Source organism: Leuciscus leuciscus, assembly GCF_965113295.1.
Source record: "Leuciscus leuciscus genome assembly, chromosome: 5".
Lineage (NCBI taxonomy): Eukaryota > Metazoa > Chordata > Actinopteri > Cypriniformes > Leuciscidae > Leuciscus > Leuciscus leuciscus.
Window position 1 is genome coordinate 13,244,506 of NC_138729.1, and position 288,358 is coordinate 13,532,863.

A 288,358-nucleotide genomic window follows, 5' to 3' on the forward strand; every position below is an offset into this window, starting at 1 on the left:
TTTCGATAATTATTGATCTAGAGAGTCCAGAGAATTGTCCTAGACTGGTTTGGTTCCGATCGGGCCAAAAACCAGGGACTAGTTCGCAAAAGTAGGTTTTGGACAAAATCCGACATAGCAGAAAATTTTCCCTGCCTACATCCAAATCGGAGATAGCCATTTTGTCCGCCTTGAGCCAAGGATTCCAACGATATAAGACACTTGATCCTGGGACAAACGGTCTAAGAGTTGTGAGCGATTTAGTACTTTTGGTTGCTGTAGCGCCACCTATGGGCCAATTGGGGTCATACTCTGATAGGTTGTCCCCAAATTGAGGCCTACCATCTGGCCAGGTTTCACGTCTCTAGGCCTTACGGTTTGTCCTGCACGATGCGTTTTACGAATCCTTACAATTACAATAGGGTTTCAGCATTTCATGCTTGAACCCCTAATAAGAATGAAGGCTTTTTGCCAGTTATAGCGCCACCTATGGTCCGATCTCCATGAAACTCTGCATGCTTCCTCACCATGTTCTGACACATATGCTCATCAATTTTTGTGAAGTTCTGAGTTTTCATTTGGGATTTATAGGCTTTTTAGTGTATTTTGCCAAGCCCCTTTTCTAAATGACCCTGTTACAGCCAGCCAAATGCAAAAGTTCAACTTTTTTTCGATAATTATTGATCTAGAGAGTCCAGAGAATTGTCCTAGACTGGTTTGGTTCCGATCGGGCCAAAAACCAGGGACTAGTTCGCAAAAGTAGGTTTTGGACAAAATCCGACATAGCAGAAAATTTTCCCTGCCTACATCCAAATCGGAGATAGCCATTTTGTCCGCCTTGAGCCAAGGATTCCAACGATATAAGACACTTGATCCTGGGACAAACGGTCTAAGAGTTGTGAGCGATTTAGTACTTTTGGTTGCTGTAGCGCCACCTATGGGCCAATTGGGGTCATACTCTGATAGGTTGTCCCCAAATTGAGGCCTACCATCTGGCCAGGTTTCACGTCTCTAGGCCTTACGGTTTGTCCTGCACGATGCGTTTTACGAATCCTTACAATTACAATAGGGTTTCAGCATTTCATGCTTGAACCCCTAATAAGAATGAAGGCTTTTTGCCAGTTATAGCGCCACCTATGGTCCGATCTCCATGAAACTCTGCATGCTTCCTCACCATGTTCTGACACATATGCTCATCAATTTTTGTGAAGTTCTGAGTTTTCATTTGGGATTTATAGGCTTTTTAGTGTATTTTGCCAAGCCCCTTTTCTAAATGACCCTGTTACAGCCAGCCAAATGCAAAAGTTCAACTTTTTTTCGATAATTATTGATCTAGAGAGTCCAGAGAATTGTCCTAGACTGGTTTGGTTCCGATCGGGCCAAAAACCAGGGACTAGTTCGCAAAAGTAGGTTTTGGACAAAATCCGACATAGCAGAAAATTTTCCCTGCCTACATCCAAATCGGAGATAGCCATTTTGTCCGCCTTGAGCCAAGGATTCCAACGATATAAGACACTTGATCCTGGGACAAACGGTCTAAGAGTTGTGAGCGATTTAGTACTTTTGGTTGCTGTAGCGCCACCTATGGGCCAATTGGGGTCATACTCTGATAGGTTGTCCCCAAATTGAGGCCTACCATCTGGCCAGGTTTCACGTCTCTAGGCCTTACGGTTTGTCCTGCACGATGCGTTTTACGAATCCTTACAATTACAATAGGGTTTCAGCATTTCATGCTTGAACCCCTAATAAGAATGAAGGCTTTTTGCCAGTTATAGCGCCACCTATGGTCCGATCTCCATGAAACTCTGCATGCTTCCTCACCATGTTCTGACACATATGCTCATCAATTTTTGTGAAGTTCTGAGTTTTCATTTGGGATTTATAGGCTTTTTAGTGTATTTTGCCAAGCCCCTTTTCTAAATGACCCTGTTACAGCCAGCCAAATGCAAAAGTTCAACTTTTTTTCGATAATTATTGATCTAGAGAGTCCAGAGAATTGTCCTAGACTGGTTTGGTTCCGATCGGGCCAAAAACCAGGGACTAGTTCGCAAAAGTAGGTTTTGGACAAAATCCGACATAGCAGAAAATTTTCCCTGCCTACATCCAAATCGGAGATAGCCATTTTGTCCGCCTTGAGCCAAGGATTCCAACGATATAAGACACTTGATCCTGGGACAAACGGTCTAAGAGTTGTGAGCGATTTAGTACTTTTGGTTGCTGTAGCGCCACCTATGGGCCAATTGGGGTCATACTCTGATAGGTTGTCCCCAAATTGAGGCCTACCATCTGGCCAGGTTTCACGTCTCTAGGCCTTACGGTTTGTCCTGCACGATGCGTTTTACGAATCCTTACAATTACAATAGGGTTTCAGCATTTCATGCTTGAACCCCTAATAAGAATGAAGGCTTTTTGCCAGTTATAGCGCCACCTATGGTCCGATCTCCATGAAACTCTGCATGCTTCCTCACCATGTTCTGACACATATGCTCATCAATTTTTGTGAAGTTCTGAGTTTGCATTTGGGATTTATAGGCTTTTTAGTGTATTTTGCCAAGCCCCTTTTCTAAATGACCCTGTTACAGCCAGCCAAATGCAAAAGTTCAACTTTTTTTCGATAATTATTGATCTAGAGAGTCCAGAGAATTGTCCTAGACTGGTTTGGTTCCGATCGGGCCAAAAACCAGGGACTAGTTCGCAAAAGTAGGTTTTGGACAAAATCCGACATAGCAGAACATTTTCCCTGCCTACATCCAAATCGGAGATAGCCATTTTGTCCGCCTTGAGCCAAGGATTCCAACGATATAAGACACTTGATCCTGGGACAAACGGTCTAAGAGTTGTGAGCGATTTAGTACTTTTGGTTGCTGTAGCGCCACCTATGGGCCAATTGGGGTCATACTCTGATAGGTTGTCCCCAAATTGAGGCCTACCATCTGGCCAGGTTTCACGTCTCTAGGCCTTACGGTTTGTCCTGCACGATGCGTTTTACGAATCCTTACAATTACAATAGGGTTTCAGCATTTCATGCTTGAACCCCTAATAAGAATGAAGGCTTTTTGCCAGTTATAGCGCCACCTATGGTCCGATCTCCATGAAACTCTGCATGCTTCCTCACCATGTTCTGACACATATGCTCATCAATTTTTGTGAAGTTCTGAGTTTTCATTTGGGATTTATAGGCTTTTTAGTGTATTTTGCCAAGCCCCTTTTCTAAATGACCCTGTTACAGCCAGCCAAATGCAAAAGTTCAACTTTTTTTCGATAATTATTGATCTAGAGAGTCCAGAGAATTGTCCTAGACTGGTTTGGTTCCGATCGGGCCAAAAACCAGGGACTAGTTCGCAAAAGTAGGTTTTGGACAAAATCCGACATAGCAGAACATTTTCCCTGCCTACATCCAAATCGGAGATAGCCATTTTGTCCGCCTTGAGCCAAGGATTCCAACGATATAAGACACTTGATCCTGGGACAAACGGTCTAAGAGTTGTGAGCGATTTAGTACTTTTGGTTGCTGTAGCGCCACCTATGGGCCAATTGGGGTCATACTCTGATAGGTTGTCCCCAAATTGAGGCCTACCATCTGGCCAGGTTTCACGTCTCTAGGCCTTACGGTTTGTCCTGCACGATGCGTTTTACGAATCCTTACAATTACAATAGGGTTTCAGCATTTCATGCTTGAACCCCTAATAAGAATGAAGGCTTTTTGCCAGTTATAGCGCCACCTATGGTCCGATCTCCATGAAACTCTGCATGCTTCCTCACCATGTTCTGACACATATGCTCATCAATTTTTGTGAAGTTCTGAGTTTTCATTTGGGATTTATAGGCTTTTTAGTGTATTTTGCCAAGCCCCTTTTCTAAATGACCCTGTTACAGCCAGCCAAATGCAAAAGTTCAACTTTTTTTCGATAATTATTGATCTAGAGAGTCCAGAGAATTGTCCTAGACTGGTTTGGTTCCGATCGGGCCAAAAACCAGGGACTAGTTCGCAAAAGTAGGTTTTGGACAAAATCCGACATAGCAGAAAATTTTCCCTGCCTACATCCAAATCGGAGATAGCCATTTTGTCCGCCTTGAGCCAAGGATTCCAACGATATAAGACACTTGATCCTGGGACAAACGGTCTAAGAGTTGTGAGCGATTTAGTACTTTTGGTTGCTGTAGCGCCACCTATGGGCCAATTGGGGTCATACTCTGATAGGTTGTCCCCAAATTGAGGCCTACCATCTGGCCAGGTTTCACGTCTCTAGGCCTTACGGTTTGTCCTGCACGATGCGTTTTACGAATCCTTACAATTACAATAGGGTTTCAGCATTTCATGCTTGAACCCCTAAAAAAAAAACACGGCGAAACGAGAACAAATCAGTTAGAAGACATTTCACAACTTATGAATTAACTGTAGTAAAACAAACTTTTTTGGCAGAAATGTGCCTGTATTCATATTAAACATGCTGTTATATTAATATAGTCATGTATAAATGTATTAAATGTAATCCTGTAATGTTTTGTTTAGAAGTTATGGCAGTTTATTTATTTATTCATTTATATTTATACTAAATGTTTGGGCTACTGTTTTTGATAACACATACAATAGGTTTATAGAAAATCAACCCAAAAAAAATCAATAAATATTTTCATAATTTTTCAGGAATTGTTTTTTTTTTTTTTTTTTGCTTGTAAGTCTGAACCAGAATATCAAGATATTTTATTATTTCCCATATGATGGTGAAAAGTAAAAAAGCTTCACCATGTTATATGTATAATAAATATTGGAGTATAACAAATAAAAATCCCTTCTAGATTATTTTATCCCTTGAGGTAGCCCTCACACACAAAAAGGTTGGAGACCCCTGGTATAGTAACTATAGGCTATGTTTTATAATTACAAGTTTGTGTATTTGGGGTTTCTGTAGCCAGTGACATTTCATTATTTGTATTTTATGGTATTGTACATTTTTTGTTTTTATTTGAAGGCTGAGGCTTCATTAATAAACACAACCCCAATTATCATCATTGGTTTTGAGATGTTACTTGCTGTGAATACCTTGTCTGATAGGCTACAGTATTGTCGCATAGTATCAGGACATCCTGGCTAGTGTCTGTCGCACACGGCTAGAGGCGAATGGCCGGATGATGGGCCTATTTGGGAGAAAGTCCAGGGCTGTTTTTTAGCCCCAGTCCGTCCCTGCATGTAGTTACTTAATATTACTCAGTACTTAAGTGTAACCAAAAATATTTAGAGCATTTAGCTTGAGAGTTGCAGTTAATGGAGCTCTGAGGAAGAGTGAGATATTCAAGTGTGCAGTTTTCTCTTTTTCTCGTGTGATAAGCTGCAAATCCCTTTTGGAAGGTGTGTTGAGTCGAAAAGCGCACTTCAGGAAGGATTAATTAATATTCATAATTCTTTAGAACTGTGAAGACTGTATTTAAAAGAGCCTTTTCTAATAATGACAACATAATAACCTGCTTTTAATTCAATTTATTGAACAAAATATTATACAATGTCTTGGATATACATATATACAAATATTACATTGATAAAACATCACTCTGACAACCACTATTCAATGCGCTTAACGCTTTAAGAAAATGTCAAATACATCACCGGTTTCCAAAAATCTGAATATAGCACAAAAAATAAGAATTTCACCTGGAAAGACGTACTCTCTCAGCACAAGAAAACTTACTATAAAACAACTATACAATTTTTTAAGTTTTTAAGCAGGTATGAAATATACCTGAATTGACCTCCCTCAAAAGGTATAATAATGTGTTGTTCTATGCAAGAGCGAGAACAAGATATAAGACAAATATACAGAAGCAGTGGCTCTGATCCTGGTGACTTCCTGTCATCAACCGTGATCTCAGATAACATAGACTTCTGTCTTCTCTCCCAGAAGCCAATACGTTCTCATTTTGCCTTTACCCTGAAAGAGAGGAACAACACCGATCAATAGCATGCATCAATGAGCACTCAGAGGCATAGGTGGATGACAGAGGCATAGGCTGCATTTACATTACATGGTTCAAGTGACCTAATTCAGATTTTTTTCACTGAAAGCAGGGGGAGTGGCCCCCGGGGACCAAACGAAATTTTTCCGTAAAAGTCTAGTGGGGCTACATGCCCACCAAATTTCATGTTCCCCGGTGTTTCGGTGTCCCTGGTATCGTTGACGAAAAATTCAGTAGATGACAAAAAAAAAAAAAAAAAAAAACTTTGACAATCCCTATATGACCGCTCCCCCAAACCCAAAAAATTCAGTTTTTCCTAAATAACTACCTGAACCGTGGCACCGAGGATGAAGACATTTTTATGGTATGTTGGTCTTAAGGGCCCACATCAACCTAGCCCATAATCACTCATTTGTGATTTGCGCCCCTCCCATAAAAAATGAAAATGCTATATTATTCTGCTTTAAAGCATTTTTTTCACTGTACGTCATTGAAAAAGCAAAGGTGGCGAATGATGTCAACTCAATCACATAACTCTTTTCAATGGGTCAATGGAGGACGAAGGCTCAACCCAATGTTTTGTTAGCCTTTAAAGATGGTGCGGAAAGCAAACGCTTGAATTATTATTTTTATCTGCATCCATTGCAAATCACTTCCTTTTCGGCCTACGCTTTTCTGGGTCAGTACGTCTAACTTGGGTTGTTTGGCGTAAATGTATAGTGTATAGTGTAAATGCAGATATTGGATATATCGGATATGGGTTACTTTTAAATGATGCAAGATGGTCGTCAAAAAAAAAATCGGTGTTCTCTGTTAGAATAAATCGCTTTGTAACTTTGCAGATCGTATACATGCACAAATAGATCCATTACACACTAACGGAAAAGGAAAACATTAAAAAGCATCATATGACCCCTTTAAAATGACTGTCATTAGATATTATTAAATCTTTATCAGAACTCTGTTTGAGTGTTAAAATCCTGAAATAGTGTCTTTAAATTCCATTTAATGTCCTGCAGGGGCATTTTATCCTACTGAAAATCAAAATCTACGCACTCTAAAATATTTAGTTTATTTTTGTGTTATGTTGGAATAAGAAAATTCCCAATGGGATCCTTTAGAAAAATCTGTACACATTCCTTAAAATCACTCACACAAAATAGCAACAAAAAAAAAAAAAAAAAATTAAAACAATGTCTATAAAAATAATTTAGCTCATTATATATAGATTTTAATCAATTCAGAATGCAAGCACGACTGGAACTCCATACCTTCATCTCCACGTCTCCTCGCAGCTGGAGTTCAAAGTAGCCAAACTCGTCCAGCACCTCTTTGGTGGCTGAGGACATATGTATCCTCAGAGCTGTGGAGGACATGATAATCATAAATGAAGTCAACCGGAAGATGAAAATTGTTTTAATCATTTTCAAAACTTCATTTCTTTTTCTGTGGGACACACTTACAAATATTTTGACGAATGTAAAATCGGCACTTTTTCATACAACATAAGCACACAGTGACTATAAGGGCTGTTGAGCTCCAAAAAGGCCAAAAAATACCATAATTTTATTAGTCCTTATTTGCAAAAACCTTTCCTTCAGTGGTAGTTTAAAAATTTCAACTCAAACTAATTAAAACTGAAAGTATTTAATATGTCCAAGCACTATGAGACTTGGGGCCAGTTTTACTAAACAGGGCAAATTAGCACGGGAGTGCAATTCCAAAAATGCGCAGATGGGAGTGGAAAGTTCTGATCTACTGACAACATGCAAATTTAAAAACAGATGCAGCCGGATCATTTCAATAATGACCAACGCATCTACCAAGAGTAGCGCAAATTAGCGTCTGGTTTATGACATGCTTTTTTGGGCATTAAATAATGGCGCGAATACCAGTCAATTTGACTTGCGCAAACCTTAGTAAATCACCTTGCATGATTCATTTAAATACTCTCCTCCCATAAAGGATTTAATAATCTTCATAACTCAAATATTGCAGTACAGCTGTATAGTTTATTATAAAACGGTTAGTTCCAGTCCTTGATTCTGATTGGTCAATAGCTGTGTTTTATTCACAATAAAACACGGCTATGTCCGCTTCACCCAACGGTTCTATGTATCACTACACAACACCTCTAGCAACAACTCTTAGCAACTTAAACACATGTTCTCATTGATAGTGTTCATTGAAGCTTATAGAGTAGAGTATTGTGACAGATCGAGTAAGCGAGTGTACCTGCATTTACAGTAGATATGTGCATTTTTCTTCAGGTCAGTCCTATATTCCTAATAAAAAATCAGTTTGAATGTCCGCAGTGATTTCTTGTCCTTTTAATAGTTAAGGGGTTTTTCCCGAGCCCTCTAGTCATTTGCGTCTTGCTTCTCTGTGTTCACAAGTTTCAGTCCTTTCAATATAAAAGTGTTCTCTACTAACAGATTCACTCATAAAGACAGTCTTTTTTTCATTTTTTTTCAAGGTTTGCGTTCTCGAGCCACCAGGCACTGTTGCGGTGCGAATGAGCAGGCCGGTGCGCATTAAGGGTTTTCTGTTAGAACGGTGTCGTTTAAGTTAAAAACTAATGATCTTTTCAACGGAAGTGAATCAATCAAAACTAACTTTAGATGGACAATAACTTTATTCTAGAGTTGCTGTAAAGCCAAAACAATCTGTTACTTTAATTTACTATTATCACTGTAAAGCTGCTTTGAAACAATCTATATTGTTAAAAGCGCTATATAAATGAAGGTGACTTGATGACTATACTTTGCCGCCATCTAAAGGTGAAATAATTTAACTTCTGTTGCTGTTCACGGTTAGGGTGGGACTATTTTTTCTTATTATTCACTTATTCACAATATAGCACAGCCCCTTGTACCTTATTGCTTACGTAAATGTTAAACTTGTTTAAAAGTCAGTGGTCCTTTATGTTTTGTTTATATAGAACTATAGAAACCACTTCTCCATTGCCGTGTTTTGCCAGAAACTATCGCAAAATGCTTAGTATAAACACTTGGTATTAAAACAGAGTGACGGTTAAGACGTTTATTGCAAAGCTTTTTTCCCCCTCTGGGATACCTTAAGTCAAACTACTTCAGAGGTTTCATGCAACCGGCCCTGGCCCTTGAGGTGAGATCCACATAAAACTGTTTTATGATTTCAGAAGAATGTATAGATTACTTTTACAGAATTATACTTTTTTTGGTCACTGAAAGCTTTGATTGTAGAGAAAATTCTCCATATTCTCTATTAGAAAGAAAGTCATGTGAGTTTAAAATGAAATGAGGGTGAGCAAACAAAAGACTTTTCATTTTTGAGTGAACTATCTCTTTAAGAGTCACAGCCAATAAGTGTAAGTGCACAGCTGTGAGTGACAAATGACACCGTGCTTGATAAAAAAGGATTCATCACACTTAAGAATGACGACAGGCACTCAACACAAATGGAGCCCAAGTAATGGGCAATCTGTCCTGTCTATAAGAGGACCAACATATCTGTAACAGGCTCCAGAATGTGTGGCCTTTAAGTGTGTGAAGCATTAAGCTTCAACAAGCTGTAAACATATTATTACATGTTATAAATCAAACCGGATACACGTCGAGCGTCCTTGTCACTAATTATGAATTATAAATGAAGCCCACCTCAGGAAGTGGACTGTGAGTGGTAAGTCTCATGAACAACAGCTGTTACTTGTAAATGGGTGAAACGCATATTAAAGTTTTATACAACACTACTGAGCAGCTCTGTTCCAAACCCTAGTAAGCTGCCATCGCTGTCTGCTGTCTACAAAGGCAGCTACCTTCTAAGGAATCCTAACCATCACAGAAGTTACTGATTTAAAACTTTCTATATAGGCAGCAACATTCATAACAATCATTCACATGCAAACGGCAAACGGCTCGTGAAGTGTGTGAGAATATTAATTTTTTTTGGGTGATTCCAATAGTTTGCCGTTAGCATGTTATTAAGCTAACAATGTAACACTCTAATAAGCACAACAATATACAACTCACAAATAATGGATATGGATGCTATTTTTATCTTTACTTTTCAGTATTGACTAAAATACATTGCTGTTAAAAATTGTTTTGAGCACAAAATCAGCATATTAAAATGATTTATGAAGTCATGTAACACTGAAGACAGAAGTACTGACTGCTGAAAACTCAGCGTTTACATCATCATATAAATAAATTACATTTTAAACTATATTAAAATAGAACAAAAAAGTTATTTTATATTGTAATGATCACAATATTCATATTTTTGCAATTTTTTTAATGGTATTGGATATGTATAATTGGCATTTCTCTCGACTCACAATTATACAATTATGCTGCATTCCATGAACCCAATGAATCTCTATTGACAATTGTACACCTGCAGCACTGCATAGAATAATTTCTCCACCTCAGTTTGGTTGCATAGTGTGCCAGGGGGTATTCCAGAAAGCAAGGTTAAAGGGATAGTTCACCCAAAAAATTATCCCGTAATGTACTCACCCTCAAGCCATCCTAGGTGTATATGACTTTCTTCTTTCAGCCAAACACAATAATTATAAGCTTTTAAGCTTTATAATGGGAGTGAATGGTACCATAGATTCTGAAGCCCAAAAAGTGCATCCATCCATCATACAAGAAATCCAAAATGGCACATGCCTGTGCTTTCCTATGAGTCATAACTTTACACCACCGTTCAAAAGTTAACAATATTTTGATATATTTTATTTAAATATATCAAAATCACAAACAAAGATTTAGTTAAATTAAGATGTTTTTGCGCCATTGGGCCAAACCATTCTCGTTCCTTAACCATTCTATTCTGTGCTGGTACAGATATGGTTTAATTTTCCACTGCTTGGCTGATAACAGAGCTCTTTGGAGTGTAATCCAAATTCATCAGTCGTTGCAATAGGGATGTAAATAGCGATTACGTTATGGAGGATGATGAGATATTTATTTTAATTGTATAACGCGCTTGGCCAGCTACAGAGAAACTGGTAGCCAGGCAACCAACCAATACTGTGACCAATACTGAGTGGGGATATCACTACATGCATTCTACCTGCATGTTTAGCCACCAGTGCTAAGAATTCCCGGTGAGAAATCATGTTGTGACGAACCAAGCTTAAGTGGAAATAAAACCTTGCTGTTCTTAGAACCGTTCGGCCTGATGGTGGAAAAGCAGCTTTAGTCTCATGCTGCATTGTCATAGTGTGGTAAAAATTCTGCATTCTGAACAAAGATAAAAAAAAATATTTTTGTCACCAACCTTCCCCAGTAGATTCCATTCGGGATGCTGTGTTGACAGTATCTCCAAATAAACAGTACCGGGGCATCTTAAGACCCACTACACCAGCACAGACAGGCCCTGCTCAACACACACACACACACATGCAGCATAGAGGGAGATTAATTCACTGTAGGAATCCAGTAACTACTTATACACAGTCCTAATGCTTCCTCACAGGTTGAAAAAAATAAACTAAACGAGAACAACAGGCTGCAATCAGATCGCATGTATATGACATAAATTCCTTACATCTCAAATGAACACACACACACACATGTTGAGTTTCCATGTTTTATGAGGACATTACCTTGACATAATGATTTTTATACTGTACAAATACTGTATATTTATACTGTATATTCTATCCCCTAAACCTACACATCACAGAAAACTTTCTGCAGTTTTTTTATTTTTAAAAAACAATTCCTTACGATTTATAATCTGTTCTTCATGGGGACCATAAAGTGTCCCCACAAGTTCAAGTATTTCAGATATTGGCGTCCTTGCAATGTAGTGTTTACCTGAACCACACACACACAGACATTCTATCTATCTATCTATCTATCTATCTATGAAGAGTTCAGATGCAAAAGCCTCTAAGTGCCATCTGACATTTTCTTCTAGAATGATCATTTTTATCAAGCTCGTATATTTAAGTTAAATAATTTCACTTAAATGGCAATTCAAATTACCTATTAATTGTCATTTAAGTGAAATAACTTAACTTAAATATACAAGCTTTATAAAAATGATCATTCTAGAAAAAAATTTCAGATGGCACTTAGAGGCTTTTGCATCTGAACTCTTCATATATATATTTCACGAGTTCACACTTACAAATAAGTCAGATAGAATAAATGCGTATTTGGCGTGCTGTCCGAGGAGAGGGCTCCGGGCTCGGTATTCGGCCCGAACCCAGAGTACTCCCCCCGTATTCCTGGCTGTGAAGAAAGAGCCAAGAGTGAGGAGTCGGGGTGGTGGAGGGATGCTGGAAAACTGTCAAGGAATGTTAGGTGAGTTGACAGAGTGGATATATATATATACTTCTTGTCATGCTGATTAGGGTAGACGTAATTGTTTGATGACAAGTAGATTTGGATTGATTATCTGAACGTGCTCCTCCCGAACTTTGTTTATAAAACATCATATATATATATATATATATATAAATAATATATATATATATATATATATATATATATATATATATAATATACAAAAAAATTATAATTTATATTCATATGTATTTGTTTAAAGCAATAATTATCTGTCCTTGACTTGCACCCAGCGCAATTGACTTTGTACACCGACGCATGTTTCATTCCTATTTTGCACCCGACGCACAACGAACTTTTCCCTCGGCAGACGCACGTCGGTAAATTAGGGAATGAACTTGCGCTCCCGGGGGCGGTTCAGCGAAAAGAGGAGGTGTGTTCCGGCGCAAACGTTCCCTGGTGCTATTTTGCAGTTCCAGAAAACAATTCCACCACAGAAAAGTCAGTGGCACGTTTTCAGTGGCGCGTTCAGATGCTATTTTAAGGGCGCATGCTTGGCCATAATGTAGCGTGTGCACAACGCACATACACTTTGCTTCTCTCATCTACACAGATGCAGCAGTTGACATTTTTGCAAACCATATATAATTACAAGGAAAATTATTCCACACGAGGGAAATCATTGTGGTGTCCATGAAGATCTGGCTTAAATCTAGCTTACACATTTACCCAAATTATTATACGCCTGTTTAACCGAAGCTTATTTGGGTGGGTTTCTCCCATCCCCATACAATGTCACTTCTCGGAACGTCGGTCTCCTCAGCTGTGAACCGCTCCTGGTGTGCGCCTGGCAAATCCGCCGTTATAATAGCAATGGAACAAGCGCAACTGCTTTTAAAGGGAATGTGAGATGATGCACTGATTGATTTATTTCACGTTACGCCCAAACCACACCTATGAGTAATGTAGCTACTTCAGACCAAACCATTTTAGATTTGCGTTGGGCGCAAGAGTAATTTATCCCGCCGGTATAATAGAAACAGCGCCCGAGATCCGTCCACAAAGTTACTTGCGCTTCGCGTTTGATACTCATTTGATACGCGTTTCAGATTGTTAAAATAGGGCCCTAAGCCTGAAATGAATGAAATCTGTGAAACAGATACCTGTGTGGATTCCTATCCGCAGTCGTAGCTGATCGTTGGGTCTGTGTCTGATTTTGAAGGTTTTAACCTGTTCCAGTAAAGCCAATGACATGCCAGCTATCTCACGTGCATGTACCTTCCCATTCCGCACAGGCAGACCTGACACCACCATGTATGCATCACCGATTGTCTCTACCTAAAAATACAAGAACATGCACAAAGCCATCTGCAAAAAGTTTTTGCAAATTTTTAAGCCTTTAAAAAAGCTGAAGAAAGTTGAAATAATTAAAAAAATACTTTCTGTAGAGAGAGTGCACTATATACTCTATATAGTGCATTATAAAGGTATTCATCTGCATTAATACGATCAAGCACATTCCACATCGTATGTGTTTGAATGCATTGTGTTTTTGAAAGGTATAACCCCATGAATAGATAATAAAAAGAATGTAAACATTTTTATGAAAAGATATGACTGCACTGTGAATTAAAAGTCGCTCACCTTATATACATCAAAATTATCAATAATGGCATCGAAGCATGTGTAGAGATCATTCAGTAATGTCACCACCTAAAGAGAGGGACAGGACAGTTAAGAGCAGTATTGAGTTGTGAATGACATTAGCATGACAACATTATAAAATGATGGCTTTTGTATCAGATCATATAACTTAAATTACAAAGAAATTAAAAGATAGTTCTAACCCAAATCCTACCCCTTAACCTAACCTTAATACCCATAACTTATCCCTAAAACCAGAGGGAAATGATAGGTGAATAAGAATGGTGTAGTAGACCCATAACTTATCCCTAAAACCAGAGGGAAATGATAGGTGAATAAGAATGGTGTAGTAGACCCATAACTTATCCCTAAAACCAGAGGGAAATGATAGGTGAATAAGAATGGTGTAGTAGACCCATAACTTATCCCTAAAACCAGAGGGAAATGATAGGTGAATAAGAATGGTGTAGTAGGACTAACCCTTGTTGTAAGCCTAAACTTGACATTTTTCAAGACATTGATCAGTCAGTCAACGTTACATCAGAACTGAACTGACAAATTGGGATCTCGCCTGAGAGCCCAATCATCTTCAAGTGTAAACTACTGTAAACGAGACAATGCACATTGGAGTGCGAGATTTGCATCACAAGCCCCACCCAGTGAAGCAGGTATATAAGGAAGCGCGTGTGCGATCGCACTTCAAGCTTTCGCTTCAGAGCCGAGCGGTTGTTGCTGTTCTGCTCTGCATTCATCATTGAGTGTGCTACGAGTTAGAAGAAGCTCTTTAGTCAAGTTTTGGTGTCAGCGTTGGTCGCTTCAAGAGCATTTCCTACTGCTTACTGCTGTCCCCTCTGCTATGCCCCGATCTAGTCCCTCTGCCCAGCAGAGGGCTACTTTGAGGAATCCAGTGGGGACTAACCTCCCGAGCCAAACCTCTAGCACATCGCAAGCTGTAGAGCTTCCGGCTGAGACTGCTGGTACTTCGCATGGGGTACCAAGTGTTTCATTTGGGGCTCCAGCAGAAGACCAGATGTCTATCGCTGCATCAGAGGGTGGTTTAAGTCCTCCGGGGATTAAGATTATACTGCGTTGCCCCCTTCAAGAAGAGTAGCGTTGACCGAGTCTGACCCAGAGCTGACGGGCCGCTGAGAGTGTTGGGCTCGAATGGAGGACTCCACCGTGTCCCGAACGCTCAAGGCTGGATGATTGGTATCTCGGGATCGCCGGCAGGGACCAATAGCGCCCCGCCCCAGTGCCTTTCTTCCTGGAAGTGGACGAAGAGTTTACCAGATCGTGGAAGGCAACTTTTTCTGCCCGAAACCGAGCTAGTGTCTCGTCCTCCCTCACTACCCTCGATGGTGGAGTAGCCAAGGGGTACGTGGAGATCCCCCTGGTGGAGAGCTTCATATGAGACCGCTTCAGCACTGGGTTCGTGGCTGGGCATGGCAGCGTGGCACGCACCGGGTGGCGATCACTCCGGCCTGTTGCCAAACCTGCTGGGGTGCAATGTGCAAAAGGCATGCAGCATCGGGCTCATGGAAAGGAACCCGACTGCAGTGGCACATCAACTGCCTTGAGTTGCTAGCAGTATACCTTGCACTGCTCAGCTTCAAATAGCTACTACATGGCAAGCATGTACTGGTCCGATCGAACAACGCTGCAGCCTTTGTGTACATCAACCAGGGTGGTCTAAGCCAGGGCTTTTCAAACTGTGGGTCGCGACCCATTTGTGAGTCACAGAGTGGGAAGAGGTGGGTCGCACAGTCACTTGGCTCCAGCTAAATTTACGTTTCAGTGAATGACACACACACAAACAGTCTAGGGTTGCTCCCTGCGGGCATAATGTGGCCTCCGTAGCATCCCTTACCATAGGTACGCTTTCCCAGTGTTATCCAATAGTCTCACTGAGTGGGTAAGAAGGAACAGCAGTTATTGACATTCTCTGCGTGAAGCCAGTCCCATCTTCCACCCTAGTAGGTGTGGGGTGATTAGGTAGCCTACGCGGGGTGCTGGAAGGGGCAGCAATAGTGATGCTTTGTAGGGATCCCAATTCGTCAGTTCAGTTCTGACGAAACATTGATACACCGTCTCGACTCCTCAGCGCAAAACTTGAAGTGTTCTGACGTAACATCTCTGTTCCCTTCTTCAGGGAACAGGGGTTACATTAGTAACCTAGATGTTAACTGTAAACCTATCCCTCAAATCTAATTGGTAAATTATAATGCTGATTGGAATGGAATCACAATTTTAGAGTAGAATGTAGACAAGTAGTTGTTGTTTTTTGTTGTTGTTGTTTTTGTAATTTAAAACAATTACAATAAACAATTGAATGTTTTCACGTTAACACCACTAACCCACTATATTTATATAATTTAAATCCAAAGTACTTTAAAGTGTTAATAATAATTATAATAATAATAATGTAATAATAGAGGTACTCTCCTTTTAAATCAGCCAAGATACTCTGTTCAGATACTTCAAGATACTTTCTCTGTTTAGTTCATTCTCTCAAGAATTCATTTGTTTGACTATTCAGACGAGACTTCCTCCGATTCCAAAGTTTTTTTTTCGCACCTTTTTAGGTGTGATGAGAACCTGACAGAAGTAGTTCTGCATCTGTGCTCCCAAAACTCAGTTCAAACAGAATGTATGGTAAAAGTCTATTGTGTCTGCAGCTCTGCCATGTCTCATAGAAGCTGAGTGAGAAATGACTGCTGTGATGCGTTTCTGCTTGAACTCCCTATGGTTCCCTCAAATTAAAATACTTTCTGCCCCCCACACCAATCCTCTCCCCCCGTCCCATCCCTTTGGATGTACGCCCAGAAAAAGAGGCCTTACAGAGTGATATATTTGCATACATAGAACAAAAAAGATGATGAATTAAACATGGAGGCCAACTTCATTATGAGGTTGTTATGCTATAACCTTAATCACTGAAACACTGCTGGATTTTATCATTGCATCTTTGAACAGCTGTTGAACAGTGTGATCCAAACATCATGACGGTTATTTTTTGTTGTCTGCATTTGGTCTAATTTCAGAGTAACTTTCCAAAACTCAGTTGGTCTATTAGTTCAGATTAGAAGTAAAACAAAATGCAACAATGGCCTCAAATGTCTCATAATTTTAAGGAGTATGCAACTTTTTCCACTTTTGCATAGCTTTAATAATTTGCATGTTTACGTAGATAATGATTCAGAACCTAATCTTACTGATTCCAGAAACCATGTTTTAGGCAAAATAATATCAAAGTACATACTATATTTGGATTTATTACATGGGTTGTGAAAGTCTTTGCATTTGCTGATCTCATTTGCTAAATCCTCTTCTTTGCAAAACTTTATGGAATGGATGGCATAAAATGTATTAATACACAAGCATTAAAGGAGAATACTTGACCATCTTGGGGCAAACCTCTCGTCAAAAAGTGATTAACGTGATCATCGTATTTTGATCATCAAAATACATGGGAATGTGAAGGAAGGAATGCCTTTTCTGTAACTCAGACCGAAGAATGCGGCAGTCTAAATCTCTGTTTGACAATAAGAAGGTCAGATATGTTCCTTGCAATAGCATTGATGCATAGTGCTTGCATAATCATAAAATATTGCAGGATAGTTGCATACTAAATATGGTTATGTTAAGTCCAATCACAGATAAACAGATTAGACAAAATATGAAATATGTGCATTGATCATTCATTTTGTTTTTACAGAGTAAACATTCCCAGTGAAATAAGCCAGATCACAGTAGTCTAATGCATCTTACACAACCTAGCACTCAGAACCAACCTGACTCTTGACTGTTTTTTAAATACTATATAAGATTATATATAATGTAATCTTAGTGGATTTTATTTGTCTTGATCCACAAGAAGATTTTTTCACTTTTTGTAAGCACTGATTTTAGAATAATGTTCTTTCATTCTGAAATCATGCTGGAGAACATGATTGTGGCGAGCAGGACGAGGCCGAGGGCCGTGAGAGAGCGGCACGAGGCCGGTGGCGTGATTACTGAAGAGCGACACCTGCGCAACGCACCGGTCTCGTATCTCTCACGGAGGAGCGGAAGCATAAAGGAGGAGCGACGACAGTGAAGAGCGAGAGAGGAACAGACCTGAGTTTTATGTGATGTTTTGTTCCTGTTTTGTGTGGCCAGCAGTCGTCCGCGAGGGGCTGCTGGCTTATACTTTCATTTTTGTATTGGTTTATTTATTTATTACAATATTTGAATGTTCGCCGGTTCCCGCCTCCTTCTTCCCATAACATCTGAACTACGTTACAATGATCATCAGGTTTTACATGAAGTTTGAAATAAAAGGGAGGTGTACTAAATACTAAGAAATGCTATGTTATTCTTCAGTCCTCAATATTGTTATGTTAATATAATTTGCACACAAAAAAAAATCTAAAATACAAAAAGCTTTTTGACCATCGGTCTCAGATTTGTTGTCCCCACTGTTTATTAAATAATATTATATTTCTTAGAATAGTCCCAGAATTTTGTATCTAAAAATGATTGTGCAGACCTGTAAAGGTGTACTCTCAGCAGACATTGATGTAAAGCCCACTATGTCGCTGAAATAGATCGTGACACTGTCAAAGGCTTCTGCTTGTACGGTCTCCCCTCGCTTGAGCTGCTCCGCTACTGAACTGTGGGGAGAATTAGGTTACGATCAAGTGAACCATGAAATTATTTTCCATACACAAGTCCAACTACAATAGCAGACATGCAGTAGCAAACAATCAGTTAGTTTAACAATACACAGATGAAAGCAGAAAATAATTTAATTTAATAAATCCTTATCTAGAAACAAAACAAAGGTATAAACAAATTGGAAATTATTCACAGCATGTTGAAAAATGGGAGCTTTGTCCAGCTGGGACCCTCAGACATTCTGTTAATAAGACCCAGGATCCCATTTGAGATCAATTAGTGATAATTCATGTAATTAAAGAATGAAAGATCTTGGTTAATTCCTAGCTTTTCTTTTAGAGAGTTTAGTACTCTATAATTAGTCAGCTAGCCTGCTTCATCTAAAGCCGGTATTAAAAGTTTTCACCACTTACATAATTATCTCAAAATCAGCCATTTTTAGATAAGACAAAACAATATGGTAGAAGTTACATCACATGCAAGTTGTGTAGTAATAAGATAAGTCTTGAACTAATAGAAGGTCTTCATCAATCTCCAATTAAAAGTTTGGAAATTGCATAGGAAATATTAAACAACACGTTTCTTACTGTGGAAGGATTTGGTAAAGAAGATTTTCGGCTTTCCGTTTCTCTTCGAGGTAGGCCTGGGTTCGCTCTTCTACCAAGTTCTCCAGGTTATTGGCATACTGTTCCATTCTGGACAGTAGGTTACTGAGAATACTGGTGCTGCCTTCCCTGCCAAAAAAAACAAAACAAAAAAACAGACACTTGGTTCCACATCTGATGTGTCATTATAGCAGAGATGATTATAATTACAGCAGACAGATTACAGCAGAATATTACAATTATGTGAGATCACTGGCAAGTAACCCATGAATTATTCAACGAGATGAATTGGAGATATTGTAGCATATGACTTCTGAAACAAGCATGAGAATAGTGCAGAAAACAGGAAACAGGAATATGTAGGCTACTATTATGCAGTGTACATCAGAAGGAGCAGGGCATAGTTGCATCTTATGAGGCGTAAACGCAGTTATGATGAAGTGTGGTAATCATGTACTGTTGGTGTGTGGTTTGCTGAATCACATTGTTCTATTTTGGGGTCAGATCTCACTTCTACGTGCAGCATAAAAAAAAAAAAATTTAACACTTTACAATAAGGTTCATTAGTTAACATTAGTTAATTACCTTAGTTAACATGAATTAAGAATGAACAATACTTCTACAGCATTTATTATAATTTTAACATTTACTAATACATTATTAAAATCAAAGGTTATTTTTTAACATTAGTTAATGTACCGTGAACTAATATGAACAAACAATGAACATCTGTATTTTTAACATTAACTAACATTACCAAAGATGAACTAATATAGTAACAAATGTATTGCTCATTGTTAGTTCATTCATGTTAGTTAATACATTAACTAATGTTAACAAATGAACCTTATAGTAAAGTGTTATCAAAAAATCTAATTATTATGATTTTTACAAAATGTACAAGAATAATCTCATACAACAAAAAAAAGTTGATTTTATTGCTTTAAAGAAATAGAATATTAATACAATCTTAATATTACAGTCATATTATAGCTGCAGTGCAAAAAGTTGAAGCAATGTAACTGTATTGCACTTTAGCAATTTACAATTATTCTAGAGCACTCGTAGACTACAGAGATTTTCAAGTAGTACTGTAGTTACTACACTTTTGGGAAACGGCCTGTAATTCTAGGATGACTCATGCAATTGTTTATACAATCTACCTAGGCTTATGACGCTTTTGGAAAAACACGGCCCACGGACCTAGATATCTGATTTATTTAAACTTTCTTAAATGCCAACAAGATGCATTTATGTAATGAAGACTAGGTTGTAGGCTAAACCTTTTTCGTGAAACATATTAGGCATTTTAGTGGAGGTTTGTCAATGTCTGTCAACTATGACTTAAGTGCCCCTTTGGGGAATTAACAAGGAAGCTTTCACTCACATCAATATAGGTTGTTTATCAATGAGCTGTCAGCTGTAGGACAAATGCTGCATTCTGTTCAAAGATACAGTGCTGCTTCTACTTCATGCAGTAAAACACAATCTGTGTGGTTTGTTATATAAAAAGTGTTTCTATTTGAGATGAAATTGATTGCATTTCAATGTAATTCCTATATCTTTCTTTTGTGTGTTTAATTGTGTGAATGAGAATTGGTCAACAGGTCAAAACAATGCAGCAATGAATCATTTCAGAAAAAGAGTGAGCATCATTTGTGTAACTGGTCTGTTGTAATGAAGGTGAGGATTTATTTTGAAAGTATTGATGCACAAATTCCTCAGATAAAAAAAACAGCTGATGATCAGCAGCAATTTTTTCCCGTCAAACATGTCGTACTACAAACAGCTTGACTGTCCACATCATGAACTTATATAATAAAGAATAAAGAAATATATGAGAATGTGTATAGAAATACAGTTAATATATTGGAATCATCTAATTGAGTCTATTTTGAAAAATTATGCATTTACATATTGCCTTACATTAAACAATTTGGTAACACTTTACAATAAGGTTCATTAGTTAACATTAGTTAACTACCTTGGTAAACATGAACTAAGAATGAACAATACTTCTTCAGCATTTATTAATCTTAGTTAATATTAATTTCAACATTTACTAATATGTTATTAAAATGAAAGGTTGTATTTGTTAACATTAGTTAATGTACTGTGAACTAACATGAACAAACAATGAACAGCTGTATTTTTATTAATTGACATTAAGATGAATAAATACTCTAACAAATGTATTGCTCATTGTTAGTTCATGTTAGTTAATTCATTTAACTAATGTTATCTAATTAACCTTATTGTAAAGTGTTACCAACAATTTTAAGTGGACTCAATGGTCAACTATCCATATTTGGTAAGGCATACAGTATTTGCAAATATAACAAATGTAAGTGATGTGTAGCAGGGTGCAGTGCTTACTTGTTAAATTTTGCAATGAAGATCTTGATGTGGCTGAAGTCAGCCCGGTCTGCAGGGTCTTCAGCCCAACAGCTTTCCATTAAGATGGTCAGCTCCTCACAGTGCAGGCTGTTATCTGTGGTAGGCCTGAAGTACGGCTTCTGGCCATTCCGCACCTTTTGGATTATCTCTGTAACAAAAAACAAAACAAAAATGCTTGTCAGGGGTGTACAACAAATTAGTTTTAATGTACTTGATCTTTGAGAATGTTACCTTTGGGACTGAGATCCATGCCTTCAACATAAAATGGGCCGTTCCTTAGCGCTATCTCCTGTAGTATGATCCCAAAACTGTACACATCTCCTTTCTGGGTTCCTTGGGGTGGATGCCTATCATATATTAGCAACTCTGGAGCCGTCCATAGCTTTTCTGAAAAATCAGTTCGGTAAGCAGTCACAAAACCCTTTATCAGCATTGGACAACAGTCAATTGATGTTTCACGCATCAAAACAGAAAACCTTAACAGATTCTTACTTGCATACAGTGCATGTGGTGAGTCTTCATTTTCACAAGAAGAACGGAAGCTTGCCAGACCATAATCTGTGATTTTCAAAACGAAGCGGCTATCCACCACACAATTAGATGATTTCAGATTGCCATGGGAGCCAATGTAACTGTTGTGCAGATAATTCATTCCCTGGCAGCATAAGCATTAAACAGAACATTATGTCTTTGCCCACAGTTTATGGGGCAAATAGAGCAGAATACACATGAACCACTGAAAAACATTCTGTAGCGTTTCATGAGAAAGCTGGACATGTAAAACAATGAACATTAAAGGGATAGTTCACTTTGAAATAAAATGTTGGTATGTTTTAGCTTACCTCAAGGGCATCCAAGATGTAGGTGTCTTTTTTTCCGCAGTAGTTTCGATTTTGATATTTTTAGGTCAAACCGTTCTTGTCTGTCAGTCAAATAATGCAGGTCTATGGTCACCACCTCAAAGAGCAAGCACAGAGTCCAAATTAAAACAATTCCACATCGTCCAAATTAAACAATTCCCCATCGTAAGTACACATTGATGGCCTAAGACACGAAACGAGCGGTTTGTGTGAGAAAACGAACAGTATTTATATCGTTGTTATCTCTTGAACACAGCCGCGTCCAAATGATCTGAGGGCGCGGGCGGGTATAGATATATACACTAGATGTCGCCTTGGCTACTGCAGTTCATTGGAACGAAACCGTAGCCAAGGCGATATCTAGTGTATATATCTATACCCGCCCGCGCCCTCAGATCATTTGGACGCGGCTGTGTTCAAGAGATAATAACGATATAAATACTGTTCGTTTTCTCACACAAACCGCTCGTTTCGTGTCTTAGGCCATCAATGTGTACTTACGATGGGGAATTGTTTAATTTGGACGATGTGGAATTGTTTTAATTTGGACTCTGTGCTTGCTCTTTGAGGTGGTGACCATAGACCTGCATTATTTGACTGACAGACAAGAACGGTTTGACCTAAAAATATCAAAATTGAAACTACTGCGGAAAAAAAGACACCTACATCTTGGATGCCCTTGAGGTAAGCTAAAACATACCAGAATTTTATTTCAAAGTGAACTATCCCTTTAATCATGTGTATTCTATTTTGTAATTCTCAACAATACTTCCTTGTACGCTCAAAGCATTAAGAAAATTACTGGGTTGATAGAAGCCAAAGAACATATTTCATAATTACCTTTGTAAGACAGAATACAGAAATTACGATAAAATGTTATTGTCTTTTCCATTAAACAGCAACTGTATTTAATACTCAGGATCAGGATTAACTCAAGGTTAATTGGCCCACTAAATTCTTTCTGACAGACAAGTGCTCTTTTAAAAACAAACAATGTTTTTAAAGCAATTTTCTGTCTTAAAAGCAAAAATATGTTTTGTGCATTTAAGCGACAGTTTGCTTTGTTGTAATTGCAGACCAATTTTCCAGCAAAAGTCAAATGCTTTTATGTGGCTGGGCTCTCAAGTACCTTTGACAATAAACAGAAGATTGGTTTACATTAATAGAGTTTACATTATTTTCATACATGTTTTCCAGAAACAATGTCATGCTATCTTTGACACCAGTCCTTTTTATTTTACTAATGGGGCTCCTCTCAGAAAAGCAAATAATCAAACCAACACAGTTTTATGATTCTGTTTCCTGTCTGGCCTTTTCAACAATAAATTATACATTTTGATAGGTACACCGTATTTACTGGGTTTCAAAAGCCATAACAACATGGCAAGTATTAAAGTATTCTATTTTGTTTTTAAATTATGATGTTTTTAATACCAGAATTAAAGAGACATCATCTTTGAATAAATAAATTACACTACACTAAACTAAACTAGAATCAAATATATAAAAAATATGTGTGATAAAATAGGGTTCATATATGTTCTGTATTTATTTTCCATTTTCCCACAAACCTTCACAATGTCATTGATCAGTGAGTATCGGAACATCCAGTCCAGGTTGATGCTCTCATTTTCAAGGATGTCCTGTGAAAGAACAAACTGGACTTTAACACTGCGAAACATCTAGATGCACAGGCATTGTTTTTGTACAAGCAAATTATAGGCCTACGATTCAAATGCACAAATATGATCATTAACATACACAAACAAGGTCATTAACATGGAAATGAAGGAATAGTAATAACATTGTAATAGAGACTCAGTTACTACTGTATAGTTGCCAACTACTTCCCTGAAATGGGTAGAATAAAATGCATTACAACATTAGCGTAACCTTTGCCACTGCCTGTGAACACAGAATAATATGAATAAAAGGTTAACAATAATGTTATTAGTTAACATGTTTACCTGTAGACTGCCTCTGGGGCAATACTCTGTCACAATGCAGATATTTGGTGGATCGATACAAGCGCCAATAAACCTCGTCAAATGGTTGAACTGCACATCTCTTATCTATATATATCAACAAAGTTTTGAATTAACATTTTGAATTATAACCTTCATGATGCTGACAATTAGTACTCCACTTATAAAAACAATAAAAAATAATAAAATAACAAAATAATAATATAAAATAAAACAATTTTAAGTTTCTCTAATGTTTCTCAAACAGTTTGTTTTCCTCAGACCATGTCTATGACAGCTTGGCAAATAATTTACCGCAAGTCATTGAGTGAGTGGCAAAATCTGTATGAGGCCATATACACTTTACTTAGCATAAGCTTTGGCCTACATAACAGTGAGGGCAAATATCAGCGGGAACAAAGGTTAGATTCCCCCACATCTGTTTGGTCTTTCATTTGACTCTGGCCCAACAGCTAATCAGACCCCTAGGGCCACTGTCTGCAGGACTGGTGTTTCAGACTGCTGTCTTACTCTGTGTGCAAAAAGCCATGCAGCCTCTCATGTTTCCTATCAAAGCTGAGCAGGTTAGAACTGGCCACAAGTCAGCTAGTCTTATCAGCTTTCCTTCGGGATATGGACATCAAAATAAACGTAGGCTTTAAATAAGACTGTTATGGGAAGCTTGGATTCGCATCATGTTTTTCAGACTCAGCCTCAATCATGGTGATCTCAAATGATAGACAGATTTGGGATATGACCGGAATAGCACACTACAATATCCTTCTTACTGTCTCTGCTTTATGTACATTGTGCAAAGCGTGTGAATGTATGTATGCACAAAATACAGATGACCTACGTCAGTGTATAACAGAGCACTATTACAGAGTACTGAGTACAAAGTACTGTATTGCAATATGCAATGCACTCGATGTTCCAATGAACTTTCATTTTCGGTGTGACAAAAGAAATTTAAAGGGTTAGTTCACCCAAAAATAAAAATCCTGTCATTAATTACTCACCCTCCTGTCATTCCAAACCAGTAAGACTTTTGTTCATCTTCGGAACACAAATTAAGATCTTTTTAATGAAATCTGAGAGCTTTCTGTCCCTCCACTGATAGCCACTTTCAAGCTTCAGAAAAGTAGTGAAGACATCATTGAAGTAATACATGTGACTGTGGTTTAACCTCAATTTTATGAAGCGACGTGAAAAAAACCGCAAAAAAACGTCTACTCTCGCGTCAACACAACATGGATGCATCGTGGTGCTCTCGTGACGCACGTTGGAGATGAATATTTTGTATATAAAGTGGTAAATTGAGTTTTTTTGCGCAAACAAAGCACTCGCAACGGTTCATAAATTTGAGGTTAAACCATTAGTGTCACATGGATTACTTCAATGATGTCTTTACTACCTTTCTGGGGTTTGAAAGTGGTAGTTGCTTAGGCTGTCAATGGATGGACAGAAAGGTCTCAGATTTCATTAAAAAGATCTTAATTTGTGTTCCAATGTTTGGAACGACATTAGGGTGAGTAATTAATGACAGAATTTTCATTTTTGGGTGAACTAACGCTTTAAGCAATTTCAACCATGATTAGGTTCATGATGGTTCGGCTTTGTGGTTCATCAGAAAATAGGTCTAAAGTAGACAATTTTTTTTATTTTATTTTTTTTACTTCTATTAATATAAATACATTTTTAAATCCAACTCCGACTGGATATTCATCTTGAAGGGGTGTTTACATGAAGCTTGTTCTTGCATTCAAAAACAGAACAGTTCTTAAGGCCCATTCACACCAAGGATGATAACTATAAAGATAGATAACAATAAAGATATAGTTCTAAATATCGTTCTCAATATAAAAGAATAGCAGGGTTCACACCGCAGCTATAACAATAACGGCACAGAGAAACGATATCGTTGGAATCACTTTCAGAACGATTTTATTCAATGAATGATGGGGTGGTAGTGGCGCAATGGATAAGACACATGCCTTTGGTGTGAGAGACCCGGGTTCGAATCCACTGTGAGACACCAATGTGTCCCTGAGCAAGACACTTAACCCCTAGTTGCTCCAGAGGTGTGCGACCTCTGACATATATAGCAATTGTAAGTCGCTTTGGATAAAAAGCGTCAGCTAAATGAATAAATGTAAATGTAAATGATAAAAACAATAACAGCCAGTCAGAATCCATCCTGCTGTAACCAGCTTGAGCATATAAAATGACAAATAAGCACGCACTTAGAATAAACAACATGATATCGTCCACTAGTGTGGACGCTAATATAGTTATCTTTATAGTTATCTTCATGGTTATCGTTTTTGGTGTGAACAGGTCTTTAAGATGAGTTTTAAAAGTTGCACAATTTTTAACTTGACATTTGGCATCTTAAAACGCTTGAAAGTGAAAACATGAAGTGATGGCCAAAGATATCTAATGTGTATTAGTGTAGCGGACGGTGATACTTTAAAGGGGATAATTATTTAAAAAAATGTAACATGCAAACTGCTAAAGCTGTGAAAATGGTTAAATTATTTAAAATATATATATATATACAAATAAATATCACCCTAATGTTGCCTTCTTCCACTTAATTTCTTTAACATCTATTTCATGACAATATTCTATGTCTGAAGTCAGCATTTCCTTTCCAAAACACCTTGTAAAAATCCAGCCACACCGCCTTCCCCCCGACCTCAGTGTCTACAGCCTCATATTGGCTTCCCAGCCCCCCACCAAAGAATGCAAGTTTATCTGTGTTTATGTGTGTAGCAAAGGGCAGGGGGTGTTTTAACCACCTTGGGCACCAAGGCTGTCCAGTGGGGTCATAAACGATGGTCTAAACACTCACACATAACATGCATACCTTGTCTTCTCTTCCCAGATATAGACACGGATGGATGCAAACACAAATTTAACAAAAATACAAGAAAAACCTCTCTCTTGTGATTAAATGCATTCTCTTACATGCTTTAGTTCAAACAGCACTTGTCTGGTGAGCTCAATCCTCTTCTTGTTCACATGTTTGATAGCCACCAGGTTTCCCTGTTGTGAAATGAAACAAGTGTTAAAAGGATCAGATCTATTGAGCCGCCACTGAATGGCAGACTGGAGCTGTCATGGTGGGAAATTGATTTCATTTTTATCTTCCTCGAGTCATTTAGCTGGATAAATTAACATCTCAGAAAATTGTATTGATCAGATGTGCTTTTTCATAGCTCATGAGTCAAAATTAAGTTTTATTAAAGTAATTTAAGTAGTTACATAATTGTCAAAGAAACTGAGAACTCTATTACTCTAAGTCTCCTGAGATATGAAAGAACATTCACTTTGTCCTGGCAACGGTGACAGCAGAAATATTCAGCTGGCTCAGTGGACATTTGATGCCTTAGTGTCCTTTTCAGCTTACACTGTGGGACAAAGAGGTGACAGTGACTTCTTTGGTTATTCAAATTACATGCATTACATTTTCTTGTAATTAAAGCTTTCAGAGAAGTCCTCTAAGAGTTCTTGGTGGGTGACCCAAATATATTTTTCTATGCTTTAGATATGGGCTGTGTCCAAAAACTAGTGGGCTGCCTGTCTAGACCTAAACATATTTGGGTTTAAGGCATCACAGACACACTCCAAACAAGCAGACAATAAAAAATGCTACCTTATGACCTTACTTAATTTTTGTAAAAAAATGTAAACATAAAAAAAAAACAAAAAAAAAAAAACCCTTCACAAAGTCAAATTCAAATATAAGCACCTTCAAACGAAAGCGAGAGCACCCTCAGTTGATACTGTAATATTATAATGGCGAAACAGATTTGGCAAACGCTCCAGTGGGTTTTTGTGTTCGGACTCTGGAGAACGTCAAATGTTTCTACATGTCTTGTTACAAGTCATGTTTGTTGATCTCTTGAACGCAATGGCCAATCAGAGGAGTTTAATTTAGTCAGAATACACTCACTGCTCAAAACGCCTGAGTTTTTGCCCACTGCTGAGCTCTGCACACTTGCGAATCCTCTCATAAACAAACAAAGTGTAGACACGATTTAAGAGATTCATTGTGCCGTGTAGACAACTTTATTGATTATAACAGAACTTTGTGAGATTGCGATGAACTGAGTGACGTCTTTTTAGTGATTATAAAGGTAGCAGCTATATAATCCACTTAATTAAAGTTTTGTTTTTCATGCTGCTAAGAGGACCGACGGCTAGTTACATGCTGCAAAATGTATCAAATGAAATGCAGGATTCACTCTCGTAATTATAATAGACATTGTGATAACTATAGCACGAAACAAAAACATAGCATGTCAAAATAGATATGTGCAATGTAAATCCAGACTAATAGAGTAAAAGAAAAATAGTCATATCAATATGTTTTTGATATTCCATTCCATTTGACATTCCTTAAATGTCTCACTGTACATTGCTATTCTTGTTATGGTGGAGCTGTTGCTTACACATTATAACATCATGCCCGAACAACAGTTTAGAGAGAATCTTGCTGAGCAAGTTACTTAAAGGTGACATTTATAGCTAGCTACAGGAATAATAGGTCATCTGTTTAATAGCTTGAAACTAATTCACACTCTTGAGTACTAATTTTTGCTATAGCTTTAGCAATGCAAGTCTGGACCCCATAGCAGCTTTCAACGGCCAAGGACTGACAAGAAGCCGTCTGACTGACATGTAAAGCAAGCAATCACAGTTCGTTTTGTTTAGCGTCATGTTTAGCGGACTGAAAATGTAATGTCGATGTCCTAACAATAACAGACTGGCATGGTAAACTCTTGGACCTATTTTAAACAGTCTATGCCACATACTTCACATACTTTTGAAAATCCAGCATTTAGTTTATCCTGATCAGCACTCAGTAGCTATGTTTCCATTCGCAACTTTGCAAAATTGGAATATCGCATAAAACATTTCCGAATAAAGCACCATTTTCTTCCATGAGGGGGTTTGGCGTCACCGCGAGTTTGTTTCCACCATTAAAGAAGACAACACACATATCCCAGAAATCCTGTAGGATTCAACCAATCAGACGAAGACTTCAAAACTCCTGAAGTGTTTCCAATTTTGTGTGCCATATGCACTAGACATCAGCCATCGAACCGATGTTGGGTGTGACGTCCGAGGCTGAGACTACCTACAACAGGTTTACATGCATCCAAGGTCAAAAAACACTTGCATACTGCAAAATCTTTTCCCTCCAGCTTACGTTATTGCCATTTTTTTGATTTTGGTGTAGCACAGATAGCACTGTGGATCGACATAAGGAGCTGCAAAGCTGCATTAAAGTGTGATCTTAAAGCAACACATTGAGCTGGTAGTGCACCCACTCTCCATCTCTCCAGTGAATACATGTGTGTGGGTGTGCAGCAGAGGGAGGATGTCAGAAGAACTCATCCCCACCTTAAAATAGCCTGTTTTTGCAAATAGCTGATATTTTCCATGAGCTGTTATCAAGGAGCCATAGCTGGAACCTCTCTGGAAAGGAAACACAGAGAAAATACAACACTAACAACCATTCAATACAAAGCAGTTTCATTATGCACGTTAGAAAAGAAAAAATGCATATTTTCAAAAGTCTGAGACAACAAATTCTACGATTCAAATTTGATACAAAATAGTTTGTTACAAATTATATAATCAGAAAAGTTTCATTTAAATTGACCTTTGCAGCTCACATGATCAGTCACAATATTTGCTATACCACAAATTTCTTTAAATATTTTCTGTCATTTTACATGACAAAGATTAAGACAAAACTTAATTTAAATGTGAACTTCCAGGTTGTTGTTGTTGTTGTTGTTGTTGTTTTTATTCCAGGACATTAATGTGACAATTTTGGACCCCACTGCAGTATATTGTTAGTTGACTAAAAGATACAAGAAATATCTGATATCTGATTTTTTCCAATAATTAACCAATTATTAATAATCAGAATAAAAAAGAAACATGTGTTGAACATTTAAGAATTAGAAATTATTGTATGAGAATAAAAGCATTAAAAGCTTCATTTAAATAATATCAAGGGAGTAGAATGAATCATACATTCAGTCCAATGATGTGGAACATATTGGAAAGGGATTCCAAAATGTGTAATACTGTATACGACAGCATGGAAAATGCATTGGGCTTTAAAACGTATGTTCCAAGTATGAGGCCAAACCCCCCTAATAAAATCCACTGTATTTGTATTTGTATGTGTATGTGAGTGTGAGTGTGAGTGTGAGTGTGAGTGTGTGTGTGTGTGTGTGTGTGTGTGTGTGTGTGTGTGTGTGTGTGTGTGTGTGTGTGTGTGTGTGTGTGTGTGTGTGTGTGTGTGTGTGTGTTGGGGCAAAATGTCCCCACAAAGATGGCAATATCAAAAATCCTTGTCATTGTGAGGACATTTGTTTGGTTTGGAAAACTTAGAAATCATATAGAATGATTTTTTGTTGAAAATTTTAAAATGCAGAAAGTTTTCTACGATGGGTATGTTAAGGGGTAGGGGTAGGTTTAGAAAATATCCTAGAATATCATTATGTCTATGGAATGTCCCCATCATGATACAGGATATGGTTTGATTAGAATACCAGATGGCCAGACAGGAGCTTGTTTGACCAATTGTTAGGGTTAGTCTGTTAGTCTGTATTGTTATGAGTCTGCTTCTATAAATTTCTGTGTTATTTTCTTCCTTTTTTTTCTTTTCTTTTCTATTTTCATTTATCTATATAACTTCTGAAGTTATATAGTAAAATCATGTCAGTAAAATCTTACAGGGTGGGTCTTGTACCCATTTTGAACTATTTTAGCTATTGAACAGACCCAGATTTGTAAATAGGAGCAAACCTCTGAGCAAATAATGAATTTGTATTTTCTCTAAATTAAAGAGAAAGAGAATTCAGTTTAACAAAATCAAGCTACCTTTTGTGACCAGCTAACTGACTAAGCCATCATTGTAATTCCCAAGAAATGCAGTTTTAAATGGACATTGAAAAACAGTGCCAGGAATTACAGCCAAGTCCAAAAAGGCATTTTTATGAGATAAATTAAAACCATGTGGACTGAAACAGGAGGAAACCTCTTTTATTCAACGTTTTTTAAACAAAAACAGAAAAAACAAAGACATTTCATCTTTAAAATATAGATTTGATCCTTGCACTTTTAAAATTAATTTTAGATCTGGCTTAGAGGTGGCCAACTGGAAAACACATCAGTTTAATGCAGCTTTATCCAAGATATGAAAATACCAGCCTACCTGTGAAAGAGTGAGACGGCTGCCCGCGCGTTTGTTATATTTGTTGGGATTTTCAAACTTCAGTTCCTCCCACCGTATCCTCCAAAGCATCCCAGCTAACTCCTTCTCCAACTTCAGTTTCCTAGAACAGATCGCATTTTAGAAGTGCAAAAAAAAAAAAAAAACGTGTTTTGCCAAGAGTAAATGCTAGATTTTTACATTTTCCAGTGTGTTGTTATGTGGGTGGCAAAGGTGTTTTGAGTGTTTTTGGTGTTATTATGTGGTGCTATGGTTGAGGTTGCTAGAGTTTTCTTGATGGTTGTTTATTGTCGCATCCAAACAATCCCACTCTCAGGTCTCTAATTATGGTCTCTAGAGGTGGTTCAAGTCATTCCTTTAATATCTATGGGATTTTTTGTGCTTTATTGTAAACTGCTGGATTTGAGGTATTCTTGTCTGTATATCATAAACAGTGCAAGACGACTGATTGGCCAATGTTTAATAATTTGGGTTAAGGGTTTTGAACAAGTATAGCAAGAGTCATAGGCTATGCCTTTGTAAGCACCACAAAAATGTTTTGGAAATACCATTTCATTTTGCACAACTCATCTAAATAACCCTTAAGGCGGGAATACACTGCGATTTCTGTCTACGATTTCAGCAAGGTTATACCAGTAGATCGCATGCGATGTAAAGCCAAAGCTCAAAATGTATGTGCTCACACTATACGGTCCGATCGTCGAGCGCGGCTTGACTGTTTACACTATATGTGTGAAATATAAGCGATAAAACCCCGTGCCGGGTTGCGTCGATAGTCCATGATATCGTGTATCCAGAGATATTGTCAAAAGTATCAGCTATTGGCCTGGATACGTGCCCAAGGTTCACACCACTCCCATTCGAAACCAGGTGGTGAACCTGCAAGCTCTGCCCTTGGAGGAGGCAGACCCAGCCTTGGCACTGCTCTGTCCAGTACGCGCCCTCCGTGCTTACGTAAACAGAACGCAGTGTTTCAGGACCTCAGAACAGCTCTGTTATGGTGGGAAGCTGAAGGGAAAGGCTCTCTCCAAGCAAAGGTTGTCTCACTGGTTAGTGGACGCCATTGCTTTGGCATACCAGCAGCAAGGTTGACTGTGCCCCCTTGGTGTGAAGGCTCACTCCACCCAGAGTGTGGCTTCCTCTTGGGCTCTAGCGCATGGCGCCTCGCTAACAGACATCTGCAGAGCTGCAGGCTGGGCGACGCCCAACACGTTCACGAGATTTTACAATGTCCGTGTGGAGCCAGTGTCCTCTCATGTACTCGCTTCAACCAGCCGGTACTAGGTTCTGCTCAGATGTCTTCGCTTGCTCGCCATTCCCACTCCGCAGACTGAATACATGCAATATTCTCCTCAGGTGAGCCTCCCCGAGCAGCCCTGAGTTTCCTTCAGCGCTGTTGACGTCAACGCCAGAGTTATGCCACCGGCAGCTTTCGCGTTGGCTAGGTGCCTCCATGTGCATGGTTCCCCCTCTGGGCGACCCCCACATGTGTATTTCCACTGTAAGCCTCTCTGAACATGTGTCTTTCCCTTGGCAAGCCACCTTGCCACCCCTGGGGTTGAAACATTCCACCCTGCGGGCTGGACACCCCAGTGTTTCTCCATATGCAGCCATGGAAATAATTGCATATTTCCACTGAGATATGCTTCCCAGTGTACCTTGGTATTCCTGTGTTAGGTAGGAGTCCTTCGTCCATGCCAGTATCACGACAGGGAGCTCAGACTTACGCAGGGCACTGGAAGACAGCCTAGGTGGCGTGATACCGACGTAACTCGTAGTGACCACGAAAGGGAATGTCTCGGTTACGTATGTAACGTTGTACATTATGTCTCTCTGCCACTTCCGCTGTACCGCTGGAACGTCTGAGTTCAGTCTCGGCGAAGAAACATATCTGCATGTTGCCAGCGTACTTCCTTATATACCCATATAATTTATAAGGAAATACGTAACCGAGACCTTTTTTTGCATTTCATGGAAAGAGAGCACGAATGCTTATAGAGAGGCCTTAAAAACTGCTAGATCTGCTTATTTTTCAACCCTATTAGAAGAAAATAAACAAAACCCTAGGTATTCATTTGAAACTGGCTAAATTAACAAAAAAACAAAAAAAAACTTCAACCCCAGACATTTCCAAGCAGCACAGCAGTAATGACTTTATGCACTTCTTTACTAACAAGATTGATAATATCAGGGAGAAAATTATAACTATGCAACCATCTACTACAGTATCACATCAGACAGTGCATTGTAGTCTCCCTGAGAAAAATTTTTATTCATTCATTGCATTCATTGGAGAGGAAGAATTTTTCTAAACTCGTTAAATCATCTTAATCGACAACATGTATGTTAGACCCTATACCGACTAAGCTATTGAAAGAGATGCTTCCAGAGATGCTTCATGACATCAAGGCTAGATTATTGTAATGCTTATATGGGTGGTTGCCCTGCACGCTTAATAAATAAACTACAGCTGGTCCAAAATGCAGCAGCTAGAGTTCTTACTAGAACCAGGAAGTATGACCATATTAGCCTGGTTCTATCAACACTGCATTGGCTCCCTATTAAACATTGTATACATTTTAAAATATTGCTGATTACTTACAAAGCACTAAATGGTTTAGCTCCCCAGTACTTGAGCGAGCTCTTAACGCATTATAGTCCTTCATGTCTATTGCAATCTCAAAATTCCGGCCAGTTGATAATACCTAGAATATCAAAATCGACTGCTGGCGGTAGATCCTTTTCCTATTTAGCACCAAAACTTTGGAACAGTCATCCTAACACTGTCCGGGAAGCAGACACACTCTGTCAGTTTAAATCTAGACTAAAAACACATCTCTTTGACCTAGCATACACATAACACATTATAAACTTCTATATTTCAATGTTAGGCTGCATAGATTAGGTCAGCCAGATCTGGGAACACTCCCCATAAATCCTGATGTACTCTTTACATCATACAAAGAATGGCGTCTATATGCTAATATTAGTCTCTCTGTTTATCCTGAGGTTTACTGCAGTCCGCCAGATCCAGGCCATATCCAGATCAGATGAAGGACCTGCGCCTGGACATGAAGTGTCAACTAGTCTCTCCCCTGTGAAGGCCTCCTTCCCTTCCCTTTACCTCGGTACAGATAAAACGTTGTCAAAATAGTTCCGGTTCACATGGCTACTCGGAAGCGATAAATAATTCTGCAAATGAGCGGGCCGGAGCGTGTAAAGGGTTTTCTGTGAGAACGGTGTCGTGTAAGCGGCCTCTAAGTTAATAACAAATAATCTTTGCAACGGAAGTAAATTGATCAAAACTAACTTTAGCTGGACAATAACTTTATTCTAGAGCTGCTATAAAGCCAAAACAATCTCTGTTACTTTAATTTCCTATTATCACTGTACAGTTGCTTTGAAACAGTCCATTTTGTTAAAAGCGCTATATAAATGAAGGTGACTTGACTTTACTATTAAATTATAATTCATATTATTATTATTATTATTCGTAGGGTGGGCCTATTTCAGTGCATCACCGCATAACTGATGTGTTGTGAGGATAATAAAAGATTAGATAGATTAGCTTACTCATTGAAAATTCTTTAAAAACATTTAGGTTGATAAAATGATTAACAGTCTATAATATGTCCGAAAGCTGCAATAATCTCACTGAAAATTAAGAGCAGCTTGTTCAACTCGAAATACTTCTCTTCTAATTTTTTCACTACGTATAGGCAACAAAAGAAATATTAAGAAAATAAATTAATACATGTATATACCATTATCAGCATATGTTGAAGTAGACTTATCTCTCATTGTCTCTGAGAGAATATGCGCCGAAAGCTGTCAGTTTTTACTTTCTGTAAATAATTGACTCAAACTTGAGGTTTGAGACTATTTTATCACCAATTGCCAACTGATGGACAATGGTTCACATTTCCCCGTGATAATAAAATTAAGTAAATATTAAATAAATTAGTAAATAAAGTGAAACGTGAAACAAGTAAATTAATGATCAATTAAATTAATAAAAGAGGCACCTATGTGCATGCAGGTGGCTTGGAAGACGTGGATAATATATGGTTTATCCATTTTGCAATGTGAACTGGAGGTAAAACAGTTTGCTAAATTGCAGCTAGTTTGATAGCAACATAACTTAAAGTTCTCCCTCTTTTCGTTTTCTTTCTTGCTGCTTTAAAGATGAAATGGTTTAACTTCTGTTTTCACGCAGGCGCTGTGAGGTTAAAAACACTGAGTTAAGGCAATCGGTTCATAGCTCTGCTTCAACTGTGCGATACCCTTACGAGGGACAACCAAAATTTCTGACATGCCAGAAATTCTTCTGACCATCTGATTGCCGGTACACTGCATGAACACTGCACGACAAAGCTGTAAATCGGCCCGACTCAAAAAGTCCCACGAGTCAGAATTTCGCTCAAAATTGGAAGAAAATCGCACAGTGTATGCCCAGCCTTAGACTAAAGGTTCATCACCACCAAACTAAGGTGGAAACAATTTTTGCAGGAGGCTGAGTTGAAGTTTGATTGGGCGATAAAATGTGAGCCAATCTTAGGGTCACTGATGTTGTGCCCTTTCCAGCATTTTATTTTTAAACGCAAGTAAACCAAGCAGTCCAGCCAGCCATGTGGGCAACTTCCAAGTGAATCAACACATCTGGAGGAACTCTCTGAGGACCTGCTATTTCTCAACAGCTTCTATTCACAGCAAAGATTGCTTTTTTTTTATTACAAATCAATCTCTGAATGTTTCACTGATGTGGTCTGAGAGTTGCGAAAGGAGGATATCAATGAAGAGAAGTGTAATTACGTTTCAGAGCACTCAAAACAAAGTACGAGAAAATAAAGCAACCCCCACACATTCCACTACAATCTTAAAGGTGTAAAACATTTCCAGATGGCAGAATGTAAGTACTGCAGAGTCTGCATTTCAACAGGGTTTTACTCGATTTTAGAGCCACCCTGGTAAGCCCCAAAACAAGCACCTTTATTTGTTTTTGTAGACCAGATTTTTGGAGGCAGAGGTGTGGAAAAAACTTCGGCAGGGTCTTCGAATTAAAGACACAGGTTCAAAATTGTATGCTCAGCTGTTTGCCAAAGGGAAAATCCTTGTTCTAAAATGTCGAATTCTATGAAGCGTTGACTGAAGGGAACATCGTAGATTGGAAACTGTTTGATTGAGTGGCAAGGAGTTTACAGCACAGCAGTAGAAATATCCTGAATAAACCATACAAATAAAGAATGGGAAAATGGACCCAAACTGCATACTTCTATTTTGAAAGCTTACTGGCGTTGCTCCATATATGATGTGGTCAGAGTGTGCAAGCTCTTATTATTATTACATTTTCACATTGAAGTTGTTTTCCGACCAACATCACTCACTGCAAGTGTATATGTGCCAGTTTTTCACTTAAAAGGTTAGTTCATCCATAAAAATTCATGATGTTCAAAATCCGGAGGTTATTTTCTTCTTCTGTGGAACACAAAGGGAGACATTTAGCAGAATGTGCACGCTGCTTTTTTTGACAGTGATGAGAACCAAGGGCTGCTAAACTCCAAAAATTACAAAAAGCACCACAAAAGTAGTCCATCTCACTTGTATGCTACATCTTAACTAATCTGAAATCATACAATTTCATACAATTAATATCACCAATGCAAACTCATCAAACAATCATAAAATGAAAGACATAGATCTTTTCTTTTGCCACTATACTTTTAAACGTCTTATATTTCATGTATATTTCAGTGAATAATGATTACAATGTTGGTCTGTTCCTTGCATAAAGTTGTTGTATTTTGTATTAATTTCTTTAAAAAGGTTTACACAGAAATATAGCACACAATTCATATTCATTCAGTTAATTTGTGGTTTTTGGAGCTTGATAAACCTTGGTCTCCAGTCCATTCACTTGAATTGTATGTAAAAGAGCAGCAAGAACATCCCAGGTATATATTTTTATTTTTAATATATGAATATGTACATAAGTATATAAATATACTGTATTTCTATTTTAATTTTTAAAAGAACTTTCTCTTTAACATTTTGTTGTCAAGACCCTCAGTGATAACAAGATTATTATCCAAATATATAAAAATGTATTGCATATAAGCTATATACTGTAGCACCCTGTGGTTAATAATTACTCATAATAATTAATAGAACAAATATGTTAAAAAATATATTTTCAAGCTAAGGCAATAAACCATATTCATTGCAATACTCTACACTATTTGGTCATGTTTTCATTGTAAAAAAAAAAAAAAAACTTTTAATGGTTTCTCTTATTTGCACAGCATGGCAGTGTTCCTTTTAAATGTTACATTCTCATTTATATCCATAGCCTTGCCAACAGTACTGTAGCACCAAAATTATTAAATGTTTCATTAATAATAATAAAATATTGTAGCTCAATTTTAGAGCTCAAATGGTAAACATGGTAGAAATGTCAATGTCATGAATTTGATTCCCCCCAAAAAAAACACATGGAAATACAATTTGTATGCAATGTATGTTACTTCTCATAAAATAATCTGCCAAATGTGTTAATGTAAGGTTAACATCTATGATGTTTCTTTTTAAAGAATCAAGTGGACAATTGAAAATAGCAGCAGCATAACAGTTATTCTTGAAAAGCTCAATCATAGCAGAATGATGGTGATCAGCTTATAGTCTTGATACTTTTCATTTCTGTTTTGTGAAATAAATGTGTGTGAGTGTGTACTGTATGTCTAAGTGGGTATTCTTATACATAATTTCCATTTTAGAGTAATTTTTTTAAACCAAGTGAATGACAAGTCCAAGAATAAGTCTACCTCTGCTGCAACTGCAATATTTATTATAGTAGCCATGAGGAGCTAACATCAATATTTGTCTCAAAGTGTTGACTATGCTGGAATTCAGCCAATTTATATAACCTATGAGTCAACTTCTACAATTCCCTTTTCCACAAGATGTCGTTCCACAAGATGTCTGAGTCAAGTAAACTGGAAAAAAAATGGGAAAGTATATGTGCTGTCTCGTGTGCTTCATTGCTTATTAACTCCTGACTTCACAAAAAAAAATTGTATCTGCCTGATATCAGTGGAGACATGCAAACATGAGCAATCACTTGAGGAGCATTACTTAAACAACAACCGTTTTCTGCTTGAAACATCATGTTTGCCTTGATTTAAATTCAAAATTGTAGACCTGTAACAATATTCATAATGCACAAACCATAGTACACTACTTTCTATTTATCATGCTCTGTTTATTTGTCCCTGTCTGTATAATATCCAACCCTTAACATTATATACTGCAGATTTTAAAGAAGTCAAATTATATAAAGCCTATAGCCTACAATAATTTTTTTAACAATTTTATCACACAAGTTTGTGTTGAATATGTTTTCTGTTCTAGTTTATTACTATTATTATTATTATTTACGTCAACACCGATATTACAGTTATGGCTGATAAATAATAGATTAAATATTAGTTAATAACAGATATGGTAATGATATAACATTCATGCCTATTATTTATTATAATGATTATTTTCATAATTATTTTATCTTGCATCATCACATCCTTTCTATTTCATGTGTTAGTTCAGAAACAAAATGCCTAATTTTATTATGCTTTAAGATACTGAAAAGATTATAGAACTCTCAGCACTGTTTCACACGGTTTAAATCAATTCCATACAATTCCACGGATTTGTTCCCAAAATCAGCTTTAAAAATGCAACGTTCACAGATTCCGTCTGGGTCTAGTCATAACTGACGCAATGAGGTAAACACCACAGCCTAAAATTTGTTGAAAATATCAGCTGACCAAGTGTAACAAGCAGTGAAATATTTAGACTGTCTACATTTGTCTCGGAAACAGACATGCTTTCCAGTTTTCACTCAAACAACTGCTGAGCTGTTGCTCTGGCAACAATCATGTAAATTCCACTCTGGCACCTATAGGAGCTTTTCCCGTAAATCCTCTGAAAAAAGAAACAGCTGCAAGTTCCAGCATGTCCTCTTTCTGTGAACCCTTAAATAACACCTCTCTAAGGTATTCCACGTGTTGTCATTAATCTGAAAACGAAAACTATTACTGCAAAGCTTGTAGTAAAAAAAAGAATGTACCTGTAGATAAGAAAACTGGAGATTCCGAAAATGATGAGGGCCAGTCCAGACCCAACTGCCACTATTCCAAGGACAGGAAGATGATCTGGGAAAGTAAAACAATTATACAAAACTAAACTCAGTAACTGACATTTTGGGAACACTATTCATTTTAACACTATTAAAACACATAATTTTCATTATTCACTTCAAAATAAATAAATCGGGCCGATCTTGCAATTAAGCACTTGATTCACTAATAAATTATGCAAATCATTTAACAGCAAAAAAAATCTACGTTAAACGAAGCTTGCACAGTGCAATTCCTGATCTTTTTAAAAATGCTGAAAGTGATCTCATCGACATTGTACATCTGGATAAATGCCAAGTTTTACCACTCTTCTCCACCATTTGATGAATCACTGCAGCTACTATGAATAGAAAAGGTATGCAAACATCTTTTTTCAACACTCTAAAAAGTAATTCATGGGACCTGTTACCACAGATTATATAAATTCATGGCTGCAAGTTAAATTCTAATATACTGACTTAAACATTTTAAGTTGCAAACATTATTTTGTGTGATTTTAACAAAAATGTTGGTGTTAATTGATTTTTATTGGGAAAAAAAATTAAGTTGCAGTAACTTAATGAAATTGTCTTGATTTAGATTTTTTTTTTTACATTGGGCAGAGGATATCTAGTTCCCAGCATGCTTTGCATATGACTAGATAAGGAGAACAAATGTTGAAATTAAGTGTTCATTTATTTGTTTTTAGTGAAGGGAAAGACCTGTAAGTGTTTAATGCTGCTATGTTTGACATTTAAAAGAGTTTCTGTATTTTTGTGATGCAATCTACAATAAGTCTGATTAACATAGAAAGGAGGTTTACAGTGCTTGCACTTCTGCTGAACACTGAAAAGTACATAATATAGAACGTCCACAGATGACACATTTTAGTCAGTCAAAAATAAAACCAAACTGAAAACAACCTTGATTCAGCTGAATAAAACTGAATAAATAATTACCTTACAGTAATATGCAATTGTCAGATTTCACTAAAAAGGTCCCTACCTTCCTTGCATGGTGAGAATCCACACGGTGGGTAGTCCAGAGGTGGGGAACCCTTTGGCCACTGAATCCTCTCTGTTGGGGACCACAAGACTTCTTTACTGGTCCCATTGTAGTGACCAACAGTCTGTGTAACAAGAAATATTCATAAACATGTTTGATTTACAGTGAGCTGAAAAACATTTCAGATAAGAAAACAACATATTAAAAGAAAGATACATACAATGGCCAACCAACAAGACTATTTTTCATTTTTAAGTCTATGATCTCTGGTGGAAAATATTCATTAGAATATATGAGATGGTGTTTTTCTGCACATGATTCACTGTGTGTGTACATGCAACACTGTCTACTCTCTAACCAGATGAAAAGAAAGTCTGAATATATTGGTGACATAAGGGGTAACTATGGCAACAATGCACGGTATAACTCAATCACTTTGTTACCAGCTAAATAACCATTAATTTCACTTATTTTCTTTTCTTTTTTGTTGTGATAGGCCTCTCTAAATCAAACAAGACTCCCGGTACATTTATGAATGAACAAGTCAAACTGAAAAATGAACACATCGCTTACAAGCTCATGAACACATGCTTTCGATTAGGATAGAGGGGCTAGAAAAGGATTTGATTTTTAAGCAACACATTATTTGGTATGTCGAGCCGTCCAACCACAGCCGCATTTGCTGTAATTATGGAGCATGTGGCATGTGGGTTAAATTAGACTGTTGTTCTACATATGCTCGACTCTTTAACCATTGTTATTTATTATCTATCAATAAAGATAGACCATGTCTATCAAAAAGATTTTCACTATGGAAACATTCCACAGGAAAGTTACATCCCTCATAATGTTATTTCTGTGTTTGCTAAGGCAGATATCACAGTTGCTATTGCTCACACGCAGGGGTTCTGAAACTCTTATGTGGCAGCAGCAGCAGAGACCTTTGGATTCCATTGGTAAACTATATTGCTACGGTAAAAAATAAATAAATAAAGCACATTTTAAGGACTTTTGAAAATTTGGTGATGCCAAAAACTTTCTCAAAACTGAGTTAGTATTTCTTATTTATGTATGAATAAGAATCCATGTTCTGTATTTATGAGTTGGCTGAATTTGTGGACATTCTACTTACTGCGTATTGCCCAGTTTCTAGGTTAGTCATTCCCCAAAGTCTGAAGTCTGTGTATCTGGCATTAATCTCATCTGTGCTTACAAGGCCAGTCACCCCTGTGATGAACAAACAAAAGCCCAGGGATCAAATAAACATTTTTATCTGAGTGTTGCAAAGTAAAAAGATCACATATGGTTTTTTTCTTTGTTACCCAACAATCATTTTTAAGACACATAGAAACAAATTATTATTGAGAGACGAAGCGCTAGCATAGCTCAGGTTATTTATTAGAACTGAGCAAATTAAGTAATTCCCCAAAGTCTGAAGTCTGTGTATCTGGCATTAATCCCATCTGTGCTTACAAGGCCAGTCACCCCCCTGTGATGAACAAACACAAGCCCAGGGATCAAATAAACATTTTTATCTGAGTGTTGCAAAGTAAAAAGATCACATATGTTTTGTTTTTTTTTCTTTGTTAGCCAACAATCATTTTTAAGACACATAGAAAAAAAAATTATTGAGAGACAAAGCGTTATCATAGCTCAGGTTATTTATTAGAACTGAGCAAATTAAACATTTAAAAGGGCTAAAAACAAGTTCCGAGAGACTAGAATATATCTTGAATTGCATGTTTTGGACCCCATCCATGACCTTCGTCAAAAAAAGATATCGTGGCCATTTTTTCTGAATTTGTTCCCTCTGTTTAGTTACATCATGGCAATGTTGTACTAATCAATTCCTTCATTTTAGTTACATCATGTGCAGAGTTCTCTCTAAATTTATTTTTATCTTTTTACTGAAAATAAGACAAAAATACTGATTAAGAAAAATACTTTTTGCAGTGCGTTCAATATTTTGCCTGGTTCCTATACATGTTTGAAACAGTGTGTGTAGTTTCCTTTAGGGAGAGGGCTCAGCAGATGGGTTGTGTATTAGAAACAGATTTTCCATTCACAAGCTAGTTGGGACATGCTTTAAACCAAGGACTCTGACCTCTACACTCCCTGCAAGAGAGGCTGAGAGTTTACCAACATCGACCTCAGAAGAGCTCTTACAAACCCTCCGCTCACTTTAAAAAGAATCCAAGCGAAGTTGCCAAAACACTCCAGCTTGACACTGCCGCTAAAAACCAGATACTTGTCATCACATCCTCAAACTGTGAAGGGCCTAAATGTTGTAATCTGTGACCATCCTATTGAAATGAATGTCAAAACATCATAGGATCATATTGTGAATGCTTTTATCAAACATATATCTTTGCATTTGTAAACCAAGACCACTCAACACACCCCAGATGCTGCGGTTTCGCATTCTCGCAGTTATGTTGATTCCATCTTTCTGAGACACGCCGTCTGCTAACGCTTCACTGAGGGCTTTTGCATATAGCATAAAACCATCATGGAAACAGCCGGCAATAAAATCCATCTGAGGAAAGGCAAAACAGAGCTTTAATTCAGGGAAACATCAAGAAATCTAAAACTACATGTCATTCTGTACAGACATGGGGAGAGTGGGGTAGATCTGCCAGTTGTCCTCTAGGGATGGAGAAATGAGGTGAGGAAAAACTAGCAGGTTGTCCATTGGTGAAAAATTTAATTGAATTAATTATTAATTTGGCAGACCTAATTTCAAGATGGCTCATATCAGTTTTTTTATAAAAAGAAAGCATCTAAAACATAGAAAGATGATGTGTCCAATGCATGTTTCAACTGATACAGTTTTCACTGCATTAGGGGTCAACTGAGTCCCATGGTAAACTGAATAATTTACCTTTTCCAATAGTTTTAAGTGTAGCATTAGAGTTCAAAAAACATTTTGGAGTCACTGTAAACATCTTTACAATGCATGACTGACTGGATGGTAATTAGTATAATTATTGTAAGCAAAAATTTGATTCATAACTTTCTCATAATTGCAATCCATTTTAGTATGTACCGGTACTCAAAGTCTTAAAGAATTAATTTCCTGAATGTTTTCATTTGGCAGCTACTTGTGGATCTAGGGTTTCGGGGAGTTGTTTCCTACTTTTGTCACAGGGTACAGCTGATTCAGGAAAATGGGACTGACATGAGGAAGCCAAACTTATGATTCAAGTGCTTTTAAGTGTCATATCTGATCTTGTGGTAAAAGGAAACACAGTTTAGCTCCTGAAAGCCTATAGAGCTGAACAGAATGTTCAATATTTTCAAGACAGTGATAGAAGGCCAAAAAAGAACTATGTAGTCTGTACAAATGTTCAGATTAAATCTGATGTGACAGATGGCTCTGCATATGTGCCAATACCTGATCTTGTTTATGAGCAACTCACCATTGAGGGTTCCAATTTTATATTAAAGTCCTGCATTGCTCTCTTGTGGAGTTCTTTACGAAAAGCGGTATAATCAGGGCTGTCTGGCTCCCGGTACGTTACGATGAACACAGACTAGAGAGATGGGGGGGGAAAACAGTCAAATAGCTAAGAGTCATAAAAAGAACATAACGTGATCTGATCTGTAGGCAAATATTCAATTCTTGACAATAAGTCACTGAGGATTTTGCCAAATGTTTTTACTGATGCCAGACACGTGATAAAAACTCAGTCAACACAATTTACAAAAAGGGAAAGTTCACCAAAATTTTTTATTTCTGTCATCATTTACTCACCTTCACATTTTTCCAAACCCAATTGGCTTTCTTTCTTTTCTTGACGTATTGTATTCAAGGCATTCAACAGCTTAGTTTGGAGAACAGACTCAAATGTATGTCATTATTCACTGATAATCTACACTTCCAGCTCATTGAGTCAGTGAACTAATCAATCAGACTGGTTTCGTGAACCTAATCAACTGATTCAAAAAATTAATTACACATTTAACAACTTATATTCCAGTCTGTTTTTCACACTGAGCTATTGTATTTCTTCAGAAATATTATGGTGTGTTTTTTTAAAGCTTGAAGGCTTCGGCCCCTTTTTATTGTAATTGCATTGAAAGTGCGTACTTCAAAATCATTTTGTCTTTGTGCATGTTTCATCTAGTAATATTTGCAGTGTATTAACGTTCTGATTCCTTATTGTGCCAGAGTTATCTGTTATTAATAATTTTATCTGAGTGTCCATTCAGTCAAATAAATAGAGTCAGATGTGAGCTATAAAATGACTCATGCTGTGATATAAAATGTTGGTCATACCACCCACCCCTATTCTTCTCTGCATTATGACACTGACACCTTGACACTACATATACAAAGTCACTGTCTTTTCATACTTAACTTTAAGTAGTCGGTGTCAATAGTGGAATATTTGACAATGTAAGAAACTTTAAAATTGTCAGGTTTATGTTCTGATTTATGGACTTTTAGTTTGTATTTCCTTGTTTCTGTGTGTTCTGTTCCTGCTTTCTTTTGTTTGCCATTTTACCAGAGATTGTCTTATTATAGTGAGATGGGTCTGTGGCTCTTACCATTGAAAAAAGCGTAACAGTTAACTTGGATCTCGTGAAGCACCTCAGCCTATCATATAATGGCAGTGACATCAGTGGCCAGTGTTCAGAGATTTATGAAAGTTAGTTACAGTTTACGTTACACACAGTTTCTTGTGGATTAGCGCGTTCATCTTGTGAATAATATTCTATATTTGGTGTCATATCGTACAGTAGGACTACAATGTTTGTGGAATGTGCTTTACTGAGTGGTACAGTGGGTACGGAAAGTATTCAGACCCCCTTACATTTTTCACTCTTTGTTATATTGCAGCCATTTGCTAAAATCATTTAAGGTCATTTTTTTCCTCATTATTGTACACACAGCACCCCATATTGACAGAAAAACACAGAATTGTTGACATTTTTGCACATTTATTAAAAAAGAAACACTGAAATATCACATGGTCCTAAGTATTCAGACCCTCTGCTGTGACACTCATATATTTAACTCAGGTGCTGTCCATTTCTTCTGATCATCCTTGAGATGGTTATACACCTTCATTTGAGTCCAGCTGTGTTTGATTAAACTGATTGGACTTGATTAGGAAAGCCACACACCTGTCTATATAAGACCTTACAGCTCACAGTGCATGTCAGAGCAAATGAGAATCATGAGGTCAAAGGAACTGCCTGAAGAGCTCAGAGACAGAATTGTGGCAAGGCACAGATCTGGCCAAGGTTACAAAAAAATTTCAGACTGGGCCGAAGGTTCACCTTCCAACAAGACAATGACCCTAAGCACACAGCTAAAATAACGAAGGAGTGGCTTCACAACAACTCCGTGACTGTTCATGAATGGCCCAGCCAGAGCCCTGACTTAAACCCAATTGAGCATCTCTGGAGAGACCTAAAAATGGCTGTCCACCAACGTTTACCATCCAACATGACAGAACTGGAGAGGATCTGCAAGGAGGAATGGCAGAGGATACCCAAATCCAGGTGTCAAAAACTTGTTGCATCTTTCCCAAAAAGACTCATGGCTGTATTAGATCAAAAGGGTGCTAAATACTGAGCAAAGGGTCTGAAAACTTAGGACCATGTGATATTTCAGTTTTTCTTTTTTAATAAATGTGCAAAAATGTCAACAATTCTGTGTTTTTCTGTCAATATGGGGTGCTGTGTGTACAATAATGAGGAAAAAAAATGAACTTAAATGATTTTAGCAAATGGCTGCAATATAACAAAGAGTGAAAAATGTAAGTGGGTCTGAATACTTTCCGTACCCACTGTAAATAGAGCGCAAATTGCTCTATTAGCTATTAGCTGGTCACTACAAGCACATTTAAGATTAGATTTAAATCTGTTCATTTAAAAACAGCTTTATTGGGCATCAGTGATGCGCGGGTCAATGTATAAACAATCCGCACCCGACCGACGTTTTCAACTAACCCGCCCGCAACTCGGACCGCAAAAAAAAAAAGAAGAAAATATTGTACCCGACCCGCTTCCTGGCCCGCATTTTTTAAAAGTAGTAAATGCATAGCAAGAAGTACACATGACAAAGCCAGCACTTTGGTCATTATCTTTCATTATTTCGGCAAATGTCTCCCACACTTTGCTCTTTCTGTTTGTGTATTTGCGGAGCTTCCACTCCCCAGTCTTCACCTTTTCTCTTGCCGCCTCCATCTCTACCTGCAGACTGAGCTCGTGCGTCATCTTCGCGCCAGTTATTCAGCCAATAAAGTGTAGGCCTATGTATTTCATAGAAAATTGCATGTGAGCGGAGTGGAGCGGGAGCGAGCGGGCGGATCTTGGACAAGAGCGCAGAGCGGCATTTTTAAAAGGATGGAGCGTCGCCCTATTTCCCGCTCCAATTCCGCTCCGCGCACACCACGATTCTGAAGCATGCTCAGTCAAGCCTGACTCAGTCTACTGTTGATGACTGCAAGATGGATTCTATTTTCAGTCAAAACTCGGCTCAATAATGGAGTTCAAAGAGTAGGCTACTTCAAAAAGGAAAATAAGAAGTCATACAGGTGTACTATAATATAAAACTAACTATAATGTGGTAGAAGAAAACGAATGTGGAGACATCGTTTCAGTCAGTAAAGATTCATTTTGGAATCTAAAAAGACATCTCTCGAAAACATGCAGTGTGCTATGTGAACACGCTGGGAAGAAAGCAAAACGTTAGCAAATTGAATAGGCCTACGGTAACTTGTAACAAAGTGTAAATTAAATATAGCGTAATATTCAAACAATTGATACAAGCCCATTTAAATTTTAATCCTGCGCGCTGCGCAAAAGTTCAGTTATAAGAATGTTGGCCTAATAGTTAATTTAGCCTACTTTTAAACTTTTTTTTTTTTTTTTACTTTTTTACGTTTCTTATAAAACGTTTATGTATATTTTTTTATATTTTTGTTTATATACATTTTATTTATATTATTAGGCCCATTTATTCGTTATATTTTACAACAGTTTGTGTGTACAATGGATATACGCCCATTTCAATTTTAATCGTGCGCGTTGCGCAAAAGTTAACTTATCAAAATTCTGGCCTAATAGTAAATTTACTTTTAAAATTTTTATGTAGGCTATATTTTTGTTTATATAATTGTTATTTATATTATTAGGCCCATTTATTCGTTTAATTTTACAGGACTTTGTGTAGGCTATATTCCTTCTTACATAGGCCTAATTTTTAATTTGAAATAAAACATTTCTATTTGAAAAATGTTGTTGTTGCTCATTAGTTCTTTAGGAGGTAAGGCTGTGGTCTAAGCTACAGTGATATAGGCTACATGTAGATTTTTTTTCCTTTTTTGGAGCGAGCGGGGGGCGATTTGAGCGGAGCGGCCTGATGTAGCTTTGAGCGGGGGAGCGGAGGGGTGGACAGTTCCGTGAGCGATGAGCGGAGATTCTCACCGCTCCACTCCGCTCATATGCTCTCTAGTACTATATAAATTACAAAGGTTTAATTGGCATCTTTATTTCAAACGACCCGACCGACCGCGACCCGAATATCATTAAAAATATTTGTGGATGACTCGTAACCGCGGGTGACCGCGGGTGACCGCAGGCACCCGCTCATTTCGGATCAACCCGCGCATCACTGTTGGGCATACATAGCATTGATACTATACTAAATGTATTTCTAATTTAATTGTTGAAATCTGGAAGCCATATAAGAATACCTTTATTTATTAAAATCTTTACATTTTGTTTACCTTCATTAATTAAAAAGCGTAATATCAATATCAGACATACACAGCAGTCATAAATCATTACAATTCCAGTCTTTTTTTTTTTTTTACCTGGAAGCCATAGAGTAGCCGTACAAATCATTATTTAATTTATTTTTTCATTAAAAAAAATATATATAATTAAATTATTAATTTTCTCTGTATTCATTAAATTCACTATATTCATTATATCATCATCACAGTGTACATGCCAGTCACAGTCATTCAAGTCTTATTATAATTGGTCAAATCTGAAAGCCAAAGAAAGAAAACAATTTTCTTTAGACAATATACAAAATCACCCATATCACAGTTATGTTGAGTTTGTTTAGTTTTCATAGACGCTTTTTTGGGCTAAAGGTTGCAGGCTTGCCTTCCAGTGGCTTTGATTTTCCCGCTTATTTTCTGTTTCCTATGTTAGTGTTTATGTCCTTGTTTGTTGCCATGGTCACTGATTGCTTTGTGCACCTGTTTTTGTTCAGTTTATTTTCTCCTGTGTATTTAAGCCCTCAGTTTAGTTCTACTCACATTCCGGTATCGTCTTTTCTTTAGTGAAGCTGTTACATTGATTCCTTCATTTTTGTAAATAAACTAAAGCTGCTGCAATTAAGATCCTCTACTACTCCACTTTTCTTGCCTTCCAATGTGACAAAAATGAGTCATTCCGTATGATAAAGTTCACACATTGAATGCTCCATTAATGACAACTAGGTGGCAAAATCGATTAATAGAATAGTTCACCCAAAACATTTATTTCTGTCATAATTTACTCCCACTCATATCATTAGACTTTCGTTCATCTTCAGAACACGAATGAATATATTTTTTTATATTCTCTCATCAAACCTTAACTGTACCTAACCTGTACCTATTAATTGACTTAAACTGTGGAATTCTAATTAGTCCTCACTATTTAAAACAATGTTTTAATAAATATCTAGCAGTATCTTATACAAAAAAAAAAAAAAACCTGTTATAACTTTTCACATTAGAATGTCGGGTCACACTTTATTTATTAGGTGTATTTAACTATGTACTTACATTAAGTATATATAATTAGGCATAATGTGTTGCGTTCATGTTGTATTGCAGAACACTTGCTGGTATTGAGGTGGGATATGGGTAAAGGTTAGGAACAGGTTTAGTTATACAGTATGTTTAAGGGTTTTTTAAGGTATAAGGAAAGGGTCAACAGTGTAATTATAGATTACAGAAATTATTTACAGCTGTAATTACATGCAGGTATTTTTTTTAAATATAAGTACAATGTAAAAACTGTATATACACAGTAAGTGCATGGTATGATTCATTTAAATGTTAGTAGCCTTCATAGTAGTTAAAGACACTTCATATAAAGTGGGACTGGATGTTGTGTAATGTACATTAAACTGCCAAAAGGAACAGCACCAATTCAAGTTTCTCTAAAGTACCCTCTAAATGGTTACTAAGCTGTTTGACTCAATTATCTGTCAAATATATATATATATATATATATATATATATATATATATATATATATATATATATATTAAAGACTGATTTTTAAAAAGCATGACAAGAAATGGTACATTTAATGGCACAAATAAATTTTGATGGAAAGTTTGAAGATGGTTTAAGAAAAAAGGCAAAAAGGCCTTTTAACTATAAAAATAAATCATATGTGGTGCTGATGTTTACATTTACACTTAAAGCTGCCGTCGGCAACATTTTTTTGATCATATTCAGTGTAATCGACACTATAATCCGACAGAACAACATAAATAAGGTGGTTTTAGAAAAAAACCCGAGCTTCTAACTCCACCTGGAGCGTGTTATTTGTTTTGCAAAAATCCAGCGCTCCCGCTTCATCAGGTCCAATCAGCGCAGGGGGGTGTGAGATCTGACTGTCAATCACAGGTCGTGCACACGCCACAGATCCCCCCTCACTCGCGCACGTTAATATCACATGCACACGCCACGCCTGAAGTTCGCCTGGAGATTGCATGAAGCGTGATGGCGGAGAGAAAATCTACTAACAAGCTTCCAATTCCTCGGTTATTGCTATCTATGGATAGATTAGCCAGGGCAGCCTACCTCCGAGTCCATGGTGTTGATAGATGCTGAAGAGACGGACGCGTTCACAGAAAATCAGGTACACACGCACAGTGACGCACTGACGAGCACGACCTCGATGGGAGGGTGCTCGCTGGTAGTGGGGAGGGGCATGAGAGTTGTAAACATTCAAAATTTTGGCTAATCGACCCAATCTGCTAGACTTGCCGACGGCAGCTTTAACAACACATACAGATATATATATTATCTGTCGATGATGATATGTATGTGCAATTTATATATATATGTTATATCTTTCGTTGTCAATTAAAGTTAGATAAATTAGGGGCGATAAGGGGTGGGGGCCCCCAATGACGTGTGCCCCACTGGACCACCCTAGCCTTCTGCCCTTATTAGAAAAAGTAAATCCTATTTATTATGTACATTTTAATTGTAATCCTTTAATATAACATATTATATTTAATACGTTTTTTATTTTTTTTATTTTTTTATGTAGCTGCATTAATCAGCCTTAAGAGAAATTACTCATTTAAGTAAATGGAAGCCTAATGGATTATACACAATCAAAGCAACCAGGAAGGCTTTCCAACTAAGTGACTATCAGTCATATTAATAAAAGCTGTCTAAACGACTTCAAATTTAATTCTACAAGCAAGAAGTACATTAACATAAAAAATTAAAAAACTCACTGAAATCATACAAAACCTTGAATCACAATGTAAGGGTTGAAGAAATTCAAAGTGTTAAGTACTGTAGCTTCTTAACCAATCTCAAAAGCAAAAGGAAATAAATGCCACTGGTGATGCTAAAGCAAAGATCGTCAGTTACTATGGGTATTATTAATGATACCTGAAATAGCTTGATGGGTTTATTCAACTGTATCGCTGAACCCTGCCAGGGCATTGGAACATCGCCACTTAAACTCTCTGCAAACACGTCAAGGTAGAAGATGGCATATTCCTCTGGATTCTTCACCTCATCTTCAAAGAGCTTCATTATTTGGAAGAACGTCTGTAGAGGCCCAGAGATATACACAACTATGGTAGAAAAAAAAGAAGACCAAAAAACACTTTAGATAGAAACAAAATTTTTACATTTCCTAATATAAATATGACTGGTGTTCTTAAGGTTGCGTTTACACTTGGCATTAACTTGCGATCAACGTGATACAAACAAGAGGATCGGAAAATCTGCCAATCAGGATACGACACATTAACATTTGTTCACATCAAGTGGCCTCTTTATCTGATCAGATATCTCTTTCCCCGCAAAACGTTTAAATTAGGCACGTTTAAATTATCACAGAGTGTAAAACAACTTTCGCTTTAGCCTCTTTCAATGGCAGTGGCCATATAGCATGGGAGTTTTGTGATTTATTCATATACAATCAATCTCAAATAGGGTACTTAATCTTCCAATTTAAGTTTCCAACATTAGTCTTATATGATGAAATAAAGAAAAAATGTATATAGGCTACTGTATGTAACATGCAGAAAACATCAGAATCTGACCACCTTTTATTTAAAGAAATAGAAACAAAATAATAATCAACACATCAAAGAGCATTAATTAGAACTAAACAAGGGTAGGCTATACAACATATATGGTTTATTGATAAGCTACAAGTGAAAATGGAACAAAATTAGCAATGCTTGAATTGCTTTCATTTACTTATTTTAATGTCTGATACGATCTCCAGTTTCAGATCAAATTAATTGAAGTTGTTTAAATGAAGAAATATTTCCAAAGTTGCTTAATCAAAAATAACTGGGTTGATCATGTTAAACGAGTCATATCATCCAGGTTTAAGTGTTAAGATTGTAGCGTGCAATGCATATATTATAGACAGAAATGGGAGAATATATATATAAATATTTAGAATATATATATTTTTTGTAAAAAAGTTATTAATTTAGTTCATTTATAGCCTATAGACAGTCTGGAGAAAACCGTGATGTCATCGTCCAGCTCAGTTCAGTTCTCAATGGTGTCAATGCAGTCAGATCAATAATATTGTTGAATATTAAATATCCCCAACTAAGCAAGCCAAAAGCGACAAGGTTAAACTGGCAAACAGCATTTAACAGTATTTTACTGTAAAACCATGAAATATACAGTTAGCCAGTTTTTCACTGTAAATAGAAAGGAAACTTACCATTAACCAACTGACAGGTTTTTACTGTAGCATTGTTACAGTCTTTAACAGTTAAAATAAAATAAAAAATTGATCTTTAGTGGCAAATAACACTAAAAACTGCTGGATGCACAAATGAAAATTATTTGGTGTTTCTCCTGGCTCTTAAGAAGATGCATAAAATAATGCATGGCACCATATTGATGCACAAGTGAAATCTTTTGCATATGTGTGTGTATATGTTTTCCTTGGCTTCTACACTATGGTCATTATTTCCATTAGCAGTGTCTTTCAGTATTTCTTCTGCCAGCTCAGGAGCCAGACTCCCAGTTAGCAGACATTTCCTTAAGTGTTAGACCAAAGCCGGCCCCTGTCTGCCTCTCAGCCCCCAAATTCTAAGCTCTTCCACCATAGCGTAGACAAATGCATGCCAAGTAGTCCTGCTGTCTCCTGGATGCGCTCCAAGACAAATGTACAAAAAGGCAAGGAAAATGTTCAACGGTGTTATAGAATTTATAAGGATCTGCCTGAGCCTGGCTGATACAAAGCCAATGAAAAATGTTTGAGAACATTTTGTTTCAAAAGAGTCTACGATAAGATTCCGAAATGTGCTTGCGGTTTCGCGATTTGTTGCACTTTTGCACTAGGTTGTTATTGTTAGTCATGCCAAAGACATTAGTTTGTATTGTGAAATGCACAAAAGATGCTCTGTTGTCTTTGTTTATTCAAAATTGTCACAACTGGTCTTTGAAAATGACTCTTTTGAAAATATGTTGATATCAATTGAAGAAAAATAAAAGATGTTATTGATCCAGACATGTCTGAATTTGATATGCTGTGAGTCCTTTTTTTGTTGTTTGAGGACTGTATATTTCCCTTAATTGCAGTCTTTTCAGGAGTGAAACACACTCTGGACCATTACTGGTGCAATTGGTTTGTGTTCAGAGTGTGTGTAGTGCCCCGCATCTGCAATAGATTGTTCAAGCGTTTGAGCGTCTTTCATATACACACACATAAACAACTTGGTCTTCTATTCAGCTATTTGACATTTGGTTTTAATCTGCTTCCATTCATTTGAGAGGTAAAAACCTTTAGAAAATCTGAAATCTGAAAAGGCTTTCAACGATTTCTGACATCTTATTGTTTGCTTGAACACTTTTTGTCATTATAAAAAATAACATTTAAATTATGATTCAGTAACAGATAAATCAAGAAAGCATCCCAATTACTATTGCTCATACTTCAAGTTTTTGAACGATTAGATGACTGACTGAATGACTGGATTTGAGTTTGGCGTGTGCTGCAGAGATGAATGATTCAACAAATTGTGTGGCTTGTTGCTTTTAGACAAGGGATTTTTCGACTTGAACCCGTAAACAACCACCTAGAAACCACCCACAACAACCTAGCAACAGCATATTGATGCGCTAAAAAACACTTACAACACCCTAGCAACCACATACTGTACTAGCAACCAGATAAGACCCACTCAGAATTCGTTAACAACCCCATTGCAAAATGCAACCATCCTTGCAAGCTTTGCACAAGCAAGACCTGCTCATACTTTCTTTTTAAAAAATCATTAGTTAAAGTCAGAAAACGTCTCGGTTACGTATGGTAACCCTCATTCCCCAAAGGAGGGAACGGAGACATACATCAGAGATGATCTGACAGAATATGGATATCTACCAACACGCCACTGCTGCTGGCCTGTCCGCAGTGTTGGGCAGAAAGGAGCTCTAAGCAGAGAAGGTCAGTCACTGCTGTTCCAAAAGACCCACTCAGTGTGACTTATTGGATAACGCTGGAAAAGCATGCCCTGCAGAAGGGGACGCTGCGGAAAGCCACATCCTACCCAGAGGGAGGTACTGTGGCGGGTACACATATGGACTAGCCAAGCAGGGTAGTGCAACATATGGCAGTCTCTGGGGTGGTTCCAGCTTAGTTCTAGGGGGAAGAACACCAGCAGAGACGACAGAGTGTCTGTCGAGGGAAAGACACGGGCTCGTCAGCAGAGGAGCTTGACCGTGGAAGAATCCACAATGGGGTCGCCGCAGGGACCACTACATATGGACACCCAGCCTAACACAGGTTCCACAATGCATACAAGTGTAGGCCTGGCGTCAGACGCTCTGCAACGTCTGACTGCCGCAGGAGTGACGGAGGAACTCAACAGGGTAAGCCATTTCTGGGGAACACAACTGGAGCAAATAGACACACGTATCCGGCCCAGTGGGCTAGAGTGGCGTTGCAAGCCGACACTAAGAACGGGTCTTTCGCGCTACTGGCCACTGGGAGCGAGTACACAGGAAGAAACCGGCTCTACACGAAGGCTATAGAATCTAGCGAACTTGCTGGGTGTCGCCCAGCCCGCAGCTCTACATATATCTGTCAGCGAGGTGCCTTGATCCAGCGCCCAGGAGGAAGCAACACTTCTGGTTGAGTGTGCTCGCAACCCGAACGGGCAAGGCACGTCTTGGGATTGGTATGCCAAGACGATAGCATCCACTATCCAGTGGGCTAACCTCTGCTTGGAGACAGCCTTTCCCTTCTGCTGGCCTCCGTAACAGACGAAGAGCTGGTCTTGGGTCCTAAAGCTTTGCGTTCTGTCCACGTATAACCGCAAGGAGCGCAAATGGGACAGAGAAAAGCCAGGGCTGGGTCTGCCTCCTCCGAGGGCAGCGCTTGTAGGTTCACTAACTGATACCCGAAGGGAGTGGTAGGTACCTTGGGCACGTATCAAGGCTGGGGTCTCAGGAAAATGTGAAAGTTGGCCGGCCTGAATTCTAGGCACGATTTGTTGAACGAAAATGCTTGCAGCTCCCCTACCCTCTTGATGGAAGCCAGAGCAGTCAGGAGAACTGTCTTCAGTGACAGGATCTTTAACTCAGCTGACTAGAGTGGTTAGAAGGGAGGTCTCTGCAGTGCGCTGAAGACCAGAGACAGGTCCCAAGAGGTAACAGAGGGACGGCGTGGCGGATTTAATCTCCTTGCCCCCCTCAGGAACCTCACGATCAGGTCATGCTTCCCCAAAGACTTACCATCAACTGCATCGTGATGTGCAGCAATGGCGGCAAAATACACTTTGAGGGTGGAGGGAGACAGCCTTCGCTCCAACCCATCTTGCAGGAAGGAGAGCATGACTCTGATCGGACATCTTTGGGGGTCTTCCCGGTGGGAAGAACACCAGTCAACGAACAGGTTCCACTTCAATGCATAGCTTTCCTGTAGCTCAGTGGTAAGAGCATTGCGTTAACAACGCAAGGTTGTGGGTTCGATCCCAGGGGATTGCACATACCTATGTATAAATGTATAGGATAATGCAATGTAAGTCGCTTTGGATAAAAGCGTCTGCCAAATGCATAAATGTAAATGTAAATGCATAGAGAGGGCTCTAGCGAAAGTGATGGTGTCTACCACTGCCTGCGGTAGATCACCTAGAACCTCCGCGTCCCGTCCAGGAATTAGACAAGGAGTTTCCAGAGGCGATGCCATAGGGTGCCCCATTTCTAAGAAAGCAGGTCCTTCCTCAGAGAAATGGGCCAGGGAGGGGCTGTCGCGAGGAGCGCGAGTTCTGGGAACCAGGTCCGGTTGGGCCAGTAAGGCGCAACTAACAAGACCTGCTCCTTTTCCTCCCTGACTTTGCACAGTGTCTGTGCAAGAAGGCTTTCTGGGGGAAACGCATACGCTGGCACGGGCCAGCTGTGTGCCAGTGCATCCATGCCGAGGGTCCCCTCGGTCAGGGAGTAAAACAAATGGCAATGGGTCGAGTCTGGAGAGGCAAACAGATCTACCTGTGAGGCTCCGAAGAAGTCCCATATCAGCTGGACCGCTTGGGGATGGAGACGCCACACTCCCGGAAGCGTAGGCTGTCGTGAGAGCTCGTCGGCTGCACGATTGAGCATGCCAGGGATGTGAATGGCACAAAGCAACCTCAGATGCTTCTGACTCCATGGGAGGAGATGGCGGGCGAGTTGCAACATGCGACGGGAGCGTAGACCACCTTGTCGGTTGATGTATGCAACGGTCACAGTGCTGTCTGTACGGACCAGTACATGCTTGCCATGTAGCTACAGTACTCCCAGCACAAGGAGTACTGCAAGCAACTCGAGGCAATTGATGTGCCAATGCAGTTGAGGCCCCGTCCACAGACCTGAGAGACTACATGCCCATTGTAGGTGTCCCCCCAGCAAGTGGCAGAGGCATCCGTGAACACCCCAGCATGAGCTAGCCAGGCTTCCAAACGCCGTGCAAGTGGGACCACAGATGTACCCGGGGTGGGGTAGCGAGGTGGAACACAGGGACTCGGCTCGGGAGGCACTGGGGCGGCCCGAAGCGGAGTCTGAGTGTGCTGTTTAACACTTACCTGGTTTCAGGGTGGGGCAGAGGGTGCATGGGAAGGCCTGGTGGCGTCCCCGAGCCGCACACTGCTACCCACTGGCGATGAGAGAGGGGGATGGGAGTGGCAAGGCATGGGAGCGTCGCTCACTGCCATCCGTGTCCTCTTGTGACCCAGAGAAATTGCTCTTTTTTTGAAAATGTCCGAAGAATCAGCAGCAGCGTAGCCCCAACTGTGATCCTCAGGTCACCTAGTGTACTCACCGAAGTAGCCCTCTGCTGGGCAGAGGAACTAGATCGGGGCATAGCAGAAGGGACTCCACCTCTCTCAAGGTACTCGAGTCTCAACAGCAGCATCAAGATGGTCATCTTCCCGCTGTGGGTACATGACTCATTCACGAAAGCCACCTCAGTGTGCTTTCGGCCCAGACACGCAGACGGAGACAGGAAACGACTACATCTGACATCTTTTTTTTTTTAAAAGACGCAACGTCACACCCGTGCTTGCTCTTTTAGGGAAAAGCTCTTTTAGTGCTGAAGCACTCAGGGAATTGGTCGCTAGAAATAGTCAAGACTATTAAAATCCTGCAGTTTGCACAAAACTCTTTTAGTTTTCAGCTGTAATGAATGCAGAGAAAATACTCTTTTAGACTGTAATAAATGCAGAGGAAATGCTCATTAAATGGCGACCACTGCTGACATGCCAACACTCTCTGGAGAGCTTCTTCCGGGTTTGTAGACCACTCATACAGATGATTGCAGAGCAGAATCGATGAAGCGCTCAGCTCCGAAGCAAAAGCTAGCTTTCAAATCTCGCTCGTCACTGTCCATTGGCTTGTTTCATTTACACTTGAGGGTGATTGGGGTTTCAGTCCAGATCCAAATTTGGATCGACATTCTGACGTAAGGTCGAACGTGACTGACTGATAGGGAACGGCAGTTTCCTGAATATGCTGTATGAATAAAAAAATCACCATAAAATTTTCCACAAACGCACTATAAAATGATCATAAATGTAATAAATGTTATTCTTGTGCTGTAATTCAAATTTTCAGAATCCATATGATTGTGTTGTGTGGGGAACAGAATCAAATTCAAGTCTTTATTCAGTGATCTTCGTCTACAACTTAGTGAACACAACCTTAAAAACCCACACTCGTAAAAAAAAAAAATAATCAAAGTTTGCCATCTCAAGATGAGTTACAAATGCCAGTGATATCAAATACTCGTTGGCTCTCATGAGCCTCATCATTGATTGCGACATACCATGATTTGGGTGATGTGTGCTTTTGTGGTGCCTATATATTTCACACTTAATATAAAAGGTTATGCGTATTTGCCGTGTTTGGCCCAATACGGCCCAAACCCAGAGTACTCCCCCCTCAGGTTGTGATAGGAATAGTTAGAACTAGAAGTGAGGAGATGGGGTGATGGAGGGATGCTGATAAACTGTCAACGAACAGAGGTAAGTCAAAAGTGGTCAAGCGTATAACTAGACGCGGCAGGCGCGAATTTGACGCGCTATTCGCGTCCGGTGTGAACGCACAGTTATACCTCTTATCTTATGTTTAGGTTTGGGGATAGAGTTAAGGGATCTAAAATCTATAAAATGGTAAAAAAAATTGCTATATAAATATACTTATGAATGATATAAAGGATTCATAAATATTTTACATTTCTATAGCTGTAAATACGTACTGTTTACGTTTTAGATGCTGCCAGTACGTCCATATTGTACATTTCAACATCAACACAAATGTACAAAAAAAGTATGCTTTTGTACCTGCAAATATTATGTATGATTACCTTTGTATAAACAATGAGACCAGGCTGGACACAAATATAATAGCCTCTGCTGCTTTCTAGGATCTTTTCAAGGTCAATGAGTCCCTGTTTCACACATCTAATAAATGGAAAACGTGTTATGTCATGTGCTCTGACACAAGGAACTGTGGTTCTCAGGTGGACAATAAGAGTTTGAGTCCTGCTTGCATCATTTTCTTGTCCTACTTCCCCACACTCTTAACCCGAATTAGTTGACTTTACTCGCAAAACGCGTGGAAACCCGTTGCCTTATACCACTTTAGTTTTTACACAAGCAGAAACTAAACATGTTGAGTTGTATTACCATGGAACCCTAACCTTTTACACAAGCTGAAACTAAACATTTTATGTTGTATTAACATATAACCCTAACCTTTTACACAAGCTGAAACTAAACATGTTATGTATGGAATTAATTTTGTGCCAATAATAATGAACGTAGCTTTTCAAGAAACTAATGAAAATATAAATTGAAACTGAATAAAATATCTTTGAAACTGAAAAAGAATAAATCGCAGGCAAATTTTTTGACTTCGTTTTTAATACACTGCATGTTTTGCTAACTATTTCTCATATTTCAATCGCTGATCTGAACTTACAAATGCGCTTCCAGAGTTTTCATTTACGCTTCTTAAGTTCTCTTACGAGAGGTCTCTCGTACTTGCGTAAGGTATCTTACGCTAGGGGAAAACCTCTTTTCCTCGAGATATTGAAGCCAAAAATTATCCTTAATTTTGCAATAATGTAAAACGCATTGCAGCAGCATGCAGACATGGGCGAGACAGCTCGCGCGCCCATTGGCTGCTCTGCGGCAACTGCACCAGCCTATCGATAGAGGCTCCTCATGACGTCAGAACCAATGAGGGCGCTTCGCGCCCATTACGTCATGTCCCGCCGAAATCGGGTGGGGCCAGGGCTATAAATACGGCCCAGAGAGGCTGGTTTGGTCAGTTTTTCATCTCTTCAGCGGGCCTTCGCATCGCTGGATCCTGAGAGGAAGCCGCGCCGTCTGAGTCAAGCATCCAGCGGGATTAGAGCATCTGAAGCTGCTGGTCGACATCTCGCCGCCTTCAGTCGCCATTTCTGCTGACGCTTTCCGGCGTACATATCCTTTTCTCTTCTACTGTGTTTTGTGTATGTGTGTGTGTTCGCCGCCGCGACACACACTCTCATTGCACTAAAAGAGCCGGGCGTCTTTTTCAAGACGCCCCTTCCCCCCCCAACCCGCAAAGCTCGCCAGTGTGCCCGCTTGCCTTGCCTGCTTGGAGGATGATACCTGCTCTCCCTCTGTTCGAGCCGCGCAAACCGCGCCGTTCACAGGGGATGTCAGGAGCGGACGGTCATGGGGCTAGCTTTCTCTCTCCCTCTGTTCGAGCCGCGCAAAATGCGCCGTTCACAGGGGAGGCTGGAAGCGGACGGTCGGGGTTAGTTTTTCTTTACGTACAAGAAAGCTACCCTGCCTCTGCGCCCCATTCACGCGTCAATCACCAGCGAAAGGAGAAAATAGCGTTTTAGTCCCGCCGAGGCTGGACTGACCTGAAACTTCTCACACATTTCTCAGTTCCCTGATCAGGCGACTGGAAATATAAATATTGCAGCGCCGGCAAGCAAACGCCGAAGAAAACATGTTGACGCTCTTATATTCTCTGCATCTGAAAGCCTTTGTATTCCCCCCTGTGGCTCAGTGGCGGAATCTTTGGTTTTTCACACGAGAGACCGGAGTTCGAATCTCGGTCTAACGGCAGATTAATTATGCCTCCAATGCTTCGCTCTGTCAGTTCCCTGAAAGGCGACTGCAGATGTGCATGTTGCAGCCAACGAGCGCGTTGTACAACCCACTCGCCTGCACCCAAACACCGTTTCTATGGTTCCCGTGCGTCACTGGCGAAAGGAGAAAAGAGTGTTAATGTCCCGCTGCGGCCGGGCCGAATTCTATTTCTCATTCCCCTCTGAAGTTCGGGCGACTGGAAATGTCATACTGCAGTGAGCGAGCCTGTTGTAATGCACGCGCCTGCAAACAAACGCCAGCATGTTGACGCTCTCTGTTTCTATGGCAACTTCTCGCTCGTTCAGTTCCAGTAAATGCGACTGTTCCAGTGTATTCTGCAGTAAACAAGTCGGCGACACAGCCCGCTTGCCTGCACACAAACGCCGCTTTACGGCTACCCAGATAAATCCCATAGAGTGTATTTTCTGGTGTTCCGGCCACGGCCGATGGTGTTATGAGTGTAGACAAAATGCCCAGTGCTCATTCCTACACAGAAACACAGCCCGTCACACAGGGCTCGCGCACATGAAATCGACCCAGATCGATTGCGCATTAAATGTGGTAAATGTGCCCACTGCCCAGTGCCCACAAACACTACGTTCTGCATGTCTCAAGGTTTCTGTAAAACGAAACCAACATGCATTCGCTCTGCTCAGGCAGACAATGCTCTCAGTGTTGTAAATGTGCCCGCTATCCCACGCCCACATTCACACATAGACATGACAGGTCTTACGGGACTCGCCCAGCCCTCCCCCTCTCGATTGACCACCGCAGAGGAGTCGAGCGCGGGCAATCTGCCCGCTGTTATCAGCGCGCCCCCTGCCTCAAATGTCATAAGCGCGACGCTTATGTTGCAGCACACTGAAGCCCCTCTGTCGCTGAGCGACCAGAGCGCGCTTCGCATTCAACCCCTAGCCATTCGTGCAAACGCATGGGCAAGGCTACCCGGGGTTTCGAAGTGGGTGCTAGACATTATAGAAAGAGGCTATTCGCTACAGTTCGGTCGACGCCCGCAACGCAAAGCGGCGCGAATCGATACTACGGTGAAAAAGGAAGTAGCACACCTACTTCGGGCCGAAATAGCGAAGTTACTGAGCAAAGGGGCTATAGAACCCCTATCACAAGCTCAGAGCGAAGGGGGCATGTACAGCAGATATTTTCTGGTACCAAAAAAAAAAAAAAAAAAAAGACGGGGGTCTCAGACCCATTTTAGATCTAAGACGACTAAACAAAGCACTTCTGAAACGACGGTTCAGAATGCTCACGACCAAGAAAATCCTCTCGCAAATTTGCCAAGGGGACTGGTTCATGTCGATAGATCTGAAAGACGCTTATTTTCAAATACAAATAGCGTCACGTCACAGGCGATTTTTGAGATTCGCCTTCGAGGGCCAGGCATATCAGTTCACAGTCCTGCCATACGGCCTATCCCTGGCACCTCGCGTATTCACGATGTGCATGGATGCAGCGCTCGCACCCCTCAGGCTCCGAGGCATACGAGTGCTGAATTATTTGGACGATTGGCTGGTTCTAGCTCGATCACAGTCGGAGCTCATAGAACACAGGACCATATTACTCGATCACCTCGAGAATTTAGGTCTCACAGTCAATTGGGCAAAGAGTTCACTGTCTCCCAGTCAGAAAATATCTTTTCTGGGCACAGATCTGGACTCGCTGTCTATGACAGCACAGCTGTCGCCGCAGCGCAGACTAAGTATTCAGCGCATGACAGAGATTTTTCGCCACAGCACTTTAGTCCCGCTCAAAAAGTTTCAAAGGATGCTGGGTCTCATGGCTTCAGCATCCTCAGTGCTTCAGCTGGGTCTGCTTCGCATGCGCCCGCTGCAGTATTGGTTGAAAGCGCGCGCCGCGCAGAGCTTGGACCTCCGGTCTCGCGCGCCTCAAGGTCGATCAGAAATGCGTCGCAGCTCTGAAACCTTGGACAGTGACCGACTGGTACCGGTCAGGTGTAAGCCTGGGGACTTCCTCGAGTGTGAAGGTGGTGTCTACGGACGCCTCTACCTCGGGATGGGGAGCGCTGCTCGAGGGCAGACCGTTATTCGGCCAGTGGTCGGAACGGGAAAAGCTTCTGCATATAAACTGCCTGGAAATGATGGCAGTCGACAATGCGCTGAGGCGCTTTTGTCCCCAGATAAAAAGACACCACGTCTTGGTCCGTTCGGACAACATGTCAGTGGTGGCTTATATAAATCACCAAGGAGGTATCAGATCCAGAATCCTTCACAGGCTGACGGAACGCCTCCTGGTCTGGGCTCAGCACAACCTGCGCTCGCTCAGGGCAGCGCATGTGCCCGGCCATCTGAATGTGGGACCAGACAGACTGTCCAGAAACAATCTGCCGACAGGAGAATGGTCTTTTCATCCACAGACAGTCAAAATGCTATGGAGGACATTTGGCAGAGCGGAAATAGACCTATTTGCGTCTCAAGAGAACGCTCATTGTCAGGAATTCTTCTCCAAGAGCAGGGATGCGCTGGCTCACGCTGGCCCCGCTGCCCGCTCTAGGTGTTAGAGCGAATCAGGGAGAGCGGATGCCCAGTGCTACTCGTCGCCCCATTTTGGACAAACCAAGTCTGGTTTCCAGTCCTGATGCAGCTGACGAGTACCGCCCCGTGGCCGATACCGGTGAGGAGGGATCTCCTCTCGCAGGCGAACGGCTCGATCTGGCATCCTCGCCCGGAGCTTTGGTCCCTACATGTGTGGGCCATCAACGGGTACCCGTTAACCTCCCAGCGGGAGTGTTAAACACGATCACGCAGGCTAGAGCTCCATCTACGAGGCGGCTCTATTCCTCAAAATGATCTGTGTTCACTAGCTGGTGTACAGCGAGTGGCACTTCACCCTCACGCTGTGGGGTGCCGGAGGTTCTCTCCTTTTTACAAGAGCTTCTGGATAAGGGCAGAACCCCATCCATGCTCAAAGTTTATGTGGCGGCCATAGCAGCGTTCGCTGAACCACCGCTTGGCCAGTCATTAGGAAGGAACGATCTGGTCATTCGCTTCCTTAGAGGAGCTAAGAGGCTGAACCCTCCCAGACCACCCTCAGTTCCCGTTTGGGACCTTTCCACGGTTCTGGAAGCCATGAAAGGTGCCCCATTCGAGCCAATACAGTCAATAGACCTGAAACCCTTGTCTTTCAAAACAGTGTTTCTTCTGGCTCTCGCTTCAGTGAAGCGCATAGGGGATTTGCAAGCGCTCTCAGTGAGCACGACGTGTATGGAGTTTGGGCCGAATGACTCGAGAGTCATACTCAAACCAAAGCACGGATATGTTCCTAAATCCCTCAACACACCGTTTAGGGCACAGGTTATCTCCCTGTCGGCCCTGCCGGTATCTGAGGAGGAAGGGGACGCAGGCTTCCTTTGCCCGGTCAGGGCGTTAAGAGCCTATGTGTCTCGCTCATCTGTTTTCAGACAGACGGAGCAGCTCTCTGTTTTGTTCAGCTGACGTTCTAAGGGACTAGCTGCGTCAAAACAGAGTCTATCCAGGTGGATAGTGTATGCTATAGCGCTAGCTTACACATCCAAGGGCCTGCAATGCCCGATAGGTGTCAAAGCGCACTCCACAAGAGGCATGGCCTCGTCGTGGGCTTGGTCCAGTGGGATTGCCTTGCAAGATATCTGTATGGCGGCAGGCTGGGCCTCCCCGTCTACATTTATAAGGTTTTATAACCTCGAGGTTCCCGCTTTGCAAGCTAGGTTGCTCTCGGTTTAATTTTTCAGTATTGCCCGCCCGATGCTATCGGCTCGGGATGCTGAAACTGCTAGAGCGTCGATCACTGATCGCCTATATACTTCTGTGGGCAGTACGTAAGTCCCCCATATTTACCAGTCCAGGCTGAGTTCGCCCTGGCTGTGTGGAACACTTGATATAACATGCTCTTATCAGAGCTCAATATTACAGGAATGATGCTATTCTAGCCCTTCTTCCCGGATTCTCTGTGAGTCCCTTGTGATTAGGCACTGTATGAGCCCCGGGCACCTGCCCTTGGGACTTTAGTGTTATGTCTCAAGCACGCACGGCATTTTACATTGTGTTCCCCTAGCGTAAGATACCTTACGCAAGTACGAGAGACCTCTCGTAAGAGAACGTACTCGGTTACTAACGTAACCTCGGTTCTCTCTAGAAGAGGGAACGAGTACTTGCGTATCTTGCCGTGCATGCGTCATGTTCTGATTCGCTTCAGCGATGAAAAACTGACCAAACCAGCCTCTCTGGGCCGTATTTATAGCCCTGGCCCCACCCGATTTCGGCGGGACATGACGTAATGGGCGCGAAGCGCCCTCATTGGTTCTGACGTCATGAGGAGCCTCTATCGATAGGCTGGTGCAGTTGCTGCAGAGCAGCCAATGGGCGCGCGAGCTGTCTCGCCCATGTCTGCATGCTGCTGCAATGCGTTTTACATTATTGCAAAACTAAGGATAATTTTTGGCTTCAATATCTCGAGGAAAAGAGGTTTTCCCCTAGCGTAAGATACCTTACGCAAGTACTCGTTCCCTCTTCTAGAGAGAACCGAGGTTACGTTAGTAACCGAGTACGTTTTCGTTCGCCGTTCTGACACATTTCTCTCGTGGGGGCGGGGCTAGTGGCAGTGTGTTCTCATTGGCTACTGAGTTTTTGATTGACAGCTTCTTCACCTGGAAGTGAAGACGTCAGTGTTGTGTTTACATGTGTGGATGTGAGCGTCTGTAAGCGCAGCTTTCTATTTCATTTTAGTGATATTACGTTTATTTCTGTATTTATTTGCTGCTACACTATATTGTTGAGATGGTTTCTTATAGAAGGAAGAGTAGCCTACAGACGAATGATATCATTATCATTAGTCATCGTCGCTATCAGGATACTGGATAGCCTACTCGTGGTAAGTCTGATTTTTTTTTAATACTATACTAATATTTATATTACAGTACTGGCTTTTTTTCAGGTGGAGAGGCATTTTAGAGCTCAGTGAGAGCCCATAACATTATACAGCTGTGTTGTCTTGATTTAACTTAGCCCAATCATTACATGACTTGTTTATCTACATTCGGTTAACTTTACAGTCTTCGATTAAGTTAGATCATATTTCCCCTCAGCCACCCCAAACAACATTGGGCTAGAGTACTGTACAGTATCTGTACTGTATCAGTCAATGACCGATGCCATAGGACCAGAGCGCTGTCAATCACTGCCTGATTCAACTTTGGCAATGTAAAGCCTTTTTTTACCATGCCGATAAAGCTATTTAAGCCTGAATTTCTCAATTGCTGATTAATTTGCGATGCAGAGTTTGTGAAAGAGGAGAGACACGACTTGACCACAGACCACGCCTCTGTTCATAATATGTAAACACTCAATTATTTTGATGTATCGCCCTGGTCGCAATATTTATTCTGATTACTTTAGTGTGATGAAGATGACTGATAAAGCTATTATATAGCTAGTATGAGAAACAAAATGCCTTTTCTGTCCATATTTGACTAATAATAATAATGCAAACAATTGCACTTCAAATGAACATTTCTGAGAAAAAGTTTAATCTTTAATAGTCTTTAATAATAAATATATGTCCAGATTAAAAACTTAATACATGCAAGTTATTATGACTGAAAACATCCAGCAACTAGGGAATACACAGCCTTTGATATATGTTTATATATAGGGCTATACAGCCATCTACTGGTTACACAACCGTATTACAGATGATAAATGCTGCATGACTCCGAGGTAAATATTTAGTATTGTAAAATCCCTTAAAACATTTATATAATTTGTTTGGAATAAATATTTTAAGTCTGCAACTTGTTACTGTATGTGGGAGTTCAAAGCAGTTTGTATTGTTAGATTATAATACATTTCCTCTCTCATTTTCCAGGGACTGGAGCAACTTTTCCATAAACAAAATTGTGATGCTGACACAGAGGATGGAGTGATAGTACCAGAGATCCACTGTCCCTATCAGACAATAATCTTACTTTGTTCAGACACATCACCTTTGAATGACTGGGATCTTGATCTTCAGACACCTGATTTATTTTATTTTATTATAAAATAGCAAATATTTAAATTTCCTCTAGATTAAAACAAACACAGTTCACAACAAGTACACAAGTGGTTGCACTTTATTCTTTTTAGTCTATGCTGATCTTGGATTATCATACCAACAGCATATGAATGTTAAGGGTTCACCCAAAAATAAAATTCTCACTTATTTTACTCACCCTCATGCTGTCCCAGATGCATTTTACTTTCTTTCTACAGATAAACACGAATTAAGATTGTAAGGAAAGTAATCCATCTCTGCGAGTCCTAAAAACCACACACAGTGAGTGTGACGATAATCCATGCGACCTCAGTGGATGAATCATTGCCTTCTGAAGTCAAACAACAGGCTTGATAAAAGAAATACTAATAATGTAAACTGTTTTAACTATTAAAAATCACTTCCGACCAACTGTCTTACGTACATGGGTTACAATCCACTTGTATTATATGGACTCACAGAGATGGATTATTTCCTTAAAAATCTTTGTCTATGTTAATGTGAAGAAGAAAGTCATATACATCTGGGATGGCATGAAGAAGAGTAAATGATGAGAGAATCCTCATGTTTTGGGTGGACTATCCTTGTACTGCTTGTATCCAGTCACTGCTTTGTTACTTGTACTGCAACAGGAACTGCTCAAAGAATCATTGCAACATTTATTAAAATGTATATGAATTATAAATATGCATTACATGTATATTATGCAGTTAATGTTTTGTGGATTCTGGTCTTTCCTGTCACAACATAACTGCATCCAAGACCTTCACTCTGATACTTGTGTATATGCTTTAGTGACAATAAAGAATGTACATTTATTTGATTTCATATTTTCAATTACATTCATTTAACTGGTTGTATAAGTCACCATTGAAACGGTTGATGATTGTTAAAATATATTTACAATTTTAAATGTTAGAAGATGGTGTTAATTAAATGAAATAACTAAATACAATTATCAATAAAAAAATGGCAACAAGAACATTCTTTGTGTGACATAGGTAATGAAATGCCCTTTGAGGTCTGTATCTGACAGCAGGCCACGACTGTAATTTTCATATTGTTTAAATTCCTCTTATTTAAGTGATCATTCATTTTGATGGTGTAAATGTATATCATGCTAACAATGAGTAGTGTGATGGCCATGGTTGCCAACCTTGATTACCTGGTTGAAGTGAGACTTAATTGACGGCTGAATACTGTATATCACACACGTTTGCTAGTATTCTCTTTAAATTGTGACAGCTCAACCTAATCAGAGCCTAACATGGAAATAATCATCAGGAATAAACACATATTCTCTGAAAACATTGGACACTACAATATTTTAAGTATTATATACAGTACTTTAATGTACAATTACACCTGAATAGACTGAATAGATCTCTTGTGCTCCTAAAAGCTTCTGTCGACAAAGTAGTAGCAGCAGGTAAATACAGATCAAATTAAAAAACAAACCTAACTTAATATCACTAAAATGAAATAGAAAGCTGCGATTACAGACGCTCACATCCATACATGTAAACACAACACTGTCTTCACTTCCAGGTGAAGAGGATGTCAGTCAAAACCTCAGTAGCCAATGAGAACACACTGCTACTAATCCCGCCCCCACGAGAGAAATGTGTCAGAATGGGGAACGAAAACTCCAGAAGCGTAAACGAAAACTCTGGAAGCGCATTTGTAAGTTCAGATCAGCGATTGAAATATGAGAAATAGTTAGCAAAACATGCAGTGTATTAAAAACGAAGTCAAAAAATTTGCCTGCGATTTATTCTTTTTCAGTTTCAAAGATATTTTATTCAGTTTCAATTTATATTTTCATTAGTTTCTTGAAAAGCTACGTTCATTATTATTGGCACAAGAATAATTCCATACGTTGTATTAACATGGTTTAGGATAATAGGTTTACTATTGGGTACCCAGCATGCATTGCAAGTGTCACCATTGTTGAGATTCATACAATTCTGTTGGATTTCCTGCTGTATAATCACAGGACTTTCATAATTGAAAACACAGACATTATGATATTAAGGTAAAGATCATATGAAGTGCTACTGACTTTAGATACTTATAATATCTATTGATAACAACATCATAGACAGTTATAGTCAATTGATCACTTTACTTTTGGCTTTTTGCTATAACTATTGTGCCTTTTAAACTCACAATTAGAGCAGTCAAAGAAAAAATGTTTAAATATCTAAGGCAAGAGCCCAACTAAAGCCAACACCTTTCACCATCATGGTGACTACAAATGAAACAATAAATAATCAACATCTAAACCACTGTTGATTCTCAACAAGATCTTTTGTAGACGTCTGACAGAAATAAAGTCAGTCTGTTTAGTAATAAGTTAAGCTGGTAATGTTCGACTCTTCGGTTCAAACTTTAAATGGCGCACTCTGCGCACTGTCACCTGTTTAAATAGGCCACGCCCCTCCCTTACAGAAGCTTAACATAGCGAGTTATCTCAGCTTAACATGAGTAATGCAATGAATCTTTCAGCTAAATAGTACAAACAACTAATGTTGTTTAGTAATGATAGCAGGTTTTTACTAAACATAAAAGAATAAGTAAATTTAATTAGAAACAAAATCTGGGTTTACAGTGCATCATTTCCTGTCTCATTACTGTGTGTCTAACCACAAATACAAAAACAAACAAACAAACAAACAAACAAAAAAAAGAGGAAGGAGAAAAGGTTTGTGATGATATTTCACAGCCTCTGGGCCGATCATTATCTCATCAACGCATGGAATGTGAGTTCACAAACTGAACAAGCCCAAACAACAACCAAAAAAACATGAATTAATCTGACCTCAGGGTCATAGCAACTAAACTCATTGAGGAAACAGTGAGAGACATGCTGACGTCTGAGACGCCTTTGCAAATCATTTCACAGGGATTTTTACAATATGCTTTAAGATTGTCAGCACAGCAAACAGGATTAGACTGTGAAATGGTATATTATTGAAAGAATAAATTATCATGAAGGCAATGGTTTATGCATCTATACATATGAAGTGTTTATAAGACTGATATATAAAAATCAACCACGTGCAGCTGTGCTACAGTGATTTTACAGTGTGTTACAGTGAATGACAGTGTAGCAACGTAGTGTGTTACAGTGATTTTACAGTGGCTGTACTTTTATAAAACACTGCAGTGGCAATATATATAATCACTGTTCAATTATGTTCAATAAATAGCAACTGTATTAACAATAATCAGAATAAACATTCCACAAAGTTAAATAGTTACCGTTCTACGTAGTCTATGTTCTTTTTAACATATAGCTTAAAAATGTGTCACAATTTACATCCACTACCTACCCTGAAATGCTTTCCTTATATTATTATATTACAGCATTTAAAAAAAATAAAAAAATAAAAATAAAAAAAGCTTGTTTCAGATTGATTACTTTAGCATTACTGAAGTTAAATCCAGCTCAAAAGGTTGTACATGGCACCGCTTCACTCATTACTAGCAATATGTTAATAAATGCATCTAACAAGGGAGTGGCTAATCAGGACCTGTAAGCAGCCAATCAAGCTAACAGTAAAACGGCAACTGCAAGCAATTAGCCATACAAGTACTCTAAATGTTCACACACTATAACAGGGTAGTTAAATGTCAGAACAATCTAGACATGTTGAACGGCTCCCAAAGGCTACTAAACAATAAGGTAAATATTATCAGAAAAATGTCATGTGCTGATGCAATCACTTATTTTGGTGACGTACTTCAGTAAACAGGCTATGCTGCGGATAAAGCCAAACATGACAGAGCGAGGTTATGATAAGAGCAGAAATCTGGGGGCAGTCTAATATCAGTATAAAATTAAATGGATCATACATCACTGTAATTCAACCTTCTTTTATTTTATATTTATTGATGTTAAATGAGCATACTGTAAGTATTCTTATATCAAACAGTGTCAAAGACATGGCTGTAAATGACAATTAATGTATTTGTGCAATAATGTAAGCAACATGGTGCTTTCCTTTGCTTGTTCAAAGGAGACACTGGGAGACATGGATTTGTGTTGCCATGGCAGTGTGGATTCAGCAAAGGAAACCATATATCTGACTTGTTTAGATTGAGGGATGAATATTTAGAACGTAGAACATGTAACTGACAAAGGTTCTTTATATGGTTGGATTTGTAATATTATAATGACTAAACTTAGACAATTATGTATGCAGTGCAAATCTAGTTCATATGAAGAATTCCAAATCATGAATCATTCAGACATTTTAAAACAACTAAGCTTCAAGTTAATGAGTAGTCTGCAGTTGTGTTTAGGTCAGTGTATTCAGACTGCGTAATGCAATTCCTACATCTGATAATTCGTGAAAAATGTTCTTAACTGTGGCAAATACAATGTAATCAGTCAATTATTTACAAAACTCCATATATAAGGCAATAGAAATTCAAAACTGAAAAACAGTAGGACCATCTAACTAATAAATGCAGTCTGATCATTCTGAATGGGCTGCATCTTGCCTGCCAGCTGTAGATGTTTTCAGCCCCTAACCAGACAAATCCTCTTTTGATTTGAACAGTTTCAGCAATTAATTGGTTTTATTTAACAAACATTTTCATCACATGCAACACTCAACTCAAAAAATGCAATGCATTCAGCTCAAACTTAACTCAAATCAGTAATAATGGTCTTAAAAATGTAATAAAAAAAACATAATAATAAAAAAATTTTTTTTAGAAACGAATTACTTTAAAGTGAAAACTATCTGAGCAATATCTGACAAGACATAATAATGGTACAGCTCTATGGTCAAAAAAAACATTGTGCCTTATAAATTCCAATTTATGATTGCTCTGATGCTTTGGGGGGGGAAAAAACTCTAAAAATTTAATTTTCAATGCCTATTTTATGTTTTAGAAGACCATGCAACTTTTTTTGTGTGTATATATTTAGAAAGAGAAAACAATAAAGCGATATAAAAATCTAAATGTGAAAATCTTTTTATTTGTTGTAACACTCTTTTATTATCGAGCGTTTCTTACTCTGTCTAAGAGCACAATAATCAAAAATATTTTCTGGAGAAAGAAAAAAATGGTGAGAGAAAAACAAACAAGCAAACATTGTTCTCTTCAGTTATTTAACTCTGATATCATCATTTTGGGGTAATAGCAGTTGGCCTTTCTCCACATCCTGATATAAACAACAAAATCTAGAAATCTGGACTTAATGCATCATATACTTTAGTATCATTATGTAATTAGTGTTGATGCATTGAAACTCAGTGACCAGCTGTGTACTCACTTATTTACTCTAAACTAGTTTAATTAATGACATTAAAATACATTCAATTGTGCTGTGTGAATCTTAAGGGAAGTAAATAAAAATTAAGACACTGATTTGCTGAGTGAAGACACAAAGACCTTGGTGACATTATGTGTTCTCCTCATTCCATGTATTATTTCAGCCATGCCACAATAATTGTGTTTGACAGCTCAGGGGGTCATGAGAATGTCAAGCATTGTAACAAAGGAAGGAATCAAGCTGAAAATAATGAATTTAGAGGGTTTCCTGCAGCCTCCTAAGTTAATTATTATTTATTTTGTATCAAGAATAATTTACTTGAATCAACATAAAAGAACATACAAGTTCAGTGTATTTGTTTCTGGGGTCTTTAAAACACCAGGTCATTTGTAATTTTGTAAGGAACTAAACAAATTAAAAAAAAAAAGTTCTTAAGTTATTCTAGTGCTCAATGAATCTAAATATTTTCTGTTGAATTATATATTTTAAATTCTACCTACACATTTTCAATAGTTAAAGAACTTCTAAAGGACTGTTAAAAGTCGTGTTTGGTAGATAACTGAACAGAAGTCAATAGATGTTGACTGCATTGCTTTATTAACAGTGAATAGGGTGCATGCCCTCCTGTTTTGGTGGTGCTGTAAATAACTTGCACAGGGCACCACAGGTCCAAAAATACAGCCTGGGGGAACACAGGTGGTGTCAGTACTAAATGCTATCAATGCCTCATTGTAGTCTCCAGATTTTAGATGTAATGGATCAAGAATATCAGTGTGGTTGTCATGGAGGAATGCTTTATGCAATAACACAAACACGCTTTATTGATTAAAGAAGGTAAACTGTCTGTGGGAGGGAGGGGTAGCAGTGACCAAACCAGATGGTAAAAATTTGGTATTTTGATATATGGTATTTTCCAAAGTACATGGTAGTACTATTTCTTTAAAATATCTTGGGATGTACCATAGCATATGGATATGTAAATGAACTTATTTTCCCCACTGTCCTTTGTGATGATTGCTTTCTAACAGAACATTTTTATATGTTTTTTATATCCTTCTAGTTCTATATATGTGACCCTGGATCACAAAACCAGTCTTATGTTGCACGGGTATATTTGTGGCAATAGCCAACAAAACATTGTATGGGTCAAAATTATAGATTTTTCTTTTATGCCAAAAATCATTAGGATATTAAGTAAAGATCATGTTCCATGAAGATATTTTGTAAATTTCCCACCTTAAATATATAAAACATTTATTTTTGTGAATGGATGCAGCACAATCGCCAATAGAAATGGACAACTTTAAAGGCGATTTTCTCAATATTTAGATTTTTCTGTACCCTCAGATTCCAGATTTTCAAATAGTTGTATTTCGGCCAAATATTGTCCTATCCTAACAAACCATACATCAATGGAAAGATTATGTATTCAGCTTTCAGATGATGTATACATCTCAATTTAATAAAAATTACCCATAAGACTGGTTTTGTGGTCCAGGGTCACATATGGAAGGATGCATCATTGTTGAATTTTGAATGTTACACTCTACAAAATATATGGTATTCTTTTAAGTACCCTGGAGTAACGTAAATAGCTTACCATGGTATATGAATTAAGTAATCATTCAGTATGCTATTTCAAAGGACTATGGCACTTTCTTTTTTCATGCTGAAGCATTGTAACTGTCAACGAACCTTTGCTGAACTGAATCTAAACTTACTTCTCCCGTTGTCCTTTATGAATGTGACGATATCTTTATAATTTAAAGTTTGTGGATCTTCGTAAGGGAAAGCCACCACGGTGATGTTTTCTTTTTGCAGACTCATGTAAATGCCCTCGGCTAGGAAGTAATGCGGCCGGTCATCTTGTTTGAGGTCGTGGTAGACCATCAGCGCGCGAGAGGTCCAGTTAAAATGCACGTGTAGATTACTGACAAAGTCTCCGAGTTTCGTGGTTGTCGGGCCCGTCCTGACAATAGTTTTAAACTCTTCAAAATTATCAAAACCAGATGCTTGTCCTCCCGCGGTTATCAGGGGGAGTTTCCAGTGGGACGCGAACCGTCCGACAGACGCGACCGAATACGAGCAGCCGGGTCCGATGAACGCATCTGGTTTGTTGTAAAGTTTTGTGTCCACTGCGATCATCTGTGCCTTGTTTTCCGAGCAAGAACCAGCGGACTCTGTGCTAAAATTAAGGAGGTTGATAGTGTATCCCTTTAAAAGTCCGCTCTTCTGAATTTTCTCTTGCGCCATACGGATCGCGGGGAGGACGCGCGGCGATGCCCACGAATACTTAATGTTGTCGGGAAGCATCACCGCTACGGTAATATTCCCCTTTTCTGTTCTGCATTCCGGTAAAAGTACATGTATAAGTACCACAATGTAAAAACTAAATCCCATCCTAAATCCCAATCCCGTTTTAAACTGACAAACAAATCCTAGTTCGAGCGCGCCAGGTAAAAGGATTTATTCTTCTCAAATCAAACTTCAATGAGAAAAATCCTCTTTCAAATGAAGAGAACAATCCATTAGTGACGTCTTTCTTCCTTGTAGGCCAACTAAATTGCTTGACAGAGTCTCCTGGTGCTTTATATGATGGACTTCTCGCGTCCAACTCCTCAGTGAGATTCAGTGTGTGCGCGTCCGTGTGTGTGTGTGTGTACATCCAGATGAGCGCAACTTCACCGCGCGCGGCCCTTGTACAGCCCCTACACGTCATGACAGCTACTACACTAGTTAATGGCTCCCTCTGTCTGCAGGTCAATTAACCGCACTCCTACATGGAGTCAGGATGAATTTCAGGGGATTTATAATTATAAGTAGCCTAGCACAATGTAAAAACTATGGTAGCCCTTTCATTCTAAATTCACACACACACACGCGGATGCGCACACACTAAATCTCACTGAGGAGTTGGACGTCATCTCTTTCAACTCATCAATTAGCCAAAGAGGAAAAGATTTGGCACAATATAATAGCACTGACCCGGAAATCTTTATTTGAAAAACAACTTATTACAGTTGGTCTGAAGCGATAGTCTACTGTTTAAAAGTTTTAAATATTGTCATTTTTCTTACAAACACCAATAGTTTCAGTTCAGAAAACATTGATCCATCCATTGGGGTCATATGGATTACTGTAGTTCCCTTTCGTTCAGTCACTACGAGTTACGTCAGTGAATGACGAAATGGGGGTTTCGCTTAGAAGCCTATCACCTTTGAGTTCTACAAAACGAGCTAATGACAATGGAAATGCCATGGGACAATGGAAATGCATTCTCTTCACTCCTCTGCAAGCCTGTATTTGAGTTATTCGAGACTACGAGACGAGCGGCTCTCCCGTGTATTGGTGCAACGGCGCGTTCCAGCAAGATCGCATTGCCTGCTGCTGATCTGTGCAGTGATCTGCCAACAGTGTGTGTGCTTCTCCCTGGGCACTTCAGCACTCTGCTGAGCTTTCCTCTCCTCACAAAAAAGCTTGCACGTCTTTTTAAAGATGTCTCGCCTGTGCGCTTATGGGTGGGGTCCGTTAATTTTGCCATATGGTGGGCACAATCACTACCTAGCGTGTTTGGGCTTAGATCACGCTCAGGCAGCGTTTGTGGATGAATCATGTTCTCATTGCGGGAACATGACCATCGCGGTGGTGCGGTCTAGACTCAATGACCTCTCTGGAGGTAGAGTCCCCTCTGCGAGAGGCGATACTTTGGCTGGTGGCCAGGGTGAGCTGAGGGTTACGGTGTGGCATAAAGCCCCGACGATTCTTCGTCGGGCCACACCCCCCTCTTGCACACCACAACACGCAAGCGTTCAGGCTGAGATTACGGGACCATCTTCGGATGCACATTCGGCGCTCCAGATGATGAGACGATGTCCATCGCCGCATCACAAGGTGGGCTGGAGTCTTCCGGAGTTGAAGACTCGGTGTGCTGCTGCCTTCGGGTGTGCCAGCATTGCCAGAGTCTGATCCGAAATTGACAGCCATGCTTTTCCGGGCAGCCGCGAGCATCGGGCTGGAATGGAACCCTCCACCCTGTCCCGAGTGCTCGCGACTGGATGATTGGTTTTTGGGGGCGGCGAGTGCTGACGGCTGTCAGCGCCCACCCCAATACCTTTCTTCCCGGAGGTGCATGAGGAGGTCACGAGGTCCTGGAAGTCACCATTGTCGTTCGGCAGCCTCCTCCGCCTTCTCTTCCCTCAATGCGGCCATGGCCAAAGGGTACACTGGGGTCCCCCTGGTGGAATGCTCTGTTGAGATGCAGTTGTGTCCTCAGAGTGCTTCTACCTGGCGTGGTGATCCAAAGCACCCCTCCAAAGTCTGTAGATTTTCGTCTACCCTGGTGGCGAAATCCTATAGAGCTGCTGGGCAGGCCACCGCCTCGCTGCATGCCATGGCCATCCTGCAGGTCTACCAGGCCCGGATGCTCAGGGACATGCACAAGGGTAAAGCTGATCCAGGGCTCATGGAAGAGCTGTGTGCCGCCACCCGTGACCACACATTCCCTGGGTCAGGTGATGTCCACAGCTGTGGTCCAGGAGAGACACCTGTGGCTAAACCTGGCTGATATGCGAGAGGCTGAGCGGACCCGGTTCCTCAACTCTCCCATATCCCAGGCTGGCCTCTTCAGCGGCGCGGTCGAGGACTTCACCCAACAGTTCTCGGCCGCCCAGAAGCAGACTGAGGCCATTAAACATGTTCTGCCCAGGCGGCTAGCTGCTGCCTTCACCCAGCCGCCGGCTCAGATGCCTCAGTCTGCTTGCCGCCAAGGGCGCCCTCCTGCGGCTCCCGCCCCTCCCGCCCGGCCCCAGCAGCAGCCTTCACCCGGGCCGCGCCGTGGAGGTGGCCGCAGGAAGGCGCCCCAGCCTGTACCAGCCCCGCAGCCTGCCAAACGCCAGGCGAAGCGGCGCTCCTGATACGGGCAGCTCAGAGATGGGCTGCAGTTCTTCCCAGGAGATGGTAGCAGGGCCACTCCAGAATCTTTTGTTTAACCACCTTAATGTGGTTAAGGAAGAACTGACACCCCCATCTCTGAGCCCTCAGAGGCCGCGGACGGCAGTGTGCGACACTCAGCCTCACCACTCTCGTCCCCCTCTGTCGCCAGACCCGTCAGAGCAGGCCCCTGCAGAACGCTCGTCCTTCCCTGGCCTTCTCTGTCAGGACGCGGCATAAGACCATGCCCCCACACCGGGACGCTACGCCTCCCACGTCTGGGCCGGTCATTCCGCCTCGCTGTGCCCCATCATGGGTACCTCTGTGGTTCACATGACCCCGCTGGTTAAATTTTTGGGAGCCTTGCTAGAGCTTCTCAATCTGTCCCGCTGGCTTGCGAGAACCATCAGGCTCGGCTATGCGATTCAGTTCGTCTCCTCCCTGCTTCCGGGGAGTTCGCCATACCATCTCTCCATTCTTCCTCGACGCAGACAGTTTCTACGGTTTGCTTTCGAGGCGCAGGCATACCACTACATGGTCCTTCCATTCGGGTTAGCCCTGTCCCCTCGCGTCTTCACGAAGGTCATTGAGGCAGCCCTTGTGCCACTCCGGCAACACGGGGTTTGCATCCTGAACTATCTCGACGACTGGCTGATTCTAGTTCACTCTCAAGACCAGTTTTGCGAACACAGGGACCTGGTGCTCCGGCACCTCGCCCGTCTGGGCCTTCGGGTCAACTGGGAAAAGAGCAAACGTGCAGAGGATCTCTTTTCTCGGTATGGAAATCGACTTGGTCGCCATGTCCGCACAGCTTATGAGCGAACGTGCACAGTCACAGCTGAATTGTCTTAGTCAATTCGAGGGCAAGAATGCGGTTCCACTGAAGTTATTTCAGAGGCTCCTGGGGCATATGGCATCCGCCGCAGCAAACACACTGCTCGGACTGCTTCATATGAGACCGCTTCAGCACTGGCTTCTCGATCGAGTCCATGGGCATGGCAACAGGGCACGCTACGAGTACCAGTTACTCGGGCCTGCCGTCAGACCTTCACCCCGTGGTCGAACCTCTCCTTTCTACGGGCCCGAGTTCCCTTAGAATGTTTCCAGGCATGTTGTTGTCTCAACAGATGCCTCCACCACGGTCTGGGGTGCCATGTGCAATGGACATGCTGCCGAAGGCTCCTGGACAGGACCTTTGGCATGTCAATTGCCTCGATTGTTGGCAGTACGCTTGACTCTGCAACGCTTCCGGGCGTTGCTCAAGGACCAACACGTACTAGTCCGTTCAGACATCACGGCAACAGTAGCGTACATCAACCGACAAGGTGGTCTACATTCCCGCCGTATGTCGCAACTCGCCCGCCATCTCCTCCTATGGAGTCAGAAGCATCTGAGGTCGCTTCGAGCCATTCACATCCTGGGAGAGCTGAACCTGTTTGCCTCCCTAGACTCTTCCCACTGCCGTTTGTTTTATTTCCTGACCGAGGGGACCCTCGGCACGGATGCACTAGCGCACAGCTGGCCGCGGGGCCTCCGCAAGTAGGTGTTTCCCCCAGTGAGCCTTCTTGCACAGGTTCTGTGCAAGATCAGGGAGGACAAGGAGCAGGTCCTTTTGGTTGCGCCTCATTGGCCCTACCGGACTTGGTTTTCCGAACTGGTGCTCCTCGCGAAAGCCCCTCCCTGGCCACACGACGCCATACGCCAGACGCTGTCTGCCATCTGCCCTGTATAGTGAAAACCGGGATTCATCCGTGAAGAGAACACCTCTCCAAAGTGCCAGACGTCATCGAATGTGAGCACTTGCTCACTCAAGTCGGTTACGACGACGAACTGCAGTCAGTTCGAGACCCCGATGAGGACAACGAGCATGCAGATGAGCTTCCCTGAGACGGTTTTTGACAGTTTGTGCAGACATTTTTTGGTTATGCAAACCGATTGTTGCAGCAGCTGTCTGGGTGGCTGATCTCAGACGATCTTGGAGGTGAAGATGCTGGATGTGGAGGTCCTGGGCTGGTGTGGTTACACATGGTCTGCGGTTGTGAGGCTGGTTGGATGTACTGCCAAATTCTCTGGAACGACTTTGGAGACTTATGGTAGAGAAATGAACATTCAATTCATGGGCAACAGCTCTGGTGGACATTCCTGCAGTCAGCATGCCAATTGCACGCTCCCTCAAAACTTGCAACATCTGTGGCATTGTGCTATGTGATTAAACTGCACATTTTAGAGTGGCCTTTTATTGCGGCCAGCCTAAGGCACACCTGTGCAATAATCATGCTGTCTAATCAGCATCTTGATATGCCACACCTGTGAGGTGGATGGAAAGGAGAAGTGCTCACTAACACAGATTTAAACAGATTTGTGAACAATATTTGAGAGAAATAGGCCTTTTGTGTACATAGAAAAAGTCGTAGATCTTTGAGTTCAGCTCCTGAAAAATGGGGGCAAAAACAAAAGTGTTGCGTTTTGTTCAGTGTATGTATATTGTCACTCAGATTTATACTCTGCATTCTACCCTAGATAAAATCCCTGTTGAACAGTGAACACTAGAATTGCCATTTTATAAATTGCCATTAGAGGTCAGACAAGTTCATTTGTAACTACAGGAGGACTTTCTTTTTTTGTTGTTCAATTACAGACAAGCACAACGAAAAAAGTACAAGACAAATACAAGGCATTGTGTTACAGTTCAGAGCTTCTAAAACAAAGAATAACAACAACTAAAATAAAAAATAAATAAAAAAAAATGGGATAAAAGGTGCTATATAATATTAAGGCAGTTACATGGGTAACACTTTATTTTGATGGTCCCTTTTGAACATTCTGTTGACTATAAGTAACTTTGCAACATGTCAACTAACTCTCATTAGCGTATTAGTGTACTGTCTGCTTAATATCTGATAACTCTTTATTGTGATGGTCCTCCAACAGACACTCTACTGACTAATAAGTAACTTTGCAACTACATGTCAACTTATTCTAACCCTAACAGTCTACTAATACTCTACTAATACTCTAATGAGAGTTAGTAGACATGTAGGTGCAATGTTACTTCTAGACAACAGAATGTGTTAAAGGGACCATCAAAATAAAGTGAAACCGTTACATGATTTTGAAAAGCTTTAAAATTTGTATTGTTTTTATAAGCTTTTTGTTTTGTGATCTCATGTTTGAAAGAATTTCAAAGTATATTGTGAGATCAATATTATAAAAGGTAATATATTACCCTGGTAATCCAGAGTTCTCGCGAGAGCACAAGTTGAATTTGCTCAGCGAGTTACTCTGGTGTGGAGTAATGATGCTCATTAAATATGCCCCTCTATCTGAGCTGCACCAATCACATCGGGTTATCTGATATAGGCGGGCCAGAGGCAAGATGACGACAGCGTTGCGACGTCAAAGTCATGAGTAAATATTGCAAGATGGCTATGTATTGAACACCATTGGTTTGAAACGGCTTTGGCCGCTACAATGAAAGATTTAGACTTTCTCTAAAAGAGGAACAGAAGACTGCGCTCGAATCATTTCTTTGCAAGAATGGCGTTTTTGCTTTTTTGCCGACTGGATATGGTAAGAGTCTAATCTACCAGTTAGCTCCGCTGGTAGCTAAGCTATAACTTGTTGTGATTGGTTGTAGTGTTATCCAATTGCGTGCATTGTGCAATGAGATTTTCAAATGCATTGCTTGGTGCCGCCCTTCGAGCTTGCAGATATTCATTAGTCGACGCCAGACCATTAATCTTTTAGATTTAGGTCTGGATTTCCAGGTTTGTAATATATGAGTTTTTTTTTTATTTTTATTTTATTTTTTTTTTATGAATATAAAACTTTGCCAAAATAATTAAAATATGAATATCCTTTTGTTTTTCAGAAAAATATGGGTTTTGAAAACAAGAAAAATATCATGAGGTTCTAAATTAAGAGTTCTATTTATGAGGACAACTGCCACCAAAAAAATCTCAAAAATAATAAACCACTCTGAAAAAAGATCACTATTCCAAAGTCAATCTTCATGTAGGGATTAGACACTTCACAAAATGTTCATGTGTTTTAAAGAATTAAAACAACACCTCTGTGATCCAGAATCAACAAAAACTTTACTGTGTTCCACAGAGCTGGAAACTACAGTGGTTGCCATGAATCCACTTTCATCCAAGGCCAACACAGATGCATAACCTGGAGTCAAGAGCTCAGTCTTGGACACTGAGCAATGGAAAAAGCAGTGTGATCTGATGATTCAGATCAGATCTCATCCTATTTCATACTATATGTATGTTCTGGGAAAATCAGAAGAGACCTTCAGTTGACATCTACTATGCTGCTCCTACAGCATTTAAACCTTTATGGCAACGTTTGGAGCACTGGGTGCAGAACATATGTCCACCTTTCTTTCCTCAAAGAACTCAGGGTCCTGGTTGCACTCTGAACATCAAGTAGTGACACAATCCAACACCAAAATGTCATGTCACTCAAATGCTGCTGTCATTAAGTTTAGGGTTAGTAGAATAAGTTGACATGTAGTTGCATACTTACTTAGTAGAAATAACATATAACCCTTTTATGTACCAAAAACTTATTGCATTAAAGGTATAGTTCACCCAAAAATGAAAATTCTTTCATTAATTACTCACCCTCATGTCGCTCCAAGCCAGTAAGACTTTAGTTTGATGAAATCTGAGAGCTTTCTGTCCCTCCATTGGCAGCTAGACAACTACAATTTTGACACTTCAAAAAGTTCATAAAGAGATTGTAAAACTAATCCATATGAATTGAGAGGTTTAGACCAAATTTTCTGAAGAGACTCGACTGCTTTATATAATGAACAGATTAATTTAGTATTTAATTCACACACAAACTTCAATCAGCGAGCATAAACATAAGTTCAACTGAACCTACTTGACGCACAAGAACAAACCTCTTGCAGAATCTCAAAAGTGCAGCATAACACATGAGAATGACCCTCATTGGTTCTCTCACATCAAGTGAACATGCTTGAGCTTCCGTTTACCATGACTGACGTGTGAGTTGATGAATGTTTATATGTGAATAAAAGCCTAAATTCAATCTGTTCATCATATAAAGTGATCATTAAGCAAAAGCAACATAAATGTTTATTTATTTTTTCACTAAACTTTTCCCTCAAATTGTTAGGCTGATCATTTGAATTAAAAAATGTGTAAATCAAAAATGTAATTTGTATTTGAATTTAAAACCCAACCTCAAAAGCATTTTCACTAGACCCTACAATATTTTACAAACCAAAAAGACTGCAACAAGAGATTACAAACATGTCATAATTTTATTATTTTGCACAATGAGCAATTTGTGTCTTAGACATCATCGTTTTTCTGGTCTCCGCTTACTGGTTTTTGACTATTGAGTGGTCTTAGGTAGTCTGTAGACACCAGTGGACACAATAAGCTGGTGGGCTCTGACTTTCTTCTGCAGGAAAGCCTGCAGCTCATTCACATCCATCTCAGTGACTCCAGGCCCGGCGGCCACGAACATTCGAAGCATGGAGTGGATCCTCTCCAAAGTCATGCTCTCCAGGTTAGTCAGCATGGCCTGAATGTAGGCCCAGAACAGCTGAGAAACAACAAGGGAAAATAGTTTATAATTAACTTTGCATTACATGCAAGTAAGGCCCTGAGCAGTGTTACATTATTGCGTTATGATGGTAACACTTTACAATAAGGTTTGTTAGTTAACATTAGTTAACTACATTAGTTAACATGAACTAATAATGAACTGCACGTATACAGCATTTATTAATCTTTGTTAATGTTAATTTCAACATTTACTAATACTTTATTAAAATCTTGTTAACATTAGTTAATGCACTGTGAACTTACATGAACTAACAGCTGTATTTTTATTAACTAACGTTAACAAAAATTAACAAATACAGTAACACATGGATTGCTAATGATTGGTTCATGTAAGTTAATACATTAACTAATGTTAACTAATGAACCTTGTTGTGAAGTGTTACCGTAATGACAAGTGTTGGAAGTGTATAACTAACCTGTAGTTTCTCTTCTCTCTGTTCAGACTGTGTTGCAGTGTTGGAGTCTCCCTCCTCATCACTGTCTATGAGCATGACACTTCTGTCAGATCTCTCTCTGCAAGAGCTTGTCTCCTGGACAGTATATCGACCTCCGGCTTCCTCCCGCAGCACACCCCTCTGCTGCCACAACGCCAACTTCCTGCGCACCATCTCTTGAGGTACACCCAGGACGCCACTCAGCTCTTCCAAGGTCCATGTGCCTAATAAAGAAAAACAATCAAGATTATGTCACCTATTGGCGCACTAGGTAGTGCGTATGCTCAGCATTTCAGCACTTCTGGTTCCATCGTCCCGAAGTCGGTGGGAAGTTAAATGGCTGAAATAAGGTCTGTGATTGACACAAGCTCAAGATATTTCCAAATTTAATTCTACAACATAAAATACATAAGTAATAGCTACTTGTGATTTTTACTTGTCTTAAAAAAAGCCATTTGCTAACAAGTGGCTAAATGTGACAACAGATGTTGTTGTGCACATTAAACGTCATCACACCGAACAGGAAAACTGCTAAATATCCTCACTAGTTCATTTTCAAGTCAAGTCACCTTTATTTATGTAGCGCTTTATACAAGACGGATTGTTTCAAAGCAGCTTTACAGTGATGACAGGAAAATTATACATTACGGGTGTTGTTCAGCTGAAGTCAGTTCAGTGTGATTATAAACAGCCTCGTTGTGTTTATAATCACGCTCTTGCAAACTATTCTAACTCAAACTTTCAGGGAAATTTTATTTTTATAAAGACTGAAAGAGTTCTCGATAGCTAAGTGATGGTTACGCTAAAGTCATATGACTGTGTGTGGTCATACAGATATAATACGGATGAACAAATGATAAAGCTCGGGTTGCTGGATATTCGATCCCTTGCTTCAAAGGCACTTATTGTTAATGATATGATTACAGATCATAACCTAGATGTGCTGTGTTTGACAGAAACCTGGCTAAAACCAGACGATTACATTACTTTAAATGAGTCCACCCCCCAAGATTACTGTTATAAACATGAGCCTCGTCTGAAAGGCAAAGGGGGAGATGTTGCTGTAATTTATCGTAATATCTTCAGAATTACTGAGAAGTCTTGTTTTAAATATATATATATAATATAATTATTTTGAAGTGTTGGTGCTTAATGTAACACTATCTAGTGTAAATAATAAATCACATTTGAGATTTGTGCTGGCTACTGTCTACAGGCCACCAGGGCACCATACTGATTTTCTATCAGAGTTAGTACTGGCTGCAGATAAAGTCCTAATTGTTGGTGATTTTCATATACATGTAGATAATGAAAAAGATGCATTGGGATTGGCATTTAAAGACATTCTGAAATCTATTGGAGTTAGACAACATGTGTCAGGACGTACACATTGTCGTAATCATACTCTAATCATACTCTAGATCTAATATTATCCCATGGAATCAATGTTGATGCCGTTGAAATTCTACAGCAGAGCGATGACATCTCAGATCATTATCTAGTCTTGTGTATACTCCATTTAGCCAAGGCTGCAAAGTCGACTCCGTGTTACAAATATGTTAGACCTATCACTTCTGCCACTAAAGATTGCTTTATTAATAATATTCCTGATCAGTTTCATCTCCTCAGCATCCCAGATAGCTTAGAAGAACTCAATATTGCGACAGAAACGTTTGACACTCTCTTTTCCAGCACTTTAGACAAAGTTGCTCCTTTGCGCTTAAAGAAGATTAAAGAAAATAGTCCAACGCCGTGGTACAACGAGCACACTCAGGCCCTTAAGAGAGCAGCCAGAAAAGTGGAGCGCAACAGGAAGATATTTTGCATTTCATGGAAAGAGCACGATTGCGACAAAACCCTAGGTATTTATTTGAAACAGTGGCTAAATAAATCTTCAACCCCAGACGTTTCCAAGCAGCACATCACTAATGACTTTATGAACTTCTTTACTAACAAGATTGATAATATCAGGGAGAATTTATAACTATGCAACCGTCTACTACAGTCTCGCATCAGGCAGTGCATTGTAGTCTCCTTGGGGAAAAATTTGATTCATTCATTGCTATAGGAGAGGAAGAATTTTCTAAACTCGTTAAATCATCTAAATCAAAACATGTATGTTAGACCCTATACTGATTAAGCTATTGAAAGAGATGCTTCCAGAGGTCATAGATCCAATATCATTAATTCATCTTTGTCATTAGGGTATTAAGTTAATAGGTGTAAACAGGCCCTGTATTATTCTTCACCCAAAATGAAATGCTTTTTACGTCATGTAAAAAAACGTAGCCATTTTTACTAAAGTTCTTTTGTGTTCCACAAAAAAAACAAAACTATACAGGCTTGGAATGATATAAGGGTGAAGAAATTATTTTTGGGTAAACTAATTTTCCACACCTTTGTCCTGGAAGTGTAAAATAATGGCAGCTTGGATAGGAGACACAGCGAGGTTTGCGATGGTTCTGTCCTCCAGCTCCACGTCCAGGGTAACAGAACCCAGGTGAGGCTTCCACCTCAGAGTCCTCATGGCCTGCACAACAGAAAAAAGGAAAAGGAAAAAAATATATGGCTTAAGATATTTCTATATTACACTGGAATCATAAAGACAAATCAGGTGAGAAATCCTGTATAATCATGACGAACTAAAGAATCTAATCAAACTCTTGGTACTGTGTTGGGTGAACACTTTGGGCCTTATCATATATTCGGCGCAATGCAGCGCCAGGCGCGACACAAGAGTTTTTTGCAAGTTCCAGCCCGACGCAGTTATCATTTTCACGTCCTGCGCTACGTTGTTTAAATAGCAAATGCATTTGCGCCCATTGGCGTGTTGGGACGCAGCAGAAGCATAGCGTCTAATGCCGTAAGATCTCTGGTCAAACAAATGATTGACTGAAAGTGGTGTCAAATAAATATCTGATATATCATTGGTTAAAAACGTAAACAAGCCTCCACGTCGTGGAGTCCACGTGCTGGCTACGTCATATCATAACATTAACATGCCGAAACTTCAGACCTCATTTAATCCAGAATGGACAAAAGAGCACGGATTTGGCCATGATGACCCTAGAGGTGCTGTTGTCGCCTGAGCTGCTGCAGAGGGTGAACTTCTTTGTTAAGAACTGAAATGTGTATTTATTTATTTTTCGCATTCATTATTTGTTTATTTATGTATTTCTGTTATTTCCAGAAGTCGGTTGTATGGGCGGTTTGGACGACAACACACATGCATTATATAATTGCATTGCATATAATGTGTGCTGGTCAACTAGTCTAAAATTAAGAAACCCCTAGAACACAGTAAAAAAAAATATTACAAAATATAAAAACATAGGAACATTGTGTACAATTAAGATAGGCTAATTAATTTAATTTCAAATATCCAAATATGATACTAAATACCACAGGGAAAAGGGCTTCTATTTGTGACGTGCTGTCTTTGCATTTGAACATTGCACATTTTAAACAGGACATGTATTAGCTGAATAAATGTTAGCCAATACAAATATATTTATAGAAAACATTTGACAATGAATAGACAGGAGTCCAATAATAGCATAACGAATCACTTATTCTAAAAATAATATAAAGTATAAGTTCCGAATCCGACATATAATTAGGGCTGTGTTAACAGTAAAACAGCCGTCATTTAACGAATTTTAAAAGCAGGGATGGATAATACAAAATGCTTTTTGACAGAAAAAAAACAAGCAAGAACAAAATTTAAACTTATCCCGTCAATTTTCATTTTACAATGATCTTCTCTCTCTGTGTGTGCGCGCGCGTCCTTGTTTGTGAGAGAGCTCGCGCAGCACTGATACAACGGTACTTTTTAATCCATAAGTAACTAACGCGCTTGTTTTCATACAAAATAAGTATGTAACATAATTAGGTACTTTAGTTATTATTAACACAATAACGTAACACATACGTTTCTCAACACTGAGAATGAATGAATAAATAAACGCCTGTTTCTCCAGACTCGCGCTTATTAGTAGGCTAATCCACAAATCACAGCACTTTCATAATCACTAAGCCATAGCGATTTCAAGATTTATAGTTCAGCATTACTTGAGCATTTTATTATTTGCATGACTGAATGATGTCTTCCTCTTTTCTGAGTGACCATGAATAACTTAACGGAGTATTTTAAGATAATCCATGTGATCTGTGTGATCATCGAATCCATACGATTAAATTAACTCAACAATCAACTTTCCACATCGACCCCAGGCCGTTTACCTTCAGGAGTCAGAAGTACCGTACTGTACTGTCCTCGCTTATGAAATCAGTCAGACGGCGGCCACGGGAGTGGAAGGGGGATCGAGCGGGCATCTTTATTGGTGTCGATTTTCAGTCTCTTTTTAATGATAGGCCTACGCATCTGTCAATCATCCCCGCTTGCTATTTGGGGAATGAACCCAGCGCTATGATTGGTCGAACTCTTCTTCTTTTGCTGTAGCTTGATTTAAGGACAGCGCGTGCACAGAGGCGTCACCAGGTTTTTGCGTAGTTTAGAGTGACAAATCGTACCAGCGTACTTTGAAGTCAAAATGCATATCCGCTACGCAAAATGCGTACAGGTTGGCAGGTCTGGAATAGGGACCAACCCTTTTAGACCATGCGCCAGGTGCACCGACCATTTTTCCTGTCGAAAAACTAGCAAAAGTGGATTCGGACACACCCCAAAGTGCACTTGCACTGTGCGCTTTAGACCATGCGCTTAGATCGTTAAAATGGGGCCCTTGATGTCCAATGTAAAATCTGGCTCCTAAAACAAAACCAATTGAGAACCACTAGACTGGAGTACCTTGAGTTTCTCAAAGCGGTGTGTGTAGTCCTCCATGGCTTTAGAAGCAACTGCAGGCAGTTCCAACTTCTCCTCCTTCAGCTGGGGCCAGAACTCAGATGAGATGATCATGGCAGACAGCAGTAAAGTAGACTGCTCCTCTACAGGAAGACGACTCTCCTCATCTCGGATATTAGTGTTGATGCGCCGAGAGTCTGCTACATCCTGCAGAGGAAGACAGACAAGTTCAATATAAATAGCACACGTAATGGAAGTAAATCCCATTGAGGTCACATATCATGATAATAAGATGACGGATAACCAAGAGCAGTGAATTTGCGGATCAGAGCTGAGAAGCAAGCGGAGTGGAAAGCATACCTTTAGCATCACCTCGCAGTAATGCATGTGGGATTCGCCAAACCTCAGTTTCAGCAGCTCAACGTTGCGAATCTCTCTATAAACAAAAACACAAAGAGAATTTAAAGTCAGTGTGCAAAGAAAATTATTATAGTCTTAGTCTATTGTGACGTACTGCATATCTGAGTGAAACGGCCTTTTAAAAATAATGACGTGCGTGGATAAATCATTTATAATAAATGCTGCAATATTGCATAAAAAAAAAGATGTCAATTTTGATTTAAGTACACAAGTACTGTACATATTAAAAACCCGCCACATTCCATTCTCTTTTGCTTTAAACTGTTGTCATGGGAATTTACATTCATTCACAGTAATTCATTATACTATGAAAACATAACTTTAAGAACTCAAAAGGTCCTCCCCCATCAGAAAAATAGCATTTTTACTAGGTTGAAATTAGGGTTGTAAAAATGAATCTGTTCCCTAAATATGCAGTTTTCCCACAGTTGAATACATTTACCTTTATGGAGATTATTTTATACACAGTGACAAATAGTGCATTTAAGGTATACATTTTTAACAGACCATGTCCTTTCCTTGGGAATTTGAACACATGCATTCATGGCCACCCACATTTATATGTCTACAACACCTACTTTTCTTCCTCATTTAAATTTATATATATATATATATACAGTCTTTAAAAAGAGAGCCTATCAAAAGTCTAGACAGCCTAACAAAAGTCAATCAAATTGTCAAAAAACAAAAAGAATGCTGGGTCTTTATTCAATGATTTCAAAATAATATTTGAAATATATTCCATTTATATGTATATTATGTATTGTATTTATTCAATTTATGTGGATAAGATTGTTTGTAATGTTGTGAATTCTTAATAAAAAAAAAAGTTGTAAAGCACATTGTAAAGCTTTGCAAAGATGTAGTTATTGAAGGATGGTGCAGTGCAAACTATTCTGAACCCACAAACAAACATTTATATTATTTCGCAAGCAAGCAAGTTTTCACTGAACAACTTCATAAAATTTTGATTTTCATGGCTGCAACACATTCCAAAAAAGTTGGCACAGAGGTTTAACACTGTCACATCACCTTTCCTTTTAATTACACTTTTTAATAGTTTGGGAATTGAGGATACCAATTGTCCAATCTCGCTTGATACAAGACAGCTGCTCAACAGTCTGTGGTCATCGTTGTCTGATTCTCCTTTTCATGATTGGCCATACATTTTAAGTAGGAGACAGATCTGGACTGAAGGCAGGGAGTCAAGCACATCCCTTCTACGGTGTAAAGTGTCTAAGAAATCACTCTGTTGTAACACATGCTGAATGAGGCCTGGCATTGTCTTGCTTCCCAAAAAAGATGTCATCTTGATGCCATTAAATGTACAATCCCAATATATGCCTCCACATCAATGGTCCCTTCACACACATGCAAGTCACTCATTCCATTTGCACTGATGCACCCCATTCCATGACAGATATTTGCTTTTGCACCCATCGCTGATGAAAGTCTGGATGGTCCCTTTTGTCTTTGGGACAGATAACTCAATGTCCGTTTTCCCCAAAAACAAGCTGAAATGTGGACTCGTCTGACTGCAGCACATCCACTGTGTTTTGGACACTCTGAGATGAGCTCAGGCCCAGAGAACCCGCCGGCATCTCTGTATTGAACAGATTTCTCCTTGCGTAACAGAGATTCAAGAGGCATTTCTTGATGCAGCAGCAGACTGTTAAGAGACAACGGTTTTCCAAAATACTCCTGAGGCCACGTGGCTATACTTAACAGAGTAGCATGACGGTTTCTCATGTAATGCCGTCTGAGGGCTTAAAGGTCATGCATATTCAACAGAGGTTTCCTGCCTTGCCCAACATAGACTGAGATTTCTCTGGATTCCCTGAATATTTTCACAATATTATGTCTGGCAGAAGGTGAAATACCAAAATACTTAGCAATCTTGCATTGAGAAATGTGATTTTTGAATTGTCTGACAATTCTCTCATGATATTTGGCACAAAGTGATGAGCCATGACCCATCTTTGCTTGCAAAGGCTGAGATGCTCCTTTTACCCTCAAACACAATACCATCCACTATTCACCAATTCACCAACTTATTGTGGACTGTTTCAAAAGAGTTTAACTTGGATATACTATAAGCTTTTCACTTTAATTGTGCCTCAGTCCCAACTTTTTAGGAGTGTGTTGCATCCATCAAAATTTGTATTTGTTTATATTTTAAAAAATACAATTAAATTGTTCAGAGAAAACTTTGGAAAACTTTTCTTTGTGCTTTTGTCAGTTAAATAAAGTTGAAAGAGAATGAACAAATCACAGATTCTTGATGTTATTGCATTTTACACAATGTCCCACATTTTCTGCTTTAACTAAACCAAACCAAATTAAGCTAGTTCAGGAGCATTAAGTAAAGGATTATAGTGGAAAGTGGAAACAGAGTATTATATTGGTGGGTTACCTGACTGTGTTGTAGTTGAGCTGATGAAGAAGTCGGTCGGCCAGTACAGTCTTGTACTCATTAATGAAGATCTCTTTACTGCCGTAAATGCTGACCAGCAGACTAATAATGTCAGAAGAACGCCGTTTAGAGCCAGTTTTATCTACAGAAAGACAGAGAAGAGAGAGAGCTGAAATGTGGACTGCCTGCCCATATTTCTGTGACTGCAGTTTGTATTGACTTTTCTATACACAGGCCAATGACTGGTGAATTTGAGAAAAAATATACCACCATTAATATATGATCCTTGCCATGAAACTGCATTTAGCATTACATACTTTAGTTTAGATATTAATATTGTTAAAGTCCCGATGTGGTAAAAAAAAAAAAAAAAAAAAAAAAATCAAGCTTTTAATATTGTTTATATGTCTATGTGGTGTTTTTTAACATGCTTAAGACAAACCATGTGCAAACTCATCATGTAAATTCATCTTTGCCCATAACAGGAATAAATTACATTTCAAAATATATTAAAATAGAAAACTCTTTTTTTAAATGGTAATGTTTTTTTTTTAAATGTAAGTATACGGCGTACAGTATATATGCCAATTGTTACTTTCATTTGGGGCTTGAAGTGTTCATGTTGGTGTGTGTGGGCGGTTAACTGTAACCTGTGAGAGCATCGGTGGGATCTGGAGTCCAGTCCTCTGGATCACTACCCTCATCTTCACTATCCTGTGTCTCCAAGGTAACAGGGTCAGCTCGAGAAAGCTCATTGGCAAGATCAGTACAACCTTCCGCATCACCTGTCAGACTGCCCACTATCTGGCGCACAGTGTCCTCACGGGTTCTGTAATTTCCAACATTACAATAAAAGACTAACCACTTCAGTATTGGAACTGGTTTACAAAAAAGCACAACTTCCTTGAGACAGACAACACCAGTGCAGTTGACAAACCTGAGATACTTGCGAATGGGTTGGCAGGCCACTTGCAAGATGACCATGGAGGGGTCGAGCTCTCTTAGAGCTTTGATTGCTGAGATATAAACAGTGATAATGTCAGATGTATGGACTCCTGAAGTGGGAAAAGAAAGGTAAAAGCATGGTAAATGTCAGAATTTTTTTACACGAGTTTAGTATTCCGCGAGTGTGAAAATGGCCTGGATCACCGACCTGGATGCAGCAGTCGCGTTTCAAAGGCTGATTTGAGAGAGGCCAGAAGCTGCTGTCTCTGATTGGTCCTTTCCAGACAGAATTTAAGATCCTCAATGGCGGGAATAGACTCTGGAAAATCTGCAACAATTAAGCAGAGAAAAATACAAATGAAATGAAAACAACTAGGATAAGATTACATGCAGTATATACGTTTTCCTAGCATTAGCCCCGCTCATTTGCAGGGTTCGCTTCATCTGAAATATCTGCACACACACATTGGATTTGGCACAGGTTTTACACCGGATGCCCTTCCTGTCTATCACACTCATACACACTCTTACGGCCAATTTGACATGTCTAATCCACCTAGCCTGCATGTCTCTGGACTGTGTGGGAGAAAATGGAGCACCCGTAGGAAACTCATGCTGACACAGGAAGAATATGCAAACTCCACACAGAAAAGACTCCTGGCTCAGACGGGACCTTCATGCTGTGAGGCGACAGTGCTACCCACTGAGACCCGACTGAGAACCCATAACAAGCAGTATGCATCACAAATGGAGTTTCTTTCTCACCTCGTATGATGCTGAAGAGTTCTTCGATCCTCATGTTTACGTAGATACGGCAGAAAAACTGGTGCATGTGACAGTGCCAGCGCTGGAGGAGAGCATTGATTGGCTGACCCGTCTTGCCATCTGTGGTTGTGGCATCGTTGCCCACCTCTTCCACCTTACTGGCAAACACCCTGCTCAGCCATCCTAAAACCTGCCCCAACCACTGGAAACACAGTGATTAATTAGGCACTTTAACCTTGAATATTAAAATATAAAAAGAGAGCTTGTGTTCACAAATGAAGCAAAAAATGACAAAGAACATTTAATCAATTTATGATTATCAAGTTATGATAATCAAGTTATGATTTTGGTAACACTTTACTTTACATTCATGTTCTGCAGGTACATACTATGTAATTACAATAGTTAAAATAACTGGGTAACTAGTCAACTACTCAAGGTAACTAGCCTTGAACCTGACTTTAACCTATGTAGTCAACATTTGAAGTAAATCAAAAAAGTTCATCAAAGTTGTCCTACGGGTATTGTTCAAAATTCATGTATACCTTTGATGAAAGGTTTTGATCCACTTCAAATGTTGACTAGTGTAGTTACCTTATATTACTCAGTACTTTGTCAGTAAAGTACACATACAGTTGTGGTCAAAGTTTACATGAGCGGAAGTACGAAGTCTGACGTAGTCAGGCTAACATGCACCTTGCAGAATTTGCAAAATGTTAATTATTTTAACACAACAAGAGGGATCACGAAAAATGCATGTTATTTTTTTTTTTTTATTGAGAACTGTCCTGAATAAGATATTTTATAAAAAATATGTTTACATATGGTCCACAAGACAATAATAGTTGAATTTATAAAAATGACCCCATTAAAAAGTTTACATACGCTTGATTCTTAATACGGTGTGTGGTCACCTGGATGATCCACAACTGTTTGTCCTGAACAGTTAAACTGCTCACTGTTTTTCAGAAAAATCCTCCAGGTCCTGCAAATTCTTTGGTTTTCCAGCATCTTTTACCCTGCATATTTGAACCCTTTCCAGTAGTGACTGTATGATTTTGAGATCCATCTTTTCCCACAGAGGAAAATTGAGGGACTCAAACACAACTATTACAAAAGGTAAAAAACATATACTGATGCTCAAGAAGGAAACACGATGCATTAAGAGCCAGGGGGTGAAAACTTTCAATTTGAAAATCAGGATAAATGTTACCTATTTTGTCTTCTGGGAAGCATCCAAGTATCTTCTGTAGCTTCTGAAGGGTAGAACTAAATAAAAAACATATAATCTTTAAACAAAATACATTTTTCATCCTGACCTTCATCCTGTTCAAAAGTTTTCACCCCCTGGTTCTTAATGCCATCAGAAAACAAAAAACACTCATCTAGGTGGATCATCTAGGTTAAAGGGATACTCCACCGAAAAATGAAAATTCTGTCATCATATACTCACCCTCATGTTGTTTCAAAACTGTATGAATTTCTTTCTTCTGCTGAACAGAAAGGAAGATATTTAGAAGAATGTCAGTAACCAGACAGTTTTAGATACCACTGACTTCCATAGTAGGAAAAAAATATACTATGGAAGTCAATGGTATCTAAAACTGTCTGGTTACTGACATTCTTCTAAATATCTTCCTTTCTGTTCAGCAGAAGAAAGAAATTCATACAGGTTTGAAACAACATGAGAGTGAGTATATGATGACAGAATTTTCATTTTTCGGTGGAGTATCCCTTTAAGACACACAGTATTAAGAATCAAGCGTATGCAAACATTTGAAAGGGGTAAAACTTTTTAAAACTATTATTTTGTCTTGTGGAGTATATGTAATTCTTTTTTATGTAAATATCTTATTCAGGACGGTACTAAATAAAAAATAAAGCATTTTTTATGATCCCTCTTATTATGGAAAAATATTTAACTTTTTAGAGATTCTGCAAGGTATATGTAAACTTTTAACAACAACTGCACTTTTAAATAAAGTGCACCTATGATTTTTATGATGTATTGTTTTTTTAACCACAATTGACCATTTTGAATAGAAAATGTCTCTAATTTGTGTGATGGAATAATGAAGCTGAATATTATTTACTTATTAAATCTAGACAAGCACAACCTTTTATTATTAGTGGTATTTGTTAAATTTGTTGTATTTGCATGACTACTACTGTTCATACTTAATAATAATTTGTTACATTTATATAGCGCTTTTCTAGGTACTCAAAGCGCTTTACATGAAAGGGGGAATCTCCTCAACCACCACCAATGTGCAGCATCCACCTGGATGATGCGACGACAGCCATATTGCACCAGAACGCTCACCACACACCAGCTTTCTGGTGGAGAGGAGACAGTGATGAAGCCAATCAGTGTATGGGGATGATTAGGAAGCCATGATGGACAGAGGCCAAGAGGCAAATTTGGCCAGGATGCCGGGGTTACACCACTACTCTTTTTCGAAGGACATCCTGGGATTTTGAATGACCACAGAGAGTCAGGACCTCGGTTTAACGTCTCATCCGAAGGATGACTTAAGGTCATGTAGCTGCTGAACATCCCCAAACCCTCAATATTAAACTTTAGTTTATAATCCGCATCGTGGTTGAAGAGATCGGTTTTGAGGCAGTGATTTTTGCACAAGAGAGAACCACTAACATTTTCTCTAGAAAATCTAAAAATGTTGTGTTTTTTACTCATATTTGTTTTCATAACTTTAAAAGTTCAATAGTTTTAAGTAATGATTTCAATTAGCACACATCAGGATTTGCTCACGCTGAAGTCATGTTGGCCAAGGTTTTGTTAACTAATGCACATCATTTTAAAACTACATGGATCAAGTGACACATTTTGGATTCTTAATGGAATGTCGATACAAGTTTGAGTATCAACACGGTTAATGTTTCTGTAGATCATATCAAATAAAATAAATTCTGCTGTGTAACTGAATGAAAGTTATGTACATCATTGAAGTCTGTGAGAAAAGAGCTCTCGTATTCTCCCCTGCAGCGCTGCTCCATCCTCTGCTCTATCAACTGGTGCAGGATGCTGGTCACGGCCTCAGAGCTCACGCGTTCTAACAGCTGTAGTCTGGAGCTGAAATCACCAAACACATTTATTACGGCGTTATATATCCCAGTACTCTACCTCTGCAACAAACGTCACATTGGTATATTTGGAATTGAAGACAACCATACTACTTTTGAAGTACATATCACAGAATATGCATATTTTCTGTATGTGTGGAATAATGTAACAATGCAGTGAGATCAACAAACATGACCTTCCATGACTAGTGTGATGAATAAACCAGAATATCACCTATCACGTTCAACATCTCCTCCTTGACTCATTTGATCAGTCTGCCATAAGCTATTGCCATAAGCTGCCATGGTATTTAAAAAAAAAAAAAAAAAAGATTAAAAGTAATATGCATCGTCTACGTTAATACAGTAATTGTTGTTTTAACAATTTGTGAACTGACATTACTGAGTGTCACCCATTTTACAAAAAACAAATAAGAGCATGACTTGAGAGTGCACAGTTTAACTGTGTGATTTAACCTATACGAATGCCCCATATGAATTGTTGTTATATTTATATCATATATGATATAATTACATAATATCACACAAGCAAGAGTGCTGTTTTTCCTGAATATGAGTGTGATTGCAAATATGATATTGATTTATACAACAATTCAATAAATAAGTTAATATTGAAAGTTATATTTTAGACAGAATATTGTTTATAACATAGGTTTTTGCTCAATTTCACCAACAAAAATTGTTTCGAACCAAGCCACAACAGAACCGTTGAGTGACTTCAAGCAGAACACAACAGTGTTTCATTACTGAATGATTCTGCTTTCTTTTCTTTTTTTTAAGTTAGGTGAGTCAAAGATTCAATTACCTATTCTTAAAGACAGTCACTTTAAACAAATTGGTTGAATGAAATACCAGAAAATATTGAGATATAATTTTCGTCAATATCGCACACTCCTAATTGAAGGTTCAAAATAATCATATTTATTTCCAGATCATTCCTTTAAACATGATAATATGTGCCAAATGCAATAAACTATGTAACATACTGCAGTAGGGCTGTCAAAATTGCTCAAAAATGACGTTCGAATATTCCCTCTAAAAAACACACGAATATTCGAACTATTCGAACATCTGGTTGCGCATTTTTTCAATGACGCGCATTACGTCAATAACAGGACAAATTAATACAAAGAGACATACATAACTTGTATAGGTAGTTAATTTAAGTTTAAACATATTTTACAATGTATTACCAACACAAAACCAAGTAAATAAACTAATGGCCAAGACCGCAGACCTCAGTCTCGCTCACTCGCAGGCACTCTCTCTCTCTCTCGCGCCCTCGCGCTCACGCTCTCTCTGCTCATAATAACGGTTTAAATGAACAACAATAAGCACATGTTGAGTGCTGATCAAGAGTTTTGTGCAAGCAATTTAAGGTCGCGACTCTTGCCCCAAATATAGCAGGCTTCATTCAGTGATTGAAACAAATGTATTAACATTAATTTAAGTTTTACAGTATAGAACCGACATTGAACGCTCCGAGCGAGCTGTGGTAAACATGGAACTTTTCTGTTTAACTTTAAATAAAATGAGGCACACAATTCCGAGAAATGTGACAACAAAGAACTTTTACCCTGAGGTTCATAAAAAATAAAGTGCTATTAAAAAAAGAAAAAGGCTACTTACATTATTGGTGCTTGTATTAAAAAAAGGAAAAACTGACTGCAATTTATTCCATTGTCTTTTAGTGCACTGTCAACTTTCAGCAGTGACGCTGTGCTAGACAGTGCGACTCGTGTGACCTGTCCCTCAAGTCTTGTTTATACTCGACGCGTCCGCACGAGCGCGAATCGCCCCCTATCGTTTCAAAGAATAGTACAACGGCGAGCGCGTCGAGTATAAACGCCTCGTCCGTTTGGGGAGGTGCGCGCGCAGTCTGCGGAGACTCGCGCTGCGGAGACAGGCGAAAGTATAAACAAGGCTTCAGGCAGCGCGCGCGCCCACTCGCAAAGCAGACAGCCGCGCCTCTGCTTCCGCGGGCGTGTTTTTCCATATTCGAAATTCACATTCGAATATTAATTTTCACGTTCGAATTTCTGTTTTTTAAAACTATTCGAATATATATTCGAATTTAGAATATTCGTTGACAGCCCTATACTGCAGTGAATACTGCATAATGTTATATAGTGTTTTTAAAAAAAATACTAGGATGTAGTAAGCATCTGTAGTTGAATCAGAATGGTACTTCTCTTCAACTCACAGTATGTGGCTGAGCTCTTGAAGCTGCTCTAGAGCTTCCTGACACCAACACAGGTGAAGGAGGGCGGCACAGCCTGGACACAAACCGCCTTCATTATGTTCTGCGGTGCCCTCCTCAGCCTCCACAGCTTCCCCTGCCTGACTCATGTGCACAGAGAATGTGCGGCTATAAAACTCCAACACACGCTCCTGCAGCACAGGTGGAGGAGAGAACAGGAGAATGGCACGAACGACAGAGAAAGCTCTCTCGGTCAGACCACGGGCCCCTGGACCACACAGACCCCCGCGGCTCTCATCCTGCCATGAGCCCAGTCTCTCAAGACCACCTTGACAGAAAAAAAGGGAGAGTACGATTAAAACAGTAGACTCAGGAAACACTGGACAAGTTAAAACTATTCAGATTTCACATTATGGCATTATATCAATGGAAATTAATAACATTACACTCCATTTTTTAATGCAAAAAAACTCAGCAAATCAGCATAAAAAGTAAAATCAGCATGAATTTGTCTCATATTTTGTACACAACAAACACTAACCATATATATATAAAGGTTCAAAAGTTTTAGATCAGTAAGATTTTTTATGTTTTTAAAAGAAGCCTCTTCTGCTAACCAAGGTTGCATTTATTTGATTCAAAATACATCAAAACAGTAATATTGTGAAATATATTTAAAAAAAATAATAAAAAAAATTTTTCTATTTGAATATACAGTACTGTACAAAAGTCTTAGGCACGTTAGTATGTTCACACCAAAAAAATAAGTTTTAAACCAGTTATTTATATCTTTTGCTGTATTGTGTCAGTAGGAAATATCAGTTTACATTTCCAAACATTCCATTTGCCATTAATTGTAATAATATAGTGAGATTGTTCCACACGGTATGGTATAGCCGGTATGATCCACACAGAGATCTGATCTCACAATCATCGAGTCTGTGATTACTTGAAGAAACGGAAAAAGCAAACATACTAAATCCAGAAGAACTGCAGCAACGTCTTCAAGATGCTTGAAGAAACAGACCTGCAAAGCTACCTGAGAAATTAAGTGCAAGTGTACCAGGACAAGATGCTGTTTTAAACGCACTAAATATTGATTTGATTTAGTCAATAGAAGTGATAAATGAAATCTATTTATGATATTTTTTTTAAAGCATCCTCACTTTACAACATTTTTACACAAGTGTCTAAAACTTTTCATAGTACTGTAGTTTGCAGAAAGGTTTCTTCAAGCGCCTTGGAGACGTTGCTGTAGTTCTTCTGGATTTAGTCTGTCTAAATTTTTTCGGTTTCTTCATGTAATCACAGACAAACTCGATGATGGTGAGATCAGATCTCTGCGTGGAGCAATGGCTGTTGTCAGACTGCTTGTGCATACACTGGATACATACACATTGTAATCTCACTGGATTATTACAATTAATGGCAAAATGAATGTTTGGAAATTGATATTTTCTGTTGACACACTACAGCAAAAGATATAAATAATTGGTTTAAAACCTTTTTTGGGGGTTGAAAATACTAACGTGCCTAAGACTTTTGCACAGTAGTGTATTTTAAAGTACAATTTATTCCTGAGTTGGCAAAACTGAATTTTCAGCATCTTTACTCCAGTCTTCAGTGTAACATGATCCTTCATCTTCAGAAATCATTCTAAAGAGCTGATCTACTGCTCAAGAAACATTTATTATTATTATTATCATAGAAAGCTTTTGTAACATTATAAATGTCGTTACTGTCACTTTTGATTAATTGAATGCACCCTTGCTGAATAAAAGTATTAATTTCTTATCGGAACTAACTTATCTAACTTACATTTTTTTTAAAGCATACAATCAGGATACGTAAACTGAAATTATACCCCCTCCCTCCCTTAATAACTACTGTTTAACTATTGAACATACAGTTCCTGAAACTTGAACTGAATTGTGTCTAATTTACCTATATCAACACTTCTAAAATCCACTTCTGACAGCGTAATATTATGTATTATAAATATAATAAATTAATCTTGATTTTGGGTTGTAATTTTCCTGACAGATTTCAAGAGTTGCAACCAGCAACAAATAAGTACAATATATATAGTTTGAGGTTTCCTACTAAAAAAAAAAAATGTCAATGGGTCAGCAACAATATGCAAACCCTATACCCGTCTAACCCCAAAAACACATAGGCTTCGCTAAAATATAGTTGTGACATACCAAGGAAAGGTTCCAGCTGTTGCAGAAGGTTTCTGAAGGCTTTAAGTAAAGCATTTGCCCTGTCCCTCTCCTGAGACTCTCCCTCTGGCTGCTTGAGCCCCGTCCAGAACTCAGGAGCAACAGATGTAGTCAAACGAACCTGCAGAGTCTCCAGCAGCCAACCCTCCACATACTGACCCAGTCCATGCCCACCCAGCAGGGCCATGGCATCACAGAGAACCTCATCTGTTAAAGCATTGGTTGGCAGAGGAGACACCTAAAGAGACATGGTTAGGTTACAGCTTTTTACACGCAAATGTATTTCAACAATACCATGCTATAACATGGTCATGTCAAAAATGATATTTGATACACTGCAGTATATTTACCACTCACCAGTGCAGATGTCACTGTGTCCCAGGCTGCTGACAGTCCCTGTGGCATTGTCTGCACCTCGTTCATTCCAACTCAGACTGTAAACAATAGTCATATATCCTGGGTTAAAGGTAACGTTATATTGTTCGGTACCGTTACCATACGTGCATAGTCATTTTACTACGAGACTCAAATTTAGTGACAAAATTATATGATCAAAGCCATTCGAATGATTGTCAACAGTTATTACACGGAGAAATTGTAGCGCTCTTCTTTAACATCATGTCGCGCGTCGATGACGACATTGTCGATGCCGGAAGTTGTCTAAAATGGCAACGGTCTTAATAATAATAATAATAATAATAATAATAATTAGATACTTTGACACTGAATAAATGTGGGAGTTGCCCAATGTATTTGTATTTCCCTTGTAATTTGAATGTTCTGACTGTATTTTTTTATTTTTATTTTTTTTTATAATGAAAACAGTTTTTAATATAACTCTATTCTAAATTCTAAAATAAAAGTCCACGCAAACTGTCGTGATGACGCTTCGTATGCGTTCCCATGGAAACAGGAGGGAGACTTGACTTAGCAGCTTTTGGAATGTTTTCTTTAAAGTTACTCCCCTCGCAGGTTTGCAGCATTTAACGCGCGGTAAAGTGTGTGGCTTGCGAATTCCAGAAACAGTTTACATCAGAAGGTACAACTAACTAACTGACTTCACTGCATGAAACGCTTTTAGTGTTAAAACGAGTGCAGGCAGGCCTTTTCTTGTAGTTTTCGTGCTAACCTGCTAATCAGAATGACCCAGCAAGGAGCTGCGTTGCAAACCTACAACAATGAACTTGTCAAATGTAAGTAACCATCGACCCAGATGTACTATTTTGCTGTCAGGGGAAAATACATGTTATTTTCATATATTTTTGTTTTGTTTTACTTGATGGGTAGAAGGAACTTGAATGCAGCTAGTCTTCGCTGACATTTGCAGTCATTATAACGTTACTAGCTCAGGGGTGATTAGAAGACTAGTGTGACACCTATAGTGTATTGTGCCTTTCTTTGTCCTTTCCCTGATAGAACAACTGTTTGTTTTTAGCCAAGAAGACATCTGAGCGTTTGTGAGAGACATCAATACGATCTCCTTTGAAGCTGGAGAAACAGAATCTATTAAATTACATTCAGTAGCCTTAAAAAGTATTTGGACACCTGTATGTCAGTCTCATTGCATTCGATAACAAAATATCAAACCACTGGAATGAAGTCAGTTCTCTTCAATTAACACAGGTGTCCAGCAGAGTAACCACAGTGTATTTCATTACATGAACTAGGAACATGATTCACCAATATCTGACAAGCAGAAAGTGCCACAGGATTTTTTAACTTCATTTTGAACCATTTATCTGTTGTAGTTTAGTGATTTAAAATTAATACAACACAATTTGCAAAATTTTCCTCTTGGGGGGAAAAAGGGTTATTTTTATTTTTATGAGGTAGTTATTGTCCAGATACTTTTTAGAGCAACTGTACCCACCCACAACTTTTGCTCAAAAGTTTAGTATTTGTATTTAATATTGTTATGTTTTATCTTCTTCTTCTTCTTCTTCTTCTTGGGTTTCTTTTGTTCAGATTTGTGTTGTAGTTTTAAACTTTTTGGTTATATATACAGCACTGTACAAAAGTCTTAGGCACGTTAGTATTTTCACCCCCCAAAAATGGTTTTAAGCCAGTTATTTATATATTTTGCTGTTGTGTGTCAGTTTACCTTTCCAAACATTCATTTAGCCATTAACTGTAATAATCCATTGAGATTTTATGCACAAGCAGTCTGACAACAGCCGATATGATCCACACGGAGATCTGATCTCAGAATCATCGAGTCTGTCTGTGATTACATGAAGAAACCGAAAAAACTGAGACAGACTAAATCCAGAAGAACTGCGGCAACGTCTCCAAGATGCTTGAAGAAACAGACGTAAAAAGCTACCTGAAAAACTATGTGCAAGTGAACCTGGACAAAATCTGTTTTAAATGCAAAGGGTGGTCACACCAAAATATTGATTTGATTTAGTTAATATAAGTTAATTGATAAATAAAATCTATTTATGACATTATTTTTGAAAGCATCCTCACTTTACAACATTATTACATGAGTGCATAAAACTTTTCACAGTACTGTAGTTTGTAAAAAGGTTTCTTGAAGCGTCTTGGAGACGTTCCCGCAGTTCTTCTGGATCTAGTCTGTCTCAGTTTTTTTGGTTTCTTCATGCAATCTCGCTGGATTATGACAATTAATGGCAAAATAAATGTTTAGAAATATAAAATGATATTTCCTACTGACACACTATAGCGAAATATATAAATAACTGGCTTAAAAACACTTTTGGAGGGTGAAAATACTAACGTGCCTAAGACTTTGCACAGTACTATATATGAAGAGTTCAGATGCAAAAGCCTCTAAGTGCCATCTGAAATTTTCTTCTAGAATGATCATTTTTATCAAGTTCGTATATTTAAGTTCAGTAATTTCACTTAAATTACAATTAATAGGTAAATTTCATTGCCATTTAAGTGAAATTACTGAACTTAAATATACGAGCTTGATAAAAATGATCATTCTAGAAGAAAATTTCAGATGGCACTTAGAGGCTTTTGCATCTGAACTCTTCATATATATATATAATGTGTGTGTGTTTAGTTTAATTTATTGATTTATAAAGCACATTTAAAAACAACAGATATTGAAACTAAATTGATGTACAAGAAATATAAAACAATTCAAACATGAATAACTAAATAAATAAATATATATCACGTTACTGGACTGTTTGAATTGGTGTTTGATCCTGTTCTTTATTGCACAAATCAGTAGGAAGAACTGCTGAGCAAGCCCTCATCAGCAACTTATACACACTCCCTCTCAGTTATCACAACATGAATGTAAAGAAACACAAATAAAACACTGATTAAACGTATTTTAGATATGCCTGGAGCTGCCTCTTTTTAAAGAACTGGCCCTTTTCATCCTCCTCACCTTTCTCAGGTATAGAGGAGCTGTGCTCTAAAAGAGAAGATCTAAACCGGCTGATCCAACAGGAGGAAGCAGAGAAAACACGTCTTCAGCATGACATCCGTGTGCTGACAGAGAAGCTGAGTCGCGTGAACGAGAGCCTGGCACGCCGTCTCAGTGCCCGCGCTGACTTTGACCGCACCATCGCAGAGACGGAGGCTGCCTACATGAAGGTAAGGACACAATCAACCTGTTTAATATATTGTGACCTAGAGAAAAACACCAGAGTGACCAGAAAAAACTAAAACTAGCTTTATTAATGTTGCACAGGTGAGGTGTCCTTTTATTTTCTCTTTTTTTTTGTCGACCAATGTTTTTGCCAGGCCCAGTGCCAATATCTTAAATGAAACTTACACAACATTTATACATTTAATGGAGTGAATTACTTAAATTGAATCAAGACTACTGTTGTTAGTTGGCCAGGCAAAATTATTAGCTGATATTGTCTCAAAATGGCCAGATGTTGGCTGATAAATATTGTATTGTTTTCATCATGAATCTTTTGTTTATTAGTTGACCACTGTAAATGTTTTTTCCTCCATTGTGCAGTGCTAATGTTAATATCTGATATCTAGCAGGATGGCCGATAAAATTAGTCTTGTACTTAAATTTTTTATATATATATATATATATATATATATATATATATATATATATATATATATATATATAAATGGCAAATGGAATGGAACAAATGCATGTATAACAAACTATAGGAGTTGAATCCAGTACTAAGTCAAGGAGCTACATATTATTATTATTATTATTATTATTATTATTTTGTAAATAGATATGACCAGGTTATATATACGATGTTGAATTGGACATTCAAGACTCACTCATTCATATTTATTGAAAGGGGAAGAGAAACTGGTTTGTGATTTGTGTAAGAATTTCTTGAGTGTAAAACATGTAAAACACATAATAGAATGCCCATTTTTAAATGACATTAGAACTAGACATTAGTTGTTTTATTCAGAAAATGTATTAATGGACATATTTAAAAAGGTTTGTCCTGGAATAATGTTTTAATTTCTATCATATATTAAATTGAAAGATTCAATGTAAATGCGATTTATTACTGTTGTGGTTATTGGTATATACTTATGTTTATTAGATTATTGTATACAATGTATTGAAGTGATATTGTTGTAATCATAACTGTTTTAAAATTGAAATACTGTTGATTGCCATGAATAAAGCCATTGCTGCTATGGTGTTTAATCATAAATAAATGAATAGTATAAAAGTGTATGTATGTGTATATATATTTCAAAAGTTTGGGTTAGTAAGATAAAAAAATAAAAAAGGAATGAATAAATGTATGCATTTTATTAATGAAAAGTTACAGAAGATATTTCATTTGTTACATCTATTTCAAACTTTATATTCATCAGAGAATAAAAAATACAATAAGCAATATGCAATAATATGCAATTTTAACATTGATAATACTGAAATGTTTCTTGAGCTCCAAACAGCACATTTTGAGCATAATATATGATGCTATACATTTTCTTTATAAATATATTATCTTTTTTTTCTTTTTTTCTTAGACAAATTAAGGCCTTATAAGGGTCTTAAATCAGATTATGTTATGGCATTAAATGTTGCATGCATTGCAAAACATTTATATCTTCCTAAGTATTCCTGTTTTCTAATACAAATATCTAAACATCTTTGATACATTTACCTGATATGCAAATGCAAGTTTTGAAAATTAGATTTTTAAGATAATTTGATTTAGGTTTAAGCTTAAAACAAGAACACATATCTGTCAATGAATTATGGAAACTTACCTTTTAATTAAGTAGATCTTTTTTTTTAGACTTTTTTTGAAATTTTTGTTTTTAGCATACTCACTGCATTTTCATAGAAAATAAGACTTCATATTTAATGTCATTTTGTAAATTGTTCCAGCCAATTGCTAATTGGACTGGAAAACAAGACAAAAGTACTGAGGAAGAACATTACTTTTTTTGCAGTGTGATCAGAAGATACAGTAAAAGTTAAGTCCATATTCTTGTGGTTGAGAGCAGAGGTATTCCAGCTAGTTTTCTTACTAAAATGAATTAAAAATTAATGGACATCTGGTGGAAGTTGTATTGTCAAACATGTTCCTAATACAACTTATTAGGTTTCTCCATAGACATTTACATTTAGTGAACATATTGACGACATATTGTATTTGCTTACATTTTCTTTACTTGATCTTAAAAAGGTTTTTAAAAAATCTTTCAGAAACCCAGTTTTTTTAAATCCAATTATTTTTAAATAATGATGCTAGTGTGTGGACAGCCACCACATTTCAGACTAATTAATCTGAATGATACAACTGAGCCAACCAAAGAAGTAGGACAACATGCAGAGGTTAGTTAGTTACACAAAGAAAATGTGTGTTTATGGTTTGAACAAATCCCTTGTCTGTCTTTCTCAGATTCTTGAAAGCTCTCAGACACTGTTGAGCGTTTTGAAGAAAGAAACTGGGAATCTGACCAAAGCCACTGAACCAAGAAGCAGCAAAGATCATTGATAAATACTGAATTTTCCCATTCTCCCAGTCCTTTCATTTGTCTATATTCCATTAATCTCCTATCTCTTCTTTCATCTTTACCAGCAACCTTTACCACACAACATCAGAGTGTAACTTCTCATTCTTATCAGGAAGCTGTGTATGTAAAGTGTATAGATTTGTAATAATGTTTTGATATATGATTAGTGTTTAATGTAATGCTTTTATTTAAATTTAATGTTTTAATAAATCAAATTAACAAGTTATCTGTTTGATGTTATTTAAAGGGCTATAAAGGGAATTTCTGTGTGTAAATAAATAATATCTCAAGACAAAGTGTGAAAACTCCGCAACCTTCATCTGTTTATTGAATATTTCCTTGTGTTTTACATTTTTTCCCCTCTGAGTTCATCAAAACCAAATTGTACATTTAATATTCTCTTGATGCAGAAAACAGAAAGAATGAGAAAAAGTTTTGACAAACTAGTACATTTGACAAAAAGTACATTAACCACCAGAGCAATGAGCAGCTTGATTGGAGTTACAGTAACTAATGAAACACTTAAAGTTGCACTACATTTTGTAAGACACAAAAGCAATAGTTCCCAACCCTCTAAATGTCTAATGCGTTCCTCAAGAATATTTTATGTTTGCTAAGAACATCTGGAGGATCTACTGTATATAGACTGGGATGGTAAGCAAGTGCTAAAGTGACATACTGCAGAACTAGAATGTAAGATTTGGTTGAATTCTAACACTTGGAATTTATTTCAAGTTTTTTCTTAAATCAAAATGGCCTTTAATTGTAATATATGAAAAATCATGGGTTAAAATTTTTGTTCAGACAGGCAGCAAAAATCTGTTTTTTATTTTATTTTATTTTTAAATACACAACTATTCAAAAGTCTGAGGTCAATAAGATTTTTTTTTTTTATGTTTTGAAAGTCTCATGCTCACCATGGCTCCATTTATTTAATTAAAAATACAGAAGAAAAAAAAAACACGGTGATATTATTATATATTATTGCAACTTAAAATAATTGTTTTCTGTTTTAATATATTTTAAAATGTAATTTATTCCGTGATACTTTTTTTCATACTTTTTTAACAATCTAAAAGTCTTTACTGTCACTTCTGATAAATTTTTTGAGGAATTAAAGTTTTAAATTCTTTAAAAAATTGTATTGACCGCAGAACGTTTGAAAGGTAGTATATGTTTAGTTTGTACTATGTAGTCAATGTCATGCTCCCAGTGAACACAGATTATAATTTTTATTAAATAAATTATAATATGAAAGTGATTTTAGATTCCTTAAAGGCATTATTCCAACCAACTCTCAAAACTTAACTGCATCAGGTGCAAAATAAAGCAAAAACAAAGACAGTGCAAATGAATGAATACAAAAGCAAAGGACTAAGATGTACATGTAAGCTGTCTTATCATGATGTCAAATTATCAAAAGAATTATCCTGAAACACCTCAGTGCTACCGTTTGCCCCTTTGACTAAAAATATGAAAAAGTGGTAAAAGAGATCAAATAAATTATGAAAACTTAATCCTGGAGTGTACAAACTATACATCAATACTGGTCGGAAAGGCCGAAGAGACAAGTGAGCTGATACACCGAAGCCATTTAACAGACATGACACACTCAAGTCAGTTGGCATTGTGTGTATTTAGTCTTCATGTTTCACACACACACATGCTTACAGCGTGTCCAATCAAAAATCCACAAAATAATGTTTCCTACCTTCATTACTAAAACTGACCGCTCCCATTTGTACTGCAAGAATGTCCAGTTCAGAACACATAAGGATATAAACTTCAGCATGATTATTGATAAAACTGATGCACCAGTTAGTAACACTGTGCTTAAAATGGCATACTAAAACAATCTCAGATCATAAATCTCACAAAACCTGCCAAGAACATTTCCAGGTCATATTTCATCCCAAAAATAGATACATTCTATTTTGCTTAAACAGTATTTTAAGGATTATTAGGAGGCAAATAATTAGGTACATCCAGTCCCACCGAAATTGTCATTAATGTAACGTGAACATTTAATAATGCAATAATAAAAAATAAAAAAATTATATATATAGGAGTTTTTTTTTTTTTTTTTACTGTAATGCAGTAAGAATACCAGATTATGAATAATGGGGAAAACAACTCACACGTATTACGGCAATAAGAATTTCGGAGGAAAACATGCTTAAATGTCATGGAAATAATGTCAGAATGATGGTCCTAAAAACAGGCATCATTTTAATATTTTTTTCTTTTAATTTTTTTTTTTTGGAGGGGGTCAAATGTAACCTGGGCATGTCTTCACAGGATTAACTTGAATTTATAATTGCGTTTGTGATCCAAATCATGACCAAGTATTTTTATGTATATTTGTGTAATCAATCAATTCTTTTACCATGAAAAAGCAAAACAGAATGAATTTGCTTAACCAGCTCACTCAATTCAGCCATTAAGAGCTGCTCTTCAAAAAAAAAAAAACTGATCTAGAATCACCAAGTCAACACTAACATGTTGTTAGTATTTCAGTTGTATAGTATATCGGTCTGTGCATTAGAAATGTCTACCTTGAAACACAGACATACAAAAGGAAACATGAAACTAAAGTGGACGAATTCTATAGTTTGGGAGTCAATACAGACCTACACATGCACATACAAAAACATCACATAGAACAAGGATTGTGGCACCCTTTCACCAGTCATACATAAACAAGTCACTTATTTCATTTTTTGTTGCTTCACCCTCTTATTGTCCTCTTTCTGGAGTCCTGTTACACACACTCAAGTTTCCTTCTCTATTTAAAGGACAAGTCTTTCATCTTTCACTCTTTTAGAAATTTGGTCACTTTCATGAGGTGAGTATTACATACGTAGAGCAAGTACGTGATGGAAGAGTGAAATTCAAGAGCGGAATGGCTATTCAAGCCATTTTCCACGTTAACACAGTCCATCACGATCACAATCGGTGGCAACAGGAGGTCAGATGTGTGTGACACATCCGCTACGTGGATCAGCGGTGAGGAAAACCCTGCTGTTGACGCTGATGGCGTACGGCCACGGAATACGAAATGTACGTTTACGTGCTGGTTGCTACTGGTCCCCAATGTTCTGGAAGTATTTTCTTTGCATCCAGACTGGTGCTGGCAGGCAGTGGTTGGTCCCGTATCTTCCCGACGTCAGGAAGGTTTAGAAGTAGAGGGCTGGTTCACTGCTGAAGTCTGACAGAGAGGAGCTATCAGCAGGTGTCAGCTGGTGAACAACAACAACAAAGACAAAGTTAAGCAATAGGTTTAATTCCATGGTTGTCTTATGTATTATAGGTGAAAATATTTGCTCTGACAATGATTTGATTATGGTTGTTGACTAAATGAAGTAATGCATGATGAAATCCGAACTTTTTTTCAGAATTTGGTTCTGTACAGTTCAATTTACACTTTTACTGTCACTAAGGGGTGTGTTTCATATTAAACATATTTCAGGATTCTTTGACGAATAATTTCAAAAGAATAGCATTTATGTGAAACAGAAATCTATAGTAACATTATAAATGTCTTTACTGTTACTTTTGATGAATGTAATGCATCATTGCTAAATAAAAGTCTTAACTGCTGCTCAGGGGTTTGTTTTACTCCTAAACCGAAGTATTAAACTTTGGTGTGTAACTTGTCTTAAACTGTTTGTGCTGCAAACATACAGTAAAAAAAAACCAAAAAAACATAAGGTTTGTTGAAGAGATATGCTACCCCGTTTACAAGCGATCCAAAGCTGATAAAATGGTAATACATCTCCGATCACTAATATTAGTCAAATAATTAGTTAAATAACTGACTATCCCATAAACTCTAAAAATATTGGTAGCGATCTCACAATTCATCCTCTACATTCACGTAAAAAAAAAAAAAAAAAAAAAAAAACATTATTTAATAAACAGTAAAGAGTTTTAATACTGTACTTTATTGGTTATCGGCAATAATTCTTAACATATATAATGTTTAATTCTACAGTATACATATATAGAAATATATATATTATATATACACAGTTTTTTTTCTGCAAAAAAAGGGATATATTATTGATATAAATATATGGCCAATATTATTACAATTTAAAATACCTGTTTTCTATTTTAATATATTTAAAAATGGCATTGATTCCTGTGATGCTAAAGCTGAATTTTCAGTAGTCATTATATCAGTCTTCAGTGTCACATGATCCCTCAGGAATCATTCAGTTTTTTTGTTTTTAAGTTTCATAAACATATTTGCTTAGTATGCTTATTTTCGTGGAAACCCTGATGCTTTTTTCAAGATTCCTTGATTAACAGAAAGTTAAAAAATAACAGCATTTATGTTAAACAGAAATCAATTGCAACATTATAAATGTCTTTACTGTCACTTTTGATGAATGTAATGCATCATTGCTGAATAAAAGTATTATTATTATTATTATTTTTTAAATCTGACCCCAAGCTGTTGAATGGTAGTGTGTTTCTTGTTTGCAGTTGTGCTTAAATGTTTCTATGGTTCTCTGTAACCTATTGTGAACGAGAGACACTGCTGTATTCCATGGACACACAGAACAATAATTTATGAGAGTCAGTTGTGCATTTTAATGCAGTTGTCATTACCATAGAGGCCACAGAAAATTGAGGGAGGGCTATTTTCACTTGGGCCCGTGATAAACCACCCAGAACGCCCAAGCAACTAGCAAGCAATGCCAAATAGAGAACACTGTACACCTCGTTTTACATGAACAGGGACCAGTCACATTTTCTACTCATTTTACACTGTATATATTTATTTTTTGTTTTGTTTTGTTTTACCATGACCCCCTCTGTACTCTGTGAAGTGTCTTCCTCTCGGTGAGCTGACTCATCGAGCTTGTGTTCTTGCCAGGCGTTAAACTCCACTGAGTGTTTGGGTGTGTAACTGGACAGATCTGAGGACACGAGAAGAAAGATATTAATCAATGTCAAAACAGACTGAAGAATCATCACAGAAACTATACTTCATCTAAAAATATTTTAGACATATAATTGCAATTATGTAAATGTTTATATTATAACATTTTTATATAAACCTTCCCTTGTACCTTTACATATATGTTGACTTCTTAAATGTTCAAATTTGTTGTTATTTGTTTCTGCAAAATATCCTTGTCAACTACCCAAATGCAATAAATGTAACACCTCATTACTGACCAGCAGGTGTCAACACTGTTCATATGTAGAGCCATAGAGCTTTATTGTAATGATGAAGGTGATCTGTTCTAAACACTGAGAGATCAGCCCAACAAATCATCCTCACCTCATTTCACCTTCATTTCAACAAGCATCTCTACAATACTGAAGATGAATCATTATTTTATATCTACTATGGATTCATCAAACTGACCCCACTTCCTGTAAGACCACAATAAACAGGTCCCAATTTATCAATCCAAGAGTTGCATCCCAAAAGATATATAGGACGAAACGTGTGGATAAAAATAGGATGTGAACCGAATCCATTTCCTGTTCACCTCATCCATGGTTTCTGTGCCTTCCTCTCATTCTATCCCTTTCCTGTCATTCTTCTCATCTTACTAACCCGTGGTGTTGTTGGAGTGAGTGGGTGAGCTGGTGTAGCTGGCACGAGGAATGCTTATCCTCCCTGCAATGATCCCTCCATCATCTTCTCCTCTTTTTTCCTCTCCTTCCTCCTCTTCCTCTCCGCTCTCCCACGCGCTGTTCTCGGACGGGTATTCAAATGTGCTCTGTAGGCTGGACTCATTGAAGGATATTTTTAACTGTGGTGGAGACAGAGGACAGTTTGTTAGGATTCAGACCTGCACGCAATCTGCAAATGCAAAACTTCAAATAATGCTGTGAAGATTTCCACAAGAGTTTGAATGGATACTGAAGGAAATGTCCAGCAGATCTGTGAACTCTTTCAATACTACGTTTGACTAAGACTTAGATACTAAGACAAAGTGTGACGACTTTGATTAAGGTAAAATATAGGACAGTTCTGATTTGTTTAACAGTTTTTGGTCACTACATAATTATCCAATTTGTGTTATTTTGTAGTTAAAGAAACCTAAAATTACTTTATTAGAAATAATGAAGTATGAGGTGTGTCCAAACTTGTATATGGCTCTATGGCAGGTCCTGACCAAAACAAATATTTGTTTAGCAAAACTTTACCAGGCATGTGCACCTAATGTATTTATCTACACCATGGACCTATGGAAACAAATGGAGGCATTTTTTTGACTATGCACATAATGCAAATGAAAGGGAAATTGTGGGTCAAAAATTAAGCATTAACAGAGAACATAGTTTCCTTATTGCTTTATTTGTTAATCCTTATTATGATTTATTTAAGCTTGTCTGATAATCTCAAGTCAGTCATGGTCATAAATGTTGACACGCAAATCGATTGGGAAACTCAAATGAACTAAAGAGCACCTTTTTGGAAGTGGTGTGACGGCATCGTATCATAGTTCTTTCAAATACAACGCAGCATTGAATGATTACCATATCATTCACCATCATTATTATTTCTGGAACCACTTTATAAGTGTCTTTATGTATTAACATTTAAATTAATAATTTAATAGAATTCACTTATTGTGTACAATCATGTTTTTACATTGTACTTTTTTACGGCATGTAATTCATTTCTGTAGTTACTTCAGTAATTACACTGTTGACCTTACCCATACCCCTTAACCCACACTTAAAACTAAACATAAGAAATGTATCCCTGGCCTTTATCCATATCCTACCTCAATAGCTGCAAAAGTGGTCTGCAATATAACATGAACACAAGAATGTCATACAGACTTAAGGACTGGCTTCTTTAAAAAACAATCACCTTGAAACCACCATGAACACCCTAGCATTCACATTTTAACGTATTCAGGACTCCATAGCAACGCTTTGGCAACCACTCACAACACCTTAACATTACGTTAATCTTATTAAGGACTTATCAGACAAATAAATACTGTTGTCTGATGCAAACTCAACGTGAAGAGCCACTAGAAGATATTATACCCATAGGTATGCATGTAGTGTACAAAGCACCCTAGTGAGAGTCACCTGGTCAACGTCTGTGCCCTGGCCCTTGTGTATCAGCGCTGTCCTAAATATACTCTAATCTCAATCACATGTCCTTACTCGACTACATATAAGCAAGCTTATTTTACAAAGGATGTGAACATGGCCTTACATGGCACGCCCATCAAAACGACCGGACAAAGGCCGCACATAATTGGGTGATGTTTATTTGGTGTAATAAACGTAACCTTATATACCCTCTTATATACCATGATCATGATCACACACACGGGTGTGTGTGTGTGTGTGTGTGTGTGTGTGTGTGTGTGTGTGTGTGTGTGTGTGTGTGTGTGTGTGTGTGTGTGTGTGTGTGTGTGTGTGTGTGTGTGTGTGTAGCAAAAGTTTCGAAACTACCATTTTTAATGTTTTTGAAAGAAGTATCTTATGCTCATCAAGCCTGCATTTATTTAATCAAAAATACAGAAAAATAAGTCAAATTGTGAAAAGTTTGTATAATTTAAAATAATGGTTTTCTATTTTACTATACTTTAAAATGTAATTTATTCCTGATCAAAGCTGAATTTTCATCAGCCATTACTCCAGTCTTCAGTGTCACATTATCTTTCAGAAATCATTCTAATATGATGATTTGATACTCAGTTATTATCAATGTTGGAAACATTTGTGCTGCTTACTATTATTTGGAACCTGTGATGCTTTTTTTCAGGATTCATTTATAAATAAAAAGAACATTATTTGTTAAAATATAAATATTTTCAAAAAATTTTAATCTTTAATATCACTTTTTATCAATAAATAAAAACTAAATAAAAGTATCAATTTCTTTCAAAAAAAAGAAGAAAAAAAAATACTGACCCCAAACTTTTGAATGGTATATTGTATAAGTGTATATTGTTTTAAATAAATACTGTTCTTTTTTCTTTCTTTTTTTTCTTTTTATTCATCAAATAATCCTGAAAAAAGTATCCCAGGTAATAAAAAATAAAAAAAACCTGTGAACCTAAAACCTCTTTCAGAGGTGTTGTACAAACTTTGCTCTCTTTTAGTGGTTACATAACACAGTGGACATGGGTGAGTAAACTGGGTGTGTAGTCAAATCTGTCACTCTTGTTATAAATTAAAAAAATATATACAAACATGATACCTAAAGGATTAACTGATGGCATTATACATGCTGTGTGACATTCAGCACCTTTAGAAAGTATCCACCCTCCTTTCATCTTTTTTTCTGCTAAATCTCTAATAACACAAATCATTTATGAATCTACACACACACTTTATTAGGTACACCTGTTTAACAGCTCGTTAATGCAAATATCTAATCAGCTAATCACATGGCAGCAACTCAGTGCATTTAGGCATGTAGACATGGTCAAGATAATCTGATGAAGTTTAAACCGAGCATCAGAATGGGGAAGAAAGGTGATTTAAGGGACTTTGAACGTGGCATGGTTGTTGGTGTCAGACAGGCTGGTCTGAGTATTTCAGAAACTGGTGATCTACTGGGATTTTCACACACAACCATCTCTAAGGTTTAAAGATAATGGTCAGAAAAAGAGTAAATATCCAGTGAGTGGCAGTTCAGTGGCTGAAAATGCCATGTTTGTCTGCAGAAGAGCATCTCTGAACGCACAATGGGCTACAGCAGCAAGAAGACACACTGGGTCCCATTCGTGTCTGCTAAGAACAGGAAACTGAAGCTATAATTCACACAGGCTCACCAAAATTGGACAATAGAAGATTGTAAAAGCGTTGCCTGGTGTGAAGTCTTGACTTCTGAGACATTCAGACGGTAAGGTCAGAATTTGTCGTAAACAACATGAAAGCATGGATCCATCCTGCCTTGAATAAACAGTTCAGGCTGCTGGTGGTGGTGTAATGGTGTGAGGGATATTTTCTTGGCATACTTTGGGCCTCTTAGTACCAATTTAGCATAATCTATGCCACAGCCTACCTTAGTATTGTTGCTGACCATATTCATCCCTTTATGACCACAGTGTACCATCTTCTGATGGCTACTTCCAGCAGGATAACGTGCCATGCTACAAGGCTCAAAGCATCTCAAACTGGTTTCTTGAACATGACAATGAGTTCACTATACTCAAATGGCCTCTACAGTAACCAGATCTCAGTTCTATAGAATACCTGAGGGATGTGGTGGAGCAGGAAATTTGCAACACGGATGTGAAGCCAACAAATCTGCAGCAATTGCGTGATCCTATTATGTCAATAAGGACCAAAATCTCTGAGGAAAGTTTTCAGCACCTTACTGAATCTATGTCGTGTTCTGAAGTTCTGAAGGCAAAAGATGCTACATCTCTGAACTAGCAAGGTGTACCTAAAAAAGTGGCACGTGTGTGTGTATACACGCACACAAAAATGATAAATTAAAGATAAAAAAAATTGAATTAATTATAAATTAAAGGCTTATAAATGAATAAGACTTGAAATAAGACTTCTAATTAGATAAATTTAAGACTTTAGCAGTTATTAATTTTGTTCATTGTCCTTTAGCAGCAATTACAGTCTAGAATTTTCTTGGGTTTGAGTTTTGCAAATTTAAAGTTTTGCCTAATCCTAAGTGCAAATTTGTTCCAACTCCAAAGTAGACACTGAATATGTGTGGACTACAATTTTCAGATCAAACTACTGATTCTCAATTAGAATTGGGAATTGGTTTTCATAATACTAACTTTTTGCGATCCATTTTTTTTCCACAGCCTTTGCTGTGTGTTCTGGGTCATTGTGCTGCTGGAAAATGAATCTCCACCCAAAATGAAAATCTCTGGCAGACTGAATCTAGTTTTCTTTACAGATTTGCCAGTGTCCAAGTTGCTGTGATAACAACAGCCTTTTCAGTTTCCTCTACTGAAAAAAAAACAACAACAAAAAAACAAAGCATGATGCTTCCACTACCACAGTTGACAGTAGGGTGTTATTTGGGTGTTGGGATGTATTTGTTTTAAACCAAGCTTATGCAATAGTCTTTCAGGTCAAATGGTTTTGGTTTGCCACATAGTATGTTACATTCTCACGGGCATGACAATGTAGGCATTATCAAGAGAGATGTCTTACTGTACGCCCACATAGGCTGAATCTGAAGTGCAATTGGGATGTCAAAACATCACAAACTTGTTTCCACTAGACAACATCTTGAAATTCTGCCATTTCTTAAGACTTCATGATGTATGAAACAACTTATTTGTATTTCCAATTTAAAACTTCAAAATGTAAAATCCAACTTAAAAAAAAAATTTATTTGACTTTGCAACACATTAAATCGTCGAAACATTGGATTTATTTCTTTGCTGAGCTCGTCTCAAGGCATTCTGTGACTTATCTTCTACAAAAAAAATTATTATATGCTGCCTCAGAATTGGTCAAGACAAGATATCTTAGAGAAAACAGAAATAAGATGACTAGCTTTTGAAACTCTTTGTGTCTAGAGCATTTGTGTTCTTAAAATGCAATGGGCAGCTCAAAGGTTTTGGAATAGAGCAATTACATCAGATTTAAATATATAAAAATTCAGCACTAGGCTAGCCTTAGCATTAAACAACACTTGTGACCATAGCCATTTTCCCACTCAACTACTGTAGTTTCTTTAAACTACTGCTTTCTGAGGCATGATTTACCCAAACTCTGAATAAGTCACTGGCAGTAACAAGCGAAGTTTCTGGTGTGGAGTAATTTAGTCACTCTTGGCTCATGCTGAAATATTTCCTGACTATTCAGCCAGCATTAAATATATTAAATAGAGCACAGCGTGATATGCTGGCAGTTTCAACCATTTCCCATCGCAATTCACCAGCACAAATATTTTAAAATATATTCTTTGGCGTGAGAAAAAAAAGTCAAATTCCATTCAAGCAGATCAATCATTATTTAGAAATATTTTCAGAGTGCTCATATAACACATTCTGGATAGAGAGATTGGAAGAATAAGCACCATTGGAAAGGATTCTGCATATCCACTCCATTTTGATCTCTACGCCTATTAAAGCTTGAATTATTGAGAAAGAGTTTAACAGTGGTGTTTTTCAGACCTTAAACTCTTATTTTAGCAAACATTCACACAAAAAGCAGTAGAGGGTGCAGTTCAAACAAACATTTCAGCTGTGCTGGATTGCAGAAGAATAGGACACAGGAGAAGAAAGTTCAAAACTCTTACTTCAGGAATAAACAAAAAAAAATTAAACACAAATGTGATGCTTATTAGTGTGATTGTATTGGATCATCGAAGGTCGGCAGCAAAAATATTGGTTAATAAAGTGAGATTAAATACATAAAGTATATTTGTTTTATTTAACATATTTAATCATTACAGGTTTGCATAATATTCAGATTTTTTCTGAAATTTGCATTTCTCTATTTTAAAGTAACACTAAGTAGTTTTTCAACCTTCATAATATATTTCCAAGACGCTTGTGATGGTACATCGACTTAAAATAGGTTGAATGACACGTCTCCCATAGCCTGATGGGGTCTCGCTTTTACTCGTACTTTTAAACTTCGGGGTTCGGGTAGTAACCCGCAGGGGCGTAGCACCAAATTCTGGGCCCTGTATACTCTCAATGTCAGTGGGCCCCCTACACATGCCATTGTAACTTAAAGTTGCCTCTATGAGCTCACCTTCTCTCACATCATCAGACTCGCACCCTGCCTTGTCTTCTGCGTCAAGTGCAGAACTATCTACATCAACAAGCACAAAAAATAGGTATTAGCCTCTTAACGTACAAAAAAACCAACTTACTTGTTAAAGCAAGCTCACTTTGTATTCCAAGAGCCATTTCAGTGCAAGATAAAGCACTAAAAATAATTAAACATGTGATCAAGCATTGCGTATTATGTTGACAGTTTGGACTAAGCTTTAGGCTGTCAACCAAGTGTCCAAGTACCCACAATAGGGTGCTTAACAGAGCTTGAAATCTACCATTACGAACAAGTACAAAGATAACATAACTATTAATTGGTAGGGTTGCAAAGGGTAGGAACATTTCCGGTAAACTTCCAGTAAATTTCCAGAAACTTTCCATGGGAAGTTAAGCTGGGGAATTTTGGAAATATTCAAATTTGAAAACTTTCCACAAAAATGATGGGAATTAAAGGAAATTAATAGAAATTAACTGGAATTTGGTGATAATTTCAACAAACTATCATATCCAAACATAAATATCAAAAATTAGTTTTTTAAATAGTAAAACAATGTAAACAACATGATCTTTTATCAGATTTATTTTAGAGTAGAAATTTAAAACTTTAACTCTTGTACTGAACCATTAATTCTTCCATGGAATAACAAAAACATGAATGTTGAGTAAAATATTACTCATTACACTTTATGTAGTTTGCAAGCTCAAGTGTGTCCTCAGTACTCCAGGGTTGAAGAAATCATCAGTGCATGTGATGGAGGAATGCACAGTGCATGTAGGGGGCGTGGCCTCAGTAGCCCTGCAGTGTGCATGTGATTTAATAGCAGAGATATTTAAGTGTGCTGCATTAAATCTGCTTGTTTTAGCCAAGATTATGCTACAATATATTTTCCTCAACTATATTTAAGTTCCCTGTTAAAGGAATAACCTTTCAGTTTTGTAAATTCCCATTAATTCCCTTATATTCCTGTTAACTCCCATGGAAATTTTCCAACTGGCACTGAGTTCATTCTCTCAGTTGGTGTTATCAATATATTTTGAAATGAATAATGACATCAATTGGAGGGCCCAATTAATTCGAATTAGGCCAAAAAAAAAAAAAAAAAAAAAAAAATTGATGGGATTTCAAAGGGCCCTCTCCCTAGACGGGGCCCTGGGTAGTCAGGTCCACTTTTCCCCCCACTACCACGCCCATGGTAACCCGAGCACAAAAAGAACTACAAAATTCGACTGCTTTACGGCATAGGCTACCTCACTTCCCCCAACACGTCCTCACATGCTGTTGGACTTGTAAGTATATTGCTTATATATTGTATACAGTATATCACTCGGACAAGCTTTCACTCGTTGGTGTGAGCTAAAAAGCACCTGGCGTTCTTGTTGATGGATTAATAGACATCTTCGGAGGCTAGCTGTGCTTGTTCGATGTCCGACGATTTGTAACGCGTTGTGTTTATTCCCCAATCGAACTCGTGTAACTGTCTGTCACACGTTCTACCGTCCACAGCATTACTCGATAGACAAAAATAGGACAAGAATGAGCATCAAACAGAAACAACCCGTTTACGGGGTGTTCGAGGCGCACATATACAGACTGCCGACAGTTCAACAGGGCGCGCGCAGGTCTTAAAGGGGCCACACCTTGTTTCCACTCGTTACAGCTTCCATCCATAGACAGTAAACTGGACACAGCGACCCCATTGGATTCATCGGAGACAAGTGAAGTCAATTAGAAGCTCTTACTTCCTGGGGGTCGAGCGTACTGCGCAGACTCAAACTGAGCTTGACGACGTAGATGTGACGTGAGCAACCCGTCTGTCTTCTAGTAGCTGTGCCAAGAGAAATCTAAATCATTCCCTTCCGAAACTTGCAGAGACGGAGAGTGTGAGTAGGAGTTGTCCATAAGCTAGGAGCAGGAGAAACTTTTGCTATGTATTCTGATTAATTATTTTGTCACTTTGCCTCCACGTCCCCCCGATTGCGCGCGAGCTTCTCCTCCTGTCCATACGGTAATTCTCTACTGTGCGACAGAGAGTCGCGTGGTTATGACGCAATCGTTAGCTTATTTTTACAAAAATTGCTTCTACGGGGCCATAACGGAAGCTACAAGGTAATGGAGCCTTTTATACATTTTCGTGTTTCTTTAGAAATAAATAATGGACAAATGGAGTCTCAGATGCCTCAGATGTAAAGTTATTCGCTGTCAAAGTGACGCCAAAATGAATGGGAGTCAATGGGATGCTAACAGCAGGTGGGGGTCCGCTAGCCAATGGCGGCGCCCGAGGAAACTTCTAAATAATATGAAACCCTGCCCCCCTGCTCCCATCCGACTGAACAGGGACCGGTATACAGGGGGGAGGGGATCAGGCCGTGAGTGAAGAGACTGCTCTGCGTGAGTGGTATTTATGACAGTAACGTTAAATACAAGTAGTCCACAGCGACTCTAGGGGTCGTTGTTTGACCAAAACGGAAATCCTACCTAGTGGGGCTTTAATTCATTTTGAGGAATACTGAATCTCTTTATGTGCAAGTGAGATGAGTAAATGCCTAACCCTAACTACAATAACCATCATGTTTACACAGCGCACACAATGCCGATTTCTCTCAACATGGGGAAAGTTGTAGCCTGGTAATACCAAACTCTGCTACTTCGCTTTGCTTCGTAGACAGAGTCTGGCATGGCATAATTGAAAAGCGTTTTCTTTCTCGCGGGGGGGCGCTTGTCTGAAGTTTAAAATCATTGGTTACCCGTAAGCCAATCACATAAAGTTTGGTTATGGCGTGTGTTATCCGCATGCTCAGCCGCATCTAACTTCCACTGTAAACACATGTATGATGTGAAAACAAAACCATCGAGCGAAATACCGGAGTGAACATGGCTGTGAACGACTTTTGCAGATTATGTGAAGTAAATCTACGCATCCACGGTACAATCAGCGTCTACGTCACGGCTCTCAGCCCCCCCTCTGTTCGTTGATTGGCCGGCTGTTTTCAGGCCGGAGGAAAACAGAAAGCTATGACACTGTCTCAGACTGAGTACAGAAGCGAACTGAAATTGAGCGGAAGTACGAAGTCTGACGTAGTCAGGCTAGGAAAGTTGAGCTGTAGTCAATAAAAAGGAAAACAAAGAAACCAGTATTACTTATTTGAAAAAGAACTTCAGAAATGTTGTTGTAAATTTAAAAGCAATGTGTTAATTTACTCGTTACTTGAAAAAAAGTAATCTGAAAACGTAACTCAAGTTACTTTTCCACTACACAGTACCGGCTCGCCTCGGCTCGGCTCGACTCGACTCGACTCGGCTTTGTTTGGTTTTCCACTGAGTAAAAGTTGTACCTGTACCTGCTTCCAGGTACTTTTTTTCGTACCACCTCCGGCGAGGTTCTAAGCGAGCTGAGGTGATACTAAAATGTGACGTGAAAACACGACAGACTGCTGATTGGTCAGAGAGAATCGTCACTATTCACTGCGTCATCATTGCACGCGCCAGACAGAGTATCCTGAATAAAAAAACAGCAAAAACAAAAACATCCAAAAACAGCATACACTCGATTTCCTCCATTGTCCTGTGTGTGTGGGTAGCGGGTGTGTCTCGTGTAGAAGATTAAGTCACGGCAGTTTCCTGCGGCGTCGCTATGACGACCAGGAATATTGTGGAGGTACTATCTGCAATGGAAAACGGAGCGAAAAGCGAGCCGAGCCGAGACGAGACGAGGCGAGTCGAGTCGAGCTGAGCTGGTACTGGTAATGGAAAAGCGCCATTAGTTGTAGGCTAATGCGTTACCCCAACACAGCTTGTAGATATACATGAGTCACATATCAACATAGCTTATCTCATCCTGAATGTCTGGAATGTACAGTGCTTTGTACATACTGTATTAATGTGGATGTGGATGAGTAGTCAAATATGTTTTTTACACAAATAGAGATAATACAGTTTTTCTCAATTGCTAACAAACAATTCATGAAACAATTCACCATTTTCTCACAAACACAATATCGTAACTACACACCAATTTGTACAAACCTCAAACTTCCATGTCCAACACAAATATTTCAGTCAAAATCATATTCTCTTGTCAGAATCAAACTTTGGCCTCAGATGACACATAAAACTTATCGGTAACACTTTACAATAAGGTTCGTTAGTTAACATTAGTTAACTACATTAGTTAGCATGAACTAATAATGAACTGCATTTATTAATCTTTGTTAATTTCAACATTTACTAATACTTTATTAAAATCTTGTTAACATTAGTTAATGTACCGTGAACTAACATGAACAAACAATGAACAGCTGTATTTTTATTAACTAACGTTAACAAAGATGAACAAATACAGTAACAAATGGATTGTTCATGGTTAGTTCATGTTAGTTAATACATTACCTAATGTTAACTAATGAACCTTATTGTAAAGTGTTACCAACTTATCAAATACACAGACTACTTCCCTACCCAGTGAACACTAAGTGAGATCAATTCATAACACTGTAACAACAACCTCTTATTGGGAATCAGGAATGATTTTGCAGCTCATAGGCTATTACAGTATACAATGTAAATGAAAGAGTGCAAATACAGTAAAATACAATGAGCTTTCTGTAAAAATTACTTTTCATTACACTACTGTAAAATTATCTTACAGTAGATGAAAAACACTAGAAAAGGTCAAGTATTAAATAACTTAATATGAACTTGGTATACAGGACTGTACAGTAAAAATAAATAAATAAATACATTCAGCGTCCTCTGCACCTTCTGCCAAATTTCATTATAGTATATTGTACTACAGTAGTTTCTTGGTCTTCTGACAAAAGACTTTCTCTACCTCCCTTAGGCAGTCATTTCTCAGTTCTGCAAAAAGCAGTACATGTTAAATAAATTTAAAAAAGTGAGTTTGAGGCTATAGAACATGTGCTACAAGTTACTGTATACAAAATAGTGAAAATTCCCTCATATAAAGTACTGTTCACTGTTTACTGAAAGATCTAATCCTGGACTTCTACAGCAAGTTCAGCCTGAGAGTCTCTGGTGGCCTGCTGTCTTCAGTCAGCAGTCAAGTCAAGTCACCTTCATTTATATAGCGCTTTTAACAACAATAGATTGTTTCAAAGCAGCTTTACAGTGATAATAGGAAATTAAAGTAACAGAGATTGTTTTGGCTTTATAGCAGCTCTAGAATAAAGTTATTGTCCAGCTAAAGTTAGTTTTGATTGATTCACTTCCAACGATCATTAGTTATTAACTTAGCTAACATGACACCTTTCTTACAGAAAACCCTTAAGTTATCTCTGCACAAACTTCAAAAACGCGAACCTGTGAGAACGCTGACGGCTTGCACGTGCACATTACGTGTTTAGTCTATAGGTATGCGCGTTTGAATATATATGTGCGCAGGCGTGTAGTCCTTCTTTACAAACCAACCCTCAACAAACTACTTGTCTGGCCTTAAAATTTATAATACAGAATTTGTATCGCTTCCGCGTAGCCACGTGAACCGGAATTATCCCGACAGCGTTTTATCTGTACAGAGGTGAAGGGAAGGAGGCCTTCACAGGGGAGAGACTAGTTGACACTTCAGGACTGCGTCGTCTGTGTTGTTGTCTTCAGACTGGAATTATCACTGGATGTACTATCTCTGTGATTGTCTTTGCGTTGGTGATGATCTACTCAAGTCAGCAGAGACGAAGTGCAGAGGTCCCCACAACTAGTCTGGAGTGAGGCAGTCACATATTAGAGCCTTCATGGATGACCTCACGGTTACAACATCGACAGTGCCCGGAGCCAGTAGAATGTTTCGAGTATAGAGTGTGCAGCCATCTACGCAAATGGTTGGGTGTGCCATGCAGCTTGAGCCGTGTTAGGTTCTATGGAAACAGCAACAAGCTCAGGCTCCCATTCAGCTCCATCGGGGAGAAATTCATAGTTGGACGGGCGCAAGAACATCTGCAGTATTCGGGGTCGAAGGATGCTAAAGTGTCCGGAGCAGGCAATGTCATGAGGACAGGGAGGAAGAGGAAGGCAGCTGAGGCAGTCCAAAAGGCAGAAGCTGAACCACAAGGCTCTCACCTGGACTGTGTTGCAGCACTGCCACCGAGAAGGAAAGGTTGAGGCTAGTGCAAGAATAGGTACGTGCGTCAGTGGAGGAAGAATGAGCAAGAAGGGTTGTAGCAATGAAGAAACAGGGTGCCTGGATGAAGTGGAACAGGCAATGGAGCAGAAGGTCACCTGACAGGATATGTGGAAATGGAATGGAAATGGAAGAGGATAAAGTTAGCCCAGCCTCCCAAGCCCTGCCAACTTGTTGGTTTTGGGCAAGGTAGAAACTCCAGCATGCCCCCTGTGTTCCAAGACAGACTCTCTTGAATACATCTTGAGCAGCTTCTCCCGGGTCCTGGACTATGGCCGTTATCGCTGGAGACACAACCAAGTCCTCAAGACCATAGCTGAGACAATCAGTAAAGGGATCAGCGAGAGCAGAAGCGCCAACACTACAGCCAGGATGATTGCATTAATCAAGGAGGGAGAGCAGCCCATGAGGAAAAACAACCCTGTTGGCTTGCTCTACATAGCACAAGATTGGATGAGGACAGTTGACCTGGATAGGGAGCTGAAAATTCCAGCACACATCACCCAGTCCATGCTTAGACTGGAGATCATCCTGGTCTCAGAGTCTACGAAACAGCTTATCCTACTGGAGCTTACTGTGCCTTGGGAATGGGTGGAAAACTAGATGCATGCCAGTGGAGGTGGGTTGCCAAGGATTTGCAGGTCATTCCCTCAGCAAGGCTTACGGAATGCTGGGAAAAACTGATGCAAGCCAGAGAAGAGCCATCAGCAACAGCACGAAGGCTGCAGAGCGGGCATCAAGATAGCTATGGTTGAAAAGGGGTGACACGTGGGGACTGCAAAATGCCACTTGGACACAGGCCGTGACTTGATCAACCTCTGTCGGGTCGCCTGGAAGAGGGTGTCTGTTGAAAGACCCAAAACACCCAATGAATGCTAGGAACCAACACTGATAATGTGTCCAGGTTTGTGCATCAGTGGTTGTATGAATAACTGAAACTAACATACTGTGTGTGTAAGTAGTATAAAAACCCTGTAGATGATTCTTTCAGCTCTCTCTCTAGTGTAAGGATGCATTTTCTAAAGCATATAAATCACATGTGGCCCTATTTATATTATCCTGAGATTCTGATTGGTGTGTCATCAGTTTTGATACTTAATGTTTACTCATGGATAAATGTGTGCAATTTGAGTTCACATTGTGATGCTTCAGTTAATTATATTATGTGTTTGTATTATGAATGAGATCATGGTTAAACCTGTGTAAAATGAGGGTATTTTGTGTAAGTTTTGTGTTTTGCAGAAATCATTGAGAAAATTGGAATGTGTGTGAAAACAGGTGAAATTAATAAAAAAATGTGAGTTATGTTTTTTTTGTTTTTTTTAACTGAATGAATAGTTAGATTGGGAAATTGTGACAACTGAATCAGTTAAAGTGTGTTGGCAATTGAGAAAAACAGTAATTTTTAAGAATTCCCATTGTCGATTGCAACTGCAATGAACAATGAATTAATCAATAACATTAACCCTGCAAAATGCAAGTTAAAGACTCCAAAGTGCATGTAGTGCAGGGTGGCACTACTACAAAAATGCTTTTACAGTGTATAATTGCTGTTTTATGATCTTGTGATTTTAAACACTTTATAACAAGGTTGTTAACATTAATGTACTACATTTTAAATTATATATCATGAATTAATGCCTATATTTTTCACACATTTGTTAATCTTGGTTAATGTTAATTTTAAAAAATAGTTTTGCCCATTGTTATTTCATGTTAGTTATTTCTTAATGATATTACTTCATTTTATCTTAATATTAAAATGAATTGGTATATAAATTTGTATAAGCCAAATTAAAAACATATATTTTTTGTACATTTTACTTTTTCTTTGTATCAGCCCAAGATGATTCTGAAAGAAAATGTGGCGAGAGTCTCTTGTTATGCTGAAACTGATTCAACTTTCAGGCTCATCTGATTGACAGATAAACCACGCTCATGTTGTAAATGTGGTTATTTCAGCAAATAGTTTGCTTTGTATATTCAGTTTCACAGCATTAAGTTAAAGAGGGCAAATTTTATCATTCAACTGAACTGAGCACATGCATTTTAGACACTTTTTGTTCTTGCTTCGTCCTTGAATGAGTCAGGTGTTCTAGCATACTGTATTTACTTTAACAGCTCAGGTAATGTCAGTGGTATGACCCATGTTAGGGGCGGCCAAAATTACAATTTAAAATCAGAATATGAGCATAGCTCACTTACATTCAATGAAAATATTGAAACGTTAGCAACACTGATTCAACACAATTATTAAAGGGTCACTTTGCAGATTTTTTATGCTACAATATATGTTTAAAAAATGCAAATATATTTAAAAATGGCTTTTGTACTGGTATTGTCCTCTTTTTACATTTATTATTGTTAATTTAGTACAATAATAACAATAGTTGAATTTTTTTTTAAAAATATGGATATAACTTTTCCCTAGTAAAAATGAGTATACATGTTTAGCAGACCAGAATTCTCTAGAGATGCTGTCCTTATTTGTACCAAGGTTGAGACTTCATGTAAATACACACACACACAAATACTGGGGGTTTCTCTCTGAGTTACAACCTTTGGTTGGCAGCACACTGTGAAGCAGAATCTGTCCAGCAAATGCTGAAACTCTTTGTCTGTAGGCTTGTGTGTGAGGGGAAAGATTGTTACGGCCTCTCATTGAAGTGTAGGGCAGACTGAGCAGATGCCTGATTAGAGCTAATCTGCTGCCAGGGTGTTTAATATTAGAAATCCCTCAGCACAGTACAGCTGGTAAGACCTACAATACACAAACACACACACACGCATGGTTTCATAAGCGTGTGATGTAGGTGAACCAGCATAATAGACATGTGTATTCTTGCATGATCTAGGGGATTAGAATATTTCAGTCACGTCTGAATCATTTCACTGGCTACTAAAGCTTGCGAAAAATACATTACTGTAATATTGAAGGTTAAAATTAACAACTGATTTGAATAAAAAAATATTTAAATTGCAAAAAAAAATATTATAATAATAACATTATTATATTAACTTTTTAATGACATAATTATGTTTCTACTCCAATTCGTTTTTTGAATGATAAACATTTAAAAGGTGGCTTTCATTTTATTCAAACATTCATTAAATATTGAAGAACAGGTGAAAGTCAGCATGAAACAGAAGTTGCAATAGTCCTTTCTTCCCTATTGTGACATACTGTACGAATGAAACAACAAGATTAAATGTAGGATGGGAATTGATTTTGTCCAATGGGAATTGATAGGATTGTTGTCATTTGCTATTGCATCAATCTCATGTGACTGACAAGTTGTCACACTAGTACACACATCATCAGAGAAGAGAATTCGCTACAAGAGGGATAGGAAGTTATTTTGATTAAAGATTACAAGTCGGGATGCTCCGATCGATCGGCATCGGCCGATAATCACATTCTATGACTCGATTGGTAATCACTAACAGAGGCAGCCTTTGCAATTTGGAGGCTCCTTTCAAAGAAACAGTTGGAAATATAATGTGGATACCATTGAATTAATATCTTTTCATCAGGTTAGATACTGATAATTAATCACTCAAACCCCTTTATCTAAACCTCTCTACTTAACCATCGGACTCGCACATCCGCCATGTTTGTATTTATTTAACACTTTTTTTATTTGTGTTGTTTCTAATCAAATCCTTTGTCCAACACATAATGGGTCATGGGCAATATTAGTCGTTGGAGTGTGGACTGCACGAATCTGCATTTCGGATTCTAACTGGATAAAATAAACCATCCGGGCATCGATGTGCCTGATGCCGAATACCTTATTCGGAAAGGCACAGATAATGGCTTCAAAATGATAAACGAATTCTACCGAATAATAGGAAAAATATTCGGCAGACCCATTCTTTCCTCGTGTTTGCTGGAGTCTCTTTTAAAAAATAAGGGCTTTTACAAGAGAGATATCAACTAAAATACTATTTCATACACATTTTCTATTTTATAGGCTATGTCTATTTAAATGTGTTAAATCTTGTACGATGTTACACGAATGACTGAATCTGTGTATCTGTGCCCTAACCAAATTAATATTAGTGTCCTCACTGTAAACGAAATGCTGCAGGAACTGACAAAAATCATAGCCAATCAGAACATCGGATGTTTAATAAACAGCAAGGTAGAGCAGAATTTTGAACCAATGAGATTTTGTGGTGGGCGGAGCTACACGGTTTAACAAGAAAAATAGAAACCAAGCAACTGACAAAGTGGTCCTTAATTTGCAAACTTAATCTATACAGTATGCATTTCATTAGTGGTGGGAAATAGGGCTGGGTATGACAACATTTTAAGATTCGATTAAATTAAGTTGATGCATTTGGATATATCAGGTACAGTATCATGTAAAAAAAATTCTCAAGAGAAAACGTCACTCAACTAAAGCTGTAAACAATACAGAAAACCTTGTCACATGATACTTTACTATAATATTAAAGTTGGCATGAAATGTAAGCTGCAATAGTCTTTTTTCCCCAATTGTTACACATTTTCAAGTGAATTGGCTCATCTAACTGATTTGTATACAAAAAACATTTCAATCACACATAAGGCAGTTTTTTATAATAATACATTTATAATAAAATAATTATGTTTCTACTACAATTCAAAAACTTGTTTTCATGATGGATTATTCAAACGTACATTGATATTGAAGAACAGGTTAAAATATAATGAATATGAAATATAGTGTATATTTAGCAAAAAGCTCCTCTCTATAGTTTCTATACAGTTTTCATCACCTGAAAACAGCACCGACTTAAAGATCGATTGTCGATTCTTTGAATTTAGGAATCAATATCAGTTTATCAAAATAAAAAACAATTAAAATCAAGAATTACCCATATTTTCTACCCAGCCTTAGTGGGAAATTATAGAAAGACATATGTAATAGGAACAGGCTAAGGTTATATTCTTTATGTTCATCTTCTATTGCACAAGTAATATAGTAAGTAAAACCCAAGTAAAAAGTGGGTAATATTAGCTGAAAAAAAGGGCACACATTTTGAAACAAAAAAAAGCATCCGTGTACCATACCATTTTATCAAAGTCAATAAAATATGAATTGGGACACACTAAATATAATTTCACAAATTATTTAGGACAGATAATATGCAAATAGACACAGCCAGCCAAGGTGTTGTTGAGGTCAAAGCAAGTTAAAACAAAAAGATGGAAATGGAAGAGATTTTATCACTTTATCTTGTCATGCCTGGTTTGGACACATGCCTGGTTTAGGTACGCATGAGAAACTGACTACAACTCATTGTTTTGTTTGTGAGAAAGAGAATGTTTCTACATAGTAGTCACAATATAAATGAATGGGATATGAGTAGGCCTGATGGAATCAAAAGTTAAATGCACTTCATTCACAACGCTATACGTGTTTATTTAAAAACTATTTTGGCTTTTACTTCAGCTCAAATTGAAAATTCTGTCATCATGTAATCAATCATAAAGGGTGATTAAATGTCCGTAAAGGGCTGCAGAGATGCGGGCCATAGGTAAGGAAACAGCCTCATGCTCCCCACAAATTACAAGATATTCGGGCCGATTATGGACCGATTTCTCCCCTTCCGACAATCCTACCTAGGTAAAGTCCCAATTATTTTGATGGTTTTACAGATTATTTTAGATTTTCCAGTGGTGTGAAGTGTGTTAATGCCAATTTCACACTACAGGATTTTAAGCCCGATTTAAGCCCGATTTGCAAGTCAATGAGATCGCCGACAGGTCGGGCTGTGATCGGGGGCAAATCAGCGGGTGATCAGTGCTCGCCAATCTTTATGTGTGGACTAGTCAATGACACATCAAAGAGACTCGCTGAAGCCTCACAAAATACTAGCATGTTAAATAACTGGAATAGTTATTTCAGAATAGATCATCGTGCAAACAGCTTGCAGCACTAATTTCTTCCCGACGGCCATTTTCAAATAAACAACTCCTGTTTTGCGCATTGTTTCGTGTCATTTCCAGTTCTCGCGTGTTTTTCCGTGACAAAACGTGGTTTGGGGACCGGATAGAGTCGTTAGTTGTTGTCAGCTCGTGTAGTGTGTGACCCCCAGTTGCGAATCATTTAAAGTCGTGTAGTCTGAACTAGGCATAAGAGTGACTGAATATGCTCGGAAGAACGTGGGAGACACCCTTATCTCGGATCCCGAGGACAAACGTGTGAACGAATGGAGATTATCATGTGGAATGAAATAATACCCAACAATCAGAAAGCGAGCTAACGGAAGACTCACCTCCAGCTTGCACTGTAACATGCATGTCCATGTTCACACCGTCTCTATGACTTCATCTAAACAGTTTTCTTTTTTCCCCCCCAAATTGTCTGTTAAAAGCAGTCCATAAACTAAAAGCACCAATTTTTTACATTTTGAAAAAGATTTTAAATATCTTTTAGTTTGGCCCCAGCTTAAATGGATGGGGGAGTAGGGAGTTACAGTATTATCAAAATACTGCTCTTTTCCACAGAATAAAAATGCATTATGATGCGTAGCCAAATGCCTGGAAATATGTTTCTATTTTGCATTAACAAATGTAATAGTTTTCTAGTATTTCAAACTATATTTTCAGCATAACAATATGAAAAGTTGAAAATAAAAATGTACATAATTCATGAATTTAAGCAAGAAGAATATCTGAATGTCTCTATACATGACGTGTAGGTGCTGCACACTTAAAGGGCTTCCTGTAGTTTTCCGTAAAAATAAAAGTTTGACGGTGTAATTTTAGAAAAAGAACAAAATGAAGACAGCCGTATATATCAGTACTGTAATTTTACAGTTGTAATGTAAAATACAACTATTGGATTATTTTTCTTAAGGTGAGTTCACACTTTAACACCGAACTTGAAGATACCGAACCTAAAGGCATAGGGATATGTTCACAACCTGATTGGTCGGATTTTATTACATATATTTCGGAACTTACAGAATATCTAAAACAATGCTGTGTACTGGGCTAAATGCACTCGTTGAGTGTGCGTAGCCTACATATGATGGTATTTTGACCAGCTGAGAACTCGTGAAGAGCTTACAAAATGTGTAAAGCAGTGAACAATAAATGAAAACTTGTGCAGATTCCATGTGGGCCTAGATTAGATGCTCTTATTTACGGAAAGGCTTGAAATATTAATCAGGCCTAACATAAGCACTCATGAACAACACTGTCTAAAGCTGTGTAACGTTGCCTGGTCTGGGCGGTTTGATAAATCATTGGCAAGTATAGGGCAGAAGTAGGGAAGGAAGTGTTTTGGAAACAAAAAGGCACAGATACCTAATTTAAGATTTCTAATGACAGGATAGAAAAGCTGTGGTCTCCGTTGCTCAGCGACAGGAACCATAGCTATTTTTAGAGAAAAGAGCAGAGGAGGAAATACACCAAGAGCAAGAGAGCATGCAAACAGTGAAAAGACAAGAACACATAGTGGAAAACAGAGAGAGAAAGAAGATTCCTATCAACAGGCTTATCACAGAAAACCAGGGCAGAAAAACACATGGCTGGCTGCCTGTATCATAACATACATAAACACACACATTCATCTTTCTGTGATGACCTGCAGTGGTCAGCTGGTATTTTTGAGCAGCTTGAGCTTATGGTCAAGGTTTATTTGAATAAGATTTGCATTGGCTATTTCAAGCTCGACTCTTAAACAAATTAGCATATGTGAAAACATCCATGCTAGTCAGCACGAGCAAAAATATTCCACACAAATGTTTGTCATTCAGTTTGTGTCATTTAAAAGGTTAAAATTAATTGGATTAATATGGATTCAAATAGGTTTGTGTAAGGAACAGGCTGAAATTATATTTTTAATCACATAATTGTTCGGTTTGTCAAATCTCATTCTTGTTCTAATTCAAACATGGCAGTTTTCAGCAATAATGTCACATTCACCAGGTCTAAGACATTCTCGCATGTGTTTGTGTTACAATGCTGTGCTGTCTGAATATGAGGGGAAATGACTTTTGAGACCAAACTCTAATTTGACTTTCTAAATATATTGTTTAAAAAAAATCTATTTAAATGCAACAAGTGAATTTAGGCATCACAAAATGTTTAATGTACTGAATGGACATTTATTTTAAGATTTTCAAAAAAATTATATTTAACCGTGTCAGTATATTAATAATATAATTTTTTGATGATTTTTTGGTTTTTAAAGATTGTGAGTGTTAGATGACAGCAAATGTAATCTAAATGTAAAAACAGGAGAAACAATAAGCAAGCACAGTAAAATTTCCAAAATCAGCCAATTTAAGGTGTGTTCACACCATGTTGGAATTACCGTTATTACGAGAATCCGATTTGTAAAAAGCGCAACTGACTGCGCAAGAACTCGTAATTATAACTTGTAAAATCTGAATTTTCTGAGAGCACCAACTTGTACTAACACAAGTTAACATAAGTTAGTGTTAAGTGTTACTTAACTTGTTGGTAACACTTGACTGTGGCAGATTCATTTTGGCGTTGATAGTGTTGCCATTGAAACGCATGATTCTGAGGATGTCACACGATCCTTCATTATGCTGATCAAGAAACATTTCTTCCTATTATCAATGTTTAAAACAGCTGTGCTGCTTAATATTTTTATGGAAACAGTGCTATATTTTTTCCAGGATTCTTTGATGAATGGAAACAGCATTTATTTGAAATAGAAATCTTTAGTAATACTGTAAATGTCTTTACTGTCACTTTTGACCAGTTTCACTCATTGCTACTACTACAAGGAAAAGAGAACACAATACATTATTCAAAATGTGTTCCATAGAAAACCTAATAGCTTATGGGTTTGAAATGACATGAGGGTGAGTAAATAATGACAGAATTTTCACCTTTGGGTAAACTGTTTCTTTAAGGAAATAATTAACTTAAAAAGCACTCTCGCATTCACGTTAACTATAACTTTCTCTCTCTCTCACTTCAGCTCTCTATGATCCTCTCCGTCTCTAACACACATGCTGGAGTGACTCTTGAATTAAACATGACAGCAACAGTGGCGCTTTGCAGTCTGAATTCTAATTACATCGACTCTATTGTAGACACTGCTGCCATGTGACAGGCGCTCACACACTCTCACACACACACACACAGAAGTGGTCCATATGGGATTACACAATGGCGTCAAGACTGTAGGACACATCACTAAATTATCTGAACTTCAAAGTCCAAACACAACAATGCATACCAAAGGCAAAGTAAACACACAAATACACAGCTGCTGAAGAGCCAGTGTCTGTCTGTAAGGAGAACTTCCTGGAGGACACCAGTAAGGTTACGAGAGGGGAGGAACGGGGGAAGGGCAGAAATGGAGGAAGTGAGGATAAGGACAGAGACAGAGGTGTGGTGCATGATGGAGGAGACGGCATTCTGTCTGGTCAATAATTAAACATGGTGGACTTTCACACTCGTATCAGGACATACAGGAGAAGAGGAGGGTTTCCATCCGCCTCCTTGTGTGTTTGTAAGGCACACATCATAAAATTTGACATTTTACAGACAGATATACATTTTGCAAGCTAAAAGAATCTGCAACCAAAGGTGTGTCCTCTCATGTGGAGGGGAAATGATGTATTAAACAGTTAACATGGTAGAGGAGAATAAAAGTTGACCAAACAAAAATATGTCTGAATATATGGGTCCATTACAAATAAGATTTTTTCCTTTAAATATTCAATAAGTATACACTCCTTGTCAGAAGATTTTGCCGCTGCGCTTAGGAATATATGTGGAAAATAGAAGAAACCTAATCGAAGCGGAGAAGAACTTTGAAAGTGACTGCAGCAAGAAACGTGTTCTTTTAAAACTCTTTCGCTTCGAGTGTTTTCTTTTCTCTAACATCCAAATCACGTGAGCAGGATTTCAGTCTGTGTTTTTTTATGATTTTGGCAGTGGTGCTATTAGTGTTTTCGATGGCGGGAGAAAAATAAACAAAATTTGGTCATATTTATTTTTAAACATAAGTTATTAAACATTACACTTTTAAAAAGCAATTTCATTTAACTGCATAACCATTAAGTTGTCACTCTTATCTGCACTTTTTTGTTGTTTTTACTCTTGCCTATATTTTTGTTCATTCCTGGGTGTTCTTGCTTACTAATAAAAGTTTACCTTTTGATTATTACTGTTGCCTGTGTTGTTATTACTCTAGTAATCCTGTGTGTGATTTTAATTCCAACCTAATTTGGGTTAATTTTATTCCAGCAACATAGTGATTTTTTTAACAATAGTTGAATTAAATAAAACAGCCAAGCATGACATCTTAATTCTCATTATAAAAAAATAATAAATAATTGTGCAAAAAATGTGCATACGTTAGCCGAGCACTAACGTGAATGATAAAGTTTGTAAAACAAATCTTGCTCCATCCTTTATCATTACTCAAAGTAGTAAAAACGATCTGCATTAATTGATACAGTTTTAGGTAATAGTGAGCCTTTGGCTGATTTGCAGAAGTATTTCAGTAAGACAGGAATAACGTAAGTTAGCCGCCTAGCCGGAAACCGACACAATATAAAACACAAAACTATATGAACTATTTTGAACACCCTGTAAAAAATATATACGTAAATAATTGTATAATATGTCATACTTACAATAATTGTATTAAATACGTCATACTAACAGGCTGTGATTCAGAGGAGCAAGTTGGTCCAAATAAAGTGGGTACTGTCCCATCTTTAATGGATAAGTGCTTGGTAAATCCCATTTAGACCTCACAGAGATTTGAGAAGCATCATCAAAAGGTTGCTGTTGTATCACTGAGGTGATTTTAACGACTCTTCACATCCCAATCCTTTAGAAGTGTATGCAAAGAGAATTTGCTTTCGCAACGCAGAAAACAGCATCTTATCGCCATGTAGTACATGTACACAACATGAACCAGCTAGTTTTTGAGGGCGGTTCAAAGTAGACGTTGTTCGTGGGAATTTGTTACATTGTTACATATGAATGTTACAGAAATTACTGATGACTCATTTCGGCAGTTCAGAATTAACCATGAACTTGGCGAATGTTTTTCCATTCAAAGACATAGGAGCTGCACTTGTATGTCCGAGAGGCGTTTCAAAGATGGCCACAGAGTGAAATGACTTGTCTTAAAGGGGCTTTGGTAAAGCCCCACACACTTTCTAAAGCTGGGCAATGTCAAATTAAACCTTTAATGGTTCATTAAAACACTCCTTCTTCAAGCGATTCAGAACGAGCAGCAGAGACATAAAAGCTAATATTAAACCATGACGAAAGTCCTCTGACATGTTCTGCCTCAGGCTTTTAATAACATTAACTTTCAATAAACACACTATAAATCTGAGCACTTTCATGTTCAGATCAAAGATCTAGTTATTAGGGTAATGTTAATGTGGTTAATCGAATTTTAGTTCCGCTTTGACTTCTAACGATTATGAAAACACGATTTCTGTACCTCGTTCCTTTCCTTTACAGTGGTGTGGCTTTTCCGCTCCTCCTTCAAAGCCCACACATAACATACAAATCAGTAAAATCATGAATGTGACTTCGATAAAATGCAGTCTACTGTCTGTAGGAGGTGCTTGATAATAAAAAGAATTTTTAAAAGAACTCATGCTATTCCCCAGATCCCTTTCTGTGCGCACTGAGGAGCTAAACACAGACAAATAAAAGTCTATTCTTTGAGCTTCGTGTGCAAGCCTAAATGGTACAATACACGCAAATATATGTCAAAATGAGGGCCTTGGCGAATAGTCACGTAAACAGTTGATTATGTTTCAAGTAAACGTAAACATTTGGAAAATTAGGATGTGTATCACTGGATCTGTGCCTTAGGTCTTAAAGTGACAGCAGACAAATATACCTGCTGCTGTCTGCATCATTAATGGCAAGTATTTGTTTTGTACTTTTGCAATGTATTTCACTCTTACTGAATACAAAAAAAAAAGTTAATCAAACAACAAAAGAAAATGAGAAAAAAATAACTCAACTATAACGCTCACTGTGAAATAGACATTTAGTGCCTTGTGACCCTGCTGGTGTTTTTTTTTTAAAGTGGTGCTCCCATTGAATTGTAGTCTTCTGCAGGCCTAATTACAGTATTCTGCTGGGGTATCGAAATTGGTAATGAGAATTGTGAAATTTCACTTGCATCTAAAAAGTAGATATCATAAAAAAATATTGTATATTTTTTGAGACGACTCAACGCTGGCGATATGTTATGCCCTAAATTAATACATGATTAACTAACTGTATTTTTCTATGTACATTTCTGAAATGCACTTTCTGTAAAGCTGCTTTAACAATATGTATTGTGAAAAGCACTATACAAATAAATTTGAATTGAAATTTGAATATATTATTATATTATATTATATAAATAAATTACTCGTATAAGGTTTTGGTAATATGGCACCCTCATAATCATGATTAAAATATTGACCAAATAATTCTGTCATAATCAAGCATCCCTGCTAGTTATAAATGTTCACTGTATGGTGTATGCAGACTGGAACGTTGTATACTTGACTAATGTAATATTTAATGAACAGAGCAGTATTTAGAGTAGACATTGTCAGGCAAATTGCTATTTTATCATTTCATGTTAACAATCCAGACACTTTAAAGGCCATCATCTCTGATTCTCTGTTACATTGTGCTATACCATAATTACAGAGTAAATTTGACATCATATTAAGCAAATAACTCGAAAATGAATGAAATCAGACCATACTAAGCTACACACATACTTCTGCTTCCAAAAACATTAGATCTTTTAGTCTTTAACTAAAACCACTCATATTAATTATATGTATTATTACACGTTTACAATGGTTGAGCACAGACAGTCTGTAGATGTGTTCTTGAAGTAAATCACTCTCATTGCTCTATTCTCAGTAGGAGTGTGATCTCAAGTCACAAGCAAAACTAAAGGTCATAACATAATCATGATTATCCAACACAACAACAGGATTCAGTCAAGCCCCAGAGAATAATGAGCCGACCCGGGGCAGACAATATGCTAAGAGCATTGGTGAGATTTTAGCCCAACCCCCTCAACCACAGCTCCCCCCAAGAGAAAAGATAAGACGAATCAATCATTCTACAGTGATTTTGTTGGGGAGTACATCTGCATAAGAAATAAAAAAGTAAAAAAGTAAAAACTTGAATTTTTTTTGAGTGCAGAATCTTTTAGGGCTGAAGAATTTGGGAAAAACTTGAAAAATGTGGGTGTTCGGTTCACAATTGGATACACTTTAATAGAACCAACTCAAACCTCTTTCAGTAACGAAATATTAAAGTTTATTTTTATTTTTATCTCTGTCCACTTGGGGTCTTGTATGTCACATTACCACTGTTTTTGACCCATTCAACATGACTATAACATAATTATTGTTATGGTTTTTATTGTGATTATTATTAAGTAATACTATTGTACTGTGAAATAAAAACAATTATTTAATAAAAATAAAAGTCATGCATGTTATTGTACAACTATACAATACTAATATATACACTTTAATTTATTTCAATTAAATAAAAAAAATATTTTTGCAGGGTGGGGGGATTTCAGCGTCTCAGTCTATTTTATTTCAATCTATTGTGCAGTCTAAATTAGTGGTGCTTGCCAAGGCTAGAAGATCCTAGAAGATAATAATTAACACATATCCAACCAACCACAGCAAAAACAATTTCCTAGCAGCCAGTCATAACACCTTAACAACTACATAGCAATGCCCTAGCAGCCAGCCATAAGACCTTAGCAACTGCAAAGCAACAATCTAGTCACCACTTATAACACCTTATAACTGCATATAGCAACCATCCCAAAACATCCTAGCAACCACTACCAACAGTAACACTCTGAAAACCACAACAAACCAAAACATCCTAGCATTATGGCATTGAGTTTTGCATGGGAAACCAATTACAGTTTGTAATTGTAAAATGTATTTGAAAAAAAAGGGAAAAAAGAAAATAAAGGTTAAAAAAAAAAAGCAAAATAGTCTAACACAACCGTGACATCAAGACCTTGAAGAGCTTTTAGAGTAAGTAGCCCCCCCCCCCCCCCTCCTCTCCCCTCAGTTCTGCAGAAATAAAGACTGTGAAACCACAGAGACCAACCACAAAGAGAGAAAGAGAGTGAGATGCACATTGACAGTAAATTCCAATCAAATGACAATGACATCCCCTTGATGTTGCTATAATCGTTTCCTTCTCTAAACTCAGAACCAGGAAAAGCTTCAATAAAAGCTCTAAAACCCAACAAAACAAAGGTGTGGCATGAGCCAATCCTCAATCACTAACATCACCTGCAAACACAACAGAGAGAGAGAACAAAAGCAGCACATAACCTAACCCAACCTGGGCCTGGCCAGCTGGATGTTTCACCAAGGTGAGCCAACAACACTGTTAGTAACATGAAATCCAAAAATGTATATCAATGATCAACTTAGCATGATTCCATTATGACTTCAAATGTACCCCACAAAAATGAAGCATTTATTCATTGTGAAATGTACAAAAGTGCCCACAAATGCATTTCACACTGATGTAGTTCAAGAAAATGTGATGCATAACTTATGTCTGAGCCCTGTATGTGTATGTTCACACCAAGCCCAATAACTAGATTACTATAACGAATCTGAAACCTGCATTAGTGTCCACACCAGCTGATAATAATGTTCTATTTCTGCACACTGCGGTTATGTCGTCTGCCACTTTAAATCAACAGAATCATGCAACAACGGAAAAGAAAATAACAGAAAAATTTAAATACTGTATATAAGGTGTCTTAAACAGTGCTCAGGTTGCGAGACTTTAGCATCACAAAACTAGTCATCATAGTACACAAAGAAATATCTATACATGTCTGAAAACAATAACAGGAAAGTCAGACATTTTCTTGAAAATTATTATTTATTTATTTTCGAAGTAGCCTACTAAAGTGATGCTTATCAGAGAGAGTTTTCTGTGCAGACAATCTAATAACACAACTACTGTAGCTGTCAGACTCTCCATTAGCAGTGCCACTAAAATATTTTAAGCTAAAACAAAATTTGAAGAACAAAAATAGTAAAACTCTAATAATTGACTCTAATGTCAAACAACTGGAACCATCATTACTTTGAATACATTCTATGGATCTAAACCTAGTTTGATAAACCTAGTTGACAGCACCACTGCATAGAGGAAGTGAAACAGATCATTGGTGCTTGTTTGGTTTCCTGTTTTGAGATTGATTTTGACTGTGAATGGCAGCATGCTATGTTACAAGTCAAACAAATCTCAAGTACGGCTTTGTAAAGTTACAAATAGTTATCAGTTCTAAATACAAATCCTAACTATGGAGATATATTTCTTGAGAGTAATGAGATGGCAAAAAACAAACACAATCAAATGTCACATTTTAGCAAAATGCACATATGCCAAAATAGTTTTTGAAGGGGAGAATAAACAGGTTCCCTAATGTTTGCAGTTTCACATTCCCTTCAGTTTCACTGACAAATCGGAAAAAACTTTATTAGATCTCACTAAATCCTATACTTGACTCCAAACAGGAGTTGACTCTTTTTCCACCATAAATCACCTGACCTCCCCCGGCAAGTTTTTTACTGTTTACATTTGGTTATAAATTAAAGTCACAATGTAAGCATATACTACAGGCTGTTTTTTACATGGCACATTTTCTGTATTATTTGCAAATAGCATTTTTTTATATTGTTTTCTAGAGTTGTTTACTTTAAGTTGCCCTTCGAAATGTTTAGTGTTGCTTGAGTTCCCAAATTAGTTTCACTGTAAAGCACAGATTCTCCCTTAGGCAGTTATAACTTGTTTGGACTGATGATGTCTAGCAGGAAGTATCTCATTGTTACTGCATGTGACATGAACTCAAAATCCACAAGTTTACAAAATGTAAGTGGAACACCTTAACAGCTTTTCAAGATCCAAATACTTAGTTTATACAGTTTCCACTTGATCAGTGACCTTCTAGTACAAGAAAAAACAATAAAGTACAGCACTATGATGACACATTCTGAATGATGCAGTGGTAAAGAATATAGTGAACCTTTGACCAGGTCATAAACACCCAACAACTGTCTTACAAAACATCCTTAAAGCCTTTTTTTTTGAACATTTGAGTGTGGATTTGCACAGATTTCATAGTTGTCATTTTCAAGTCATTAAGAACATAAAAACCTATTTAATAAACACTTTCTTAAATGTGAAAAACTCTTCTTAAATGATTATTTCACTCAAAATGGAAAGTTCTGACATTATTTACTAACCCTCACGTGGTGCCAAAACCTATGTGACTTTTTTTCTTTAGTGGAACACAGAAGAGGATATTAGCAGAATAAAAATAAATGGTGACTGAGGGGTTCCTAAAACAATCCTTGTGTGCCCCACAGAATAAAGCATGTGATACAGGTTTTCAATGAAATGAGGGTGAGTAAATTTATTTTTGGGTGAACTATCATTTTAAGCCTCTTCTTTAAGACACAATTTAAGACACAATTTATTGCATACATGTCTAGTGAGTGAAGTCTAGATATTATGCTAAATATGATAACAAATTTACCTTTTTTCCTGATGATCCAGTCTTCGAGAGGCAGGATCGCCCCAGGGAAAGATAGCCCCCAATGACCTCTATCTCTTCTGCAGCAGGGTAACGCTTTTTAATTAGGGTGCCCAGATGGGCATAAGGGGCTTGTGGCGTGCTCGGAGATTCAGTGACAACCTCTGGGGTCTCAGAAGGGCCAGGCTGAGCCTCGGGCCTCCGTTTTGGAACAACTGTAAATGTATTCCCTTTGCGCCTCTGCAGTGCAGGGCTCATGACGGACGGCATGGGCTCCACGACTATGTCATCGATGTTCGTAATAGGCAGTGTATCGATTAGAGGCTCCTCTGGGGGTGAGGCTGATTTGACAGGTGAGCCTATTGAGGGTGGAGAAGATGGGGTTGGGGAGGTGGGTGTGGCAGGTGGGGTATGTTGCGGAGACACTGTGTTGGCTTCTATGGTCACCTTTTCTGTAAGCTTTGGTCCGAGGGGTGTGAAAGAAGTAGGCAAGGGGGTTGGCACAGCGGGCTCTGAAACTGCCACACCCACTAGGGGTCGTGGGGATGGGGGGGAAAGGACAGGGCTGGATGGGGCAGTGCTGCCAGGTGATGAGATGGCCGCACGACTCTTGGGAATGACGGTGAAGGAATTGCGAGACTGAAGACGCAGGTTGGCGAGCGCACGGGCCTGTAGATCACCGGCCGGAAGGAGAGAAAGATCAGGGCGAGGGGACGGCCGGATCTCGAAGCTGGGCGATAAGGGGGGTGACGTGGGGCTAAGAGTGCAGTCGGCACGGGCACGGTGGCTCTCCGGAGAGCATGGCACCTTGGCTTTGGAGGCCCCATCTGTGCTGTCCCAGTCCCGTTCTCTAACAGGCTTGGATGGGGACATCTCAGCGTCCTCCTTGGGATGCACAGTGACACTTCGTCCCCCACTCCCCTCAAAACGTCTACGTGTAGAAGACACTAACTGAGGGGACCCGGAAACAGGCGTACTGCTCCCTGAGTCACAAGGAGAGGCGAGATGATTGATTACGGTAGACTGTGCGTTTTGGAAGACTTTGCTGTGTGGAGAGCCAGCTTCCGGAGACACTGGACATTTTGGCACCACATCTGGCTTGGGTCTGGAGCTTGGCCTGACAGGACTATGGTCCAAGTCCAGGAGGTTTTCTGTGCTGCGCGACTTGGGCTGCAACCTGCCATAATTCCTGTCAAATTTCTGTAGCATGCGACTCACCCTCCCTTGGCCCTCCAGCGGAGAGGAAGCGGGTCGTCCCAGCGTGCTAAGGTTTTCCTCGCTTTTACTAAGCGCAGTATCATAAATGACCACTTCCTTCGCGCGTATCTCCGTAACAGGACTACCTCTCTGATCTAAAAGGTCATTGAGAGAGCTATATCCGCTCACCGTGCCGTTCTGCTGCAGTTTCGACGAGTGCTTCAAACTACATCCTTCCGGAAAGTACTCAGGGTCGGATTCAATGATGATGATATTCTCAGCGCGTATAGTCCGTATCCCGGGAACGCTGCCATATAACTCGAGGATGTGCTGAACGGGACGCGCGGCGTTCTCTTGGCTCTGACGCTTCTTGCGTTCTTTCTCCAGTTTAATGAATGGGTTTTCTTGCAGCGGACCCAAGCTCTCTTGCAGCACCAGGCTCTCTTGCGCTCCGTTGTCTATTTCTGTTCTCTCCTCCGAGTCGTAAGGATCTGCGGATGGCCAGTGCTCTTTTGTTTTCACCGGTGACAGATCCGGGCTTTTAGTCGCGCGCTTGGCAGCAGTAATTGTATAGTTCCTGCTAGAATGTGCGCTGGTAATATCATCCTTGTTTTTGCTGGCCGTTCCCTCTCCGTTAAGTCGAGATGCGACGGACTCGGCACCTGCTCCGGTCCCGCCGCCCTTCGCCTTCCTCCGCTCAAGGATCTCGCGTTTCCAGGCCGGCATCCTCGGGCTCTCCTGCCCTGGCTCTTGGCGAAGAACGCGAAGATCCCCGCCCGACATTATGGGAGAAATGGGGTTTATGGGGAAACGTATGAAACAGAATAATCTCTCGCTGTACCTGCAGCTCTTCTTCTTATTCGTCCTCGTACATCATTGCAGCCGCAACAATGTATCCTGCATGATGATGATGTGCCAGTCTACCGACACGACCCCGCCCTCGGAGAGTGACGTCACCCTTTCGTCTCAGGGTGGACACCTCATTTGGTCATTTTGACTTGAGGCACACCTTTTGTTTTAACATATGCCCCGCCCACTTACCCTCTATACTATTGTAAATATGAAGGCGAGCTCTGTCAGTCAAACACAGCGAGACACACCCATTTCATAGCTTTAACCCTTTCAGTATTTCCGAATTTGAATGAACAATACGAACGATAATGTAAGTGAAAAAATGCTACAACTAAACTACAAAGAATTATTGGCCTATATGCTACTGTTTTCCGAAGAAATGTAATAAGCAATTAGCCTACATTTTTAAATATTGATAAAAATGTACTTATTGAAAAATAAAAATAAAACTCTTTATTAATAATACTATTTTGGATCAAAAACTGTATTTGGTTAATTAAATCTAATATATATCTTTTTTTCTTTTCTTTTTTTTTCAACAATTTCCTGTGATGACGTGTTACAACTGGTGTTCTCGTCATAATCCAGTTTTAAGATTAATTAAATGGAACATAAATAAAGATTATAGCAAGACATTATAAGTACAGCACGTGAAGTTATTTATAGACTACTTCATCCAAATATATAACTGTAGCCTATTCACCTACGCTCTGAATTTAGATGACCTCAAAATAATTGGACAGGAAAACATGTTCGTTTAAGATATGGGTGTGCAACCTTTAATACAATTGTTTCCATTTACAGCCACACCGGCTTGCAATAAGTACTGCATGTCCAGTGTGGCAATTCATTGTTTAAAAATGCCAAAACATATGTTCAAGGAAATTATTTTATGCTATCACAAACCGAGTGCAAAGTCCAAAAAAAACAAAAAAAACATTGCTGACAGGAAAGAAATAGAAATGCTTTCTGTTTCTCTATATCACTCAAATGGAAAATTACATCTAATGCAAACAACACTACTGTTATTTCTACAGTTTAATTAGACAAATGAGAAATTGTGAAGTGTTAATTAAAGCTACAGTGCCATCTAGTGATTATTATATGACTTACATTTTAACGCAAGATAACCAACCCAAATCAAACAATAAAAAAAATAACAACTTGTTCAGGTCACTTCATAGCTAAACTTTTTAGGTCACTTCAAGGCATGGTCACAAACCAAGGAAGAAGATCAAGAGAACAGTGAGTGTTTGAATGTTGATGGTTTATTTACAATTGTACAAAAAACAATAAAAGGTAATAACACAGATAAAGCAACATTGACAGTATTCAGAGAAAATCCAGACCAAATCTCTCATAGCACTTAAGGACAATAATAATAATCAAAAAAATTGCACATTACTTTAAGCATCGTTTGAAATGCCATGTTTACATGCTTGAGACAGAAATTCAGTTGAATACATAAAATAAAATAAAAAGTCACGATGATTTTGCAACGATTTATTCCTCCTGGTTTAAATGACACCAGCAGGAGTCCATTTCATTCAGATAAGTCCCTTGGCATGTGTGCAGACCGCAGTCCTTTAATTGACACGACAAGCGCGAATCATGAGCAGCTGCAGAAGGATGAAAAGCGGGGAAACAATGAGCCCGAACCACAAATCATGTGTCTGGTCCTGTTCAGCCAGTTTCTGGCACAGCAGCACCTCACACACCAGCTTGAGGCTGAGCACGGTCAGCACCCACAGCAAGCGCAGCACTGCCAAACGCTTCTCTCCTTCTTGATAGAGGCGGATGGATACAATGGCTGTGAAGTAGGTGCTGAGGCCATCAGCAGCGAACAAGGGTGAGAAGACAAGCCACCAGCTCATCTCAAGAGTCTGCTTGTCCAAGTCCATGTGCAGGGCCACCAGCACGCTGAAGACCAGCAGCGCGCCCAAGTGGAGGAACAGCTCGAATGTGGCAAAGCCCAGCCATTGCACCAGCTCTCGCAAAGAGAACAGCATTATTAATGGGGCACCACTGAGCGTTGTTTACTCGGGAGACTAAGGTCAAACACTAGCCTAAGAAACTGGAAGTGAAGAGACACATTCAAATAGGTTAATGGATATTCAAGTCTATGAAAAATCCTCCAATGAAGACTGTTTCACTATTTTGGCAGCATCATGCTCCTTCTGAGATGGACCATGTCCACCTTCTGATTCATTTGACAGCTCTATCAAAACCTGAAAAAATGGGGGAAAAGACTTCATTATCAAAATACAACTATTAACAAAAATGCAACTAAAATTCAACTTTCTAATTGTATGGAAAACACTGATACCATGAAACACAGATGGAGTCAAAAAGCTATTCTACTGTATAAAATCATAGTGAATTATTATTATATTAGCCTACAATGGTATTTGCATGATATGCAACCATGCCCAAAAACATGGTTGACTACTGTGACTAACGTTACATGAATAACATTTAAATCAATACAGGCTTCAACAAGGATTATTTAACTATCCTTAACATCAAAGCTTCCGTATTATAAATATACATTATAATCTAGGTTAACACTCTGCAGATAAACATGTTATTAGTAAATTAACGTCCATAATTTTGAAGAATTTAATCTGTAAGTATAAACAAGCGAGCTGTCAGTTAGCATATGATGACGAGTACTAAATGCGCCAATGATATTGATTTTACCTTACATATATCACTCGCAGTGATGGTTGAAGGCAAACAAATAATGATAACCTACATTTTTAAATGATCGTTATTGAACGGATGGGTTGACAGCAGTGGATATGCAGCTGTAATGAACCAAGCTAGCTGAGATGAGCTATTTACCTTCTAATAGGAGCCCGGGGAAATATCGTGAGATTTCACATACGAACCACAAAAAATATCGCGAGACCCTTGAAACTGGATACTTTCTACGGAGGCCGAGAGGCAAGACTAATGAAATCACAGAAAAAAGGGTAGGCGCCAGAATGACAACTAGCATGAAACAGACTGGTAATACAACGGGCGTGGCTTATAGGCCCAGTCTCTTCAGCACTCACTATATGAATACATTTTCTTATTTTAACTCTGTATATTTTATTTTAATGACTGAATGGTTTCTTAGAAGTCACTGCTAAAATAAAACGTAGCCAGCTCTATCAAGTGGTACCTGTTACTTTTCTCCGCGCTGGTTAGGATGGATCAATCATAGTCGTTTGTGATTAAATGATAAGGTTCAGAAATTTTGTAAAGCCTACATGAACGTATTTTTATTTATATCTCAGGTTCGAGAGCTTGGTAAAATATATATTTACAAGACTATACTTTTTATAGCACTAATGTCCCAATAAGACAAAACGTTCTGAAATGTGATTCGGATTAAATGGAGAATTTGCCATTCTGATCCACCAAGCGCCACCTAGAGGAAGACAAGTTTCGTGTAGTCTAACAGGAAACAGTTGACAGATAGCAACATATTCCTCTCGTGAAACACACACACACGCCGTTTGAGGTTCAAGGAGCAAACTTCGGTTAGCAAGATCTGATCTGGGTCATTTACAATTTCCATTCCCATCCTAAACACAAAGTAAGTTCATCTCAATGGTAGCCTATGTATTCACATGCTTTCTGATGTTTAAGAAATGCTTGAATTAGTATGCCTTTAAAAGCTTCAAATCTCCGTAATATTTACATTATACAGTATTTTGCTGTAGTAAGGACGGTAAGTTAACTATTAGCTTAGAAAAACCTGTCAAAAATGTTACCAGATATTTGGGTGATACTATTCGTACACTCTGATGTGTACTAGATATTATACCAAGTGTATAATGTTAGGACTGCTTTTAAAAGTTATTCATTACATTGTGTAAATCTTAAATTTTTAAGTACTTTTTGTTTAATAATTATTGACATTTCAACATTTATAGATAAATTAGTAATGAGTTGACCTGATGCAATATGTATGCTTGAATTATAATTCAATATGTATGCATGCATTATAATTAATAATTTCTGCTTAACAGCTTTAAAATTGAAATTATTAGTGTACTTAGTGATGACACCATGGTACAATAATGGTATTTAGATGGTTTACAAGTTTACTCTAAAACACCTCAGTCTTCCGTGTATATGTCATTTTTATTTTGGGTAGCTAATAGATGATCCCTATATCACTTTTATGTGGAAAAAATATATTTTCAGTGATTCAAATATGGTTGCTTCAGTTTAGCAGGCTAATACATGTCTTGTCTGCCAGTATTTCTGCATGCCTGCTTCAGTTGTATGGCGGGAATGTGTCGGAATCGCTCATTGCTCATTCATTTAGAAGATTTATTTTCATAAAATTAGTGGACAGAATAACATAATTAAGTTCCCAACCACTCAGGATGAGTTCATTCAATTGAGATAATTTTTAAAAATGGTATTTTCTTTTTACAAATATATTTAAATACATTTTATTTGGATTATCATTTTTTGATTTTGATTTTTAAACTGTAAATATCATTATAAAATGAATGATTTAATTGTTTTATACTTTTTGTAATTAAATTAATAATTAGTTATAATACTGATAATAATTAACTAATTTAAAGATTTTTATAATGATTTTAATTAGATAAGATTCACATAAATCATCTGAAATCAAGCTTAATATGTCCTCTAATGCAGTCTCGCTTTTCAGGTGAATTTATTTTATTTCTTCACTATTTTTTTTGTTTTAAGAATGATTTGATGCGTTTTTTATTCTGGGAAACAAGACAATGAATTGATTAATAATATTTTTTTTACAGTTTATATGTAACTATGATTCATAATTTTGCAGTTACGTCACATGTGGAGCAGATTGTGTCAGTAAGTGTTTGTCTTCCATTTGAATCTACAGGACGATGACACAGCCGGCAGACTCCATTCTACACAGTGGTTACTTTCACCCAACTCTCCGATACTGGCAGACCTGTGCCTCAGACCTTAGACCAGATAACCTCATATATCCTATCTTCATTACGTAATGTTTTCCCCCTCATTATATTTATTTGTTGATTGTATATAGGTTCAGGAGTTATTGGTTTGTTTAAAGTTGTTTTAAGCTTTTTAAAGTTTAAACATTTTAAAGTTGCTTGTTTAAAGGCACTACTGTCTGTTTGATTGGAGACAAATAGTTATGTTTCTCCCCATCTGATTTTAACAGTGACAGTCCTGATGCAGTGGAACCAATTGCAAGTCTACCTGGTCAAGCGAGGTATCATCCTTCACTGTCATTTTTTGTATTCTCTTGTCTTTGTTTCTCATCCTTTACTAAAGTAACAAGTATCATTGAATTGTCATTGGATTAAGGAATCTAATGGATTACTAATGGAGTTTAACATGAAGCTAGACTGTTATGATCAATTTTAAACATTTAAAGGAAAACTGGCTCTTGACATTAATAATGTAGCCTACATAATAGTTTGTTGTTTTTAAACTTAGGGTAATGTCTTTAACCTTCAGAAAGTGTTGTTTGTCTGGCTCAGGACCTCAACCCTGTTATACAAATTTGGGACAAGGATGCAAATAGGGGTACCTAGTTTAGGACCAGAGGTTAATTTGTAGTTCCCTATTTTATTATTAATTAATATATTAGTTTAATCATGTCAGTTAGCTTTGATGTTTTGCATAAGACTTGCATAAAAGACTCTAGAAGGAAGGACTATGAGCAACATCTTTTTAAATATTCAAGATGCGTATGGTTGATTTAACAAAGATGGAGTTTGCATGTAAAGTTTGGGCTGGTGGTCTGAGATAAGATTCAGGCAGGGTGGTAGCCAACAAAGCACAAAGATAAGCCAAGGATCCGTTTATTCTGGGTTGTTAAGTCTGGGTGGTTGTAGTAAAAGTGAGGTCTGGTTACATAGTCAAGTAATATAGACTGCATTCAGAAAGGAATACTATCATGCTGGTTACTTTTACTTGTGAAAAAAAAAATCACATTATGCAGCACAGCAGTTAACATTTATTAATAAACAGTATTATGCAATGTTGTCGCATGACCTCATGGAACATTGTTGTGTGTTTCATTCAGCATGGGATGTCTAGTTATCTCAGACAAAGATACATTTAATTTTGTGTAAAAAATTTCTTAACTGCTTGAAGTCTGATCAAATAATTTGTTAAATTGCGACAGACAGTTCACTTATTTACTATAAATGAGAGAAATTCGCAATATAAAGGAAGCTCTAGTAAAGTAAGTCCCATCTTCTGAATAGCCAATTGGCAAAGTCATCGTGTCATTGCAGCTGCTGTGTCCTGAAACTCGCGCTTAGGACTGCAGATAGTGTTAGTTTGTCATATAAACAAAAATGAATGCCAGTGTATTGTTAAGAAATCTTTATAATAAATAATGTTTCATTCTGTTGATTTCAGATATGGCGTCAATAAGTTAGAGGGTTTACTTCGTCCCCTTGTGGATAAAGGCCTGAAGTGTGTGCTGATTTTTGGAGTTCCTGCAAATGTTGCAAAGGTCATTGAGAAGTTAAATGGTTTCAGTTATATTTATGTCATTAATTATGAGGGGGTTGATTAAATATTGTTTCTCTCATTTCCTGTCCCAGGATGAGAGAGGCTCTGGTGCAGACAGAGATGACACTCCTGCAGTGCTGGCTGTGAAGAAACTGAGGAGCACATTCCCTGAACTTGTGTTGGCCTGTGATGTGTGCCTTTGCCCCTACACCTCTCATGGCCACTGTGGTTAGTTTCAGTATTGGATCTGTTTACATAATTTAATAGTGCATCAAGTAAGTTTTTTCAGGGATTTACCGAAATTAAAAAACTGACTGATACCAATTTTCAAGCCAATAAATATTTTCATGTTCAGTGTTGGGGGTAACACATAACAAGTAATGCGAGTTTAAGTAACTAGTATAGTAACGCATTATTTTTAAATGTAAGACTAAATCTCTGAGTTACTTTTTCAAATAAGTAACACAAGTTACTCTGTGTTCCCATTTATTGACTGCCAGCTCTCCTGTCCTCATGTTGAGAGAACTCAGTGTTGTGTGTGCTGTGTAAACATGATGGTTATTGTAGTTCTAGAATAAATGTGAGCATGCATTTACTCATCTCACTTGCACAAAAGCACATTCAGTATTCCTCAAAATGAATAAAAACAGTGAAATACAACCTCTGAATATTATGCAAGCCTGCAATAATGAAAGATGTTAAATCACACAAATATACTTCATGTATTTAATCTCACTTTATTAAAGGGTTAGTTCACCCAAAAATGAAAATTATGTCACTAATTACTCACCCTCATGTTGTTCCAACCCCGTAAGACCTTCGTTCATCTTCGGAACACAAATTAAGATATTTTTGATGAAATCTGAGAGCTGGATCACTCCTCATAGGCTTCTAAAGACGTTATAACTTGCTGGCCCAGAAAATGCATTAAAGGGATAGTTCACCCAAAAGTGAAAATTCTGTCATCATTTACTCACCCTCAAGTTGTTTCAAACCTGTATGAATTTCTTTTTTCTGCTGAACACAAAAGAAGATATTTTGAAAAATGTCGGTAACCAAACAGTTGATGGACCCCAATGACTTCAATAATATATTTTTTTCCTACTATGGAAGTCATTGGGGTCCATCAACTGTTTGGTTACCGACATTTTTCAAAATATCTTCTTTTGTGTTCAGCAGAAAAAAGAAATTCATACAGGTTTGAAACAACTTGAGGGTGAGTAAATGATGACAGAATTTTCATTTTTGGGTGAACTATCCCTTTAAAGACATCGTTAATATAGTCCAAGTGACTACAGTGGCTCAATCTTAAGTTTATAAAGCGACGAGAATACTTTTTGTGCGCAAAAACAAACAAAAATAACGACTTTAACCACTATTCATTTCCTTCTCTCTGGGCCTCGAGTTTTTTCACGTAGTGTTTTTGCGCAGCGCGTCCGTGTTGCACGTCACATGTAGGCTCACTATTGGCTGACGTTGGTCATGTGGGCCTTGCTGGGCCAGCAAGTTATAGTGTCCATAAGCCTGTGGAGGAGTGATCCAGCACTCAGATTTCATCAAAAATATCTTAATTTGTGTTCCGAAGATAAACGAAGGTCTTACGGGGTTGGAACAACATGAGGGTGAGTAATTACTGACAGAATTTTCATTTTTGGGTGAACTAACCCTTTAACCACTGTCTTTGCTGCTGACCTGCGATGATCCAATTCAACCATACGAATAAGCAAAGATGACTTTAATTAAACCTCACATTTGAGTGTGTGTGTTCATTGCTTAAAGGGATACTCCACTTTAAAATGAAAATTCTGTCATCATATAGTCAAGTCAAGTCAAGTTTATTTGTATAGCGCTTTTCACAATACAGATTGTATCAAAGCAGCTTCACAGTATTAAATTAAAATAATACAACAAAGTTTTTTTTTTTTTTAAGAGGAATTTATTGATTGATAAAATTAAATTAAATATCCCCAAAATATCCCCAACTGAGCAAGCCAAAGGCAACAGTGACAAGGAACCGAAAAACTCCATCAAGTGACCTAATGGTGTCCTAAAACTGATATACTCACCCTCATGTTGTTTCAAACCTGTATGAATTTCTTTCTTCTGCTGAACAGAAAGGAAGATATTTAGAAGAATGTCAGTAACCAGACAGGTTCTGGTCTCATTGACTTCCATAGTAGCAAAAAATATATACTATGGAAGTCAATGAGACCAGAACCTGTCTGGTTACTGACATTCTTCTAAATATCTTCCTTTCTGTTCAGCAGAAGAAAGAAATTCATAAAGGATTGAAACAACATGAGGGTGAGTATATGATGACAGAATTTTCATTTTAAAGTGGAGTATCCCTTTAAGCAAGAGTGTTGAACTTTCTTCTACTGTGTCAACTTCGTCAAGTGGACGAGGGAAGTTTATTTGGACAGACCCTCGACCCCTCGATTTTGGACGAGGGTCTACTCGATATGTACGCTTCAGGCAGATCCACAGACCACAATGCAACACGATTGTGACGTCACAGCAGGTCGCTCTTAATTTACCCCCACCCCACACAACTTTAGTGTATGATATTGGAGTTATTTTGACATTTAACTGCATTTAATACTTGTAGCCACCTACTAGGAGTGTAATGGTTCTTGGTTAAAAAAAAATCAAACCGTGGTTCATCTTAAATCTGACAACGCATCTATAACATGGTTTCTTGAAAATAACAGCACGTAAAACAGACAGGCAGATTTCGGCTAATGTATGTTTCTGTCGATGGATATGCATTCTGGCTTCCCAATACGTTACAACAGCGATGATCAAAAAACGTGTGCCGTATGCTCAAACATGACCAGTCATTTACACCGTCATCACCCGGGTGGTGATAGCGTACGAGCGCACTTGAGACCTGAACAGCACATGTTGCTATCTGTGTTTAAACTAAACTCATTTAAGCCTTGCCAATTTAAATATTCAAGAGCAAGACGTGAAAGAGAGCCACGTCTCAGACAACACGCAAATATTGAGTTCTCTTTCAAGTCTTGCGCCTGAACGAACAAATTCACACAAAAATGATGTCAACATGCCCTTCTTGCTGAGTATCTTAGAAAACATAGTAGGTTATGTCTTAAGTGAACATAAACAGTAGAGAAAGACAACACGTGTTGTCGCATTTTGGATCTGTGCATTATGTCTTAAAGTGACAGCAGCCTAATATTCCTGCTGTCTGTGTATAATAATTAAGTTATTGTTAATTATTGTTAATTAATTAAGTGTGAATAATTATTCATCTTTATTTGATTTATACAGTGAAGATTATATGCAATGTTATTTTACATTTGATTACTTTATTCAATTTCTGTACCTGGAAACTACTGTTAGATACCTAAATAACCTGAAAAGCACTGTTTATTTTATTTGTATCTTTGCTCAATTGTATTCACTTGTGCTGTTGCTTGTAGTTTGATTATTTGTTCTTATTTTCTTTATTTTTATTTGACAGTAGTCCTTTTTTTCCCCCTGAACATAGAACAAACCGTTATACAAACTGAACTGTGAGTAATTTGAACCATTACACCCCTAGTAGCTACCTTAAGCTGACTGTTTTTTTAACAGCTTAAACTTTATATTGTTATCATTTTTGTTTGTGTATTTTTTTTAACATTTAATATTTAATATCTGTTTATATTCGATTTTTTTAACAGCCCAAGCATACATACAGGCCTGTAGAATGGTGCGTAAAACAAATTCATAAGAATAAAAAAAATATCAGCTCCATTGCAAATTGATTCAAGATCAAGGGCTTGGGACGTTTCATTTAAAAACATTGCAAAGGTTTCCACCAGTAGTGGGCACTCGTGCAACGGATGCAATGACGTACATCCGAGTGAACAAGATGGAGGGAAGTTAGCAAGGGAAAATTCGGAAAATTGGACTTAAACGCAGCCCTGCAAACCAGAATGGTAGCACAGCTGAAAGGTTTATTTGAGCTGCACCCTCTACTGTGCAGGAGTGAATTTGCATTCCCTTCCGCCTGAGGCTTATTTATGTCACTTTTGGTGACACACATTTGCCAAAAATATTATTATTATTTTTAAACAAACGCTTAGTTGACAAAAGTAACATAACAAATTACTTTCCTTAAAAAGTAACACAGTTAGTTACTTCCTTTGGGAGTAACACAATACTGTAACACATTGCTTTCCCCAACACTGTTCATGTAATGCTCATAACCAAAAAAAATTATGATATTAAAATTCTATTCAATTCAAAATAAATAATAAATATTTAAAATATAACAGTAAATAGATTAAGTGAATTTAGGCACATTTGTACTGTATGCAAATGGATATTGAAAAATTTACAGATACAATTTAAATATCCAGCATCAACTGATAACAAATTAAATATTGGCTGTTAACTGAAATGCTATATTTCACAAAATATATACTACTACTCACTTATAATTTCATATTTTATTCACAATGGCATTTTTAACCAAACATCTGTGTTTTGGCATGATGCTGCATCCATGCTGATAAGTTTCAGTATGAAGCCCAAGAAAACTGTTATATCAAACCGTGAAACAACAGAGCTCACCTTTGAAAATGTACAAATAATTACTGAATGCTCCTTTAATCGTAAACAAAGGTGAGACGACTACTATCATAGACACCTTTAGTCTTGTCTTTTATCAATCCTATGCAATTTGTTTTACCTGGTATTTTTAAATTAACCCTTTACAGTGATATTACCATAGTGTGTGACTTTCTTTGTGGCACCTTTAAGGAATCCTGCGTGAAGATGGCAGCCTGGATAATGCCGCAAGCTGTTTGAGGTTGGCTGAAGTAGCTCTGGCTTATGCTCAAGCAGGTTAGTCCTAAATTATATTAATGTATAGTCAATTACACATAATATTTGCATTTTTGAATAGATGACTATAGAAGTCATCATCATCACATTTGGTCACACTTTTTCTCCGCTTAGGCTGCCACATCATCGCCCCTTCTGATATGATGGATGGACGAATTGCAGCCATTAAGCAAGCATTAATCGCTAATGATCTTGGCAACAAGGTAGAGAAATCTTGCTTTTGGGTCACACAAAATAGTTAAATAGAATATAGCAGATTCTGACTCGAGCTCTTTCCCCTTTCTTAGGTGTCAGTGCTGAGCTACAGTGCTAAATTTGCCTCCTGCTACTATGGACCATTCAGGTAGTGTACAAATATTCCATTTATCAACTTCCTTCTTAGTTCTTATATATTCTTATAAGATGAGAACACCAGGATGGGTTTTCTTTGTAAAGCAAAATAGATTTTTTTTTTCCTTAATATTTGAAGGGATGCTGCCCAGTCTAAACCTGCTTTTGGAGACAGACGATGCTATCAGCTTCCCCCTGGTGCCAGAGGACTAGCCCTGCGGGCCTGTGTAAGAGAACGTCACTTTTTTAAAGACCCCATGTAATCACCTGATGAGCACAATTTTCTTTCCTGTGTTTACATGTTTTATAACAGGAATTTATTGAAAGGCCACTTTTAACATGGAATCTGAACTACTAAAACAGCACTGATATAACAATCCAGGACCCTAAATCAAATTTTAATTACAGAAATGGGCACATTGACTAGACCTGTGTTTTTTTCTCTGTTGCATGGGTTGCAGCAAGTGAAGTAAAAGTATAAGGAAACTACTTTTTTTGCTGGTAGGACCGGGACGTGAAAGAAGGTGCTGACATGTTGATGGTGAAACCTGGATTACCATACCTTGATATTGTGAGAGAGGTCAAGAATAAGGTAATAACTGTAGAGTCAGTGTATGATTATATTTATGAATTTTGAGTCCTTTTCTGACACCTCATGTTACATCTCCGCTTTAAAATCTTATCTTACATTGCAGAAATTTAGTCCCAAAAATGGATTTGAAGACTTAAAGGAATAGTTCACTCAAAAATGAAAATGCTCCCATAATAAACTCACCCTCAAGCCATCCTAGGTGTATATGACTTTCTTCTTTCAGCCAAAAACAATCAGTTATATTAATTCATATCTTTCCAGCTTTGTTATGGCATTGAATAGCAGTTTTTGAAGCTCCAAAAAGCGCATCCATCCATCCATGATAAAAGTAATCCATACGACTCCAGTGGGTTAATAAATGACTTCTGAAGAGAAGTGGTGGGTTTTTATAAGAAAAATATTTATATTTAAAACATTATAAACTGTAATCACTGGCTAGATGTGCTTTTTGGAGCTTCAAAAACTCCAATGGCAATATTCAGTGCCATTACAAAGCTGGGAAGAGCCAAAATATTTTTTTATATAACTCTGTGTTTGGCTGAAAGAAGAAAGTCATATACACCTAGGATGGCTTTATTATGGGCTAATTTTCATTTTTGGGTGAACTATTCCTTTAACTATGCTCACACAAGCCTTAGTGCTCAATTCAGATTTAATTGTGACCCACATGCATAAAATATAACCTACCAAAAAAAAAAAAAAAAAAAAAAACATTAAAATGTATTTAAAATCTTTAAATTTCCTCCTGTCAGCTGAGAAGTGTGATTAATGTTAATCTAAAGTAAAGTAAAAGTTGCATGAATTCTGATATAACTGTTCAGACTGAGATCACATATTTACACATATCTAGGACCATGTCAGAATATGAAAAGATCAGATTCAGGTTTGATCTGTTTATACAGTTATTAAAATAAAACAGATCTGAGGATTTGGCCTACTTTTCCCTGTAGTCTGAAAGTAGCCTTTATGCACACTTCTAAATGCTTCAGTGTCTTTGCATTTTATAACAAAATATCACACATGTGGCACATAAACAGTTTTGAAGACAAAACATATACCTTTCAGAACTGTGTAAACTTTTCTCCTAGAGGGCTCTGTACACTCTCCTGCTGGTTCTTTTAGTTTGTTCCACTCAGATTAAACCCACCTGACCAGCTCAGCAAGATCTTTGAAAATACCAGGCATGTTGGAATATAACTCTTCCAGACAGCGGCCCCCTAGAAGCAAAGTGTTGCAGAGATTTAGTAAACATGCTAAGTTCAAATACTTAATTCTCAGAACAAAAACAATGCTACAGCCAGTTATTCTACTTTGAAATCAAATCTCTGGCATTTGTGTGATCTGCCAATTTACCCATAGTATTTTGACACCCCAGGTTTTCTATGTGGAAAACAGCGAGATTTTGTGGAATTATTGCTCCAATTTCAAAATAAAAAAAAACATGTTAGCGTTTCCACGACTTCCCAAAAGAGGGAAAAATATAGAGATTGATTACAGCAGTCAGGAGAGAGAATTATGTGACATTTGCCATCACTTGTTCAGCCGTTGCATTAGAAACACTCTCGCAGCTAATTCTTTTTTATTGTTATTAATTTGACTCCAAATTTACTGCCAAGGTAATACAAAACTATTTAAAATTTAAATATGAAAATAGGTTTGCAATGTTGATAATTGTGGAAATGCATCATCAAAGTCTGTGAAAAAGGTCCATATTTAAAATTTAGACTGCTGTACATATTTCAACCACTAATTGTCAATATTACACACTGCACCTTTAAGCGAAAACTAAAAGTCCAATGTTTCTTTTAGTCTTAACTCTGATGGTCTTCCTTTAGCAGTCACAGTGGGGGCCTTCCCGGTCATAAATGACCGGACACCTAAAAATGAAACTTCCTCCATCCCAGTAAAAACCAATGCAATTTATTTTTGTTCTATAATATTTATTCTTTTTAATTTAGAATTTTGAGACAATTTGATTGAACTTATTAATATTTATGCAATATTTATAGTCCATTTTTTGCCATTGGAAATAATGATTTTTTTTATTTTATTTTTTATTCTATGCAGTATTTTCGGGTAAAATAGAGACTAGGCTTTCAGAAAAAAAAATAAAAAAATAAAATTAATCAATTTATTAAACATAAAATTAAATAAAACATGTTATTGCATGGGTTTACCACTAGATGCCTGTATAGCTCTAAATGGAGATGTTTGTGAATTCTAGTTGTTTTTGGACCAAATTACTTACTTTTAAGATGTGGATTGAATGTATTTTTTTAGAAATTCTCAAATAATACTTTTTGCCAAGGTTTATAACATTTTATTAATTATTATTTTAATAATTTTAATAATTATTATATTAATTATATATACATATATTAATTATAATTATTAATTATGTTATGTTTTTCACTCTTGATGTTTTAGAGCTTCACCCCTTCATAGCTGAGCACTTTTTTTCTGCATCGTGGCTGATTTGTAGAGAATTTTTGTGTTTTTGTCAATTTCCCATTCATTTCCTATGGGGGTCATTTTTGACCGAAGACCAAAATCGTGACTAATTTTTTTACGACCACTTAGCATGCTCGGATCATGAACTCAATTTTTTTGTGTGTTCACATACCTAATGCCAGAAAAGTCACCAAGTTTCGTAACATTCTGATGAAGCTGTGATTTTTAAAAATTCAAAACAGATTTTTCTAATCTGAATTTATTGGTGTGTATGTGTATAAACGTGTGTTTGTATGTGTGTGTGTGTGGGTGGGTGTGAATTTTTTGCACTCTTGATGTTGTAGAGTGTCACCCCTTTACTACGGTGTACTTTTTTTTAGAATCGTGTCCGATTTGTAGATTGTACAGACAAAAATTCAGAGAATTTTTGTGTTTTTGTAAATTTCCCATTCATTTCCTATGGGTCGGTCATTTTTGACCGAAGACCACGAGTGTGACTATTTTTTTTACGACCACTTAGCATGCTCGGATCATGACCTCAATTTTTTTTTGTATTCACATACCTAATCCCAGAAAAGTCACCAAGTATCATAACCTTCCGATGAAGCTGTGATTTTTAGAAATTCAAAACAGAAAATTATTCGGTCAGAAATGACCGAGGACCATCAGAGGGTTAATACCTTCCTGTTTTCTGTCTCCCATCAGCACCCTACTCATCCACTGGCAGTGTACAATGTATCGGGCGAATTTGCCATGTTGTGGCATGGAGCTGAAGCTGGAGCTTTTGAGCTGCGCACTGCAGTTATGGAGGCTATGACTGCCTTCCGTCGAGCAGGTGAGAAGGGGGACACGGAAGATAAAGTAAATCATTTGAATCTGTTGAGGCCGGTTTCTCCAAAATTGTATAATTAAAAAAAAAAAAAATTCTTCACTGTATTCTTTTTTTCAGGAGCTGACATCATTATCACCTACTACGCTCCTCAATTGCTCACATGGTTAACGGAGTAATCTGTTGGTTCTCCTGTTTGAATAAACTTAGATCAAAGCAAATGTACTGTCTCTTTCTAAGAGTGACACTTAGGATTAGAAAATAAAACTGACAAGCAAATATCAGTACACACATCAGCCCTTTCACAATATTTTTTTTATATGATTTATGTATTAAGTTAGAAACGCATTCAACCAGCTTTGATTTTTCTAGTGCTCAAATTTGGGCATTTGGTGTATTACTTGAAAAGTGTTTTCATTAAGATATGTTTCACAGACTGCAGTGTAAAACTCTGTCATAAGACTCAAGTCATAAAAGGCACTGTGTCTCACTTGCAGCAACTCTGAGCAAAACACCCAGCCACTTTGGCAAATCAGGTGTTTTAATATGAAGATCTGTATATCAAGACCAATGATACAAATTACACTGTAAACCATGCATTAAATAGAGGTTTTATGTGAAATTGATGATAAACCAGGTAATGGTTCACTGCTATTAGAAATGGAGCCAAGAAAATAGATGATTAATTGGGGAGGACAAGAAGGGGGTGAGTTAACAAAAATTAAAGATGACCTAACTAACACCCCTTGGTTGAGCAAAGTTGAGGGGCAAGGTCTAAGAAACTGTATAAAAATGTTAGTTTTGACGGCGGCTTTGTTGTCTCCACCAATAAAGTCTACGTTTTGGCATCTGGAACTCGTCACTCGAGTTATTTCTTACAAAGAGGAGAAGACTTTTTCCACGACACAAGCTTTAGCATTTTTGTAGCATACAGATGTTAAATTGGATTATGGGCATTTATATGTGAGTACATCTCATTTTAATGTGCATCTATATAATTGAAAATAGACATCGGGCTTGTAATTACAGCTGTTTATTTCTGAAATTAATGATAATCACAATAACATTGGAATTTTGTCATCCGTTTGGCATCTCCATTTTAAGCTTTACTTTGTTTCATGTAGTTCATATGCAAAATGTTATCTGTAGGCCTATATAATCAAAAAGATAATAATAAAGCTAGAGCCATGTTTAACATCATTTGTTTATTATAGGGTCACATGGGAACATTGTATTTTGTTTATATTGACCACTCAGTTTTGCATTTTGCTTTACGAACTGAACAGGTTATCAGAAATGCCCATCCCCTTAACAGAGTTTACAGGCAGTTCATCATTACTGTCAGTATAGGAAAAAATATTGTCTGTCTTAATGGATTTATAATTAGTGCTTTCGTTCCTAACTGATTATTAAAAATGCTGCTTTATATAGGCAGCACACTGCATGTGGAGGGGTCACTTGATAGAGGTGCCCTTGAGACTGACCAAACTTGCTGTCCTGCAAAAGAAGAAATAAGAATTTCAAAATTAGGGCCTAAACTGTAAGCTGAATCCTTATTTATTTATTTTGATTTTATTTTTTATTATTGTTGCATATATTACTTACTGTTAGCATGTCACCCTGTGTTTGTGACTCCTTTTGAAGATGTAAGACATGAAGCTAACCTCTCAGCAAGGTAAGACAGCCCTAAAAAGCAAACATATCATTTCACATTACTAAACACTTGTACAGCATTTGCATTCTGCTGCTCACACTAGCACTACTTCACCATGGTGTGTTGGTACATAACTTGCATATACAAACCCGACTTATTACAAAATAAACAAATAAATGAACTACTGAACTAATTCATACGTATAGAAATATGTTATAATTTGGAAGAACTCTTAATGAACATTATTATACAGTATAAAGGACATTATACGATAAGTATAATGGGGTTATGATAAATAAATTAGAAATTACAATAGAACTAACTACACATTCTCTTAGGGCCTTTTTTAAATTATTTAAATTTTTTACCGTCTTTACAGAACTTGCTCATGTAAAGTGATATGACCAGAGTCAGATTTCTTATCCATACCGCCATTAACTTGAATTTGAGCCATTAACTTACATTTTTACATCAAAAACCAATTAAGTTCTTAATAGTTTGTTTACATATTCACTATAAATACACACACACACACACACCCTTATTATAATAACTGCGTGCACAATTTAATTAAAAAGCAAGTTTCTGTTTCACATAATTGAATAGATAAAATAATTACACTATTAAAGAGCAATTTTTAGGGTTAAACTTACCACTCATAATCAATCATAGTAACATAGCTGTCTCATCTCTCATTCAAAAAGCTCAACCTGAGACATCCTTCCTACGACACAACAGACGTAAACATTTTCTGCGATCGACTTTTTTGACCTGAGCTATTCCAGCACGAATTGCATCGGAGTGCGATTATTTTAGACTGGGGTTTGTGCTAGTCGTTTAACCGGAGCTGAAACAAATTAAGGATGATATATTTTCCTTTCTTGTAAAACAGCTATTTATTCCACAGGTTGTGACGTTTGGCAGGTAATGTAAAATTAAAGTAAATATTTATGTGAAATATAATTTCACAAAGCTTGTCCGGTGGATTTTTGTTTGTCTTGAGCTTTGGTAATGAGATTAGCTTGTGTTATTAGCTGCTTTAGCTGCTAACGAAAAATAACAACTAACAGCAATATGTCGGTATTATATCATGCTTATTATGTGCATTCAAGCAGTATATTCTTGTTCTGTGCCAGGTTGCAAAGAAAATGATCAAAATATGATAATGTTTTGATACTTTTTTTTCTTTCTGTTTAACACTTGTATAAAGAAAATAAACACTGGAGCTTAAATTGAGTTTGAGTTTAGTTTAGAACAGACAGGACAGTATAGATGTTCAATATCTGCCATGGCATAAAAACATCAAAACTTGTTACCAAATTTGTATGTGGTTGCACTGCTTGAAAATAACATATAGCAGCTAACTGTTACCTATATCTTATACATCTGACCTGATTTGGACGTTCTTCTGAGTTGGTCATAAATAAAAATTAATTATATTGGTTGGTAACCATCACTGCATGCCTACAAAAATGACGTAGTTATTGATTTTTATCTTATTTTTATTTCATGATCAAGCTTTCCTGTTTGTCATCTAGTTTTTGTCTAAATTGACTAAATTATAGATTTGAATTTTAGTGTTTAATGCTGTTTTTCCACATTAAACATCAATATAGATTTATGCCATTGTATCAGTTATCAATCATAACAAAAATAATTATAAACATTTCCACATTAATACATCCCTAGAATACAGATTATTTTAGCTTTCCTAAACATTGTAGTTAATAATTTATTCAAAGACACTTCTCTTTGTATAAATAAAGTTTTCTTTATGTGCTAAATTCTCTTAGATCGATTTATTATCAGTAAAAAGGTGTTCAAACATCAGCAAACAACAACAACAAACTACAGATTCCAAAGTGGTGGCTTAGAAAAAGATATTTATACATAGTTTCCTTTAACACTTTACCCCTAAAAATAAACATATGGGTGGAGAAGGCGAGACTGTTACTAATATTTCACAGCTGTCAGGTCTTAAATTAGAAAAGAAAAATGAGAGGGCAATTTTTTTTACACGTTATAGTGGATGGATTTACAGGTAGGGTGTCAAAAGCAATTTTTTGAAAGATAAGCTTAAAATTGCTAGAGATGGACATTGTCTGTTATGTAGGCTATGCAATATCACTATATTATTTTTCTTTTATACAGTCAAACCAAAAATTAATCAGACATCAGATATAATTTTTTATATATATTTTTACTAGTGGGTGCACTGTAGTTGATTTATGTAAGTGAGGATAGCAAAATATATTATACCCCAAAATTCTTCATACAGTAAAATGTATAAAATGTTGGGACCAAAAATTATTCATACACTTTGACCTGTCTATGTTTTGCTTAAGTATTTTTTCTTTAACTGGTAATGTGACCTTTTAACATCACAGACTGAACAAAATTCAGCATTGCTTGGTAATTTGTTGACCTAAATTGGTATTAGGCTATCTTATTTATTATTATATTCATATTTATGCATTTGGCAGACGCTTTTATCCAAAGCGACTTACATTGCATTTCAAGGTACACATTTACATTCTTATCAGTTCTATCAGTATCTTATTGTGTACTTAAATTTAACAGCTGACCTAATTAATTTTTGAGACAGTCTATTGTGAAAAAACTGTGATAATGTGAGAAATGTTGAAGGTGTCTGAATAAAGTTTGGTTTAACTGTATTAACATTTTCTGGCTAATTGATTATTTTATCTAGTTAACTGATACAGTAAATGGCACCATTTGGTGGATTTATTTTAATAAATAGTAGAGGGCCAATCTATCTCAAGTGATTCAGTGGATGTTGCTTGACCATTTTTATTTAACTTTTTTTGTGTGTGTGTGATTAGCCTATATCTATGTATTGGTGGTATTTTTATGTTACTTGGTTTTACCATTTTGTGTCACAATAAATTTGGGTTTTACAGGTGTTTCTGAAAATATCTTAATATACCTTAATATCTCATTCTCAGCTCGTTGATCTCTAGAGCACGTAGTACAATGACATATATTAAAACTTTTCTCATTTTTTTCCCTTACACAGAACTTAAGCCCAAATGCAATGAAGATTGTTCAAAATGTTACTTTTAGGGTAAATTTATAAAGGGAAGGGTTCAAATCTCAGTTCTGTTTTTTTTAAAGGAGTACCCGGTCCTAGGCATGGATAGTGTCCCTGCAGAACATTTTAGGTTTGAGGCTTCTGAGTTGTTTCTTACATGTTTGGATTGATTGTCATTGTTAGTGTTATGTTCTCTTAGGATGTCAGGATGGCAAGTGGCCCTGGCTTGCCGGACAGCTTGGTGCTGGAAATCTTCTTGCATCTCCCTCATGAGGCGGTGCTGAGCGCTGGGTTTACCTGCCATCAGTGGTTTTCCGTGTCGCGGGATGAGTTCCTCTGGAGGGAGCTCTTCTATAGCTACTACCGCATCCCTCGCTCTGTGCCTCGTCACCCAGGTACTGTGATCCTTCGGATGAGACACACAACTTTACCTTTTGAAAGTAACAATGCAATTCCTGTATGTGTGCAGCTTCTGCGTCGTGGTATAGGGAGTTCAAGCGGCTGTATGACTGCATCCCCTGTGTGGAGGTTCAGACTTTGAAGGAACATCATGATCAGGTCCTGCATTTGGCCTTCTCACACCGTGGACATCGCTTCTCTTCCTGCTCTAAAGACTGTACTGTTAAGGTAAGACTGCCTACTGCAGTTCCTTTCAGGCAATTCATTTCACTCTGCGGCCACTTTGAAATGCCTCTCGGGCAGCTAATTCAGGCCCTGGTCGATTGGATCACAAGCGAACGACGCTAAATACAGGTGTAAACTGAGTCTAAAACATTTTGAGCTTGTCCACTTTCGACCACTTCCAGAGGTAGTCGAAAACTCATTAGACCTGATTGCTTTGGTGTTGTTGATGCTCATGTGGTCGATTGTGTTTGAACAGCCACAAAGGACCGTCTACTCTCCGCCTACAGTACTACTGACCTGATGCGTAAACATTATGGGAAGTGAGCTAGCCAGACGGGATTTAAACGTTGTCTGCTGAAGACCCAAGTTTGGTTTGAGGATTTACCAAGCATAATGTTCTCTCACCATTCCTGATTTCCAAAATGCACTTACCGTGTTCAGAAACAAAAGCTGCTGCTCTCCGTATGTTTTTCCGTCATATCCGGGCACGTTGGGTGAGCTTACTTTGTCCATTAGATCGGAAAAAAAACATACATTTAGCTTCCCATAGACCCTCCCCTGAAAGAAAAAGTGGAAGAAAGAATGATTAAAACACCAGGTGTAAACGAGTATATGTCTCCCTCGTCTACTTGTGATCCGGTGGACCAAAACGCATCTTAATACCAGCTGTAGACAGGGCCTCAGTCATGTAAGTACAGCTCCTATCTCTTTGAATGGGTAAACATCAAATTTTCCAAAGCTGTTCACCAAGCTTACAAAATCATATTATTTTATTAAATAATAATTTCATGTTCTTAGTGCAAATGGTATAGGACAAGTTATGAATTGAATACTTTTTCAAATCAAATAACAGCAAGGTCAATGACATGATGCTTTTTTTGTCCAGATTTATTTATAAATGTAATTCATATGTATAATGACTTGAAAACTTCTGATATCATAGTGAAGAAAATGAAAATGAAATTCTTGGAAACAAAACCATGTACAGTTGTTCAGCATAATCTTTTATTATCAAATATTAATACAAAAAAACAATAATATTTTAAAAACCTTTCTCCGCCAAATCAGTCATGTGTTGTGACCAACATGAATAAAATAAAAATAAAAATCTATGAACAGGATGTCGATATCATAAAAAGACTAAGTACTTTTACACTAAGTAATTTTAATTAACTACATACACTTACTATACGAATAGGTTTAGGGTTTGGTTTAGTTGCTTGTAATTATGCATAATTTACTGTTCTTACTCTAGTAAGTACATGTAACGTGTATCTGTCACCTTAAAATAAAGTGTTACCACTTTGGAAAATGTATTTTAAAACATTTTTGAAAATAATGGTTATGATGTGTACATTCAAGGTGTAAGGAAATTATATTCTAATTTATGGTTACACCACATGATATTTTTAGTATTACCGTATTAAAGTTAGTATTAAATGTTTGTCAAATTAAAAGTTTTTACAACCATATGAAAACCACATGATGCATGATTAACAGAGTGCATCTCCAAGGGTTTTAACAAAAATAATCCTTACCTTCATCTCTGACACTTATGTCATTGAGCCATGAGCGATGGTAACAGTGATGTTTGCTTTAGCAAGCACCACTAAATATACAGTTCCCTTTAAGCACTAATGTAAACTAAAATCTCAATGTTGAAAAATAAAATTGTGTTTGTTACTGCTTTGTTGTTCACTGAATGTTGTTTCTACAGGTTTGGGACACAGAGAAACCAGATGGCACCATTTCTTTGGTTCACAGCTACAGTATGCGACAGTTTAACTGGGGCTACACTCAGTTCTCCCAGTTTAACGCTGATGATACACTCCTGCTGGTGTCAGGGGTCTACCTGGGCCCACATCACTCCTCCTCTGGAGAGATTGCAGTCTTCAGTTTGGGTAGAGACAGTTGTTTTATGCATCGACTGCACACACCCACAGTAAATATAAGTAGATTTTTTGATTGATTTAGTTGTTTTGGATCCGTAGAGAACTACACTCTGTTGTCCCGCGTGAGAAATAAACCCTATGACGTGTTCGGCTGCTGGCTGAATGAGACTCACCTTATCTCTGGTAACCTGCACTGGATTGGCAACATGACCTCCTGCTCTGTGCTCTGGCTCAACAAAGCCTTCCAGGTACAGATGTGTTCATTTAATCATTTAGCAGATGCTTTAATCCAAAGCGACTTACAAATGAGGAGAGCAATATAAGCAATTAAACTAACAATAGGACAATAATATGCAAGTGCTGCCACCCTTCCCAGTTTAGTCTAATGCAGAACACGTAATATAATGTTCAGTTCTTAAATGGTCTCAAAGTGATGTGCTGGGTCCAAAATTAACTGTAGTTGATCAATTGAGAAAATGTTGCCTACTGACCATGAAATACAGTAGTCAACATTTGAAGTGGATCAAAACCTTTCATCAAAGTTATACATGAACATGTTCTTGTCTTAGGACAACTTTGATTAACTTTTTTGATCCACTTGTTGAATGGTGTATATTTTTCATTTAATAAAAAAAAAAAGCTTTTTACCCAGTGATAAAACAGTTGTTTCTATTGTGTCGTTCCATTGTGATCTTCCACATATTTTCATTGTGGTAGATTATTAAATATCTGTAGCCACATTGTTATAACAAAAAAAATCATTCTATCTAGTCATTTAATGGTTATGTAGCTCTAGACAATATAGACAACATTCTTGTCCTAACTACTCAGTGTTTCCCCTCTCCATGTTCAGGACATTGAGTCAGAAAACGTGAATGTGGTGAAGCGTCTCTTTAAAATCCAGAACATCAATGCCAGCACTATCCGCACAGTGATGGTGGCCCACTGCCGTCGACACGACTCTCCTGACCTCCTCCTGGACTATGAAGCTCAGTCACAGGCACAAGCTCAGCGGACACAGCAGCACCAGCCTCTCTTCTTTGATCTGGGAAATACAGACAATGAAGAGGAGGAGGAAGAGGATGAGGAGGATGAGGAGGATGCGGAGCGAGGAGAAAAAAGAGTGTCAGCACATCTGTCCTCATATAACCCATCTGGCCTGCAGCATGTAATACATGTAAGATCTAGAAATCACTAGCATCTCATGTGAAGCATGATCCCAATGACTTTGTGAAGAATGCCTTGAACGCTAAATGAATAAATGTAAATGTAGAAGAAAAAATAGGCAATATTTTACAGGAACTTTGACAAAGAGCAGCATGCACACAATGATTAGTGTTTATTTGGATTTAATTGTATCTTTTTGCAGTCTATGGAATTATATTGTGGTTCAAATTCGATTAGTTAGATGTGCACACACAGTCTGTTGCATAATTGTAAATATGCATTTCAATGTTTGTTTACGCCAAATTTCAAATGCATGCAGTTCTTCAAGTTGACACCACCAGTAACAACAGCCTTGAAAGATATTGGCAATTTCCTCATGCTTGTAAAGATACAAAATACATAGATGGGAAAAAAAAGTCTTGTCTTTGAAAATGGGAAATTTGTTCTATAACCACGTGTTCCTGAATTTTGTTTTAATTTAAACATCACTATGAAATCAAAAGCAGTGATTATTAGGGTATAATGCAATATCAAATTATTCATGCCTGACATAGACCATAATATTTTTGGTTCCACATCTATAGATTCCTATAAATATTCTATCAGTTTAAATTTTTTTAAAAGGTGACTTCAATACTGCAAATCAACATTGCATTGAAATTTCATTGCATGAATTGAAAACAATTTACAGTATTTAATACATGTTGCTGGCCTAATTGTGAATTACTCATGGTAATACTCAAAACACCCCTAGATTTGTCTTCATAAATCTTTAACTTTCCCTTTTCCAAGTCTACATTTTTTATTTATTTTTTTCCCTTTAATATTTATTTGTTTAATTCTGAAGTGTGTCAGATTACGGAAGTAAAATGGACTGGGAATGCTTTTTCTTTTTGAAGTGTATTTCCTTAGCAATTAAGAATAACAGCAAAAGATCAACTATGATTGAAAACTGTTTCAATAAAAGCACTCCTTGAAGTGTTATTATATGTTATCAGTTATGTGTGCTGTATTTGCTGCCGGTAGGGTTGTCAGAACATAGCTGCTCGTGATCGAGAGTTGGAGACGAAGGTGGCCAGGCTGATGGGCAGAAGACGCACCAAAGCTCCAGATCCAAACCTGGTGTCTCCCTCAGCTCCTGGAGAAGGAGAGGACAAGACCTACCTCCTCTTCACCACTGGCAGCCTCACCTACTCGCCTCACCAAATCGGTGAGTGTGCACTTGTGTTTTCCATACAGTACATGTGGGATGGTGAACTCATGTGTTTGTGTGTTTCAGGGATCAAGCGGATAATGCCTGATCAAATGACAACAAGTGGTCCTGTGTTAGGAGAAGAGCGCAGTACAGAGGAGTTCTTTGATTCGCTGGATCATGTGATCGACATACACGGCCACATCATCGGCATGGGTCTGTCACCTGACCATAGGTCAGTGTGCTGTGCAGCAGTAGATGACTAGCATACATGAGCTTTTAATTGACTTTGGACTGATGCAGTATACACAGCAAGTTCATATGGCGTGTGAAATTTAATCAAGAGAACAAATTTGTGTAGAATATTATCTGGCTTGGCTTACCATGCAAGTCCTGGATGTTACTGTTGTGTTTCTATGGGATACAAAACCAGGTTTAGAAAGCTGATAAGGCCATACAAAGCTTTAAATATCTTAAATGATAAAAGTCTTAATTATTATTTCAAGAGGTCTTAAATTTTGGGGACAGAAAAACAGGTCGATACCTGTTTTTCTGTCCCCAAAATTTAAGACCTTGAAATAATAATTAAGACTTTTCTTATATCATTTAAGATATTGTATGGCTATATATGATTATTAAACTTCAAAACGCTTAGATTTAGTTCAATGTAATCGCTGGACGTTCCAAAGTAAAAACATGGTGCTGTTGTCTGTTCTACAGATTTCAGAGCAGTTTGAATACCACACATTTATGTTTAATATAAATATAATTTTGACTTTTAAAAAAATGGTTTATGGCTGACCAGAGAAAGTGGTCAAAAATGTGTAAATCCTGCTGAAATGAAAGTATTATCAATGAAAGTGTCAGCTGTCATTCAGTGTTTGTCTGTTGATAGGTACTTGTACGTGAACAGTCGAGCGTGGCCGGCGGGATGTGTGATCTCTGACCCCATGTCCCCTCCGCCCATTGCAGAGGAGATCGACCTGCATGTGATTGATCTTAAGAGTCTTAGAGAGGAGCGCCGTAGCCTTCGGGCCCACCGGGCCTTCACACCCAACGATGAGTGCTTCTTCATCTTCCTCGATGTCAGCCGAGACTTTGTCGCCAGGTAATTTACATCCCAGTACTAGCACATTGTATTTGCTGTGGTAAACAGATTATTAGGTCTGTTAACCAGTGCTGCCATTTGGATTACATGCTGTGTACCATAGTAAACCATAGCTTTCTTTCACTAGCTTATGGAGCTTATAATATGACAAAATGATTTGAATTTGAATTGTGTAAATTTGAATTATTTGCAAGTGTAATCTAACAAAATTGAATTTTAGGTGGTAGTTTAAATAGTTCTGAATTTGATTTTTTTTAAACGAATATTGAACGTTTGAAATTTAACAAATTGAAATGTTTTTATGGCTGAATTGTATAGACATGTATTTTCAAACAGCTAGTTTTTTTGTTCTGAATTCGTATAGTGCAAATATTCAGTTTAAAAAAATACAGATTCAAATTTTCAAGATGAAGAAATTCAGAACTTCAAATTCAGTTTTCTAAAATTCAAGTTCAAAAATTCAAGTTCAAAAATTCAGATCTTACAGAAAGTAGGTCACAGGTCATCCACAGGGAAGAGTAAAGGATCTCAGATAAGTCGAACAGAGCATTTTGGCTGCACTGCAGTAGTTTTCTGCCGCAAACGCGGTGGTGGTTCAAGAGAATCCGTGTATCTTTCGTTCAGTCGTTTTTTTATTTAATATTAAGAGTAGAAAAATGAGAAAACAGCTTGAGTATTAGATTTCTTCTAATATTCTAGTAATAATAGTCCGCTGCAGCAGTTGCACGGAGCTTACAAAACGCGTGTATTGCAACTATAGGCTACATTTAATTTTCTCATCAAACAACTAGACTAACGAATGGCTCGGCACAACAGAAGAGCTTAGACAGGGCTTTCTCTCTGTGTAGACCAGCAGTTGGTCTGAATTTGCTATAACCTATAGCCTATTTTCTCGACTGTATAGGCTAAGTCACGCTTTATCATGAAACACGCTGTGATTTATTCCAAAGTGACTCAGGCATATATAATGCATTTAACGTTAAATAATCTAAATGTTGACTTTCAAAAGTAGGCGCGCCAAGAAGGCTATTCTCTGTATTTTGGTTCATTTTTGGTGAGCGCCAGAAAGATCTAAAGAGACCGAGACGCGCTAAAGCAGCGCATCATGTTGTTTTATTTATTTTTCAATGGCATGATATTGTGTAGTCATTTTGAATGTACACAAATAAAAATATACATTTTACTGTTTCGGATGATGTCATATTATCTGTATGACTAAATAACAGAGTATTAAGTTATTTCCCAGCAGTGGAACAAATCCAAGTGATGGCGCTCGTGCATCGCGCTCTCACACAACATAGCCTATAGTATCAGTTCTGGCGTTGCTTCATATCGCAGACTGTTCATTATCAAAATGAAACACAGTCAACCAAACATATAAAAAGTTATTCTGCATAATTGAATTGGTCTGTTGTACAATATAAAGGGCAAGCTGTGCCGCACACAGTCCTACTCCAAACATTTCCCTTGCTGTGAAGACGCTGATTTAGCCTATAGGCCTACGTGTATTTTGGGACACGACTGAAGTATGAAGCCTTCTTTATATTAATAGTTAGCATCCACATGTTACATTGCAATGAAAACTTTTGACTGAATGAGAGATGCGCGACCGTTTCGATTTAAATACATTTGTTTAGGCTTGGCGTTTATAAAGGGCACAATATAGGCTATTTTTATAGTCTGTAGCCTATATATTATTTTATTATAGCCTAGCCTACATACTTATTTTTCATTCTTGTTGTTTTCTGCATTCATTTGTCATAAGGGAAAGTAAAATAGGCAACACATAGCCTACATGTTAATAGTGTTTATCATGTAAATGTTGTATTTTATTTACAGGTCTTTTACACTATTGCTGAATAGGCTAATATAAAAAAAAAAAAAAAAAATATTATGACGCCTTTCTCTCTCAACATGATCCGGTGTGACTTGCACTCATGTGCATGCGACTTATTTTCTGGCAAATACGGTCAGTTAAAAAATGTTGCTGTATTATTACAAAATGCATAGAGTGGAGACCATTTGGGCAAAAAAACAAACAAACAAAAAAAACATATTGTGTTCATTACCGCCACCCACATTTGGGCTTAATCACTGTTATTATTAGGAAATGTATTTAGGTGTAGACAAAATCAGTTACGTTTATTTATATATATGAACGTACCTCGCATTTCCCGGACACTAGCCGTTAGTCTACTTCTTTGGCCTATTTTTTTTAGCTGGCCAGTTCTCAAAATCTGTGTGGAAAAGCTGCGGAGCGAGGAGAGAACGCACAATGGCTTTGCTTTGGAAGTTTTTTTTTTTTTTTTTTGGAAGTTTAGTTGCCAGAGAAAATAACACACCGTTTTGTTTAACATCAATTGATACTCAATATTAATTAAATAGCCTAAATAAATATAATGTCAGAGAATGCACAAAGCGCATCCTTTTGAGATGTAAATTATAATACATTTTAATAAAACACACAAGGCCTACATCATAAAACTCAGAAGATTATGTATTTTAATATATTATATTATAATACAAATAAAAAGGCGTCATACTTCAGTCGAGTCCCAAAATACACGTATAGGCTAAATCAGAGTCTTTACAGCAAGGGAAATGTTTGGAATAACAAGTAGGACTGTGTGCGGCACAGCTTGCCCTTCATATTGTACAACAGACCAATTAAATTATGCAGAATAACTTTTTATATGTTTGGTTGACTGTGTTTTATTTTGATAATGAACAGTCTGCGATATGAAGCAACGCCAGAACTGATACTATAGGCTATGTTGTGTGAGAGCGCGATGCGCGAGCGCCATCACTTGGATTTGTTCCACTGCTGGGAAATAACTTAATACTCTGTTATTTATACAGATAATATGACATCATCCGAAACAGTAAAATGTATATTTTTATTTGTGTACATTCAAAATGACTACAAAATATCATGCCATTGAAAAATAAATAAAACAACATGATGCGCTGCTTTAGCGCGTCTCGGTCTCTTTAGATCTTTCTGGCGCTCACCAAAAATGAACCAAAATACAGAGAATAGCCTTCTTGGCGCGCCTACTTTTGAAAGTCAACATTTAGATTATTTAACGTTAAATGCATTATATATGCCTGAGTCACTTTGGAATTAATCACAGCGTGTTTCATGATAAAGCGTGACTTAGCCTATACAGTCGAGAAAATAGGCTATAGGTTATAGCAAATTCAGACCAACTGCTGGTCTACACAGAGAGAAAGCCCTGTCTAAGCTCTTCTGTTGTGCCGAGCCATTCGTTAGTCTAGTTGTTTGATGAGAAAATTAAATGTAGCCTATAGTTGCAATACACGCGTTTTGTAAGCTCCGTGCAACTGCTGCAGCGGACTATTATTACTAGAATATTAGAAGAAATCTAATACTCAAGCTGTTTTCTCATTTTTCTACTCTTAATATTAAATAAAAAAACGACTGAACGAAAGATACACGGATTCTCTTGAACCACCACCGCGTTTGCGGCAGAAAACTACTGCAGTGCAGCCAAAATGCTCTGTTCGACTTATCTGAGATCCTTTACTCTTCCCTGTGGATGACCTGTGACCTACTTTCTGTAAGATCTGAATTTTTGAACTTGAATTTTTGAACTTGAATTTTAGAAAACTGAATTTGAAGTTCCGAATTTCTTCATCTTGAAAATTTGAATCTGTATTTTTTTAAACTGAATATTTGCACTATACGAATTCAGAACAAAAAAACTAGCTGTTTGAAAATACATGTCTATACAATTCAGCCATAAAAACATTTCAATTTGTTAAATTTCAAACGTTCAATATTCGTTTAAAAAAAATCAAATTCAGAACTATTTAAACTACCACCTAAAATTCAATTTTGTTAGATTAAACTTGCAAATAATTCAAATTTACACAATTCAAATTCAAATCATTTTGTCATATTATAAGCTCCAGACTAGCTGATATGACATTTATACCAACACTAAATGTTTTTCAAATGCAGCAACTTTATGTTGTGGAAGTAGCATTGAGTGGATTGAGTTTGTCATAGCATTTTTTGAGTATTTAATAACAGGAATGTTAGTTGCTCAATTAACCATCAACTGGTTGCATGACTAATTAAACTTGTACGTTAATTGCAAGCTCGCAATTACCTTCATGTTTTGACATGATGAGTGCATATAGAAAGCAAATATAAATTTCAACATGTTCAATATTTTTCCACTTGGGGGATGGGGCTTATTTGTGTCTTTGAAAACCTTCTTAAATTCAGTCAGTCACATCAACAGGTCTAGGTGATAGTGATCTGTACCATTCAGAGAAAACTACATGCAAAATGTGGCTCCATAATGTAATTGAAGCCAAAAGAAATGAAAAGACACAAGCTAAAATCAGCGCCAGAATATGAGCAAGGACAACACACAGATAGAGCTAGGTGATAAAACGGATATCTTGATATTTTTCAGACCTTATGAGGATATTTGGATATTATTTTGCTATACTGAACAAAATTAGAAACGCAACACTTTTGTTTTTGCCCCCATTTTTCATGAGCTGAACTCAAAGATCTAAGACTTTTTCTATGTACCGTACACAAAAGGCTTATTTCTCTCAAATATTGTCTCAAAAAAAATAAACACAGAGTTCCTCTGACCCTTATTTCTGAAGGCATTATTGTCTCGCGAGATCTGATGCGATATTTTGGCTGTCGTGGACGGTCATTTTAATAATGCAAATGAGGGGCGCGTTGATTGGTGGCAGGAAGGAGGGGGGTTGACACCGCAGGTAACTTCAGCATATCATTCCAAAATGACATCATGGCGCAAGTTGTGAATGAACCCGACCTGGCCGCGACCTACGGAATTCAACCGTATATGCACGAGCCAGACTCTGAACCTGAGCTGGAAAGGGAAGATGTAGAGTCGATGGAAGGACGTCTACATCAAGATGTCTCTGAATGGTAAAGACAATCATTTTGACTGAGACATACATTATACCTTTTATTTAATGTAGATTACATTAACGGAGATGTGGTCTACTTTTTTTTATCAGCTTACAGTGGTTATTGAGATCAACGTTTGCTATCATGTGGTGTTTTTGCCTTGTTTCACGTTGTGGTTTTTTAGACATTCAAATTTGTGAACGATTCCGGCGTAAAATGATTAGCACAGACACCTCACGTTAAGCCAGTGGGAAGGGTTGTAGGAACCGCGTCATTAAAAATGAATTTAATCCACTGGTCCCTGACAGCTTGGTCCGTTCTTGGGAGAGAAAACACATTTAAGTTACATGTTGATTCTGGCAGTCAACAACAGAGCAACTCACGTGTGCACTACGTTTCTGCATCTTTCGCGACTGAATATGAGGGGGAGAGGGGCAGGGCGGGCTTCCTGCAGCATAGGTCTGCGGTGTCCATATATGGTATATCCTGCCCCGTCTTGACGTCAAGTCGGGGCAGAAATTAAAATCTCGTATTTGAGTGCACGTGGGCTGGTTTACGAACCCAGGGGTAAACAAACGCTTCACTTTTAAATATCGGCTTCCCGGCCAGTGTATAATCGTTAGGCAATCATAACATACATTGATTCTCGTGGAAAAGTGAAAATTACAGGTCATGACTCCTTTAAACAAATTTGCATATCGGGACTTCACTGACAGAATTTCGTGCCAAGTTACAGAGGTGTCGAGAGAAAAAAAAGAGATTTTGATAAATAAAAAAAATACATTTATATTTAGGCCTATATATTAAATAACAATTAAAAAACCTGTATAAACTGAACACCAAAGAATAATATTAACTATTGAGCGGTGGGGACGCGTTCATGTGTAAGGGTGGCGCTGCCAATAACGCACCTAAAAGCTGTCACAAAGAACTGGGAAAAGTAATGATTATTATTATGTCAAATATATCAAGGAGACATTTCAAATGTTTATTAATAAACAAGTGTTTTCTGCGTCAAAGATGAAGTTGACGACGCTGGCGCGCCAGAGAGAAATGCACATTTCATACGGATTAGCCTACATAAGCAGAGAGCAGTCTGTTTTCTTTCGTTTTGAATTGTTTTGTTTAAAAGTACACATTTCATGCTTTCTATATATATCTCAGGTCTGTGAGGCAAGTAGCTTATACGCTGAGTTTCGGTTCATTTAAGAGACGATCTCCAGTTCACGCGCCGGCGAATCCGTGTCCTGATTGCCTGCTATATTTTCTTCTTATTTATTAAATACAGGCAATTGGTTGATGAAACATTTGATTAAAATTAAAGGTATAGCGGAGGATCTTTCCAAATTTTATATAAGACCCGCCCTCTCCACTTTTTGAAAAGTTTGATTGATTCACCAGAATGATTGACAATTAGGAGGACCAATAGTATAGGTTACCCACCAGGAAGTAAAACATCCTCCGCTATACCTTTAAGATACAATTAATACAAAACGAAATTCACTTTAAAGAAAGGTTTTCTACAAAAACAAACTTAATGAAGTGGTCAAAATCATGTCTGCCCACTCCATTCGTCTCCCGATATTTTCGGGATCATCTTATTCATGCTTTTCACTTTTCATATAGGCCTAATCAACATAAAAAAAAATATATATATATATATATTATTTTGTTTAAACATGAATATGAAACTAAATCGTTTTTTAATGACTGGGCTACAACGCATAGGCCTATTAGCCTACAGGCTACAGATACATTTAATGTCGGAGCGTCTTACCGGTGAGCATGTGGGGGGAGAGATACGATTTTCGATCAATCATCGAATATTGTTTTGCCTGATATTCCAATCCTTAATATTTGGTGTTTTAAATGCCTGTTTGAGATCTCTGTGAAAGTTTTAAAGCAGTCTTGTCCCGCTTTCAGAGCGGTCACGTCATTGTTTGTTCCTCATAAATGCGAACAGACACGAAAAATTTAATAAAATTAATATATTATGTTCTGTGGAGAGCCAACCCTTCTTCATCCGGTGGGTAGCCTATATTTCTTTTGGTTTGCCAGTGTAATTCATAGAATTACTAAAACATATTTTACCACCTAAAAGTTAAAGATTTTTTGTGTCAAGTCCGGACCGTGATGCAAGTGTATTTCCCTCATATTAAATATAAAACGCATGTGTATAGGCTACTGATATTTTTCTAACGTCTGGACTCCTTTATTAAGGGAGTATGGATGTATAAACAACAGACGTTTCAATATATTAGTATTAAACGCATTTTCTGATGAACGCATTTTTCTCCCTGAGTGTCGCGATTTCGGTTTCATTTCGCATATAGGCCTAGCCTACAGCCCTTATAATCATAGATGACGCCACAGGTTTTTATTTAAAAGAAAGAGCGTAGCCTAACGTTTGTATGTAGGAGTTTGGGCAATTTATATTGACAATACTTACTAAAATATAATTAATATTTTATTGCATTTGTATTAGGCTAGTAGTTTGAAGAGTAAAAAAAAAAGCGGTAGGTCTTAACGCAAGTTTACAACCGGCAAGTCGGTCAGACTAAAAGGGGAAAAAAATTATTATTTGGGTCGGTCCTAAATTGACAGGGTCGGTCGGGTTACGGCAAACAAGAATATTTTTAAGGATGGCCTAACCGACGACGAAGACTTGACAGAGCAGCCATCAAGTGTTAGACAGTATTCTAGATTATTACCTGAGGAAATTTTTTCTCCAATAACTCTGTTTTTTCAGAATTAAGTAGTAGGAAGTTGCTAGTTATCCAGTTTTTTTTTATATCAGCTAACTCTGTTTTTTCAGAATTAAGTAGTAGGAAGTTGCTAGTTATCCAGTTTTTTTTTTTTTATATCAGCTATGCATTCCATTAATTTAGTGAATTGGTAAGTTTCGTCAGGGTGTGAACAAATATAGAGCTGCGTATCATCAGCATAACAGTGAAAACTAATGCCATGCTTCCTAATGATATCACCCAAGGGTAGCATGTACAGAGTGAAAAGCAACGGTCCTAATACTGAGCCTTGTGGGACGCCATACTGAACTTGTGATCGATAAGACATCTCTTCATTTACTGCTACAAACTGATAATGGTCAGATAAGTATGATTTAAACCATGCTAATGCAATTCCACTAATGCCAACATAATTTGAGTCTATTTAAAAGAATGTTGTGGTCGATAGTGTCAAATGTAGCACTAAGATCGAGTAACACTAATAGAGAGATACAACCACGATCGGATGATAAGAGCAAATCATTTGTGACTCTTTCATCACTTGTGCTGAAAACACTTCACTCGTTCACTAAGCTGAACAGCCAATCAGTTCTCTCTCACTGATGGACACCGATTCAACATGATTCAATTGACCAAAAGGCAGGGTCTGACTTGTGTCAAGAGAACACTCTGCAAAAACTGGGCCAGCTGACGCTCAATAAAGGCCCGACTGACGTGGCCCGACTGACGTTGACCGACCGTCGACTTAGTGTGTCGGGCTTTACACACAATAATGTAAAGTCCGCACTATGTACTCATCTACACATCTAAACCATCATTAAATGTTTGCTGAACAAAAGATCTTAAGGATTGAGTCATAACTGCACTAGAAGTGTTTAATCTCTAATGAGTGTACTTGTCTGTGCAGCGGTGCAGAGGACAAGCATGGTTACATCTGGGACCGACACTACAACATCTGCCTGGCACGCCTGCAACATGATGATGTGGTCAACTCTGTGGCCTTCAGCCCAGCAGACCAGGAGCTGCTGCTGTCTGCCAGTGACGACTCCACCATTAAAGTGTGGCGCTCCCCACGCATGCTGCGCCTCACACAGCCCCCCCGACACCCGCCACGGGCTCGCAAACTGATTTCATCCTTGCTCGGCCAAAGAAGAGCTAATCTGAACGGCAAACCCTGACCTGGACACTGGCAGGCGTATCGAAACATTACAGAAAGACACTCCATGAGCAGAGAGGCATGTGTGAGGTCAAGAAACTGTGGACTTCTACATGGGTGCCTATGAGAAGAACAAGGGTACATGTGTTTTTTTAGTGGCGCTCTTACCGGCTATTGCGTCCGTGACCAATAAATCAAAAATGAAAAGTGATCTTTGCATAAAGAAACAACAAAAGAAAATAAGATTTTTGGATCACCATATTTGTGAAAGATTAGTTCTGATGCGCATAGAAACGCGGACATCAACAGGATATGTGACTTCAAGGGCAAAGAACCAAGGATTTGAAGAAAGATATAGGTCATAATCACATGTGAGTGTGTCCCGTGTGCAGTTGTAAGTCCATTTAACCTAGTCGTGATGACTGAAACACCACCTGTGCATGTCTGCACGTTCATATTTTTTATGTTTTTGTTTTAGTTTTTTTCTGCACCTTTTTTAGTACGTTACTAAAAAGCTTGACAACCAGATGATCAGAACAAGAACATGATCAGAGTATTTAAATACTCACCAAAAAAAGGGAGAAAAATCTAAATTCTGGTACAAATTTACAACAGTTATGCGTCTCTGGTTTTTATTTATGATTTTATAAGAAAGAGCAGTTCAGTTTAACATGGTTACAGAATGACAATGTTTATTTCTACTCCATCTATGCCTTTATTATTGAAATCAATTGTATTCTTTGTGCATATGAATTTTGTCATACAGGATTTAACAATCATACTATACTGAAAATGTAAAAATTCCAAAGAAACTCAAAAGCCTTCATGTTTGAACCTTTAGCCGTCACCTTTATACAATCATTCGATTTTAACAATGCACCAGTGATGCACCCCTGTTATGGTAGCATATATTTATTTTATATGTACATCCTAGTATGACATATGTCATGACTGTATGTGCAGGTTCACATTCACATTTATTCTTATAAGATTGTTAAAACTACCAAAAAGAAGAAAAAACTCAATTTCAGGTCCGACCGACCGCAGGCCATTTCATTCTCCATTCTATATTTAATGTAGATGAGCTCTATGACTGAACAGCATTGAAACACTATGCAGCATAAGGGTGCTTTGCTAATTTATACCCACAGCTCATCTCCAGCACTTCACCTTCCTGTGTTGTTTACTAGCATTTAATATTCAGCAACGGTGCTCATTTGTTATAATCTCATAGATGTCATGAAATATGAAAAGCTCCCCATGGCTCACATATATGACCTATACATGTGAAGCACATCTGAAATATCTGTTACTTGTGCATTACGGCAGAGTATGAGAAAGTTTGGATCACAATGTGCAGCATTAGTCTCTGTAGTTGTGATCAGTGGTTTTGTTTTTAATGGACCTGGTTCCCTGTGGCATTTGTGTGAGCTTGTGAATCTGATTTTCCCACCTGCCCTTTGGCTGTTTGCCATCATTTTAGATTTTGTATTGTGGAATGTGTAAAATTTGTTTGACCCATTAAACTATTTTTCTTTTACCAGATACAGTGTATATATTTTTTATTTTACCCAAAGCAACTAAAGATGTATATGCATTTTCCAGGCCTACTCTTTGGCAAAGGTAAAAAAAACATGGGACATAAAGACACTGTAGAGACCAATTGAATTAACTTTATTTATTTTTTCAGCAAGTTAAATGGAACAAATTACTACATAGGATTAAATAGTTACATATTTTTCTGACTTTTTATTGATTTATCATAGAGAAATGAAAGAGAAAAAAAATACCTCTATTTCTTCTTTCCAACAAAAGCAACTATTTCTAATTATCCAAGTAGCATGGACTGTTATTTAACTGAACAGGATTTATACTGCATCCAGTTCACCGGTTGACTATATTCCATGCTAACCTAAAGTATATGTAAGTGATGTATATGTATACCTTAAAGGGATACTTCACCTTTTTTTTTCATATTAAACTGTTATTCCCTTAACTAAGACGAGTTGATACATACCTCTCTCGTCTCAGTGTGTGCACTCAATCGCTCTGGCGCGCTACGACACTTTGATAGCACTTAGCTTAGCCCAGTTCATTCATTAGGGACCAAACGGAGATGAAGTTAGAAGCGACCAAACACCTCCACGTTTTCCCTATTTAAATACCATTACACGACCAAGTATGGTGACACAAAATAAAACGTGGCGCTTTTCTAAGCGGGTAAAAAGGATAACTATAATGTATGGCGGAATAGCACTTGGGAGCACTTCGACTCGGCGCAGTAAAAATGACAGAAGTGAGAGGGAGAGAGGATTTTTCAGGAGTGACTTTTTACTGCGCCGAGTCGAAGTGCTCCCGGTGCTATTCCGCCATACATTATAGTATCACCATACTTGGTCGTGTAACTACTCGTGTAACTGAATTTAAATAGGGAAAACCTGGAGGTGTTTGGTCACTTCTAACTTCATCTCTGTTTGGTCCCTAATGAATGAACTGGGCTAAGCTAAGTGCTATCAAAGTGTCACCGCGTGCCAGAGCGATTGAGTGCACACACTGAGACGAGAGAGGTATGTATCAACTCGTCTTAGTTAAGGGAATAACATAGTTTAACATGAAAAAACGGTGAAGTATCCCTTTAAGTAAGTGATGTTACAGGGAAAAAGGAGCTATTAGTATGTCTGGTCCATTTTATAAGGACTTGAAGATAATTAAATGTCTACAGCTCAAAAATGTGTAGCCATTTAATTCCCAAGCCCAAACAAAAAGAGCCAGACCTACGATCAGATGATTTTTACAAGTAGGCTAACTACATTGAATTTAAGCACTGGTTAGTCAAGATGTTTGGACATCTATACTATTCCTTTTTCCTATCTTAATTAAATGAAATGTTGTTAAATATTGTAGCCTCATGCACGTACAAGAGCTTGTCTATAAGAACAAACAGCACAATGATTAATTTCTATGAGCTGATTCTTACAGCGCTCAATCAGTTTATGGATATTAAAGTTACTCTATTATTAAGTTGGTCACGTTTGTAAAATAAAAGCAGACTGATGACAAATACGTATCTATTTATACACTATATTTCCAGCAAAAGTGACCATGCCCCTAAAAATGTCCTCAAAAATGCAGTTAGCATCCTAACAATCTCCCAGATTTTAACAACATGAAAAACCCTGCCAGCTTCACGGTCACACAAAACTAAAATATTGTAATATTATGTTATTACATACAAAATAGGTATAGTTTAAATATGTGTACTATACATTTATATTATATAAATATGTATTATGATAATTAATATATAGTGCATATTAAATATTCAGTTATATAAAAATAGTGGAGTTATTGGTATGCAAGTCAGTTTGATCACTGCCACTACATACATAGACATAATAATATTGTTATCAATGAAAATATTTCTTGAAACAAATATATGCTATTATAATATAATAATTTATATAGTATAGTTTAAATAGTTTGGCTTCCGCAGCTGAGATATGAGATATAATAATTAATGTTATGGTATAATAAATACCATCCATTGTTATTATGAATAATGCTTTATAAGCCAGTGAGGTCGACTATGGCTTTAATAAAAATGGTGTCATCTCTCAGATATGAGCTCTTGCCTGCCAGCTTGGCGAGGGGGCAGAAGAGAGGACAACCGCTGGCAATGTTCATCTCACTGATGGGCCTCTGGAAGGATGTGGAGCTCACGTCAGGCCTAAAGGCATCAATGATGTGCTCTCTGTTGTTCTGGTCCAAGAGCATTAATGTCACCTGGAAGGAAAAAAGAATTACAATCAATGTAATGCCAAGCTTATGTTCTAAAGGTCATATCGGACATCAGGTGACAGAATACATGTACTAACCCTTAGATAAAATAGTTATTACAACCACCACATTCATTCTCAACCATTTAACATTTAATAGTCAATTATTCATTAGATGTAATATTCTAACTACATGTATTCTACAGTTTATATGTGAATATTACAACAGAACAACCTCAACATTCAGTCCATGCAATAAGTGATTAATCCAAACATGAGTGGTGCTGTGATGCTTTAGTTGGTAGAACAACCCTAAATAAAAAAGTAAAAGTAAAGAGTAAATGAACACCTGAAAGAGGAGTGAAAGCGTATCGGCTCATTTACCTTCTGGCTGAAGGGCCATTTCAGCAGTGCATCGTATTTGCCCCTCATGACCACAAAGAACAGGGAGAGGTGAGTGCCCCGACCTGTGCCGTCACCGTTCAGGTACAGTCTCAGACACATCTTATACCCGTATTTACTGGAGTAGAATGCTGAAGAACAGAAGAAAGGTGCTGAACAGCAGGGTCAGAAATTAACTCAGGCAAAAACATCACCCAAAGGTGACTAAAATGCTTCACAAAAATCAGCTCCGAAAACAGTGAATACTTGAATACTCACACAAATGTGAAACAGCTACTCAGCTTGAGAATTTTTTTTTAATAATTAATAGATTTAACTGAACTTTGACATAAAATGCTGTTTTTACACAGACACATATGTGACCAATTTTAATCGGTTGATGGAAAGGCATTTAAAAAATGCATTCTAAAAATAACCTACACATAAGCTTAAAAAAAATTCCAGTCAGGACATTTGCTAAGTGCCACAATGCTCAAGTTACTATTTACTATTTATGAAATGCAAAGTAGGATTAAAATGTATTGAACCAAGAACATTCCAGGACACAAGTTCAATCAGCAGCATTTGTGACAATGTTGAATACCACAGAAAATAATGTACAGTTATACTATTATATAGATTATTCTCCTATAATCACCCCTTGGTATCATGACAAATAACTGTAAAGCATGTACACCCAGTAACTTTCGTACGATGTCCCCACATACCAAAAAGGGTGACATAACTTCCTTTTATGGAGCTGAGAAGAGCACATCAAACCTATAAGATTCATATTTCTGCCTTTAAATCCTCTAGACGCTGGTACGGTTTACGTCCACTGTAAGTGTCTCATGGTAACCCTGATTTTTGCTTAAAATTTAAAAACAAACCAAAGGGTGAGAGGAAATAATTTTCTGTTCTTAATCGACAACATGCAGCAAACACTGTTGATTGAGCTTAACCTGTACTGAACCTTGAATCTGATCTTAACCTTACCAGGTGAGAACATGGCAGGTGCTCGTCCTCCCACTGCGTCTTGTCTGCGACGAGAGAAGTCTGCTATTTTCCAAATGAACACTCCGTCATATGTGCAGAACTGCAGCTCCCGCAAAGACTGATCGGATTCTGCTAACTGCAGATCTCGCATGGTTAAAGTCCGTTCCAGCTGTCGCACCTTCAAGAGTCACCAAACAGAAGAAAAACAGGGTTACACTGGTACATTGTCTTTGGTTCATTGTCACCTATGGTTCTATGGTTATTGTTAATGGAATAGTTCTGTCATTAAATTAAAATAAAAACAATTAACTCTTAATCAGCAATGGTGGAGCTGTAGTAAAACGATGATATACTGACATTTGATGGATAAGTAAAAACTTGTCTATTGTGTCTTCCTTAGACTTTCACTTTGGTATTATACATGGTTCTTAGTTCTGGTAATTGTTAAAAGAGTACTGTAGTACTCTGTAATAGTTCTGTCATTAAAGGAAAGATAAAAAATTTTGGTTGAACAACTCTTAACGCAAAACTGATTTATTAGCAGAACGTCCAGGATGGTTCCCACTTCATATCCCATGTGAATTAAGGATCATGGCAGAGACAGCGGAGGCTCTTCTGCTGGGGGAGGAAAACCTGTTTCACAAGTAACAGTCGACAGAAACAAATCTTGCTAACAACTGTTTCATAGTGAAGGCTTCCACTGGCAATTAAACACCTGAACTTTTTAAAATAACAATACAAACGGACTATTAAGCTCCCCAAAAAAAAATCAGGATAGTTTACCTAAAAATAAAAACATTGTCATTTACACAGTCCATGTTGTCCCAAACTTGCATGACTTTTTTTCTTCTATAGAACATGTCGAGCCCAAACGTAACGCACCAGCACTATCAGAATTTTTTTTGCAAAATTCACTTACACAAACGTATCATATGGTTTCAGAAGTTGTATGGACCACTTAATGTATCATGCTTCTTGTTATTTTTGGAAACTGATAACATCTGTCCACCATTCACTATCATTACATGGAAAAGTTGAGTTCTTTAAAATTTCTTCTTTCGTGTTCCACGGAAGAAGAAAAAAATCATACAGGTTTGTAACGACATGAGGATGAGTCATTTTTGTGTAAACTATCCTTTGAAGTAAAATGTTCCACCCGTCTGTTATAAAACAAGATTGATCAATACGTCATTATTTGGTTACCTGCAAGGTGAGAGCCTCGCATCACCTTCGGACACATAGCAGAGCATCAAAACCATCTCTGCTGTCCGAAAGAAAAAAAAATCCTATAAATCCAACTTAGCGTGCGTTTTTTTTTTTTTTTTTTTTTTTTTTTAGAACTATTTAAGTATTTAATTCCTGCAAGGTGTGCATAGTACCTTGTTTGACAAGTTCTCGATCTTTTCCTGGTCTAGCCGATGTTGCCGGGACAGCGCCTCCAGGGTGAGGGCCGAGCGTTCCACCTCTCTGTTCAACACACAAACTATGTTCTCCAAAGCTGTGACTTTCTGCTGCACACCAGGAGCGCCTCCTCTTCCTGCATTATGGGCGGCAGCATCAGCCCCCGCCAGAGGAGCATCTTCAGGTCCGCGATACAATCCCAGCCCAGAATCTTCCTGCCACTCCACAGCCCCCTCGGCTCGCAGGCGCACAGAGGACAGCACAGCCAGCATGAGACGCAAATGCTCCATCACACTGGTCTGCTCATGCTCCTGCTGCTTACCGTTGTCAACCTAAAAACATTCATATATTATTAAAAAAAGGTTACAATAAAGCAAAAGGTGGTGTCATTTCTTTAATGTTAAAACACTTCATTTATGTTGAAAAATGTCATATGGTTATCAAAGAGAAAGAAAGGGTTAAAAAATATAATTAAGGCAAGACAGTGAAGACACCACAGGTGAACAGGGTCAATTTAACTAAGATATCACTATGCTTCCCCTGTTAATTAATCACAGTATATTAGGACATTACATTTTGTATGACAAGGTTTCTAAAATGGTACGTTTAAATGTCCAAGTGAGTCATTATCTAATTAAAATTTTTATTAATTTCCAGAATAGAAATATGAAAATTCAACAAAGCCAGGTTCAATATTCTTGTTTCATATTGTTATATTAGGGTTAAAGTTTTTACCGAAGGGGGTTTAGATTAGATGTTTTGATCACTTTATCACATAAATCCGAAAATATGTTTTTAAGAATAAAAGGTTATATAAATCAGATGAATTCTATATGAATAAACCCCCTCTGATAGATAGGGAAAAAACTGCAATGTTTGGTCTATACATGTATTACTAAAGTGGAGATTTCTGTCTCACTGCATGAGAAAAAAAGGCTTTTACTGTAACTGAAATCTACGGATGCAAATAGATCAATTGTAATAAAATAAACACTGAAATGTGTATTTTTGATGTTTTCTTTCCATCAGTTTGTAAGATGTTGTTATAGAAGGAGAATAGTACAAAATCTAAAAATTGAGCAGTGCTTGAAAAAAACGTTGGTTTTGCCAGTAGCGTCTTGCCTTAGAAAAAGGGTTAACGACAACGCATTCTAAAAATGAGCTCTGCCACCACACCATCCACTCCAACAACGGTGATCGCAAAGTCACAGTCCACAGACTGATGCATAGTGAATAGAAAATTTCTGTTTTCATGTATGAAAGGGAGTCACTTTTAGTCAACATCCCCCATCAGATGATAAATGATTATCTACTGCAGTTGACTCCCTTTAAAAGCGCATTTCTAATATGCAATAGTTTAAGTAAATGTCTGATATTAGTTTTGGCAGAATTATATTATTAATGAGCTGTCAGATCCACAGGATGGAGTGGCAGTATAACTGGTGGCAGGTCAGAAGAGGAACACTCTGGTCCAGAGATGAGTAGGTTGTCATATTATGGCGCGTTTCCACTGAGCAGTACAGTACGGTACGGTACAGTACGGTACGGTTCGGGTCTGTTAACCATGATCTGGCTAGCGTTTCCACTGCCAACAGTACCCTTACTTGATGGGCGTGGTGTTTCGATCGACGTCATTTTCGCGCGAAGAAGAACATAGTAAACTACAATGGATGACATATACAGCAGATCTTGTTCTTGCTCCTCGACATGTTTGTCACAAGAAGACAAGCGCCGACATTAGGCTTTTCTCAATATTAAGTACGCAAAGTTTGTACTTGCCATGTGCGACTCCTACATGCAAATGGTACAGCGCGTTCTTAAAAGGTCACTCAGCTCGCTCTGCTACTCCGGTTATCTCTGTTACTCTGTACATTTTAAGCAACAATAAAACGAAATATGTTATAAAACACTACTCTGCCTCTTTTCGTTTTCATTTAAATAAATTAAACATTATAGGGACACAAATGTGGTTCATGCACAACGCATATTGATTATTCACTGCACGTTATACGTTATTCTATTTAACGTTATAACAAAACGAAATTTAAAACACAACCCTAACGTTACCTCTTTTCGTTTAAATAATAAAACAAATTACACATATTACAGGCAATATATGCATTTGTACAAATGTTGCAATAAACATCAGTGATAATCTTGTAATAAGAAAATGACAAGAAACCATATTTCTTTTTGTAAAATTTCAGTTTTATCAATAATAGCCAATATAAAAGTTTAAGTAAAAGGTACAAGAAGCTATACAATAAGAAATAAAGCAAACAATTCAGTCAAATGTCCAAATGCTACGCTCTAATCTAACATTACAACAGTAAAGTTAAATACAAATAGCCTATAATATGAAACTAAACTTAGCCCTCGGCCAAAACGATTGACAGGGAACGAATTATATATTCACGAGACCAAAGATCGCCCGTTAGGTCTACACAAGACGAATTATATCTCATGTTTAACCACTACCGTCGGAGTCATCGGCGAACGTCAGAAGAACTTAGCCGAGGAAAGGCTCATCCAGCCGGGAAACATGAGCGCCGAGCGCCCGCTGATCGCATGGATCTCACAACCGGGGAAAAACAAATCATCTTTATAAATAAACCACAGATTTGAGCTTTAAACAACTACATTCTCGCCTGAAAAACTCTTAAAATTACATTTCGTGACACAGTAACAGTAGTATTATATTAAACTGTATATTAAAAAATGGCGCTTCTTATGTTGTCATTCCCCTCGTAGCACGCGCAAGTGACGATTCTCTGTCAACCAATCAACGTCCTGCAGTGAGTCTAGCTCCACCTTTTAGTACCGTACCACTGTGCTAGGTACCCCAACGGAAGGGTACCCAAAAAGTGGTACGGTACGGTTCGGCTTTTTGGTACCATTCTCAACTTTTGGCAGTGGAAACGCAAATAAAAGGGTACCGACCCGTACCGTACCGTACTGTACCGCTCGGTGGAAACGCGCCATTAAATGTCATTCCAATCACTGCGATTTCAGGAGACAGAACTTGCATTAGCCAAATCAAATTTAACATTTACATTTTTTTGTTTACTTTTTATTTTATTTTTGTTTTGACATTTCCAATATTAGCAGAACAGATTCACTGGATTAATAAGCAATTGATATTAAAATGTAAAACGTTAAGCAAATGTTGAGATGAAATCTCAAAAAGTCAGCATGAGCTAAATACTATTCACTACAGCATTAGGGCTGTCCGAACCAGGCTCCGCGGCAAACGGACTAGGAGGGGCAGCCCTGGGGCGGATGCTTGGGACAGCCCTGGTGACGTCATTACTATTTATCTTCACCCGCACCCTCCCCAACTTGTTCAGGCACCACTGAACGTCAACAAAAATACTTTTTAGCTCCATTTCCTGAATTGAAGCTGCCTCAGCCTACCTGAGCTCATTAAATGTGCTTATACTTTGCTTGTATACTTTTACTTATTCTGCAGTTTCCCCACCTCTTCCACTGGACACACCCTTGACTCTATTCCCAGAGCACAATATCTGTGATGAGCACAGGCACTACCCACTGCACCAATACTGTGACCACCCTCTTGATGACCTAACTGACCGACTTTCATTTTAGATTGCTGTGTTTCTACTGCAGCTCTCCATTTGTGCCAGTTTATTCTCTGACCAGTAGAGGGCACGTTCTTAAAAAGAGGTGCACTGGGGAAATCCTTTGACTTTCCATGAAGACTTCAGAGGTAGGCAACACTTCCTTTTAACTTACTAACTGTGATCTCAACAGTAGAGAGCGTGTGAATTTATGATATTACATCTGTTACCGTCTGAAATGCATTTCCCCCAATGATTCACCAACTTTACATGTTCACTGATTACAGTACTGCATATATTTCTTAACCGAGAGTTTGGGACTTTTCTAACCCACACTCCAAACTATTTACATAGTTTGGTTTTATTTTAAAGTCATGTGGAAAAAATGCAAACTGAGAGACAAAATAGATCCCACTGGTCTGACTAAGTCAGACAAAATAATCTAAAGGCTTTTGAAAGTTATGACACATTTCAGAATGACTAAAGGCCCGTTCACATTAAGATGGTAACTATAACAATAAAGATATCTGTAGTTTTAAAAATCACTCTAAAATGTAAAAGAATAGCAGAATGACGATAACGGCACTCAGAAACAATATCGTTGGGATAATTTTCACACTTTTTTTTCTAGCTGATGAAAGAAAAAAAACATTGACAGCCATTTAGAATCCATCCTACTTTAAAGAGATTTAGCATTCAACCCCCTTAACTGTCACCGCCCTGCTGGCAGGACGCTTGGTGGTCTTTTTTATTTATTGCCTCTTTTTTTCTATCACATATTTAAGTAATCATCATAAATTAGGCATCATTAGAAAGCTTAAACACTCTTAATTCATCCTGTGAAAACCGTTTTGAAATTGGACATTGCGTTACCATTGAAATGAGACTTTACATTCTTTTAGCGGGCTCCTCCCTAATAAAATTAGTGGGCGGTTTCATGTTTCTTATAAAAAAAATACAAATAAATATTTTATAATCAAAACTTTTTTTAATCTTGACAAAACACATATCGTCGGAAAGGTCTGAGACTCAAGGCTCCATATTTGGTGAAAGGAATGTATAAATTTTTTACAAGAGAATTCATCCAAAAAATTAAATGGAATGTGGGTGTCACCCGGTGTCTATTTTTGGTATTACGTCAAACAAATCTCATTTGAACTTACATTTTTTGTGATATCAACTTCAAATTTGAAACACAACTTGGTTAAGCATATGACTGATTTTATAGCAAAAAATTGTTTGTAAAATATATTTTTTATATAAAATGTTAAGAAGTACAGTACATTTGCTTTGCAGTAAACTTAAACTTCTATAACTTTTTTACACTTTCATGTTTTTTAAGTGAACAGACCTTAAGAAAGACTGAAATAAAATACTTTTTATTGGCTGAAAGACTAAATTCTCAACATGCTAATTAACTTATCAACTCAGATATGTTTGGCACTTTTTCCTAATCTGCAAGCAGGCAGTAGATCTGCTGCAAACAACAATTTACACAGAGCCTCATAAACGTTTTAGAACTCCAATTTGTAGCTGATTTTCAAGCTGTCAAAGTACTTCCTAATACAGTGTATATTAGGAAGTACAGTGTGTGACAGCCACATTGAAGACTAGCTACAGTTCAAGTTCTAAAAAGTTTGAGACTCTGTGTGTTACTCTAGTGAAAACACCATAGTGAATCAATCAATGCAAACTTGCATGAAACTATATGACACAAAACAAAACTTGATGGTTCAGCTATGAAGATAAAAAGCGATGTGGGTTTTAAGTGGTTGGATATGCTGTTCAGAAAAAAGCATGTAATCATTTTTAAAATCCGCCCTTTAAGGTTTTTCGGGAAGAAGCTCAAACCATTTCCACCCTTCTATTCAGAATTGACTCAATGTCTATTTTGATCCAAAATGCATTCATGAGAAAAAAATACACACCACTGCCCTGCAGCCAATCTCACTGAACTGGCACGCCGACTTTGACTTTGCACAAGATTTGGTGTGCTCTTGAAACTGCAAAAAAAAAAAGAAAAGAAAGTCAGAGAGAAAAAAAAAAAGTATTTTATGAATGAAAATAAAATAAGGTATCCCTATTCCTCTATTAAAACTGACATACATAGCAGATTTGTATTTTATGATGATTTTAGTACAATTTATGACAGCACGTTACTAGCAGTTGTGTGCGAATGAAACAAAAAAACATAGGCCAATATACTTTCAACATTCATACTGATAAATACCACAATTAAAGCAGAAATAATGTCTGGCTGAGAACAGAGACCAACCTTCTCTCTGGGGATTTTCTTTTTACCACAGTCTTTGCATTGCATGGGGAATTTCTGACATATTTCATCATGGGCCTGAAACAGAAAAGAGCAGTGTAGGAGGGGGAATCAGTAAAGATGGTTTAACAACTATTTCACCTGAACTTTCTGCTATGTTGCTCAACCGCTAAGCATTACCCATGCATATCATTTTTAAGCTACTTTCATATATGAAAGAGATCAGCGGCTTTCAAGCTCCAATAATAAATAATAAAAAGTACCATAAAAGTAGTCTATATAACTTGCATGATAACTGTGTGAGGAACATAAAGAAAGCTGCTATTCATTGACATGTTTGTCCTTTTCTCTCTAGAAATGCCAGTCACTGGTTGCAATTAACTTTTATAATATGGAAATTAAGCTTGAATATTCTGGCAGAGGTGAAAGTAAATCATGAGAGAAAATTATCAATTTTGGTTCAACTACCCATTCTATCATGAATTCAGCCACATTGGTGTGTAATGCCCCTTTACCGTGGCAATTTATTATTGCAACACATTAAGTCTGTTGGCACATCAAACATTAAAAGTACAGAATGTACACAAACCACAGACCAATCAACAGTAAACTTGAGAACAGACCACTTCTAGGGCTCATACCTTAATTTCCTTAAAGTTGAATGTGACCTTGCAGTATTTGCAGTTCAGGGTTCTGGCCTCGCATTCCCGCTCATTGTGGCGGTCTTTCTCGCTAAGCAAGATGACTGCTTGGCATGCTTCACATTTTACACGTTCAAAGTCACAACGACCTTCGTGTTGACCCTAGTGAAGGAAAGAATTATCTGTAAATTTCTAGCAGGAATGTTGAATGGAAAAATATCATAGTTAGCTTACTATGTATGACTGCCAACTCTTGAATTGTCTTTCATGTGCCCCATTTTCAATTATCTTGAGACTGTTAACAGCTTTGTATAGCTGCTGTTCATTCAATTTATTCCCATGTTATTTGTATGCATTTCCTGTTTTCAAGTTAGTAAATGGTCACAAGACATCACTGGTTGAAAGTACATACCGACCTTGTGATTAGAACAAGACAGAACAATTGTGTCTGCATTACCCCAAAAAATCCCTGTTAATTTACATAATTTCAAAAATCCCTAAGATGTGCTTAAAGGGATAATTCATAAAAAACTATTCTGTCCATCTGTTCCTTGCGCGCACACACACACACACACACACACACACACACACGTAGTGTTTTCGTTTTTTATGGGGACTTTCCATAGACATAATGATTTTTATACTGTACAAACTGTATATTCCTAACCCTACCCCTAAACCTACCCATCACAGAAAACTTTCTGCAATTTCACATTTTCGAAAAAACATCACTTTTTTGATTTATAAGACGTTTTCCTCATGGGGACCAAAAAATGTCCCCACACGAACAAGGATTTCGGATATTGCCATTCTTGTGGGGACATTTTGTCCCCACAACGTGATGATTACCAACTCACACACACACACACACACACACACACACACACACACACACACACACACACACATATATATATATATATATATATATATATAATTTCTATTATTATTAATACTACAAATTTCTGGTTTGGAACAACATGAGGTATATAGTAACAAACATGTATATAACATATAACAAATCAATGTTAAGATCATGTTTTTAGAAATTGTGAACTAACATAAACAAACAATGAACAGTTTTTTTTTTATTAACTAACGTTAACAAAGATTAACAAATACAGAAACAAATGAATTGCTCATGGTTAGTTCATGTAAGTTAATACATTAGTTAATGTTGACAAATTAAACCTTATTGTAAAGTGTTAACGTTTGTGCTTCACTACCTCTTCATACTATTAGTTTCCATTCTCAGTGTCTAGATCAAAGGTCAAACAATTGTAAAGCAGCAGTGTTGTGCAATTGCCTATTCATGAAACACGATATATAATAACTCTAGAGTTACTCAGAAAGGGTGTGGTAAATGCCATGGAAGTTATATCTGTTACTCAGAAAAACCAAACAAGAAGATTAGCTTCAAGCTTGTTTGGTTAGACACACCCACTTTTTTTCTCTTCAAATTTCAAAAGCTGCATTTCAAGCAAGCACATGTTTTGTTAGATGCAATCTGTGCAATCAAGTTCATGTGAAATACTGCTCGAAACATTTTACTTCCATAATGTGACGTATTTCTAGGTGCTCGGTGAAACATCACAGATCAAAGACCACAGTTTCAAAGATGAATAGACAACACTGTAGCTTTCGGCAGTCTGTAAAAATATACCTCATATTTCTCGTCAAATCTAGTTGTACAGTCAATCGCAAAGCTCTTTGCGTGCTCATTGTGTGTTTTTCGCGGTATTCACGCTGAAAACAAACACTGCCCAGTCTTTTTGCCACTTAGTGGGCGTAACCGCCGACAGTGACGCCACGTGAATACCCTCTATTTTCTGGTTTGAAGTGGCATAAATCTAGCACTTAAAGTCAACATGAATTTAATACATTTTAAGGAAGTAAAATTTGATCCCATTTACTTTCTAAATGGATGTTCCTGATCTTATTGTGAATCAATTTATCAGTGCAGATTATTCAAAAGAAAATAAATTGTATCCTGACTCCTGATCCAATTAATTCCCACTGGATAAAAACCAATGGGTTGCTAACGACAATTTCTGTTGACTTTACTGTCCAAAAGTACCCTCAAATTAATTCTGGAACAATTGACCTGGGATAACTATTGCAAAAACTTTTAGGGGAATTTCTTGCTTATCTCTTTAGTCACCATGTCTCCCACACAGATGAATCAACACCGATTCAGAGAGTGAGTTATGGCTTCAGAACAGCTTTAGTCAGGGTTAAGGTTACTTAGTCACTAAATAAGTCAAAACGGAAGAATGCAGTCAGACTTATGCTTTTACCAGCTAAATGGAAGTAAAAAACCAAGACAAAGTTAAACTAGTTTCAGGTTTTTAAAAATAAGAAAGTCAGAATGGAAACTTGGCATATTCCCAGGCTTATAGGTTATATTCACAGGCTATAAATAAATTATTTCTCTCATCTTATGCAATCAAATACAATTATAACACTAGCATATCCACCAGCTGTCAAATACCTTAAACTATTCTGTAAACCTGTTTTAAAAAAAATATTTGATGAAAATGATTTTTTTTTTATGATTTACAACATACCACAAAACCCTTTGAAATTTCAAATGAAAATAAAGCCTTCTCGACTTAAAACAAAACAAACAAAAAATTTAAATTATAACTATAATTAAATTATAATTGCACAAAATGGCAATGAGAGTTATTATGGTTTTAGCATTGTAAATACAAAAACTACACTGCCCAAAATAATGAGCTTTTAAAAACAACTTGCTTTTCATACGGTAATGCTGGTACTTTCCAGCTAGCTCTGGGACTTTCCGAACAACCCCCATCCTTCCTGCTGATGATGAACTCTGTGAGCAGTCATTATTCTTTTTTTAAAGTGTCAGTCACGACAAGACTTTCTATTTGAAAGTCAAGTCAAGTCAAGTCCCCTTTATTTATTTAGCTCTTTAAACAATACATATTGTTTCAAGTCGTCGGGCCAGTTCTTCTTTGGCCAACAAACGAACACGTGTCATTATGATTCAGGCTGAATCACAGGTTAGAATTCAGATTGGCATCGGAATACAGTATTCGGATTAGGTTATTTGCTTATTAATTATCAGGTTATTTGCTTAACGGCTGGGTTTGGTTTGAAATATATGCAAAGTCAATGTGAGGCAGCCTATCATGGTAGTTTGCATTAAGAAATGAAGAACATTCTATATGACAACAAGCTAGATGAACTATGTTCTTACCTCATAGTCTTTCAGTGTACCAGACCAACAACAACCATCATTTGGGCATTTAGCAGGCAAGCTATCAATTTCTCTTCGTGCTGCATTGTCAGGAAATGCCTAGGGGGAGTCAAAGACCATGGATTTTTTCATTAATGAATACCTTTTGAAATTCTATTCCTGTACATGTCATTATGGAGGGTTTTTTTCTCCACTGTGTAATTATACAGTACCTCTGCAGTGTACATTTGGCAAGAACAGGAATGCATACACTGAATAGGAGTTACCAGGAAGTTAAAAACAATGTTAGATTTCCAACAGGTATCATTTAAGAAACATAGCTTACCACTGTGATATTGAGCATAGACATCGCCTCTTCAAATATACCCTCAGTTTGACAGGCTTCGCAGGGTATGGGCCCTGAGCTAATGAAGAGGAAAGATTTTACTTTAACAGTGCAGGAGAGGAGAGCATGGGGAAAAAGGCAATCAAACAATAAGCAAACTTTAAACACCACAATTTTGGGAAACCATTAATACGCAGGCTTTTCTTTCCTCAGGCCATTTATGAAACAAGAAGAAGTGCTTTGATAATGGTAAAACTGAAGTGAAAGCAGCATGTGTGCAGAAATACATAGAAGTAAAGTATTTGTGAAGAGTATGTTGCAAGAAATGTTGGAAAGCAAACATTCAAGAAAGTTTACCCATATTCTCTTTTTATTAGTGTTGCACAATATACCGGTACTAGAAAGGTATTTTGATACCCTGCTTTTAAAAATGGTATGGTACCTCATTTTACTAGTACTGGTACTTTAAGAATGGCAGCCGTATTTCCTGAGTTGCACTGATGTGCAACAACGGCAATGTGTGTCCAGCGCTTTGCTTCCACTCTGCAGACGCACTGGCCATGCCAAACTTTATATATCTGCACAGCACAGGACTGCTTAAAGTTATGGACATGTGAGAGTGATTAAGAAACATTTAAGTGGTACGTTTAAGTGATTAAGTGGTGCGTTCTTGATGTTATTAAGTTATTAAGCAGAATAAGCCTAGAACAATAGTTAAATTAAGTACTCACACTACACCCGAAGTGTACAGAACACGATAACAAAGTAAAGCGCTTCTGGGTTTTACATCAAAACGCCGGCTCACCATTGGCCAGCTCCTGCATCAGCATCACACGCATGTGTCATGGTGCTCACGTGAACAGCGTCGGCCAATAATTAGCCGGCATTCTGGCGTAGAACCCGGAAGCGTTGTACTGTATTTACTACTCAAATAGCGTAGGAGATCTGACACAGAAGAAAAGAAATTGTTGAATAAAGTCGTTATTATTTTAAGTCGCTTCATAACATTACATTTGAACCACTGTTGTCACATGGACTATTTAAACAATGTCTTTACTATCTTCGTAGTTGTACCTGGGCCTTGAAAGTTGCAATTACATTGCTGTCTATGGGGGATCAAAAAGCTTTCGGATTTAATAAAAAATATTTGTATTTGTGTTCCGAAGAGGAACACGGTCTTAAGGGTTTGGAACGACATGAGAGTGAGTAATTAATGACAGAATTTTCATTTTTGGAAATAACCCTTTACACAGATAATCGAAATGTGTGTCATAGGATCCGGGCATTAGGTCTGGCAGTGGCATGTGATTTTTTTTGGGGGGGTAAAATGCTCAAAAAGCAGGGCAGGTACACACTGTTGTCAAGTGAGAGACTTAATTTCTTTTTTAATAAATTAATAAATAAAATAATGAATTATAAGTTCAACGTTGGTCATTTATCATTCAATTAATTTTCCTGTTGTTTTAGGTTTTTTTAGGTTGCGGTATCAGTTCAGTAGTAGTATCGATATATTTTAGTCAGGTATCGTATCTAAGTCATAATTTTGGTATTGTGACAACACTACTTTTTTGGCCACATCCTATGGGTGCGTTTCCCATAAAACGACATAATTCACTGCTTAACTAGCATAGTATTATGCATCGTTGAAGAAACCAACAAGCTAGTCATGACTTTTTTGAAACCGTATTGTCACAAATTTGTAATAACTTCTTTAAATTAATCAGTTTCAAATCAAATTAATGCTGATTTTTTTATATAGATTACGGACATGGCACCTGAGGACTAATTCTCATTTTTCTCAGTTATTTTACTTTATTTACAGATACAATAATAGGCTCCTTGTTACCTACTAGTGCACGTACTCACATGCGCACTCTTTACAATCGGTGCTTTAAATCTCTTGACAAACTAAAAGACATATGTTCGAAATGAACGATATACCGTAGATTGTACTGAATGTGAGCTTGCTTATTTTCCTCAAGATAAGGATTTATTAAGCATTTAAGAAACTGTTTCTAACCACTGGTAAAGAGCTGTCATTCCAACCACACAACTTTGCTGTTTGCAAATGTTCGTTGGAACTATGGTTTCGGGAAACACTGACTCGTTGAACTGTGCTGATAACGACCATAGTTGGCTAACAATGCTTTTGGGAAACGCACCCCTGGCTGACATATTATAAAAGGCTTCAAAGGATGCTGTATACAAACTGACATTTATCTGAGTAAAGGAAGGGTAAGCAAATGTATCCGACTATACCCCAACATTTCTTGCAACTGAAAATAAAACATTTAAAGTTTTGAAAAACATTTCTTGAAATTTAAAGACTTCTAAAATATGTTAAATCGTTGATATTTGTTTTTGAACAAGGCATGTAAACAAACAAACAAAAAAAAGCAGGAATGCTATTTGTGAACAAAAACCAATCGAAAGGGGGCATATTATAAGTCCAGTTTCAGCATGGAGGTCTTTCCCGGTTGCTTTTTGCTATTTCTTGTGTTTCTTTGTTGATCTGTAGACATTTTAATAATGGTTGTTTAAGGTGAACCACTCTTTAGAATGAAAGTCACCACCAACTGGTGTAATCATGTAACTTACAGAAAGTCACAGAATAATTCAGCGAAGAAACCTAACGTTTTTAGTGTCACTGGGATGAATGAAATTCCCCCTCCAACGAACACAAAATTTGTTCACAAAAATTGGAAGAGCTGGTGAAAACAGAGATTTTCTTAGAAGGCTTGTGCCGAGCTGCCTATGCACAAACCAGCATTGTTCTTTTAAACCACAATCACCAGCACACAGACCTCGGACAAGCTCCTGCCTGCCCCAAACATTTCACTTGCATCCTGGCATGAACGGAGACGACAGATTTTTCACGGCGCTTCCATTCACCAGGGTTCCTCATCTATACCTTAACTGCATATTCTTTAATAAAGTGCCCTCTGGAGTTATTTAAAAGCATCTCATTGTCTGCGCCTCATCTGCTCCAATATAGCTATTGCGGGCAGCTGACATAATGGAACATTTTGTAAATTTGCTGACATCATTTTACACTAGAAAAAAATTTACCAAGCAACTTGTTACCAGGTCAAAAGATGACGACGCATGAGATCATGTGTGAGTGTGAGAAACCTGTAGCCATCAGACAGTAGCCTAATGATAACCATTTTTGGGGTCTTCCCAATATTATGAAAAATACTATTGTATTTGAAGGATAGAATTTGAAGAAAATGGTAAGATATGCACCTTTTATTTTGTAAAATGTTTTGTCAGACAATTATTTACATTGCAAAAAAAAATAAGGAATATCTGTTTCCAATAAAAATATATAAACCATCCTAAAATATATGTTTACCTTATAGGCAAAATTGCATAAATTTGATTTGCTTAAAGCAATTAAAAATAGCCTACTATTTGGCCCGTGGAAAAGACTGAGAATAAATTCTCTGAAATGTATTTCATCAAATATTTATTTATTTATTCTAAAACAAGGCAAGGATACTGAATGATTTAAGGCCAATTTATACTTCTGCGTCGGGTGCGCGTAGAAGGTACGGCGTAGCATACGCATTGACGTGTACCATACGTCGTACCCTTCGCCGTACCCTGACGCGCACCTCCTCAAAAATGTAACTACGTGTCGCGGCGACGCGGACCGCAAGATCTGTGATTGGTCGGCTGGATAGCATCGCGTTTCCTCCTACGCATTTCCGGAATGATCTTCTGCACTCTGCACCACCCGCCCGCCATTTTTAAATTCCGAAGATCAGTGAAGAGCCATGGAAATAGACCAAGTGACCGAGAGATTGCTTGAAGAAGTGCGGAAATACAGCCATCTGTATGACTCCTTCAGTCGCCATTGCTCGTAGAAACCTAAACTCAAAACAGCCGCGAGGAATGTAAACACAGTGGAACATTAAAACCCACCCGCGCCAACTAGCGTTTCGGCGGTGTAACTGCAGAGCAACACAGACATTCGCAGAAGTATAAATGCTCACGACGGCGTCGCCTACGTGCGTATCCTACGACGTACACTACGGCGTACACTCGACGCAGAAGTATAAATTGGCCTTTAGTAATGTAATGTGACGGCACCAAGTCCTTATCTCATATTTTCCTAATGTCTTGTACTGTTAAACATGGCATCACGTGGATGAGAATATGCAAATGGCAATAATATGCAGATGACATTATGCATATTAAAACGAGGTGCTGTAAGCTCCATATATGGTTATTTCGGGGAGGAGATGGGGTGGATATGCATGTATGGAGGTCGACCGATATGTTTTTTTTTCTCTGGCCGATATTTATAAATTGGGGCAGCCGATGGCCGATATATAATGTCAATTTTTTTGGCCGATATGTTTGCCGGATTTTCCCTTTTTTTCCCCTTCATCTCATAAAATCTAACCATTAATGAGAAGTAATACAAAAAAATTACTTAAATTAAACATTTATTGAACAACACAAGCCTCTCCAATCAGTGCACTTGTATAAAATAAAATAAAAAATTGGGTGTATACATTAAATATTAAATACATATAACAGGTCATCAAAAATCTAGACTGTCAAATAAACTTTTAGATAAAAAAAAAAGTTTAAGTGCACAAAAACTTACATAAATAAAATATATAATATAATAAGAATAAGTTATATAAGTAATAACTTACTTGTAGGTTTAAAATTCTACAAATGGCACATTTATTGTTCAACAAAAAATATTTTAGCAATTTGATTTGTTCAATTAAATTTTTGTTTGAATTATTGCGCTACTATTCTATAGTGCTTTTTCTAGACTGTTTTTTGCGCATGCATGCGGCGGCGCTCGTTTATGGAAATCTGTTGAGTTTAGCGGAGATACACTCCTGACAGCAAAATGGAAATATTTGTACAAGTTTCTAACATATACAGATAAAGAATATACCTGTGAAATGTAAGTTATGCACTGAGGAAAGCACTACATCTCAAACACATTAAACAACGCAATTATCTATCTATCAGTCAGCACATGTATCTTATACCCCTCTATTGCAAGTTGCTTTGGATAAAAGCATCTGCTAAATGCATAAATTAAAAAAATCTACATTTTAAATACTCAACAGCCCCTTCTCACCAAAATCACAATAGCAGGTGGTTTGGGCAAAATTACTACATCCTTCCTTGCTCGCAAAGCAGTGGGGATGTGGATTACAGGAACTCTGTGCAAGCTCTGCCGAGAAACCCTGAATGCAACTGGTGAGCCAAGACAGGAACCACTAAATATTTATTCTGATTTGTTTCAACAGGTTATGACCAGGAGTTCCTTTAAAGCAGTGGGGGGACGATTGGTGGAAAAAAAACTGCTGGACTCAACAATGCAGTCCTACTGTACGTTAACTAGTGATATAACACCAAATATAGAACATTTATTCACAAGACCAACCCGCTAATAATCCACAAGAAAATGATTAACGTAAACTATAACTGACTGTCATAAAACTTTGAACAGCGGGCACTGACGTCACTGCCATTACAACATAGGCTGAGGTGCCTCACGTGATCCAAGTTAGCCGTTTGGCTTTCTCCAATGCTAAGAGATACAGACCCTCTCATCTCCCTATAGTAAGACAATCTCTGGTACTTCTCATTCCTGTCCTGAATATGTCCCCTATCGATAACACTCAATTCAGGTTTTCAGTCTCTACTGATGAGCTGTCAGAAATGATGTGGAAGTTATACAAAATGTGTGGTGGTTGGGTAATGCATCGGGTGATGACTGAGGATGGGTGTGACATGACCTCATGCTGGACCTCATGTTCTTACATGTGTTGTTAAGTATCAAGAAAAGCTTTTTTTTATGAAAGCAATAAGCTTTTTTTTTTTAATTTGTATTACTCCACTGGTATATTGCTAGAATTTTGAAAAATAGCTTTTTTTGGCATGCTTTTCAAACAGCAAATTTAATTCACAGTCATGGACAATTAATTCAATCACTTTTGAATTTATAAAAAAAATTTTTGCTATGGTTGTAATTTTAGTATGAATGCTACAAAGTGGGTAATAAAATACCCATTCATTAATAAATAACTATAAACACAGCATTAGTTATCTAGTATTATAGTATCTAGGGCTGTCATGATTACTCGATTAAATTTGAGTGCTCAGTTTAAAAAAAGTCCTTGATTGAAATTTACCCATGTACGTGACGCTTTAATATATACATGCATGCATGTTACGCATTTCTTCCAGCGGCTTCTTCCAGCGGGAGCGTTCAAAGTAAATGCTGCACCTCATGAACTGTCTCTGCATGTGCTGTTTGTTTGTTTCCAATAATGTGCATTTGGGAAAGCATATGAAGTCTGACGCGCTTTGCGTTTATTGCAAAGTGTTGCACTTTTATCATTTACATGCCTGGAGCTCGTCTCGACAGCTCGGTTAACAAACTCCATCTCTGCGTATTTTATGAGTTTGGGTTGCTTATAACGTTCATCTAGGAACCCAATGTGTGCATGTCACAAGTTAAGCTTGGTGACAGGACATGAATCACATGGACTTGATACACATGCACACATCACTACCTGATTATGCCGGCATTTACCATCTTTTAAGATCAGAATGATGTTGTAATGTGTTTCCCCCATTTGAAATGAATTTGATATACATTTTGTTTTCTGTTTAATTCAATGATTAATTTTCTTTAATAACTTCACAACCAGGTATAATTGCAATCAGAATTACCTTTTATTTCTTGAAAGAATTACCCCCAAAACTTTGTTTTGGCTGTTGGCCTTTTGGTCTCATCCCATGCTGCACCATCAAACAGTCCGTTTGATTCAAACATGTTTTTGTAGCGTTAGCATTGCCTAATTGGACTGAACCATTGGTAATTTTGTATGGGGGAGGGGGAATATCTGGTAAACAATTTTTCCCTTTTCATTTCCTTTTTTTTTTGGTTTAGTGTGTTGGTGGTTAAGTACCCATGGGTTTACACAGTGTTATTTGTGAATATGTTTAGTGTTTTATTATTTTTATTTTTTTGGGTGTATAATGTGTTGTATGTGTATTCCCTGCTTGTTCATTTGGAACAGGCTGAGGGTGGAGTTAGCCCTTACAAATAGGGAACTGTAGAGACTATCAGGCAGTCTTGGTCTGTTTAAGGCTGGAGGTGTGTGATGCTGTTGCGAATTGGACCGAATTATTCGGTGTAGCCTTTTTGCACATTGTTGCAGTTTTTGTTTTGTCTTGTTTGTACCTTTCAATGTAAATATATTTTTTTTTTTCTCTATATAATAAACCACCGTTTGGAGATCCACTGAACCTCTGCCCGCTTGTTCAAATTATTCTCCCTGACCACTGGGCCATCTCTTACAGTGCAATTTCACCAACACAGGAGAATACATCAATATGTTTCTAAGTATGCAAATTGTTGTTCATCACGATTTCAAAATAAAAGTTTAAACCCTTGGCTGCTCTGAGTTTGCATGTTTTGATGTCCACATGTTATTGTTCAAGAAATTACAGTGGCTGTACCATTTCTATCATAAAGAGTTGGACAAATATTAAATATTAAGTAGACATTTGAATAATTGTTGATAGGCCAATATTAAATGAGGATTTGATCATGCTGTAAAGTGTAACAACAACAATCACTGTTGGTGCCCTCTGCAGGCATTTGTTATTAAAAGTAATGTAAATAATTTGATTGTTTATATTATGTATTTTAAAAGTGTTGTTCAATTAAACGTTATGATTACTTGCTTTTGATACTTTATTTTAACAAATTATTATTGCCTGCTTCTTATTACATATGTAATTTAAGTCATTTTAAAGGCTATTGTTCACTTAGGTATATTTTTATTACCACAAAAAAGTATTTGATTACTCGATTTATCATCAAAATAATCAACCAATTACTCGATTACCAAAATAGTCGTTAGTGACAGCCCTAGTTGTATCATATAAATACTTGTCCTAATAGGATAACAACTAAAGATTGACAATAATTATAGCCAAATGACTGACACCAAGGTAAAGCTCACCAAAGACATATCCACAGAGGTAGTATATCCAGATGCAAGGAGAACCCTTTGGGTTAAGAGGCAAAAGAGTGGATGAACATCAAGCAAAAGGAGAGATTTTTTCCATCTAGCTACAGTAGATTAAAGAGATTGGGAATGTCCATGGAGAGGGTGGCAATTAATGCAGAGCATGAGGCGGAAGGTTGCCCTGGGTACCTGGTGAGTTGTTTGAAACAGAACACACAGAAGCGATGTCCACACTGTGCTTGGAAAGGTTTCCTAAGAATCTCTTTGCATTGCTGGCATTGATATTTTGGTTCCATGGACACCGACAACACTTCTCGAGATATCCCAGGCAATGTGGAGTCCAAAGAGGATGGTAAAGATGGGCGTGCCATTGCCTTCCATTTACCCACAGTGCCAGCAGTGCTTATCATCTGTAAAAATGTAGAACACAACTTATCAGAACAACAGAACAAAACTGTTTAAAGTCAACATGAAATTACATTTATAACACATTTTACTTCCATTATATGACATATTTAGTGAAGACCAAAATAAGAATTTACAGTTGACTGAGGAGGGCTACGCCTGATACACCTTCAGTCCCCACGTTTTCTTTTTCAGATCTACTGTTTGCTTTTGTTACCAATTGCCATACCCTTTATTACATTAACTGCTGTTAAATTACTGCATTAACTATTAGAAAATATTAGCACGCCAACATTTTTAATGCAGTTGTAAAATGTGGGTGTTGTAAAATGCGGTTGTTATAAAAAGTGCATTAAGCCGCAAAAGAGGCACTGTTCCCTTTCAAGGGAACTCAAGTTGCGTCGAGATTGACGCTGTGGGAATGCACTGCATGACTGTGTCATAAAGCACTTGTGAAATCAGTCCAATGGCGTATAGGCGGGTGACGTGACGTCATGGCAGGAAGCTATATAGCGCATCCAGACCAAACACTGTCAGCTTCTGTCTTCAGCAAGCGCTCTGTGTGAAACTGTCTCTGTCTATTTATTGTTGTTTGTCCACAAGCATATTATATATCTAGACAGGAATATAATGGTGAGCAAACAGCATTTTGGATTGTGTGTTCCTCCCAGCCCTCGCTTCATTATGAGTGAGGATACACGCGATTTATGTGTTGTCTGTTTGGGAGTAGAGCATGCACAGTCAGCTCTAGTAAAAGGGGGCTGACAGTGTTCATTCATAAATTCTCGACGTGTTACATATGCACCATCGAGAGTTTTAGCTCTGCTCCTGTTGGCTTTCTTCTCGAGGGAAGAAAGTCAATAAAGATTCTTTGGCCCGGATCTCGCGTTTGCTGAGGAAGTGCGTAGATTACGGGTTTGCAATAAGAATCTGGTGGCTCAGATCTCGCGTTTGCCGACGTAGCGCGTAGATTATGGGTCTGCATCTCTGCAATAAGAATCTAGTGGCTCGGATCTCGCGTTTGTTGAGGCAACGTGTAGATTATGGGGGAGCAATATATGCGCAGGGAACTGAGCAGACGAAAATTTCCCTTTCCCTCTTTCTCTTATGATTGTGTTCAAAGTAATTGTGTGTGTTTGCAGACAATTATTTATGGTTCCTTTTGTGTGGATTATAATATTTAATTTTGAGAAATTAAATGAAATATTTGTCTGGCTTTGAAAGTAGATATATTAAAATAATAAATTCAACCTTTCATCCAGACCAAGTTTTCTATCTGACTGATATCTGGCTACATTTAATTTTGATGAAATTAAATTTGAATCCTTATCTGAGTTGATGTCCGTTTCTACTTGTCTGGTTGATATTTGGCTGCATTTCATTTTTGAGAAAATTAAATAATATACTCATCTGATCTTTGAGGAATTAGATGTCTGTATTAATATACTATTCAGCCTTTCATCCAGACCGTGTTTACTTGTCTGGTTGATCTTTGGCTGCATTTAATTCCTGGGGGGAAATGGATAAGGCCCCGATCACACCTGACGCGTTTTTTGCAGTGAGAGGCGCCTTTTTTCAAATGGTTTCCTATGGCAGTGAGCGTTCTGCGCGCTGTTTATGCGCCTGCTGCGCCTCGTGTTTTTGCAGTTGAAAAAAAAGCAACTCCGAGCGGAAAAAGCACCCGACGTCATTGCGTTTTTTTCCACTGTCCAATCAAATGAATGGAGAGGCGGGCCTTCCGTTTTAGTGATGAAAGCTACAGTTGCTTAAACGGCCGTGGCCGGAGATTGCGATGATGGAGGATAAACTTGTGGTGCTCTTGCGGGTTACCAGGAGCTTAACGACTTCAGGGTTCATACACATTTTAACCAATACTTTTCCATGACTTTTCCATAACTTTTCCATGACTTTTCGGCACATTTCCATGACTATGTATTTCTGAAAATGTCAGTCGACATTATAAGAATAAAAATATGTGTTAAAGTTTACCCTCAGAGGTTTAACAATAAAATGGATGACAATTTATGTGGTACAATCCAAAATAAAGTGCAAGATCTTTGAAGGACACAGGATAAAATACATGTACAGTGTCCTCAGTATTAAAGGATACTTTAAATATGAAACTAAAACCACCAGTAGGTGGCGGCAAGTCACTGTCTTAATAAGCGAGTTGTTGGAGTCATTTATTCAACCGATTTGTTCAAACGGCTGATTCATTCAGAAAAACAAGTGATTGTTCATTGAATCGTTAAAATGATTCGTTCAAAACGCGGATTTCATTAAATAAATTTTTTTTAAATCATCGATGTCTGATGGACTACGGCTTCATTATGAAATTCTCGTCGGCGATATAAAGTGAAAATTGACAATATTGTGTCCAAAAAGTAACTCACAATGTTAACTTTATTGTTAATTTAACTGTTGTATAAAATAAATAGCACATTTGCAATTATGCACAGGAAAACGGCACTCTTGCTCATGTGATATTCTAATATAACAATATAATATGATATAAATATAAGACAAAAACTCATTTGGGGACATCTATAACTGCACTGATAGATCACGCAGTGAAAGCAAGCATGAGAGACAAACGCGATGTCAGCTCGCACTCGCAGTGCCTCGTACATAGTTAAACAATGATTACAATATCGTCATAGTTCATAGACAATATCGCACACACCTAGGCACATAAAGAATGAACTTACAATTGAACTGACATTTACTCGTTTTCTTCTCTCCTCTCACGTGCAGGAGACAGACGTAGGCTTTTATGTTGAGTATATCCTCTTTCCGCTACGTTAACATTCTCAACCTACCGGTGCTTGCAAAACTTTAGCATGCTCGTGCCACTTTCCTGGCATTTCAATTAAATTTCTGTCAGCACCGACTTCGCCTCAGGCAACATCGCAACAAGTGAGCGAATCGGAAGTGAACTGAACGTTATGCCGCCCGAATTTAAGGACGTTAAGACAACGCGAAATATATTTTTTTTATTAAACAGTTTTGGTATTAATCACATATTATGCTGTGTTAAAAAAAAATTCCATGACTTTTCCAAAACTTTCTGGGTCTTTTTATTTTTTCAAAACCTTTCCAGGCCTGGAATTTGCATTTTTCAAATTCCATAACTTTTCCAGTTTTTTTCAAAACGTACGAACCCTGCTTCATGAACCGTAACTACCACAATGTTAACAGAAAGTAAATAAAGTTAATAAAAGGCTGATTTGACGTTTACTTGACTGACAGGACATCTGTTTAAGTGGTTGCCTAGCAACATAAAAAGCGCAGCGCACTGCTCGTTCTGTGTGATGGTTCAGTGCTGTGCACCTCGCGTTTTCGAACCTGCAAACGACCTAACCTGCGTTAGGTGTGATCGGAGCCTAACACCTCATTATACGGTGCCCATCTCCCTTTGGTGCCTTCAGGGGCTGTTCTGCCAACCGCAGCAGTCTCCAGCGAGTTCTAGTCTCATTGTCTGACTCGCAGGAGGAGGGTTTTAAGAGGGGAGGGGCTCGGTTGTTTCCTGCCAGTCATCCGTTTCAGGACACTGGATTGGCTTCTCGAGCTATGCTAGAGACCAGTTTCAAGAGGCTGGTTCCTTTAGTAATCTCAGCTGTAGTCGTCTTGGGATAAGACAGATCTGAGGACAGTTATTATCTCGAAAAAAGGCTTTGCGAAGAGGTCCTGGCGCCATTGACAGAGCCAGACCTCTGAGAGCAGTCCCCTCTGGGGGGAAGTGAAGTGGTTAACACCTCACTATACAGTGCCCATTTCCCTTCGATGCCTTCAGGGGGGGGCGTTGTGCCAACCCCGCGCCCTTGTGTGCTTCGGGGCGCACCGGTCTCCAACAAGACCATATCTCCATGTTCGCCCGGAAACGTAGCGGCACTGGGATGCTCACCCCCTCTGAGGAGGGTCTCAGAGCAATCAGTACGGCTGTTCCCTGCCGGTTCATCTCTTCGGGGCACCGAATTGGTCACTCGAGTAACATCTAGACCAGTCTTGAGAGACCGGTTCTCTTAACAGATTTTCTGGCAGCGTGGGAACTTATGCCAAACATATCTCAACAGAAGCAGAGCGTTTGCTCACGAGCCCCCACTAAAAGATGGGGGTCGGGCTGGCACTCTCAACCGCAGCCTTCAATAGGTAAGACGGATCTGAGGACCATCATTATTTCCAAGAAGGCTGCGGGGAAAAGGTAAAAAAAAAAAAAAAAAAAAGCTAAATTAAAATAGCGATTCTCTAGATTTATCCAGAGTCGTGCAGCTCTACATGCATGATATTGTTATCATGGGCACTTCAAAATACTGTGAATAATTATTCATTACAAATTATTCCGCATTTTGTAATTTTATTCTTATTTTAAGAATACTTTTCCCATCAACCGTTTAATATGCACAAAATGTACATTGTTACACTGTACATGCTACCCTTAAGAGTAGTGATGCTCCGATTGATCGGCCGCCGATCATGATCGGCCGATATTGGCAAAAAATTGCTTGATCGGCAACCCCCAAAAGCGCCGATCAAAAAAGCCGATCACGTGACGTAAATAACTCGCGCAACTTTTCCGCATGCGCGGCAACACAACAGCAGAGCAGAGCTTGCTTAACAGTGGCAAAATGAGTTCTCCTATGACGGCAATTATAAACGAGCGCACAACTGATGCTGGCGCGCGCGGTAAATGACATTCGCGAGAGGATAACAGATCTACGCGCGAGGAAACGGGAACTCGCGAGCTCATTCAAACCCTGCGCGGGCGCATGACATCTCTGCCCTCGCGCGCGCGCATGATCATTCCCCACACTCTCGCGCTTGATCTCCTCTCGCCTGCTGATTTTGCTCGCTCGAACACTTTTATTTTTGGCAGTCGAGGGGCGGGACTTACTGTTTTAATAACCTCAAATGTCATTGTCATTATTTTATTTTTTGGATCTGATGTAGTTAGTTCCTCAACTACATCCATTGTAGTCTGCCTGACCCCTCTTTGTTTTGAAAAATTATACTGTGCCTTATTTGGAAAAGGTGGCCTACAGTAGCCTTATGTTATCTTGTTTTCTAACTACAATAAAATAAATATTGGTGGTTCTTCAAGATTTTCTTGACTCTAGCATATTTCCATTCTGTGATCGGCAGTGATCGGCAATCGGCAGATCATGATTTTGGTGATCGGTAATCGGTGATCGGCCCCAAAAATGCTGATCGGAGCATCACTACTTAAGAGATATCATTAGGAAGCATGGCGTTAGTTTTCACTGTTATGCTGATGATACTCAGCTCTATATTTCGTGCACCCTGATGAAACTTAATTCACAAAATTAACGCAATGCCTAGCTGATATAAAAAAAAACTGGATGACTAGTAATTTCCTACTATTTAATTCTGAAAAAAACAGAGATTATAATTATTGAACCAAAAACCTCTGCACGTAATAATCTAGAATACTGTCTGTCTAACACTTGATGGCTGCTATGTCAAGTCTTCGTCATCAGTTAGGAACCTGGATGTGCTCTTTGATACCAATCTTTCATTTGAAAGTCACGTTTCTAGTATCTGTAAAATCGCATTCTTCCATCTTAAAAATATATCTAAATTACGACAAATACGGAACAGTTAGTTAATGCATTCATGACCTCAAGGCTAGATTATTGTAATGCTCTACTGGGTGTTTGCCCTGCATGCATAATAAACAAACTAGCCAACAGCTGGTCCAAAACACAGCAGCTAGAGTTCTTACTAGAACCAGGAAGTATTAACATATTAGCCCGGATTTGTCAACACTGCATTGGCTCCCTATTAACATTGCATACATTTTTAAATATTGCTGATTACTTACAAAGCACTAAACGGTTTAGCTCCCCAGTACTTGAGCGAGCTCTTAACACATAATAGTCCTTCACGTCTACTGCAATCTCAAAATGTTGGCCAGTTGATAATTAGGGATGTATTGGAATTTGCGAATATTCAATCTGTAATTATTATTCGATTTTTATCGAATTTTACTACATTGCTTTGCTGGCCGTTAATGTAGTGAATCCATGATAAATCCCAAGCACTAACTCGCAGTTATAATTCAATGCATTGGGTGGCACTGTGGAGCGTGTTGATTGAATTTGATCACATAATGTCGTCGTCTGCCTCGCGAAGTTTGGAATTACTTAGATGAAAATTATATTACAAAATGGAAGTACTTTTAATCAAATTAATTAATGAAATGAGTTATCATAATATCACCACCACAATGAGAAATCACATGAAATCCAAACAGGCAGTAGACTGAGGAAAGACAGCTGTCCATCACTGCATTAACAGGTAAGCTGTAGCGCGAATGATCAGATGATATATTCTGATAAAAAAATGATTTTGAGACATATACTTTCCTTAAGTTTCGTTGAGGGAGACAGGTTTAAGAACAGAAAACCCAAAGTGCTTTTAGAAACTTCGCTTAGCAAACCGTTATCTTTGTGTCTCTGCAACGTCAGTCAGCGCAGCACATTTTCTCACTCGAGCGTGTGGATATTGTTGTTTTTCTCAACATGAACATGTGAAACAATATAAACACGATAACCATATGCTGACTCGAGTGCATGTGTAACTTACGTTCTGTACGATAACTGCGCAGTCTGCTTTATTAGCGTTTTTTTTCGTTCGCGCTGCTTGAGCTTAAATGCTTTTGTTCTTATTTTTTGTTTACACATATTGTTTAATGTTTTCAACTAAAAGAAAACCTTAAGATATATAGTAAGCTTGATGTGTATATTGCCTAAACGTTAGCTTGTTCAGAAATGGTGACAAAAACTTAAAAAATAACGTTTAATAAATGTAATAACTTAATAAATTTAATAAATAGCCTAATATATTTATTAAACGTAGTCCGCTCAGCTCGTAGAACCCTTTAGTTTGGATTTGATGCAATAAATTGTAAACGGATACTTTGACTGCCTGTTGCTATGGTAACTCACAGCTGATGTAGCCAGCACATTTATTTATTAATTTAGAACGGTAAACAGTCAGTTTCACCAGAACTCCTTTACTAGGTGTCCTCTATCACTTTTTAATGGACACCCTGCAGCCAATCAGAAGCGAGTATTCACCCAGACCATGGTATAAATCTCTTTAACCTAGCATACACATAACACATTATCAACAACTTCTATAATTCAATGTTAGGCTGCATAAACTAGGTCAGCCAGAACCGGGAACACTTCCCATAGCACCTGATGTACTCATTACATCATAAGAAGAATGGCATCTTCGCTAATATTAGTCTTTCTGTTTATCCCGAGGTTTACCGTAGTCCACCGGATCCAGGCCGTATCCGGATCTGATGAAGGACCTGCGCCTGGACACGACGACAACGCAGCCCTGAAGTGTCAACTAGTCTCTCCCCTGTGAAGGCCTCCTTCCCTTCCCTTTACCTCTGTACAGATAAAAAGTTATCAAAATGATTCCAGTTCGCATGGATACGCGAAAGCGACTAAAAATTCTGTATTACGCAGGCCAGACAAGTAATTTGGTGAGGTCAATTTGTAAAGAAAGACTACGCACCTACGCACCTGAGCACATATAGACTAAACACGTAATACGCATGTGCATGCCGTCACCGTTTTCCCAGATTCACGTTTTTGAAGTTACACGGAGATGATAACATTTCTCAAAATTCCAAAGTTTGCGAGCCACCAAACACTGTTGTCGTGCAAATGAACGGACAGAACACATTGAAAGTTTTTCACTTAAGTTTTTTCACTTAAGCGGCCCCAAAGTTAATAACTAATGATCTTTGCAATGGCAGTGAATCAATCAAAAACTAACTTTAGCTGGACAATAACTTTATTCTAGAGCTGCTGTAAAGCCAAAACAATCTCTGTTACTTTAATTTTCTATTATCACTGTAAATCTGCTTTGAAACAATCCATAATTGTTAAAAGCGCTATATAAATGAAGGTGACTTGACTTGACAAAATCACTGTATGCTGCGTCAAAAAGGCATTTTTATATTTTAATCTGGACTACAACAAGCCCTAGATATTGATTGAAAATTATGATTCTTTATTATTGTTCTGTTACACTTTACAATAAAGCTCCATTAGTTACAGGTGCTCTAAGTGATGTTGGGTGACGTCACTTCTCGTTGACGTTCGAAGTATTGTCAAACAAAACGGAGGCTAGCTAGACCCTCCCTCCTCCTCATCCGCGCACTAACCTCCCAAATCCTTCTTGTGGGGTATTTGCTGGAACAGTTTGTTATGTTTTGTGGTGCGGGTTAGCCCAGTTTGTTTTTCTTGCCGTTTGTGGAGCCTGGGGTGTCTATAGAGACAGCGTTTTTTTACAGTGTGTTCAGGGGACAGGCAGCTAGCGGATGGTGAGGAGATGTTTGCTGTATGTGAGAAAAAAAATGTTGGCCTAAAAAACGCGTGACATCGCTTAGAGCACCTTTAAAGGAACACTCCGCCGTTTTTTTCATATTAAACTATGTTATTCCCTTAACTAAGACGAGTTGATACATAACTCTATCGAGTGCGTGCGAATCGCTCTGGCGCGCGGCGACACTTTGACACGACCAAGTATGGTGACACAAAATAAAACGTGGAGGTGTTTGGTCGCTTCTAACTTCATCTCTGTTTGGTCCCTAATGAATGAACTGGGCTAAGCTAAGTGCTATCAAAGTGTCGCCGTGCGCCAGAGCGATTGAGTGCACACACTGAGACGAGGGAGGTATGCATCAACTCGTCTTAGTTAAGGGAATAACATAGTTTAACATGAAAAAACGGTGGAGTGTTCCTTCAAAATAAACTTACAAGGAAAAATACTACTAAAGCATTTATTAATCTTAGTTAATTTCAACATTTAGCCTAATAATACATTATTAAAATCAAAAGTTGTAACTGTTATTTAATGGACCTAAGCTGACATGAACTAACAATGATCAATTGTATTTTTTAACTAACATTAACAAATAATAATAACATCTGTAACAAATGTAACCATTGCTCATTTTTAATGTTAGTTAATGCATTAACTAACATTAACTAATGAGACCTTATTGTAAAGTGATAATTATTGTTCTTTATTTTGCACTTTAATCTGTTTGAAACATGTTTACTTTATAATTTTTTTGTGTTGCTTTATTGTATTTGTGCTAAGAGTTCTTTTTGTTATAACATCGTGATAATACCGTATACCGTGATAAAAGCTACAGCAATTATTGAATTATTTGATGCAAGTACAGTTAGACACCTAATTTAAAGTGTGACCTAGTAGTTTAAATAAATGTATATGTGTGCTAATTATGTCCAGTTGTATTGCCATGAGTAAAGCTAGCTAGATGAATTAGCACAGTTGTGAATTAAAAATATTTTGGTTTTAACACTTTTTATTAATTTTAATATACTAAAACTAAAGCTAGTTGTCATTTATTTAACATCCCATTTTTTAGACAATTTAATTTTGACAATTTATTTAACACCTATATATAAAGTGCATAATTTGGACTATAACGTTAGTTGACTATAGATATAAAGCTATACACTGGATAGTAAACACAGTTTGTTTGTTTTTTGTTTTGTTTTTACCAATTACAATTTCCTTTTAGTTATTAAAACTTTAAACCTTCAATTTTAAATCTTTTGTCGTTATTATCTAAAGCTGAAGTAGGAAGTATGTTCAGCTCTGTTTAACCACATCCTATCAACTGACAGACATTTTGCGCAACTTTAAACCGCCAGCCTGATTCAGTTTAAATCATCAACTCACAAAAAAATCTCGTGTCTGTCCAAAGTCATATTAGTCTGGGCCTAAATTGTAGCCTGCGAGTGTTCACCTTGGTGTAAACAAAATATTTTTCCCGAGTTACAACCACTAAAACATTAAAAAGATATTAATAAAATAAAATCAACAGATTACACGAGATATGTGTATCAAGTGCCTGAAAAGACATATAAACCAATTTAATAATAATAACTAGCAGTTAAAAGCAATGTATCTAGGTAGCTTCCTTACTCTCCGAGTGAGAGGGTAAAAATGGCAACTCGCTCGAGCTTCCACACACCGCGCGCACACTGTCCAACTACAGGCAACATGTCACGATTTCGGCACACTCAATGTGAATATAGAAGCAACTGAGAAAATATTTTAAAGTTACTCACCAAATACTAGCAAATACTGTGGGAGGGAAAAAACTAACCGTCAGTGTTCTTAAATCGTGTTATAAACAGTAGGTGTGGCCCATTATATACACGCCCACAGTGACCGAGCTATAAGCCTATAAAATAAGAGTATGACTGAGTATGCTAGCATGTTAGCAAGCAGCACAGTTCCTCCTCGCAGTGCAGTCCCTTCAACCACTACATGATGTGTGGGCTACCGGGTTATTTCCGTAGAATTTTTAAAACCTCTCAAGGATATTATTGTCGACGTTCATTTGGAGGTATTTTAATACGTTTTTAGAGTTCAACTACTTTCATAGTTAGATGTTATCTGCAAAATTGCGCGGTATAATAGTGTAGAAGCATGTTTTATTGCAAAAATGTCTGACCTTGCAAGTAGCTCACTGGCTAACCAGGGGTGCGTTTCCCGAAAGCATCGCTGGCCAACTATGGTCGCAAGTTCATCGCAATGTCCATTGAACTCTATTGGCAACGAGGGAACTTGCGACCATAGTTGGCTAACGATGCTTTCGGGAAACGCACCCCAGTACTGTGAAACGTTAGACCAACAATATGCTGGTCTGTCTGTCATCCAGAACAATGTAGGCTTCTTGATTGTTTACAAAATGTATTAGTTGAAATGCAGTGTTTGGGGTTGCCTTGCATGTCAACAAGCGACAGATTTAAACTACTGTATATCTTACCAATTAACCTACACTAGCTGACCACCAGCACCAAATATTGTATTTCGTCTAACAATCCAAATATACGACAGTGTCTGTCGTGCTGTGTTTGATAGTTATCTTTTATTTAGATGATTCAAGTGATCAGAAATATATTCATGGCACAGTTATAATGGCCTCATTACAGCCAATGTCAAAACCAACCACATGACAGTTTAATGTAATGTTAACCCATAAAGCTAAGTAGTTTCTTAAGTTTTATAATTAATCTGCTATGTCATGTTTATGACAGGTTATGATGTATTGGTTTATGTCAAGTTGTCATGACAAAGACCTCTCAAACAATGTCATATGTACATAAATGTATGTAATAATTGAGCGAATGACACTTATAATGACAGTTGTCATAAACATGCATAAAATCTCCTTCATATTCATGACATGTGTCATGTCATGATTATGAAGGTATCATGTCAGTTTTATGCACACCCCTTCAAGTAAAGTGTTACCAAGACTTAAGTCTTAAAATGACTAAAAAGCAAAAGGAAATTCCCAATTCAGCTACCAAAAGGATTGTCATACCTCTTAGCACCAATGAATCTGTGAATCGTCAAAACAACTTTTAACAAATATATTTATACAGAACATTTAATTTGACACACCTAAACTGACTGACCTCTGAAATTTACACAAATTCTATGGATGCACCTTTTGTCCATGAAGATTTTCCTTACTAGAATGTATAAAGGTGCTAACACATAATTAGTGCTTCATTGACGCTAGTGCCCCACAGTCTCCACATAACTAAATATTCAGCATCTTTCCTCAGAAACAATGTTAGACATGCTGCTTCACAAAAAAAAAAAAAAGTTTAAATTCCTTAATGGTTATAATGCTATGCGTATGTGCTTTGGTTTTCTTTCATTTTTTACAGTAGATTATTTAGTAATAAATATGTCAACCATGTCGTCACCTTTATTTATATAGTGCTTTATACAATACAGATCATTTCAGTGCAGCTTTATGGTGATAAACAGAAAAAAAATATCAGTGGTGCAAATAAAATGACAAACTCTGCTCTAAGCAAAGCAGCTCAAAAAAATTAAATAAAAACATCTGTGTTGTCACTTGTCAGTGTTGATTCAGTTTGGTTCAAAAACTTCATCAATTATAGTTCAATTCAGCTATAAAGCAACTCTGCAGAAAACAGTGATGTCATTGTCCAGCTCAGTTTATTGGTTGTCTAAGTGTCAGTACAATCATATCAACAATATTACTGAATAATAAGTGTCCCCAAACTAAGCAAGCCAAATAGTAACCAACCAACAGCTCATCCTATTTTGAAGATGGGTGGAAAAAAAATCTAAAAATAAAAGGAGGTTGTGGACCATTAAGCTGTTTTGTATAGTGACATTATTTTCATGACGGTTTTATACATCAATACAACCAATTCCAGAAAAGTTGGAACAAGAATCTGTGATTTGTATTTTCTCTTGAACCTTTATTTAATTGAAAATAGTACAAAGAAAAAAATTTCAATGTTTTCACAGGCCAAATTCATTGTATTTTGTAAATATAAACATGTTTTGATGGCTTCAACACACTCAAAAAGTTGGGACAGAGGCTAAATAAATGTGAAAAAGATTACAGAATGTCCAAGTTGAACTTTTGAACCCGTCCACAATTAGCAGGTAATAGGTGAGGGTTTCGTGATTGGATTTAAAAGGAGCATCCACCAAAGATTCAGTCTTTGCAAGCAAAGATGGGTCATGGCTCACCACTGTGCCAAATTTAATTGTCAAACAATTCAAAAATCACATTTCTCAATGCGAGATTGCAAAGTAATTAGGTCTTTCACCTTCTACCAGAAATAATGTTCATAATGTGTTCTCAGTCCCAAAGACGAAAGCGACCAACCAGACTTTCATCAGTATTTTATCCGTCATGGAATGGGGTGCATCAGTGCAAACGAAATGGGTGACTTGCATGTGTGTGAAGGTACCATTTAGTCCAGTCATTTTAAGCCAAAATGGGGGTCAACCTTGAACAAACTGCAACAGAAGCAAACTCAACTGATTTTGTATCCTCAATATGTCCTGAGTAAGGAAAAAAAAGCCCAGAAGAATCACAGGGGAAAGTTTCGAAAAAGACCCAAATATAGCCTATTCATACGCCTAGTCATTCTTTTTCTTACGTGAATAGGGTAAAAACAATTTAGCCTTTAGATATCACCATGAAAATTACTGAGTTGATTACTTACATCAAGACAAACAAAAAAATGTATTACAAGTTTTTTGAAATTGTTTGTTAACATGGACAAACGGTGCATAATCTAATTACGTATGTGCTAATTTGCATAAATACCACAACAGATCTAAACATTGGGTATAGCCAGGTAAAAATTTCTTGTTGAATCTTGGTGACACATAACAGTAAAATACTTAATGTTAAGGTCTGAATGGAACCCATTTAGGCTACCCATGAGCATTAATACATAGAGGCAGGAAGAAGTACTTTAGAAACCAGCCTTTATTAATTATTATTGCAGAGATGGGGTTTGGGGCTGGGTCCGTGGGACTGTTGCTGGGGATTCACTTTTTATTTTGCCTACCTTGTGTCTTCTGCATTCTCCTTACCATTTTCTCCTGTTCAGACTCGTCCCCCAGAAACAGTACCACGGACCCAGCCCCAAACCCAATCTCTTAAAAAATAATAAAGGCTGGGTTCTAAAGTACTTCTTCCTGCCTCTATGTATTAATGCTCATGGGTAGCATAATGGAGGAAAAAAACCTTGGGAGAAACCAAGCTCAATTATTAATTTTTTTCAATGCTGGAAAGCACGATTATCATTAATGGGAATTTAATGCAAATTATTGAGGATAATTAAAATCAGTTCCAAAAAAAAAAACATCCAGACACATTACAGTCATGTGTGTGTGTGTGTGTGTGTGTGTGTGTGTGTGTGTGTGTGTGTGTGTGTGTATATATATATAATTTCACTATGTAAATTTTTTTAATTGTCTTAAACCAGGCTTTACTTTCTTTATTCAAAATATAATTATAATTTTTTCCTTCTTTTGATTTTGTTTTGAAATTCAACCTGTTACAATTGAACATTTTAAGGCATAAAACTATTTGAGTCTACATTTTATAGTGAATTAAGTTTAAGCATCATGACAATGACAACAGAGTAAGGTTGCAGGCATGATAGTTCATCACAGGACTATGGATTTAGAGTTGTTGAGTCTGTTTACTGTGATCACTTTTAGGATTTGTTCAACTTCAGAGCCATCACTCTCTCTTCTGTACTCAGTACTCACTGGACAGCAGTACACAAGCTCAGGCTCACAGCAGTACGATGGAAGGTTGTATCCTAGCCACATCCCAACGAGCTCGGTCCAGAAGGCTATTCTGGCTGTAGGTTCTGGAGTGGCTGCCCTAAAGAACCCCTACAGACATGGTGAGGCTATACATGATACTGGATGATGTTAACCTATACTGTAGTGATGATTGCATATCGGATTCTTGATTACAGTTACAGTTGTTAGTTTCCTTTTCACTATAAGTGGGTGGAAAGTCCACAATTTGCCACCTAAAAGATTAGGTGGCAAATTTAACCAAACATCACTCCGCAACAGCCTTTAACATGTTTAAATGTGTTTTTTTGGTATTTCCTAAATCATGCGAGCTGGAATTCTTACAGTAATCCCCATGATTCAAAACGTGCATGTATATTAACATATTTTACCAAAACAGATATGGTTGCAGTGCTCGGGGAAACCACAGGGCACCAGGCCCTGATCAAGTTAAGGGATCGGATGAGAAATGACTCTGAAGGTTGCACTATTCTCGTGTATGTACTTTGACCATCATCATCCATAATGGACATCCAATCTCCTTGGTAATCCATACTGCTTTAATACTACCTTTATCTTCAAATGTTGTCTTTAGAGAGCGTCCAAGGATCCGCTTATCTACATTAGACCTCACTCAGATGTCTGCTTTACCAGATGGGACTTTAGGAAGAGAGTATCTCCGTTTTCTAGAAGAAAATGTAAGACAAATGAAAAACACACAAATTGTCATGTAACATAATATGCAAATAGGCTAAATTAACCATTGTCATCTCACCTTTTTTCAGAGAGTCACCCCCGACTCGAGGGCTGATGTGAAGTTTGTTGACAATGAAGAGCTAGCGTATGTCATGCAGCGATATCGTGAAGTTCACGACCTGTTGCATACTTTGCTTGGTATGCCCACCAATATGCTAGGTGAGAGTTTTGTAATATAACACAAACCATGTCCACTTTTTCAGGTGTTTAGAGATTTGATTTGTTGTATACGTCCAGACCTATCCCTTAGAAGTTTTAGGTAAATTCAGGTTTTGGGTTTTTTGGTTTTGTGTAAATAAAATGCTGCATCAAAGCTGTTTAGTCACTGAAGTACATTAAGTTCCCTAGGTCATCATCAATACATTCTCTTTTTGTGATCTTTACCATCCATTAGCCACATTCCAGACTGACAGCCAGTACACAACACAATCTTTCCTCTTTTGAAAGATTTTCCTGTTATTCTTTACCCACAGGTGAGGTTGCTGTGAAATGGTTTGAAGCTGCACAGACTGGCCTGCCCATGTGTGTTCTGGGGGCAACGCTTGGACCCCTCCGACTGTCTGTCAGGTGAGTTCAATGTTCCCAGTTCATTACAAGTTTTCTAGCTCTGTGGACAGCAACTGTAATATGCTGTCAATTACTAATATTATTAAAAGTAATAATAATTAATGTAAGCGCTTTAACAAAAATACAAGCTTCACATAACTTATTATAAGTAATGTATTACTGTCAAAGCGAGTCAACATTGCGAGCCAACATATTGGGAGTCAACATTATTTTCTGTGGTAGCTGGCCGAATGTTAGAGGTCTGTAGAGCTTAAAGGGGTAGTTCACCCAAAAATTTTAATCCTGTCATCAATTACTCATGTCATTCCAAATCCACAAGACATTCATTCATCTTCGAAACACAATTAAAGATATTTGAATGAAATCTGAGAGATTTCTGTTCCTCAATTAAAAGTCTATTGACCCAAAACTCGGATGGTTCAGAATGTTCATTAAAGAGAACGTAAAGTAAGTCCATTTGAATCGAGCGGTTTAATCCAAGTCTTCCGACACGATTGCTTTATATAATGAACAGAATTAATTTAGGCTTTTATTCACATATAAACATTGGTCAGTGAGCATACACAATCAAATATGTTTGACGAAAGTCAATAGTACTGCTTGACTCATGAGAAATGTTTATGTGAATAAAAGCCTAAATTAAATATGTTCATCATATTGAACGCTTTTGAACACAAATATGTTCACGTCTTTTGAACGCTTTTAAAGCGTTCATGTCTTTTTTCACAAGGATTTCTTTTGCGAAATCTGTATGAACATTTGAAGACCAGAGTTTTGGGTAAATAGACTTTCAATGGAGGGACAGAAATCTCTTAGATTTCATGAAACATACATTAATTTGTGTTCTAAAGATGAACGAAATGACTTAAAGGCCTCATTATACTTCTGCGTCGGACCTACGCCGGAGCCTATACGCCGTAGGCAACGTGTTGGTTTTAATGTATACTTCTGCGTTGTTGTCCGCGTTGACGCGCACCTAGGGAGCATGTGAAACCCCGAGGGAGGGGTTCTGGCAGACCAATCACAGCGCTTGCGTCCGCGTAGAATTGACGCGTTGTTACATTTTTGGAGAGGTGCACGTCAGGGTACGCCGAAGGGTACGCGCGCTACACACAGCCTACGACGTAGCTACAGCGGCAATTCGACGCAGAAGTATAAATAGGCCTTAAGGGTTTGGAACAACATGAGGATGAGTAATGGATGACAGAATTAAGCCCCTGAAGCAGCAGCAATAGTAGTGAAGAGCAGGAAGAGTAAAAACATCAGAAATTGAAAAAACGGCTGGTTCAGAAGTACAGATGAAAATGACCTCAAAAGTTATAACCATTTCAATGTTGAATTTTTTAACTGGTGGTGGCGCTATAGAATAAGAAAACTAATGGATACAATAGGGGCTATCCCCTTTGGGGCTTGGTCCCTAATGAGTTAAATGTATTTAAATAGAACAGTGATCATCTGGATTGATTTTGAAGTGCTGAAGTGTGTTCTGTCATATTATCCATTGAAGAGTTGCTACATCTTGAATTGTAAAATAACAGAAATACAGTAAATTTGTATGTCCCCTTCTGCTGAAATTTTCCGTGATTACAACCAACATTTGTCCTCACGGAGTATTTCCCATTCTTATGTTCATGTTATATTATGGTTTAGTTCATGTTTCCATTATAATATGTCATTCTTGACCAGATGTTAAGCTTTACTGGCTCTGATGTCACCACAAGCATATTTCATATAGTATATCCTGCTGTTAATGTTCTCCTTCCTCCTAATGCAGGAAATTCTGTCTTTAAACAAATTTAGAAGATCCCTGTTCGGTAACACTTTATAATAACTGCATGCTATTAATCATTAGTTAAGCATTAGTAAACAGTTAATTAGTCATTTATAAAGCATTAAAAGACATTAATAAGCAGTTTATAAATACAGTTATAAATGCTTTGTTCTTGATTTTAAAGCATATATAATGTGTTTAATAATCGTATTTTCATACTTTATTAATGATCAATTTATAATTTCTAAATTAAGTTATTGCATTATTTACAAACCGGTTATTTAGGAGTTGTCAGTGGTTCATAAGATCACTTAGAAAGTGTAAGTAAATGATTAATAAATGCTTAAATACATATTATTATTCAGACATATAGTAATAGTTAATTAGTGTGTTAATAAATGCTTTATTAACATGTATTTCTGCTGTAATTAATGGTTAATTCAGGTAGTTATAAAGCATTTAGTAGTGGTCAGTTAACTATTTTTGTGAGCTCATCTAAAGTGAGGACTATTTATGCCTTGTAAAGCATTTACAAAGCAGATTTAAAGTCAAGTCAAGTTTATTTGTATAGCGCTTTTCACAATACAGATTGTATCAAAGCAGCTTCACAGTATTAAATTAAAATAATACAACAAAGTTTGTTTCAAGAGGAATTTATTGATTGATAAAATTAAATTAAATATCCCCAAAATATCCCCAACTGAGCAAGCCAAAGGCAACAGTGGCAAGGAACCGAAAAACTCCATCAAGTGACCTAATGGTGTCCTAAAACTCCATCAGGTGACCTAATGGAGAAAAAAAAACCTTGGGAGAACCCAGGCTCAGTCGGGGGCCAGTTCTCCTCTGGCATTTAAAGGCTGTTAAATATTTTTGTTCTGTATCCCTGTGTTGTGTTTGTTTCCTTTTTCTGTTTATAAGATCAATGAGCCTTTAAATCTCCTTTGTAAATGCTTTATAAGGCATAAATAGTCCTCACTTTAGATGAGCTCACAAAAATAGTTAACTGACCACTACTAAATGCTTTATAACTACCTGCATCTACTACATTTACTTACACTTTCTAAGTGATCGTATTAATCAATGACAACACCTAGTTTGTAAATAATGGTAAATAATGTAACTGGTTTGTAAATAATGCTATACTTAATTTAGAAATGATAAATTGATCATTAATAAAGTATGAAAATACAATTATTAAACACATTATAGATATGATAATGTGAACAAGAATAAAGCATTTATAGCTGTATTTATAAACTGCTTATTAATGTATATTAATGCTTTATAAATGATGAATTAATGGTTTAGTAATGCTTAACTAATGATTAATAGCATGCAGTTATTATAAAGTGTTACCGAATGTTCTGAAGTAAAGAAAGATATTTCTGTATCTGGGCAATTAAATATGATGGTTATTTTAGTACATTCATTTGATTTTAATTTGATTTAAAATCAAATTAATGTACAAAAATAACCATCATATTTAATTTTGTCCCATGGAAACATTTTAATGTTTGCCTTGAAAATATATGTGGATGATGCTCTCAAAAGCATATCGTCACCTTCCTAAAATAATTGCCCAAGTCATTTTGATGATCAAATGACTTAGGCGATTATTTTAGGAAGGTAACGATATCAAGAATTTTCAGTCATATTTCACCCCAAAAGCAAAATAATTATTTAGACATTTCTATATTTTTGCAACAATTTTCATGACTTTTAAGCACATTTTCCTTGAAATGGCCATTTACTGTAATGCAAGAAATGTTTACATTTTGATAGAATTTGTTGTATTGTCTTTAACTTGTTTTAATCAAAAATCATAATGTTACATTAACGAGTCAAATTTGATATGTGTTTGAGTCAGTCGTCTACAGTTGCTGGTTCAGTCTCTGGGACCTTGGGCTGTGCGCAGTGGCAGCCGTGCCAGATGTGTTCTGAGCGTCTTCTATGAACGGCGCTGGGACCAGAACCTCGATGAACTCAGACACCAGCTGAACATTGAGCCACCCCCTGTCAATCTGTTCCCATCCAGTAAGAAGACATCTTCAAACTCGTAGTACAGGAACCTGTCTAACTGAAATAACTGATGGGAATTTCAGCTTGTGGGAGAGTCCCACAAGGAAGCTACATACATCCCATCGGTAACAACGTTCTTCCTCACACAAGGGGAAATAATGTCTAAAAATAAATGTCATGTAACTCTGAGAAAATACTATGGCATGCATAGTGAATCAATTAGATCATTCAGGAAAAGTAGTTCTTCTGATAAGGAAAGTTTAATAACTTTTTGTAAAGATCTATATGTTATAGGATATTAATATTAATATTCTATTAGAACTGACCTCTGGATTGTTCATTGGTGCTTTTACATTGGAGTTTAACCATTGGAGTTAACACTGTGTGTGTCACAGTCACCAGTTACTTCATCCAGCTTCACTACATTTCCCAGAACCCTCCTTGGCTCACACCTGCACCTTCACAATCACCTGCACCTGTCAGCGATCACCCTCGTTAACTTCACCATTTAAGCACTCTCGTCCCACAGTCCCGGGGTCTGGTCTGGTCTTTACAAACGTTACAGACTACTCACCCGTGTGGCTACCTGATTCCCGTTTACTTACCTGAAGTCCTGTTGTGGTCGTTGTCGTTGTCGTTGTCATTGTCATTGTCATTGTCCTTCATCGTCCTGGTTCTCATCATCGTCATCCCTGCAAAAGACATTCATCCAACCAAGTCAGCGAAGTCATCGTCACATCAGGATTCCAGTTCATCGATCATCTCACCCTGCATTGCTCTATCTGCACTTTGTGCTCTATCTGCACCCTTGTCTGCCTTCATCTGAGTGTGACAATGTGGCATCTTTGATTTTTACTCAACACAATGTTCAATTTTGTAATTTAATAATTTGTATATTTTAATTTATTTTATTTTATGATTATTTTGTTAAATTATACATATCCTTCTTTTTAACTTGACATCCAGATAAGAAAATCACAAACGTAATGAAAATTATTATAGTTGTTTGTTTTTGCATCCATTTCAAATGTACTGCAGCATGAGTAAAGTCTCTTATCTGATTGTGAACCAGAAGAAAAAGAATATTGTCCTCTGCTTCCCTCTAGTGGGCAAAGTGCTTTAATCTGAAGGTGCTTGCTAAGCAGTGTTGGGTAAGTTACTCTAAAAAAGTAATTAATTACTAGCTTCTACTAATTACATCTTCAACAGAGTAATTAGATTACTCTCTCTAAAAAGTATTGCATTACTTGGTAACACTTTACAATAAGGTTCATAAATTAACTACCTTAGTTAACATGGTTAACACAAGACTAAGAATGAACAATACTTCTACAGCATTTATTAATCTTAGTTAATATTAATTTCAACATTTACTATTAAAATCAAAGGTTGAATTTGTTTACATTAGTTAATGCACTGTGAACTAACATGAACAAATCATTAACAGCTGTGTTTTTATTAACTAACATGAACAAAGATTAATAAATACAGTAACAAATGTATTGCTCATTGTTAGTCCAGGTTAGTTAATACATTAACTAATGAACCTTATTGTAAAGTGTTACCCATTACTCATTACTAATTACTTTCTAAATCCCATATCGACCATTTGAACAATACAAGGATAGACTACTCTTAATTCTTTCAAAAAAATAAAATAAAAAAACATTAGATGTTACATTTAGATGTTAAATCCACTATCGTTTAATATAGTTATAATTGTTCTATAGTCTATACGTATTTAATGCAATTACGTCAGAAGTAACTTTAATTAAATCACAGTAATCCCTTACTTTACTTTTTCAAGGAAAAGGTAATTCAATTACAGTAATTACTTAGTAATGAGTTATATCCAACAAGGAGGCAGTTCATTTGTAAACATGCTTAAAGCAGATTTACCAAGTGTAAACATTCTATTCTATTACACATAGTCAATGTGTAAAAACTTACAAATGCACTCTGTAACTAAATAGTATTTTAGTAGTGTGAGCTGGTAATATTTAGAAGATGAGGCTGTCTAGCCAGGATGAGAGACTTCTGCAAGCTGTAATATGCTTGTTTAGTTTTTTTTTTTTATGATGTAGTTATAACGTTACTGGAATATGGCAGAGACCTGTAGTATTTTTGCTGTCAATTTCAAGAATTCTTTCCCCATATGATGGTATTGTCTTGTTAAAGGCACGAATCTTTAAGCGTTAATACTGAGTGGCAATAGTCTGGGGTGGAGTGCCCTCTAGGGGACAGCCAGGGCACTCCAGCTGGTGATCGTAACATACATATCATTGTGCAAAATCATGAACCTGTGCATTCTCTATATAGCCTACCACATCTTCTATGGAGGATTGCGGGAGTGCTGGATCCTATCCCTGCATCTCGGACCAAACATCCTGGACTCCAGTGGAAAAGCGGCCAGTTCATTACAGGACTTTCTAAACCATGTGTTTTTTATTGTTCTCAGAACATAATATATGATATACATTTATTAGACATTTGCTCTTGAGTCTCAAAATTGACAGAAAAATGCCATGGACTATACAACTCATGCACAATATACAGTATGTGTTCTGAAGACATGCAGCACTTTTGTGTTTTTATTTGACGAAAATCTTCCACTCTACTGTAACTGAACAGTCATAGGGGAGAGCGGGGCACAAATTTGTAGCCTAACGCTTTTGACTTTCTCAGTTTGTGTAAATCTACTTAGGGTTCAGAGAATTTCTTTTTTCTATGTCTAGTACAATGATGTGGTTTTGTTTTATTAATACAGTATCCCCCGGTTTCACAGACGAGCCTTAAACTAGTCCCAGACTAAAATGCATGTTTGGGCTGTTTTAACTGAAAGCAACTTGCACAGACGTATCTTATAATATGTCAATGTCATTGTTTTGTCTTAACATACACATCAGTAATGTTTTTTTCTAAGGCACATTTATAAAAGGTACTTAAATGTCCTAACTGAACTAAGGCCTAATCCTGGCTTAGTCTAAGCCCTGTCTGTGAAACCAGGCCTATATACTTTTTTCTTGATGTAGGCCTACCCCGAAAGAATGGAAGTGAAATGTGACAACAAATGCCCCATAGGTGGGGTGATCTAATCAAACAAATATACAAGACAAACTAAAATATTTTCTCAATAAAATACAATTATTAACTTTTTCATATAAAATAATGCCTTTTTTTTATATAATTAAAAATAAACTCATTTTTGAGTTTGACTGCGAACACAGGAAAACACAGCTACAACATAGTTCAAAACATATAATTAGTAGGCTAATTTCTGAACATTGACTCTCAGTCTTTATTCACCTTTTTCTCATGTTTTCTCAGTAGAATTCATAAAAGTATCTAGCATATTTCTAATAGGGGCTCATTGCAGTGTGACATGCCCTCGCGCAACTGGGATTTAAATCCTGCGAGTGTCTTCTGCTAGTTAGCGATGCATTAAAGAACTATATCAACCGTTAAATGACATATTGGAGATTAAAATAATATCAGATTTGTCTAATTTTAAATAAACAAAAATATAGATGAAAAATTAACTTAGGAAAGAAATTTACTTTTGCTATGGTTTAATAAATGTCTATTGATATCTTCACAAAACAAAATTGAATTTTGGCGCTACTTTTTCTCTATATAGTGTTGATATGGCAACTAGTAAATACACCAAGTTTCGTCATTCTAGCATGTGTGGAAGTATTTAAAACAAGTGTGTTACAACTAAAATTGACTTTTTACTATTGTCACGATCCACACACAGGAAGCAGGGAAGATCCAATTTGCAGTAAGTATATTTTATTAAGGGTAAATCCAAAAACAGTGGTCAAGTCCAGGCATGGGTCAAATACCAATATAGCAATCCAAAACACAAGACAAGCGCAGACAAGAAACAGACACTGAAGTGGCGTGCAATGAAGAAACAAGGATCGTGGGGAATGTAGTTCAGAATGTGACAGACACCGTGGGGAAGGAGGACATCTAGTGGTGACCCAGGGAACACAAACCAGACACTGTGACATAACCCCCCCTCTACGGAGCGGCTACCAGACGCTCCAAGACGTGACAGACAAAACAAGAGTCCAGGCGGGAGGTGGACTGGTGGAGGATCAGGGGGAGGGATGGGGGGCCAGGTCCATGGAGGGAAACGGGGACAGGGAGTGACAGTTCATCTGGCGGCCAGGGCGGAGACGACAGTCCATCTGGCGGCCAGGGCGGAGACGACAGTCCATCTGGCGGCCAGGGCGGAGACGACAGTCCATCTGGCGGCCAGGACGAAGCAGACGACTCATCGGGCGGCCAGGGCGGAGAAGGTCGTGCAGGCGGCCAGGGCTGAAACGACAGTCCATCAGGCGGCCAGGGAGGAGACTCTCCCTCGGGCGACCAGGGCGGAGACGACCCCTCGGGCGGCCACGGCGGAGACGACCCTTCGGGCGGCCATGGCACAGGAACAGACACCAGTCCAGGAACAGGAACTGGAACAGACACCACCGGCTCAGGAACTGGAACCGACACCACCGGCTCAGGAACAGGCACCACTGGCTCAGGAACTGGAACCGACACCACCGGCTCAGGAACTGGAACAGACACCACCGGCTCAGGAACAGGCACCACCGGCTCAGGAACTGGAACCGACACCACCGGCTCAGGAACCGACACCACCGGCTCAGGAACTGGAACCGACACCACCGGCTCAGGAACAGGCACCACTGGCTCAGGAACTGGAACCGACACCACCGGCTCAGGAACAGGCACCACCGGCTCAGGAACTGGAACAGACACCACCGGCTCAGGAACAGGCACCACCGGCTCAGGAACTGGAACCGACACCACCGGCTCATGAACCGACACCACCGGCTCAGGAACTGGAACCGACACCACCGGCTCAGGAACAGGCACCACTGGCTCAGGAACTGGAACCGACACCACCGGCTCAGGAACAGGCACCACCGGCTCAGGAACTGGAACAGACACCACCGGCTCAGGAACAGGCACCACCGGCTCAGGAACTGGAACAGACACCACCGGCTCAGGAACCGACACCACCGGCTCAGGAACTGGAACAGACATCACCGGAACAGGCACCACCGGCTCAGGAACTGGAACCGACACCACCGGCTCAGGAACAGGCACCACTGGCTCAGGAACTGGAACCGACACCACCGGCTCAGGAACAGGCACCACCGGCTCAGGAACTGGAACAGACACCACCGGCTCAGGAACAGGCACCACTGGCTCAGGAACTGGAACAGACACCACCGGCTCAGGAACCGACACCACCGGCTCAGGAACTGGAACAGACATCACCGGAACAGGCACCACCGGCTCAGGAACAGGCACCACCGGCTCAGGAACAGGCACCACCGGCTCAGGAACAGGCACCACCGGCTCAGGAACAGGCACCACCGGCTCAGGAACAGGCACCACCGGCTCAGGAACAGGCACCACCGGCTCAGGAACAGGCACCACCGGCTCAGGAACTGGAACAGACACCACCGGCTCAGGAACTGGAACAGACACCACCGGCTCAGGAACAGGCACCACCGGCTCAGGAACTGGAACAGACACCACCGGCTCAGGAACTGGAACAGACACCACCGGCTCAGGAACAGGCACCACCAGCTCAGGAACTGGAACAGACACCACCGGCTCAGGAACCGACACCACCGGCTCAGGAACCGACACCACCGGCTCAGGAACTGGAACAGACACCACCGGCTCAGGAACTGGAACAGACACCACCGGCTCAGAAACAGGCACCACCGGCTCAGGAACAGGAACAGACACCACCGGCTCAGGAACAGGAACAGACACCACCGGCTCAGGAACTGGAACAGACACCACCGGCTCAGGAACCGGAACAGACACCACCGGCTCAGGAACCGACACCACCGGCTCAGGAACTGGAACAGACACCACCGGCTCAGAAACAGGCACCACCGGCTCAGGAACTGGAACAGACACCACCGGCTCAGGAATAGGAACAGACACCACCGGCTCAGGAACTGGAACAGACACCACCGGCTCAGGAACCGGAACAGACACCACCGGCTCAGGAACCGGAACAGACACCACCGGCTCAGGAACCGGAACAGACACCACCGGCTCAGGAACCGGAACAGACACCACCGGCTCAGGAACCGGAACAGACACCGGCTCAGGAACCGGAACCGACACCACCGACTCAGGAACAGGAACAGACACCGGCTCAGGAACTGGAACCGACACCACCGACTCAGGAACAGGAACCGACACCACCGGCTCAGCGGCGGCCATCTTGTCCGAAGACACAGGCTTGGCGGTGGCCATCTTGTCCGAAGACACAGGCTCGGCAGACGTGACGTGAACAGTCCTGGGAATTTCTAGGATCTTGAATAGCGTCGAAAGATAATCCAACAGGCTTTCAGCCGCTATGGCAACAGCGGGCTGCTCGGGCACGACCTCCGGGAAAACAGCGAGCTGCTCGGGTACGGCCTCCAGGAAAACAGCGGGCTGTTCCAGGACGGCCTCTGGGATGACAGCGACCTGGACGGGCACGACCTCAGGGGTGTGGTCAGTCTCCGGATTGGCAGACGTGCGTCTCTTACCCCCTCTCTGTCCGCGACGGCGAGACGGTGGCTCTGATCCGTCCCTCACCAGCCCAGAGTCGAAGGGGGGCCATGGTGGAGAGTGGTGTTGGACTTCCACTCGACCACCTCCTCCTCTGCGACCTCCCCGGGTCCCACGAAAAATAACCAGTCGGGTTCTCTCAAATAATTCTCTCCTCTCCTGTTCGGTGGCTGGGGAAGAGAAGTTTGAATACATACCGCTGGATCTGTGTGTGACAGAGTCCTTCTGTCACGATCCACACACAGGAAGCAGGGAAGATCCAATTTGCAGTAAGTATATTTTATTAAGGGTAAATCCAAAAACAGTGGTCAAGTCCAGGCATGGGTCAAATACCAATATAGCAATCCAAAACACAAGACAAGCCCAGACAAGAAACAGACACTGAACTGGCGTGATAAATACAAGGACTCCGTGACACATACTAAAACAGACAGGGTTATATACACAGGGAAATGACAATGCTAATGGGGAATAGGCTGAGTGCAATGATTAGTGACAAGGGACAGCTGAGTGCAATGAAGAAACAAGGATCGTGGGGAATGTAGTTCAGAATGTGACAGACACCGTGGGGAAGGAGGACATCTAGTGGTGACCCAGGGAACACAAACCAGACACTGTGACAACTATTTCTGAAAAGTTACTAATTAAATATGTTCCATTTCATTTCACACAATTCTATAACTTTAATTAAACAACTTAAAGTTGTATGCAATTATGGATGTAACTACTGATCTAACACCCAAGGTATAAAATTACCACTTTTGTATAGAGAAATAGCTGAAGTTTATAAAAACAGCAAATTATTGAAGTGTTTTTCCTTTTCTAAATAGAGAAATTCGGAAGAGATTGTAATCAGAGATCATGTTTTTAGGTATTTTAAGACAAAACTTGTACTAAAAAGTATAAAAATACATTACTGTGTTGATTTGAAATCATATCTTATTTAGTGGTCCGTTTAAAATGTATGATGTATTTTTAAAAGTGTCTATTTACACCAAGTGCAAACAGACACCTTGTTGGCAGAGGTTAATAACAATGGGCACCATATATATGATTGAGAAAAAAAACAAAAGAAATACCACTGACAACAGAATCAGTGGCGTGTTGAGTAAGATGTTTCATTGTATAATAACAACATATTCGTGCAGTGTATATGATTATTATATGCGGTGATATGCATTTGGAAAAGGGAGAAAAGTGAGTTTATATATAAATCGCTGTTCTCCCTTTTCCAAATGCATATCACTGCATATCCATTTTAATAATCATATATACTGCATGAATATGTTGTTATTATTGCATACTGTTATAATAAACTACAATAGAGTGTAGTGCAAATAGTATCTGCCACTATGTGCACCAGCTATAAATAGCATTTAACAAATATTTACACTCAGAGCAAAGGACATACTTATATTTTCACTTAATGTAGATAACATACTGCTATTTACACAGTGCAAATACTGCAGCATCTATATTGTTATTTATTTGTTACTGTCGCATCTAAATCGGTATTTACTTAGTGTAAACAGCATTTAACACTATTTGCACTTAGACCAAATAACACACCCTTTATTTTCATTTAGGAGTACAAAACTATCTTGATCACTAAAGCCAATGTAAATATATGATTATGTTGTTTATAAATACTACATTTTATAAGCGGATCACTAAATGAGATATTGGTGAAAAATTCAAGATGTTTTATAGCATTTAAAAAGAAAAAGTAATATGGGACAGTACAGTAATTAACTAATTATACAGGCCACGCCCTTTTGACCAAAAATATAAGAGATGTTTGAGTGAGTGAGTGAGTGAATGACAGAGAGAGGAAAAAGCATTTTTGCAGCAATGCCTAAACATTGCAATAATTTGAAAAATATAAAAATAATTAAATTAATCTGAAACACTGAATGACCATCCCAGAATAGCATTTTAAAAACTTTTTAAATAAATGAGAGAATGAAAAAATGGTTTAACTATTTCAGTCCACATTTTATTGCATGAATACATAGGCCTACATTATCAGATAAAAGGTCAGAACAGAGTTTCCTGCACCACATTTCCCTGCTCTCCTGTGACAGAGCCATGATGATCTCACGTGGTCACCTAAAAACTCAATTTTTTAATGTTTGAAACTGTTGACAAACGTAAATTTCACAAGAAATGCAGATAATAAATATAGTCAACAATAATTGCACTAATTTTAACACAAACAAAATACTTTAAAAAAGGGAAGAAGTCATTAAAATTAAGTTTCAATAATTTAACATGCATAAATATAAAAATATTTAAATTACATATATGTTGTAGCTCTTTTAAGCAGGTTAGCAAAATCAAGGAATTACTGATTAGCTTCTGATTAATTTGTTTCTTTAAATAATCAAACAATGTGATTGACATTATCACACTTTCTCTTCTTACTGCATGTATTGGTCTTCAATGGCACAGATAATGTAAAACTTTTTCTTTTTTTTATATCGTTGGTTCAAATGACATTTCATTACGTTACATCTACCATTCCTTCAAGATCTCGAGATCTTCAGATCCCTTATTAACATTCTTCTGGTGTTCAGTGCACTATAGAGATGCTCTGATCAGCCACAGCACAGGCAGCCAGCAGTGGCTCGCTGAAAGCATGTCTGACAACATGCAGCACCGACACAGATTCAGGATCATAGAACAGCAGGGTCTGACTGGGCCAATCCAGCAGCAGTCCCACTCTCTTGAGCTTCTTAGCCACTGCGATACCCACACTGCATCCATCATGACAGAAAGAAAAGTCTTCATCATAAATCGAGAGCACCCATGATTTTGAGTTGTAGCCCAGCCGTGCGCCATTGCCGGTCCCCTTGCGTTCTATGCTGGCATAGCATACACCCACTTTGAAGGCGGCACTCGTGCCCACGTCAAGTAACCAGCTATGAGTACCAGAGGACATGGAAGGGGAGCAGAGGGCGTTTGGCCAGCTGTCGAAGCGCTCCGGGTCATAGGGGTGTAACTGACGCTGACGTTTGGGCAGGAAAGTTAAGGTGTGCTGATCGTTGGAGAGGGAGAGAAGAGGACTGACCGTTTGTTTTTCAAAGTGCAGCATAGTTGAACTGTGGGCTAAAGAAGAGCAGGATATGTTAAGAAGATGTTCAGAGCAAGAAAATGAGAAGTTGAATGTAAGGGATGTAGAAAAGTACACTACCAGTCAAAAGTTTTTGATCGGTAAGATTTTTAATGTTTTTAAAAGAACTCTCTTATGCTCACCAAGGCTGCATTTATTTGATTAAAAATACAAAAATAAAAACAGAAATATTGTGAAATATTATTACAATTTAAAACAGCTGTTTTCTATGTAAATATATGTTCATGTGTAATTTATTCCTGTGATCAAAGCTGAATTTTCAGCATCATTACTCCAGTCTTCAGTCTCACATGATCCTTCAGAAATCATTCTAATATGATGATTTGATGCTCAAGAAACATTTATTATTATTAATAATGTTGAAAACAGTTATTTACATTTTTATTTCAGGATTCTTTAATAAATAGAAAGTTCAAAAGAACAGCATTTATCTGAAATAGAAGGCTTTTGTAACATCAAACACTATACCGTTCAAATGTTTGGGGTCAGTATAAGAATTTTTATTTAATTTTTGGGGGGAAATAAAAAAATAGAAATCATTATGTTTATTCATCAAGGATGAATTATTTATTATTCAGGACATTTATAATGTTACAAAAGATTCTATTTCAAATAAATGCTTTTGAACTTTATTTCAACATTGATAATAATAATGAATGTTTTTTGAGCATCAAATCCATATATTAGAATGATTTCTGAAGGATCATGTGACACTAAAGACTGATGATGCTGAAAATTCAGCTTTGATCACAGGAATAAATTATTATTTATCAACTAAATTCAGCCTTGGTGAGCAGAAGAGACTTCTTTTAAAAACGTTAAAAATATTACCGATCAAAAACTTTTGAACGGCAGTGTATAATCTAAATGTGCCAATGCCTCAATATATTACAGTACACTTGATTTGATCATGTCACATTGCATATGTTATCAGAATGTAAGCAGGGTATGAAGCTCATTTTTGGGGGTCTGATCATGAATTTACATGTGATATACTGAATCTGTCTTAAATGAACTTCTGTCTTGTGTAAATGTAAATAGAAGTCCACTTACCAGACGGCCCAAGCAGCAATGCACTGGCCCATAAACCCACCATGAGTTTACTGTCACTGCAGCCTCTGTTCAAACTCAGTTGCTCTGTATCTCTAGGTTCACCAACACCCTCTGCTTCCTCAATCCTAGCACAGTCATATACATGATCAATTATCATACCCAGCTTATCTCATTTTGTGTGTTTATTTATCTATGTGGGCTTATTGTTGCATTTATTGCAAACTGAAATTACCTGTCATTAATTTCCTCGTTTGAGCTCTAAAAAATAAAGAACAAAAACACAAAAAATCTGTGGATTATCTCACAAATGTAATTTAGTCATACAAATATACATATGTATGTTTTATTAATTGATTATGAACATCTAAATAGAAAAACAATGAACTGAAACTAAAAAACAATGAAATTGATTTAGGAGTGTTGAGTAGGCTACTTTAGATTTTAAGTATTATTTTGGGGAATCAGTCATCTACTCTGTGGAGTACTATTGAAAAGGGAAAAAAAAAAACTCTACTCTGTACTCTATTTATAACTATGCTTAAATGTCAATTATCTGCTGATGAATTTGATGTGTATCCTAGAAGCTTATGCTGTCAGGACAAATTACCTTTAATTTGATTATTTGATTGATTTGTTTTCCTTAATAAGTTTGAAAATGTAAGCATTGGGAACAGGTACTTTAAAGAAATCAGCTCTTCTGGGGTAAATTTCATCATGAAATGTCCAGGTCATATTTCATCAAAAAAAAAAAAAGTACATAGAAATTCTCCAAATATGATCAGTTTTGATTTATGTTTATACATTTTGAATAATGTTAACTTATGTTGAATGCGAAAGTACAGTAATTAATTGGTAACACTTTACAATAAGGTTAGTTTGTTAACAATAGTTAACTACCTTAGTTAACATGAACTAAGAATGACCAATTAATTCAATAACTTCAAATATGTATTCTTCTAACTGGCTCCATGCAAGCAAGATGATCATACATATTGTGTGAATACATAAAGTGAATGAAGCATTAATTGAGATTTGGACTGTGCCCAAAATTCTCATGGATATAAGAAAAAAAATTATAATCTCATAAATCTCCTGAAATTTGGCAAAAAGATTTCAAACTCTGTCTTTTGATTTCATCAGTCAGTTTCCTTGTTAATTTCTAATTCTTTAGTATGATGTCTTTGTTGACAAAGAATCTATACTTAAAATGTTCATCATTTATCAGAACTTTTTACACTCCTGACGTCTTCATTCACTCACCACAAGCATGGCATCTGTGGAGTGTGTGAGTGAGTGCACCAGGCTTGTGCGTGTGTGTGAGAGTTTCTCCAGAGTGTGTGTCCAGTGTGCTCTCTGAGTGAGAAGGCACTGCTCAACACGCTCTTCTTCTCTCTGTATGGCCTCTAGGAGACGCTGCTCCTCTTCCTCCAGAGCCTCACGCACCACTTTCACCTGAGCCAGCACTCGTTCTCTAGCACTGTTTGCATCAATCTAGCAATTAAATGACACAAGAGGCAATTACAATAACATATTACACTGTTATAACTACATTTCATCTGAATACCAGGGTTATTAAATAAAAACGGTAACACTTTACAATAAGGTTCATTAGTTAACATTAGTGTGTATTAACTAACTAATGTATTAGTGTATTAGTTAGTGTATCTAACTAATGTATTAACTAACATGAACTAAACATGAGCAATACATTTGTTACTGTCTTTGTTAATCTTTGTCACTGTTGGTTAATAAAAATACAGCTGTTCATTGTTTGTTCATGTTAGTTCAGAGCATTAACTAATGTTAACAAGATTTTAATAAAGTATTAGTAAATGTTGAAACTAATATGAACGAATATTAATAAATGCTGTATAAGTGCAGTTTATTATTAGTTCATGCTAACTAATAGTTAACTAATGTTAACTAATGAACCTTATTGTAAAGTGTTACCAAAAAATCTTTTGAAATCCTACAGAATAAGTTACCTATAATAATATCACAGTCCAATTATGTCCGATAACATAATATTACCATGGTACATGGTTGCCATTATGTAAGTTCTGCGGACTCAGTTTATGTAATGCTCTCTCACTTTCTCTCTGCATGTTCGGCAGTAAATAAGTGAATTCTTCAGGTACCTGTACAGCTTTCTCTCTTGCTGTAAGCGAGCGGTCAATGAATTGTTCAATCCGCAGGGCTTGCAGCTGCATTTTTTCGCAGACATCCACCAACTGATTCTGTTTAATACAAAGAGGAATAATGATTCCAAGATCACGTAATTGGCATTAAACCAGCAGTTGAATAGTGTGCAGGTGGCAGGAATGTGAAGGAATGTGGAAATGACCTGAATTTCTTTGTTGTTGAAAAAGTGTCTGAAAGGAGGAAATGTGTTAAGAATATTCAGATCTACTGGCCCTCAAAAGTATTCGGAAGCTTCCAAATATGTGAATTTTATTTCAGCTTCGTTTTGTGAAATTTTTTGGGTTGAAAATGTTTATGCTGTCGAAGATTATTTAGCATTTTATGCAAAATTATATTTTGTTATCTAACGAGATAAAATACTTTTTCTGGCCACTCTGTATCACAGGTGAGACCCTCAGGTTCAGAAAAAGCATCGCATTGAAATACAAAGAATATAATCAGTATTCGATGATGTAAGTAATATAACATCAGTTCTTAAGAAGTTTTTTTTTTTTTTTTTTTTTTTTTAGTATGGGAAATTTCAGCAAGAAAGACTTCAAATCAAGTGTCAAGATAGTTGCTCTAGTGAATACAAAATGTGCAATGGAATGCAATGCAAAAAAACAGTAGCATGGTTACTGCCATCTTTTAGCAAGAAGTTTATATAAAATTGTATCTGACGGGATAGTTTTCAATAGCATTACTGACATTTTTTAGGGAAACGTTTATATCAAATTTTATATGAGGGGATAGATAATTTCAATTGCCCCAAATGGAATACATCTGATTGCAGTGATTTCTTCCTCAATTTTAGTGAGCCTTCAGGTAACTTTGGGGCGTCTGAAACGTACTGACGTGATGAAACTGACCACGCCCTCTATGTGAATATACACAAATGCACAAGACTGCTGAAACTCGTAGGCTACATGATTATTCTAACAGTAGAGATATATTTTAAGTGAAGAAATAATGTTTTGTTATGAATTATTTTGTCAATGTTTTATACGTTGAAACCTAATTATTATATTTTTTAACTAATAGTGACTCACCCTTACTACAGTTGCCCGGGTAACCAGCTCTGTCACTGTATGACCCTGACAAGCTCCATCCAACACACATTGCGAGCATTTCAGTCTCTCTTCTGTATTACAGTACAACAGTAGTTCGCATTCATGTTCTGGACACAGTTTCGCTTCTCCTGAAGACGATACGGAGTCTGCACCGCTGCCTACAGGGGTCTCCACATATTTGCGCACAGGTTTAGTCGACGATTCTCCATTAACTGTGATATTGGTGTTTAAAAAGAGCTCTTCGCCTTCACTTCTTATTCGATCTTCATGTTTTGGATGGTCGTCCAGTCCAGGGTCAGTCAGGTCATTGACGTGCAAGGACACCGTTGCCAGTTCACAAAGTCTATAGTCCATACTCATTGCACTGAGAGATAATATGTTAAGTTCCTTAGCAGAATAAACGATGCGATGGGTTCGCCTGGTTTCGCTGATGTATACTGTAAATACCAGTAGCGCAGGTGTATCCAGTTTTAGAGCCCTGCCTACCTATCGCAGGTGTATAACACGGAAGTGGACTGGTTGTACAGTGCGCAAGTCTGAAATTAAATTTGTCTTCAGTTGTGGCCACTGGCCTAGTCACTCTCGTGAAACTTGGGACTGTTCTTGCAATATGCTAATTTGTCATCTGATCTTGCATGTAGCTTATTGGCTGAAATCAGACAACACTGCTCTGTTAATGTGTTACTCTCCATTCACTAAATAAGCTGTACTGAGTCTATTTGCTACACAGTTCTTACCATATGTATAGATCACCGTAATCTAAAACATTTCAAATAAAAATAAGATGTTACAATGTAAAAAAAAAGAAAAAAAAAGTGAAATATTACTATAGTATATAAAAAAATATATATTCAAGCTATTGGTGTGCAATGGAATTTATTGAGTTACAATATGCTACAGGTGCAGGGGTCCACAAGTTCATGCGCTGTACATTTTGTACATGGAGTACAGCATTGTTAAAGGGGTTACTTTTTGTTAAACAGTGTTAGACTCAAATCTTTGGTATCACTGCAAATATTCTTTAAAATTTCAATTAGTGACCCTTTTTGAAGTACATTGTTAAGCCAGAAGGTGGCAACAACTAGTGTCATTATGAGTGAGTCATTGAATCATTGTGATACCAACTGCAACAAGTTTTAAGCCCCAGTAGCTATGTTTCCATCCTCCAATTTTATGCGCATTTTGGGATATCACATCAAAAACTGGTGGATGGAAACGCCAAGATGCAAATAAATTCTAAAAATCCAGATAAAAAACGTATGGCGCATAATAATCTACGATGGAAACACATTTACCGAATAAATTCCTGATGCACATCAAAAAAATCATGTGACTTTGCGATGGGACAGCATAACAGGGCAGTCAGGACTAACCAGCGGACTAATCTCGTTGTACAGCTTCTGAAATGCTGTTCTCTTACGAGAGGTCTCTCGTACTGCGTAAGATATCTTACGCTAGGGGAAAATCCTTTTCCGCGAGATATTGAAGCCAAAAATTATCCTTAATTTTGTAATAATGCAAAACGCGTTGCAGCAGCAATGCAGACATAGGCGAGACAGCTCGCGCGCCTATTGGCTGCTCTGCGGCAACTGCAGCAGCCTATCGAGCGAGGCCTGGCGTGACGTCAGACCCAATCAGGGCACTTCGCGCCCGCTGCGTCACGTCCCGCCGAAATGGGCGTGGTCTAGGCCTATAAATATCGCTCGCAGGCAGCTATTATCTGATTTTTCATCCTTCAAGCGAAGCACACGCATCGCTGGAGCTGAATTAGAAGCCGCGCCGTCTGACAGAGAGCACCTTCAGCGGGACGAGTCACTGAAGTCGCTGGCCGCGCCGCCTTCCTTGCCTTCCTGCTGCGCTTTCCGGCATTATATCCTTTCTCTGCTACTGTGTTTATGTATGTGTGTGTGCTCGCCGCCGCGACACACACTCCCATTGCACTAAAAGAGCTGGGCGTCTTTTTCAAGACGCCCCTTTTCCTGATCACGCAGCTCTCGCACTCGCTGACGGCGACTGCCCTCACTGCGAGTTAGGTACTGCCTATGGTGACTCTGAGGACTCACCTGGCATCCTTCTCCGAGACTGCTCCTCCGCCCCCCCCCCCCCCAACCCGCAAAGCTTGCCGGTTCGCCCGCTTGCCTTGCCTGCTTGGGGGACGATACCTGTTCTCCCTCTGTTCGAGCCGCGCACACCGCGCCGCTCACAGAGGATGTCAGGAGCGGGCGGTCACGGGGCTAGCTTTCTCTCTCCCTCTGTTCAAGCCGCGCAAACTGCGCCGCTCACAAGGGAGGCTGGAAGCGGACGGTCGGGGTTAGTTTTTCTTTACGTTTATAAGAAAGCTACCCTGCCTTCTGCGCCCCATTCATGCGTCACTCACCGGCGAAAGGAGAAAGATGTGTTTTTTAGTCCCTCCGAGGATGGACTGACCTTCAATTTCTCATACATATTCCCAGTTCCCTGATCATGCGACTGGAAATATCAATATTGCAGCAGGCGAGCCTGTTTTAATACAAGCGCGCCTGCAAGCATACGCCGAAGAAAGCATGTGACGCTCTTATATGCTCGTGCATCCGAAAACCTTTGCGTTCCCCCCTGTGGCTCAGTGGCGGAATCATTGGTTTTTCTCACGAGAGACCGGAGTTCGAATCCCGGTCTAGCGGCAGTTAAAATTATGCCGCCAATGCTTCGCTCTGTCAGTTCCCTGAAAAGCGACTGCAGACGTGCATTTTGCAGCCAACGAGCGCGTTGCACAACCCGCTCGCCTGCACCCAAACACCGTTTCTATGGTTTCCGTGCGTCACTGGCGAAAGGAGAAAAGAGCGTTTTCTGGTCCCCCCGCGGACGGACCGACCTCCTCTTTCTCGTACATTTCTCATTCCCCTCTGAAGTTCGGGCGACTGGAAATGTCAGTATTGCAGTGAGCAAGCCTGTTGTAATACACGCATGCCTGCAAACAAACGCCAGCACGTTGACGCTCTCTTATAATACTCGCGCTAACTGAGTTACAATGTGTCTCCCCCTGTGGCCCAGTGGCAGACTCTCAGGTTTTTGCACGCGAGAGACCCGCGTTCGATCCCCGGGTCTACCGGCAGATAAAATTATGCCGTCAATGCTCGCTCTGTCAGTTCCCTGAAAAGGCGACTGCAGATGTGTATTTTGCAGCCAACGAGCGCGTTGTACAACCCGCTCGCCTGCACCCAAACACCGTTTCTATGGTGTTCCGTGCGTCACTGGCGTAAGGAAAAAAGGGAGTTTTTCTGGTCCCGCTGCGGACGGACCAACCTCCTTTTTCCTATACATTTCCCATTCCCCTCTGGAATTCAGGCGACTGGAAATGTCAATATTGCAGTGAACAAGCCTGTTGTAATGCACGCAGGCCTGCAATAAACGCCAGCATGTTGACGCTCTCTGTTTCTATGGCAACTTCTCGCTCGTTCAGTTCCAGTAAATGTGACTGTTCCAGTGTATCCTGCAGTAAACAAGTCGGTTCTGTCACCCGCTTGCCTGCACACAAACGCCGTTTTTACGGCTACCCAGATAAATCCCATAAGTGTGTATTTTTCTGGTGTCCCAGCCACGGCCGATGGTGCTTTATGTGTAAGAAGAATGCCCACTGCCCAGTGCCCATCTCTACACACAAGCACAGCCCGTCACACAGGGCTCGCGCACATGAATCGGCTCAGACCGATTGCGCTTCAAACATGGTGAATGTGCCCACTAACACCACGTTATGCATGTCTCACGGTTTCTGTAAAAACGAAACCAACGTGCACTCGCTTCACGCAAGCGAACGATGCTTTCGGTGTGATAAATGTGCCCGCTGTCCCGCGCCCACATCCACACATAGACATGACAGTTCCCACGGGAACCGCCCAGCCCTCCCCCTCGCGGTTAACCACCGCAGAGGAGTCGAGCGCGGGCAATCTGCCCGCTGTCATCAGCGCGCCCCATGCCTCAAATGTCACGAGCGACACGCTTGTGTTACAGCACACCGAAGCTTCCCCATCGCTGAGCGAGCGGAGCGCGCTTCGTATTCGACCCCTAGCTATCCATGCAGACGCATGGGCAAAGCTACCCGGGGTTTTCGAAGTGGGTGCTGAACATTATGGAAAGAGGCTATTCGCTGCAGTTTCGCCGACGCCCTCGCCGCTATGTGGCGCGCGTCGAGACCACGGTAAAAACAGAAGTAGCACATCTACTTCGAGCCGAAGTGACGAAACTATTGAGCAAAGGGGCCATAGAACCTCTCTCTCAAGATCAGAGCGAGGGAGGGCTATACAGCAGATACTTCCTGGTACCGAAAAAAGACGGGGGTCTCAGACCCATACTAGATCTAAGGCAACTGAACAAAGTGCTTGTGAAGCGACAGTTCAGGATGCTCACGACCAGGCAAATCCTTGTGCAGATTCGCCAAGGAGATTGGTTTGTGTCAATAGATCTGAAAGACGCGTACTTTCAAATACAGATAGCGTCACGTCACAGGCGATATTTGAGATTCGCCTTCGAGGGCCAGGCATATCAGTACACAGTCCTGCCGTTCGGTTTGTCCCTAGCACCCCGTACATTTACGAAGTGCATGGATGCGGCGCTCGCACCCCTCAGAATGAGAGGCATGCGAGTGCTGAACTATTTGAACGATTGGCTGATTCTAGCGCAATCTCGCGCAGTGCTCATAGAACACACGACCATTTTACTCGATCACCTCGAGGATTTGGGTCTGAGTGTCAATTGGGCAAAGAGCTCCCTGTCACCCAGTCAGAAAATATCTTTCCTGGGCACAGAACTGAACTCACTATCCATGATAGCGCGACTATCACAACAGCGCGCGGTAGACATTCGACGCACAGCGAACTCTTTTCGCTGCGGCGCGTCTGTCCCGCTCAAGAAATTTCAGAAGATGCTAGGTCTCATGGCCTCAGCATCGTCAGTGCTCCAGCTGGGTCTGCTCCGCATGCGCCCGCTGCAGTTTTGGCTGAAAGCGCGAGTCCCACGCGAAGCGTGGGCACCGGGTTTGCTTCGCCTCAGGGTCAATCAGAAATGCGTTACAGCTCTGAAACCCTGGAAAGCGAACGACTGGTACCAATCAGGTGTAAGCCTGGGGACTTCCTCGAGGGTGAAAGTGGTGTCCACGGACGCGTCCACCTCGAGATGGGGAGCGCTGCTCGAGGGCAGACCGTTCTTCGGCCAGTGGTCAGAACGGGAGAAGCTCCTGCACATAAACTGCCTCGAAATGCTGGCAGTAGACAACGCGCTGACGCGTTTTTGTCCCCAAATAAATGGTCACCACGTCTTGGTCTGTTCGGACAACATGTCTGTGGTGTCCTACATAAATCGCCAGGGCGGCATCAGATCCGAGAAACTGTACAGGCTGGCAGAACGCCTCCTGGTATGGGCTCAGTGCAACCTGCGCTCGCTCAGAGCAGCGCACGTGCCAGGGATCTTGAATTTAGGACCGGACAGACTGTCCAGGAACAATGTTCCGGCAGGCGAATGGTCTCTACACCCACAGACAGTCCAACTGCTGTGGAAGAAATTCGGCAGAGCGGAAGTGGACCTGTTTGCGTCTCAAGAAAACGCTCATTGTCAAGAATTTTTCTCCAAGAGCAGGAGCGCGCTGGCCCATGTGTGGCCCCGCCGCCCGCTCTATGCTTTTCCCCCCGTCTCTCTCCTGCCTCAGGTGATAGAACGGATCAGGGAAGAAGGATGCTCAGTACTGCTGGTAGCACCGTTCTGGAAAAACCAACCTTGGTTCCCAGCCGTGATGCAGTTAGCAAGTACTGCCCCGTGGCCAGTACCAGTGAGGAGAGATCTCCTCTCACAGGCCCGCGGCTCGATCTGGCATCCTCACCCGGAACTATGGTCCCTTCATGTCTGGGCCATCAACGGGTACATGTTGGACTCCCTAAAGGAGTATTAAACACGATCACGCAGGCTAGAGCTCCGTCTACAAGACGACTCTATTCTTCGAAATGGTCAGTGTTTTCGGGCTGGTGCACAGCCCGTGGTGTGTCACCCACAAATTGTGATGTGATGGAGGTGCTTTCCTTCCTACAAGAGCTGTTGGATGGGGGCAGGGCCCCCTCCACGCTCAAAGTTTATGTGGCGGCTATAGCAGCGTTCTCAGAAACAACGCTTGGTCAGTCAATAGGAAGGAACGATTTAGTCATCCGCTTCCTTAAAGGAGCTAAGAGACTGAATCCTCCCAGACCTCCCTCAGTCCCCGTATGGGAACTTTCTACGGTTCTGGAAGCCATGAAAGGTGCGCCATTTGAGCCTTTACAGTCAATCGATTTGAAACACCTGTCTTTCAAAACGGTGTTTTTGCTGGCTCTCGCTTCGGTGAAGCGCATAGGGGATCTGCACGCGCTCTCTGTGAGCGCGGCGTGCATGGAGTTTGGGCCCAATGACTCAAAAGTTATACTCAAACCTAAGCACGGTTATGTTCCAAAATCCCTCAACACACCGTTTAGGGCGCAGATTATCTCTCTGTCAGCCCTACCGGTCCCTGATGAGGAAAGAGACGCGAGCCTCCTTTGCCCAGTCAGGGCATTACGAGCTTATGTGTCTCGCTCGTCTGTTTTCAGACAGACGGAACAGCTCTTTGTTTCGTTTAGCGGACGTTCTAAGGGACTAGCCGCGTCGAAACAGAGCCTATCCAGATGGATAGTTGATGCTATAGCGCTGGCATACGCCTCCAAGGGCATGCAGTGCCCTTTGGGTGTCAGAGCGCATTCCACAAGAGGCATGGCCTCTTCGTGGGCTTGGTCAAGTGGGATTGCCTTGCAAGATATTTGTATGGCGGCAGGCTGGGCCTCCCCGTCTACATTTATAAGGTTTTATAACCTAGAGGTTCCCGCCCTGCAGGCCAGGCTGCTGTCGGTCTAAACTACCAGTATTATCTGACCTGATGCGTTCAGCTCAGAATGCTGCGTTTACTGAGCACAGCTCAATTTTCGACAGTTTAAAGCTGGGCAAACTGTGTAAGACCCACATTTTTTCCCATCAGTTCAGGCCGTACCCCGCCCTGTCTGTATGATGAAATTTGCGTCCCTTCGACGCTACTTTATGTGGAAAAGTGAGGCTGCACCCCTCCTTCTTCCCGGACTCTCTGTGAGTTCACTGAGTGATTGTGCACTATATGTACCCCGGGCTTTCGCCCTTGGGTCTTTGGTGTCAGATCTCAGCATGCACGGCGTTTTACACTGGGTCCCCTAGCGTAAGATATCTTACGCAGTACGAGAGACCTCTCGTAAGAGAACGTACTCGGTTACTAACGTAACCTCGGTTCTCTCTAGAAGAGGGAACGAGTACTGCGTATCTTGCCGTGCATGCACACGCTCTGGTTGCTTCGATGATGAAAAACCAGATAATAGCTGCCTGCGAGCGATATTTATAGGCCTAGACCACGCCCATTTCGGCGGGACGTGACGCAGCGGGCGCGAAGTGCCCTGATTGGGTCTGACGTCACGCCAGGCCTCGCTCGATAGGCTGCTGCAGTTGCCGCAGAGCAGCCAATAGGCGCGCGAGCTGTCTCGCCTATGTCTGCATTGCTGCTGCAACGCGTTTTGCATTATTACAAAATTAAGGATAATTTTTGGCTTCAATATCTCGCGGAAAAGGATTTTCCCCTAGCGTAAGATATCTTACGCAGTACTCGTTCCCTCTTCTAGAGAGAACCGAGGTTACGTTAGTAACCGAGTACGTTTTGGTTGTTCTGAAATGCCTGAGCAAAGTCTGTCGCCAAAGTGGTTCGGTATACCGTAATTACCTCCCAAAGCTGTCTGACACGACTGTGTTCCCAAACAGCAGCATCTGCCTCTTTTATTATAAACGAAAAGTAAGTATAAGTATATTTTTTTATATTTTATATTTATTCATTTAGCTGACGCTTTTATCCAAAGCGACTTACAATTGCTATATATGTCAGAGGTCGCACGCCTCTGGAGCAACTAGGGTTTAAGTGTCTTGCTCAGGGACACATTGGTGTCTCACAGTGGATTCAAACCCGGGTCTCTCACACCAAAGGCATGTGTCTTATCCATTGCGCCGCCACCACCACCACCACCATAGTATTGATATTTAGTGCCAGTTTATCAGGAAGTGACGTTTTTGTTCTCTTCAACTCACTGGATGGAATTAGTGCTTTATTCGCAAGTGTTTTATGTGATATTCCAATTTTGCGCACAAGTTAAATTCACAACTTTGGATAGAAACATAACTAGTGTCATACTCGTTACTTTGGGCATGCGAAATTTCTGCGGACGCTGCAATGGTTGTAATATGACGTCACACTCTGCAGCATCTTTTTTTTTTTTACGAAGGACAATCCTTGGGTGTTTCCAAAATTAGTCAGAGGTGTTTAAGTTAAAATCCAGTTACTGCTTAAAACACCTGAGTTTATGTTCAGTGTTGCACACTCGCGAAATCTCTCATTAATAAATAGTGTGTAGACACGATGCAAGTAAGAGATTCATTGTGCAGTGTAGACAGCTTCATTGATTTTAATGGAACTTTGTGAAATCACAATGAACTGAGATTTTTTTGTGATTATAATGGGAGCGCTCTTTACACGCATTTGAGGCTTTTGAAAAAAGAAAAAAAGTTTTGTTTTTCATGCTGCTTAGATGACCGATGGCCAATTACACGCTGCAAAGTTTTGGAAGTGACATCCACATATAAATGCAGGCACACGAAGAAGATTAGTTCCAACACAAAGTTTAATAAAGATCAGGCTCTGGCTCACTTGTCACGGTGGATGGTCCCTCAATGTCTGCGGGGGGCTCTTGCACATTCTTCGTGGTCGAAGGTGGTAACTTTAGCTGAGTCTGGCTGGGTCCTGGATCAGGGACGGACGCTCTCTGGAAGATGATTCTCTCCAGTTCAGACCGGTGGTGTCTGGGAGGTCAATGGGACGGTGAAAGTTCACCCCTATCCAGAACAATGACTTCAGGGTCTCATCGTCGTAGTGGCTGGGGGTGGCGAGACGGAAAAAACTTCCAGTAAAAGACAAAAAATCGGTGCTCTCACGAGCCACCGCAGCAAATCGAGCTGCATGATCCATATTAGATTCGGTCTTCTGTCACAGGGCGGTTGCAGGAAGGCACACCAAGAAGAAGATTAGTTCCAACATGAAGTTTAATAAAGATCAAACAGGCAAACAGCAGAACAAACAGAGAATGAATGTGAGGGATCAACTTATAGCAAACACAAACTAGGATAATAAATAGAACACAGCTGAAACCAAGAATACAAATGAGGAGCAGGAAAACTGAACAAAGGAACACATGATGAGAATGAAAACAAACTAAAAGTCCATGATAATGCATCTAACAGAACATAGTGGTGACAACATCAGTCATGCCTTCAAGTGATTTTAAAAAAGCTTTTAGGCTACTAGCTTTCAGAGGTTGTCGGGAACATTAAATGTCATTACACCGAACAGGAAAAGTCATCCTTGTTGTGTTTATTAAAACGCTCTTGCAAACTTTATAACTCGAACGTTCAGGGAAATTGTTTTTTAAATAAAGACTGAAAGACTTGTCAGAAGCTTTGTGATGGTGACGTTGAGGTCACATGGCCGTAGTCTTAATGCATTATAGTCCTACATGTCTATTATGTTCTCAAAATTCTGGCCAGTTGATAATACCTAGAATATCAAAATCAACTGTAGGAGGTAAATCCATTACCTGTTTAGCACCTAAACTTTGGAATAGTCTTCCTAGCCTAGACGCAGGCACACTTTGCCAGTTTAAAGCTAGACTACATCTCTTTAACCTGGCATAAACATAACACATTATAATTTTCTGTTATTCATATCTGTTAAATGATTTTCAGGCTGCATAAATTTGGTCAACTGGAACAAGGAACACTTCAACACCCGATGTACTTGTCACATCGTAAGAAGAATGGCATCTACGGTAATATTATTCTGTCTGTCTCATCCTTATCTCAAGGTTACCGTAGTCACCCAGATCCGGTCCATATCCAGATAAGATGGTGGACCTGCACCTAGACATGATCAAAACACAGCCCTGAAAGTCAGTCGAGAACGTGTCTACAAGACAATCCCTGTGAAGGCCTCGTTGACACAACAGCCATCGACACTGATCCTCAGCAAAGACCATAAGAACCAGACAGGTCCTCCGCACAGACCCTATGGCCAGCTTTGGCTCCATACTGATGTGACGAATCAATCTTCAAGCAAAAGGAACTGGATGAATATTTGAATGCTACCAATCCGATCTTAATTCTGACTTGTGATGCAGCTTGAATCATAATGACACCGTGTTAATTTGCTGGCCAGAGGAGAACTGGCCCCCTGACTGAGCCTGATTTCTCCCAAGGTTTTTTTTCTCCATTCTGTCACCTGAAGGAATTTGGTTTCATTGCCACTGTTGCTTCTGGCTTGCTTAGTTGGGGATTTTATATTCAACAATATTATTGATCTGACTGTACTGACACTGTTGTATGAGAACTGAACTGAGATGGACGATGACATAATTTTTGCAGAATTGCTTTATAGATGAAATGAACAATAATTGATGATCTTTAAAACAGAACTGAATCAACACTGAACTGAATTCAGCTGAACAACATTTTGACATGCATCATTTTCCTGTTATCACTGTAAAGCTGCTTTGAAACAGTCTGCATTGTATAAAGTGCTATAAATAAAGGTGACGACTTGACTTGACTAGTTTAGTTCGTTTATAGCCTAGTACAATTAGCTTTTTTACATATGCCGATTGTATTTAGGCTTTGAAAGTCTTTATAGTTGTGTTCATTTGTGAAGATTATCATGATGAACAAAACGTGTAAGAATCATAAACTTTTGTCAGTCACAGAGCTTATTTTCTGCAATAATCCGAAAGCCATGTAGAACCACAAGAGGCCATCTGTTTGATATACTGTATAAAGCAATCAATCACAGTTTGTTTTGTACAGTATCATGTTTAGGGGTGTGAAAATGTAATCTCTGTGTCCCTACAGACCTGCTCGTAAAACTCTTGGATGTCTGGTCTATACCATGAACTTCATATACTTCTGAAAATCCAACATTCAGTTGATTCTGATAAGCACTCGTTGTCACAAATGAAAACATGACGGCTTTTTTTTTTCATGAGGGGGTTAGCTTTGTTTCTCGGAGGACAGTTAAAGAATGCAACACACACATTTCCCGGAAATTCTGTAGAATTCAACCAATCAGATGATGACTTAGAAACTTCCAAAGTGTTTCCTATTTGTGAGCCTTATGCATCAGACATTCAACCAACAGTCCTGGCGTGATGTCTGAGGCTGAATGAATTCCCGCATCTCAACAGATAGTGATATAAGTAGGTTACTTCTGATCACTCAGTGTCCAAATCTGATCACTCACTTTCATTCACTCATTAAATGGATTACACTAGTGGAGTAATACATAGGGAATTGTGAATGAGGGTATATGGGGGTGATTTCGGATACAGTGATTTTGGATAGTTCAGACTCAGGTGAACGCTAGGACATCACTTTCATGAACAAACTGTATGAAGGAGGGCTGTAACTGAAATCCCCCCTTATGAAAGGCTATTTCATGGCCCACATTCAAATGCGGTCACATGCTTCATGAGTTAGTAAATATATAAAATTGATGAGTGGCACCTTTTGCTCTTTTTTAAAATTATTCTTTCTATTATGCTTCAGACCTTGTTCTACATTCTCTTATTTTATTGTTTACATAATTTAACCAATGCAACTTTCTAGCATGTTCATTGTAAATCGTATAATATTTATCTTGATATACACATACACATATACACATGTGCATACAATAAAAAAAATGTATTTACAAAGGGATTCCGAAACGTTTTGTTCACTTAAAAGATTAATAAAAAAGACACCCACATGCAGAGCAACGTTTTGATTCCTAAGTGAATAATTACATTTTTAACCATTAACCTTCATCCATCTTTCAGAGAAAACAATGTTGTAGGTAGGCTTGTTAGTCTGTTGAATGGACCTGCAACATTCACGTGAAACAGGAATACATATTTCAGATATTTCATAATTCAAATGTTACATTTACGTTTATGTAAATTAAGAGTTGTGCTTTCAAAACTGCTAATTTTCCCAAAAAATGCTAATTATGAATATGCTGCTGACGTAGAGTAAAAAAATAAAATAATACATGCCAGTGCATTTCAGTAAAATCAACATTTTATATGTCCAGATAACTTCTGTAAATGGCACATCCGAATTAAATAAGGGCTTCAATGAGAAAAAAAAAGTATGTTTTTTGCACAACCATTGCCCAGTTGTTCAAAAGAAATGTAGGCCTAGTTGTATTTAGGTTATCAGATTGGATCAAATCTTGAAAATCGTTTTTTTTTTTTAAGGAAACAAAAATTTTTTAAATCGAATTAGATCACATAATCCAGTTGTTCAAAAGTAATCTGATCAGATATTGGCAATCGGATTGGATCAAATCTTAAAAAAGGGTTGTTCAAAAGAAAAAAAAAGTTTCTGAAATCGGATTAGATCACAAAATCCAATCTGGGTTTTGATCTGGATCAAATCATAAGTTTGTGTTGTTCTTTTGGGTCCTACTTTTTAGTAAGATTGGGATAGTCTACATTTGATCAACAACTACAATTTAATAAAACTTTAACACTGGTAAAAAAATTGTTTTAACATTTTTATAATGTATATTTACACACACACACACACACACACACACACACACACACACACACACACACACACACACACACACACACACACACACACACACACACACACACACACACACACACACACACACATATATATATATATATATATATTGCTCTTATTAGCAGTTAATTAGAAGTACACTTTTTAGTAAGAGTAACTTTTTAGTAAGGGCTTTTTAGTAAAGTAAAGTAAAAAACAAAAGAAGAAATTTTAGCACCATAAAAGAATCCCCCATTACTTTTGAACAACTGTCTGGGACTCCTGGACCCAGCTGTGCCGGTGAGCATTTCGCGCTAAAATGTCGTATTTTTGTCACGAAAAGGCGTGGTTTCTCAGGAGGCGGGCTTTGTCGTAAAATCTCGTATTGTGATTGGACAGAGTAGTATAATACGTTCACGTATATCCACATACGTCAGCATAAGAATTAAATACCCAACACGAATGCATCGACGATGCGCAGCTCTGATTGGACAAATCACTGTCAGTCCTCTTTTACGATTGGTTTACGTTCAGAATTTGGTTAGTCCCTCCCCCCCCCCGAAGCTGGCTGGTTTTTCCAACGCCTCTCAGCGGACGGCGCATCACGGAGGTTTGGAAGCGGGTGGGGAAGACGCGGGCAACGACTGACCCTATTACACTAAAAATTGTACTCGGGGTTGGTTTGCCCGGACCGATTTCCAGCCTAATACCGACATACCTGCTCTCACATTTCAACCCAGTCCTGACATCCCCTCTAATGTCGGATTTCAAGCTCGGGATTGTTCGACTTGGCCGTGTGGCCGGGAAGGTGAGCTGAAACCTAGGGCTGCCATGTGCGACGCAAAGGGGAGGGGAGCCAAGATCCGTGAGCTAAATGCTTCTGTTTAACAATTAAGTGGCAGATTTGTCAATTTTTTATGTTGTCGACCTTTGGCAGAGGGGGATATGTGTAATATATGAATGTAGTTGTCGTCGAAACGGGCGGGTTTTATTATAAACTGGTCAGCTCATCAGCCGAGTAGGTTTAGTCCCTTTTGAACCGCCTACTGTTGATGTGTAGCGCAACTAGATGGCTCGGCCGAGAGTTCGCTTGCTAACTAGGGAATGTAAAAGTTATTTTTTTTCTGTTATAACGTTACTTGAATAATGTTTTAAGCACAAGACCGTTGCGGTTTCCGATGCTTGGTCCACGTCAGTAATGACACTGGCATCCAATATGGCTCAGCCAGCTCAGAAAATGCCTCAACCAGGAACCGTTCACACGCAGCATGACAACCGGCATGTCTGCTGTGATGAACCTTAGCACTGTCTTTACCAGGTTTATCTGTCAAACATTTATACAGTCACTGCTCAGCCACCTTGTAATTTATCACTTAACGCTGCTAAAAATGCTGCAGGCTTCTTAAACTTAACTGTTTTGATCTGTTTTCTTTGCGTCATCATCCCGAACAAATCCAAGCTGCCTCTGGGATGACAGGCCGCTGATGCCATGACACTAGAGGGCAGCCGGTAAACAAATCTCTATGGGGTTAAACAACAGGACCATGTGAGAAGTTGCATGGAAAAGTGCGCACATAAGACGCAGACTATACAGTAAATGATACCCATTTAGGTTGTATATGACGGAATATATGGCGTTATTTTCATGACAAATGTCGAGAGCGCATTATTGTAAACGCGAGAGCACATCCATGAAATGCGCGAACGCGAATCTGCTTGCTTGCGAATTTCGGCCAAAAACTTAACGCTTGTTCACACCATTATGAACTTTTTCGAGACTCGCTCAGATATTGCACTCAAACTCTGTCCTGACTCCTGTGCACTCGCAAATTTCTCATTTCTCTTGCACTAGAAAGCTCCTGGATTAAACATTGTCAGAAGTTATCAACAAATCAGAATAGACTTCCACGACTGACCGATGAAAATGATTGAACTGCACCTAAAATTCTTTTGATAATCAAAGATGGATCTTTATTTTCTTTACAATTTAATAATATTGAACAATATTAATGAAATGTATTTGAAATGGATCGGAATTGGGCGCTTGGATGATTTGTACATATCAATATGCTAGTCTGTCTAACTGCATCACTACATTATACAGACATTACAGGTCAAACCCCTCTGAAAAATGTATCTAAAACAACATTAAATGGCTCTTAAGACACACTACATATAAAAGTTCAATATGTCATATGTCAAATATATAAACTGTGTTTAAATAATTTGCTCTAAAATCTCAACATCCTATCAACATCAAATGCAATAGTAGATGTAAAAAAGAATGCACAAGATATCATTACCAATAAATGTCCAAACAGTGATTCTAGCAGAGCATTTATTAGCCTATGTTGTTTGTTTCATTCATTGCTTGTTTTTTAGTTCTGATTTTTATTTTCCCATGAAAACCCACTTCATACACATTAGAGATGCGCTTATCAGCTCAAATCCGTCATCTGAATCCGCTGTTAAAAATAAATAATTCACCCGCCACCCACCCAAACTTACGATGATTTTCTCTGATTTAGTCATCCGCACCCGATCGTCACAAGTCGGTACTGAAATGTTAAAAATGTGCCGCTTTGAGCGTTGTTGAGCGGAACCGTAAACACCTCTGATTGCCCATTGTGCTCACGTGCTGTCAAATATGTCTGTGATTGGCTACAATGTTCAGCACTTCAAAAAGATGTTGTAAATACATCAATTTGTATCCAATCACCTCTTCACTGAGCGCTTGCACAGATACACATGGGAGCGTTTGTAAGCAGGGGTCTATCAGCGGCCTGCTTGTGCTTTCAAATGCTCCCGTTTTCAAAACACTATCAAACACTTCTGTGTGCTCTCAAACACTCATGTGCGTTGATCATTGTAGCCAATTACAGACATATCCGATGAGCGTGTGAACACAATGGCCAATCAGAGGTGTTTACGATTCCGCTCAAAAGAGTCACATTTTTAAAATTTCAGTTCCGACTTGTACACACAATTCAAATTAAATGCGTTTATCCCAAGCAAAGGCTGGACATTGGCTTTATTTTGTTTGTCATATATCTACATACAGCGCTTCTTAGCTGTTACATATCACATACCCAGCACTTGATTGGTCCTGGTTAGAGTTGTCAAAAAGTACCGACTTTTAAAATACTGACATTTTAAAATGTGACGATACATACCAGCATTTCCCTCTAGCATTTTGAACGCTGTTGAACGGATTCTTAAGCACCTCTTGATTGGCCAATGTGTTCACGTGCTCAACGTAGATATCTGTGATTGGCCATTGTGTTGACGCGCTCAATATATATGTCTGTGATTGGCCATTTTGTAGACGTGCTCAACATATGTCTCTGATTGGCCATTGTGTTGATGCACTCAACATATATGTCTGTGATTGGCTACAATGATCAACGCTTCAAAAACATGTTGTCTTCAAACGCTTAGATGCACACGGGAGTGTTTGAAAGCGGCGTCTATCAGCGGATATATTAGGGTTATATCCTCTGATGCATCTCTAACTTTAATGTTACATCAGTCATTCACATTAGTGCTTGCTTGGCTAAGGTATGCACCGTTATTGATACCAGTAGTGCAGTTCTTGTATGTGCACCGCAATAAATTAGAAATATACATGTCGGTTTGTTGATTGACATACACTTGTTATTGTTGATGGTGAGGAATTACAGTTACAACATCTCATAATGTACCTCAAAATGAGTAGCATATCACTGAGAAATGTCCAGCTCAAGTCGTCCTTGCAATGGAGATTTGTGTTGAATAACTAGTTCTTCCAATGTTTCATTATCGGACTCGCACTCATAGATATGGTAAAATCGATGTCATCGTTACTGTTTACAGTGTGTACAATACAATCGCTGTGGACTGTTATGGTAATGGCCGTTTCGCTTCCGGTAAGCGCTGTAAGCGGTAGACCAATCACAACAGACTGGGCCATCTGGCCAATCAGAGCAGAGCAGGCTCTTGGAAAGGAGGGATTTAGAGAGACTGATTCATCCGAGTCGTTTGAGAATAATTGAAAAATGTGGTGATGTACAATGTATATTATGAGAAAATAATATAAATGTTTTTTGACCTTTGATGCATGTAAACCTGTTGTAGGAGACCTCCAAAACAAAATTAGGAACCTTTAAAATGGCATAATAGGGGCACTTTAAGCTTGATGTCGACTAGTCGCTGATCATGGCCTATAGAGGGTGCCACAGGATAAGAAAACTTTGAAGTCCACTTTTACGCTCTGTTTTCAACAGTTAAAATGACAAATAAATGCATACTCTGAGAGCGTTACACAAGATATGTTTGATTATACCAGATTTGGATGCTCAAAATCGATGGGGTGAATGCAGCTGCAATGTAACGCACATGCATACGACAGTAGCTCACACATCGCATGCAGATCACGTGCACAGAAACATACAGTAGCGCAGAAATTTATTGTCAATATTGTTCTGTGATTTATCTATAAAATAGCTTAGAAACTAAAAAGTTCTAGCATATATTTCTTAGTAACTAAAACCCACTACAATATTAGTATGGAGATGCTGCCAGATAGAATTTATTCACATGCAGTCTCTCTCACTAATGCATTCATATACATGTAATCTTTACTGTGCTATTTTATTTGTATCCGAACGAGCAGAAATCTGTGAGAAATATAACGACCCAAAGACAAAAGAACTGAAATAAGCTGTTATGTAGGAGCAATAGCCTTGTGGGCAGCGCTGTGTCAAATGCCATAGCTGTGCACAAGGCAACCTGCGTTTGAGTCTTAGCTCGAGGTTCAGGCTTATTTGTTCATTAATGTCATCAGCGACTAGTTGACATTGACTCGACTTTAATCACATAAATGTTGACTTAAAAAAACTGAGTTCTGGATCAAAACAAACTTTTCAAAACCCATATCCAATAATTGCAAATATAAAAGGTTGTAGACAATTCATTGGTCGAAAAGTGTGGGAACCATGCTTATAGCAGTTTTAAGGAAACTTGGGTTTCAGTGAGGAGACACGACAAGTAATATGTTTTGAATTGTTTTTAATGGACTTTCTCTGCATTGTAACAACATTTTATTCTTTTCAGACAAAGTACACTTTGATTGACGAGCAAGACATACCATTAGTGGAAAACTATGCCTTTGAGGTGAGAACCTGTTTTGTTTTTTTTCTTTAGGGGTCCAAGCACAGAAGTTGCTAGAACCCTATTGTGTTTGTACTAATGTTCTTCTTTATCTTTAATTTTCTGCCCTAAAAATGTATGAGCATCAGACCATAATCGCAGAGACCCCAAACTCAGCAGAATGGACCCGATAGTGCACAGCTACTCAGGCACACAGACACTCATTTGTCTGACACTAGGTGGCGTTACAAGGCAGTTTGCATTTTGGATCCCAACTCCTAAGGGGAAACAAAATTATTTTCCCCCTGAATCCTTGAGTCAAGACCTACAAATAACTGTAATTTTCCGCCATTTAGAGTTTTATTTAAGTCCTACTTTTTCAAACTCCTTGGCCGTTGGTCCTCTCTTTACCAAAATAGGCACAAAACAGCTAGAGACTGTGCTGGCAAAAAGCTATTTTAAATTATCACGCTGTCAATTTAGATTTATTGAAGCATTGCAAAGGTTTAAGTTAATTCATTGGTCAAACACTTTTACAAGTTGACATATATCTGCTGAACGCAACTTGCTTAACATAACTTGACACACATAGACAACACACATAGACAACAGGACATTCTGATGATGCACACCAAGTTTGGTAAACTTCTGGGCGCTACAACTAAAAAAATATTTATAACTCTGTATAACCGTGATGTTTAAAATTGGTATGCATTTTCTTTGGTTGATGCCCTAATCTTCTGACATGACTTACTTAAAAAAACAAAACAAAAACAAAACATGGCTGCCAGCAGCCAATCAAATTTTAGCAGCTAATGACATCAAATCTGAATGGTGTACCGACACAAATAAGTCTTCATCAGACTTCACCAAACTTTGCACGTAGACCATGCACATAGACCATGCTAGCAAAAAGTTATCGAAAGAATTTTGATCTATTAAACATTTGAGCAAATATGATTTGACATATTTGATGGGTGTTTCCCGTTATGACTATTATGCCTATATCTTGTATGCACCTATATCTTGTATGCAGTCCAAACTTCTCAACTTTGTACATATGGAGAACAAGTCATTCTGAGCAACAATGCTTAATTTCATGAATTTATGATGGTTGGGAAGCTAATAGCAAATTCTAAACTATCAGCCATTTCAGCTAAAAGATGAAGGCTGTGATATTAATGTTATAAGGAATCATTTAAGCATAATCTTTTTCTACCGGTTTCCATTCCTTTTGAATGGAAATAAATGCATAGATCTAGTTCTTTTGAATAACTATGGTGTACTGACAGTATAGTTTTATGTAATTAGTCTACATAGACATCTTTGAAATGCTTATAGATCGTTAAATGTATCATTTTTATAGACTCCAGTAAAACACTTTTTCAAGTTACCTTAAAACTAAGAGACAATTTTCTTTTTCAAGATTATATATTATACAATTTCTATGAAGGCTCTTACTGTTATAAAGGCTCTATACTGTTATACATTAATAGCCCATGAGGATAATTAATGATCCAAATGAAACGCATGTTATTATGAGGATTTTACAGCAAAGTCCATCTTGAATAAAACCCAAAATAAAATAAAACAACAGTATGAAAACTTTTATGGTTGCAGTTTAACACACGTTTGCTTTATTCATACCACAAATAAAGCAATTGTGTGTTAAACTGCAACCATAAGTTTTCATACTGTTTTTTTATTTTTTTTATTCAAGATAGACTTTGCTGTAAAATCCTCATAATAACGATGCATTTGGATCGTTAATCATCCTCATGGGCTATTAATGCTTGTCTCCAATGATTGTCACTTGAGCACACTTTTTCCACACATGCCTATGAATTTTTTTCTTTTTTTATGACCTATTCAAGTTTTTGAAAACATGTTATTGTCACATTATATAAATACTATTATTTATTATACTATTATTAAATTGAATGCCTGAATGTTTTTATTTTCAGGCACGCATGGAAGTTGATGCAGATGGGAATGGGGCAAAAATCTTTGCTTATGCCTTTGACATCGGTAAGGGTAGATGGGCTGGTCGACCACTGCATGAGTTACTCTGGTGAGTGTACTGCTAGAGTCCATTGCAATTCCTACTACTTTTTCGCTGTTTACTGTTTCCTGATGTGACTGTCACAATTTAGCCACTAGTGAAAGTTGTAATGAACGTTCAGTTTGTTAGTGAAGTCACCTTCTCATTAGGGGTGTAGCGGTACATCAATATGGATCAATACATCGATAAAATGACACAATATAATGTATCAATGCAATGTGTACAAATATCTGTTTATTTTACCTTTATCTTGACACTCTGCACATTCTCTGGCACTAGTGGCATTCTCTTCATTTTGTTGAATATACAGTAAAAAAAAAAGAATCGTTCAATTGGGATACTAGGAAAAAACTTTAAAAGGCAATACTATATTTGCACATTTTCAAAGCACAAGAAGACAAACTTTCTTGACTGTTGTCATTGCTTAGCGCATTGCACAAGCTTATAATGAACTATGATAGAACTCATGTAACAAAAAAATTTAGGGCTGTAGCTATCGATTATTTTAGTAATCGAGTATTCTACGGATTATTCCATCGATTAATCGAGTAATCGGATAAAAAATTGTGGTAATAAAAATAGATCCAAGTGAACAACAGCCTTTAAAATTACTTAAAGACAAATAGGTAACACTTTACAATATGGTTTGTTAGTTACTCAGAATGAACAATATTTATTTCTACAGCATTTATTAATCTTAGTTCATGTTAATTTCAACATTTGCTAATACATAATTAAAATTAATGGTTGTATTTGTTAACATTAATGTAATGAACTAACATGAACAAACAATGAACAGCTTTATTTGTATGAACAAATGTTAGTTACAGATGTAGCTATTGTTCATTGTTAGTTCATGTTGATTAATACATTAATGTTAACTAATGAGCCTTATTGTAGTGTTACCCAAATAACAATAACAAGCAATAATTATTGGTTCAAATAAAGTATCAAAGTAATCATATGGGTTTTATTGAACAACGCTGTTAAAATACACCATGTAAAATATATGATAACTAATAAACATAACATTTAATTCAAATGTCAACTTAATCTTTCATATTTGGTCACTTCTGTACGATAGAAATGCAACAGCTGCCGTAATTTCTTGAAAAGAACATGTGCACGTCAAAACATGCAAGCAGTGCAAGGGTTAAACTTCTATTTTGAAATCGCGATGAACAACAATTCGCACATGAGAATATATGCGATTGCGAATATATTTCTGAATATATTCAGAAACATACTTATGTATTCTCCTGTGTTGGCGAAGATTTATAAATGAGCTGCATTACGAATCTTGTGAAACGGCGCAGACTGCGTGCAGATGAACGTTATAAGCCACACAAACTCACAGCATGCAAAGATGGAGTTTGAGAAACCCGAGACGCTCCACGCATATAAATGATGACAGTAAGTTACTATGAAACACGCGTCCGGGGTTTTGCGTTCCCAAATGCACATTATTGGAAACTTAAACAAACAGCACATGCAGAGACTGAGTATACGTGTGGAGCAGCGTTTACTGTGAACGGAGCTGAGGTAGGCCTATTTTTAACACAATCTGCACGCATGTAAATAATTCAACCGTCATGCTTCTCTGTGGGAGAAAAAAAACAGCGCATATATTTATTTAACTTAATCTTAGCCTTTGTGATTTCACAATATCATGATTGTAAACAGTTAAATATATCGCGTAGCCTTAGAAAACTGTGTAATGCGGTTCATGGACTCTCGTCTGTGGAATGCGCCACTTCCGGTATTTTGCCGGTTACTCGACACGGGTAAATTGCAATCGAGGATTTTTTTTAATCGAGTACTCGACTTTAATCGAGGAATCGTTACAGCCCTAAAAATTTTTATAAAAATACTTAATTGAACTCTCAAAATCCTGTAACACAATCCACAACAAAATCAACACTAAATAAAACAATGAAAAGTCGCTTAATTAAGACTTAATTTTCCCCCCAGTGTTTTATTAGGGGCCAAGCCCCGAAGGGGCAAGGCACCTATTGTATCTGTTAGTTTTCTTATTATTATTATTCTTCCGCAATGGGAGTCTATGGCAGCCCTATGAACCGTAAGTAGGAAAATGATGAAATTTGGTACACTTCTAGTGATGCTAATGAATAGTAATTGGACCAATTTTTTAGCCTCTAGGACCAACTCTATAGCGCCACCACCAGTTCAAAATTTAAAAATTTAAATGTTTATAACTTTTGAACCGTTTGATCTAGAGACATGAAACTTAGTACATCTGATTCCTCTCATCAAAGTGATCACAACCAATACCTTACATTAAGACTCCGCCCATTACATTAGTGGCCATTTTGAAAAGTACAGTATTCAGTTTTTTCGCTATTCCTCCTTCAAAATTTGTCCAATTTTGTCCAAAATTTTATCAAATGATCTTTGGACTGAGCCGCACAGAAATGACTGAACAGATTTTTTTTATTCATCTTTGTTCAAAAGTTATGTTGTCGCAAACTTAACGAAGTCGACTCAAAATTGGTTTAGAGGCTGTATCTCGGCCAAAGTTTGATCAATCGAAACGAAAATTGGTACACTTCATCGGAAGTATGCTCTGAGGGTCCTTGCCAAAGTTGGAAACCGCGCCACCTACGGGTCATGAGATATGGAAAATGGCTATTTTGGCCAATAACTTTTGAACAGTTTGTCAGAAAATCATAAATGTGGTATCTATGGATTCCTTGGGTCATGCCGAATCCGTGGATACTGATTTTGCCAGGATTGGATGAACCACTTGTCCGCCATTTTGATTTTTGTCATAAATTGCAATATATTTTAAACTATTTGACATATCGGCACAAAAATTGGTAGGGATGATCGACACCATGTCCTGAAGGTACCTGAGAAGTTTGAACACAGCGCCACCTATTGTTCCAGAGGTATAAGGCATTTTGCTAAAATGCTTATAACTTTTGAAAACATTGTTCAAATTTTGATTGCTTTTTGTCATTATGTTCCTTGGCTTATCACAATTCCGACGATATCTCATTTGTCATTTTGCAACAATGTGACTGTCCGCCATATTGGAGCAAATGAAAAACTGTTTTTTCGCTACTCCTTCAAATCTTGCTCAATTTTGCCCAAAGTTTGCTCAGATGATCTTTGGACCAAGCCACACAGAAATGACTGAACAGATTTTTGATATTCACTACCGTTCCCGAGATATTCGTCTCCAAAGTTGACCTAGCCTGTGTTTGTTGCCTTATGCTAGTTAGCTTAGCATAATAATTGGTTAGCATGCTAACCAGATGCCATTCTTTCTAATGTGGCTCTTCAGCTATCAGGATAACCATAAGCTACATTAGCATTAAGCTAGCTTAGCATGCTAATCTCGTTAACATGATTTTGTGTGCTCATTCATACACTGAAGCCTCTCCTCAGCAGCTGTGTAACTCACGTCCTCTGAGTGGCGCAAGTTGCTAAACCACATGTCAAGAGTCCCGAACCATTCCGGTCGTGGGTTCGAATCCTGTGTGGGACAACTTTAAAATTGTGTATAAAGTTGTCATTAAAATTCCTTCTGGCTCTGCACTGCTGTTGGTGCTTAAATGCTATTGTGCTTGATGTACATTTACATGTATATTCAATTTGTGCTGTTTTTGTTCTTGCGGCTCCGCACTGCTATAGTAAGAATACTTTGGTTATTAAAGTTTCTTATAAAGTTTTGAAAGCAAAGTATTTTTAGCTACTTTTTGAACCCAGGGAACCATTGGAGGGCTTGGCCCCTTTGAGGCTGCTTGCAGCTTTAATTTAGTGTTCATTTTGTTGTGGATTGTGTTGCAGGATTTTGAGAGTTGGATTAAGTATTTTTTTGTTTAATAAAAATGTGACTAATTGTGTAAATAGGAAATAATATTGTAATAGGGATCTATCGATTGCAGGCCCCTGAATCTAATAAAATTTAGGGATGCACCGATGCCATTTTTTCATAACCGAGCCGATTCAGATACCCAAATTCATGAATATTGTCCAATTCCGATACCAGTATTCTATTATTTTCTTTGTTTTTGTTTTTCTTGATTATTGTAGAATAATGTGTGTGTGGAACTGATGATCAATCTTTTGTTAAACACAATACACTAAATACTACTTCATTAGAGAAAAACAACAACTTAACAATAATATATCATCTTAAACAAAAAATATAATATAAATTAAGCGAGTGGATAATTCTGCAGCAAAAGTAATTCTAGAAACCATGATTTAGGAAAAAACCATTTAATGGGGAAAAAAATAAGTTGCTAAATCTGGTCAAATGTTAATTACAAATCACTGTGCACAAAAATAATTTGATGAAAATAAATACTATAAAACTTAAAGACGTTTTATTTCAAATGTATTGTGCAGCTTTTTAATGGGACAACAAGATATTAGCTTACAAGTGCGCAAAGCTATCATAATATCTATCAGAATGATGTGCTTTAAAGCAACATGGAGTAACAGCGTGCAGCACTCCGTATTAAAAAATTCAGGGCACAAAGAAAAGAGATATTGTGTGCACAACTAAGTGTATTACTGTATCTATCCAGCAGTTTGAGTCTTTTTTTCTTGGTTTTAAATTCCAGTTACTGTGCACGTGACGTGATGCCAATTCATAGTCCTCTCTACTCCAGTGTTATCTAACAGACTCCTGGTAGTGAATATCACATCATTTAGAAACGATAAACAATAAACAGCAAGATTATGAATTTTATGCAAATCCACACTAGGGGTGGGGGAAAAAATCGATTCTTCGATGCATCGCGATGCGGACGTGGACGATTCTGAATCGATTCACAAATGTAAAAAAATCGATTTTCTAAAAAAAAAAATATATATATTTTTTCTAATAACGTAATATTGACGGAACGCAAAAGGCGGAACTATAAGCGGACGTGCAGTGCGCGGACAGTCTGTGGCGTGCACATAACAGAGACGCGCACATTACAGAGTCGCGCACATACATAACAGACTCATGATGGCTGAGCGCCAAATTCGAACGGCACCTTCTTCGTTAAAAGCTAACGTATGTAAAATTGCCAATTTCATTGTTACCTATTTAGTATTTTTGTATGAGAGCTGCTTTCTGTATTGTTTAGTTTTCACATCAGTACACTGTGTAAACCGATCTGTTATACGTACGTTATACTGCAATATGTGCAAATTTCAGTCACAAAAAGTTACATTTTGACTGTGCTCTCTGCAGATGTTCATTCACTTTTTTTGTATAAGCTGTTTTTGATTGTAGTATACAGCAAACATTTCAAGTCATAACTCTATATTATTTAGTTGTGTATAAGAGTGGCTTTGTATGTTACTAATTGAAGCTACAGTAAAAGTTGTTCAAAAAATTTCATTTTGTCTTCTTAATGATTAAATTGGACAATTTTCTTCTAGAAAGACAAGGTGTTCAGGTGGAGAAAAAAACTTACCTTGACATGTTTCGACTGCAACCTGCAGTCTTCTTCCACCTGAACACCTAGTCTTTCTAGAAGAAAATTGTCCAATTTCTACAGTATGTTGGTTCTGATCTACTTCCTAAAGGAAATAAGCCTTTCATTTTAGGGATGTCAATTTTCACAAATTCACATGATCGATCGTCGTTTAAATTAACGATCAATTAATCGATTAATCGTTAGCCTTAATACTGCGATATGCGTCTACTGCAGTGGCTATGACAGCATGACAGGGTCTGCAAATGCTGCTCAAAACGCTATGTTCCTCACCAAATCAATTAGAATGGTTTTAAATATAAATAAAGGGCTAGTAGGATTGTAAAATGTTTCGATGTGATTGATAATTAAATTAATAATTTAATAATCAAATATAACTACTAATACAACGTGTCACCAACGCCGCCTCATATGCGCTTAGAATGTGTGACTGTTGTGGACGCGCTCTTCCTGGAACAACTGCACGCGACTGAATGAATCTGCTACCGTTAAACTGGAGCACTTTGCTAGCACGTTATTTATCTAAAAGAAACGCGTCCTATATGAGATTAATCAGATATATTCAAAATAAACATAATATTACAAATTATATCTGCACAAAATTACGCAAATTCATGCTCAAGTGAACTTGAACTAAGTTACGTGCCATTCATTCAGAACTACTCATGTTGTGGACGCGCTCTTCCTGGAGCAACGCGACACGGCAACTAAACCCAAATAATTTACAACGTTTTATTACAATATTGTTCTCTTTATAATGTTATGTAATATTACAGTCCCAATAGTCATTATTAGTCGTGCACTGCCGTTTGAGCTGCGCGCGCTGAAGCTGACGCTTTACTACAGAGTTAATTCTTAACCAAATGCATCCAATATGAGATAAATCAGATATAGATAGGCCTACAGAAAATAAACAGTATTACAACTTACATTTGCACAAAACAAAAGGCTGCGAATGCACACGCAAACTTACAGTCATGATGAAGGTGTAAAATGGTCCCAAACATAACTCCAGCGCGCTCGCTTTACATGTTTCGCGGTTGAGCAGCGCGAACGCGCATCAAGACCTGCTTAATCGATGATCGATAAGTTGTATCGATTAAATGTATTATCGACAATTAATCGATCGTCGATTAATCGTTGACATCCCTATTTCATTTATTTGTTATTGTTTAGTTCAACTTGATGAGTCACAACACAATGTGATGTATTCATTTCTGTGTTCTACAGAACATAAGCTACATACAAATAATTCTGAAGTTATAACTACACGACACAGAAAGTGCTTTGAGTTGTTGTTACTCAATAAAAGAGTTAAGTAATTCAGCAGCTGACTTTTTTTAATACTGCAATCACTTTGTAGTGTATTTTCGTTTACTGTTGTGAAATGGAAAATCAATAATCGCTAATCGAGAATCGTTAATAATCGAAAATCGACTGTAATCGAATCGGGACTTCAATGATCGTAATCGAATCGAATCGGGAAATCAGACAGATTAACCACCCCTAATCCACACAGACTTTTATCTACAGGTCAACTATAATAATGAGAATAATGAATCATCTTGGAGAGTTTAACTGTGCCGGCTGTCGTAACCAAATGCGACACGTAGTCTGAATGCTGAATGGAGAATGACTGACAGCCTCAGTGGAGGGAAGAGTTTCCGTCCACTTTAATTTAGCGGCTCACATTAAGCTATCGAATGCCTTTGGAAGACTTGGGCTATAATGCCTGGAAATGTTTATGCTGCTTTATAATGTTGCTGCTTTGTAATATTTTCTTGCAGAGCTTAACAGTAACAACGAGTACGCACAGTATTGGATTTGGATCGGCCCTGTCTGACCTATACCCAATAGGGCAAAAATTACAGCATCAGAGCAGATACTGATTTTCGATATGATATTGGATTTTTGCCAATATCTTATATGCAGATATTTTTCAACTCATTTTGGCTGATACCGATATACATATCTTTTTTCCCCCTTTGATTTGAAACAACACTGCAAGGATTATAAACAAATTATTTTTCATTTCAATTAGTCTTGAGCAAAAACTAGGGATGCTCTATATATCGGTATCGGCCGATAAATGGTCATTTTTAATGTTATCGTTATTGATCCGATAAGAAAATTAGGCCGATAAAATTAGGCCCGGATGGGATGGGATGGGATGGGATGGGATGGGGAGGAGGGAGGGTCGAGCTAGCCTCCGTTTTGTTTGACAATACTTTGAACGTCAACAATAAGTGACGTCACCCAACATCGCTTAGAGCACCTTTAAAGATGGCCATCTTTAAATATCTGCAAAGGCCAGAGCATTAAAATTACATAAATGTAGGCCTATATTATATGTTTAGTCTCTAACTTTATTTGCTTTTATTTTAGAACACTTGATGATTATCTAATTAAAATAACTATGTATTGTAGTGATAAAATTACTGAAATCAAATGCATTTCTGATTTCTGTCGTCTACATGGATATATCAATCTTGAGAAAGCAATCACGTCACTAGCTTTAAATATGCAAATTCACCGGCTAATGAATGCATAAAAGTGACCAGCTGGATATAAACTAATGCAAATAGATGGTAACAATTCTGACATTAGACATTTGGGAAGGGATTGCGTGTGTTTTTGTCACATTGTTTTAACCGCTTGACGTAGCCACTACTAATGTTAGTCCTCTCAGCCTCGACGACAAACATACTGCTGTTCTTTCTCTGCTAATGCAGCATCTAGTCAACAAATGAATTCCTTTATAATGATATGGCAATATGTACTTTAGTGTTCTGTATTCATACCGTTTCGCTGTCAGTGTTTTAAATGCGCATCATAAGTGTCAGCGCGCAGTTAAAATAAACAACTCAGTCAGTGATCGTTTTTAATTGGCCTCTAGAGGCCGCTCTCTCTCTGTATAATGCCAGCAGTCTCTTCTCAGTGCTCTGATACTGTGTAATGACAGCACTCTTCTCACCCACTCCAGCAACTGACGCAACCCGTAAAAACTATCGGTATAGATTTTTGCCGATAACTGATAGTTCCACCAATCAACTATTGGTACCGATATATCGGCAAAACCGACGAATCGGTCGACCTCTAATAAAGGATGCGTTTGGTATATGATACAGTAAATCGCTTCATTGTACCGGTCTTGTGCACAACATTAATAACTACTGGGCCTGTCATAATATTATAATGAGAACCCTATTGTAATAAAACCTTGTGAATTATCGGGGTAGTTGCCATGTTTCAGTGTGTTGTTGTGGGAAGAAGGCAACCATAGCACATTTTGACAAGCACGTCAATTTCATATGTGCATTCGCGTAATTTTGTGCACATATAAATCGTAATAGTATGTTTATGTAATATCTGATTAATCTCATATAGGATGCTTTTCGTTGAGGTAAATAACCCGCAATGCTTCATTGTACTGGTGATCATCTTTCTTCAGCGTGCACTGCACGCTCAAACAGAAATGCAAAACATTAAAAACTATGATTAGGAGGACTATCATATACATATAATTGTATACAGTATTGTAATAAAACGTTGTGAATTGTTTGGGTTAAGTTGATGTGTTTCGGCGTGTTGTTACGGGAATAGTGCATCCACAACAGGAGTTATAGGCCTACATTCTTCTGAATATGTAATTAGTTCAAGTTCATACAGTGGGGAGAACAAGTATATGATACACTGCCGATTTTGCAGGTTTTCCCACTTACAAAGCATGTAGAAGTCTGTAATTTTTATCATAGGCAGGGCCTGAATTTCATTTTGGAAAATGGGGGGGGGGAAATCCCCCCTTAGGTGATTCTTATGGGGGGGGAATTTTTTTATTTGAGGGGGGAGTTTAGACATTATTATAATTTTTTTAATTACTTTATCTCGCCTAAATGTATGCTCACTCATTGCATTTTTACAATGGGGTAATTTTGTTCTTAAGAATTTACACAACTCAAGGAAGGTTGATATCAATCTTTGAATTAAATTGAAAAAAATAGCACAAATAAATACAATAGAATAAAGATACCAATAAAGAGAAATAAAGAGAAAAGTTTTTGCTTCGGTCTAAGTATTCAGAAATACTACATAGACTGAATAAAGTAATCAAATGTAAAATTACACTGGGTAGTATTTTAGTCCTGACTAAATTAAATACATAGGCTATTAATCCTGATTCCTTAAAATGAAAGCCATGTTTTGTTGTTTTGACAACCAAATTAATGACAGACACATATGGCTGCTGTCCCTTTAAGAGCTAGTGCACGGATCCTTTTTTCATTATACGGTCACGTGCGATTTATGCTTATTTAAGACATAACCGAGGATACTCACCAAGGCCGAAATTGACATAATTTTTGCATGTTTTTGACTGTTAATGCGATATAATCCACGAAAAATAACTTTTGTTACTTGCAAGCTGTTTGTGAGGCGGCTTTACTGATGTATGTGTGCAGAGAAAAAAAAAACATCTCTCAGACAGCACGCAAGTACCAAATAGTTTAAAATCGCGTGAATGTTTAAACTGGTAAGACTTAAAAAGACGTGCAAATGGTAAACTTTAGTTACTCATGATGCAATGCTGGTCCGATTATGCAAGTGACAATTCCATCTATCTCGACTCCCAAAACACGAGAGTGTATTATCGCCACCTGCAGCGCGCTTAACGATTGCCTTGTGCAACCCATTTTGAGAGACGAGAGATGAAAGACGCAGCACCGCTGAATCACTCACGCTGTTTGTGAAATTGCGTCTCGCAGACAGTTTTAAAATGACTGATTTGATTTTATAATCTGTGTGGATTAATTTACTAATACAACCTACATGCTAAAGTGAATCAATGTTTGCGGGAATTTCCCGCATTATAAATGGAAGACCTGCGGGAATTATTAAAATGATGCGCAATACCCGCAATCCCGCGCTGAAATTCGAGCCCTGATAGGTACTCTTCAACTGTGAGTGACGGAATCTAAAACAAAAATCCAGAAAATCACATTGTATGATTTTTAAGTAATTAATTTGCATTTTATTGCATGACATAAGTATTTGATACATCAGAAAAGCAGAACTTAATATCTGGTACAGAAACCTTTGTTTGCAATTACAGAGATCATACGTTTCCTGTAGTTCTTGATCAGGTTTGCACACACTGCAGCAGGGATTTTGGCCCACTCCTCCATACAGACCTTCTCCAGATCCTTCAGGTTTCGGGGCTGTCGGTGGGCAATACGGACTTTCAGCTCCCTCCAAAGATTTTCTATTGGGTTCAGGTCTGGAGACTGGCTAGGCCACTCCAGGACCTTGAGATGCTTCTTACGGAGCTACTCCTTAGTTGCCCTGGCTGTGTGTTTCGGGTCATTGTCATGCTGGAAGACCCAGTCACGATCCATCTTCAATGCTCTTACTGAGGGAAGGAGGTTGTTGGCCAAGATCTCGCGATACATGGGCCCATCCATCCTCCCCTCAATACGGTGCAGTCGTCCAGTCCCCTTTGCAGAAAAGCATCCCCAAAGAATTATGTTTCCACCTCCATGCTTCACGGTTGGGATGGCGTTCTTGGGGTTGTACTCATCCTTCTTCTTCCTCCAAACACGGCGAGTGGAGTTTAGACCAAAAAGCTCTATTTTTGTCTCATCAGACCACATGACCTTCTCCCATTCCTCCTCTGGATCATCCAGATGGTCATTGGCAAACTTCAGACGGGCCTGGGCATGCGCTGGCTTGAGCAGGGGGACCTTGCGTGCGCTGCAGGATTTTAATCCATGAAGGCGTAGTGTGTTTCTAATGGTTGTCTTTGAGACTGTGGTCCCAGCTCTCTTCCGGTCATTGACCAGGTAAGAGTTCCGTGTAGTTCTGGGCTGATCCCTCACCTTCCCCATGATCATTGATGCCCCACGAGGTGAGATCTTGCATGGTGCCCCAGACCGAGGGAGATTGACCATCATCTTGAACTTCTTCTATTTTCTAATAATTGCGCCAACAGTTGTTGCCTTCTCACCAAGCTGCTTGCCTATTGTCCTGTAGCCCATCCCAGCCTTGTGCAGGTCTACAATTTTATCTCTGATGTCCGTACACAGCTCTCTGGTCTTGACCATTGTGGAGAGGTTGGAATCTGTTTGTTTGAGTGTGTGGACAGGTGTCTTTTATACAGGTAATGAGTGGAGAACAGGCTTCTTAAAGAAAAACTAACAGGTCTGTGAAAGCCGGAATACTTACTGGTTGGTAGGTGATCAAATACTTATGTCATGCAATAAAATGCAAAATAATTATTTAAAAATCATACAATGTGATTTTCTGGATTTTTGTTTTAGATTCCGTCTCTCACAGTTGAAGTGTACCTATGATAAAAATTACAGACCTCTACATGCTTTGTAAGTAGGAAAACCTGCAAAATCGGCAGTGTATCAAATACTTGTTCTCCCCACTGTATGTGCGTGATTTTGTGAAAGCATAAGTTGTAATATTACATTTTTGTATAAATCAGATTTTTCTTATATAGGATGCATTCCATTGAGTTAATTAACCTTCTAGCAAAGCGCTTCAGTTTACGGGTGTTCATTCAGGTTCAGCGCGCACAGCTCAAACAGCAATGATGTTTTTTGAAACAAAGATGTTTACTATTACTGTAATATTAAAAAAAGGGTTTATTTTTTGTATTTTCATATTTTATTTATCTGTGGCACATGCATTTCTTTATATGTTGCCTAAGTAATGTTGTCCAATGACTTGTTTGCATTATTTAGGTTTTTAATTTATTTATTTTTTGTCAGGCAATAGATTTTTTGGTAAAACTTTACAATAAGGTCTCATTTGTTAATGCATTAACTAACATTAACAAAGGTTATTGCTCTGTTAGTTCATGTTGGTTAATAAAATATTTGTTAATGTTAGTTCACAGTGCATTAACTAATGCTAACAGATACATCTTTGGATCTTAAAAATGTCTTATAATTAATAAATCATGTAGAAGTATTTTTCATTCAGTGTTAGGTCATGTTAACTAATTCTACCAAATGAAAGATTGTAAAGTGTTACCAATTTTTTTCTATAAAGGAAGTCGGCCATTGGAGTGTAAAATTAATTTTAAAAGATAATAAATCTTACACTGGTTCAAACTAGGCTACTGTATTGTATATGTTTGATTTATGAAGTTGTTGTTGGGACATGGCTTTTAGAGGTGAGCCTTTTGTTTTTGTAATCTGGCTCTCAAAGTAAATTGAAATTTAATTATCGGCCAATAACTCGGTTATCGGCTTTCAAATATTAAGAGTTATCGTATCGGGCAAAATTTCCATATCGGTGCATCCCTAACAAAAACTGTATTTTTTCCTTCCGGTTTCAGAGTGTTGAGGTCTCCTTACCAAAAGGTTACTTGTTAGAACTAAAAAAAACATTAATATGAGTCATCAACACATGAAGTACGGTTGGCGTGACTTTAGTTGAAGTCGCCGCTTTTAGCCTCAGATAAAAATTCAAAAATTATTTTAGAGCTCCTTGGATTCAAGTTATTTTCTTTAGTTTGAAAATATTATATTATACATTTATATACTGGATATGTAAAAATAATTTTCAGTTGTCAATTGTTTTTAATTTTTTATTTTTTTATGTCATGTTGCCTATTAGCCTGGTTCTACCAGACTCTCGTACATTTCATTTGTACAGAGTCTGGCCTCTCTCCATTGAGAAACGTTTACTTCCTTGTAGGCGGGTTCGCTGTTAAAGTTCAAAACTATTGGATCTACCCAGAGTCACTCAGGATCTGCCATAGCCAATCGCTAACGTGTGGTCGTGACGTATGTCATGCGCCGAAACCGGCCGGAAACAACAAGTCCGAATGATCAGAGGATTATGTTTAGAATAAGATGTCTGTCAACGAGAGCTGCAGGTTTTGTTCATCGAATTTAAGAGTTCAAGGAACAATTGTAAATTCTAAATGTATATTTGACACTCAGTCATTTAATGCAGGTCTGTGGTCACTGTCTCAAAGAGCATGCACAGAGTCCAAATGAAAACAATTCCCCATCGTCAAAATTAAACAATGGGCTTTATGCACAGCTGCACTACTTCCTGAACTTCAGGCAGGTCCTTTGTTTCCTGTCTGACATAATTGGACAAACTGATTAATCCAGGTGTGCCTGACCACCTGGATTAATCAGTTTGTCCAATAATGTCAGACAGGAAACAGAGGACCTGCCTGAAGTTCAGGAAGTAGTGCAGCTGTGCATAAAGCCCATTCCCCATCGTTAGTACACATTGATGGCCTAAGACACGAAACGAGCGGTTTGTGTGAGAAAACGAACAGTAGCCTATTTATATCGTTTTTACCTCTCTGAGGGCGCGCGCGCATCCTGGTGTGTGACATGTACGCAGACTGGTGCATAGATATATACACTAGAAGTCGCCTTGTCTACGGCAGTTCATTGGAACGAATGTCTTTAAGGCGACATCTAGTTTACATATCAATGCCGCTGCGGTCGTTTCGGATCTGCCGCAAATGCTGTACAGTGATCACCGTCCAAGATGTCACGGTCATCGTGCACGCCGAGCTGCCCAGCACGAACTCCTAACTTTTCTGCCTCCTTCACTTGGTCCTCCATTAGTGCAACAAGAGGGGAGACGACAACAACTATCGGCTTTGCATCCCTATCGTTCGCCTTAGTTAACTCATTAGTGGTGTGAGCTGGAAAATCTAACTTTTCCCGAACCCCGTGGGGAGGAGGGTCACAACATCATGGCCACCAACAAAACTTAGCAAACATTGTTCTTGCTCCGGCTTTAACTTCTATATATTCGGCAGTTTTGTAACAACGGACCGAATAGCTTTTCTCACGTCTTTCTCCGCTGCCATTACTGAACTCCAACGCAAACTGACGCACTACATCAACGTCATCGTTCTCAGCCACTCCCTCTGTTTGCTGATTGGTCCTACAAAAAATAGGTTTCTGGAAACCTAAGAATATACAGCAGTCCCAGACGTAGTACTGAAGGAAAATGAAATTGAGCGGAAGTGCGTAGGAGGGTGCAGCCAGGCTAGTTGCCTATAGCTTGTGACCCTTAAATCAAATCACACTCTTAAATTTGACAAATTACTGCGTTATTTATTCACAAACAGCAGTAACTTAATGTTATTCATGTAGTTTGCTTTTCATTTTATTAGTGTAACAACACCCCCTACATAAATGAGACCGTATTTGTGCATTTGTATTATTCTAATTGTCTTTAGGCTACTGTTTTTCATAAAAAATACCATAGTGTTTCCCCTACAATGTATTCAGCGGATTTTCAGCGCCGATGCAAAATCTTCACATGATCAGTAATATCACAACATTCACTTACACACCTAGAAACACTGAGACATGACGACCGGTGGTGCTGCTAATGCGATGGCTCTTGAATCCACTTGTTGACAAGAAAGGAGGAAAGAGCCACATATGGAAATATTTTAGATTAGGCTAATGTCACGTTGCCATAAGGGGCCGTTCACACAGCGCGTTTTTTCGTGCGTGCAAATTCGTTATTTCAAATGTATCTCATAATAGAAGCTACGCGGCACGCTCGTTTTTCCAGGCGTGCTTCTGTTCATGGTTGCATAGCAACAACAGACGCCACGGGAGAGCAAGCGCTTGTGGAAAGGAGAAAGCAGTACGAACTGCGAAATTGGTACCGAGAACCGTGGATTTTCTTAACCTTGTCTTGGCTTTGTCACCCACACAGCATTCAATTACTAAAGAGCCTTAGAGATCTTCTATGAAAAGCCCAGAACAATTAAGTGCTAACAGATTGGGTGTGGCCTCTGCCATTAAGATAACATTTTCAATAAATTGTAAATAATCTTCTTCTGGGTTGTGCCGTTTCATTTTTCCGCGATCAATTTCTATCTTATTGCTGAAAATTTACACAAAAGAAAAACATGAATAATCCTGTCTAAAATGATTAAATTAAGGTTTCTGTTTGTGACCAGTTCAAGGTACGTGTTGCAATAATCATGCCTTGAATTTGTTGATGGTATGTCATATCATACAATGCATATTTGCATTGTCTCAAAATGTTAATTTCTGTGCACAAAACTTGCCAGAAGTCATAGTTTAAGGGGTTATTTAAAAAAAAAATTCTGCCGGAGGTGCATGCCCCCTGACCCCCCGCGCGCGGCTTGGTAACAACGTAACAGCACCGCTGCTGGAAAAATTTCTTGGGGAAACACTGCATAGACACAGTATACAGTGGGTGCATAATTATTGTGCAAGTTGATATTCTGATCATATTTTTAAGAAAAGTCATGTTAACTGTTAATGTGAAGATTTAAATGTGAAATCATCAGGAACCCTTTAGTCTCCAGTGCTATCATTTTCCAGAACTGTAGCATACCTGGAGTCTCCAGAAGTTCAAGGTGTCAGGATCTGAGACTTTACTAAGGTAAAGAATCCTGAAATAAGACCCACACTTAATAAGAATCACAAGCTGAAGAGTTGTGAAATACATGAAGACTGTTTATAGACAACCTATCTGTCTGAAGACATTATAGATACATAGGTTGAGAGTGACTCTTGAGGGACCACCACCAGTTCAAGTCAGACTGAAGCAGCTGTGGCGAGAGAGTCGTGCTGTGAGCTGCTACTAACAATGAGCAAGACACATACCTTTCAGGGTTAGGAGATGGACTTAAAATCAACTCCCAAAACCTAATAAGAGATTCTAGAAGATAATTTCTTCAAACAGAGGTACGAGACGATGCTGTGCTGTCCTTAAAGAATCACTCCCAACCTATATGTCTATAAAGCCTATAAAAAAAATTGTCTTCACGCGTTTCACAACACTTCAACTTGTGATTCTTAAGTGTGGGTCATATTTCAGGATTCGTTACCTTAAAGTCTCTGAGATCTTTTATTTCTGGAGACTCCAGGTAGGTTGCAGTTCTGGAAAATGGTGGCACTGGAGACTGAAGGGTTCCTGATGGTTTCACACCTAATTCTTCACATTAATTAAATTTTTTGGGGAGTTATTCTTGGCCTGTTTTTGTATGACCCTGCTCAACCAATGACCGTTTTGCTGACGATTGGTCACACGTTAATTTAGCAATTTCTAGTATTGCATTAGTAATGCATCCTTCTCATGAGTATTTAATCATTTTTGACTTTTCAGTGCAAGGTAAATCTTTTTTGGCCCATTTGAACTGTAAAAGGAAAACTGCTTAATTATGCACACCTGAATATTAGGTGTTTTTCACTTCCAAGCCTTCTTTAAAGGATTAGTTCACCTCAAAATGAAAATTTCCTGATAATTTACTCACCCCAATGCCATCCAAGATGTTCATGTCTTTCTTTCTTCAGTGGAAAATAAATAAAGTTTTTTGAGGAAAACATTTCAGGATTTTTTTCCACACAATTGGCTTCAACGGCAACCAGAATGTTGAAGTTCAAATCAATGCCGTTTCAAAGGGCTTTGAAGTGCTTCAAAGGGCTCTGCACGATCCCAGCTGAGGAAATGGGGTCTTATCTGGCGAAACGATCTGTCATTTTCAAAAAAAAAAATTAAATGTATATACTTTTTAACCACAATTGTTCGTCTTGTGCTGGTCTGCGACGCGCCACGCATTACGTCATCACTTATAAATGATTAAATACAAAATGAATAGTAGTTAAGATTGATGTGGTTTGGAATTGGTAAAATGTGCTTGGGAAAAAAAATATGATCAGAATATCAACTTGCATAATTATGTACGCACTGTAGTTACTTTTTTTTACCATGGTAGTGAGTTGCAATGCATGGTTTTACCTGTGGTTAACGTGATCCAAATACTATGGAAGACCCTATAAAATGTTACCCTTTTAAAAATGAGGTTTTTACTATTTTTACTGATGTTACTGTTTTTGTTATTTACATCTGCATCTCAGCTAAAGCTACTGCTACTATCAACTCAAGCTATTGTCAAATGTGCATTTCTAAGAGAAAAAAACATGTACTATTAATTTGAAATGTTCACCTGTTTGTCAAGTGTTTGTCAGGTTCTGACGATAAAGACTAGTCTGATGATGATAAAACCACGCTTAACTGTTTGGTTTCTACAACTTTCAGTCAGGAGCACAAATCTGCCTTTAAGCTTGAAATAGATAAAGATTGGACATTTATTGTGATAATTATCAATATCGACTGATGTAAAATTTTATCCTAATAATTTTTCGGCTTTATTGCTCAGCCCTACTTTCAGGCAACTCATCGACTAGTTGATTTTGAAAATATGTAGTTTGCAAATGTAATGTAAACCACGAAGAGGCTGTAAATAAGTAGACATCATCTTGTTTTAAGTAGTCATGTTTTGGTGTACTTGTTCACAGGGAAAAGCACAGAGGTGGAATCGCTCCAAGTTTCCAAGTAGTTCACATAAACTCAGTCACAGTTGACAACCGTCTAGACAACTTGCGCCTCGTTCCGGTGGGATGGAGTCCGAAACCAGAAGAACTGTCGAGCAAACAACGGTAATTTATATCCCACATGTGAAAGAAACCAATAAATATCTGCTGTTATCTACTCTGCTCAAATTGTATATAAAATATCCTCTCTAGAGAGCAGTCGCTGTACTGGCTGGCCATCCAGCAGGTTCCCGCAGACCCAGTGGAAGAGCAGTATTTGGAGTTGAGTCGCACACGCTACTACAATGCCAACGGAGAGCTGGTGGAAGAGGAGGAGTGCTCCTGTACCTACTACGAGTGTCACTACCCACCGTGTTCGCTCATTGAGAGGAGGGTCAGTATGATGTAGACACGAAAGTCATTATATGGGCATTTATTGGGTGTAATTTGGATGAACAAAAAAAAAATACTGGTCAGAAGTAAAGACGTGCATAGCGGGTTGTCTGAAAAACAAGAACATCAGTCTTACAACACAGGTGCATTTCATTATGTTCACATGGGATGTATTTAAAAACAGCTGGATGGAGCGCAAAAGAATGAAACGGAAAACAGCAGTATATCTTGATTACGTTTTTTAAATGTTTCAAGCGCAAAAAAAGCATAATGAGCGAGACGGCAGGTAAATATGCTTGCATGGATATATATTTTTGGAGATGTCATGGATATATCTTTTTATTGGCCAAAATGATAATTTCTCACAAAAATGGATATTTTGAGATTATACGTTCTCATAGCACTGATAATATTAATTGCTCTTATTAGATCATTTGATACATTTTTCAAAGGTGGTGAATTTTTTACACAAAGCTGTGTATCTGATGACTCAAGACTTGTGTGGCATGCATGTGACGCTCATTAGCACTCGCTTTGTTCCCACAGCTCTCAACCACGCCCTGCTTCCCACAATACCATTTTAGTGCACTAAAACCCTATGAGAGGTCAAGTCATGTCTCGTAATTCAATTTGTTTAAACCACTGCTGTGCAAAATATTAAAGGTGCTTTTGCACTAGCACTGGGATTTGATTGACATCAGAGTTTGGTTCGTTTGGATAATGTGAAAGCTGTTTTCTGAACTCTGGTTTGCACCTGGTTTGCACCTGTGAACTGTACCCGGGATCCATCTTAAAAGGGTGGTATGGTTCATGTGAACTCCGCTACAGTTCGTTGCTGATATGAACACAATTGTACTAAATCATGGAAGTGAACCACTATTTTGAATGATTTGATAAGTTTTTGTGTTCTCACTCACTTTGCTGACAAGTGTCACTGATGCATTGCAAGCAGAGAGAATGTACTGTATATCTCTATATCTAATTTCTGCTCAAATATGGACTCCCACGTACTTTAAAACATTTATAGTACATTCGCAGCAGATAGACGCAAGTGCCGTTATTGAAAACAAAACCAAAGGCTCAACCGAAATATAAAAGTGTGGGTTGGCTATGAATTTGCCACCATCTGCGTCATCATTACCAAGCATCAGGGGTCAACAAAAACGTACACAAATGCAAACTCACTGTGGTTCTGAATCAAAAAATACAGTGATTACGTGATCCAGCAGGGGGAGCAATTGAGCTAAAGGCTAAAACAAATGTAAATTATTTTTTTAGAGATACTAGTCAACTTAATTTGACCAGTCAGTTGTTGAACTTCAACCATGAACAATCCCATCGTAGTGACAAATTACACGCTTAAAAAGCTAAATGGACCCATGTGATTTTCAAATAATTGTCATTTCAACACATTAACTTTTTTGTTTATTTGATTGAATCATTTATTTTAGTTGTGACAATATCTTGTCTTTATTTGTGTACTTTTCCAGCTGAGGGAGTTCAACATCTGTGGCAGATGCCAGGTGGCACGCTACTGTGGCTCACAGTGTCAACAGAGGGATTGGCCGGCCCATAAGAAGCAGTGCCGTGAGCGTAAACGGGTTCTGGCGCTGGAGTCTGAACCCGAGCGATGATCCCCCTCAACCCCTGTTTGAAAAACAAGGGAAACGGGGTGTGGGGCGAGACTGGAGTTGAAATGCAAAAACTCACTGGTAGGCTTGGGGACAGTTTTGGTGAGTTGGATGGGCCTATTGGGGGAAAAACTTATTTCCCAGAACTTTCACATCTCCACAACTTGCCTATGGGGATTATGGGAATGGAGTTTTTTTTGTTGTTGAGAGGGAGGTCTTAAAAGCTCCACCTGCTGCTATGGATGCGTTTGATGAAGAAAAACACCATGCCGTCATAACTCTTTCTCTATGGACTGCATTTGAGTATTGACAGTCATGCGCTCGCTTGTTCCATCCACCCTTCTGTCATGAAGTATTAGCCGCCGAGGGACAAAACTGCTGTACAACTGATGATGGGATGGAATACGGACCTCCTCACTGTACTACCCTTCCTCCTCCTCTTCTCCCGGTTGGACTTCTTGTGCACATAACCAAGCACAGTCACTCACCTGCCATAACTTCTACAAGTATACAGTTGATAGCTGTGCAAAATCACACCACCAGTATTGTGTGTGCAATGCCATTTTTGACTGAAGGACATGGTTGAAGTGGTTGAATGTGTTTTTTTTGTTTGTTTTTGCTTTGCTTTATGGGAATTTTTGGGGGGCGGTGTCGGGGAATAGGCCTTCTTTGGGAGGCAGTGTCACTTTTCCTGTCTACCTGTTTTTGAAATGCATTACAATCCTATTTACTCTTCCCACTCATGTCATGTTTAGTTTTACTTACCATAACAAGCACTCAGTTTAGAGGGATGTCCTGGGAAAAACTTGAAACCCACATGGAAAGTTGACTCTGATTCATGTTGTCAATGTGTACTAAGTTGGATGTCTAACATTTTCATTTGGGTCCCAGTCATTCAATGATTAGTCTTCTTGTTTGTCTTAAAATCTTTGTCAAAATGAGTTTAACTTATGATTTTTTTTTTTTTTACATTTTAGAAATTTCTCATCTTGATACAAAAATATGTGCACACAAGTTCCAAGCGTGTCTTCCTCTTACGTCAAGGGCAACTCAACCAAACTGACGCGCACACACAAATAAGCATGTATAATAGATGCATACATGTGACGTTTGTCTGTGTTCGTATTCCGAATAATTTATCTGGTTGGGGTTGAACACTGTGCACTGAATATCCTCACTTTGATTCTTGTTCTTTTCTGAGATATGGGAGTCTGGGGAAGGTTGGTGTCTGTTCTTTTTATTTTTTCTAAGCTATTACCATACAAACATTAAAATGCATAAATATGTGAATGGACAAAGTTTGTGATAACTGACCATCTCTTGTCACTGTAAAATATAAGAATAAAATTAATGAAATAAAATCTCAAATGTGTAAAGTTTAATTTGGTTGCAAAGTGTCTGTTTTGCCCATATCATGTTCTCTTATGAGGGACGTATGTCCTTCAATTTCTTTCTGTTGAACCAAGGATTTGGGCTATGTTGTTGTTAGGATGTTTGCATTCTGCACAATTTGAATAATTTTGATATGAGTTAAAAGCAACTACAGGATGGTGAAAGTGAAATTGAGGACAGGAAAAATATATAGACTTCATTATTGTATTAACTAACAATGAGCATTTGTTACAGTATCTATTGATCTTTGTTAATGTTCGTTAGTAAAAATCCAGCTGTTCATGTTAGTTCAGTGCATTAACTTATGTTAACAAATACAACCTTTGATTTTAATAATGTATCAGTAAATGTTGAAATATTAGCTAAGATTAATAAATGCTGTAGAAGTATTGTTCATTCTTAGTTCATGTTAACTAAGGTTGTTAAATAATGTTAACTAAGTAACCATATTGTAAAGTGTTATCACTTTATTTTTCAATTGATCTATTTTTTTGTAATTTAAAATTTAAAGGTGCAGTATGTAATATTGACAGCTTGAAATGGGTACTGCAGTCCAAATGCAGGACATGGGTTGCTAGATTAAGGACACGCAACAGGAGGACCGATCGAAATTGACAATGGGAGGCGAGGAGACTTAAGGTGATGAGTTGATTTATCTGTGTTTTAATATGCTTACGTTCAAGGAGATTTTTAGATGGATGGTTTTTAGGTCGGATACAATCTTCGATCTCTGACCCGTTTGTTTATTGGCTTACATCATGGCTGCAATATATGGAATTCCAACTGGCAACCTGGGGTGTCGAAATACTATTGGGTATACTGGCAGTGGGGGGAATCACAAAGACCAAAACAAAAACGAACATTCCGACACGGAAAGCACATTTCAAAGTAAAATTACTGGCTGTAGCATTATTTTTCAGAGAAACGAGTACATCAAATTAGCATGTTTCCTAAATATCTGCAAAATTATTTATTTTTATGCTTGAGTATTTTATTTTATAAAATAAATCTCACTTGGTTTGATGATATATTAACTTGTAATGATGTTGTTCCGGACCTGAATGACTTCTATTTTGAGAAATGTCTTTACCACAGTTGAGTAAAAATAAAATCATGATTTTGTAGTCAAGTCACCTTCATTTACATAGCGCTTTTTACAATACAGATTGTTTTAAATCAGTTTACAGTGATAATACGAAATAAATGCAATAGATTGTTTTGGCTGTAGTACAGCAGCTCTTGAAGAAAGTCATTGTCTAGTTTAAGTAAGTTTTTAATTGATTAATTTTCTGTTGTAAAGATCATTAGTTATGAACTTAGGGGCTGCTTACACAACACTGTTTTCAACTGAAAACAGAAAACCTTTAAGCTGGCTATATTTAAACCTCTTATTAAAAAAATGAAATTTGAACCTAGAGAATTAGTCAATTACAGGCTGATCTCAAATCTATTAAAAATACTAGAAAAGGCAGTTTCCTCACAACTATATTACTTTTTTCTTTTCTTTTTTTTTAAGAAATGGTATCTGCAAGGTTGTTCAGTCAGGATTTTGACCATATCATCACATCTCTTTAACCTGAGACTGCCCTCATTAGAGTTGCAAATGATTTGGTCTTATCATCCGATCGTGGTTATATCTTTCTATTAGTGTTACTTGACCTTAGTGCAGCATTTGATACCATCGACCACAACATTCTTTTGAATAGACTCAGAAAGTATGTTGGCATTAGTGGAATTGCATTAGCATGGTTTAAATCATACTTATCTGACCATTATTAGTTTGTAACAGTAAATTAAGAGATGTCATATAGATCACAAGTTCAGTATGGAGTACCTCAAGGCTCAGTACTAGGACCGTTGCTTTTCACCCTGTACATGCTACCCTTGGGAGATGTCATTAGGAAGCATGGCATTAGTTTTTACTGATATGCTTATGATATTCAGCTCTATATTTCTTCATGCCCCAACAAAACTTCCTAATCCTAATGACAAAGATGAATTAATGATATTAAGAAGAGGATCTATGACCTCTGGAAGCATCTCTTTCAATAGCTTAGTCGGCATAGGGTCTGCCTGATGTGATACTGTAGTAGACGGCTGCATAGTTATAATTTTCTCCCTGATATTATCAATCTTGTAAGTAAAGAAGTTCATGAAGTCATTACTGCTGTACTGCTTGGAAACGTCTGGGGTTGAAGCTTTATTTTTCGTTAATTTAGCCACTGTTTCAAATAAATACCTAGGGTTTGGATTATTTTCTTCTAATAGGGTTGAAAAATAAGTAGATCGTTTTTAAGGCCTTTCTGTATGCATTCGTGCTCTCTCAAAAAAGCTCTAGTTTTGTTTTCTTCCAGTTGCACTCCATTTTTCTGGCTGCTCTCTTAAGAGCCTGAGGGTGCTCGTTGTACCACGGCATTGCACTATTTTCTTTAATCTTCTTTAAACACAAAGGAGCAACTGTGTCTAAAGTGCTGGAAAAGAAAGAGTAAAAAGTTTCTGTCGCAATATTGAGTTCTTCTAAGCTATTGGGATGCTGTGGAGATGAAACTGATCAGGAATATTATTAATAAAGAAATCTTTAGTGGCAGAAGTAATAGGTCTAACATATTTGTAACACAGAGTTGGCTTTGCAGCCTTGGCTAAATGAAGTATACACAAGACTAGATAATGATCTGAGATATCATCACTCTGCTGCAGAATTTCAACGGCATCAACATTGATTCCATGTGTTAATATAAGATCTAGAGTATGATTACGACAATGAGTAGGTCCTGACATGGTGGTGGTGGCGCAATGGATAAGACACATGCCTTTGGTGTGAGAGACCCAGGTTCGAATCCACTGTGAGACACCAATGTGTCCCTGAGCAAGACACTTAACCCCTAGTTGCTCCAGAGGCGTGCGACCTCTGACATATATAGCAATTGTAAGTCGCTTTGGATAAAAGCGTCAGCTAAATGAATAAATGTAAATGTGTTGTCTAACTCCAATAGACATGGGCGTAGGATTAGGGGGGGACGCTAGGTACTAGTCCCAATCAATATTTTGAGATGACAAATTTGTCCCCACCAATATTTAGCAAGCTCCTTTGAACTGCTATTTGGATCTTTGCGCTGCTATTTGGATCGATTCCAAAGGCCAAAACAACGACAGTACAAGAAACGCCGTAATTTGATTGGCGGCGGTGTATCTGACAGGCTACACGCGCGGGCCGGGACTACTTTTGTGCTTGCACTGGCAGCGAGCGGGTGGTGTGTGTGTGTGTGTGTGTGTGTGTGTGCGCGCGCGCGCGCGCGCGTCGACGACGCCGACGGTAAGTTACCAGGGCTGTCTCTCTGCCACATACAAAGGCCAGAGTAAAACATTTTAATATTCCGTTTTTTGCCACTTTTTGTACTTTGTAGATAGATCAGCTATGCCACCCAAGAAGAAGAAAGGGGACATACGAAGCTTTTTCATAAAGCAGAGTGTAAGTAGGCAAAATAACTAGCCACACAAATAAACTAGCAGTAGTAGTGACTGACCAGGCTTTCAAATGCAGATTCTACTGTGGAAAATAGTATTGCTTGGTGATAGTATGTGTTACCATGTTGTTACAGTTAAACCTAGCAGCAGCAATCTTTCAACTAAGGTTAAGAGTATACGCTGATTTCACGCAGCCGTTATTTTGAAATCGAACGCGAGGCTCCGGTGGGAAGAAAACCGGAAGTGTCGCCTTTAATCACAGGAGAGTCGTGAATGCGATGGCGTATTGTTGTGTTTAATGATGTTGTGTCAATTCTAAAAATGTACAAACATTTCTTTCATACTTTAGACTATATACAGTGAAATTCATTTATAAATAAAATATTTTTTTTATATATAATTCAGAATATAAAAAACGAAGCAGGAATGAACTATATACATATCTTATATTGGATAATAACATCCAAAAGTGTAAATCGCGGCAGCAGCTTCAGGATGGTAATCCAAGGCACTGTTGTTTATCTTTACTTCCGGGGTTTTACCCACCGGAGCCTCACTTTCGATTTCAAAATGGCGGCTGCGTGAAATCAGCGTAATGCAGCACTGATAGACTCATAGAAGTCACGCTATCATGATAGAATGCTACGTTAGCAAGTCACTGAATGTTAATTAGCTGACCTTAACTTAGAATCTTGCAGTCAACATAAACAGTGGATCTGAGACATTTTTCGTTTCTACATTCTATTTATGTAATGTATTTGTGAGTGAGTGTAGCCTAAGAATTTAATATTTAAGAATAGAATATATCAATAGAATTTGATATAGAATAGTAGATCCCAGATAGCAAGCACATTTGGGCCGATTCCGGCTGAAATGCGTTACTGTCGGCTCAGTGTCGGCATCGGTGAAAAGATAATGGGCCAGAGTCGTGCCGACTGTGTACACAACACTTCTGGCTGACATACGGCTTTTTATGAAGGGCCAGTGTCGGCTAAAAGCAGTTGTACCTGCGCTGGCTCATATACGGCGTTTTATGAGTGGGCCAGTGTCGGCTAAAAGCAGTTGTACCTGCGCTGGCTCATATACGGCGTTTTATGAGTGGGCCAGTGTCGGCTAAAAGCAGTTGTACCTGCGCTGGCTCATATACGGCGTTTTATGAGTGGGCCAGTGTCGGCTAAAAGCAGTTGTACTCGCGCTGGCTCATATACGGCGTTTTATGAGTGGGCCAGTGTCGGCTAAAAGCAGTTGTACCTGCGCTGGCTCATATACGGCGTTTTATGAGTGGGCCAGTGTCGGCTAAAAGCGGTTGTATTCGCGCAGGCTCTTATACGGCGTTTTATGAGTGGGCCAGTGTCGGCTAAAAGCAGTTGTACTCGCGCTATAACTTACTCGGTATAGCTGTGTGTATTTACCATCGGCCCGAGTTCGTTTTGTCACAAGCGGGCCCGGCCACTTGAAAAAAGGTTTTGGCGGTTAATATAAATCCTGAGGAAGATCCTGCAGACGCAGACCAACGTTTTCGAGAGGAATCATTCATCTGAAAAACGAGTAAGTATTTATCCATTAATCCATTAATTTGTTGTTATAGTGCTGTTTGATGTATTAACGTTAATTGTCAAGATAAATATAGTGTTTTTTTATATATATATCTAACGTTAGATCAGATGTTTACGATGATAATACGTTACTTCAGAATATCCATTCGGTCCCGGAGAGAGTGTTGATGAGCTACGGTCTCTTTTTAGGATAAATTTGAGGGTTTTTTTTATTAGAAAAACTGCTGTGCTGTTGGCTATTGATCAGTGCACTGGATTTTGGCTAATGAAATGATATTGAGTTATATTCCTGTGCTCAAATTTAGTCAGTCAATTCGTCTTTTTCAACGAGTGATTAGTTCATAGGAGTCGAATCATAAGAGTCGGACTACGCTTTCAGGCGACTCTTTCTGATTTGATTCACTAACCTCTCAAAAGAGTCATTTATTTGTGAATCGAACTACATTGACCACAGTGTAGGCTACTACACCCGCGGAGACAACGTGTAGGCTACAATCTGAAATAAAAATAAGATTTATTTGGTTTTAACACTCCTGTGGGAACTCCGAAATGGAAAAGCGTTATAGATACATAAGAGAAGCTGCAAAATAAGTGCAGCTTCTTAATTCATTGTCTTTGGCACGTCTTGTGTTCTTGAATATAGCGTAATCTGCTTTATTTTATTTATTTATTTATTTATTTATTTATTGCGTAATCTGCTTTAGAGCAGGAGCATTTTAGAGTTAAAGAAAAAATTAAAGCGTATATATCACTGTGTAATGTTATTAAAATGGTAGTTCTTGACATTTTGCTGCAGAGGGGATGTTGACTTACAATGATTATGAACGCACTGTTTGGAATCTGACACTTTTTACAGATATTTTGGTAACACTACAATAATTGGTTTCATTCGTTAATGTAGGTTTAACTACATTAGTTAAGATGGACTAAGAATGCACAATACTTAAAGCATTTATTAATCTTAGTTCATTTTCATTTTGACATTTGCTAATGCATTATTAAAATCAAAAGTTGTAGGCTATTTGTTAAGATTAGTCAATGCACTGTGAACTAATTTTTATTATATATTTTTATTGTATTTTTGTTAACTAATGTTAACAAAGATTAATAAATATACTGTAACAAATGTAATGTATTGTCCATTGGTAAAGTTAGTTAACACATTAACTAGCCTAATTTTAACAATTGAGACCTTATTGTAAAGTGTTACCGATATTTTAAACTGCTGTGTGAACTCTGGCAACAACATTTGTTAAACCTATGTGCTTAAACTAATGCTTAAGATCATATTGACCTCACAATATCTATTCCTTTATTTAAAAGGTGCAGTTCAAAGAAACCCTCACAGCTAATGCTGCTGAGATGGAGATCGAGGGGCAGACACAAGATAAGTTTAAATCTATTTAAAAACACACACCTCTTTAACCTAGCATAAACATAACACACTCTCACATTTCTAAAATTCACATCTGTTAAAGGATTGTTAGGCTGCATAAATTCGGTCAACCAGCACCGGAAACACTTCCCATAACACTAAATGTACTTGTTACATCGTAAGAAGAATGGCATCTACGCTAATGTTAGTCTCTCTGTCTCAGTCTTATCCCAAGGTTACTGTTTTCAGCCAGATCTAGTCCATATCCAGACCAGATGATGGACCTGCACCCTCAGATGACCACAACAGCCCTGAATGCCAGACGAGAACATCACGACTAGATGAGACCTAGAAACAAACGGCGTGAAGACCCCTTTGACACAACAGTCCTCGGCACAGTCATCGGATCAGATCCACGAGAACCAGACCAGTCCTCCGCACAGACCCAACGGCCAGCTTCAACTCCCTTCAACTTCGCCTTCACATTAGAGGTTTTCACATTGGAGCTGTGAGTGTAAATTTTATTGTACAAGTACAAATATCTATTGTACAAGTTCTCAAATTCACATCTACATGCTCTCGAGTTTTGCTACTCTTTTCCAACCTTCAAGCAAAAGGAGCTGAATATAATACTCTGAATGATATCAATCCACAATCTGACTTGTGAAGCGGCCTGGATCCTAACACACACACCATGTTTGATGTTTGATCAGAGGAGAACTGGCCCTTCGACTGAGCCTGTTTTTCTTTCTCCATTCTGTCACTGATGGACTCTGGCTTGCTTAGTTGGGGACACTTATTCTTATTAATATTGATCTGCCTGCATTAATAATAATGACACCATTATATGAGAACTGAACTGAGCTGGACGATGACATCACTGTTTTCTGCAGAGCTGCTTAATAATGAAAATGAACTCTTTTTATAATTGATATACTTTATACAGTTATTGAACAGAACTGAATCAACACTGAACTGAATTCAGCTGAACAATGACACTATTTTCTTTTTAGAGCAGCTTTACAGCCAAATTGATATGTTTGCATCGTTGATCATTGTCCTGTTTAACCCTGTAAAGCTGCTTTGAAACAGTCATTACTGTATATAGCGCTATATATTTAATGGTGACTTGACATTTGCAAAAGGAATTTATTTAGTGTTAAAGAGAGTAAAAGATAGTTTGTGTGTGAAAGAGTGATGTTTTTCTTTTAATCATATACAGTAAATATAATTTACTTATTATTTTGTTGTTTAAAAATTGTGTTGTAAATAAATGTTAATAGTGTAGGCTATTTGTTAATTGTTAATACATGCTTATATTAAAGTGTATTTGTTAATTTTATAATAAAAACCCTTAATCTTTTTAAATGGTTGAATTTGTGTTTCACTGCCAGTTTCTGGGCCACATCTGGCCCGGGGACCCAGCCGACTCTCAGCCAGATCTGTCTTACAGTGCCTGGGCCAGACCTGGGCCATATCAATAAATAAGAGTCATTTTACAGGGTGTGGGCCACATCTGGCCCGGGGACCCAGCCGACTCTCAGCCAGTTCTGTCTTACAGTGTCTGGGCCAGACCTGGGCCATATCAATAAATGATAGTCATTTTACAGTGTCTGGGCCACATCTGGGCCAGAGGAGGTTGTTTGAGTCCGTTTTCAGTGTATTGCGCCAGTTTTGGGCCGGGGACCCAGCCAGAACTGGGCCAGAATTGAAGCAAGGATGAGGCCCAGAGGTGGGCCAGACAAATTTTGCTATGTGGGATACAATTTTAGTATTAATGGAATACTGTAATCATGGATAATAATAATAATAATAGATAATAATAATGGATTTGTTGTGTTGAATGCATACTATGATACGTGTGTATTTTATTCATTTGTTCATTATTTAATTACATATAGAAAACTCATTCCAGGGGGAGGGGGAGGGGGAGGGGGAGGGGGAGGGGGAGGGGGATGTCCCCACCAAAGCTGAGGCCAAACCTACGCCCTTGCCAATAGAGTTCAGAATGTCTTTAAATGCCAATCCCAATGTATCTTTTTCGTTATCTTACATGTATATTAAAATCACCTACAATTAGGACTTTATCTGCAGCCAGTACTAACTCTGATAGAAAATCAGCAAATTCTTTGATGAAGTCTGTATGGTGCCCTGGTGGCCTGTATACAGTAGCCAGCACAAATCTTAAACGTGATTTATCATTTACACTAGATAGTGTTACATCAAGCACCAACACCTCAAAAGAATTATATTTGAAACAAGACTTCTCAGTAATTCTGAAGATATTACTATAAATTACAGCAACACCACCCCTTTTCCTTTCAGACAAGGCTCATGTTTATAACAGTAATCTTGGGGGGTGGACTCATTTAAAGTAATGTAATCATCTGGTTTTAGCAGTTTTATGTATGTACTAATTCGGGGAGCAGACACAGTCTCTATATGATGATGTCTAGGTGAAAGAGTCTCTATGTGATGGTATTTATCTGACTTCAGTGACGTGAGACAGCTAGCAGACGGTCGGTTTAGCCAGTCTGTCTGTTTCCTAACCTGAGCCCCAATTCGTCATGTTTGAGCTCTAAGACTATGTGCCATATTACTAGAGAGAAGAGCAGCACCATCCCAGGAGGGATGAATACCATCACTTTTTAACAGGTCAGGTCTTTCCCAAAAACTTTTCCAATTGTCTATGATCCATATATTATTCTGCGGACACCACTTAGGCTCTCTAAGCCATTGAGTGAGGACAGTCTTCTAAGTATCTCATCACTCCGACGAACAGGAAGATTACAGAGCAAATTTACAGTGTCTGACATCGTACTTACGAGTTCACACACCTCTTTAACGTTAATTTTAGTGATCTCCGACTGGCAAAGTCGAACATCATTAGTGCCGATGTGAATAATAATCTTAGAGAATTTACGATTAGCATTAGCCAGCACTTTTAAATTTGCTTTGATGTCAGATGCTCTGGCTCCCGGCAAACATGTGACTAGTGGCTGGTGTCTCTATTTTCACGTTCCGTGTAATAGAATCGCCAATAACTAGGGCACATTCAACAGGATTCTCAGTGGGTGTTTCACTGAGGGGGGAGAATGTATTTATTATTGTAATCTGAACGGAAGAGCGGTGTTTTGTCCTCTGACTACAGCGTCTCACAGTCACCCAGTTGCCCTGCTGCACAGGCTCTACAACCGGAACCGAACAATGTTCAGAGTTCACTAAGCTAGTTGCATCCTAAGCAGTATCTAAAGCCCTTGCATTCTTACTATCCTCGATTAAAGTTTGGATGCGTGTCTCTAATTCTGAAATCTTCTCCGTCAGCCTGACTGTCTCCCTGCATTTATCACAAGCGAAACCCTCCCCGCTAAAAGAGAAGGCTATGCTATACATGTGGCAGGTAGTGCAAGTGACAATAACAGGAGAAGATGGCACGACTTGTTGACTGATCCTACTCATCATAATTGTTTAATGAACTCGTAACAGTTGTTTAATGGACTTGTGTCTTCTCTTTGTTTTGATAAAATAAGACATTGTTACGAGAAAGTTATTATTATGAGATGTCAAGTCATCAAGTCAACTTTCTCAATATACGAGATATTTTGTTATTACTAGAAACTTTCTCATTATAATGAGATGTTCTGTCGTGATAGTTTATCTAAATAGTATAACAGTAACTCATAGAGAGTTTTTGTGGCAGAAACTTGTTTCCATTTTTAATCTATAAAATGGAAGTTGATTGTCACTAACTAGTTACCATCCAAAATTATTTTGTCTTCCGCAAATGGAAGAAAGAGATAAAGTTTTGGGATAACATGAGAGTGAGCTTGTTAAATATTGTTGAAAAATTGTTAGATTTAAATTTTTTATTTTTGTGTGAACTATAATTGTTGGCGTTGCTGTGGTAGGTTGAAGTATTGAACAAACTCAAATGAAGCAGTGCAGGTCAGTTTAATGTGTGTCTAACGAGGATGTCGTGAATAACCTTTAGCCAAACGTCACCGTGGGAACCAGAGGGGAGGGGTGGTTATTTCATTCGCTGTATCCCTGTATCTCCAGCCAAATGTTTTCAAGACTTCTCGAATTTTAACGAGCAGATTCACCTCCAATAGAAGCTAACGGTTTTGAAGACTCAAGACGACGTTCAGGTACATTTAAACGATGCCAGAAAGATTAATTGTTAGATGATAATGTGTATTTTATCTTTTTCGCTGATTATTGTTGGAATTATAACCATTTTATGATGTTTTGTGCATGGTATTGGGACATGGATATGTTTTAGAATACAATGATATTTTTGGAAGGGCCATGTAAATATCAAGGATACATGAATTTCATTACCATGGTAGTGACACATTAAGGATGGCATTTTGGGCATTCTTTTTTTTTTTTTTTTTTTTTTTTTTTACATGGTGCTGTCAGAATACCATGCTATTCTTTGCAGTGGCATGTAAATTAATATGGTAATCTTTCAGTACTGTACCATGGTAATTGTCTGACATTTGAAGGCATTAGTGTGTGTGAGAATAATTGTTATTTCCTCCCATTTATCATTTACTTTTTCCTTTGTTTTATTGATTTTTTTATACCAGGGCATTTTGAAAGATGTCATCAACAGCTTGCTGTCTAGCTCCATGTAATAAAGGAAATCCCTTGACCTGGCTTCTTTGTCCAAACATTGATCATGTGTCCTCTGCATTGCAAATTATTGTTGACCTTGCTCAGGAGGACAAAGGTGAACTTGTTGAAAAGGTTCTTCAGCACTGCAACCCAGAATTGTGCATAGATGTTCTACGAAAGCTGCTGAAGTCATCTGCCTCATGGTCAGTAGTACATCAATCTTAAGCACTGGGTTAAACCAGTAAGTAAGACAGGTGAAACCAATAGCTTGGTTCTATAAATGTGGTCAGACACAATAACAATGCAGAATATTGACACTACTGGCCAATTAACTGTCATAGATCCTGTAATGTGAACTCCTACTGCACCACATCACTAATTTTATACATCAAATGCTAATGATAGAGTTCAAAGAGTGATTCCAATCTGTTCCTTTGCACATATTAGTGAGAGTGATCTTCTATTCCTAAAAGATAAAAAAGGTGTATATTGTAAAAATATTTTACCACTACAGAAATGATTAGTACTTTTGATGCATGTTTATAGTCATGTACATG

General features: G+C 38.2%; 11 protein-coding genes and 4 long non-coding RNA genes across 22 annotated transcripts; 6 read left to right on the forward strand and 9 right to left on the reverse strand.

Moving 5' to 3' along the window:
- Positions 1-5,698: 5,698 nt before the first annotated feature.
- Positions 5,699-74,640, reverse strand: npr2 (natriuretic peptide receptor 2). Of its 3 annotated transcripts, none has more exons than XM_082171385.1 (23): positions 73,705-74,640; positions 51,437-51,624; positions 44,198-44,311; positions 43,179-43,314; positions 41,911-42,005; positions 40,779-40,902; positions 39,725-39,809; positions 31,585-31,705; positions 29,754-29,828; positions 27,674-27,754; positions 27,312-27,389; positions 24,345-24,449; positions 23,949-24,020; positions 22,010-22,172; positions 21,749-21,904; positions 21,497-21,665; positions 19,103-19,249; positions 18,388-18,511; positions 13,860-13,928; positions 13,379-13,553; positions 11,200-11,298; positions 7,203-7,294; positions 5,699-5,906 (listed from the first exon to the last, which is right to left on the reverse strand). In XM_082171385.1, the coding sequence occupies exons 1-23, from the start codon at positions 74,381-74,383 to the stop codon at positions 5,844-5,846; spliced, it is 3,210 nt and encodes a 1,069-aa protein (XP_082027511.1). In that variant the 5' UTR covers positions 74,384-74,640; the 3' UTR covers positions 5,699-5,843. The 3 variants fall into 3 exon arrangements, with proteins under 3 accessions (XP_082027511.1, XP_082027510.1, XP_082027512.1); XM_082171384.1 differs by having other exon boundaries at positions 27,641-27,754; XM_082171386.1 differs by lacking the exon at positions 27,674-27,754.
- A 7,552-nt stretch (positions 74,641-82,192) lies between these two features.
- anapc2 (anaphase promoting complex subunit 2) lies at positions 82,193-100,472 on the reverse strand. The gene is made up of 15 exons (XM_082171419.1): positions 100,419-100,472; positions 100,190-100,266; positions 99,815-100,070; positions 97,614-97,938; positions 95,267-95,399; positions 92,306-92,507; positions 91,749-91,868; positions 91,533-91,650; positions 91,246-91,424; positions 90,596-90,737; positions 88,123-88,198; positions 87,766-87,969; positions 85,353-85,485; positions 82,938-83,179; positions 82,193-82,498 (listed from the first exon to the last, which is right to left on the reverse strand). Exons 2-15 carry the CDS (start codon positions 100,253-100,255, stop codon positions 82,286-82,288), a joined length of 2,409 nt encoding a protein of 802 aa, XP_082027545.1. The 5' UTR covers positions 100,256-100,266; positions 100,419-100,472; the 3' UTR covers positions 82,193-82,285.
- A 260-nt stretch (positions 100,473-100,732) lies between these two features.
- On the forward strand, positions 100,733-106,016 carry ssna1 (Sjogren syndrome nuclear autoantigen 1). The gene is made up of 3 exons (XM_082171546.1): positions 100,733-101,025; positions 103,212-103,411; positions 105,676-106,016. The coding sequence occupies exons 1-3, from the start codon at positions 100,974-100,976 to the stop codon at positions 105,769-105,771; spliced, it is 348 nt and encodes a 115-aa protein (XP_082027672.1). The 5' UTR covers positions 100,733-100,973; the 3' UTR covers positions 105,772-106,016.
- A 71-nt stretch (positions 106,017-106,087) lies between these two features.
- On the reverse strand, positions 106,088-142,361 carry tprn (taperin). The gene is made up of 4 exons (XM_082171423.1): positions 140,207-142,361; positions 111,369-111,567; positions 110,603-110,718; positions 106,088-109,029 (listed from the first exon to the last, which is right to left on the reverse strand). Exons 1-4 carry the CDS (start codon positions 142,181-142,183, stop codon positions 108,967-108,969), a joined length of 2,355 nt encoding a protein of 784 aa, XP_082027549.1. The 5' UTR covers positions 142,184-142,361; the 3' UTR covers positions 106,088-108,966.
- A 1,140-nt stretch (positions 142,362-143,501) lies between these two features.
- On the reverse strand, positions 143,502-145,189 carry tmem203 (transmembrane protein 203). 3 transcript variants are annotated; one of them, XM_082171540.1, is made up of 2 exons: positions 145,097-145,189; positions 143,502-144,480 (listed from the first exon to the last, which is right to left on the reverse strand). In XM_082171540.1, the coding sequence occupies exon 2, from the start codon at positions 144,259-144,261 to the stop codon at positions 143,839-143,841; it is 423 nt and encodes a 140-aa protein (XP_082027666.1). In that variant the 5' UTR covers positions 144,262-144,480; positions 145,097-145,189; the 3' UTR covers positions 143,502-143,838. The 3 variants fall into 3 exon arrangements, with proteins under 3 accessions (XP_082027666.1, XP_082027664.1, XP_082027665.1); XM_082171538.1 differs by having other exon boundaries at positions 145,008-145,153; XM_082171539.1 differs by lacking the exon at positions 145,097-145,189 and adding an exon at positions 144,953-145,088.
- Positions 145,190-145,684: 495 nt separating this feature from the next.
- alad (aminolevulinate dehydratase) lies at positions 145,685-158,658 on the forward strand. The gene is made up of 12 exons (XM_082171498.1): positions 145,685-145,838; positions 147,135-147,257; positions 147,441-147,491; positions 148,652-148,748; positions 148,840-148,975; positions 153,518-153,601; positions 153,716-153,804; positions 153,889-153,944; positions 154,071-154,158; positions 154,437-154,523; positions 157,680-157,809; positions 157,924-158,658. The coding sequence occupies exons 2-12, from the start codon at positions 147,139-147,141 to the stop codon at positions 157,980-157,982; spliced, it is 996 nt and encodes a 331-aa protein (XP_082027624.1). The 5' UTR covers positions 145,685-145,838; positions 147,135-147,138; the 3' UTR covers positions 157,983-158,658.
- A 330-nt stretch (positions 158,659-158,988) lies between these two features.
- LOC309499972 lies at positions 158,989-160,248 on the reverse strand. The gene is made up of 3 exons (XR_014206394.1): positions 160,111-160,248; positions 159,409-159,489; positions 158,989-159,300 (listed from the first exon to the last, which is right to left on the reverse strand). It is a non-coding gene; the product is annotated as an uncharacterized lncRNA (long non-coding RNA).
- On the forward strand, positions 160,245-178,861 carry fbxw5 (F-box and WD repeat domain containing 5). Its single transcript, XM_082171452.1, has 10 exons — positions 160,245-160,381; positions 162,709-162,904; positions 162,979-163,136; positions 164,851-165,034; positions 165,125-165,273; positions 165,879-166,202; positions 167,219-167,402; positions 167,472-167,619; positions 168,280-168,492; positions 177,068-178,861. Exons 2-10 carry the CDS (start codon positions 162,718-162,720, stop codon positions 177,336-177,338), a joined length of 1,818 nt encoding a protein of 605 aa, XP_082027578.1. The 5' UTR covers positions 160,245-160,381; positions 162,709-162,717; the 3' UTR covers positions 177,339-178,861.
- LOC309499997 lies at positions 173,167-177,071 on the reverse strand. Its single transcript, XR_014206425.1, has 2 exons — positions 176,219-177,071; positions 173,167-176,153 (listed from the first exon to the last, which is right to left on the reverse strand). It is a non-coding gene; the product is annotated as an uncharacterized lncRNA (long non-coding RNA).
- Positions 178,862-178,979: 118 nt separating the features above from the next.
- Positions 178,980-212,592, reverse strand: traf2b (Tnf receptor-associated factor 2b). Of its 3 annotated transcripts, XM_082171458.1 has the most exons (12): positions 212,490-212,543; positions 209,637-209,764; positions 202,126-202,346; positions 193,913-193,991; positions 193,588-193,686; positions 190,362-190,523; positions 189,724-189,798; positions 189,377-189,451; positions 183,849-184,202; positions 182,470-182,647; positions 181,477-181,646; positions 178,980-181,099 (listed from the first exon to the last, which is right to left on the reverse strand). In XM_082171458.1, the coding sequence occupies exons 3-12, from the start codon at positions 202,344-202,346 to the stop codon at positions 180,881-180,883; spliced, it is 1,632 nt and encodes a 543-aa protein (XP_082027584.1). In that variant the 5' UTR covers positions 209,637-209,764; positions 212,490-212,543; the 3' UTR covers positions 178,980-180,880. The 3 variants fall into 3 exon arrangements, with proteins under 3 accessions (XP_082027584.1, XP_082027585.1, XP_082027583.1); XM_082171459.1 differs by lacking the exon at positions 209,637-209,764 and having other exon boundaries at positions 181,477-181,625; positions 212,490-212,592; XM_082171457.1 differs by lacking the exon at positions 209,637-209,764 and having other exon boundaries at positions 212,490-212,592.
- Positions 182,551-183,241, forward strand: LOC309500005. The gene is made up of 2 exons (XR_014206433.1): positions 182,551-182,688; positions 183,014-183,241. It is a non-coding gene; the product is annotated as an uncharacterized lncRNA (long non-coding RNA).
- Positions 212,593-212,643: 51 nt separating the features above from the next.
- coq4 (coenzyme Q4 homolog) lies at positions 212,644-224,681 on the forward strand. Of its 2 annotated transcripts, XR_014206393.1 has the most exons (8): positions 212,644-212,770; positions 216,486-216,632; positions 216,929-217,025; positions 217,124-217,226; positions 217,314-217,443; positions 217,758-217,851; positions 221,490-222,792; positions 223,961-224,681. XR_014206393.1 is itself a non-coding variant. In XM_082171509.1 (7 exons), exons 1-7 carry the CDS (start codon positions 212,692-212,694, stop codon positions 221,680-221,682), a joined length of 843 nt encoding a protein of 280 aa, XP_082027635.1. In that variant the 5' UTR covers positions 212,644-212,691; the 3' UTR covers positions 221,683-223,442. The 2 variants fall into 2 exon arrangements, 1 of the variants encoding a protein (XP_082027635.1); XM_082171509.1 differs by lacking the exon at positions 223,961-224,681 and having other exon boundaries at positions 221,490-223,442.
- On the reverse strand, positions 217,801-221,483 carry LOC309499983. Its single transcript, XR_014206411.1, has 4 exons — positions 219,016-221,483; positions 218,579-218,715; positions 218,029-218,515; positions 217,801-217,924 (listed from the first exon to the last, which is right to left on the reverse strand). It is a non-coding gene; the product is annotated as an uncharacterized lncRNA (long non-coding RNA).
- Positions 224,682-229,795: 5,114 nt separating the features above from the next.
- On the reverse strand, positions 229,796-236,252 carry bspry (B-box and SPRY domain containing). The gene is made up of 6 exons (XM_082171468.1): positions 235,661-236,252; positions 234,569-234,667; positions 233,691-233,921; positions 232,663-232,688; positions 232,431-232,555; positions 229,796-231,352 (listed from the first exon to the last, which is right to left on the reverse strand). The coding sequence occupies exons 1-6, from the start codon at positions 236,039-236,041 to the stop codon at positions 230,817-230,819; spliced, it is 1,398 nt and encodes a 465-aa protein (XP_082027594.1). The 5' UTR covers positions 236,042-236,252; the 3' UTR covers positions 229,796-230,816.
- Positions 236,253-248,943: 12,691 nt separating this feature from the next.
- zmynd19 (zinc finger, MYND-type containing 19) lies at positions 248,944-276,775 on the forward strand. The gene is made up of 6 exons (XM_082171522.1): positions 248,944-249,179; positions 253,463-253,522; positions 255,463-255,569; positions 273,355-273,495; positions 273,583-273,763; positions 275,253-276,775. Exons 1-6 carry the CDS (start codon positions 249,129-249,131, stop codon positions 275,394-275,396), a joined length of 684 nt encoding a protein of 227 aa, XP_082027648.1. The 5' UTR covers positions 248,944-249,128; the 3' UTR covers positions 275,397-276,775.
- The last annotated feature ends 11,583 nt before the right edge of the window (positions 276,776-288,358 follow it).

Excerpts from the sequence above, each read along its gene's own strand:
- npr2 (XM_082171384.1), bottom strand. The coding sequence starts at position 74,383 with ATGGGATTTAGTTTTTACATTGTGGTACTTATACATGTACTTTTACCG. Across the intron at positions 24,021-24,344 it reads GCCCCAGAGGCAGTCTACAG|GACATCCTTGAAAATGAGAG; the intron begins GTAAACATGTTA and ends GTTCTTTCACAG. Across the intron at positions 11,299-13,378 it reads GCGGATAGGAATCCACACAG|GGCCTGTCTGTGCTGGTGTA; the intron begins GTATCTGTTTCA and ends TGTGTTGAGCAG.
- anapc2 (XM_082171419.1), bottom strand. The coding sequence starts at position 100,255 with ATGAACGAGGTGCAGACAATGCCACAGGGACTGTCAGCAGCCTGGGAC. Across the intron at positions 88,199-90,595 it reads CTCAACTACAACACAGTCAG|AGAGATTCGCAACGTTGAGC; the intron begins GTAACCCACCAA and ends TTTTGTTTATAG. Across the intron at positions 83,180-85,352 it reads TTTACACTTCCAGGACAAAG|GCACATGGACCTTGGAAGAG; the intron begins GTGTGGAAAATT and ends TTTCTTTATTAG.
- ssna1 (XM_082171546.1), top strand. The coding sequence starts at position 100,974 with ATGACCCAGCAAGGAGCTGCGTTGCAAACCTACAACAATGAACTTGTC. Across the intron at positions 101,026-103,211 it reads CAACAATGAACTTGTCAAAT|GTATAGAGGAGCTGTGCTCT; the intron begins GTAAGTAACCAT and ends CACCTTTCTCAG. Across the intron at positions 103,412-105,675 it reads CGGAGGCTGCCTACATGAAG|ATTCTTGAAAGCTCTCAGAC; the intron begins GTAAGGACACAA and ends TGTCTTTCTCAG.
- tprn (XM_082171423.1), bottom strand. The coding sequence starts at position 142,183 with ATGTCGGGCGGGGATCTTCGCGTTCTTCGCCAAGAGCCAGGGCAGGAG. Across the intron at positions 111,568-140,206 it reads CTGGATCATCAGGAAAAAAG|TTAAAAATATCCTTCAATGA; the intron begins GTAAATTTGTTA and ends TCTCCACCACAG. Across the intron at positions 109,030-110,602 it reads AGAGTACAGAGGGGGTCATG|CTGACACCTGCTGATAGCTC; the intron begins GTAAAACAAAAC and ends GTTGTTCACCAG.
- tmem203 (XM_082171540.1), bottom strand. The coding sequence starts at position 144,261 with ATGCTGTTCTCTTTGCGAGAGCTGGTGCAATGGCTGGGCTTTGCCACA.
- alad (XM_082171498.1), top strand. The coding sequence starts at position 147,139 with ATGACACAGCCGGCAGACTCCATTCTACACAGTGGTTACTTTCACCCA. Across the intron at positions 153,805-153,888 it reads CTAATGATCTTGGCAACAAG|GTGTCAGTGCTGAGCTACAG; the intron begins GTAGAGAAATCT and ends CCCCTTTCTTAG. Across the intron at positions 154,159-154,436 it reads GACTAGCCCTGCGGGCCTGT|GACCGGGACGTGAAAGAAGG; the intron begins GTAAGAGAACGT and ends TTTTGCTGGTAG.
- fbxw5 (XM_082171452.1), top strand. The coding sequence starts at position 162,718 with ATGGCAAGTGGCCCTGGCTTGCCGGACAGCTTGGTGCTGGAAATCTTC. Across the intron at positions 162,905-162,978 it reads CTCTGTGCCTCGTCACCCAG|CTTCTGCGTCGTGGTATAGG; the intron begins GTACTGTGATCC and ends GTATGTGTGCAG. Across the intron at positions 165,035-165,124 it reads GATTGCAGTCTTCAGTTTGG|AGAACTACACTCTGTTGTCC; the intron begins GTAGAGACAGTT and ends TTGGATCCGTAG.
- traf2b (XM_082171457.1), bottom strand. The coding sequence starts at position 202,346 with ATGATAAGCACTGCTGGCACTGTGGGTAAATGGAAGGCAATGGCACGC. Across the intron at positions 189,799-190,361 it reads TCAACTTTAAGGAAATTAAG|GCCCATGATGAAATATGTCA; the intron begins GTATGAGCCCTA and ends TTTCTGTTTCAG. Across the intron at positions 184,203-189,376 it reads AGATTGGCTGCAGGGCAGTG|GTTGACAACGGTAAGCAGCA; the intron begins GTGTGTATTTTT and ends GAATGTTTTTAG.
- coq4 (XM_082171509.1), top strand. The coding sequence starts at position 212,692 with ATGATGTGTGGGCTACCGGGTTATTTCCGTAGAATTTTTAAAACCTCT. Across the intron at positions 217,026-217,123 it reads GAAGGTTGCACTATTCTCGT|AGAGCGTCCAAGGATCCGCT; the intron begins GTATGTACTTTG and ends TGTTGTCTTTAG. Across the intron at positions 217,444-217,757 it reads TATGCCCACCAATATGCTAG|GTGAGGTTGCTGTGAAATGG; the intron begins GTGAGAGTTTTG and ends CTTTACCCACAG.
- bspry (XM_082171468.1), bottom strand. The coding sequence starts at position 236,041 with ATGAGTATGGACTATAGACTTTGTGAACTGGCAACGGTGTCCTTGCAC. Across the intron at positions 232,689-233,690 it reads CCACAGATGCCATGCTTGTG|AGCTCAAACGAGGAAATTAA; the intron begins GTGAGTGAATGA and ends TTTATTTTTTAG. Across the intron at positions 231,353-232,430 it reads ATTGCTGCTTGGGCCGTCTG|CCCACAGTTCAACTATGCTG; the intron begins GTAAGTGGACTT and ends GCTCTTCTTTAG.
- zmynd19 (XM_082171522.1), top strand. The coding sequence starts at position 249,129 with ATGTCGGATTTCAAGCTCGGGATTGTTCGACTTGGCCGTGTGGCCGGG. Across the intron at positions 249,180-253,462 it reads TTGGCCGTGTGGCCGGGAAG|ACAAAGTACACTTTGATTGA; the intron begins GTGAGCTGAAAC and ends TATTCTTTTCAG. Across the intron at positions 253,523-255,462 it reads TGGAAAACTATGCCTTTGAG|GCACGCATGGAAGTTGATGC; the intron begins GTGAGAACCTGT and ends TTTTATTTTCAG.